This window comes from Arvicanthis niloticus, chromosome 14 (assembly GCF_011762505.2).
Source record: "Arvicanthis niloticus isolate mArvNil1 chromosome 14, mArvNil1.pat.X, whole genome shotgun sequence".
Classification (NCBI taxonomy): domain Eukaryota; kingdom Metazoa; phylum Chordata; class Mammalia; order Rodentia; family Muridae; genus Arvicanthis; species Arvicanthis niloticus.
The window spans coordinates 28,256,096-28,501,792 of NC_047671.1; the positions used below are offsets into that span (position 1 = coordinate 28,256,096).

The 245,697-nt window shown below is 44.9% G+C and overlaps 6 protein-coding genes and 1 long non-coding RNA gene across 21 annotated transcripts; 3 read left to right on the forward strand and 4 right to left on the reverse strand.

Moving 5' to 3' along the window:
- The first annotated feature begins 9,544 nt into the window (after window positions 1-9,544).
- Synpo (synaptopodin) lies at window positions 9,545-75,049 on the forward strand. 5 transcript variants are annotated; one of them, XM_076912600.1, is made up of 6 exons: window positions 9,545-9,696; window positions 16,860-16,965; window positions 39,654-39,856; window positions 39,985-40,294; window positions 64,886-67,266; window positions 72,514-75,049. In XM_076912600.1, exons 4-6 carry the CDS (start codon window positions 40,243-40,245, stop codon window positions 73,174-73,176), a joined length of 3,096 nt encoding a protein of 1,031 aa, XP_076768715.1. In that variant the 5' UTR covers window positions 9,545-9,696; window positions 16,860-16,965; window positions 39,654-39,856; window positions 39,985-40,242; the 3' UTR covers window positions 73,177-75,049. The 5 variants fall into 5 exon arrangements, with proteins under 5 accessions (XP_076768715.1, XP_076768713.1, XP_034373863.1 ...); XM_076912598.1 differs by having other exon boundaries at window positions 39,654-40,294; XM_034517972.2 differs by lacking the exons at window positions 9,545-9,696; window positions 16,860-16,965 and adding an exon at window positions 21,920-22,025 and having other exon boundaries at window positions 39,654-40,294.
- Window positions 75,050-76,676: 1,627 nt separating this feature from the next.
- On the forward strand, window positions 76,677-94,475 carry Myoz3 (myozenin 3). 2 transcript variants are annotated; one of them, XM_034518452.2, is made up of 8 exons: window positions 76,677-76,809; window positions 76,932-77,005; window positions 78,781-78,842; window positions 86,275-86,429; window positions 87,485-87,538; window positions 87,640-87,775; window positions 88,076-88,238; window positions 91,063-94,475. In XM_034518452.2, the coding sequence occupies exons 3-8, from the start codon at window positions 78,782-78,784 to the stop codon at window positions 91,229-91,231; spliced, it is 738 nt and encodes a 245-aa protein (XP_034374343.1). In that variant the 5' UTR covers window positions 76,677-76,809; window positions 76,932-77,005; window position 78,781; the 3' UTR covers window positions 91,232-94,475. The 2 variants fall into 2 exon arrangements, with proteins under 2 accessions (XP_034374343.1, XP_076768717.1); XM_076912602.1 differs by lacking the exons at window positions 76,677-76,809; window positions 76,932-77,005 and adding an exon at window positions 77,136-77,342 and having other exon boundaries at window positions 91,063-94,474.
- Window positions 94,476-95,121: 646 nt separating this feature from the next.
- Window positions 95,122-107,378, reverse strand: Rbm22 (RNA binding motif protein 22). The gene is made up of 11 exons (XM_034518497.2): window positions 107,220-107,378; window positions 106,794-106,847; window positions 104,126-104,155; window positions 103,221-103,353; window positions 102,071-102,171; window positions 101,308-101,480; window positions 100,447-100,647; window positions 98,317-98,481; window positions 97,002-97,090; window positions 96,734-96,865; window positions 95,122-96,027 (listed from the first exon to the last, which is right to left on the reverse strand). The coding sequence occupies exons 1-11, from the start codon at window positions 107,271-107,273 to the stop codon at window positions 95,897-95,899; spliced, it is 1,263 nt and encodes a 420-aa protein (XP_034374388.1). The 5' UTR covers window positions 107,274-107,378; the 3' UTR covers window positions 95,122-95,896.
- A 2,893-nt stretch (window positions 107,379-110,271) lies between these two features.
- Window positions 110,272-137,929, reverse strand: Dctn4 (dynactin subunit 4). 2 transcript variants are annotated; one of them, XM_034517969.2, is made up of 14 exons: window positions 137,734-137,929; window positions 134,840-134,910; window positions 131,495-131,673; window positions 128,264-128,307; window positions 125,808-125,915; window positions 124,563-124,583; window positions 124,115-124,188; window positions 123,613-123,725; window positions 123,192-123,301; window positions 118,783-118,856; window positions 117,011-117,065; window positions 116,011-116,118; window positions 113,946-114,043; window positions 110,272-112,718 (listed from the first exon to the last, which is right to left on the reverse strand). In XM_034517969.2, exons 1-14 carry the CDS (start codon window positions 137,866-137,868, stop codon window positions 112,505-112,507), a joined length of 1,404 nt encoding a protein of 467 aa, XP_034373860.1. In that variant the 5' UTR covers window positions 137,869-137,929; the 3' UTR covers window positions 110,272-112,504. The 2 variants fall into 2 exon arrangements, with proteins under 2 accessions (XP_034373860.1, XP_034373861.1); XM_034517970.2 differs by lacking the exon at window positions 124,563-124,583 and having other exon boundaries at window positions 137,734-137,879.
- Window positions 137,930-137,992: 63 nt separating this feature from the next.
- Window positions 137,993-193,191, forward strand: Smim3 (small integral membrane protein 3). Of its 9 annotated transcripts, XM_076912605.1 has the most exons (4): window positions 166,589-167,602; window positions 170,318-170,399; window positions 176,194-176,261; window positions 191,907-193,191. In XM_076912605.1, exons 3-4 carry the CDS (start codon window positions 176,218-176,220, stop codon window positions 192,094-192,096), a joined length of 234 nt encoding a protein of 77 aa, XP_076768720.1. In that variant the 5' UTR covers window positions 166,589-167,602; window positions 170,318-170,399; window positions 176,194-176,217; the 3' UTR covers window positions 192,097-193,191. The 9 variants fall into 9 exon arrangements, 7 of the variants coding, with proteins under 7 accessions (XP_076768719.1, XP_076768720.1, XP_076768721.1 ...); XR_013103682.1 differs by lacking the exons at window positions 166,589-167,602; window positions 170,318-170,399; window positions 176,194-176,261; window positions 191,907-193,191 and adding exons at window positions 137,993-138,136; window positions 141,867-142,091; window positions 164,886-165,761; XR_013103681.1 differs by lacking the exons at window positions 166,589-167,602; window positions 170,318-170,399; window positions 176,194-176,261; window positions 191,907-193,191 and adding exons at window positions 137,993-138,136; window positions 141,867-142,091; window positions 144,841-146,631.
- LOC143434296 (uncharacterized) lies at window positions 164,141-168,199 on the reverse strand. Its single transcript, XR_013103683.1, has 3 exons — window positions 167,750-168,199; window positions 164,856-164,936; window positions 164,141-164,273 (listed from the first exon to the last, which is right to left on the reverse strand). It is a non-coding gene; the product is annotated as an uncharacterized LOC143434296 (long non-coding RNA).
- A 22,256-nt stretch (window positions 193,192-215,447) lies between the features above and the next one.
- On the reverse strand, window positions 215,448-219,262 carry LOC117720219 (interferon-inducible GTPase 1-like). The gene has a single exon (XM_034518702.2). It carries the CDS (start codon window positions 219,256-219,258, stop codon window positions 218,017-218,019), a length of 1,242 nt encoding a protein of 413 aa, XP_034374593.1. The 5' UTR covers window positions 219,259-219,262; the 3' UTR covers window positions 215,448-218,016.
- Between the last annotated feature and the right edge of the window lie 26,435 nt (window positions 219,263-245,697).

Sequence of the window (245,697 nt, forward strand, 5' to 3'; positions counted from 1 at the left end):
CATTCCTTAGCCCAATCAAGTTGGTCCACAAAATTAACCATCACACTTGTGGATTTCGGACTTGCTTAGGGCAATGGTTGGGTTAGTCAACTCGTGGTTAACCTAGACCTACTGTGGAACAGGGGATCGTGACTGAGAAAATGCCTCCATAACATTGGCCTCAGGTAAGTTCATGAGGCATTTTCTTGATTAATGATTGATGTGGAAGGGCCTTACCCACTGTGGGCTGTGTCACCCCTGGGTAGGTAGTTGTGGATGGTGTCAGAAAGTAGGCCAAGCAAACCAGTAAGCAGCATCCCCACATGACTTCCAGACCTACCTTGACCTCCTTCGATGATGGACTGATGGACGGTGGTTTGGAAGTGTAAGTGAAATAATCCCATTCTTCCCTGAGATGCTTTTGGTCATGGGTCTTCACTGTATAATAAATAATAAATCCTTTCTTGTGCGTACAAATACAGAAACACACACAGGTACACTCACGCATGTGCGTAGATGCCCATACACACAGCCTGCTGGTTCTGTTTCTGGAGACGCCTACCTAACACAGAGGGGTAGGCCCTCAGGAAGGGCAGACAAGGACTGCTGGGTACAGCACAGGCAGGCTGGCATGCACAAGCAAACTGACTTCTTGAAGGAAACTCCAGCTTTACACAGAGATGCAGATAAGCCCCCTGTGGATTCGCATGCAGCACACCATTGGGAAACCCAAAGAGACCTATCTTATAAGGAACACAAGTCATGACAAGATTTCCCATAGCTCCAAAGAGGTTTAAGCAGCAACTTAATCCCTCTGGGATGCTACAACCAGACTCAGTACAAGCAGGTAGGCTTCGCTGAGTACCACATGTGCAAAAGAGGAACCACCCACATAACTCCATTCCATGTAAGCCTTCTACTAAACACTTTACCAAAGAACAAACCCGGTCCTCACAATAACCCTATTGTTTTTCCTCACTTCACAGAAGGACACAGTTACAGGGATACTTATGAGCCCATAGCCAGGAAGTGGAGGACTGTAAACTCCATCTGAACCAGGTTACGCAACTGTGGGCCAGCTGCTTGTAGAGTGTGGAGGAGGATTTTGAGTGGCAAGGTGGGTTCTGTCTAGATTTTCCCTCTTTACAAGATGAAGTATGGGACACTGAGGGATGTAACTCAGGGGTGGAGCACTTGATCAGCATTTACAAGGTCCTAGGTTCAATCCCTGGTAGGAGTAATAAAAAGATTAAGTGGACCTACTTGATCTTGGATCTCAGATTGAATTCCAGCTTTGACTTTTTTTTTTTTTTTTTTTTTTTTTTTTTTTTTTTTGGTTTTTCGAGACAGGGTTTTTCTGTGTAGTCTTGGCTGTCCTGGAACTCACTCTGTAGACCAGGCTGGCCTCGAACTCAGAAATCCGCCTGCCTCTGCCTCCCAAGTGCTGGGATTAAAGGTGTGCGCCACCACTGCCCGGTGCTTTGACTCTTTTTTTTAAAAAGATTTGGTTTTTTTTTTTTTTTTTCTGTTATTGTATGTGTGTATATGAATCTGTTATTGTATGTGTGTATATGAATCTGTTATTGTATGTATGTATATGAATCTGTTATTATATGTGTATATATGAATCTGTTATTGTATGTGTGTATATGAATCTGTTATTGTGTGTGTATGAATCTGTTATTGTATGTGTGTGTATGAATCTGTTATTGTATGTGTGTATATGAATCTGTTATTGTATATATGTATATGAATCTGTTATTGTATGTGTGTGTATGAATCTGTTATTGTATGTGTGTGTATGAATCTGTTATTGTGTGTATATGAATCTGTTATTGTGTGTGTGTATATGAATGAATCTGTTATTGTATGTGTGTGTATGAATCTGTTATTGTATGTGTGTATATGAATCTGTTATTGTATGTGTATATATGAATCTGTTATTGTATGTGTGTATATGAATCTGTTATTGTGTGTGTATGAATCTGTTCTTGTATGTGTGTGTATGAATCTGTTCTTGTATGTGTGTATATGAATCTGTTATTGTATATATGTATATGAATCTGTTATTGTATGTGTGTGTATGAATCTGTTATTGTATGTGTGTGTATGAATCTGTTATTGTGTGTATATGAATCTGTTATTGTGTGTGTATGAATCTGTTATTGTATGTGTGTATATGAATTTGTTATTGTGTGTATGAATCTGTTATTGTATGTGTGTGTATGAATCTGTTATTGTATGTGTGTATATGAATCTGTTATTGTGTGTGTATGAATCTGTTATTGTATGTGTGTGTATGAATCTGTTCTTGTATGTGTGTATATGAATCTGTTATTGTATATATGTATATGAATCTGTTATTGTATGTGTGTGTATGAATCTGTTATTGTATGTGTGTGTATGAATCTGTTATTGTGTGTATATGAATCTGTTATTGTGTGTGTATGAATCTGTTATTGTATGTGTGTATATGAATTTGTTATTGTGTGTATGAATCTGTTATTGTATGTGTGTGTATGAATCTGTTATTGTATGTGTGTATATGAATCTGTTATTGTGTGTGTATGAATCTGTTATTGTATGTGTGTGTATGAATCTGTTATTGTACGTGTGTGTATGAATCTGTTATTGTATGTGTGTATATGAATCTGTTATTGTATGTGTGTGTATGAATCTGTTATTGTGTGTGTGTGTATGAATCTGTTATTGTATGTGTGTATATGAATCTGTTATTGTATGTGTGTGTATGAATCTGTTATTGTATGTGTGTGTATGAATCTGTTATTGTATGTGTGTATATGAATCTGTTATTGTATGTGTATATATGAATCTGTTATTGTATGTGTGTATATGAATCTGTTATTGTGTGTGTATGAATCTGTTCTTGTATGTGTGTGTATGAATCTGTTCTTGTATGTGTGTATATGAATCTGTTATTGTATATATGTATATGAATCTGTTATTGTATGTGTGTGTATGAATCTGTTATTGTATGTGTGTGTATGAATCTGTTATTGTGTGTATATGAATCTGTTATTGTGTGTGTATGAATCTGTTATTGTATGTGTGTATATGAATTTGTTATTGTGTGTATGAATCTGTTATTGTATGTGTGTGTATGAATCTGTTATTGTATGTGTGTATATGAATCTGTTATTGTGTGTGTATGAATCTGTTATTGTATGTGTGTGTATGAATCTGTTATTGTACGTGTGTGTATGAATCTGTTATTGTATGTGTGTATATGAATCTGTTATTGTATGTGTGTGTATGAATCTGTTATTGTGTGTGTGTGTATGAATCTGTTATTGTATGTGTGTATATGAATCTGTTATTGTATGTGTGTGTATGAATCTGTTATTGTATGTGTGTGTATGAATCTGTTATTGTATGTGTGTATATGAATCTGTTTGTGTTTGGAAACACGGCAACCGAGCAGGCTGGGGACACTTAGATGAGATGGAGTCACAGACGGTTGTGAGCTTTCTAATGTGGGTGCTGGGAACGCCACTGAATTGAACCTGGATTTTTTTTTCTGCAAGAGCAGCAAGTACTTTTAACTGCTGAGCCATCTCGCTAGCCCAGCTTTGACTCTTGAATATCTGCTTCATCTTTGTGTTCTGTACATGGGAGTATCTGACAAATATCAATCATCATGGTTTTTTCTTTCTAGGTTCTCACTTTCTGTTTTATGAGTACCTTAAAACTAACTTACATTTTTCTTTAAAAATCACTTGTTTTTATTTTATCTGTATGAGTGTAGATAGGTAAGTATGTGTAGATATGCGCTGTAGGCCTGCCTGGTACTCCCAGTGTCAGAAGAGGGCATCTGGAGTTATGGATGACTATGAGCCACCGTATGGGTGCTGGGAGCAGAAGCAGATCCTTTCCAGGGGACCCCAGGGTAAGTATCTGACTAACAAGCTCTGAGGAGCTGCCTGTCTCCCATCTTGCCATGGCTGGGATTCCAAGCAAATACCCCACACCTGGTTTTTCCATGGGTTCTGGAGAATTCGATCTTCATGGTTATAAGGCCAGTACTTCTGGGTGGTGGTGGCAGGTGCCTTTCTTTTAAGTGAGGTTGGGGGGCGACGATCTCTATGCCTGGTCTACTGAGCGAGTTCCAGGACAGCTATGGCAACACAAAGAAATCCTGTCTCAAAAAAAACAAAAACAAAAACAAATCAAAGGTCAACCCTTCACTGCCTGGGCCATCTCCCTCATTGTTTGTTTTCTTTTCTTTCGTTTGTTTGTTTGTTTTGAGGGAATGTCTTATTATGGAGCTCTGGTTTGGAATTCCCTATGGAGATCAGCTTGTCTTCAGACTTGTGGGATTCCTCTTCCCTCTATCACCTAAATGTCTGGATTATAGACATGCATCATCATTTAATGTCACTTCCTTTCCTTGAGACCCACTTCGGAAAATGCACTCCTCTCTTCTATGACCTTTGCCCATCCTAGGTGGGCAGGGTCAGGGACAAAACATCTGAAGCCAAAGAAAATGAGTGCAAAGAAGTCAGTCAGGAAGAAAGGGACAAAGAGCAGGTTGTCCCCTCTTAACCCCCTTTCTCCTCATGACATTTTAGAGGTTCTGATCAGTGATGAAGCAACGAGGAAAAAAACCATTCAGATCAGAAAGGATCTGTCTTTGTACCAGAAATATATGATGAACATTTCCTTTGGAAGTGTTGAGGATTGACTGTGTACCCAAGATTGTGTAAATGCTAAGCAAGTGCTAGACCACAGAGCTACATGCCTAGTTCTGGCATGATCTTGTGTCTAGAAAGCCACTAAACAAATAGAATTATTACGTTCAACAAGAGTGGCGAGGCGACTCAGTTGGTAAGAACACATGCCTGGCAAACCCGATGACGTGAGTTGGATCTCTGGAACCTAGGTTAAAAAGCTGGATGCTGAGGTCTGAGTCCATAATCACAGCGCTCTTATGGTGAGATGGGAGACAGAGACAGGAAGATTGACCAGAAGTGCAGCTACATAATGCAATGCAGGAAGCAAAAGACCCTACCTCAAACACAAGGTGGAGAGAACCAACTCCCCCAAAAGTGTCCTCTGATCTCTGCACACCTACCATGGCATCCATGTACCCACACTCAGTCTCTCTCTCTCTCTCTCTCTCTCTCTCTCTCTCTCTCTCTCTCTCTCTCTCTCTCTCTCCTCTCTGTCAAGTAAACAGGTAAATCTTTAAAAGAATAAGTTTAACTTGAAAGGTGGTGGTGCACATCTTTAATCAACTCAGGAAGCAGAGGCAAGTGGATCTCTGAGTTCAAGTCTAGCCTGGTCTACAGAGCTAGTTCCAGGATAGCCAGGACTACACAGAGGAACCTTATCCAGAAAAAGAAAAGAAAAGAAAAGAAAAGAAAAGAAAAGAAAAGAAAAGAAAAGACAAAAATAAATTTAACAAGTTCATATGGTACAAGATAAACATAGAAAATATGACTTGCATTTTCTGTATGGTCACAAAGAGTCATCCAAGATTAGGAAAACAATTACACTCGCCATGGAATTAAAGAACAAAACACAGAGACATAATTTAACAGAAGAAGCACAAAACTTACAAAGCTATAAAGCTTTGGAACGAAATACCTAAATAAGTGGAAAATACCATCTGTTCACGGGCTGGAAGACACATTACCGCGGATAAAATGACAGTACTTCCCAAACCAGGGACCTAGTGTTTCTGAGCTGAGTTTCTCATCTTTTAACAAACAGGCAGTGAGAGGATGTTTGACTCAGGAACATGGACATGCAATATGCCTGTGTAAACTATTTAACAGGCTGGCCCCTGGGGCGAGCCTGGGCTGGGACAGGGAAGCATGATCAGGACATGCAAGTAAGCATTAGGGTCTCATGCTCTCCCAGGTCCCCCATGGGAAGAAGGCAGGCCCAATGGAACTTGAGTTTGCAGATTGGGTTTGGCAGAGCTCCGTGGGCTGATAATAAATGAACAGGAAAGGAGAGTCCATTACATAGGAATGCCTAGGGAGGGGGTGGGAAAGGAGTCGGCTTCCCTTCCAGCACCAGCCGGCTCTGCAGCCTTGATTGATGTGCCTTACACCACGGCAGCCTCCAGGCCTGGTGGAAGGAAGCCCCTTGCTCACCCCTCCTGGAGCAAGGCCAGCAGCCAGATGTTCCCAGCCTTCGGGAGAACTAAGGTGGGGGGAAGGGAGGCCAACAGTGTGCCAAAGGGCAGCTGCCCAGATGCTGGGCTTCTCTGTCTTTTCTGCAATTGGGCTCAGGGAGCTTTGGTTCTTTCTGTGTCTGGTTTGGGTCAGCTGCTATGTCATCCTGGGGATGGTATTTGTTACTCACCCTGTCCTGGTCAAGGTATACAGTTGCCCAGGAAAGAGCTCTCAGCACCAGAGAGAAACATCTGACTGCCCCAAATCATTGAGTTGTTCTGGTCAGAGCCGCAGGGCTTAGGATCAAGGGCTGACACAGCTGAGGACCCTGGATTTGTTAGTTGGAGTATGAATCTGCAGGCAGATTCCAGTATGTTCAGAGAAGGTTCTATCAGGAGGTACCAAGGGAGACAGACCCAGGGTATATAGTTGCGTGAACCCAGCGCAAGTGTGGAGATCCATCTCTGGGCTTTCCTATGAGTTTAATATTAAATGAATACTAACTGTAAGAAAACATATGTGTATACACACACGCACACACACACACACACACACACACAGAAAGAGAGAGGGGGGGAGAGAGAGAGAGAGAGAGAGAGAGAGAGAGAGAGAGAGAGAGAGAGAAAGAGAGAAACACTAAGTAGCACCCTGACTTATCACTTACTCCTGAGGATAAAGCACAGCAGTAAGACATTTCCCTAGTATTTTTTGAAGCCTCAGTTCCCAGTAAACCCAACCTAAAGCAAATTTCAGGGCTGGGAATGTGGCTTAATAGGTACAGTGACTATCTAGAATTTTCAGAGTCCCCAACACCACATAAACCAGATGCGGTGGCTCCAATCTGTAACCACAGCGTCTGGGAAACACGAAAATCAACGTCATCCTTAGCTACCTAGTAAGTTCAAGGTCAAGATGCACTGTGTAAAATAATGAACTGTTAATACGCCAGTACAAATTCTTATATTCAGGTTCATGCTATCATATTTAGGTGTGTGTGGGAAAAAAACCCCAACAAAACAAAACTGGGTTCATCGTTGCTGCCCATCCTTGTGAACTTCCTGTCCACTCCACAGTATACTTTGAACTTCTGCTGGTGTAAGGAGATGCCAGACTGCACCGCTCTGTTCAGGGGTTTTCTGTGTGTGCACATGTGCATCTGTGCCTTCAAAACCATATAGACAGGCAGCATGGCTTTGAGCATGCGTCTTTGAACATACCTGCATGGCTTCTTTTTAGTAAATTCCATAAAGCAAAACTGGCAAAACAGCTGAGCTTACTTTACACGTGCAGCCTTCCATCCTCGGCTCTGGGGCTTCATGGTTCAATACCTACCATGTCCTAGTTCCAGCTTTAGAGACGTGTGGCTGGTGGCTGAGGTGGCAAAAACCTACCTGGGGCTGGGGGAGAGGGGAGGCCCAGAAACACATGCCTCCCACTGTTCTTCAGGAGCCCATAGGGTGGGTAAGTGCCAGGGACTAAAGACACCATGCATGAGTCATTTTGGTTTATACTTTCCCTATTGGGACCAGGGGAGCTGATGCCACTGTTCTTTTTGGTTCACGCAGTCTGAATGATGGGGTTTTCTCGACAATCTAGCCTGGCCTGCAGGGATTCTATAAGCATTCAGGACTATGGTGGGCACAAGGCAAAAATGTTCCTATCACAGACACACAGGCTTGTGCAGGGATGGTCAGCTTTCTGCCATAGACCCAGGAAAACTCCGCCAAGGTGAGATCAACCCAGCTTAGCCCAGGAATGGGTGACTGGGGAAGACCTGGATGCCCCTGGATGTGTGACAAAGCAACCTGAGCTCTGCCACTTAGAGGTGGGACTTGAACTAGGGGATGATGGTTCAAGCTTCCTTGGGACTCAAGAACCCTAAGAACTGTGAAGAACCAGGACCCTCGTGATGACATTTGCTTGTACACACTCTCCTTTATTAGCACACAAATCAGCCATTGTCAGCAACTTCTCTGCCCTACACACACACACACACACACACACACACACACACACTTCCATTGCCCCATTGCACACGTCACTACACTCACACACACACAATAAGAATGACACTTTGAGTAGCACATTCCGTGATTTATTGTGCATTTGCTAAGTGCCACCCCCGCCAGTCCTTTCCTAGGCTTTGTTTGTCCCTCTCATTGTTAGCTCTAGCGCACAAAGCGGGTGACCTCACTTGACTAAGGTCACAGAGGTGTGGAACAAGGGAGCCCCACCCTATATACACACTACCTCCTGTCCACTCAGAGACACCCCACCCCCTCCGTCTCTTTACTTGCCTCCTTCCTGTCCAGTCCAGGCTGAGTGCTTGCCACCCCCACACCACTCCAACCCCCCAACCTTACCCCCAGGCCTCACCCAGCCCTTGGTACACAGCTGAACAGACCTGGCTTGTCCATATCCAGGCAGCTGGAGACACAGTAAATCCAGGCTATAAACCACCTTCTTAGTTTCTTGTGTAGACACAGAGTTTACAGAGTTTCCTTTTTTCCCCTTTCCCGGTTCTGAACTTAAGTAGGAGACAGAGGCCACCGCCTCCAGCTACTGAGCCCTTTTTCTTTTTCTCTCTCCCCTGTCCTCTTTTGCCCTCTCAAGCCAACCTCAAGGACCTATCTTCTGTGTGCCTGGCACTAGGCTTGGCACTGTGCTATGGATGGGAACCCATGACCCCAGGAACCCAGTATCTCACCCAATTGTGAGAGGCACAGAAGAGGTTTGCTCAAGGTCACACAGGGACTGAGTGACAGAGCCAGACAAAACAGGAAAAATTCTCTCTGCCCAGGTTAGTGCCCTATCTGGGAGATTAGCCGGAGAACCCGTGATCCAACGTGCCATATGCTACCCTCTAGATTCAAGGCTGAGCCATTGAAGGCTGAGTTCAAAGCAGCCCTGACTAACCACAGCTCCAAAAAGCCTCAGACACATTCTATGCATTTTCTTGTTCATCGCCCCCCAAACTCAACAAGCTGGTATTACACAGTTATTCTCTTCTGCTGTTTGGTAGCTACAGAAGGTTTACAGCCAGCCGCTGAGACTCGAGTCTGTTCTCCCAAACCCAAACTCTCCGGCTACTCTGGACTGCCTTGTTTGAGGAGGGCTTTGGCGAGTAGCTGGGAATGAGGAGGACTTAAAGGGTATGGGAAGAGAGGGGAACATTCTAGATTGTGGGCATTGTTTGAGCAGATATAGAGACATAGAAAAATGCCTTGGGAAATCTGGAACTGATTGGGTCAGGGCAACCCAGATGAGCTCTTGGCACCCCCAAATCCCAGCCTTCTCAAAAGAGGTCCCAGCAAGTCAGTCTAGTTCCACGTCCCCAGGTCTGGAAGCTCATTAGACTCTGCCAGTGGTGACCTCAGAGGCTCTGTGCTGAGCAAAGGTCTCTTTGGCATCATAAACCAGCCCACATGGAAGGAGGAGCCGTGATAGCTCCTGTGGCTGTGCCAGCCTCAGAGAGGGACACTGCCAGGGGTTAATGTACCAGACTGAAGGTCCTCGACACAGGTCAGCATCAAGGGCTTTGGCATGTGTGACGGGGCTCTCCAGGCCTGCAGAGGTGAGTTTAGGCAAGATTGCCCTTAGCCTCAGTGAGCTGAGGGGATTGTGGGCTGGAAAATGGGATGGGAGGAAGGAAGGGAATCCCACCGTTACCAGTTGTCTTTGTAGGGTGGAGCCTGGGAGTTCAGTACTGTGATGTGCTCATTTAAATCCCCAAAGCACAGAGGCCAACTCTGGGAAGATGATTCAGGCAGAAGCTCCCTGAACTTCTTCCTTGAAGAGTCCAATCTATGAGTGCCTCCTCTGGCAAGTCTTCTTCTATACCCGTTCTCCTTCCACACAAACATAGGCCACCTCAACATCCCTTTCAGTTGGGTTTCTTTTTGCTTTGGTTGGTTGGTTTTTTTTTTTGTTGTTGTTTTGTTTTTTTGGGTTTTTTTTTTTTTTTTTTTGTTTTTGTTTTTGTTTTTGTCAAGAGTTCCCTGTGTAGTCCTAGCTGTCCTGGAACTCATTCTGTAGACCAGGCTGGCCTCAAACTCAGAGATCTACCTGCCTCTGCCTCCTGAGTGCTGGGATTAAAGGTGTGCAACACCATCACCTAGCTTCATAGATGGGCTTCTTACACCGCAATTTCTGACTCTATCCTGAGCTGTGGTGTGCTTGGATTGATTTTGTGTCCCTTGCTGTTCTGAGAAGGCAGATGTGTCTGTTGTGTTCTCTGGGAGTAGCCTCAGGCCTTGAAGTAAAATAAGAACCCAAGAAACGCTTGATGAACAAAGGGCTGGGTTGGCACTTATATGGACGTGGATGGACAGATGGATGGATGGATAGATGGATAGATGGACGGATGGATGGATGGATGGATGGATGGATGGGTAGATGGGTAGATGGGTGGATGAATGGATGAGTGAGCAGGTAGCTAACTGTGTAGGTGGACAGTGGGTGGTTAGGTAAAAAGACAGACACACAATGGATGTTGGGAAGATAGGTGGGGAAATGTGAAGGTAACAGAAAATTATATGAGAGAAACTCAAGGGCATTAGATTAGCAGTCTGCTACTAAGCATGAAAACTCTAAAGTGCGAGGGTGAGGTATTTCTTTATTGTATTGCTTAAATAAAGCACAGATCAGAAAGGACATTATATCATTATCAGAAGGGACAATTCTAGACCTTACCTCCCATGTGCCCTGAGAAGTAAAGTAGATATCCCCATGGTCACACAGCAAATTAAGTGACCACAATGCTTGCCTCCTCAGCCCCTCAAAAAGGCCTCCAAGAACAGGGTCAAGGTTCTACTTTCAGCCGGTCTCTTCTGAGCTTCTGAGTGACCTGGGACAAGCTATTAGAATTTCACTTTTCCTTTGAAAGAAAAGGTTGGGACTCTACCAGGGCCCAGAATCTAGCATTTTCTTTGCTTCCTTGACAGACCTACCTTGCAGGGTTTGGCTGACCTGTTTCAGTTGCCTTTCCCCACCCCTTACACAGAGACCTGTGAGGCTAACAAGGTGGATCCAAGCCCTGGTTTGGAGTGAGGAGTGAGGTCTACTCTGTCTCTGGAGCCAACCTGGCCACCTCCCATATGGTCACCTTAGGAGCCCCCTACATGCTGTGCTGGATTTCTGGCTCCATACAGTGTACTTAGAGCATGCTCACTACCCTGGACTCCTGAAGACCATTAGCCCCTGATAGATACTAGGAGGATGCCCTCCTAGCCAGGGTGGGGGAAGGGCTCCCATGTAGGTAAGGAACGGGTCTCATTGGTTGCTGTAGAAACAAGTAGGTCTTAAGATGTTTATAACCCCAAATTCAGAAAGCTATGGAGTCTGAATGGAAGGAGGAGATTTTTATGCTGACCATGTTGGGGGCTGGGGTATCACGTGACAGCTGTGCTAGACTGGGGTGCAGGCAGAGAGAAAAGGAGAGGTAGGGTGGTGCCTACAAAGTCGTAAAGCCAGGCTGACCTCTGGACTTTATCCTCTATAAAGGAGAGAATGATGTTTCTATAAAAAAGCTTTCATGTGCTTCTGACATTAACAAATTCATATTGCATAACCACTGTAAAGGGGAAATAAACCCGAAGAGTCCAAGTGAGTGTACGAAGGTAAGTCTAGGGGTGGCGATCTGCAGCTACTTATAAGAAATAATCACGAAAGCGCATGCTAGACACAGAGGTGTGTGTAATATGCGAGTGCTTGTAAAATGGAGGGGCAGAGCTCAGCGGTAGAGTACTTGCCTAGCATGGGCAAAGTGCAAGCGTATTGATATTATTTCTAGTCTTTTCCTTCCCTCCACAGATGGTCCTGCAACGGACATCTGCTGGTAAAACCATCTTTGAGCATATGGGCCGGTACAAACACCAGATAGCTTCTGAGAACTTCTGTGGCAGACTAGAAGGCACGCACATAGACTTCGGTAGATACCAACAGATTGTCATCTGCGTGGTCTAGTTAATTGCTGTTGATATCTTTGGCAAGGAGTATAAGTTATGAGCCATAGAGTCTCAGTGGGTCAAAGGATCTTCAAGTGAGTTTATTTTGAGTCCCCATGATCCCTTTCCAAGTCCTGAGCTATGACACTGGTGCTGCCTGGAGCAGCACGAGAGGAGTCCAGTGGATAGAGTTCCTCCACTGTTTAGAGAAGTCCCCGCCCCTGGGCTATGCAAGGACCCACATCATCCAGGGGGAGAGGACAGACTGCCAGCAGCTGCGAGGGGCTGAGTTCAGCCAAAGCCCACACGAAGGGCTGCCAGAAGTTCCTTCTTTTCATTTTTCCAAGTCCTGCGCTTTGGGCTGGGTCACAGTGTCATCCTCATGTTTCCTATTACTCTTCAAGGCTCCCTTCAAAGCACCAGCCGCACAGGCCCTTTGATGTCTGGGCCGAGCCTGCCTCCGCCTGGGGGAGACACATCTTGCTGAGGATCAAGAGGGGTATGCAGCTCGAGATGGTCCCCGGGCCTTTCCTCCCTCACCCCCCATGTCTTCTCCAGGATCCCCTCCAGCTGAAGCTATGGGTTCCTGGCTAAGCTGAAAGGCCCTCTGATGGATGGAGCCTGGAATGAGAAGCGGAATGTAGTAAGGGCAAAGGGCTGTGCCAGGCCCCAGTTTGAATGGGAAGAGCATGAAGCTGCCAATATCTATCGTGTGAGCCTGGCAGCTTTTGTTACCTTTGATCTCTCAATTTCCCTACCTCACTTCCTGGAACTCTGAACACTGATGCCCCGTAGCTGGGGGCAGTGGCTATCTGTGGGTGTCTAAGTCACCCTACCTAGGTTCCAAACCTTGAGCTTTGTCCCCTGTAAATAGCTAGGTGGTTTGGGGGAAAAACAACTAACACATTAGACCATTTAAAAAGAAAATGGTCATTCCCCACTTTGCCACTTAGACCGTGTCTGTCATGGTGAAATGTCATGGTGATGATGGGGCGTACTGCACGTGCCTGGTGTGTAAAGAGACTCAAAAAGGACGGCCTGTGACCACTGATGATGACAAAGGTGTGGTGAGGGCATTTCTGAGAAAAGGTTCTGCTAACTGACTGGCCCATCATGGTCTGAAGACTCACTGGGGCCTTGCATGCAAAAGGAGAATTAGCTCCTTCTTTGACCCTACTCCCAACCTGCTCTGATTCCTCTGCTCTCTGCTCAGAGCCCCAGACTTGGAGGGGTTCTGAGAGAATAAGGAGACAGTGCCAGGCAGGGGTGGGGGGCAGGCTCTGTCTGGGACGGAAGGGGCCTGGTTGGTGGGGGCAGCATCTGGAAGCCTGCAGCCCTGACTCTTGGAGGCAGCCAGAGTAGAAAGGGGGTGGGGTGGGGTGGTTTCCTGGCAAGGCTGAAAAGGTTTGGATTTGACTTGGAAACACAGTGAAAAGTGTCTGGCGGCTGCCTCCTCAGAAACAGTCTCTGAAGTCAAGCTGGCCAGGGAGGCTGTTTTGTATAAAGGGGCTCTAGGGACTTGGTGATGGAGAGTGGGCAGGAACTTCGACCCTGCAATCAGAGAGTGCTAGAGCCTCGCCCCTGCAATCATAGAGTGCAGGCTCTGGCACTTCCTGTAGGCCTCCCAGAACTATAGGCTGAGTGTTCACTGGAACCAGAGGACTAAGGCCCTTGCTGCCCAGAGGAGAAAAGAGAGAAGCACCTTTACTCAGACCAAGCTCAAGCCTGGGTCTGTTGGCCTCCAGCATCCAGCTTCGTCTTATCTTTGTTTAGCCTGTGGCATTACTTATATAACATTTCCCTTTAGATTGAGTCACTTGAAACACCTTGAATACACTTATTTCAAAAGAAACTTTGTATTGCTGCTATACATGGAAGACTCTATTCCAGTACATAGCGACTATAGAAGTAAAATACAATTAAAAACAGAACAATGTTCTTAAATGTTACTCAGTGCCTGAGATTCCTCTTCATTCTGATTTAAAACGGGGAGATCAGTACCTGTGAGGGCTGTGGAAAACCAAGAATCCTCTCCATTATGCCCGCCCGCGGGGTAAAATGTAAGTAGTTAGATTTGAATATTAGGACATGATTGATTTTTATTAGTCATGCAAAGAGAAACCTCCAGAGTGGCAAACTCTGTTGCTGGATACCAAACTCCATCACTGGTGAACAATAATTAATTATCCTTGTTGGTGTTGCTGGAGATCAAACTCTACCTGGGCCTCTTGCCTTCTAGGCAAGCATTCTACCACTGAATTATGCTCCAAACCCAACAACAAGGAATTTTGTTGTATAAGTACCTCCCAGATAATGTGTAATCATACTTACACTGAAAAAAAAAAAAAAAAAAAGTTGTCTCAGTTCAGACTTAATGGGGCAGCTGCATTCTTATTTGCTACATCTGGCAACATCGGTGAACGAAATAAAATTTAAAAATTTATTTTTTTTTAAAGATTTGTTTTATGTGTGTGCGTGTTCTGCTTGCACGTATGTATGTGTGTCATATGTGTGCCTGATGCCTTCAGAAGTCAGAAGAGGGTGTTGGATCGCCTGGAACTGGAGTGATAGGTGGCTCTGAGCCACCACCGTGTGGGAATCAAACCAGGGGTCCTCTGAAAGAGCAAGAAGTGCTTCCAAACCACTGAGCTATCTTTCCAGACCCAACAATAAACTTTTAAAAGGAAAAACTAACTTTCTCAGGGCTAAGGATATAGATGTTCCATGTGGTGTTTGTAGGTCATCAAAAATAATTTCGAGAGAGCCTGATCTGATTCAAGGTTGCATTAGACCATTGTATGCAGCTGTGGGGAATGAAAGGTAGGAAAGGACATTCCAGCCAGCTAGGGGAGTTTCTGAAAGGCATAAGGTGGAGGACAAGGCGATACTGAGGCTGGCCCAGGAGATCATGAAGCCTCGGGGAACACGGCTTGACCCAGCTTTCAAAGGACAGAGAGGGCGTGTCACATATTTGTCCTCACACGCAACCTTTCAAGACAGAAAAGACCTTTTGAGGCTGTGTGCGGACTTGACCATCTCCACTCACCCCTGTGCACACACCCCTTTGGGGTTGGGGTCTAGTCTCCAGTGATGGAGTTCACCATCTCTGGAGGCTTCTCTTGGCATGGGCATCTTCACTGTTCTTAGACTGCACAGAAATTACTGTAGACTTATGGAGCACTGTGCTCACTCTGCCCAAGGACCACTCTTTGTTTCCAGCCTCTGTGCTGGAGGCCTCCTGGAGTCTGAGGAGACTTGGTTCTTTGAGCTAACCTTACAGTTTGGTCTTGGGATGGGGTTCTGTCTGGAGCCGTACTGCAGTGCAGGATGAGATGGACAAGGGGGATGTGGGTGTGCTTCTAGGAGAAGAAGCCATGCCAGGGAGAGAGGTGCAGATGCTTAGTCTGTGGCAATTGCAGACAGAGCCATGGAGGCCTGGGTTCAGTGCTTCCTCTGTCTCTGGCTTCTCATTTTTCTGCACCTTACATACTTTCTTAATGTTCTCCTAGTGTCCTGACCGATCTCTGTGTGTGTCGGTTCTGACTGGTCAGAGCTGATTGGAGTTCAGGAGTAGGAAAGATTTCTAGGCATTGTGTGAGTTCAGAGAGAAAACAGGCAGGGTGGAACAGTGAATGATGACTGGGGTGCCAGGAGGGGAGAGGAGGGGTCTTCCAGCTTTGGTAGGACGGGGAGTTTGTTAGTCAAGTCAGACATGAGGCTGGACGTGGCCCTGCTGCTTCTGGCCTTGCCTTCTGCCAGCCTGTAGACCATGACCACCGTGCACTACCCAGACAGCTGGAAGACAGACACACTCTGTGGAGTCCTGTGCACAGGCTGAGGCTTGTGGCCTGCAGCAGACGGTTGGCTGGCAGGGCTGGAGGAGCAAGGACAGAAAGGTGTTTATCATGGCTCAGAGCTGGGCCTAGCTGCCACATAAAGGGGCTTTCTCCTCATCCCTGTGTCTCAGGGCTAAGGAGCCTGGGGAAGGGGAGAGAATATCTAAAAGAGAGTGGTATTGAACCTTTAAATTGTGTGGAATCCCTAAAGACTAACCAGCCCCACCCCCACCCGTGAATTGGCTTTTCTGACAGATGGCTTTTTACCCCCCAGCTCGCTCCCTGACCCGGCTTCTGCCGCTGACCTTTGCCAGGGGCCTCACCCTCCCCTCCAGCCTGAGTCTTCCTAACTATATGAGGAAGAATTAGACAGATGGCCAGTAAAGGCCCTTTTGGTGTCATATTTACAGACTCCAAGCTCACCATAAACAGTACCATTGTGCTCTTTCAATCTCAGGGTACTTTCTTATTTTTACCTTCTAATTGACACCACAAAATTACATGTATTTCTAAGGTGAAGGACAATATTTCAGTGGGTGGATATGATCAGGCAGGGTAATTAGCTTATCCAGGTCCCAAACACTTATCATTGTAAGGTGCATTCACAAGCCTCTCTTCCAGCTATGGAGGAGTTTGAAGTTCATTGTTATCAGCAACCCTATCCTCTACGCAGGTCCCTAGAGATTTTTCCAACTGATGCCCCAGCAACTTGGGGAGGGGAGCCAGACAAGCTCAGCCATCAGGTGATAGCATTAGCATTCAAAGAAAAAGGTACCGCCCGGTTCATACAGGCTTTGTCGCTGGCTTCGTTGCTGTCCGCTGCACCGGAAGTCTTCAAGGGACATCAGGGCATTCCTAGAGGCTGTAGAGGAAGGTGGGGGCCTAGAAGACAGAACATACTGAGAAGAGGGTAGGCTGAGCAGGCAGCATGTTTTGATTGCCTCCTCTCTGTGTAGATTTTGATGGAAGATGTATCCTGAGGAAAAAAATACTTGCGTCTAAAAGTGATGCTGGACCTTGGCTGCTGCTGGACTTCTCGTAGGAGCCAAGAAGAACTCTCTGGTGAGTGATGCCAGCTCAGGGTCCATTGCCTTCACCCGAGATGAAGCAAGTACTTTTCGAGTCTCATGGGAGAACCAGGGACTTGGATGTATTAGATGTTTGTAGACAAGTGTCTACAAATGTATGTTTGCATTGGGGTGGAGGCTGAAAAAAAAAAAAAAAAAAAAAAAAACCAGAATGACAAACTCCAAAAATGTCAGAATCACAAAGTGTTAAGGCTGCAAAGGTCTCTAGACACCATCTGCCTCATCCCCATCCCCACCCCCTTCCTGACTTTTAATGAAGAAAAACTGAGACCCAGGGAGGGAAAAGAATTTGGCCTGGGTCATTTAGCATCAAGGACAGTGGCAAAACGAGGTGAGTCTGCACTTCGCTGACAGTTTCTACACAGTCTGCTTGCTGGGGAGGCATGGTGGAGGGGGCAGGGGTGGGGGTGGGAACCTTGGGACAGGCAGACAGAGGTATGTGGGGCCCAGCTGCCTGCTGATAAGAGACCCCCAGAGCCATTCCAGAGGGATGTTTAATCAAGATGTATTTTTCCCTGCTGCAGACACTATTTTCTTTCTTATGTAGACTGTGCCGGCCTTCGAGATAAGGCGCCTGGACGTGTTCGCACTAAGCCAGCCAAAACATGAGGCAGGAGGCAAAAAATTCCCTTCTCACCCCCCCCCTTACCCACTCCCCCTTGTTTCCTTTCATTCTCTCCGAGTTCTCATGCCCCTCCCCCCACACCACCAAGCTGACTAGCCTCTTCCGGCCTTCCAGTAAGTCAGCCCAAAGGAGCCAGGAAGGTATGTGGCCCAACAGAAGTCAAAGGAGACACGTAGAGAGCCCCCTGAAGAAAGAGGCCTAGGCCACAGGCTCCAGTAACTATAGAAAGCAAGAGATGAAGGGAGGGCACGCCATTTACAACCTTGCCCCCCGCAGCCTTCCCCCTCATGCTCTCCCCTCTGTAAACGGAATGCAGAATATTCTCTGGTTTAATCTGGAGGTGATTAGTGATCCCCTAACCACAGCCTCCACTTCCTGACCCCCACTTCTGCCCTCCTAATCCAGGGCTCCTTGGGGACGTTTTTTTGAGGAGGAGGAGGTTACCCAGCCAGTTCCCATCAAAAAACGGTCTCAAACATAAGAGCTCCTGCCAGAGACATCTGGGGTCCTGGCCCAGCCAATGTCCCTATCACCTGGAATCAGTCCCTTGCCTCTCTAGGCTTCAGTTCCCTCTGCCCACCAAGGAGGTTAGACACAGAGAACCTGGCCTTGAAATCCCTCCTTCGGCTTTTGTGGAAGACAGTGTTCTATCTTGGGCTTCCTGGGCACTGGCAAGCTGGCTTCATGGCCCCACCTATCAGTACACCACCCTACTCTGTCAGGAAGTCACCCCACCCCTCCATACATCTGGATGGAATTTACCCCATTGCTGTGATGTGATCAGGAAAGCTCACGTGTCAGAGGGGGCCCTGGTGTGGGTTGTTCTGCAGGGGCGAGGACCCCTGCATCCTCTCACGGCTCAGGGTCTTTCTTGAGGTCTCTGGGGAGATAAGGCCTGGGAAAGCAGAGTCCTATTGAGCAAGAGACAGAGACACAGTAAAGCGCATTACTTCCTGTACTGGTTCAAATGCCCCATCCTGGAACCAGGTAAAGGTGTAAAAGCTGGAGAGAAGCAGACATTGATTCATGAAGGGTGTCCATGAACCCAGTGCAAATGGGACCCTCCTTGTCTCTGCTCACATTCTGAATCCTGCTAGGGGATCATGGTGGCTCAGCTGATGCTTGCAAAGCCGTGACAGTTAGGACTTAAGGACCTTGGGTGATGTCTCAGGAGCCCTGCTTTGGGAAATCAAGGCAACTCCTGCTGGTTTCCCGTGGCTTTTACAAGTTCTCTAGTGAAATCTGTGGGCTCTGGAGCTTGCTGTTGGCCAGTCACTGCTGGAGATCTTGTTCTGAGCCCATGGCTTGGCCTGCCTTTTTTTGTTTTTTGTTTTTTTTTTTTTCTTTCTCTACCTCTACCAACACACCCAAGGGGACCTGACCTAAGTGTTCTGGGCACAGTGCAGCATGCAAATCAGGTGCCCCATGAAGTTTGACATCACTATCGTGACCTCCTAGTGAGGGACCACCAGGTTGCCAAAGGATAGACGAACCAGCTTGGATAAGAAACAGCAGGCAATGCTCACCCATGCTCACCAGTAGCGGCATCACACCTGTGAAGATCACAGCCCTCAGGCAATAGACCACAGGCATGAGTTCCACATGGACTTCACTGACTGCATTCTGTCCATTGTCCCCGAGGACTTTCCCAAGATCAGTGGAGTAGAGAGCTAAATTCAGAGTAAAACCCTCGTGCTCAGTTCTGCTGCCTCAGAGAAAGAAAAATCCAAGGCCACACCTTCCTCCCTGAGGGGCTTGCAAGTCAGAGGAGCCAGAGGCAGCTGGCCCTCAAGTCAGCTGATGTCTTAGTGAAAGGCAGATGCAGAAGCTGGAGGCCGTGCTTGTATACCTGCCCTGAAAGGGACAAGCTGGGGCCGGTCGGCTCACAGCTTAGTCTCTTCCCAGCTTCAAAAAATTGTTAAGAAAGGGACAGTGCTCACAAAACACTTCCCACAGCGCCAGTAGTCGATGCTCTGCTCATGGCAGGATTATTATTATTATTGTATGAAATGACTATAATCAAGACGATTGCTCCTCACCTAGAAAATGTCCTAATGCAGAACACAGCCCAGAACTCACAAGAAGCCTCTTTCAAAATGTCTCTGAACGTCACCAACAGAGTTCTAGGCCTATGTCCAGAGCTCATGGACCCCTCTCACCAGAAAGCTGTCAACGGAAGTGGGAGGGGACAGTGGAATGGTTGGCTTCCTGGAGACTTAGGGTGGAAGATCTGAGTGGGGAGAAAGAGAAAACTGAGGTAGGATCTTAAATGCACTTCCCTCAATACACCCATTTATTTGGGGTGAAGGGAGCTGCTGTCTATGCACCGTTGGGGTGTTGGAGTGGAAAGGGTTCTTCAGCAGGCTGACTCTGAGATGGATGAAGGTTACATTGAGGACCACCCAAGGGCAAAGAGACTAGTTAGGGCTTGTTGGAACCCAGACAGAACTTAATGTCAGGATCCAGGCACAGCATGAAATTCCAGAGAAGGAAACCACCATGTAGGTTTAAGTCCCCTCACACCCTCTGTCATGTGATCTTTGTCACTCAGAGAGATGTTTCTGTCTACTTCATTCATGGGGCAGGGGGTGACATGTACTTAGAGGGTCTCTTGCAGATCACTGATGGCAGGATAAGGCTAAAATGTCAGATCTTCTGCTTTCAGGGCTGTGTCCTCCATCACAGACATTTTAGGGGTTCTGCCTAACCACAAGTAGGGTAGGCCCACAACAGACTTCCTTAAATCTTCATTTATGATGCTTAGTGGTACAGTGATGCTTCTGCAGTCTCAGGACCAGAACTGAGGACAAGCGATATTTGAGTGACATTTGGGTCACAGTAGCCAGGTCTGGAGTCAGGAGTCCCTGGCTGGAGGTCTAGGCTTGTACCGACCACCCATGTGACCCAGGGAAGGAACAGAACCCCCGAACCCTAGTGACTACCAACAGAGATGAGCAGTGCACTCTACAGCAAAGCATATCCTTGAAAGGTCTCTGAGCAGATAGAGGCTGAGACCTCTGTACCAAGTATGCACGACTGCTACAAAGGCTTAGAAATGGCTGACTCTTAGTGTCATGACCTATTCTAATTATGCAGATAAAGGGATGAGTAGACAGGCTGGCAAGAAGAGACTAAGCTCCAACAGGAATGGAGGTGACTGAGCACTGTGGCACCCCTGTGTGATGCCATGCAAGACTTTGCCTGAAGGGAACTGAAGGCCTACTCACACAGTCACACAACAAGCACAGGGTCCAGAGGTCTGGCCTGCCACCCACCTTCTCTAAGGTCGGACCCTCTCTGGACCCATTTCTCTTCCTGGAGGACAGAAAGAAAGCACCTGAGGAGTAGGAGCTGAGCTACCACAGAGGGAGACTTTCTTGCACCTGAAGCCTCCAGGCCTGTTGGGATCTGCCGGCCTGAAGGGGATTTCCTGGGGCGGGCCCTGTTCATAGTGCTGCTGACGGTGTCCTTGGATAGATGCCCAGAATGGGTGTGTGTGTGTGTGTGTGTGTGTGTGTGTGTGTGTGTGTGTGTATGCTCAGAGCAACGTTCCAGTGGGAAAAAGAGGCGGGCACACTCCCAGCCCGCACGCTGGCCCTGCCTCCTGGTCCTGGGGTCTCCTCACCTTTACCCTTGAGGTGAGGAATTAGGGCACCCCATCTCTTGAAGGAAGCAGAACTGCCCCTTGGTCCCGGATCCTGATGTGTTTGCTGTGTGACCTCAGGCAAGTCCCTGCCTATTTCTGGGCCTTGGCCCCGGTTTGTACAGTGAGAAAGGCAGAGATTTCTAAGTTCTTTTGGAACTTGGATACTTGAGATCTGGCTGGGGGCTGGGGGTCCTGAGAAAGGGGATAGTACAGGACCGGGTTCCAGGGACTCACCTCCCCTATGGAGCTGAAGATGTGGAGGCACAAGGGTAGGCGGTGCAGGGGAAAAGGAGCCCCAAGGCCTCAGGTGGCTCCAGAAGGGGGCCAGCCAGGCCCAAGGGCTTGGAAACATGTTTATTCTGAAGTGTCTGGTGTCATTGGGGCCATTTCTCTGGGGTTTGAAATGCTCCAGAAGCCAGCAGGCTGCATGTGTGTGTTTGTTGAGTAGAAAGAACATGGGCTGTATTTATTCATCCTTTCGCCCGAGCCCTTAAAAATATAGACGGCTAATGTCTTCAGTATGTATGAAATATCCCATATGCTCCGAAACAAAAGGGGCTCTGTTATTAAAGTTTCATTTCCACACGCCCCCTCCCCTCCCTCCCGCCCGCCCCCTGACACCCTGCCCTCCTCCCATCCCGTTCAGCCTGCTAGAGACAGCAGAGAGAGGAGGCAGGCGGGCAGGCGGTGGGCAGCAAGCTGCCGTGGACAGAGGCCGGGCACAGCCGACTTCCTCTCCACTGTGTGCAGAGTCCAGCTCCAGGTGAGGGGGTGCCAGTAGGAAAGGACTGCAGAGTTTTCCAGAGGATAAATGTCCCTGGGATGTCCAGTGGGGAGTGGGAGCTGAGGTGGCCCTTCTTGGGGGCTCTTATGGAGCTGAGGCCCTGGCAGGGTCCCACTGTCTGGGACGGAAATGCCCGCTCTGCTGCTGCTAACTGAAACCACATGTGCCTCCCAGGCAGCGGGACAAGGACACTGCCTAGCCTGAGGCTTGGGACTGGGGGAGAAAAGATGTAGGTTGGCCTGCGGTATGCCCCAGGGTAGGTTAAGGGCTATTCAGGAAGGCTTTGTGTGTGTGTGTGTGGTGTGTGTGTACACGTATGTGTGTGTGTGTCTGTTCATGCATGTATGAATGGAAGTGTACCCATCTCCTACTAGAAGTGTGTTGACTCACAGAGGGCTCACACGGCCTCTCTCCCAGCCCAGTGGGGGTCCTCACTATCAGAGGTTCCTTTCTGCCCACTGTCTACTGTGACTCTTGAAGCTGCTTTCAGCCTTCTCTTGCTTGTAGGACCTCTTCCCATTTTCCAGATGAGCCAGCAGAGGACAATGAGAGTAACTGCAGCTGCCTTTCCCTTATCTGTTGTCTGTTCTTCATGATAGTCCTTCACCTTTAGAAGCTTGGCCTTGTCACCACAGCCCTGGAGAGTAAGGAAACCAGGTATAAGCCTTGAGACGGATTTTTTTTACGGCCATCAGGAGGACTGGGGTTGGGCCTGTCCAGACTCAGGCAGAGGGCATAGGTTGACTAGGGTGAGGACTTAGGCTTGGGCAAAGACAGAGAGCCTCCCTGCTCCATTCTTTGGCCGGTGGGATCTTTTCTGAGGGCCAGGTAACCTGAGTCCAAGGCCATTTGTTCTTGAAGAATGTGCCTTGTAGAGGAACTAGCTTCCTATTCAGGTGGAGGCTCTGCCAGGCTCCCCGGCACAGGGTCCCACCCATCACCTGGTCTCCATCTTTTTGCCTTCCAAAGCCCAGCATACATATCATTGACAGCCCATGTCACAGCGCCCTGTGGACTGCCACATTTCCTCTTAACAAGGAGTGTGTGTTAGTCTTACTTGCGCTGGGAAAAAAAAATGTACAAACAGCGTCTCAAAGCCATGAGGAAATTCACTCTTCTAAAAATGAATGAAAACTGAGACTCGGTAGAAACCCCATTAGGGCCTGTGCTTTTGGGCAGCGGCTCTTTTTATGCTTCTAGCATTGAAACTGCTCTCAAGAGTGTTGGTTCTCGAGCAGAGTATGTAGCTCAGTTAGTAAACTGCTTGTCAACATGTATACAGCCCTGGATTTGATCCTTATTACTGCATAAGCCAAGAGTGGGGTGTATGCCTGTAATCCCAGTAGCCAGGAGTTGGAGGTCATCCTCTGATATGTATTATTTGAGCCCAGTATGAGATACATGAGACCCTGCCTTATACACACAAAAACCGTAGTTCTAGCTATTGAGAAGCAGATGTGATCAGCCGTGGAGACTCTTTTGGTCCCACAAGCAAACAGCTCTGCAGTTCCATGAGTTCAGAGCAGAAAGACTAGTTGGTATCCTGTGAGTGTGTGTGTGTGTGTGTGTGTGTGTGTGTTGGGTGCTGCTTGGGAGGGTAAGGGCCAGCAGGGGCAGAGGGGAAAAGACCATCTTGTTCTCAACGTGGGTTTGATATTCAAGGTCAAAGGCCTTGGGAAAAAGAATGTCCCCTGTGTGGCATTTCAAGTACTTCCTCTGGCCTCAGTCTTCCTTTCAATGGCTGATAGGGTGGGGTGGAGCTGTCCAAGGTTACCTTGGCTCCCGCCTTTCCTGCCATTCAGTCCTATCTCTCAGTCTCTTGGTTGTGATTTCTATGCTGAGCCAGGACTGACCCCAGGTACGTGGTGCTGGGGAGACTTTAGGGTTTGTAGGGGAAGACATAGCATTATCCTAGTCTGAGCTGGTGTAAGATGGCATCTTTACTGACATGCCCCTCCCCCATGAGTTCACTGTGGCTGCTGTCGTAGCTTGGTCATAGCTCAGATGTAGAGTTTCACTGGGCGTGTTCGGTTCCCACCATTAGCTCTTGGGAAAGCCCTATTCCGTTCTGTTATAGAAGAGCAACTTCTGGGGCCATTCTTTCTCATCTCATCCCATACTGAGCAGGGGATGCTGACCTTTGGCACACAGTGGCGGAGAACATCCTTGGGTAGGGAGGAGTTTATGACCCCCTTCTTGAGGAGGCATCAGGTAGAGGAAGGAGCTGAAGACTGGGTTCATTATAAACCTACCACTGATATGTGTGTGACCGTGAACAAGCACACTTTTTGTCCTCTAACCCATTGTGTTTGACTGAATGGAATACCCTGTGATGAACACTTGAATGCTCTTGCTTCTCTAGGAGTGTGCTTCCCCTGCAGAGTGTGGCTGGCTCCTGTAAGCACATGTAGAGCCATGTGCATTCTGCAGGCCCAGGTTTCTTCGGGGCTGGTGGTAGCTGTTTCAGACTCCGAGGAAGCATCTGGCCAGGGTCAAGGGCACAGTTCCTGCCTATGGAACTAACTAACAGGCCTTCAGTGACCCTGTGAGGCTTGCTGAATAGTCAATTTCACACTACTCCACTGCCAAGGCCAAATAGACCTGCCCTGGACGGCTCCTGGGAGCCATGGGGATAAGCCTGACTGAGGCTCCAGTCAGTGGGCAGGACACGAGCAGCAAGACTACAAGACTAGCTTTTCCCCTAGGAAATGTCCCCATTCAGAGAACAGACTTGCTTCTGTTATGGTGGTCAGTGACAGAGGCATAGGATTAGCGTTCCTGCTGAGCTTCTCGCTGCAGCCCTGCCTGGGCTCACCATCTCCTTCAGTTTCCATGAGTCCTTTCTTCCAGGTTTGTTAGAAGCAGAGTGGAAATGGACAAGGAATTGCTGCACCCAAGCTACTAGTGACAATTTAAACCTCACATGAGGGGAAACTGAGGACTGCGTTGGATTAGAAAACAAAAGCAAAAACAAACAAACAAACAAACAAACAGGATAAAGCCAGGTAGCCAGCCTGCAGCAGCTGTGAGATTCTGGACTCTACTTTCTTGATCTGTAAAATGGGTCACCAGAAAGTAACACACTAGCCAGCACAGACTGCCATATACACTCCACAGTAAGCACTAAGGACATTATAGTTCATAGCTCTGCTGATCCTGTGACAGAGAACATAATAAGACACTGAGTGTTGGGACCTGAGGTGTCAGACCAGCACTGATTCTTTCCCAGGCTGGGATCCAGTCCTAGCCTGTGGCTCTGTAACTTCAAACAGATCATTGAACTCTGCTGGGTCTCATCTTCTTGTATGAAACAAATGTAGAATCAGGGTCCACCTCGTGGTGGCTATAGGACCCCATCAGTTCTGTGAGCTCCTGGAATATAGTAAGTATTCAGGTGATGGAGGCCAAGAGGCCTTGCCCATCAGGTGAATCCCCTCCTATAGCTGTCTCCTACTCTGTCAGATTATAGCCCACACAATTAGTTGGCTCAATGGCCAGAAGCTTCAGATATCTTGCCCCAGGGTTCATCTTAGCTCTTGGGACAGCTCACTCCAGATTCACAGGATGGGTGTGGTCAGTGATGGGGGAGGGACAGTGGGGTGTGGTCACGCCTGAAGAATGCTGAGTGGGACACACTTGGGAAACTGAGGCTTTGAGAGGGAACCGGGTTAAGGTGGACAGGGATGGGAGAAGTAAAGGAAGGAAGAACCAGGCGAGCCTATCCCAGGCTCTACCCTTTGAGCTTCACTGGAAGCAGGAAGGGATTAAAAGAACCAGAAAGCAGAGGAAGACATAGTCCGGAGAAAGTCTGGAGCACTAAGCTGGAGTTGTTTGGTCTGGCTGAACAGCCTCCTGGGCTACCCTCACCTCATGAGCAAATGAGCACACACAGAAAACTATACATTAATGGTCATGTACACCTCACACACGGAGACAAGCACACAGAAGCATATGGACATGCAAACAGATATACACATACATAACAACAACACACACACACACAGATCCAGAGGAGCAGTTACATAGAGAGATACATACATACAAAGTCACACAGATACACAAATTCATACAGATGTGCACACATATGCACAAAACACATGCACACACACATACAAATACCCCGCATGCATGTGTGTGCACATGTGTGCATGCACAGAGAGAGGGGGAGGGAGGGGGAGGGAGGGGGAGGGAAGGGGAGGGAGGGAGGGAGGGGGAGAGAGGGGGAGAGAGGGGGAGAGAGGGGGAGAGGGGGAAAGAGGGAGAGGGAGAGGGAGAGAGGGGGAGAGAGGGGGAAGGAGGGGGAGAGAGGGGGATAGAGAGAGAGGGAGAGAGAGGGAGAGGGAGAGGGAGAGAGGGAGAGAGAGAAAGAGAGAACCTTCAGGGAATGTCCAAGCTGGACGGCTTGTGCTGGGATCAGCCTGTGTCTCCTGGGATCAACCTGCCTCTCCTCTGCCCTCATTGCAATGCTAATAACTCTTGTCATGTATGGAGGCAGGCTCTGTTCTAAACACTTGTCTTACATTACCTTGTTCAGCCCTCACTGCGCCTTGTGAGATAGGCACTGTCATTAGCCTTGATTTGCGTTTGGAGAAGTCAGGTCTCAGAGAGAGTAAGCTGCTTGCTGGAGGTAGCAGTTTGTTTTAGTAGCGATTCCAGAGCAGACCACCAGAGTGCAGAGCTTTGGCTGTCAGCTCTCCAACTTGTCTGAGCCGCTAAGGCTCAGGCATTGGGGCACAGCCCTGCACCTCCATCAAGTCCAGGCCGTAGGGCAGCAGCAAGAGGAGTTGGTTCTTTTTCAGGCTCAGGCGGGGAGTGCCATGCTCATGTCACAGAGTGGAAGAAACAGGCTGGGGCTCTAAGTGTGTCTTAAAAAAGCTCAGGCTTTGATGATGAGCAGAAGCAGAGACAGTCGGGGGGATCACCGTGTTTCTGATCCTTGAGCATCTCATTTCCCCCTTTTCCTTGGCTCATCCCACCCTGCGGCTATACCTCTTTCTCCCACCCACCCAGCCACTGCCCCAGCCACACGTCCCAAGCTTCCTTCATAACAGCTTCGGGCAGCTATCTGTGCTTCCCTTCTATTATTTTATGTCAGCCCGCATGGATGATGGGGGAGGAGACCATTAGCTTTTTAAAACAGGTTTTGGCTTTACCCTGATTGTAAGAGTGCATACAAGCGTGTGTGGGTGCAAATGAAATATCTATAGTTTGTTTATTAGGCTCAGAGTGGCCACTGTGTAGGTATGGAATGTAGGCCATGTGGTATAAACAAACAGGTTATAGTGAGGTCTTTGTGGACAGGGAGCTTAAGATCTAGCAGCCGTTGAAAGAAAAACATCACCACACTGGTCTAATGTTCCTCTTTATTGATGTAGGTAGGGTGCCTAGGATGGCGAGGCATGGGCTTGCCATGTTCCCAAGGGTCTGGGTTTCCACTTTTGAGCAATGATAGAGTGGGCTCAGAGCAAGGAGAGCAGACGGGATGGGAAAGGATCTGTGCGGTCTTGCAGGTCTGGATGAGGGGTAGCTGCATAAGAAAGCCGAGCATCCTCAGAGGACCGAGATCAGTGGTAGCAGCGGAGGCTTGAGGCACCAGATGAGGGCTTTTAGTTCTATAGGAAAAGTGTTCTAGAGATTAAGAATGTGTTGGCTTTGGAGGACTCATGTTCTACACCTCAGACATACAACTGAGGCTGGGTGCCCAGTGGAAAGGGATTCAGAAATCAGAGGGAAAGGCTAGAGAAATGGCTCAGTGGTTAAGAGCACTGGTTCCTCTCCCAGAGGACCTGGGTTCAATTCCCAGCACCCATATGGCTCACAACCATGTGGCTCTCAACCATCTGTAATTTCAGTGCCGGTGATCTGATATTGTCCTCTTCTGGTTTCTATGGATACCAGCCATGGACTCTGGTTCACAGACATATGTGTAGGCAAAACATCCATACACATAAAAAGAAGTGAGTGCGATATAAAAATATATAGGGATTCCATAAATCAGAGAGAGCTTAGCTCTCTCAGGGCCATCCCTCAGGGCCAACACTTGACTCCCAAATTAGTGTTCCACAACACCACTATTTCTGTACCAAGTGCTAAGAATGATGCTCCCAGGGGAGACTTGGACATGTCCTACCTACTCTGGGCACCACGTTCTGTACAGTCCCATCTTCAGCCCTACCTCACTCTTTCTGAGACACGGTTGGGGGAACCATTGGAGAACATCTATGGAGAACATCTATCTGGAATCAACCTTCTCATTTAGTGGAGGGATAAACTGAGGCAAACAATGACAGCTTATCAAGATATAGCCTATAACTATACCACCCTGAATGCACCTCATCTTGTGATGAAATCACTGGACTCATAGGAAGTGGTAGATCATGGTTTTAGCTCAAATAGGCTTCCATCCCTGCGATCCTATATGTCCCCAACCTGTCCCCAACCTGTTAGGCCAATGATGGACTTAAAATGTCCCTATTAGAAAAGGCTTCCTGGAGGAGCTTACATGGTCTTTACCCTTAACACAACCCATGGCACATCTTGCTTGGGATATATTCATGTACACTTACTTAGATGTCACCCATTACAGCAGGTCAAGAGGGTTGTTCCTGAAGTTACCTAGCATGGTCCTCCATTTCCCAGTTCATTGCCTCTCCCTCTGCCCTCCTAATCTCGCTCCCAAACCCAGGAGAGTCTCTGCCTGACTCTCAGTCCTTATAGCAAGCTTGCTATAGAGTGTGTCTGCAGGAGCACTGTGTGTCAGAGCTGGGCATGGTGGTACGTGCCTGTGATCTCAGTACACTGGACACAGGCAGGAGGATCATTACAAGGCAGCCTTGTCTACATAGACAGTTTCAGAACAGCCAGGGATACATGAAAAGATTGTCAAGAGGGAGAGGGGGAGAGAAAGAGGGAGAGGGAGAGGGAGGGAGGGAGGGAGGGAGGGAGAGAGAGAGAGAGAGACAGAGACAGAGACAGAGACAGAGACAGAGACAGAGACAGAGACAGAGACAGAGACAGAGACACAGAGAGAATTAGGTGGTGGCTTATACCTGTAATCAGTACTTAAGAGGTTGGGGCAGTTAGATTTCTGTTAAGCCATCCTGGGCTATATAGTGATTTGAAGGCTAGCCTTGGCTATGTATTGAACCCTTGTCTTAAAGAAAAAGAAAAAAAAAGAAAGAAAAATAGAACAGTTTACCCTTCCCCAACCCCAAAGAAACAAACTCCGCAGAATGATAAATAGCTGGAGAGCTGACAGGGCTCCAGTGTGAGGACTGGTAGGTAACCAGAGCCCTTCCTGAGCGAGGCCCTGTACCTGGCATGGTACAGAGTGCTCCTCTGGTGTCACCTCATTTCAACCTCACGACAGTGCCCAGGAGGCACTGTCCTTGGCCCTATTTTACAGGTGGTCAAATTGAGGCTCAGAGGCTCAGCTACACCTCAGATCTCTCAAGTTCAGGCAGCATGGCTTCTCAGACCCAGGCTAGGGCTGAGCAGAGAAGCTCATGTGTGATTTTAAAATGTCTGCAGCCACACTGAAAAGCAAGCAAACAAACACAAATCACTGGCAAGAGAAAGACACCAGTGAAATAATTATAACAATGTAGTTACTGCCAAACCAGCTGCGGTTATTCTAAGACGGTCTCAGTTTTGGTTTTGTTTGTTTGTTTACGTTTGTTTTGGCATCTTCTTGGGAATGGTTTGTATTCTCTGCTTAGAGCACTTGTCTCTCTGATTGCCACATTCCAGCTACTCAGCAGCGGATGTGGCTAGTGATAGCCTATTTGGTTAGTACAGTCCTGTAGTCTATTGCCTTGCAAGGGCTTACGGTGTCATCTCCGGGTCCCAGGAAGACTCCAACAATATTAGATTCTAGCATGATCATTTTTATCATTAGCTGTTGTTTTCCTGAGAAAAGGCAGGGGTTAGGCCACAAGCCTATGGCATAAGCTGATGTCTCTATTTCCAATCTTCTGAGCCTGAAGCTTAATGTCTCCCAGGAGGAACCACTTCTGTGACCCTCTGGCCTTTAGGTTAGGAAGAGGCAGCTTGGAGAGGAGGAGAGGCTTCTGAGAACCCTCTATCTCCCTGGCTGGCCAGCTGGGTACCACATGAAGTGAGGCCTCCTGAGGGTTGATAAGCCTGTGGCCCATCTGCTCAGGACATTGTAGGTGGCTGGGTTGCCGAAGAGAAGGCAAAGGAAATTCTGCCTCCCAAGTTCCTGTGCGCTTTCAGCTCTGAGGGTTGTGAGCTAACAAATAAAAGTCATTATCTTCACACTCACTTTTCACAGAACCCCATGAATTATTAAGTGAAACGGGGATAGGGGTCTGCAAGTCTCCCTTTCCACCATTGTCAGAGGACAGCTACTGAGTGCCTGCAAAGAGCAGGATTCCAGAGCTCTCTGCACTCAGGAGTCCCTAGGAAAGAGAAAACTTTGCAGATGGCCGAGTCCCGCTCATAGACACATATGTCATCTGTCAGGGCCTCGGCCAGGGATTTGGAATATGTGAAACATTCTTGTGTGGCTCTAATGCATGGGCAAACTTGGAAACCAGGTGGCCACCTCTTGGAGGCATGTGCTCAGGGCTTGTGCCCGGGCAGCTCTCACAGTGGTCACGGCACAGGTGTGGTTTTAGGGAGGGCAGAGGCTCACCATAATTGAGGGAACATGGTGTAGTGTAATTTGCTGGCTGTGGCTTTTGCCAGTTCTGGGGTGGTCAGTGCCGAGCAGTGGGTTCTACAGGGGAAAGACCTTGGTTTGTAACATCTTCTCATTTCCAAGTTGTAACCACTCCTACCACAGTCTCTACCATAGCCTTTCAAGCCATCAATTATCCTCTGTACGGGGATAGAGGTTGCAAGAGATGTCGGTGGGTAAGGGTGCTCGCTGCATAAGAGTGATCTGAGTCTGGATCCCAGCATCCACGTAAAAAGCTGGATGTGGTTGTGCCAGTTAACACCAATACTGTGGGCACAGAGACAGGAGGATCACTGGGGTTTTTTGGTCATCAGCCTAGTGCCAGGTGCAAAGAGAGACCCTGTCTCAAAGGAATAAAAATAGAAAGTACAGACTAGGACACCTGATGTCACCTGATGTCCTTCTCTGGCCTCTACTAGTGCACTCACCCCACATGACACACACACACACACAGAGAGAGAGAGAGAGAGAGAAAGAGAGAGAGAGAGACAGACAGACAGACAGACAGACAGACAGAAAGACAGAGAGGGACAGAGAGACAGAGATACACAGAGACATAGAGATAGAGACAGAGACACACAGAGAGAGACAGAAACAGATAGAGACAGAGACACAGAGAGGGACAGACACATGGAGAGAGACAGACACACAGAAACACACAGAGAGAGGTGTACTTTGGGTGTGAAGTATGTATGTCTTGACTTCCCTCATGCTAACAAACACTCTGAGTGAAGAGTGGGCCTTTGAGTGAGAAGGAGAAGGAGAGGAGTGCGCTGAAATGTTGGCTTCTTTTGCTAACTAGACTCACATACTACACTGCTTTTGCTCAATCTGGACTTGTCCTGTTGAGTTTCCACAGTGACACAAGGATAGCCAGGAAGAACAGTCACATGGCCTTGGGGAAGTTCCTCCCCTTCTTGGTCCCCATCTCCTCTTGTGGCCAGGAGGGGACTTGTGGTTTCCCAAGCTGGTCTAATCCGGCCAGCAATAGCCCTGTATTTATAGCCATGACTTCAGTCTCTCCAGTTTCGTCAGAGCTGTTTCCTTGGCCCGTGTACTTGTCAACCCAGCATGGCAGAAATAGGTGTAACGTGCAGGGGACTTAGCTGATTTGGTGCCACTTGGATTTGCAAGTCCATTTAGGACAGGTTTGGCACGTAGGGTCCTGAGTGCCAGGTGCCACAGGCAATCCAGAGCTGGAAATGAGCTTTGAGGCTCAAACGTAGGGGTCACTAAGGATCAGAGTGGAGGGCTATGGCTAAGGCAGACTGATAACCCTTTGTGCTGTATGACATACCCCTCCCCTCTTGGAGTCCTCAGAGAAACCTAGTGACTACTTCGTGTCCTAGGTACCTGTCAGGTCCCTTGGACCATGGGCATAGACTCCTCTTTGCTGGGCCTCTGCTTTCTTCTACTAACTGGGAAGAAAGAGTAGACGGTACTGGGAGGAGAAGCAGGTACTGGGAGGAGAAGCAGGTTCTGGGAGGAGTAGCAGGTACTGGGGGAAGCACCAGGCACTGGGAGGAATACCAGGTGCTGGGAGGAGAAGCAAGTAGTAGCCTTAAAATGTCAGGTATGAGCAAGATCCATGTGGACACAGTGGCCAGCCCTGCACAGAGTCAGTGCTCAGCAGATGGCAGCTCTGGGTCTTGTTACACTTTCAGGCATCCTCTCACAAAACAATAATTACAGTGGCAATGGCTGCACCTTAGTGAGCTCTTTCACAGGTTGCCTTATTTAAGCCTTCCAAGGACCATCCAAAATCACCACCATTATTCCCAGACTCATTACAAAGTATCTGTTTTTTCCAGAAGGGGGAGGCAGCAGCCTATCAATTTCATAACCTTGAAACACAGTGTTCTCAAATGAAATAATACCAGTATGTGAAATCAAAGGTTTAGGTACCGGTTGCAAAAAATACTCTGCCCTAAACGGTAGACGTAGTCATGGTGGGGTGTGTGTGTGAGCAGGTTCTAAAATGGTGAGTAACTGAGTCATGAGAACATTAGCAAGAGAACTGTCCCTCCCAGGACTTCTGCTGCATAGCGTTGATTTGTATGCTTTTTAAAATAATTGCATATGAAAATCTAACACCATTGTGAACTTGAGATACATATGCCACCCAAAGCCCAGAATAGCATCTGTGGAGGTTTCTCTCCGCTTGCTCTGTCTCCACACAACACTCCCTGGCTCCCTTTCCTGCTTAGTTATGCTTCCATCTCATTTTGCACCATCTGATTCGCTTGCATATTTATTTATTTATTTATTTATTTATTTATTTATTTATTATTTTCTGTCCACACCAACCAATGTGTGAGCTCCACGTGGGCAGGGTTCCTTTCCCTTTTGTTCACTGTATGCCACCAGCGCTTAAAATAGCAGGCATTGGTAAATGCGTGTTGAGTGAAAGAACAGAGAAATGAATGACTGAGCCTTGCTCTGTCAAGATGGCACGGCGGGGGAGGGGAGTGTATGTCAGGGGGGAATCGGAGAGACCGCTTGACTCATCTAAGGTCATATGCAACCTTGAGGTGTGGCTAGCACTCACCTCCCTGAAGACCCCTGGTCCCTCACTGCCCTCTTGTGCTAGAGATTTCCTGATGCTTCTGGGCTCTCCTGGGCTCACATCATGCTCACCCAACCTAGGTTTTTTTTCTCCCCCAGAGGCAGGTGGGAATGGAGGAAAGAAAAAGGGAATCAAGGAAGAAGGAGGGGCCATAGCAAGTTGGGCCTCTTGACACTGCTGATGGGATAGAGATGGGAGAGGCCAGAATCTTTGTCTTTTCTTCAGGGCTTGGGGTGGGGGGAGCAGAGGGCTGGGAAGTGGGTAGTCAGTCATATTCCACCCCACAAAGACACTAGGTCAGGGGAAGTTCAGTGAAGAACATCCATGCAATATCCTCCCACTGATTCTGTTCCACCAACCACCCTACCGAAGACCTTTCTCAGATGGAGAAACTGAGGCCCAGAGAAAGGAAGTGACTTCTCCAAGAATGCAGAACAAGGCAATGACAAATACCACAGTCCTAGTCTGGAGGTTGCAAGAGCATCATGGGAGTCCTGATTTGCTGTCCCTGCCTTGGTACCCATCCTTGTCACAGGAGAAAGGCAGATAGAGCATCCTTTCAGCTCAGACCCTTGAGGACAGCACAGACTTTCAGCTCTGAATAGGTCAGACACTTTTTTATCCACTGTGAAGCTGAGGGTACTACCAGATAGGAACAGGCTGAGCAGATTCTGAATAACCCCTTTCCCAGGCAACCCCATTTTTACCTTTAGCTACATGTACCCTTAATCCCTTGGTTACACACATTCTTGCGTTAAGGGACTGCAGTGGGCCAGGTGATATAGCAGGCATTGGAGGAAATCTCCCATGCTGTCATCTTCTTCATTCATCCATCAGCTTATTTCAATAACTATTTCCACTGCTGAGGGAGTGCAGCCCTGTGGATGAGCCCTAATGTCTAGACTGAGAGCTTTGGGGATTGGAACCTGACTTAGCCACTTGCTGGTTGTGTGAACTTGGCAGGTCACAGAAGCTTGACTTCCTTATCTATGGAATGGGGTTTATAATAGCACCCCCCACCTCTTGAGGAGTAAGATGTTTGGCTCTTGAGGAGGGTCAAGTGAGTAGGTGTTTGGAATAGCACCTGACATAGACACAGCTCAACCATCATCTTTTATCACCCATACTGTTTGTATGTACCTGGCACCATGCCATGAGCAGAGGTAGCTGCTCCAAAATATTCTTGTTCTAGGAAATCCTGAATGCCAGCCTTAATCTAGCCTCTGACCTTTGGCTCCAGCCCTACTGCCCTAAGCCTGTTCTGTAGAACTGTTCCAGCATCAGTCCTATGGGGATGGTCTCAATAGATTTCCAGATCTATCCCCAGTCGTTCTGCCTTCTTGCTTTCATGGGGCCTTGGTGGATCACTTCCCATAGGAAGCCAAGAACCAGGGAACAAGCCTAATACAGTATAGAGACAGAAATAGATTGTAGGTGGAGAACGGGTTCAGGTAAGGAGAAGGACCTTTGAGGAATGACGGTCTTCTCTTCCTGGGTTACTAATTCCCTCCCAGACGACTTTGGTCCTCTCCCTGGAGAATCAGACCCTGTGATCCAGGTATGCCTGTGATCTCAGCACTTGGGGTTGGGAGAGGCAGGAGGATGTGAGTTGGCAGTTAGCCTGGGCTACACAGTGAGAATATGCCAAAAAGAAAATAGACAGGGAGTGGCTCCAGAGAGATGGCTCAGTGAATAAGAGCACTTGCTGCTTTTGCAGAGGACCCAGGTTCAGTTCTCAGCACCCACATGGCTGACAACCACCTATAACTTCAGTTACAGGAGATCCAATACCTTCTTCTGGCTTCAGTGGACACCAGGCATGGGTGTGGTACATAGACATACATGCAGAACACTTATACTGATAAAATAAAATTTTGTTGTTGTTGTTGTTTTCAAGACAGGATTTCTCTGTATCCCTAGCCATTCTATCCTGCCTCCTGTTAGGATTAAGAAGGCATGTACCACCACCACTCAGCAAAAGTAAAAATGTTTTAAATATTTAATTTTTTTTAAAAAAAATAAGGGCCAAAGACGTGGCTCAGTTGGTAGAGTGCTTGCCTGCTATGTACATGCCTTTGATGTAACTCCTAGCATCACATAAACTGGGTGTGGTGCTATACATGTAGGAGGTAGAGACAGGAGAATCAGAAGATCAAGGTCATCCTTGGCTACTTGACCAGCTTGAGGCCTGTGTGAGCTAGAGACTGATGAAAGAAAGAGAAGAAAGAGAAATGGGGGCTTATAAATAGGAGACAGAAAAGAAAGAAAAAAGACAAAAGGAGAAGCTCAGATCCTGAGATGTCTATGGGTGAGTGACAAGGACTCTATGCCTGGACACTGTCGTGTGCCTCAGATGTGCTCTGTTGGGTACCTCTGGCAGCCCTCACTTCTTCACTTCCTTGATAACCACACAGTAGGTGCTTCAGCTCTTCCAGTGTGTAAATGGCAGTCACTGGCCCTGAATGTCTGGCTTGCAAGCATCTACAGAGCCTGGAGAGCAGCTAGTGGCTGAATGAAGGCTTGCACCCTGTCTACTCTCCTGGGAAGCTCAGGCCAGGCAGCTCAAATACAGCAACAGCAGCAGCTGTGTGTGTGTGTGTGTGTGTGTGTGTGTGTGTGTGTGTGTGTGTGTGTGTGTGTATGTGTATCTGTGTGTATGTCTGTGTGTTACAGATGGAGAGACAGAAAGACAGAGAGGACCAGAGAGAATTTGAACCAGGATCTGACTCAAAGCCAGCATCCTTCCTCTGCTATGCAGAGACCAGCAGAAAGGACATGAGAGGCCCCCAGGTCACAGATTCTGGACTGTTTTCAGAAGCTAGCAGTAGAAAAAGCCAGGGATGTCTGGTCAGGTACTGGGACTGCACGGCATCTGATATGCCACTGGGCTTTGAGGCTGAAGCATGCAGGTGCCTGGGTTCAGTTAGAGCCTCCCATCTGACTAGAGCTCCAAGCTCCCGCTGGGAAAAAAAGTGTGGTCTGTGGGCCTTAATAGCTTTGGCTACCAGAGCTTAGAGCTTGTAGCCATGAGAATGGATTTCAAGCTTGGGAGGGCCCTTTCCATCATGGCTGAGAAGGACTGGCCTTCTCCTGTTCATACAGATGGGCTCAGCCTCTCCAGGGGCTGTGAAGTCCTCACATCCTTGGTTTGTAGCTGCTACATGCTAGCTATAACTCTAGACTTGGTATTAAGCTTCCTTGTCTTCAACCCTAGACTACACTTCCCTGTCAGCCCCCTGGAGAGGTAGCAGTAAAAGGCCCAGATCAATACCTACTAGACACTTAGGTGGCAGTGCCTGCTATTGTGATTATGAATCCTTGTGGCTCTGGGGCACCCAAGAGCTATAGCCCTGCTGGGACCCCTGTTCTATCCCAGCCTTGGTTGGAAACCATCCCTCCTTGGGAGAGAGCTTTGAATTGGAGGGTTCCTGCCAGCCCCTCCCTCCTGGCTTGGCAGCTTGAAGACAAAGCTAGCCAAAAATATTTGTGTGGGTGGCGGAAAGTTAACTTTTCCGCCTCTCTCTTCTTTCCTGGAAACCGTGGCCACTGTCAAATACAGCAAAACAGAAGCAGAGATGGAGCGGGCGAGGCCCCCACAGGGAGTCAGAGAGCTCTGCCCCCGCCCTTCACCCACTCCTGCTGCCTCCTGCCATCTGGTTCTGTGACAGGGTAGGGGTGGGTGGCTCTGAGTACTGAAAAATCACGGGTCTGTGATGCCAGAGTTCTATGGCCCTTCTAGCACTGGCTGAGTGAGTTGCATTCTGACCTTGGAGAAAATTGACTCCAGAGAGCGGGAGAACCCCAGCCAGGCTCATGCAGAAGCTACTAGCCCCTTTATGAGAGTCTAAAGCCTTTGAGATTCCAGTGGCAGGAATCTGACAGCTGCTGGTAAGCAAGCAAGGTCCTGGAGAGGAGTGGAGACCTAAAGCCATCATTATCAGCCTCCTGATGAAAGTGTGTCCCAACTGAAACACTTCACTTAGTGGTATCTCGTTTTCCTTTCCCCTGGGATGACTTATGAAAGCATCTGTGCGACACTTGTGGTGTTCGCCTGAGTGAACACCCAGGATGGAGTGGGTACCGGTTCCTGAGAGCTCCCTTCTTTCCAGACCCTGCTGCGTGGATTAATATGTGCTTGGTTTCCTCTCTGATCAGGGAGCGTGTTTGCCTTTCCCCTGCTTGGCTCTGATCTGCCAGAGGTCTTGGTAATGCGCTTATCTCCCAGTCTGCCTACCAGTCTCTCCTGGCACGGCCCCAGCTAGAAGCCAGCACCTCTATTCAGACTGCTATAGTTGGGATGTCTGGCTCCTGCCTGGGATAGAGGCCTGAGGGCCACAGTGGTCAGGCTTGGTTTCATTCTCATCCAGCTGGTAGGTTTCAATAAATTCTCACCAGCCTGGGGCAGTCAGGACGTGAGTGTGTGCACACGGGAGCCCTCTCTCTGCCTCCTAATAGAGAGTTCACATAGTTAAGCAGTGGCAGAATGAAGTCTTTCAACAGAATCCGTTCACTCTGTGCCTCCACGCGTAACTGGCAGGGTGCCCTGCCTTAAGGGCTACCTGCTCAACTGAAAAGGTCTTGTTCGTGTCATACTCTGAATCTCCTCAAAGGATTCCCAAACTTTTGACCCCAGTGTGGGACTCTCCCATTCTCTGGGACCCCATAGGGATCTGCCCACTGCACATTCCCCCCCCCCCATCCCCTGGAAATCTAAAGATCAGACACCCCCTTGTTTCACTAAACACTTGCACCTTCCTGTTTGTTCCCAACCTCCATGAACACAGTCATGTGTCCTCAGAGCCAGGAACCTGTGTGGCACCCTGTGTGCCTCCCCCTTCTCCACCCACCTCTCCATCTGCCCAGCTTGGCAGCTCTTCTGCCCAAGTACCCTCCATTCATCCCCTCCTCCTCAGCCCTTAGAGAAAACTTCCACCCTCCCCTGATTATCATCCTTTGTCACATTTACAAATAATTATAGTATTATTACTATTTCTTCAACATTCATAGCTCTCCTTAACACAGCAGGTCCCAACCTGTTGAATGACCCTTTCACAGGGGCCCTAAGACCATCAGAAAACACATAACAGTAGTAAAATTACAATTTGATGGTTGGAGGGAGGGTCACCACAATGTGAGGACCTCTATTAAAGGGGCACAGTATTAGGAAGGTTAAGATCCACTGCCCTAGCAGATATTGAAACTTCACGATATAGAGCACCACACCTTCATCTACCCTATATGTCCGAGGAGCACTTACGATGTCTGAAATAGAATAGGGGCCTGATACACTTTTGTAGGATATAAAATAAGTGACATAAAATAAGTGACAGCTTCAGCAAGTGTGCTCAACGCTCTGTGTGCATTTTCTCATAGAACCCTTTACACAATTAAACTGGAGCCTATCTTCCATTTGAAGTGCCTGAGACCAGAAGGCTTTCAGATTTTTAGACGTTTTTAGATTTTTTTTTTTTGAGGGGGGAAAATTTGCATATGCATAATGAGATAGCTTAGTGGATAAGAAGAGGAATCTAAAATTAAATTGAATTTCCATTTCGTTCATATCTTATACCTAAGCCTGAAGGCCATTTTACATGATTTATTTTGTAAACTGTGCTTTCATGTTTACTGTGACTTTGTCCCTAAGTCCAGGCATAAGATTTGGACTGGTGGCAACAGGATGCTGTCCAAAGAGTTTTGGGGTTTGGGGTTTTCCAATCTGGGTTGCTCAAGCTAGCTTACAATGTGCATCTTACAAATGGGGGTGGAGGGAAGACTCAGATACCAACACACACGCTGCTGCAGGGCTGGATTCTGGCTCAAAGTCTAGCACGTGTAACGAGACCATTGTGTTGGTTCTTATAACCTGCTGTGTACCCTCGTCTTGTACCCTCCAACCCTGCTGTCCCTGTGAGTCCTGTGGTGTGTGTACCTTTGGTGGGATGTGAAAGAATTCTTTCTGGGTGGTGCACAGATGAGTATTTTAAAATAACAAGATATTTATTTAATGTGTGCAAGGAAGGGGATAACTTGGCACTATACGCTTGTGGTTTTCCTGCAATTATTGCTCAAGATAAGTCTAAAGTAACAGAAGTTATGTTATTTAAAGTGGATTGAAGGGAAACATTAAGTAAATAAGTGTCAGGTAGCCTAACGATAGGGTATGAATAGCATATTACAAGCCTGAAACTCCGGAAGCACTTCCCTGTGGAAGAGTGGGAACCATACCCCGAGTCCTAGCCAGCTCTTGAGGCTGGTTACTCAAGGGTGGACAGGTCTCAGTGATTCCATTCAGAACACTCAGTGAGCTCTCTGGTTTGTTGTATCTTCTCTTCCTAAACAGATAGTCCGCTCTGAAGGGGCCATCATAGCAGAATTCAGGAGGATAAGGAAAAAGGTATTGGACTGCGTCACTACCCAGCCCAGAAAGGACTTGCCTTACCCCTCAGCTGGATCTCACTCCAGCCCTGTGCATCAGCAGAAGAAGGTGAATCTGCGGAGAACCCAAGAAGGCCTTGAGAGGACCCGGGAGCAATATTCACACAGGTCACTCAACCTGAGCCAGGCGGCAGCTGCTTTGTACTGCCAAGGAGAGGGCCATAATGCTGGGCACTCACTTCCCACCCCCGCCCCTTGGACCCAGTGAGGGAAGGGCCGCCCCTTGCACCTTCCAGATCCCTGACGGGAGCTACAGGTGCCTGGCTCTGGAAGCTGAGGAGAGCAGTAGTGAAGATGGCCTGCAGGGAGAGGTGAGGCTGGTGGACCTGGAAGAAGAGGGGACCAGCCAAAGCAGAGCCAACCATGGGACACCACCGCCATCAAGAGCCCCAGCCATAATCCAGCCATCCGGCTGCTGCAGGGAGGCACGAGGTGGTTTCCAGCACAGCGACAGGCCAAGCCATGACTGGGATGTGGTACAGGCCCGGAAAGTGATGACGGCCAGTGCCAGCAGCAGCCCTGTGCCCAGGGTGGCCCAGAAACCAGGTAAGCTTATACGTCATAGAAAACCCCACTGGTTCTTAATCAGGGACTCTTGGAGCTTGTTTTCCTAGGATGTTTAAGGATCATCACAAGTCATCCAGATCTCCAACTGTAGAGAGATGGGAACCTGCATCGGATGTGTAGTTCCAGCTGTTTGTCAATGAGAAGGCAATAGAAGAAAGCCCAAATCTCACTTGGTTGACAAAAAGACCCCTCCCCCCCGCCCCCTCCCCTGCCCTTTGACCATTACCGGTAACAAGTTTTGAAGTCCCAAGCATCTGATGGGGCCAGGCCCCCCTCATTAAGCCTACAGAGCTCAGCAGTAGCTCTAGACAAACAGACACCCTGACAGAGAGGTCATTGGCTCCCAGGTGCTGAAAGGGCAGACAGTGAAGCCTTTCATGTAAGCTAACCTCAGTGGGGAAACTGAGCCTCAAGCATATTGAGCATGCTCTGGTCTCTCAGCATATTGATGGCTGAGCTAGGCTTAGGGTCCTCACTCAAGCTTGGGTTTTCCATCTGTCAGAGATGGATAACAAAGGAACGGGCCATGTCACCTGGATTGCAGCAAGATCCAATGACAGCTTGTGAAGAGAGGAGGCCTGGGGCCCATGAGTGCTGGAGTCTGCAGAGCAGGCAGGATGATGAGACAAGGGAATCCACTCTGAATCCTGGCTGGCCAGTGGCAATGGAAATACTGTAGGGGGTTCAAACTGGGGCTGGGATGGCCATGAGCTGAGCCACGCTCTGCACAGGCAGGAGAGCTGCTGCCAGCAGGTCCCCAGGGTGCAGAGTGGGGGGGGGGGGGCAGTGCAGTCCTGGGAGGGCTTGTGCGTCAAGAGACTAAAGGAACACTTTATTTCTCTGCAGGCGTTGCTGATGCCAGAGCTGGCATCTCGCCAACCTTCTCACCCACTCTGCTTTCTGTAATAATTCTCTCCAGGCTCTGATCATCCTCTTTGGACATAGTCCTCACCCAGGCATGGGTTATACAGAGAGAAAGAGTCAGGCAAGGGCAGTGACGGGCTTTCAGGGGCTCTAAACAGAGAGGAGGATTCCAGAGTCAGCCTGAACATGTGTCCTCGGGAACCTGAGTCCCATTGTGACTTGCTCCCTCTCCTTACCAGGGAAACAGCTGGGTCAGGAGGCATGGATGATGGGTCTCAGCTCAGTGTTCACTAGTCAAGCCCTAGCAAGTCCCTTGTCTTTGGTGAGCTCATTTTTTTTTTTTTCAATCTGTGAAAATAGAATAAAAACAGGAGCTGTTGAGAGGGTGCCACGATCTTAGCTGTGGCTATGTTTTGGAAAATCTACAGTGCTCTGGGTAGCTGTGTAAAATGAAATGGAAACAGTCATTATTTGCTGAACGCTACAATTGCTGTCGGCTGAGCTGTGTGCAGAGTCTGCTGTGCTAACAGCTTCAGTGTATGTCTTTGTGCAGTCTCACAGAAGAGCCCATTACACTAAGCTTAGGAATGTAAGTGACTTGTCCAGGATGTGACTAGCATGTTCAGCCATGGTTGTGTGACTATGGAGCTTGTGTTACTCGTTATGATTCTATTCTGAAAGTGTGCTTTCAAAATAGCTTGGGATGATGGCGACTGTGGGTAGGGTGGGGAGGAGAAATGATCGCCTTTGACTGCCTTGTTGGCATCTCACATCCAATGGGTCATTTGATGTGATCTCGCTCTCTGTCTTATGGCGAGACAACTGAGACTAGGAGATTCAAGTCACCTGTCCAAGGTACACAGTCATTGTCAGTGTGCCCTTTATTTAAACTGCTCAATTCAGCTGACTCTTTGCTGTTCATCCCGTTGGTCTGAACATTCTAGAGACAGAGGGGCAGGAGGGGGCCTCAGGAGAAGGGACAGGTAAGACACTTCTCAGAGGAAGCTGGCTCTTGCTCAGAAGTGGAGATCTGGGTGGTCTTGGATCTAAGTCTCAATGGCCTTTCTGCTCCCTGGGGATGGGGAGTGGCAGGTCCTTTCCCTCTGCCCGGAGAGTGGGAGGGAATGAAGCCTGGGGAGCTGCCAGGTTATTAGCAGCTTAGGGTTTCCTCTCCAAGCTTCCTCTCATTACTGAGAGGATCATAAGCATCTTCAGACAATCACACCCATCCTTCCGCTATTAAACCTGGCTTTCTGGAGTGCTGCCTGGCAGACTCATGTCCAAGCCGTTCATCTGCCTTGGGCACCGTGCGGATCTTTATTTTGGGATTAGTGGGTGCTAGTAGCAGCTGAGGCAGTGGGCAGTGGGCAGAGCAGTGTCTTTGTCAGGCAGGAAGGGGCTGCAGCCTCACGTTCAGATTCCGCGCCATCAGTAGCTCAGAGAAGTCTGATATAGGAAGGTGATCAGGCCTCTGCCAAACACTAGATCATCCACAGGTCACCAAGAAAGAACTCTACACTGTAGCCCTCTTCTCTACAGTCTCAGCGGATGGTACCTGGCAGAGTGTTGAGCTTGCTGTGCCAGTGGAGAAAGAAGCAGAGAAATGGAAAACGATTTGTGCAAAGTCACACTGTACATTGGAATCCAGGCTTCTGCGTCTCTTTTCAGCTGCTAGGCTTTGTGTTGAATGTTTTGTACAGATTACTTCATTGTATCCTCAGAATACAAAGTGCAGACAGGATCCTGCCACCTCCTCTTCCTCCTCCTCTCATTCTCTTCCTCCTCCTCTCCTCTGCTTTTTTCCCCCCATTTTGAGACAGTTTTGCTATGTAACCTTGCTAAGTAACCAAAATTTGCTAAGGAACCTTGATCTGCTGCCTCTCCAGTGCTGGGATTACAGGCATGCCTTCCATACTGGCTTTCTCATTTCTGTTTTCCAGACAAGGAAACTAGGCATCCAGAATTTAAGACTTGTGACTTGAAGTCTCACAGCCTGTAGATAGAGGAACTGAGATTTGAACCCTGAGAGGTCTTGGGCCTATGCTTTTAAATAACTCTTTTTGCTGCTTCGTCTCCATGGAAACAAGGAAGCAGGCTGTGATCTTCCACCCACCTGGGGCTGAAAAGTGGTTGTTCAGGCTCTGAGAGTAGGTGGGGGATCCGGCCAAGCCACATTTCTCTTCGTCATAACAGGGAGACCTGTGATCCACTGCTGACCCAGCTTCTCCTGTATCAGTGGCCATTTGATGAGGAGGAGTATCTAGAGGATTCGGGGGCTCTTGCCACTCTTGTAGTAGACACTGCCTTGAACCTTGGATGGGCACGAGGATTGGAGTATGGGTGTGGCTTGTAAGATAAGTCTGGCTGCATCCATCTTCATTAGCAGAGGAAACTGAACCATATTCATTTCATTAAGCAGAGGTCAGAGAGAGTCTGGTCAAGGTCAAGGCCCCTGTCCCTTAGGCTTCTAGGGAAGAGCAGATGGCCCAGGAGGCTGGGTAGGGAGCCCCACACTCTGGTGACTTTAACAAGAACATGATAGTGAAGAGTACCACTCACAGGTTCACACATACCTCCTTGTGCTGTTCGGTCAAACATACATACCACATACATCCATGATCCCACATGTCCACACCATGATGTAGACATGCCTCATTCTCAGACAAGCGCTATCTATGCACCTTTAAGTTTACACATATGTGAATGCCCTCAAACCCTGGCATATATATGTGCAATGGGCACACTCTGGCATACACCCTCCCAGACAACCCCTCATCCGTCATACCACAGTACACGTGGACAGGTGTCTTGGGCTCGTTTGTATCACTCCTAGCCCACCTTAGGGCATGGAGCAGACACTAGTAAGTGTTCTCACCCAAGTTCGCAGGATGTCTCCTGTAGACATGGGTTAAACCACGTCCTTTTCTCCTTTTCCTTTGCTAAACACTCATGGTCTCTCCTCTGGGCGCATCCACTCCTGTACAGCCACTGTCATACTCCCACATGTAGACTGAACCACTTTCTCCCCCCTTCTTTTTCTCATCTCTTTCTCTTTAACAGCCACCCACGCAGTAATCCTAGCTGCTCTCTCTCTTCCTCTCACCCACACACTCTGTTTCCTGGATTTCCACAGGCTGGGCAGCAGCCACCTCCCCAGTTCATGCATTGGGAGAAAAGCAATCTCTTGCCTGGTGCCATCTCCAGGATAGCTTCTTGTCCCTCACTCAGCACAACAGAAGAAGGACCACGGGTCAGGGGGATGCCCTGATGCCCATGAAGCCAGGCAGAGGGAATGGAAGGGACCAGAGAGGATTTGTCTCCTCAGTCAGCTGACTGCTTGCACTCAGAGCCAGGGGCAGCCTTAAACAGGAACATCTTTGGGTCTGTGCTTTAAGAGAGCTGGTATATCTCTAAGTTCCTTTATCGGAAACCTAAACACAGTTCTTGAAGACAGGTGATACTGGAATCACCCTGTCTGAAGGAGTGATCAACGAGTGTGGTCTTCCTTCAGACTTGACGGGGGATACCGAGGTGCTTGTCAACTAGTCTTGTTTCCAAGTCCACCAACCGCTCCCCACAGAATCTGCACTGGAATGTGCGAATATAGACTTTTAACAGCAGTGCGAGCCGTGTTCCCACTAAAACATTGTGACAATTGCCATGGCCTCTGCTGAGCTCAGCCTGAATACTGTTTTGCAAAAGTTGGGGAATCAAAGCCAGGTACAGACCACACAGCATCTCTGCCCTTGTTGCTGATAGCTAATTAAGTCAAGGGGAAAGACAACAGGCTGGCGACAGCCCTCCTCAAGCCTCTTTGCTTAAGCCTTACCAAAGAAGACAGTTACTCTATAGTTACTCGGCTGAGACAAGTGGAGTGGGGTGTCACGGTTATCACTTGAAGGGACAGATTTTAAAGGAGGGTAGTAGGGGCAGGGAAAGAGAAAGGGGCAAAGAGATGGCGGGGCATGGAAAAACTGAGTGTGAAAGAATTTAAGGGCAGAACTACAGACCTAGAGATACACAGTAAGATGAGAAAACAGAGGAACAGGGGCAGCCACAAGTGAGATGCCGAGGAGAGATCAGGAATCCGCCCGGAGGTGAGGTCTCGGCCACGGGGGTTGGGGGGCAAGGGAAAAAAGGGGGGTCGCACCCCGGGGGCTGGGCGGGGCGCTAGAGGGGCGGCGCTAGGGCCCAGGGGAGCGCTCGGCAGGAGAGCGGTGCCCGCCCAGCGCCCGCGGCTCCCGCTTGGGTCCCCTTCAGCTTCTAGCGGCTGGGACCTCGCTTAGGGCTCTGAGTGGGCGCCGCCGCTGGGCGGGGTGCAGGGATCTCGGGGCGGGGCTCACGCATGGACGTAGCCAGGTGAGCCAAGGCGGCGGCGCCCGGGAGCTCGGGGACGGCGCACGGCTGCTGGAGGTGAGTGGGGGGGCTCGGGGCTGGCGGGGCGCCCAGTGAGCCTCGCCCTTGCCACCTGCGCAGCTGCTCGCACCGCCCCAGAGGAGGTGGCGCATCTGGGCTCCAGTCCCTCTATTCAGGGTGACCTTTGCCAAGTTGTTTCTGCACGGAGCCTCAGTTTCCCCATCTGTACAGAACAGGCTGGGGAGATCTCAGGGCTCTCCAACAGCTCGGAAACGGGAGGACGCACTGTTCCAGGGTGCTATCTTCTCGGGCTGTGTGGGCTCCAGCCTTCGTGTCTTTTCTCCGCCAGCTTATCGTTGTTGGGGGTGATGCAGCGCCCAGGCTCACCCATGGGCATCAGCCCTAGCTCTAAGCCCCCGCCCGCTCCGGGAAATCTGGCTGCAAGACCCAGAAGCCTGAGCGTGAACGGACGTGGGCGCCTGTGGAGGCAGCAGGACAGACTGTGCCGGCCAGTACCTCAGTTTCCCCAGGCAGAGGGAGCTGTCGTAGTGCTGGTGCAGGTTAGCCACACTGCCCACAGCTGAGACCTCCAGAGCCCGATCCCATCTGAGGAAATCAAGACCTTTATAAAGTCCCCCAAGGGACTCCGGAGTTTTCCTCGCCTGATTCTCACGGCACTGGTATTCTATTCCCCCTTTCGTTTCCCACTATCAGAAAGGGCCAGCTCCTTTCTGACACCACAGCGTGGAATGAAGGGAGGGGAAAGGTACCGCCTAGGGCCTTGGAAAGACCTCCGGGGAATCTAGGGAAAAGGTCTCCACGTCCTCGCTCAACTCCAAGTTCTGGGCTTAGCTCTGGATGGAGATAGGGACTCCTGTGCTCCACATCTGAGGTTTCCAGTCAACAGCTAAGTGAGAAGCTGCAGGTGGCCCTAGAGCAAGTAGGTTCCTGACACCCCCCTCCCTTCTCCAGATTCCAGAGAGGGTAGGTAGGTGGCCCCGAGGGGGGCAGCTGCCCTACAGACCCAAGTACCACGGTGGTCCGAGGGACAAGTCGAGATGTCCCACCCTGTTTTGCTTTGGAAAGTAGGAGATGAAATTCGATGCTTGTCATGAGGGAGGGTACAGTGAGCTGCCTTGCCTGCAGCCAGCCTGCCCTGTCAGTGACCTAGACCTGGCCTCTATCCACGTTGGGGGGCTGAGGCATAAACTGAAGATGAAACTCTCTCAGCGGGAGGCTGAAATCCCTGTCAGGAGCTGACCTGCCTTTGGCTAGTTCCAGCGTCTTTCATCTTTCAAGTTTGGTGCTGGAAGAACTAACGGCCAATATTTGCCGCTGGGCCACCAAGGCTGTCAGGCCCTGATTTTTAGCCTGCCCTCACTTTGTAAGCCGCACCCCACCTCCTGCACCCCTTTAAACTAAGTTAGGACCCAGTCAGTGTCTGCACAATGAAAATAAGGGTTTTAACTCTTTCCTTCCCTGGCCAGCTCTTGTGTATATGCTCTGGAAGGTAAGATAGAAAAAAAAAATATTTTTTGGTTGTGCCTGGTTTCTGGCTAGCCAGCTTTGCCCTGCCTCTTCATCACAGTGAAACAAGCTTTCAGGATCTTCTTAACGGGCAGCTTAGCTCACCTCCATCTTCTGAGTTGGGGAGACTGAGGCCAGGAAGGAAGAGTTTGCCAGGGCACTTCTGCAGGCAGAAGGCAGTGGGGGCCCTCTTTCCCTTGGGGGTGGGAGGAATGACATTTTAATAAAGGGGAGGGTCACAACACCCTAGAACATCTAGAAGGCAGGAAGACACACACAGTGGCCTTTTCTCTGTCTTCGGGGTTGATTCCCTGAGGCCTTGCTAGGTAGGATGTTCACACAGCACAGGCTCTCTACTAAGGTTGCCTTCCTACAAGGCTGAACATACCTCCAGCCCCCGGGGCCTGGCCTGGGAGGCACCTTTTCCTTTAGGGCAGCTCCTAGGCTTCCAGACATGAGCTCATCGGAGCAGTTGATGCCAGGAAGGGAGGGACTGAGGGGAAGCAGTCAGGGCTGCCCAGATTGGGATACCATGGGCTCTGAGAAGTAGAGTGGGCACTGTTGTCAAAGACTTGCAGGCTCTGCCCCCGTTGTGATGAGGAAGCAAGATCAGAACAGGCCAGGGGAGATCGGTGGGGAGAGGATGGAGCCAGGCTGAATGCCCCAGCTCTGTAGTGCCAGGCTGATCGCTGCTACCTGCTGGCTTGCCAAGTGACCTTGGGTAAATCCCTTGCCTGCCTGAGACCTCAGTAGCCCTGGGTAGCAATGAAGGGGGAAGGGTACATAGGAACTAGGTAATAGTAGAAAACAGGGCAGGCAGATTCTGTCCGTAGGGAGCTTATTGTACACACACACACACACACACACACACACACACACACACACACACACGTATATATACAGTGTTCATACATGTACACACATATATAGGGTTGAACTTTTTTTTTTGAGACATGGTCTTACTCTGTAGCTCTTGCTGGTCTGCCCCTTGCTGTGATGCTCAGACTGGCACTGAGCTTGTGACCCCTGTTTCAGCTGAGTGTGCTGAGATTACAATACATATATGCTGCCTTACCTCGCTAAAAGCTGGCTGCTTTGTCTGAACTTTAAAATGACATTTATTTACTTGTGTGTGTGGCTGGCACATCATGTTTGCGTGTGACACATAGATGCATGTGTACGGAGGTCAGTAGCAGTTGGTTCTCTCCTTGTGTGGGTCCCAGGGATTTTACTCAGGTTGTGTCCTTTATCTGATGTACCTTAACACTGTAGAATCTTTGGTTTTAGTTGAAAGAATGAGGCAATGAAAGAGGAAGGAGTGAATCATAAGATAGTTTCAGAGGGGGCGTAGCATGGAGAAAAGCCCCATGTTGAGATCTAGAGCAGGCAGGGAGCCCCTTTGTGGCTAGGAAATGCTTATCAAGGTCCACTGTGGCAATGGAGTCTGGGTTTGGAAGGTGGTCAGGGCTTCTTGGAGGAAGCATATCCAGAGTGGTACCCATAGGCTTTGAGGGCACTGGGCTGGGTGTGAGAGGGTGCTGCAGGGGATGGTGGGTGGCCCACACTCAGAGCTGAGTGTAGGTGGTGTGTGTTGGTTATAGGTTGTACTCACCTATCCGCCCTGCCCCAGGCTTTAAAATGCAGGCCCTAGGAGTTAGGCCTGAGATCTGGCCAGAGGGAGGGCCGATCTGCCTCTGGAGAGGCTCTGTGAGTTAGGACAGTGTGTATATATAGGGCCCTTTGTGAGCTGTTTCTGGACACTAGACACTGGGGCTCCGTTGCTACTCAGTGTGACGGGAGGAGGAGTCTGCATGACAACAGCCCCCAGGCCCTGTAATTCCAGAGGCTTACCCAGAGCCCTTTTTCTGGAACGAAAACCCTTCCCCAACTGGCTGCTGCTGACATTCTGTCACTGTAGTTCTTTTCCATTCAGTAAGGCAGCCTAGGGTAGGTCTGTGCTGACCCTGCCCTGCCCTGCCCTGCCCTCTCCACCTCCCTGAATGCCACAGACTATCTGTGTGTCACCTGCTTCCCGCATGGCTGGCACATGAATGCTGCGGTCAGACTTGGGGGTTTCATTCCTGGCTGCCTGAGAGTTCATAAGCACATTATGTAACCCCTCTGGACTCTTGTTTCCTCGTCTATTAAAACAGAGACAATGCTCGGCCTTGTACTGTTATGAAAATGGAGTGAGTTCATGATGAATGCCTAAAAAATGAGCTACTACTTATTAATAGTGCTCCCATGTTTTGATCTCCGTTAAAATAGCAAGCCCTTGAGCAGACGGCCTCTTGCCTAAGGCTCCTCATATCTCCGTGTAGATTTCTCCTTCGTGTTTGGCCAGGGTGTTTTGGAGATGGCATGATGAGCCAGCACAATGGATAGGATCTGGACTAGGCTTTAGGGGGGAGCTCCTAGGCAAGTGGTCAGAAACAGTTAGATGAGACCAGGATTGGAACAGTGGAGTGACTTGATTTTTTTTTTCTTGCTGTTGTTTTTCTTGTTACTATGTTCCCAGAGCGCTATGAAACCAGCCTCACAGTTTTATGAGTGGGAAACCGAGGCACAGAGTGGCTAGTTCAGTGAGCTCCAATATCATGTAGCTACAAACCCAGCCCAGTCTGACCCCCTACAGACCTCAGGTTTTACTTCTGTATAACAAAGTCAGGAAAGGCCAAGACATCTCTAAATCATGCAGTAGAATTGGGGGATGGGGAGGCACTGATTAAAAACATAGACTGTCATGTGCATGAGGGCCAGACATGCCACCACCCAGCTTCTGGCCATTTGGCTTCCAGTGACCCAGATGCTGGGTTCTTCTCTAGCCTCCTGCTGAGAGCTCCATCCACCTCCCCACCTCCCGGGCTCTGGACCTGAGTCCACATGTGCTCAACCACAGCGGCGGTCTTGAGCTCTCTGTCCTGCACTTCTCCCAGCATCCAGGCAGATGGTGCTCTCATTGAGCGTGGGTGGGCCTGAAGCTCAGTTGTTGGCTTCTAGCTGTGCCAAGGAAGTCTAGTGTCACCGTGCACTGGTTGTGTGGCTTCCAGTGAGAACCTGTCCTTCTCTGGGCAATGGGAGAGGAAGGGGATTAGTGGAAAAATCTTTCTTTGAAGCTTTAGAAATCTTACTCAGCTTTCTGCTCCCACAAGAAAAAACCTGGCAAAACAGTGCTGGGGACCCCACACCAAGAGGTGATGTGGCCTGCAACAGCCACTGAGCCTCAGAGAGCAGCAGAGATCCGGCCCAATCATCTTGAAAGTTCTGGTCTTTAACAGCTTCTCTAGTTGAGTGAGATTGTATGGTGCCAGGGAGGGAAAAGCTTTGCAGTGAGGGTGTGAACAGTTCACTCCTCCATTCTCTTTTCCCAGTCAAATGTTTGCTCAACCCCAACTGTACACCAGGCACGGGAGGTCATAGCCAATGTCTCGGCCCTGTTAGGGCGGAACAGACCGATATTAAGACAAACAGCGGTGGAATCTGATGAGTTTGGAGGATATCTTGAGGATGCTGTGGTGAGAATGTCACTCCCAGTGGGGGAGAGAAGCTTGCTATCTTCAAGTATACCAAGTGTGGTCAGAAAGGCACAGTTGACGGGGCGAGGGCAGAAAGGGCTCAAGGCAGGGAGAGTGGGCGGGGGGGGGGTGTTAAAGACCCTGAGGTGAGAAAAGGCATGGCACCTCCAATGAGCCTTAAAGGAAGGCCAGTGAGGCTGGAGTGTTAGGAGGATGAGGCATCCCAAGGAGAAGTGCATCATGGGGGCAGTAGAGATAGTCATCTGGGGGGGTCTGGAGCCCCAAAAGGATTTGAGGGGGATGCTGGTCTCTCTGGTGCTATGCCAAAGGCTGCTTGCATCTTTTCTAGGATGGGTGATATCAGTGGGCCCCACACCCAGCTACTTCACGGATGCTCAGAGAGCATCTGGAGCCACCTCTCTCTGCCTGGACCACTGTGTTTGTATCTGAATGGATTCGAGCAGGGTATGGTGGTCCAGCAGCCACAGGTCAGAGAATGTCCTTGGCCAGGCATTTCAGAGTCTCCTGAAGCCAAAAACCTGGAATGTTGGTTCAGATGCTTGTGCTGAGCCAAACTCTGCCGAAGAAGACCTTTTCTTTGGATTGTTTCTCAACTTCTACCCTAGAGAATAGGTTTTCTGGTCCCAAAGTAGGGCGTGTGGATGATGCAGCAGCATCACCTGGAAGCTGGTTAGAAGCGTCCTGCATAGTTCCCCTGTGCTCCAGAGGAGAGAACTGTTCTAAGGCAGCCATTTTTAAACTTGGAAAGAGTTAACATTTACAGAATCTTCCTCCCTCTCCAAGGTTTTACATATAATCTTTCTAGACCTCTTTTTTACTCCTTAAGAACTTGGTCACTGGCCTCTAAGCACCCTTAATTCTCTGGAGTCCTTTTCTTGAGAGTGTGGAAATGTGGACTAGCAGGGAGAGCAGTTGGCAGGCCATAGCCCTGTGACATTGTCCCTGCTTGTTCCCACTTGGTGTCCTGCCCTCTTCCCTTTGGGATCCCTGAAAGGGTAGCTGGTACTATTCTTAGCAGGTCAGGATGGGGAGGAGAGAACATACTGGTACATTATTTATGTCTCTTTGTCAACAGGATTACATTCAAGGCTCCCAGGACATGGTCCTTCCAGCATGGCCTTCGTCACGGTTGTGACAAGCACATCTATTATGTAGCCCTGGGGTGAGAAAGTGCTTGGTACCATGTAGGAAGGAAAACAGTTTCCCAAGACCTCAAACCTGGCAAACGGTGTTGGGGAAGCCACACCCAGAAGCAACATGGTCTGCAAAGGCCCCTGAGTCTGAGGAAGCAGTTGAGCGCCCTGGCCTCGGCCATCTTGAAAATCCCACTCCCAAATATTTACTCTAGTTGAGTGAGATTGCATGGTGCTACAGAGGGGAAGGCTTTGCCATCTGGCCTGTCACTCCCATTTAGGCCTGTCAACCTCACACTGGTGAATGGACTGTGAGATGCAGTAATAATGAACCCCGGTATGGCTCAGTGGGTAGAGTGTTGGCCTAGCATGCTGAAGCCCTGGGTTCAATCCTCCATGTCACATAGCCTGGATGTGGTGGTACATATCTACAATCCCAACACTCAGGAAGTGGATGCAGGAGGATGCAGGAGAATGTAGCAGGATGTTGGAAGATGTTCAAAGCCCTTCTTAACCACACAGAGAATTTAGGCTAGCCTGAGATTTAAAAAAAAAAAAAAAACAAAAAACATATATGTGGTGATATGTATGCAACATGTATGTGCACTGACAAAGACAGGGCTCTTTGTTTCAACAACTTAGTGTGGTAACTAGAGCCCATGTACACCACCGTTATTGGTACATGAGCCAATGTACCAATATGGTGGGTACGTTGTGTGTATGTGACAAATCCTTGCAACCACCCAACAGGGTAGGAATTTGGAGACTGTTACAGAGGCTCAGCAGATTCGAGGCTTGCCAAAGGTTCATGATCAGGTTGGTTAGGAAAGAAAAAAAAAAAAAAAAAAGAAAAGAAAAGATTGTTTTCGATCAAATGCTAGCAAGTAGTGCCAGGGGTGTGAGGACCCTGTCCACGGCCCAGGGAGAGAGCCGCTACTGTGCTGGAAGATTAACTGGGTGAGGTTGTCCGGTTGCTAGGGAACCTTGAGTTGTTGAAGAAGTCACGTGTGTCAAGAGTTTTCATGAACTTGGAATAAAGGCCAGTTACCCTGTGGCTAAAGTCAAATTATAAGGGATGAGTGGGTCAGGCCAGAGGTGGCATAGCTTGGGAGGCTCTGCAGAGGCTTTGGCTGGAAGCCAAGAACTGCGTGCTGTGAAATCTTGAGAAAAGGAATGGCTTCTCTCTGCCCCCTCCCCCTTCTTAATTTTATTTTATTTTATTTTAATTTTTTGAGACAGGGTCTTGCTATGTATCCCTGGCTGACTTCAAACTTATGGTAATCCTCCTACCCACCTCTCCTTTCTGAACGCTTTGGGTACAAGCCGGTACCATCACACCTGGCCACTGCCTCCGTTTTCTAGTCTGTAGGATGATGTAACAATCCCTGCTCTGCCTGTATTTCTGATGAATGAGAAGTACTAGGGAGACTGAGTGTCGCAAGTCCTTACAGGTGGTCTATGCTCACTTTATGTCGTTGTATGTATATCTAGATGCTTTTTGACTAAGTTTTCTACTTAGCATACATAATAGCTAGGTTTTGTTACGACGTTATCATGCACAGCACATGTCACAGGTACATACAAGTCAGTGAACCTTGCTCCTACCCATCCCACGTGATCACTTTTCTTTCACATAGTACATGCTATTGATTGTGATTTTGGTTAATATTAAGAAGTCATATGCCAGACCACACAGTCTAGGCATTTGTCTGTGTGTTTGTTAGCTATAAACATAGCTTATGGGTTTATGGGCTCCTAAGGCCCACTGAGTCTCTAACCTGGCTGTGTGCTAGCATCTCAGGTGGACCCATGGGTCTAGACTGGAGCCTGGGAATTTGCATGTGGGCCACCTGCAAGTTCTCATCTGGGCAGGATAAAGAAAGGAACTTGCTGAGGCCTTTCATGGCACCGGGTGCCAGGCTGGGGCTGTTTTTTTCCTCCTACTCCTTAGCTGCCTTGATCCCTGCTCAGGAAAAACACTAGGGTAGCTGTGACCACTGATGAAGCCGATGGTGGCCACTGACCCCCTTGGTGCTGTGCGGGTACTTTATGGGGTTTAGCTGTTGTAGAGGTGGAAAGGGGGACATTGTCGGGAACAGTGTCCTCTCCTGGGACACCTGGGACAGGTGGTAAGTCTTAATGCATCCCTGAAGAGAGAGGCGCTGACTGACAGTAGAGCGTCATGGATTTCAAAGCATGTCATTATGTCACTGGCTATTCTCCAGCAGGAGTGAGCGCCCTCCATGCAAGAACTGCTTGGCAACTCTGTTACCTAGAGAGTGGGTGGGCTGGAGGGACATCTACCCTCCCACAAAGTATGTACTTATTTCACATGTGCCCATGCAAGCCTACTGCATGAGCACGGGGTTCTTCCATGGATATGCCTGCAGGTGCTCACGTGTCTGTCCTGCCCACTCTGTTTACTGTGTGCACGACTGGGTGGGCTCTGTTGCGTGTCATGCAGATTGGAAGCAGGCAGAGCCTCTGCGTGGGGGGCCTGTGTGCAAGGGAGGGTGTGCTGCCATCCACTGGAGTATGGCCAGCATTAAGGAAAAGAAGATCCCAGAGACAAAAAGTCTCTGGTAGGAAGGCTGGTAGGAAGGACAATTCTTGTTTTCGTATGATATAGCCTGCCTCAGGACCTGAGCACAAGCTGTCCCTCTACCAAGCCACTGTCTCCACCCTAGATGCTCTCCCCCTCCCCCTTCCACCTGGCCTCACTTAGCAGTGCTTTCTCTATGAAGATGACGTTGATTGGTTGATTGTCATGGCTACCTTTGCAAGTCCACGCCACAGGCTCAGAATTACGTGTGTATTCATTATTCCCCCCTTACTAAAATTCACACATTTTTATACTACTTTTCTTTATGGATGTGGACAGTGTATAATTTGTGCAATAAATATTGGCTTTATTCAGGAGTCTGTACTACGTATGCTTAGTTTCTTTAAGTTGTCTGATTATCCTTTCCCTAAGACGTGACACACCCAAGGCCAAAGGCTCGGGGCGTGTTTTCCAGGACACGTTTGAAACTTACATAGCTATGAAGATGTTAAGAACCGGAGTCCCACCCAAAACGCTTGGCATCCACTAGAGGTGAGAGGCACCATTCTCTGGCAAGCATTGGTTCCCGTGCGATCCCCAGTTTGAGGAGCTGGGTAAACTAGGTACAGGAATTAGCTCAAGGCCACCCAAATGCAACAGGACAGACACCGGAATCAAGCATCCTGACCTGTGTTCTTTCGTAGTTTGAGGAAATGAGAAGGAAGGACTGGCTGATTTGGCATCTCTGGTAGGATTCCTGTTAGGTCCAGGGTGCAGTTAGGACTAGAAATTGATAAGTGGCATTGACGTATGTGTGGTTAGGCCAGCATCTTCTAGCTCCCTGGAGTCTGATGCCTCCCTGGATGCATGTCCAGCCAGAACCTATCTATGTAGCCTGCCTAGGATTTTTCACTAGGATTTTGGACCTGGGGCGTGTGCCCTTGGTGGGGCTGGCAGGTGGACTGTTCTTTTCTGCTATGGCACTTTGACTAGAGGTTGCTTCTGGGGTCCCCTGGGGAGTGTAAATGAGGTGGGACTACACTTGGTTGTAGACTGAGCAGAGGCTAGCCGGTGAAGAGAGGCAGAGGGGGTGAGAAAACAAGAGCCCCAGCCTTGGAAGGCTCTCCAGAGCTAGCAAAGGCTGGAGTTAACTCCTGCAGGAGTGATCAATGCTACCTCTGCATCTCTCTCCTCTCTGTCTCTCTCTGTCTCTCTCTGTCTCTCTCTGTCTCTCTCTCTCTCTCTCTCTCTCTCTCTCTCTCTCTCTCTCTCTCTCTCTCTCTCTGTAGACCCATTTGTCTATCACCACTCTCAGCAACTTACCCTTGTTTTATCAGGGAGGAAGTTGAGACCCACTCAGTCACTCAGAGACACAGAGATTTACTGAGGGTGGGTGATCGCCGACCTGTTGCACAGTAGGTGGAAGGGTGGGCTACCTAGAGGAGGCGTCAGCTGACAGGATGGGAGTGTGCAGGCAGGTGCTGGAAATCCACAGTTGACTCTCTAGCCTGATGCCGTAGGGAATCCTCGGATCCTTCAGCGCCTCCGTTTCTTTATCTTTAAAATGAAGATAAGGATACTTGCAGCTCAGGAGGCTAAAGCACAGTATTAGAAGGATGATCATGCATAACGGAGTGTGCATAACCTGGTATATGGATGTGGTGTGTGGGCGGCTACTTGAGAAACCAGGGCGCCTAGCTCCTGACAGGTTTGCTGTAGTGACCACTCTGGCTGTCATACCATGGAGACTGCCAGCACCTGTGTCACCTATGAGCAAGCTGGAGCCCAGTTTGGTCTTCTATCCCCTGTGAGAGGCAGCCTCACGCCCCATCCCAGCAAAGGCACTGGGCAGAGCTGGGTTCTCATGCCGTCTACCCCAGCGAGTAGCCGAGTGCCAGCATGCTTGTGCCGTCGTTATCGTTCCTCCTGTGTTTTTTCTCCCGGGTTATTTATTTTTCTGAGAGGAAGGAATGTGGAGAATTTACCACAGGGCTGGCCTTCATTTTTTTTTTTTTTTTTTCTCGGCTGCACAGCAGCCTCTTCTATATGAAGGAAGCAGCAGACACAGATGGCAGAGTGGAGGAGGCAGAGGGTCCCGGCTGACTGTGGGACTGAGAGGTGCGGGTTATATAAGCACCCAGAGTCTCAAGGCAGATCCCGTGGTGCATGTAGCCCAGGGCAGAGCCTCGAAGCTCCTGGGCTCCTGGGAAATGCTACCCGGCTCACTGCATGCAAACTGGACTCCAGGCAAGCCTGCTGTCATTTTTTTTTTTCCATCAACGGTTTCTTCTCTTCTTCTTGCTTTGGGCCATGGGGGTAGGTCAGGGCCAGACTATCTTTGAGTCTTCTAGTCTCTGGAAATTGTCCCTGGTGCTTGGAGCATCCCTTGTCTCCTCTTACAAAAACCTAAGACAAATGCTGTCCTCTGCAGGAAGCCTTTAGACTGCTTTATTCTGATCTCTCTCCAGGCTCTGTGCTTTCTTGGTATCTTGTGGAATATTTTTCTTCTCAGGTTTGACACACCAACTTGAGGTTTCATCTCCTGTTCCACCCACGGGTTTGCTTTTCTTTCCTCAATGTCCCCACACTCCATAGGAACAACTCTCCAGGGTAGACTCCAGAAAGAATCTGGAATTTGGCTCTAGGGCTGAGTGAGGGAACAAATGAGAATGTGTTGGGTGTGGGGGTGCTAGTCCTTCAGTCCACAGGGACTGAGCCCTGCTGATAGCTCTGCCCCAGGTTAAGACACTTAGCAAAGGTAGAGGAAGGCCTTGGCACAGCGCTCAGGAGAAAGGCCACCTCTTTGTGTAGGGCCCAGAGTGTGGCAGGCCCTGGATATGAACACAAATGAGGGAAAGTTCTCCTTCCCTGTCCTGGCTCGCCACCTTATGTCTCTGGATCTTTGTGTCTCCTGGGTTATGTGTATGGTCCGTCTTGTGCTCCTGAGTCTTCCAAGGGACCTGTAGCCTGCAGGCCAGCCTTACCTCTCTTATAGGTTCTTCTCCTCCTAGGCCTGAACTTGCCTGTCTCTGGTTACCATTTTAGATTTTTTTTCTTTTTTCTTTCTTTCCTTTTTTTTTTTTTTTTTTTTTTTTTGGAAATAGAGTCTCCCTGTGTCACCAATCTGGCCTGGAACTGGACATTGACCAGGCTGGTCTGGGACTCATAGGGGTCTCCCTTGCTCTGCCTCCATAGGGGTTTGTAAATTTATTTATTTTTATTTTATGTGAGTGGGTGTTTTGCCTGCATGTATGTTTGTGCCCCAAGCGTATACAGTGCCCATAAAGACCAGAAGAGGGCGCTGGGTCTTCAGGAGTTGGAGTTACAGGTGGTTGTTAGCTACCACGTGGGTGCTGGGAGCCAAGTCAGGTTCTTCTGCAAAAGCAGCAGGCCCTGTAAACCTCTGAGACACTTTCCTGTCCATTCTTTTTCTTAATAATTGATTAATTTTTTGATACCAGGTCTCACTCTGTAGCCTTGGCTGACCTGAAACTCATAGAGACCCACCTGTCTCTGTCTCTGTCTCTGTCTCTGTCTCTGTCTCTGTCTCTGTCTCTGCCTCCTGAGTGCTGGATGTTTGTTATTGTTGTTGTTTTGTTTTACTTTGTTTTATTTTATTTTGTTTTGTTTTAGATAGAGTCTCATGTAGCCCAGCAGGCCTCAAACCTGCTGGCTAGCCAGTCAAACATGACCCTGGACTTTTCCTCCTGCCTCTACCCCTCTAATGCTGTGATGACAGGCATGTGCCACCATGCCCAGATTCACCAGGGCTGGGGATGTATACAAGGCCTTTGTGAAGGCCAGACAAGTGCTCTGCATGGATCTGTATCGCCAGCCCTCTTCTATCATTTCTAAATTTTGAAATCTACCCAGTATTCATTAGAGATCTAGCCAAGGCAATTTAGAACAGGCAAGAGGGATGCTATGACAGCTAGGTCTTGGCTAGGACCTAGCAGGAAGGCCTTGGCCAGCCAGAAGTTTGCAGGGTGCCTTTTACCTGCAGAGTCTGCTGCCAGTTGAGCCTAGGGCCACTCTTCCCTCTTCTGTCTGTGCCTGGACTTTTTTGACAGGAGGGGAAAACAAGGAGTTCCGGTAGAGCCCTCATCTTTCTGCTTCCTGTGAGTTCTCTTCCTGCTATAAGGCCTCTGGGCCTGACTGAGCAGAGGATGCTACTGAGCCGGGGCTTCCTGGATGAAATGGCGGGATTTAGAGGTGTGCTCGAATATTCTCAGCAGGTGGAGCTCCTCAGGGAAGGATCCCAGGCTGGAGATCAGCCTCACTGCTTCACATGTACTCGGTTCTCTCTCTCGGCAACTGTGAAAGCCAGGATGTGTTAGCTAGACTTCTGTGCCTTTCTCCTCAGTTCTAAGCTGGCCGTCAGAAGCAGTCCTTCTACGATTGCTGAGAGGATTTGAAGAGAAAGCCTTGAGCCTTTGTTTTCAGCATCTGGAACTCAGCGGTCAGACTGTGGCAGCTGTCATTGTCACTGAGGGTGTGGGCAGAGAGGAGTATAGGAGTGAAGCATATATGGCCCTGCCCTCGGGCCAGGCTATGTGGGGGACTGAAGACCCAGACCCTGGACGTCATGAAACAAACATTGGGAGGGTCACCCTGAGTGTGATCCGCACACTCGGTTTCCAATTGGCCATGTGACTTTTCCAAGACACAGTACCTCTGCAAGACTTGTCTTCTCTGAGGTAGAAGTGAGGTCACTGGTAGCCTCGGGGCTGCTGTGAGGGTGAGGCACGGTCCTGTCAGAGTCCCTAGCAGACAGTAAGCCCTCCCTGAAGTGCAACAGCTCTACAAGTCGTGAAGCCCTGGGCGGTGCAGTTCAGACACTGACAGGCAGGGAGGTCTTTGGGGAGGGGCTGGTCACATTCAAATTAGGCAAGAGGCTGGGGGCACAGAACGCATACGATGGGAAGGAGAAGGTTCCAAATGTAGAGGTTTGTGCATCCCTGTTTCCTGACAGGAACTCATTCACAGGCAGGAGTGGGAACCGGGAACTGTTGTTCTCAGCAATTGCTAAGGACACACAGAGAAGGCGAGTACTGCTCAGGCAGGTTTAGCTGTCAGGACCCTTGAATGCCTGGATGAAGAAGGAGGCCCCTTCTGGTCCTCCAGAATGGTTTGGGGCTCTGAGCAGGAGAAAAGCATAGGGCTGGGAGGGAGGACTGGTGAATATGGTGAATCTGGCTGCGTGGGGTGGGTTGATTGGCGGGGGAGAGACTGGGGGTGGAGAGGCCATTTAAGAGGCGGTTGCAGAACCGTTTTCCTGATAAAGAACCGGGGCTGAGTCATCTGTGGAGGAGAGAAGTCATATCTAGCTCCTCCGAGTACTGTCAAGGTGGGATTTTCCTCTCTTCATCGGCCAGGAGCTTGGCTGCCTGTCCCAGAGGCTTTGAGAACAGAGGCCAGTCGGCAGAGCATCCTGGGGAAGCTGGGCTGCAGGAAGGACCCAGTCAGAGTGAGTAAGCTGAGCACTCAGAGGGGGCCTTTGGGGTTTGGGGTGTGACTCAGGGCATGTGGCATCCCCTGTCTGGCCTATTTTCTCTCCCAGTACTAGGAAAGAGGCAAATGGGGACTTCTGTCAGCCCGTTAGCGAGGCTGGAGCTGCCTGGCTCTAAGGATCCCCACTCCTATCCCTGCATGCCCCTTCCCACCGAAGTGTGGGTCATTCTACAGGGTGATGTGTTGGTCTTTGTCCACATGCTTCTGGCAGAGATGCACCCCTCAGGGCCTGTGTCACTTCCCTCTCTGCAGGGAGGATGTGAGCCTGGGCTGGCAAAGTGGCTGGGTTATTACTCAGACCTCCTCATCTTCCTGCCCTGGCCAAGCCAGAGGTTGTGTAGTGGCTGGGACATTGGGTCCTTCCTGACCTCACTGGGGGGCCAATTTACCCAGCCTGTTTACCCAGCCTGTTGCCAAGGCTCCCCGGCTGCTACAATGGGCTGCCTCCTGTCAACCTCGGTTCCCACCTCTGGTTCCCATCCTTCCCACTAGCCTTGCCGGGACACTCCCATTGACGGCAGTAGTGTGGAGAAACATTTCCTTGAATTCTCACTGTCTTGACCTCTGTGGCCTCTCATCCCTTGCCTCAGATCCCCTCCTTTTCTTCAGACAGGCCTAGTGAAGGGCAGAATGGGGTCCTGTCTACAGAATGCAATAAGGACTGGGACTTGGAGAGAAGAAGGCCTATTCCCCCCTACAGCAGGACGGGGAGTTTACTGCTGCTAGCCTAATGATCTTCTTATACCACCAGCATTCCATACCCTATCATCCATTTCTGCCTTAGTGAGAAAAGGTCGTCAACTCTCCTCCGGAAAGAAAGAAGCAATAGGCAGTAGTCGAGGGGGCACTGATGGGATGAGGAGGACGCAGGATTCTGTAGACATCTTCCAGGAACCTCGAAGCTTCCTGCAAGCCCCTCCCACTGAAGCTCTGAGCTAGAAAGCCCAGTAACGGTTAAGGCATCTCACTTCCCAGTCGGACTTTCTGAGTCTGGAATCCCAGCTCTGCCACTTAAAGTTGTTTGACACTAGGTGGGCATCTCTGAGCCTGGCTGTCATCTACAAAGTGGGAGAAGCAACGACACGATTATCATTTGGGATTGCCTTGTGGATGAAAAAAACAAACAAACAAACAACAAAAAAAAAAAACCCAAAAAACAGAACTGATGAGTATGCAGTGCTGTACGTGGGCCACGCGAAACCTGTACCATGGCATCTCCACTGAGGCGACCATGGCATCCCCTTCGAGGCGATGCTCTGTCTTTGAGCCTCTCCTCCACTCTAGATCTGCCCTGTCTTACCTGACCCCAGCTAGCTCTTCTCTTTGTCTACCCCCCAACCTTCTTCAAATGCCTGTACTCAGGGCTACTGTCTATATTGGCCTTCAGTGATCTAGGCTAGGAAAAATGGTATCATGGCTGGTACCACAGCCAGGCAGTGAGGACTGCTGGTCCCTGTGGCCCTGGCTTACCTCTGATCCCTCTAAAACCAAGAAGCCCAATCGTAGACATGTTTGCTATTGCTGGGGGTGACATTGTCCTAGGAGACTTCAGTTGGAACATCCTCTGCTGCCTGTAACAAGGGACTCCAGGGGACCTTTGGTTGCTCAAGTCCTGCTCTACCCTCAACCCCCTGTTTGTGCCCTGTGGCTCCGAGCCTCCTGTTGAATGTCTTTTATGTGCACTGCAGCTGCCTGGGGTGCAGGGCTGCACTCCCCTCTGGCCCTTTCTCCAATTCTTCTTGGAGCTCAGGGGCAGCTCTGAGCTCACAGGAGGGGAGCGTCATCTAGGGTAAGTCAGACTGTGACTGGAAGTCAGCAGTCTGAGTCCTGGGCCACCTCCTCTTTGTGACTCTTTGTTTTCCTGAGCCTCTCAAGCTGGCTTCTCCCCAAGAGCCTTTCACACTAGCATGGGAAGCCAAGGGGTTGGGGAGTAGTGTGTGTATGTGAGGCATGGGGGTTGGGAGACACAGGACTGGTCCTGAAGCAGGGAAGTAAGGAGGAAGCAGCAGTGTGCAGGGACATGGAGTGGCCTGAACATTCAAACACCAGATCCCTTTCTATCTGCTTTACATCGTGGGATCCTGCCAGCCAGGATCCTGGCTCTCTGCAATGCCAAGGTAGCTCTGTGCTGTTGGATAGCTCACCTTACTGTTCTGGCCTTTGGTTTTTCTCATCAACACAAAGTGCACAAGAGCAGACTGTGCCCCGTAGGGTCACAGTGAGAGTAAGGCGCATGTAGCTCCTGATCAATCTTAGTTGCAACTGCTACAAGTGTGTCAGAAGCAAGGTCGGTGGGCTCTGTGTCCGGCTCATACAGAATGGGTTTGGCCCTGTGAATCTCTGCAGGACTGTCAGGCTGTCAAGCTACTGGTGTAGCTGGGGGTGAGGGTAGAGCGGAAAGGAGCAGAAACACACTAAGTCCTGAGCCCATGCCGACTGGGTGTGTAAATAAGTTTTGCACATGTAGGGGTGTGGCTTTAGGGGTGCAAGGATTGTGTGGAGAACTGCTGTGATAGCCACCTCCAAGCTGCTGAGGCTGGTGCTTCCCCAGGACCCCAGAGTCCCCTGGTGTGTGTCTTTCAGGATTCTGGTCTTAGGCTATGAATGAAATGTGTTTTGCAGGATAAAGGTTGAGTAATGTCTACCCCCATGAGCAGAGTCAGGTCACAGTGGCCTGCTGTTTCTGGGGTAGTGTGAGCTGTCGTCTTTGCCCTTTGCCCTGGACTTGATGATGACAGACCCCTTGTACTTATGATCTCATGGTGACCCCCAAACCTTTCTCAGTTAAGGAGCCCATGACTCTGGGAGAGGATAAGAGCTTGCCAAGATCCTAGGGCTAGCCCAGACAAAGAACCTGGCTTTAGGCCAGGAGACCTGTTTCGAAGCAGAACAGAGGAGGGAGATGCTGCATGGTCCAAACATTTCCTAAAGACTTTCCTGTGTGCCTGGAAATCTCATCTTCAGCTGTCCCAGGGGAGTAGTCTGGCTAAAATGTTTTACAGAGCGGGTAACTGGGGCAGAAGAGGAATACCACCAGGTATTGGGGTACAGGTGGGGTAGGCCATGTGCTGTCATTGTGCATGAGGGGGAAGCTACTACCCATGTAGCAGACAGGAGGATGGAGCCAGATAGCCACGAGGCATGGATTGTACCTTGCCTCCATGGACCTCTCTGCTGACTCCAGCATAGGGGCCAGTCGACTTTGCCCTGGGATACTCTCTGGATCTCAGTTTCCCTATCTATAAAATGGGATAATGGTGAACTACCAATCTCCTCTATCAAGGCACTTTCATCTCTCAGAGTCCACGAACTCTGAGCCAGGCTGGCAAGATGCCTAGAAAGACTGTCCCTGGAGACCCATCAGCCTGTCAGGGCCAGGGCTAATTAGGGTGACTTAGGAGGGAGGGCAGGGTCAGATTCCTCAAGAGCTAATTAGCTTCTCACCGTGGGGGAGGGGTTTTCTCCGCCACTGGGTAAGCCGTGACCCTGGTCATAGGCCGATCCCTCCAGCTGCCTGTGACTCATCTGTTCAGGCGTCTATTTGTTTATTCATTGTTCAACGGCATTGAGCACCGAGTGCGTGCCAGCTGGGCACTGTGGGCAGAAAGAAATGATTACCTCACTTAATAGGGAGGCCGACCGGTGACCTCTGTCCCTGCCATGTCCCACCACTTCTTTCCCCAGAAGGACCTTGAGCACAGCTATGGAATGACTCAGCTTTTGCCACCCGGAGCCGTGTGGCCTTGGGTCTGTCAGGAATCTCTGAACTTCTTCACTCAGGTTTTCTCTTCTGCACTCCCAGCACCTAATGGCTGCCTCTTGGTGCATCGGGGAGAACAAGATGAATGAACACGGGGGGCATTGACATTAGCCCAGGGTGTCACTTGGTTTATGTTAGCATGTACAAATTTTTAAATAATTATCTTAATAAAAATGAGAGGAAAAAAATTGGGGATGCCTGTAGAAGAAACTGGTAGCCTGGTCTCTTGATTGTGTTATAATCAGGGGTGGGGACACTGTTTACTTTTTTATGTTTTTATTTTTAGAAATAAAACGTGTTCACCTTTTTGTTTCAGACAGGGTCTCTTCTATTGTAGTCCTGGTTGTCCTGGAGCTTGCTATGTAGACCCGAGCTGGCCTAGAACTCACAAATATCCTCCTGCCTCCGCTTTCCCAAGTGCTGGGATTAAAGATGTGTACACCATGCCATGCATATTACCATGTTTTCAGAAAAAGAAGTCTTAGGGGCAGGTGAGACGGCTCAACAGGTGAAGGCACCTGCTGGGCAAGCATGATGGCTGAGTTTGATACCCAGAACCTGTGTGAGGGTAGAAGGAGACCTGGCAAAATTATCCTCTGACCTCCACATGTGTAACATGGTACGCGCTTCCCCATACCAATAATGCTAAGTTTGAAATACCTTAAAACTTCGTAGCACCTTTCTATAAAATATTAAGCAAATGACCAAACTCTCAGTTTGAAAGTATAAAGGGCCGTCAGAAATACATAAATAAAGTGTCCTGGGCTTTGCACACTTGGGAATCTTTAGGCCGAACACTGTTCTCGAGATAGGGTCAGAAAGGTAAACACGTCAAGCGAGGCCTTTGGAATTGTGCTCGAGATGAGCTGGACGATCAGTCAGGAGATAAGCAAACACGTTGACTTCAGACAGTGGCGAATGCTGTGCAGGAAGAGCAGAGATAGGACAGGAGACAGGAAAGTCCGCCTCAGGGAAGGCGTGCTGTCAGGGAAAAGGATATTCCCAGCAAATATGGAGCCTTACTTAACCTTCCTTCCTCTTCCCCTTCTTTAGTGTGGAAGAGAGACAGAGTTGATGTTAAGCACTGTCCGGGTGAGAGCGGCCAGTGGCCAGAGGCACCATGGGAGATGTAGTTAGAGACATGACTCATACTGTATTACAGTCTTCCAGGGCGATGCAAAGGGATAGCACAGGCTATCCTGGACAGCAAGTCAGCTTCACCCTGGAACCTTCATGACCTTTGATTCTAGGAAACCTAGTAAATATCAGATTTCAAAGAGATGTAGGAGGGCATAGTGAGTGACCGTCTATTTGCTAACCAGTCCTGTGTCCTCTCTGCAGCATTGGGCCGGAGCACTAGCTTCACTGAAAAGGACCTGAAGGAGGCCAAGGCGAGGAGTCAGCAGATCGCAGCCCAGCTGACCACCCCTCCCAGCTCCAACTCCCGAGGGGTCCAGCTCTTCAACAGGCGCAGGCAGAGGGTGAATGAGTTCACCTTAGAGAGCAGAGGCCAGAGGTCACCAAAGCTCAGCCAAGAGGCCCTCCAAACAGGGTGTCCTTCGAGCCCCATAGGCCATGCCTCAGGGCTTAGTGTGAATCCCACATCTCCATCAAAGCCAGGCTCTCCAAAGCATCCCAGCCCCCAAAGCCCCAGCAGAGGGGTCCCTGGCCACATCATGGAGGGATACTCAGAGGAAGCCAGTCTGCTGCAGCACCTGGAGAAGGTTGCCAGTGAGGAGGAGGAAGTTCCATTGGTAGTTTATTTAAAAGAAAATGCAGCTCTGCTGACAGCTAACGGGCTACACCTGTCCCAAAGCCGAGAGACCCAGCAGTCCTCACCAAACCCTCCCGACAATGAAGTACCCAGTCCAGCTGCAGATATCAACCAGAACCCCTCCTCACCCAATGCCATGCCCACCACACCAGCCTCTAACAGCCACCATAACCAGCAGACCGCTGATGTCAATCAAAACCCCCCAGCCACCATCACCCCCGTCCAACAGAATTCATCTGAGGCACAGTGTTCCCGGAATGGCACACTTGATTCCAAACCCAGCACTCCGTGTGCTGATGATGGGCAGCCCCCGGTGCCGGCAGAGGAGGTGAGATCCAGCATTCTCCTGATTGACAAGGTGTCAGCTCCATCATCTGCCACCAGCACCTTCTCTAGAGAAGCCACTCCCCTCTCTAGCTCAGGGCCACCAGCCGCAGATCTCATGTCCAGTTCCTTGCTCATTGACATGCAGCCTAGCACCCTAGTGGCATCAGCAGAACAAGAGGTGTCCGGACATGCAGCTGTCACCACACCCACTAAGCTGTATAGTGAAGTACATCTCACGCTAGCCAAGCCTGCATCTGTGGTCAACAGGACCGCCAGGCCTTTTGGGATCCAGTCGCCAGGGACTACCAGCCAGATAGAGCAAAGCCCCATGATGGGAAGACGACATTTTGGAGAGAAGACCTGGGCTCCCCCGGCTAGCAGTATGGTGGATAGGAGTCCCCAGCCACAGAGGCACATAATGGCCCGCAGTCCCATGGTGGAAAGGAGGCTGGTTGGGCAGCGAAGCCCAGTCGTAGAGAGACGCCCCTTGGGAAACTTTACCCCACCCCCCACCTATGCAGAGACTTTGTCAACAGCCCCCGTGGCTTCCCGGGTTAGGTCTCCCCCATCTTACTCCACTCTGTATCCCAGCTCTGACCCTAAGCCTCCCCATTTGAAGGGCCAGGTAGTCCCTGCCAACAAGACAGGAATTTTGGAAGAATCTATGGCACGCCGAGGCAGCCGGAAATCGATGTTCACTTTCGTGGAGAAGCCCAAGGTGACCCCGAATCCAGACTTGCTGGACCTAGTGCAAACAGCTGATGAGAAGCGGAGGCAGAGAGACCACGGGGAGGTGGGCATGGAGGAAGAGCCCTTTGCACTGGGAGCTGAGGCCTCCAACTTCCAGCAGGAGCCAATAGCTCGGGACAGAGCCAGCCCTGCGGCCAATGAGGACGCTGTCCCCGAATGGGCCTCCTGCCTCAAGTCACCCCGAATCCAGGCCAAGCCGAAGCCCAAACCCAACCAGAACCTCTCTGAGGCCTCAGGGAAGGGGGCCGAGCTCTATGCCCGCCGCCAGTCACGGATGGAGAAATACGTCATAGAGTCTTCAGGCCATGCTGAATTGGCCCGCTGCCCTTCACCTACTATGTCCCTGCCTTCATCCTGGAAGTACACCACTAATGCCCCTGGAGGCTTCCGAGTGGCATCCTTAAGCCCAGCGCGGACTCCGCCTGCCTCTCTCTACCACGGCTATCTGCCAGAGAATGGAGTCCTGCGCCCTGAGCCTACCAAGCAGCAGCCATACCAAATGAGGCCTTCACTCTATGCTCTGTCGCCCGTCAAGGAGCCTGCCAAGGCCTCATCACGCGCCACCTCATCACGCACTCCTTCACGCACTATCTCACCTCGTGCAGCCTCCCCGGCCAAGCCCAGCTCCCTGGACCTGGTGCCCAACCTGCCCAGAGCAGGCCTCCCACCGTCTCCTGCTCTGCCTCGGCCTTCCCGCTCTTCCCCAGGCCTCTACACTGCCCCAGTCCAGGACAGCCTCCAGCCCACTGCCGTGAGCCCCACCTACAGCAGTGATATCTCCCCCGTTTCTCCCTCCAGGGCGTGGTCTCCTCGAGCCAAGCAGGCCCCCAGGCCTTCCTTCTCCACCCGGAATGCTGGGATCGAGGCCCAGGTGTGGAAGCCTTCCTTCTGCTTCAAATAACACATCCCAGTGCCTGTCTTGACCCCTTCTCGGAGGGCCAGAGAGAAGATGTGGCAGGATATAGCTCAGGGCTTAGAGAGGAAGATGGACATTCATGGTTCAAGGTCTGGCGTTGACACTAGATAGCTATGTGACTGTGGGTGGACCATCTCCCCTCTTCGAGCTGTAGACAAAGGGCCTTAGATGCCATGTCAGGGTGATGAGGGGATTCATGGAGAAAGAAAACCCTCAGAGGGTCTCGATGAGCAGAGAGTCTTTCCCTGGCCTTGCAAGCTTCAGGGATGGGAGTCTGATGGCAGTATCTTACTTGGAGAAGGCCCAGAGGTGTCCTCACGGGACTTCTGGAACAGACAGCCTTCTGACACCTGAGAATCTGCAAGCTCTGGGTGTGCCTTACCCATAGGGCTCAGGCTCCTGGCCTCTGGCTTCCTGCTTCTGGATTCTCACCTTCACAGGGTGTTTCTTCCCCCTCTGCCTTCTGGACATTTCTTCTCTCCTGCCTCAGAGAGCTTTGCTTGGCTCCACCTCTTCTCCTGAATCCTCTGCTGCCTGTGGACTTAGCATCCCACTCCTGTCTGATGCTTGGCCTCCTGTTCTCTGAGACTGTGCTGCCTCCGTGCCCTCTCCAGGACCTGATTCTCCACAGGGAGGGAGACTCCTGGGCCCAGACCTCTGTCCTGCTTCCAACTGCCTTGCCCTCACTGTTCTGACTGAGGGACATCCCCGGGGATCCCTGAGAAGAGTGTCCTCTAGAAAGCTATGCAGATATGGATGGGCTGTTAGGCAAGTGACCCTTTAGTGACATGGTGACCTCAGGCAAGATCTCCCTGACTGAAAGAAGCCACCACAATGCAAAGGCTTAAGGTCCAGGAGAGACAACAGAGGAGTGTCCTAGACTCACCCACACCTTCCATTTGCTGGGGGAGCTTTAGCCAATCCACTTCTCCTTTCCAGGCCTTAGTTTTCCCATGTACACGGGGTCTTCTAGTTGAGAGAATCACTGGAGATTGAGAGAACAGGCTGGCATAGTGGGATAAAGGACTCAGAAGCAAAGGAGACTGTCATAGAAAGAAAGTGGATGGGGCTGCTGCTGAGGGACAGAGGAGTTAGCTTTTCATGAGAGCGGCCTGGGGGAGGTAGGCTTGAAAGGAGCTGCTTGCAATGGGCTACAGTCAGAAGCCTGGGCTGGGCCAGCTTAAGCTTAGGATCAGCTGGCGGCTGTGGGAACATACGGCACAGTAGCTCAGAAGAGGGACAGAAAAGCCTTGGACTTAGATCTGGATTCTAACAGACTGAATGTGCACCTTGGGCCTCAGTCTCAGTTTCCCCATTTATACAGAGGGTGTGGAGTCAGGTGGCCTGAGATCTCCCATTCTGCTTCCCTTTGATGTGGTGCAGCCACTCCCCCACTCCCTCCCAAATAGCCTCTGGGGGGGGGGGGGCGAAAATACAGATACAAGAAGACAGACACATTTAGATGGAATCTTCCCAAGATTTGAGGCTAGGACCACCCACTTCCTCTTTCCCAGCCCTATTTCTGGGATCCCAGAGGGGCAGGGGTGGTGGAGGCAGTGCAGGTGCTAGGCTGAGTGCGTAGTTTGAGCTTTAGGCTTGTTTCCATGGGAACAGGGGTGCCTTGTCAGTGAGCTCATCCACACAGAAGAGGGGGATGCATGGGGAAACTGAGTGAGCCTGATTCCTTCAGGCCAGGTCTTCCCAGGACAGAGTCAACCTCTGGTAGACCCTGTTCTTTTGCCCCTGGGGCAGGGGGTTGGCAATGGAGGGGCTCATCCTCCATCCTGTAGCTCCTGCCACGCAGGGCTGAACTCTTTGGTCCTGCCTCCTGTTTTCAATACACTCTGTCTCAAATCTGTCTTGCTTCTTTCTTCTGCGCTGTTGGCTGCCGCGAGCTGGGGCTCCCTCTCACCTCCCTGACGGGGACCTGGAAGCGAGGTGGAACTGCTCGGCTGCTGTGTGTGGATGGAAGTGGGGTTGTGTCCCTGTGTGCTACTGCACCTACTGTGTGTCTGGATCTGTTAGGTGTCAGCCATATGCTGCCTAGGAGAGAAGGGCACTTTCTTCTCTTTACTTCTTTCCTGCGTATGAGTCTGGCCCAGATCGTATTGAGGATAGAGAAAACACACTGCCCTATGACCTAAATTGGTTTGGGGTTCCATCCATCTGGCCATCCATCTGTCCTGTCTGTCTGTCTGTCTGTCTGTCTGTTTATTAGATAGGGCCTGTAACTGAGTCTGGACTTGAACTCATGATGATCTTCCTGCCTCAGCCTTCTGAATTCTAGGACTATAATCATGAGCTCCCATGCCTGGTTCCGTGTTTTGCTGTTTTGGTTTATTTATTTTTATTTATTTTTTTTAATTTTTTTTTTTTTTTTGAGACAAGATCTGGCTGGCTCAGAACTTGATAGAGATAGACAAGGCTAGTCTTGAACTCACAGAGATCCACTAGCCTGTCTCCCAAGGACTGGTATGAAAGATGTGCATCAATCTGCCTGGCTCTGATTTGCCTGCCATGCCTGATCTCCCTCTGGATTCCCCCTCCCTCTTTTAATAAGTGGGATAGAAATGTCTTCCACTTATTCTCCTGTTCCTTCTGGTCCCCCCCCCCCTCCATTTTATCTAAATTGGACTGTTTGACACATTCATCACTAACCCTGCCTGGCTCCCTTGGTGGAGAAGAAAAAGCTGGTTCCTGGAGATTTTGCACAGCCTCTGCCTGTCGCTGGCCCTGGTTTCCCGTTCTGTTCAATGACAGGGTTGCCGGAAGTGCCCTGGGAGTTCCGCGGCCTCTGACACTGCCATATTGTCAGCTCAGCCTTTGTCTCTACCTCATGGCACATAGACCCTGCTTTGAGCCTGGGGTGACTGGCTGCTACTTTCTGAATTTTCACCCATTGTGTTTTCAAGGAGTTTAGTAGACACAGTGCATGTAGCTCTTTAGCTGGAGGCGAACGGGTCTTCTCTCTTCTTCCTTTCTGTATTGTGCATCCTCTGCGCCCCCCGCACACAGTGAGTCCTGAGACATTGGCCATTAGCATGAGGGCAGGCCTGGCTCGCCTCCACCTTTCAGCCCATGCCTGAACCATGTCACTTCACAGTCCTGCCTGACTCTGATCACCCCTCCCACTTGTTGGATCCAGCAATCCCCTGTGACCACGAAAGACAGAAAAGAGATTTTTAGACAGTTCTCACTGCTCCTCCAGCCTCATTAAGTAGGGCCAGGCATGGTGGCCCATGCCTTTGATCTCAGGAGGCAGAGGCAGACTGATCTCTGTGAGTCAAGCCCAGCTTGGTCTACATAGCAAGCTCTAGGACAGCTACGACTACATAGAGAGACCCTGTCTAAGACAACAACAAAACATTTCTTGACTGGCTTGGGTCATGAGCTCAAGGCGGTACTCATTATATAATGGGACATACCCAAGCCTTTGCAATCGGCCTTTTGGATCTGGGATTCTGGTCTCAGCCTCTAGCCCTTCCTGTCTAATCCGGGAGCTTTCCTTGAAGCTCCAGTGCTTCCCTCAGGTGACCTGGCTGCACTCTAGGGTGTGTCATGCACAGAGAACAAATTCCAGGGACTCTGGCTTGTATAGACACATACAGCCCTGACCCTGGGAATATAGGTAGGCTGAGGCCTTGTGCTGACTCTTAGCTTGCTTCCCCATGAGCTTGGGTATCCTTGAAAAGGTTATCCAGCACTATATCCCAGCAGAAATGGCCTCTTCTCATTGATCCAATGGTCCGTTTTAAGTGAAAGGACACTGAGGTTGGAGTCATCTGGCAGCTGCTTTGGTGTGCTTGGAGAATATATATCTTCTGTCTCTGTTGTTTCTTTTGATTGGGAGGGACTAAGTTCCCCGCTGGTTGAAAGGATAACTGACAGATGAGTGTCTGGGTCAAAGAATGGATTTTTGTGGGCGATTACAGACTTTGATTGCGGGGAAGTCACTGACTGGACCCCATAGCTTAGAACTGAGGAGAATGGTTGATTGCTAGTAAACACAGACTCAACCAAGTGACTACTTCTGGGATATGGGTGAACAGCTGGACAGTTTAAGGTGTGTGGGTATGTGTGTGTGCGTGTGTGTGTGCGTGTGTGTTTATTAGCCTGTATTCCCAAGCCCTCCACTTTCAATCCCCTTAACACTGTTTAAGCATGGTGTGGTGTTTGAAACACACACACACCCCACAGACACTGGTGGGTGGGGAAAAATACACTGGGTTGTTAATTACACCTCTTGGCTTTTCTTCTTTTCTTTCTTTTCCTTCCTTCCTTCCTTCCTTCCTTCCTTCCTTCCTTCCTTCCTTCTTTCCTTCTCTCCTCCCTCCCTCTCCCCTCCCTCCCCCCTCCCTCCTTCTCGACACAGTTTGAGAGATGAAACACAGGGCTTGAGAGATGGCTGCAGTGGCTAAGAGCACTGGCTGCTCTTCAGAGGTCCAGAGTTCAATTCTCAGCAACCACATGCGGCTCACAAATGTCTATAGTAGGATCTGATGCCCTCTTCTGGCACGCAGGTGTACATGCAGATAGAGCACGCATACATAAAATAAATAATTGGGGGGGGGGGGGGAGACAGGGTTTTTCTGTGTAGCCCTGACTGTTCTAGAACACACTCTGTAGACCAGGCTGGCTTCGAACTCACAGAGAAGCCCCTGCCTCTGCCTCCAAGTGCCTGGCACGAAACCCTTTCTCAAAATATGTTTTTATATATAAAAATAATATAAACGTTAAGTTAGATAGATATCTACGTTTTAAAGTAGTCAATACAACTGTATGGTGCAAAACTCTAAGCAGACAGAAAGTAGTAACTTAAAAGGACTTGTTTTCACGCCCCTGTGGCCGTGTGCGGTGTGCCTGCAGGCCCCATTCCTTAACTTTTTTCTATCTTTCCCATCTCTCCTTATGGTATTTTGTTTAACAGTTCCCTCCAAGAAACGTATTAATAATGCACGCTATGTTCCTTCACATGAGTTTTTGTCTCCAAAGCAAGCAGGGGCTGACCCCAGATAGCAAAGGCTTTAAAAGCTTCTGCACTGAGTTGAGCCACCTGCGGTTTTTTTTTACTTCAGGCACTACCTAACTTTGTTGGGTTCCTTTCCTATTTCCGAATGATGGACAACCATACTCTATTCTTCCCCAAACCCTGACCTGACCTGACACTAAACCTTTCCCCCGTCCTCTCTGCTCTTTCCCCAGGATCGCCCGGAGAGCCTGCCCACGTCTCCGCCCTGGACGCCGGGCGCATCCCGGCCCCCTAGCAGCCTGGACGGCTGGGTGAGCCCGGGGCCGTGGGAGCCGGGCCGCGGGAGCAGCATGAGCAGCCCTCCGCCGCTGCCTCCGCCTCCACCAATGTCCCCCTCGTGGAGCGAGCGCTCCGTCTCCCCGTTGCGATCGGAGACCGATGCACGGCCCCCGAGCCGGCAGCTGCAGGCGCTTCTGGCGCGCAACATCATCAACGCGGCCCGGCGCAAGAGCGCCTCCCCGCGGCCGGCGCCCGCCGAGTCCCTGCGGCCCTTTTCTCCGCCGCAGGGGCCGCCGCCTCCGCCGGCGCGCATGCGCTCTCCGCAGCCAGCCCGCCCGGCTGGCAACGTCCGCGGAGCTACTTTCACCCCCATCCCGCGGAGCCCGTTGCCCGTCGGGCCTTCGTCCTGCGCTAGTCCCCGGAGTCCTCAGGCCGCGCCGTCCAGGCCTTTTCCTTACCGCCGCTCACCCACAGACTCCGACGTGTCTCTCGACTCTGAGGACTCTGGGCTTAAGTCGCCTGGCATCCTCGGCTACAACATCTGTCCTCGGGGCTGGAATGGCAGCCTGAGACTCAAGCGTGGTAGTCTCCCCACGGAGGCCTCCTGCACCACCTAAAGTTCCATCCCCGCCCCGGGAGGGTCGAGCCAGAAGAGGCACTAAGCTTGGGGAACCCCAGCACCAAGATCCGAAGGGTCTGACCTCATTGGACAGCTTTAGAGAAAAAAGGGGTCAGGGAAGGAGAGCTCTGGGCTTGGGGGCCTGTCAGTCAAACTTGGGTTGTAGCCCATGGCTTTGCGATTTATTTGTATGGCTCAGAGGAAGAGCCTCTTGTCTTTGATCCTTAGCTTTGGCCAGTGCAGTCTCCAGACATCGTCCCTTTCCTTCCACACACGCGTGCCTTGCGGGAGGCAGCTAAGCACACAGGCATTGCCCTTCAGCATGCCAGGCTCCCATGCTCCTTCCTCCAACACTGTTCTCCACAGCCTGGCAATTGAAGTGTGTGTTGAAAAGAACCTAGGCCGTGACCCATGCCCAGGCCCTGGCTTGACCATCAGCTCCTGGCACCAGGTCCCAGACGGGAGCAGCTGTTTTCCATCTCTTCTCAGACTAGCTCTATTTTTATCTGGTGACCTTTAATGAGATCTCCCAGGCAAGCCCAAGGTGCCCTGCTGGGCCCCTCTAGGGAGAAGGGGCTGGAAGATTCTCCCCAGGCTCTGCCATGCTGCTTTCTCTACCCCACCCAGCTCAGGGTGTCTAGAATATCCCTATGGCCAGGGAAGAGGAGAGTGCAAAGTTCCCTGAGACTATGGATCTCAGGAGTCCCAGACCCCTGCTTTTCTGGGCTCATTGATGGCTAGTTTTAGGCTTCTTAAAACTGGGGAAAGACGAGATGGCAGTCTAATATGGTTACCCTAGTCTAGGGTGTATTACCTATTTGGAAAGGGGGCCTTTTTGCAGAATATGCAAGCCCATGGCCGGGATGCATAGAGGAGACTCCGGTATTGGATGGAGCTGACTCCTGACCTCTGAGGTTCTTGAAATTCACTCCATAGTATTAGAAAGCAAGGGAGAGTGAAGGGAGAGGTTCACAGGGCTTGAATTCCGAGACAAATAAAACTGGGTGGGAAGTCAAGGGGCTGTGCCGGTCTGGGCCTCCATAGTGTTTATACTATGCCCATAAGAATGGACATTGTTATATTCATTTTCTACACATCTCACTCTGGCCTGGCTCATGCCTGTACCCGGTGACCTTGAGGCTTTTGTCCCCTTAACCTCAGTGACTCTGATTCCAGTCCCCAAGAGTTACTCGAGGAAGAATAGCTGAGTTTTGTGGTTTGCATAGTCGACGGATAGTCCCTTGATCAAGGTTAAGAACATCAGCTTCAGAATTCAGAGCCTGGGGGTGGGAGTGCTGGAGTTAGATGAGGTACAAATATATGTAGGTGGGAGAAAAATGCCAGGATGTTGTTAAAGGTAAGGGATGATGCAATTTGGGGGTAATTAGTAGATTTACCCATATATCAGGGTGATCTAGAGCCCCTGAGTAAGATTAGGGGAAGCTAGGGTCAGGATAGAATAAAGTCAGGGTTGGGATGAAATGCATTGGAATAGAGGGGTGGTCTTAGTAGGTCCCTATTGCCCGTGGGTTGGGAACCAGGTCCTGGGAAAATGAGAGAGTACTCAGCTCCCACCTGGTGCAGCATTCCTTGTAGCTAAGGAGTCCCAGGCTAGGGATGTCTTCCAGAGAAGAGGCCCTATTAGATGTCTAGCTGATGCTGTGCCATACATAGATCAGCTTCTACCTGCATTTCCTCAGAGAACCAGCAGGAGGCAGCTTTGAGAAACTACAGCTCTGTTTCTGCAGTTGTCATAGTGACTGCCTTCTCACTTAACCGGTCTTCTCTAAAACCCACGACAGCTCGCCTGTATCCTGCCTCGTGCCTCTTGTAGAATTCAAAGCAATAAATGCATTCTGCATTCTTCTGCCTCCTGTTTGTCTTTGCCTTTCAGGAAACCTTTTTCTTCTTCCCAAGCATGCGTTAGTTCACAGAATATCTGAGACACTTGGTCTTGGAGCTTGGAAATAAACAGTCATAAGTACAGATGGAAAAACGTCTTGGGATTGAAGCCTAGGTTCTGTCATTGATTAGGTGGGTCCGAGTAAGCCATTCCTTCCCCATGTCTCAGCATCTCCATCTAAGTGATGGGAGGGTTGATCTAAGTAGTATCTTGGAGTAATACTGCTACAGGGCGCTGTTGTGGGAGTAGGCAGGGCCAAGCTGGGTCAGAGTCCAGTGCCCTGGTACTACTTTCTCACTGAAGTCAGGATTCCAGGATGGGAGGAAGAGTCTCCAGCAGATGTTTCATGTGAGTTTAGACAATTATAGTGAGACCAGTATCATCAGGGTTCTATCTTCTTCACAGGCCAGCCTTGGCCCAGAGAGAGGGATTTTGTTCCTACTTCTAGGTGAGGATATTCTTTAGCTCTACCCTCTAGGTCAGCGGTTCTCAACCTGTGGGTCTCAGCTCCTTTGAGGGTTGATTGGTCTTTCACAGGGGTCACCCAAGACCATCAGAAAACATATATTTACAACACAATTCATAGCAATAGCAAAATTACAGTTATGGAATGGAAACAAAAATCATTTTATGGTTGGGAGAGGTCACCACAACCCAGGGAACTGTTTTAAAGGGTTGCAGCATTAGGAAGACTGAGAGCCACTGCTCTAGATTCTGGCCCAGCAGAGACTGGCCTGAGCAACTGAAGGAACAGAAAGCTGAGTTGTGAGCAGATCCCAGAATGCTGTCTCAAATGGTGTCACAAAGGCCGACGGACCATCGGCACTGATGGAGTTAGGTGCTTGCCACCCTGGATCCAGGGAGCTCTTGCAGTACCCACCCCTTCCTGGGATTGACTGTGTTCCTCTAATAAATCATAACTTCTGTTGGAACCTGTCCTGAGTACAGTCAATATCTGACGGCCTGCTGGTGGCTTTACCACCTCTTGCTCAGTGCTCAGTACCTCAAACTAATCCATCACTGATGGAATGAGCTTACCATCTGACCCTGCCTGTTCCACCCCCTTAGCTTCCATTTCCAGACCCTCTCTAAGATGTGGGCATTATCCAAGTGCCCCCCAATATCCCCTGCTCCTCTCCACCCCTTCTGTCTCTGCCCTTAGCCAGCCACCCCATCTCGCTCTTGGCGACCACACAGTCTCTCAGCCTCTAGTCTGGCTCCCTTCAACCATAGTGTATAGCAGATCTGTCTCTGGAGAATGTCAATCTGATCACCACAGTCCACCAGCTTAACCTCTTCATCAGCCCTTTATTACACAATTTCCTTTTGGAAAATTGGCCCCTGCCCACCTGTCTCAGCTCCCAGCACCACCCTCAGTCCCAAGCTCTAGCCTGACTTGTCAACCCCCAACAGACTTTGTGAGAGATCTGTCCTCTGCCTGCCAGGTCCCTGGCCCCTCTGCTTGGTGAGCTCCCGTGAATCCTGCATGGTCCAAGATCCAGTGCCAACGCCTCCTCCTCTGGGAAGCCTTTCCAGGCTCTAGGCTGAGCTGGTACTATGTTCCTGGCTCCCTGAGTTCTCTCAGAGCAGTGGTCAAGACACAGTGCAAAGACTGTTTTACTAGTTGGAGTCTGAGCTAGCGGAGCTCTTGAAGATAGAGTCTTGGCATATTTGGCTTTAGTCCCTGGACAGAGGCTCAGAGAATATGAGAAGAAAGCAGGGAGGGAGGTAAGGGAGAAGGGAGGAAAAGTCAAAAAAAAGATATTGGGGAACATTCATTTATTCATTCATCATTTATTTCTCCATCCATGCTTCATTCAGCCAGCAAACATCTGTTGAATTTCTATTAGGCATTACGCTTGGACGCTAGGGATACAACAGTTACCAAGCTTCAGCGAACACAGCCAATCCTCAGAATTCCCAGGTGACTGAAGAGTTCTAACATGGATGTGTGTAGCCAGGGGGTGTGAGCCCTTCTGTTTGCAAGGGCCTGCTGCCGGGGCACCTGTCTTCCCCAGAGCCCAGTGCTTTAAGCATCTGGCCCCAGCTCCTGTTGCAGCCCGAAATAAGGCTGTGACCCACGGACAAGACAAGAATGATTCTTGTCAGCTGAAGCCAGCACTGGCTGTAGGGCACACCCTGCTCGCTGACCGCTGACCTGGGAGACTGCAATAGACACAGGCTCTAGAACTCCAGCTCCCCGACTGAAGTGTTAATCTTGGGGGTCTGACATTTCTTCCCACCTACTGTGGCCCCATCAGGTACAGGCATCATCCTCTCATCTTTGGGAGCTTTTGGGACAGAGGGGAGAGGGTAGAGAAGATAAGGTAATTTTCAGGGCCTTGCAAGGGATCCAGGGAGTCTGGGCCTTAGAGAGGCCTAGGGACCGAATTAGGAGGAAGGGAGTTATAAGCTCCAGGGTCCTGGACATCAGGTGGGAAGGCTGGGGTTAAAGGTAAGGGAAAGGTAGGCGATGTCTCATCTCAGCCTGCAGAAAAACAACTCCATGAACATTAGAGACCTTTTTCAGATCCTGTGAATGTTTATTTTGGTACAGATCGGACTATGGCATTCTAACCCAGAGAAGTCACAGTTGGTTCTTGTCAATTATCTTGTGACCCTAAACCTCAAGGGTGTGCAGGCATGCTTAGATTTGCATTCAGTTTTAGAGGTCTACAGATGCCCCAAAGCCCATCCCTACAGTTTAGTCCAACCAATGCTGTCAAATTACAAAGGGGGAAACTGAGGCACAGAGCTGGCAAATTGCCTGTCCATACTTTCAGAGAAAGTCAGTGGAGCCTATTCAGTCAGTGTTCAAAAGGGTCCTATTGGGTATGGGGACCCAGGTGGAAGATGGAAAGACCTGAAAGCCATGGAGGGAGGGTGATGGACAGGCAGGAATGAGGGACTGAGGTTGGAGTTCCATCTTCTGACCCACGTTAGGGAAACTGCATTGGGGACTCACACATGTTCTCTGGGGATTGCATTTGTCAATCTGCTTTATGATTCCTGGAAAGCATTAAGACGTGAAAGGAAGGGATGGAGGAAAGGTAAGAGAAGAGATGGCGGGCAGGGACAGAGGAGGGCTGCAGGCTTGTGGTGGTACTTGGGAACTGAGGTAAGACAGGTGAGCAGGGGCCATATTTCCAAAAGGAGAAAGTTGCAAAGGGTACAGGGTACTGCAGAGATGGGGCTGGTAGAGTCAGGCGGTTATACTGGCATTTACCTGCAATAGCTCTGTTGCCATGGAAGTAGATCAAAGGTAGAGAGATGGGGGACCAGGATGTGATGCTTTTGCCCATCCTATTGACTAGCCTCAGTGTCGGGTATCAGTGTGGAGACCCTGGCCTGACTCATGATCCCCAACCTCTACCAGCCTCCAATTAGAGCTCTTGGTGAGCCCGTGACAATTGTGCCCAAGGTCCCACCTACCCTATCCCAAAGCCCCAGGCACTGGGACAGACCCTAGTAGGAAGAAGCCCTTAAAGAGAGTGACTTCCCAGTAGACTGGCTTCTGACTTGCGTGACCTCCTTTGCCCACAATCTCCTCCCTCACATAGAGACCTTCAATGCCCTCCAAGACTAGCTTTCACCTGTGACTATGGTCAGTTCAGGGCTGGGTCTGGGAGGCAAGGACTTGGAGGAGGTCTTGGGAGAAAAAGGTCTCCTGAGCCATCTGTGGGAGTTTCTCCTCCACAGGATGATCCCCAAGGAGCAGAAGGAGCCAGCGATGGCTGTCCCGGGGGACCTTGCTGAACCAGGTAAGGTGGATCCAGCTCTTTGCCTTCCCCAAACTCTTCTTGGTCTCAGATTATGGCCATTCAGGCCTGCTGGCCCCAGGGCTGTCAAGCAAGTGGGGTTTTCACAGAAGCCCCTAGACATGTCTGGAGTGTGTCACTGGTCACACTCCTGATACTTTCTGAGGCTTTTGTGGGAACTTACCCTGTCTTTAGTACAGGTGAGCATCCCAGACTGGGCCTTGGTTCCAAGACCACGTTGTACTCAGCCCTCTAAGGCCAAACTGAGATCCAAGGATTGGTCTCAGATTCAGCTCAACTGTGGGTCACACTTAAGCCTCAGAGCAGGGCAGGTAGCCCACGCCCATTTCTGGAAATAGGATTGTGTGTGTGGTGGGACACAGAGGGACTGGAGGGAAGGTGGCTCAGCTGGACTCAAACCATCTTCCTAAAATGTGTCTTAATTTTATGAAAAAAAAAATCACCTAAAATCCATGTTCAGCAACTTTACGAAGTACCTTCGAGAACTCTCATTGTAATCATGGAGTTTATTAGAGCATTTCAAATATTCTAAAGATTAATCCAACCAAAGTGGGAGCTTCAAGTTTTCAGGTGGTCTTAGTGGTTCTGTGTGGCTGGTTAAAATCCAGATTGATAGCATCCGCTCCTGGGACTATGGTTTGGTGTGGTAGTTGGGGTGAGACCCACACCTTTTGGTTAAACGCCCAGGTGACTGGCCCGGATGGCAACAGAGACACTCTGATAAACATTTGCTCCAGAGCGTCTCTGCAGCTCAGTCAGGGCTAGAGACTGAAGCACTCAAGGATTATACTGTATGGCTTCAAATTTATTTCTAGAAATTATTATTTTTTGAGACAGGGTCCTATATATCTCAGGTTGACCTCAAACTTGTTATAGGCACCTTAAAAAGTGCAGTGTGTGTTGGTGGGGGGAGATGCAGGAACAGGTGGATGAGTGGGTATATGGATGTGTGTGTGCACAGAATCCAGGGGAAGACATTGGGTTTCCTGTTCTATCATGTCCAGCTTATTCCTTTGACACAGGGTATCTTAGGGTTTTACTGCTGTGAACAGACATCATGGCCAAGGCAATTCTTATAAAGACAACACTTAATTGGAGCTAGCTTACAGGTTCAGAGGTTCATTCTATTATCAAGGCAGGAACACGGCAGCATCCAGGCAGACATGGCACTGGAAGGGCTGAGAGTTCTACATCTTGTTTCAAAGGCAAAACAAAGAAGACTGACTCTCAGGCTAGGAGGAGGGTCTCAAAGCCCACTCCAACAGTGACACACTTCCTTCAACAAGGCCACTCCTACTCCAGAAAGGGCACACCTCCTAATAGTGCCACTCCCTGAGCCAAACATTTTCAAACCCCCAAACCACCAAATGTACTAATGTCATTTTATAATTAAAAGTAGCCACTGAAAAGCAATTGCTAGGCAGTGGTGGCACACCGTTTAATCCCAGGATTCAGGAGACAGAGGCAGGCAGATCTCTTAGTTTGAGGCCACTTTGATCTACAGAATGAGTTCCAGGATAGTAGGACTACACAGAGAAACTCTGTTTTGAAAAAAAAAAAAAAAAAAAAAAAAAAAAAAAAAAAAAAAAAAAAAAAGGGCAGTAACAATCAAAGCACTTACCATTATTGCTGGGCTCTGTGGGTTAGACACTGTTAGAAACTTTTTATGCATTAAGCCAGCTGAGCCATAACAGCTTAAATTACATATTATCATCCCAGTTCTGCAAACCAGAAAGAGGGCTCAGATGGGCCAGGTGGTCATGATTGCTATGTAGCACAGCTGGGGTTTGACTGTTGGTCTCTCTGTCTCTAGATCCACTACTTCCATTGTGGTTTTGTAAATAATTTACGCAGTTACAATATTCAGACAAATGCCCAGAGAGATGGCTCAGTGGTTAAGAGCACTGGCTGCTCTTCCAGAACAACCAGGATTCTGTTCCCAGAATCCACATGGGGGTTCACAATGGTTTGTAACTTCAGTTCTAGGGGATCTGGCACTCTCTTCTGGGTTCTGTGGGTATTGTATGCACGTGGTGCACAGACATACATTCAGGGAAAGCATCCATACGTGAAATAATTGTTCTTGAAAAATTCAAAGAAAATACATGGGAATGGCTTTGAAAGTTCTTCCCAATGAAACAATTTGAATATGTTAACCACTGTCAGCATACTGGTGTAAATTTTTCTCCTCTACATTTTTATATTAATGCAGGTACATGGACCATGTTCTCCTGACCAAACTAAGTCGACAGGGTCTCAAGGGAAGGAGTGAGGACTGAAAAGAAAAAAGACAATTAGACAACACTATAACATGACTCCAGCCAGTGCTGAGGCTGGAGCGGGCTTATTATTTTTTTCCAGTCTGCTTTTATATCATTGTAGGTACACACAAAAAATATGGTCAGTCCTAAGGTATAAACAGAGTAGTCAAGGAACAAACAAGGCATAAACAGAGTAGTTTAGGAACAAACATAAAAGTCCCATGGTTACTGTATTCAGGGTCTTAACAATACCCATCAAGATATAAAGAACACATTCCTCAGCTGCAGTCACCTTGAGTCCACTCCCTTGTCCTAGCCCAATGTCAAATTCTTGCCAATATCCTAGAAGGCTGCACCAGGAGCTCTCTACATTCTCCTGCTGGCTTTCTTTTTCACCCAGCAGCATACCACAGGTTTCTTTACATCCTAGGATGATTTATCTTGCTGCATCCCATTCGACTGCTTCCTTAGCACATCGTTGTTTGGAACACATCAGATTTACCCAACCAATTAACTCATAGTGGGGGGGGGGGTGGAGAAGAAGAGGAAGAAGAGAGAGAAGAGAGCGAGGTCAGGGGGTTCTGCCTATTTTATATGGGTGGTGATGGTAAGGGTGAAGAGGTAGCCAGGTGGATTCTGGGAATGTATGGCAGTTGCTTTGGCAACGATGTGGGAGTCACCTAGATGTGATGTCACTGGGTTTGGAGCCTGACACCAACAGTGGTCCCAAAGCTTGCCTCGGGCGGAACCCTTGAAAGGAGAGTCTGAGTGTGCAAAGGGCTGATTGAAGCTTAGCTGTAGTTCAAATTCAGTCTGACTCCTTCCTTATTGACAGTGATAATAGGAGCAGGAAGGATGATTCAGGTCACTTGTAAAAATTCATTGAGTATGGCCTTAGATGCCTGTAACCTCTGAACTGGGAGGCAGAGACAGAAGGTTCCATGGGCTTTCTGGACAGCCAGCCTAGCCTAAGCAGTGAGCCTCCAGATCAGTGAAAGAGCCTATCTCAAGACAGGAAGGCAGAGGTTGGTAGAGGTAAATACTGGCTTCTTCACTCATACACTCACATGTATGTACCACACATACATACACAAAATAAGTAAAACAACTTTTCTAAAGAGAAAAACGACGATAAACACCTTAAACGGTTTCTAGCCACTAAGTGCCACTAAGTGCTAATATTTGAATAACTCCATGAGGTCTTCAATTCCTGTCAAGCCTAACTGTCCTTTCAGTATGTAAATAAGATGTTAGGCGACATACTCTTCTGAAAGCTGAAAGCGTCCACTTTAACCTAGAATAGATCCCTTTGTGTCCCTAGCACATAGAAAGTGTTCCCAGGATACCTGGAGCTTTTGTCGGTGCTGATGCTCCTGTGTGTTCTTTTACAGCAAGGTTGCCAGTAGCCCAGGCTATCCTTCAACTTGCTATGTAGCCAAGGATAACTTTAACTCCCGATCCTCCTGCTCCTTAGGTGCTGGAACTACAGGTGTGTGCCTCACACTCCTTGTTTTCAAATATTTGTTGACAGGATGACGGACAAATTCTCCTTCCGTTCTTAGTATCTGTTAGGAATTCCTGTGAACGGAGTGGTTGGTGGCACATGTCCACCTGTCTCTGCAGTCTGTACACTCTCCCATGCGGTGAGTTTGGTGACCTCTCCCCACAACCCCCTCGCAAGTTTCTGCTACCACCTCTCACATCTTCGTCCTGGGTGCTAGCCTTCCTTGTCACAAGGAGAAAGGTGAAGTGGCTAACACAGAACACCTGTGAGGCAGTGCGCACACCTGTGCCATCCAATTCTGCAGCTGGGCTGAGGACACCTGCTCTTTTCGTTGCAGGCTCAAGAACAGCCCTTCATCATCTTTCCTCTCTCTCTTGCATCAGCAGCTATTGTCCATGCCCTTCATGAAAAGCCCCTCCTTCCTGATTCCACAGCTACCTATGGCCACTACCCTTCAGAGAGGTGGACATTTAGTGCTAACAGTTTTACTTTCCAAATTTCCAAACTCAAATGGAAGTAGGATACAAGCCCCACAGTTCTCCTTTATTATTAGTTCCAAAATTAATGCAGAAGAGGGTGATCCTTTCCCTAAAGAGTGTGTCGCCGCCCCCTCCCCAGATTCTACAACCAGAGGAAGAAAAATAACATATTCTGTGTGTCACAGAATATTAGCACATTGAACAGTAACAGCAGTAATAATTTAGTGGCATCTAAGAACTTGTCCATATTCAGATTTAATTTAATTTAATAGGTTAATTTAATTTTAGAACTACATTTAGTAGTGTTTAAAGTTTTTAAGCTGGGCAGTGGTAGCATATGCCTTTAATCCCAGCACTTAGGAGGCAGAGGTCAGGCTGATCTCTGAGTTCAAAGCCAGCCTGTTCTGCAAAGCCAGTTTCAGGACACCCAAGGCTACCCAGAAAAACCCTGTCTCAAAAAAAAAGCACAAATTTTTAAAGACTTACTTAGTTGTATTTTGTGTGTGTGTGTGTGTGGGGGGGGTGTTTTTGCCTACATGTATGTGCACCACATTCATGCAGTTCTGGCAGTGGCCAGAAGAGGGTGGTGAACGCACACCAAACACCACTCTGGAGCTGAAGTTTCAGACAGGTGTGAGCTGCCTTGATGGTTTGAGGAATTGAACCCGGGGTCCAATTCCTCAGCAGGGTCAGCCAGTGTTCTTAAATGCTCGTCCATCTCTCCACCTGTTTGTAGTTTTAATCAGGATCCAACTGAGGTGCTTGGTTCTTGTTTTGTTACTATATTTCTTAAATATTATTTAATCTAAAACAGCCCCTTCTCTTCTTCCTTCCTGCCTTCCTGTCTTTCCTTTTCTTTCTTTCTCCTTTTGTTTGAAGAAACTAGGCAGCTGCACAGCCGCACAGCCGCACTCACAGAACGTTCTGCATCCTATTTCTGGCTCATCACGCCCTTACTCCACTGTCTGTTTTCTCTTGAGTCCTCCTCTCTCTCCATCTACATGTTCACAGGCAAATGCTCCATGACCCAACTTGAAAACTCTAATGGTCAGTTTCCAGGTCTCATCTGGTTTGACACATCAGCAGAATTGACTCCTTGGGCCATATCTTGTCTCTGACATCTTTCGGGTACCCCTTCTCTCTATTTCTGCCTTGCTGGCTCCCCTAGGTTTCCAGGGTATTTTTCTCCTCCACATAAACTGGGTGAAGTCATTGGTTCTCTGTATCTGTTTTGCTTCCTTCCTGACTGCATCCAGCTTACTAGCCTAAAATGGCATTTATTCACCTGTTGACACAGGAGGCTAATTATATATATATTTCTGTGCTAGAAGAGATAGGCCTTAGGGTCTTCCACTGAACAACGCCATCCTGTATCGGATGTTGAAGACTGGCAACGTTAGCTAAGATGCCCACGTAGAAACCTCTTTCACCACTATCCTTAGCGTGACATCACTTTGTCTTCCAGGGGACTTCCTTTGTTGGTTAAATATATACTTATGCCTTTTGCTCTTTTTTTTTTTTTTTTTTTCGAGACGGGGTTTCTCTGTGTAGTCCTGGCTGTCCTGGAACTCACTCTGTAGACCAGGCTGGCCTCGAACTCAGAAATCTGCCTGCCTCTGCTTCCCAAGTGCTGGGATTAAAGGTGTGCGCCACCACTGCCTGGCGACCATGAACTTTTTAAAAGAGATTTTTTTTTCTTTTTGGATTTTTAAAGAGAGATTGGATATTTTAAAGAGATTGAAATTTTGATGTGTTTGCATCTGTAAAACCGGTGGACTTTTAAAGTTGTTTTTAATGTGAGATCTTGGGAATGAATAAGAAAGGAAGAAGTTTCGGCTTAACCATAATGTGTTTGTGTGTCAAATTGACAAGGGGTCAGTTGTACTGCCTGGCTTTGTGTGTCAATTTGATACAAATTAAGTAATCAGAGAGGAGGGACCCTCAGCTAAGAAATACTTCCATGAGATCCAGCTGTAAGGCATTTTCTCAGTTATTGATCAAGGGGGGGAAGGCCCAGCCCATTGTGAGTGGGGCCATCTCTGGACTGGTGGTCCTGTGTTCTATAAAAAAGCAGGCTGAGGAAGCCATGGGGAGCAAGCCAGTAAGCAGCACCCCTCCATGGCCTCTGCATCAGCTCCTGCTTCCAGGTTGCAGCCCTGCTTGAGTTCCTGTCTTGACTTCCTCCAATGATGGACTAGGATCTAGAAGTGTAAAACAAATCCTTGCCTCTCCAACTTGCTCTTTGGTTATGGTGTTTTGTTGAGACAATAAAACCCTAAGACAGTAACTTAGGTAAAGGAAACATTTCTTAGTTTCCTTTCTAATGTTGTGATAAAGACGCCCTGTCCAAAAGTAACTTGTGGCAGAAAGATTTATTTGGCTCATATGTCTCGGTCACAGGCCATCATGGAGGGGAATCTGGGCAGGGATATAGAGACTCATGGAGGGGCGCTGCTTACTGGCTTGCTTTCAACAGCTTGCTCAGACTGCTTCCTTATACCACCCAGGACTGCCTGCCCAGGGTTGGGACCACTCACAGTGGGCTGGGCCCTCCCCTCCCATATTATGGAAGCTGAGGAGCAGTGCTAGCAGGGGATTCTGCCTGGAGCAAGATTGAGGCTCAGGAGTGTCCACACCCTGAAAATCTCATCCTGGGCCTGTATGTCTCAGAGCATGCCTTACAGCCCCACCTCTGCCAACATTGGGGTAGTCAAGTAGCCTGCTGGTTACTTGGCTAACAGGTTAGACTTTCTCTCTCTCCTTATAAAGTCATGTCTAGCAAGCACCTGGAATCCCTCTTCATGGAAAGGAGGCCTTCCCAGTACCTTAGCCCCAGCCAAAGATGCACACTCACCCCCAAAACCTCTACTCACTCTCCAAATGTTTAGATAGTCTTTGTTCCCCCAATTAAATGTGCTACTCAATGAAGCCTGCCTCCTGAGAAGTCTGTCTTGCCAAGCTTACCCATCACTGAGGTCTCCCTAACCTTCCCACCAGTCGAGGGAAGGAGAGTGGAGTGGGACCAGTAATACACCAGCCAAGAAAATGTCCCACAGACTTGCTTACAGGCTAATCTGATATAGAAATGTTCTCAGTTGAGGCTGTCCCAGAGTCGTGGTGGGGCTTCCTTGAGGTGAGATAGTAAGAGCCCTCTCTGACCTCTCCCACAGTCCCTTTGCTGGACCTGGGGAAGAAGCTGAGTGTGCCTCAGGACCTAATGATAGAGGAGCTGTCTCTACGAAACAACCGTGGATCCCTCCTCTTTCAGAAGAGGCAGCGCCGGGTGCAGAAGTTTACCTTTGAGCTTTCAGAAAGTTTGCAGGGCGTGAGTAAGCCATTATGTGCTCTTGGGGAAACCAAGTCAAGAGGGAGCCAGAGAGGACCTCTGTGGATGGTGGGTGGTAGGTGGTTGTGGGGGGGAGTGGGGTATCCCTTTTGTGCACCCATTAGACAATGCACTGGGCTGTTGACTTCGTGTTAGATGCACTTCAGACTTCAGCTTGGTCTTAGGGAGGAAATACAGGAGAGGCCATAGAACAACGGTTCTCGACCTTCCTAAAGCCATGACCCTTTAATATAGCTCATCAAGTTGTGGTGGTCCCCAACCATAAAATCATTTTTGTTGCTACTGCATAACTTGGATTTTGCTATTGTTATGAATCATAGTGTAAATACTTTTAGAGACAAGTTTGCAAAAGAGGCTCTGGCCCACAGGTTGAGAATTGCTGCCATAGAATCATTGGCCAATAGACAAAGTTAAGAATAGGGGGGGTTAGTGTAGCTCAGTTGGCTGAGTGCTCTCCTAGCATGCAAGAAACCCGGGGTTCCATCCTCAGCAATACACAACACCATCGTGGTGCTACACACTTGTAACCCTAGTGTCTGGGAAGGTAGAAGCCTGGGAATCAGAGTTTCAAGGTTGTCCTGGGCTACAGAACAAGTTCAAAACCAGCCTGGTCTACATAAGTAATCCTGCCTCAAAACATAGTGTTTTGCAGGTGGCGGTATTTTTGGAAAATACTGATAAAGTTAAGAAATGGCTACCTTCGCCAGGAGACTGAGATAGTGCTTCCCAAGGGTCCCACATGTATCATACATGTTGTCATCCTACCACCGCCACGCCCTCTCCTCCCCACCCCCAGAAGGGAACTGAGACTCAAGAAGTGTCTTATTCTGTCTAGAGGTTACAGTAGCAATGAGTGCTATTGCTATTTCGCCGTCACAGGCACTGGCTCCTTGCAGTGAACCATCACCTCATTCTTCCTACATCCCCAAGCTCCCTGCTCTTTCATTCCCCTTCCCATCCCTTAGGTGGTGATGATCAAATCCCGACCACCTCTTGCTCCGCTGAGTGTCCCAACCCGTTTATTTCCCCCACAGATCCTGGCAGGTAGTGCCCGAGGGAAAGTGGCTGGCAGATCTGCACAGGCTCAGGTGAGGAGGAGGGCCCTTTCCCCAGGGACAGCTGTGGGAAGGGACCTGACTGCTAGGGAGCAGCTGGCGACTGCCCTCTGAGAGCCTGCTCCTGTGCTCAGGTTCCCAATGGCCTGCAGGAGCAGAACCATCACTCCGAGACGCATATGTTCCAGGGGTCACCTGGGGACCCCGGGATCGCCCATCTGGGAGCGGCTGGGACGGGGTCCGTCCGTAGTCCAAACGCCCTGGCACCAGGTGAGCGGCTGCCCTGCATTCTGGGGCACCGATGGCTCTGAGTCTCAGCAAGCAACCCAAATTGGTTACAAAGTGCAGGCTAGACCCCCATTGCTGGAGACCTCCCTGAGTCCTAGGATCCAGAGGCTGTCCTTTCTCATGCACCCCAACCCCATCTCCAATCTCTTGATTCGTCATCACCTTCCCCCCCGACCCCCCCCCCCCCCGCTCTTGCCATTCTTTCTTGGTGTGTTTTAGTGGGAGAGATGGTGGGATATAGAGCCCAGACCTCGCTTGTCACCACTGCCATTCCACTCCCAGGCTACGCGGAGCCGCTGAAGGACATCCCACCTGAAAAGTTCAACCACACCGCCATCCCCAAAGGCTACCGTTGCCCTTGGCAGGAGTTCATCAGCTACCAAGACTACTCGAGTGGCAGCAGAAGTCAGACCCCCCTCCTCCGCGACTATCGAAACTTCAACAAGTAAAGCCAGGCTGAGTGGGACAGCCAGGGTGGGGGAGGCCTGAGTACTTTCTGCTTGTTAGCTCTAGCTCCAGAACTTTGTGGATGTTCACTGAGATCTTGCTAGAAGAGTGCCTCGCACCTGTTAGGTGCTCAGTACATATGTGCCCGTGCATGTGCGAGTAAAAGATGAATATGCCACACCTCCATCTGTTACTGTGTTACTGTGTGGACCAGATTGCTGTCATTTTACAAAGGTGGAGAGCGGGCTCAGGGATATGAACACTTTGCTGAGTCACGTAACCAGGAGGAAGGGGCATCACAGGGCTTCAAGTCCGGGAAATCTGGATTGTCTTGCTCTCCATCCAACTCTGAGATTAAAAACTGTTTTTCTCTGAGGATACCTCCACATCTCACCAGTTCTAGGTTCACCCTGCTTTATCTTTCACCAGTAGTATGGAAAAGGGCCGGAAGTTGGCTTCGAGGCTGTGGAAAGCAGGAAATGGCTGACTTGCGAGTTGCTGAAGGAGGGGACTATACTGGCTTAACGTATGGCCTTAAGGCAGGCTTAAATGCAGATGCCAGACCTAGCTGTGTGGTCTTGAACAAGCAGCTTAACCTCTCTGCACCTCTCTTGTTCCACCTGTGAGAGGAAGCATGCATCCCCACAAGCACAAGGCTGCTGTGGAGATGACATGAGAGGTCCGAGGTAACGTGTCTGTCAGAAAAGAAGCTACTGAGGACCGCTACTGAGATTGCTGTTTAGGTAGAAATGTTGGGGAAAGCAGATGATGGGTCAATTGGGAGGAAATGTGGGGAACACTGTTCTGGAAGCCTGAAAGCAGAGCAGGAGTCCCAGATGAAGGTGGATCTGGAGAAGAGGCACCAGCAGAGGTGTTTCCACTGCAGTTGGCTTCCTGGTCCTCAGGGCTGTTTCTGAATACGTTCCTTTGGTTTGGGTTGCAGTGAGTGAGAACAAGAAGGTTCCAGAGAGGAAGGTGCTGGCCCGTTGTCTTGGTACCTGCTGAGACCACACATGAAGATTGTGAGGCAGACACTTCCATCCTAAGAAAAAGGATGGAAGGATGGGGTCCCTGAGAATACACAGCTAGTGAGGGACATGACTGCCTTTAACAGCTGTCAGGACAAGAGGCGTTGACAGGAAGGACTGGGCAGAAGAGTCTCTGTAAGAGCCTTAAGTGTTCTACCATGCCCAATTGCTGGCCCTCCTAAGTCCTCACCCACTGCCTGACGATGTACTCAGCTCCATAGTGGGCTCTGTCTTGGCAGCTGGCTTTCTACTTGGCTGGCTTGCAGGCATTTTCCACTTGTGTGTCTCAGAATGGTAGCTGAGGTACACGCCTCAGTGCTAAGGAGGCCTCTTCTGAGACGGAAGGAGCACCTGAGGCAACAGAGAAGAAAGAGTTCTCTGGTGGACAAGCAGGGCCCAGCCAAGATGCTGGACTCCCAGTTATAGCCGTGAGGTCCGCTGGGCTCAAACACTGGCCAGCCTGTTCCTGCAGGGTTTAGCTGGGGTAGGCCCCAAGTAGTAACTGCCCTGACAGGATCCCAGACCCTGGTTAAGGTTTGCAGTTCCACACTTTCCCACTAGTCCTGCAGGGGAACTACAGGAATACTGCTTTCAGTATTTCTTATATTTTTGGTGTGTGAGCCTAGCCTTTAACGGCTGAGCCATCTGTCCAGCCCAACTTTCAGTATTTCTTAAAAGAGTTGTAGATGCAACTGAGGGATTCAGCACTTGCCTAGCATGCATGAGGCCTCATGTTCAATGCCCAGCACTTCTCTCTCCTAGCAGAAGACTTAAAGGTCACATACAGTATTAGCCAACTAGGAATGAAAAAAAAGAAAAAAGGAACATGGCTGTCCCTAGGTATGGTGGGGGAGATTTGGAGATATATGGAAGACTGTAGCCAGAAGCAGGGACATCTGGGAGTCCAGCATAGACATGACCTTGAAGTAAAGACAGGATCTGTTTGTGGGCCACTCTCCAATCCCTGTTTGCTTTGCAGTGGTTAACAAGATTGTCAGAATGCCCTGATCTCAGAAAGTTTGTTCTGGCAGCTGCTTACAAGAAAGTGTGTGTACAAATGCTGTTTCATTTTGTAGCCTTTTCTTCCTCAACTTTGTACTTTTGAAACCCACCACACTCAAACATATGATTCTATTTCCCTTGAGTCACAGTATGGCTCTGGTTGGCCCACCCCTACATCAGAGGGTGTGGACTGTTTCCCTGCTTGTTGATGCCCTGCTCTCTGCTTCTTCACGAGAGCATGCAGGAGCCTCCTCCAGCCATATGCTTAGAGACAGAGTTGCTGGGTGACAGTTTACACATTTTCAGGTTAAAAAAGAGTCTGCTAATCTGTCCTCTGAGGTAAAAGCACCAACATGCCCACGATGAGTGGGACTTCATCTCTGCCACCTCATTTAGCACCCTCTCCTCTGGTGGTCGGGGGGCGGGAGGCGACTGAAGAGTGTTCTGGACTCTGTCACTTGCATTTTGATGATTCTCTGGAAGGCCTCCTCTGTCCTCCAGGTTGTAGGTATTTTGTTGTAAGGGGAAGTGAGATAGAAAAGAGAAATCCACCTTCCCATGTTCTCTTCTGGTACTGACTGAAGGGGAGCCTGGCACTTTTGCCTATGGCACCTCTAACTAGAAATCTTTTTACTTCAACAAGGAACAAGGCAGAAAACTAAGGACACCACTTAATGATAGTATAGAACTTTGCTGCCTAGAAGGGGAAACTGAGGCCCCAAGAGATCACGTATATGCACGTGTCTGTTAACCCTTCTTCACACAGCCCCCCTTTTCTTGTTTTTCTTCTAGGACCCCAGTGCCATTTGGAGGACCTCATGTCGGGGAGGCCATTTTCCACACAAGCACTCCCTTTGTCCCGGAGCCCTTCAGTGGCTTGGAACTTCTTCGGCTCAGACCCAATTTCAACAGGGTTGCTCAGGGCTGGGTCCGGAAGCTCCCGGAGTCTGAGGAGCTGTAGTCTCAGCCTGAAGCGAAGCTTCAATTCCCCGGGCTTGAGCGAAGCTCAAGAAACATCATGCTTGCCTTGACTTTGCTTGCTTGCTTTTCTTTCTTCTTTCTTTCCTCCTATGCTCCCCCCATCCCCCACCAAGTATTTCTTTCCTCCCTTTACTGAGACAGGATCTCACTCTGTAGCCTAGATTGGTCTGGAACTTGTAGCCCAGGCTGGCATTGCTTCAGCTTCCCAAGGTGCTAGGATTACAAAGTGAGCCTATGAGGCCGGCTGCAGCTGGTGAAGAGCTTTCACACACTGAACATTATTAGATATAGCAGTTCAGTGGTCAATGTTCATTAACCCTCAAAGCAGATGTGTATCAGAGATTGGATCTAATGTGGATTTGGAACGTGTCCCAGACTCAGTCTCAGGTTGGCCTGTGAGAGGAGGAGCTAGTATCACGTACTCAGGTGACCTGTGTAAGCTGCCTATGATGTGAGTCTGTAGGAAGTTACAGCCATGCCTGCCTCTGCCTGGCTCCAGCAGCTGTCACTTACCTGAGGACACAATGCCCAGCAGTAGTCTGCCTACGTGTACATTGTTCTGATTGGTATGTTAGGAAGGAGTAACTTGGGGATGCAGATGGTTGTAGGATGCTTTGCCTAACATGCCTAATACGCACAAAGCCCTGGCTTTGATCTCTAGCACACTAACCAGGCATGGGGGGTATGCCTACAATCCCAGCACTTGGGAGATAGCGGCAGGAGGACTGGAAGTTTAAGGTCATCCTTGACTAGATAGTGAATTCAAGGCCAGCCTGGGCTACACAAAACTACCTTAAAAGAAAAAAACAAGTTCTAACTTAAGCTGGCCATGATCTGTAGCAGAGGATAACCTTGAACTGATAGTTCTGCCTCCCTCTCCCAACTGCTGATTGACAGACGTGCACCCCATGACTTCCCACTTACTAAGACCCAGTTGGCTTTCATCTACACATCCTCTGGGCGTTTCTGAAATATGCTCCATGCTGGATAGTGCCAGGCCCAGGTCTCAAGGACATGATAGGGAAGAGATTTGTCAGGCAGTTGTATACTGAGAGCTGAGAACAAAGTGAACTGCAAGAGAAGAACCCTCAGTGAATTGGTGGGATTTCAGAAACTTCCCAGAGGACTTGAACCAGACCTTAGAGAAGGGACGAGAGCCCACCAAGAAAAGAGGGGGTGATATAAGGTCATTTTTGGTATGTGTTGAGCTGGGAGTTGAAGTGTGGTGTTTTGGAGAGAGAGGTGAGGCTCTACTGGGTAAAGGGGCAAGCTGTGTGGTGCCTAGGAGCAACGCTAGACATCAGGAAGTCTACAGGGGCAAGGCCTGGAATAGGAGGGAAGAAAAAGGGGGTGGGGAGTTGTCAGCCTGTGATGTCCTTTATAGAACAGGTACAAAGTGGAACATGTAGACACTATCCCATCCTCCAGTCTGAAGAGATCCTAGCCCAAGTGACAGGGCTGTGACTGCTGATAATGAAGTGTGACATTGTCTTGGTGGCTCCCTCCATACCCTGTTCCACAGATGTGACTATCCAATTTCTAGAAGAAAAGGAGCAGAACTGAAGAAGGGTCCATCAGGGACTCCCATCAAAATTGAACCATCGCTCTGGCTGATGCTCGCTCACTCTGGAATTGTGGAACAGTGTCACGCTCTGTGATTTAGGGTTTAATGGGGGTGGGGTGGGCATCCTGCTAGCTGGGGTTTGGTTTATCTGAGTGGTATGAACTTGGGAAAGCCTCTTCACACTGAGCCTCTGCTTCTCCACCTGTAAGACAAGGACAAGTATAGGTCTTCTGCAGGGCTTGAGAGCACAGTGTGGGACAGTCACAGGGGGACGCCATGTTAAGTTTCTTGCCCCATCCGTTCTGTTGGAAGAGATCGCAGTAGAAGCCATTTATAAAGCAGGCTGTGAGAATGCAGGATTCAGGTCAGTGTGAGGCTGATGATGGAAGGGTTCCTTTTGACAGGAACCCTTGGCCAGGCTGGGCGGTGCAGTGGGTACATTTTTCTTTTACTCTGTGGAGTTTTACTGCCCTTCCTGGTTCCAGGGAATCAGTAGCCTGAATCTTGGCATTCCTTGAAGTTGGTGTTTTCTCTTGGATTTGGGGCTGTCAAAGCCAAGTTTCCATAATCTAAAGACCAACACCATCTGGCTAGTAGGAGGACTTGGATGGCTTGTGCAGCTCTCGGGAAGGAAACCTACCTGATAGGCACAGAAAAGATTCTGGAAGGCAGAGTCCTGAACCCCAAAGTAGGTCCTCATTCCGTCTCCTGATGTGTTTTTGCTATCTAATAGCGACCAGCATCTGTCTGGCATGGCCCATAGCACGCACCTTCTCCCCTGTACCTCCTCCATTCCTGCAGGCAAACCACTGGCCTGTAATGGAACCGCCCTACATGAGCTGTTATTCAACAAGGAAAAGTTTGGATCCTGAGAAAGCGAATAAACATTTTAAGTATTTTGAGGACTTCATCAAACCTAACTCTGTATCCTTTTCTTTGTATAAACTGTCAAGACTAGCCAAGAAAACACTGGGAAGCCTAGTAGTAGAGCAGGCAACAACGATCATCAACTAGTCCCATGTAACCATAAGGAGACCTCTCAGAAGCACAGTGGTAACAGGGCAAGTCGAACAACCTGTATGGTACTTGCACAGTAATGCAAAGACAAAACAGTGGTGACTCTGGAGGGAAGGGTTTGCCAATGTGAATGACTAGAACATGAATGTCTCTGGGGTGAATGGAAGTTCTCTATTTCTAGACCTAGCTGACTGCTAGACAGATGTCCACTTTAAAATATTTCAAGTCTGTTATACATCTGTGTTTTATGTGCTTTTCTGCACATTCTATTAAAATGATCCCTTCTTTAAAAGGGTTAACTTTCAGGCCCTAGAACCAATAGAGCTAACAGACAAATTCATTACATTACACACAAAGAACTAATAAACCTCCTGAGGTGTATCCCAGTGGTGACGAGGATGGAAAGCATGAGAAGTCATAAGAACACTTCAAAGCTATTACTAGCAGCACATTCGAGCAGCAATGCACAGCTTGGCCACACGAGGGAAGCACACAAAGCCAGGGCAGACACTTGTGGGTGTGCCTTTGAGGGCTTTGCAGAGAGGCTTGGGATGCAGGTCAGTGCACTAAGTGAAGGCAGCTGTACTGTGGGGAACACTGTTATATTGGCTGGGGACTTGGGTGACAGAGGCAAGTGTCTAATTGTTTTCCAAGTTACATGTGAGCTCTGAAGTACAGATTTTAGATAAAAATGGCATCAAACCCATTTTAGATTTCCCTGTTTCATTTACAGTGGTTTGTGTAAGAATGACACTTCAAGTTACCATCTAACCAAAGCCACAGACCAGGCTCTATAATTGTTGTTTCTTCTTTTCTTCCTCTCCTTTCTCCTCTTTCTTCTCCCCCTCCACCTCCCCCAAGACAGGGTCTTACTATGTAGCTCTAGCTGGTCTCAATTCAGAGATTCACCTGCCTCTGCCTCCCAAGCACTGGGATTAAAGGTGCATTACTGACTGTGTGCATTACCACAGTCAGCTTCCTGTCGGTTCTTATTTCAACCACACTACCAACTTCTTAGTACTAAAAAGGATGGGTATTTTTACCATCATGGAAAAATTTAGGATACCAGTATTCAAGGGCTTATAAAAAAGACTAACCTGAGCTATATATGATGATTTTATCTCAAAGTGCATAGCTACCTCTAGCCACAAAAAAAAAAAAAAAAAAAAAAAAAAAAAAAAAAAAAAAAAAATCCAGTCTTAAAAAATTGAAAAAATTCCCATTTATATAACATGCTTTTACTTATTTCACATTTAATACCAAAGGGTAAAAAGAACCAGAAATCCAGGAACATTTGGAAAATTGACCCGTTTTAATTAAAAACAAAAAATACAATACAACATCAAATTTCCCTTACCATCTACAGTTCAGTTAAATCCAAACATTCTAAGACTGAACAGGCTCCTGCCCAGAGGCAGCGAGTGAGCTGCTGAAGACACAGATAATGCTGACGATCCAGTTCCAGCTGCAGGCAGGCAGGTAGTCTTCTAGTCAAATGGACTCTAAGGCTCTTCCTTTTAGTTTGTCAAAGTGTTTCACAGGAAGTTCCTTAAAACCATTTCATCTCAGGTACCCTCTCTGAGGGCATGACTTCAAATTAGTTAAATCACTTTTATGCCACTACAATGATTAGTACTAAATTTTTTTAGATGATATAAAAGAAAATACCAAATAGACATAAAAATGGTCAAGATATTTTTTTAAACCGCAGGTCAATTTTTGCCTCCCGCCCAAAAAAGATACAAAATGAACACACTGATGGTGACTCCATTGGTTATTCCAGTTCACCCATGTGCGTGTTCCCCACAGGGTGGGAAGGGATCAGACATAAGGCTCTTAGTACTGCTACAGTGGTAAGCAGCTATGTTCATGACAGCTTGTTTTAGGCCCGCCGATCCTCTGAATACATGTGGGGAAGCATAGCTGTGTTCTCTGCCCACATCTGAACACATTCAGCTACCATGGAAACTACAAAGCAAGGGAAATTATACTTATCCCAGGATTCATTTTCTAGGATTTTAGAGTGCCATTTCTTCCTCAGAGCCCCTGAGTGGCGGTGTTGTGCTAGGGGCTGCTGTGTTTTCCAGCGTGAGCTCCCATTCTCTGAGGGTCCTGAGAAGGGTAGTGGATTGGTCCTGGAGCTCTCATGAAAGGAGGCGGCGGTCCCATTGGGTGGAACATATGTGGTCCAAAACCTGATGTGGAAGAGAACAAATTAAGCTTGCAGTTCCCTTGACAACCTTCCAAAGCTTTCACAACCACCCACACATACATCAAGGCTGATAAAGTGTGAAGTAAATGTCAGTGTACAAGACTCGCTGAGGACTGTCTGCCTTCATTCCTTGTTTTTTTCGCTCAGTCCAAAAACTTCACACTCATGCACCCGTTAGTATGTCACCCAACTGTCTGCTACATATCAAACATAGCAAATCCTACCAGACAGAAATCAATCAGGATGGGGGAGACTAAAAGAAACCAGGTCGATGCCAAGACCCTTTTCTCTATGCTTGATTCCAGAATGGAAAGACTTTCCTCAAAGACACAGGCTCACTATCAAAGAACACTAGCCACCCACTATTTCCTACACTGTTCACTCTCATGAACATTCACACAGGGTGCTATTGCTTGACTGTTTATTGGTGGCCACTGACATGATAAAATATATAAGCCAAAGAGCAATTCAAGCTCATAACCAACTCCATTTCATTCATGCACGTGACAGTCTAGTTGTAGGAAGGTTACCTAATGAAAGTACTGGTTTACTGATTCCCATCCTTGCTTTGGACAGGTAACAGCTCATCAATTAGGATGAACTAACAAAGAATAGACTGGTGGCAGACAGCCTGAGGTGCAGGACTTTCACAAGGGCTTCTCGGGGCCAGGAAGGAAGAAGGCAGTTACCTGGGGGTGGCGGTGGGGCAATCCCAGGGGGTGGGGGCAGGGCAATGTTCACCACTGCTGGAGGACCACTTGGGGGCAGGTTGAAGTAGTTGGCAGATGCCTCCTCTTCTGCTGCAGGAGGTGGAGGCAGAGCTGGAGAGGAAGGGAAGACAATCAGTACCATGTTTCTACCATAAACATGTTGGGCTTGCCACACAGGCTATAGAGTCAAGCCTGGTATCTGCTAACAGAGAAACCCCGGCTGAATGAGTTTCTGACATCAACTGACCTCCAGGCAGTCCTGGTACAGGTTCTAGCTTGATCCCAGAGTCTGTGGTTCCATCCTTCTCTTTTTCTTTTCCTCTGGCTGCTTGTGATCTGGAGACATATATACACAGGCTGTCAGCACTGTGTCCAATCCCCAGTAAAATGAAGTTCCTTCCATCCCTCCTTCCCTTTTTAGCAAATATTCTTTTCCCACAGATGTCAAAGTATAAAGTAGCTGAGAGTGAAGATTTTTGAAGGTAGAAATTGGCCGGACTTGGCAATGTATGCCTTTAATCCCAGCACTCAGGAGGCAGAGGCAGATCTCTGTGAGTTCCAAGACAATACTCAAAACGATCTCAAAACAAAAGAAGAAAACAACCCAAACACCACTGTCACTGCCAGAGAAGACAACACTCATGTGTGCAGCAAGTGCTCAGCATACAGAAAGCACTCTCGGAAGGGACATGTCATCAGCCTGCTCCTCTCTGTTTTCAGGATGGAGACAGAGTCAGTCCCCTTTGAAATTTAGAGCTGTTTTGTCGGGAGGTGGTGGTGCAAGCCTTTAGTCCCAGTACTCCAGCAGGTAAAGGCAGGGGGATCTCTGGGAGTTCAAGACCAGGCTGGTCTCCAGAATGAGTTGCAGGACAGCCAAGACTACACAGAGAAACTCTGTTTCCAAAAACTAGACAAAACAAAACAACAACAAAAACAAAATACGCGCCCCCCCCCCCCCCAAAAAAAAATTATGGCATTTTCTCTCTTATGCAGTCAACTTCAAACTTAAATTTAAAACAGATATTCTTCTGTTTCTCCCCCTTCCCTTGCTCCCTAGTACTCAGTCTCTAAGATGAGCATTAGGTCTAATTCAACTGTAAACTCCCAACATCTACCTTTGGCAACCTTGCATTATGCTTAACTTATAAACTTATAGTGGCTGGTGAAAATGAAGACCTCCAAAGGAGCTGGTTGTTAGAGCAAGACCTTGAATGCACTTCTAAAGAAAGAAGCTTCCAAATATTAAGAAATGCTAAAGAAGGGGCTGCAGGATAGTTCACAGGTTAAGAGCACTGGGTGCTCTTTCATGGGACACTGGTTCAATTCCCAGCAACCACATGGTAGCTCACAACCATCTGTTAACTCCTGTCCCAGGGGATCCAACTCTCTTTTCTGGCACCAGGCACACAAATGGTGCACCACAGACATGTAAGCAAAACACCCATACAGTCATTTAAAAAATACTAGAGAAGGACCTAAAGACTTGTAAAGGCCCTGTCAAGCCTACACAAACAAAGCTTTCAATCCCGGATGAAAATAGTTTAGAAGAATCTTGCTCATACCTTCCCCATTTGACATTGAGTCTTCGGCCATTCACAATGAGCTTGTTAAAGGACTTCTCAGCGGCTACCTCAGCAGCCTGCCTGGTGGCAAACTGGATGAAGGCACACTGCTGCCTCTGCACAACAGTGATCGTGCGGATCTCTCCGAACTGGTAGAAATGATTTCTGAAGAAACCCAAGCCAAGGAAAGCAGGTTAGTGACCCAGATGCTGCTTAGAAAACGGAAACGGTCTACGAATTGTTCTGTCACTAGTAGACAGGTGAGCCCCACAGATCTATGTGTGCTTGTCTCTAGTTCTCCTCACACCTGCCCTACTGTAGGTGCTACTTGTTGGAGATAAGAGAAAAGAAAAATCAGGCAAGAGTTCTCATGTCTCTTGAGATTTTTCTTGGGGAGGTGGGGTAGGGTCTTTAATTGGTTACTTCAGAGCCATAATTTCTTACCCCTAGTATAAGGCACTGGCAAACTACAGCTGTAATGATCCATGAGCCAAGACTATTTTCACTTGAGATTGCTATGTTATACAGGTTAGTTTTAAATTCATGGGCTCAAGTGATCTTACATTAGCTGGGCTACAAGCAAATACTATCACGCCCACCCAAGAACACTTCAAAAAATGTTTAAGGGTTGAAAACTGAGGGGCTCAATGGCAGAGCATGTTGGCCTAATATGTGTGTCCTGGGTTCAAGTCCTAACACTGGAAAAATAAATACAAAATATTGAGTGAAATTTTAAAAAGCTTAAAACTGAAAGAAGAAAGAAAATGGGAGATGAAGAAAAAGGCCAGATGTGGTGGCCCACGCACACGTCCTGTACCAGAGAGAAAGATCTCGAGCGTTAGGACAGTCTAAGCTACATGACAAGACCCTGTCTCAAAAAAAAACAAAAACAAAAACAAACCAATAAGTTTATTTTGATGTATTTCTAAATACATCAAAATCAAACAAAACAAATCAGACCTGGTGGCTCATGCCTATCACTCTAGTACCAGGATGTGGGGACAGGAGGCAGGAGTTAAGGTCCTCAGAGTTTGCCATGCTAGCCTGAGCTGTAGGAAACTACATGTCACAAAACAAAAACAAAAATGGGAGTAATATCTCAGAAGAGATCACATATGCTCAACTAGACTCGAAGTATTTTCTCTACCCTTTTAAAAAAAAGCTAGCTGGCCCATGGAGATTGCTAGCTCAAAGAGAAAGGCTACCAAGTACAGAAGTTACTTCACTTCACATCCCTGGAAGAGATCTCTCACCTAGTCAAGCATGAAATACAAATTAAATTAAATTAGAAAATTTAATTAATTAATGAATTTAAAAATTTAAATTTTAACAAATTAAAAGCCAGAAATACAAATTAAATTGGGATCTCTGCTAAAAAGCAACAATTTAAACCAAAGAGTTTTAGAATCACAGGGCTCCCTGCACTCCACAATAATAGGGTGTTTATGTATGTCATCCTGTGCCTGCCTTCCATAATAATCAGGTGTCTAGGTATGTCATTCTTTGCCTGGTGGTGATGGCACAATGCTCTTAATCCCAGCACTTGGCAGAAAAGAGGCAGGAGAATCTCTGTGAGTTTGAGGCCAGCCTGGTTTACAGAGTAAATTTCAGAACAGCCCAGTTAGGGCTACAGAGAGAAACCCTGTCTAGAACCACACCATGCCACAACACTCCCCCCCCCCCCCCAAAAAAAAAAAACAAACCAAGAGAGAGTCAGCTGATAGGTTGAGAGCACAGGCTGCTTTTGCAAAGGATCTGAGTTTGATTTCCATGCTGAGTGGTTCACAGTCACCTGCCAGCTCTAGAATTCTTTGGGTTCTTGAAGCCACTCGCACAGCATATACACAGATCACAAACATAAACAGTAATTAAAAAAAAAAATCTTAAAAAAAATCCAAATGGGTGTCTAGGTACCTATATTATTTTTTTGATGGAAAGATGAAAAAGCACTCTTGAAAAATACAACTACTCTGGCACCATAAAAAAGAATTTTATAAAACTTTGAATCAGCATTCATATCAATGACAGACTGGATAAAGAAATAGAAATGTCAAGTTGGTCATGCTTTTGCAAACTACTTATTCAAAGGCAGTTAAAAGCAAAAAGAGTTCTGAAAGGATGCCCACAAACCTGAGATCTGCTTCAGTAATGGTGTCTCCCAGACCACCCACGTACAGTGTGGTGATCGTCTTGTCCTCTGGTGGGTCAAGCCGAGGCATGGTCGAAGCCCGTTTTAGAAGCTTGTCAGCCACGGGGTCATTAATCCCATAGTACCGGTCTTTTATGTTCTGATCAGCAAGAGGGTCATCTGGATCTGTAGGCTTCTCATGTCTCAGATTCACAAGTGGAAAATGCACCAAGGTGAAACAAAAGGAAAATATCACTCTATAGTAGCTACATGGTGAGAATCCTTCAAGTGCTTTTCAATTAGAAAGTGTCTATGCAAAAACACTGCTACTAAACAAGAGCAAATACCAACGGAGTGCTCTATCATGTAAAGCCTCCTGACGTTCTACATAATCAACTTAAACTGCTGGAATAGAATCTGACTAAAGCTATGAGCTTCACCTCAGAAAAAGAGCATATATTTAGGGGGGTGGTGTTACAGTTAACAAATCATTAGCTAAACCCTTAACTCTGATGCTTGGCAGTCTTGGCTGGAACAAAAGTAGCCTTCAGGAGATTGGTTTTGTTTTGACTTCAGCTATATTTTGCTATTCCCACCATTTAAATGGACACCAAATTACCATAGAAACTTAGAACTTATTAACTTAGAAACAGTCAGCATGTACATCATATGACATTGCAATTTACTTCCTCAAGGCTTAGTTGTAAGTAAAAAGTATAAGATAGCCAGGCTCTTATAATGTAAGTTTTATGACAGGAGATACTCTACGTGCAAACAGACCATTAGAGCTTTTGTGTTACAGTTCGAGTTTAAGCTAGAGTCTCCCACTACTTAGGAGTCTGAAAGGGAGGCTCAGCGCTTACCTGTATGGGCACTCCTCTCCTCGCTTACATTCTCCTTTCACCCAGAAGGAACAAATGTGGGGCCGATTCCTTTTGTAGTATGGTGTGGTCCGGGCCAATTTGAGTAGCATGTCACTGGTGGATGTAGCTTTTCCTAGCATTCCAACTGGTCGTGTTCCATCAGAGTTAGAAATCTGCATGAAGAAGACAACGTTACATGCTGTCAATTCATTAGGATTTTTATCAAATACAAAACTACATCACAAGGCCTGGATTCAATTCCCAGCAGCATATATACACAATCTATTTCCCCAGATAAACAATGGCATCAAGACAGTAGTCAGAGGACCAGGAAGGTATGAGATTGTTTTCTAGAAATGACAGGGAAGCTGCAACAATAAAGCTGTCAAAACAAAAACACGAACAATAGGTATACTAATTCAAAAAGGGGAACTCTTTTGGGTCCCATCTTTAGACAAAGAAGTACAGGCAAGTAATGACTGTTGAGAATTAGTCTCTCCTGGAGATCAGTACTCTAATTGCTTATCCAGTACATAGTGGTCAGCTTTGAAATCATGTACAGATAAGCCACATTAAAAGAATCCAGCAGGTGGCAAGCAAGTAACTGTTGCTTGCTTGTGCTCGCGCACACACACACACAGAATCAAAGAAAAAGAGGTTATTTTTTTCAAGGGAGAATGAGAGAGGATGAAGGGAGAAGACACAGGAGGGGCTGGAGAGATGAAGTGATATAATTAGATTTTAATGAAAATAAAAAACATACTTCTCTTTCCATATTTTGGGTGTAATATTCTTTATTGACATCTGATTTAGGCATGTCATCTTTAAATGACAATCCTGCATCACGAACCTGGATGGGTAGGCCTGGTACAAAAAAATTTGAGATAGATTTGATAACATATTCACATTTAATATGTACATAAACTATAACATCATCCTTCCCTTCTCCATCCTAGTTGGTGGGGCTTTAAGAGATGCCCAGTGACTAAGAACACATGCTGCTCTGCAGAGGATCAGAGTGCAGTTCCCCACAAACATGCAGAGGAGCTCACTGTCACTCCAGCTCCGGAGGAGCCGACACCCTTCTCTAGACTCTGCCCTATAGTCACATGTGTACCCCACCCCCATATATACACACACATAATGAAAGACAAAAATAAATCTTTAAAATCAGATAATCAACCTACTTGGTTACAGTTGACAATGTTTTAAATCACACTGTGTAGCACCATCGGGCTAACAACTGCTATAGGGAGTACCCTAAGAACTGTCCAAATTCCTGTGCTGACATGGAATTTGGTGAAGTGGCTGTTTTAGAAAACTGTTTCAAAGAATACTTTAGGGCCAAAGTAAGTTAATAGAGTATCTAGCTTTTAACAGAATATATTTAAAATACATACAACACAATGGTTTATTGTTAACTTGGTTTTGAAGTCCCTACGGATGGCCAGTTATGTTTAGTGACCTGATTCCCGGCCCGAATGCTCCTGACAAACACATGGATATAAAACACTATGTAGCCACAGCATGCTTTCCCCCCCCCCCCCCCGCCCCTTATTGGTATGTAACTTTTTCTGAAAGGAAAGCCTCATTTACATAAAAAATAAAAACAATTCCAGAAGCAAGTGTTCTGAAATAGAACTAATACCTGGTCCTAACAGCCCACAGCATAATTAGGCCAGGAACTTGTGAAACGTTTTCAGGCAAAACACACACACACACTATCATAGGAGCAATGTCTTGTATTCCCACTGGCACAGAGACAGGCATGTAGGCCCGTTCTGAGTCCTTCCCACTGCTCCTGAAGTTCCTACCATTGCTCAGGAGGTCTCTAGAGGCCACAGTCTGCATTCTAGTGTGGGCTGGCCTGTTGGGCACCTGCACACTCAGATCTAGTGAACATGCAAACATACCATACTCTAGGTCTAACAGGCAGGTCTGACAAACATTCTTCAATTTACTGCAGGTTTGGCACACTTCAGTCTTCTTGAAGCGCATGCGGACCCCAGGACACCAGCGAAACACTGTGAATGGCCTGGCACAGATCTGAACAGACATCAAGAAGCATAGAATCTTAATTGTTCTGACCTGGACTCAGTTCAGATTGAGTAAGTATGGAGTGTTGGCCTTGGCAATCAGCTAATTCACATGCCAGCCGACCCAGTCCCATTTACTTTCTTTTTCTAGAAGTTAAAAAGCTAACACAGCATAAAAATAAACATCCCAAAAGTCAAAGCCTTCCCACCTAGAGGTAAAGAACATTAAAAATCTGACTCTTTGTCTTTTTGGTGGGGAACAAGGAAAGTGAAGCAGGAAATGTCTCTTTCAGAATATTGTGGCAGCTGCAATTGTCTTCCTCAGCTAAAATGCCCGGCCTACAAACTTGTGGTTTTTCCGTGTATTTAGACACCCGTTTATGAATTTACACTAGAATGGTCGTTTTCTTATCTGCCATGCTAGTTGTCAGTTACTGACTATATCAACAGTATATGAAAGTTGTGAGCATGGACTTTGAATGGAGGACCTTAAAACTCAGTAAGCACAAAGCCAGTTTGGTAGAATAAAGGGAAAAGGGATACAGAAAATGAAAGTTGGTACTGGAGAGATGGCTCACAGGTTAAGAGTACTGTCTGTCCAGAGGTCCTGAGTTCAATTCCCAGCAACCACATGGTGGCTCATAATATAATGAGATCTAGTGCCCTTTTCTGGCCTGCAGGCATACATACAGGCAGAACACTATATACATAATAAATAAATAGATCTTAAAAAAATTTTTTTTAAAAGAAAATGAAAGTTACTTCTTAATAGACATACTTACTTTACATTCTTTTCCATATTTTTCTTTGGTCTGAAATAGAAAAGAGCTGGAATCATGGCAGAGAAAGCACACGGACAGACAGACAAATGAAACCAACCCAGGTATCTGTTTTTTCCCCTCACCTCCAAGTATAAAATATGGTATGTGTCTGGAGATCTCTCAAATTATAAAGAAAATGAAACCAAACGTAAATCATCTTTTTGTTGGGGCTATGGTAAGGAATGCTGTGATGGTCAGATTCAATTGTCAACTTGACATAACCTAAGATCACCTAAGAAGAGTCTCCATGATGGACTGCCTAAACCACATCACCTGTGTGCATGAGTATGCGTGTATGAGTGAGTGAGTGAGTGTGTGTGTGTGTGTTGTTTATCTTGGTTTCTGTAATTGACGTGGGAAAATCCAGCCTGATCATGGGCCGGTGCACCATCCCAGAGTTTGGATCCTGGACCCTGTAAGTAGAGAAGGGCTCAGCACTGGCAAGCACACATGCATTCACTCTCTGCTCTTGACTCAGATGTGATGTAGCCTTCAAGTTCCTGTTGTCCTGCCTGCCCCATAATGATGGACTGTATCCATGAACTGTAAGCCAAATAAAACTCCATTCTCCTAAGTTGTTTTTATCAGGGTGTTTTACCACAGCAAGGGAAATAAAATTAAGACAGATATATTCCACCAAGGTCATATTCTCTTAAGAGTAGATAGATCTAATACCAAGTGTCTTCCCAGAGCTATAACTCTTAGATCTACTTCTGACTTTCAAGAACTAAAATTCCTAATGGAAATCCATATATTTTCTCTTTTATATGTGGAACCTAGATTTCAAACTGTGCTTGTGTATGTGTGTGGATCATGAACCAAGAAAAGGGACCAAGTGGGAAGAGTTTGTATGTAGGAATAATAAAACAGGTGTTGTTAGAAAAAAGGGTAAACTGGGGGAAATAAGAAAACGAGGCACAAAGGGGCAGGGAGAAAGGGGGAGGGCAGTGGAAGAGGGAGGAATTGAAAACAAAGTACGTACATACGAAAAATGCCAAGATGAAATCCATCACTTTGTACGCTAGCCTAAAAAAATTAATAAGAATGAAAAAATCTGTTCTGGGAGGTGGCTACTTCAAGGGCTACTTTGTTTTCCAGGTGAAAGCTTTCACAACTTCCTGTTGGCTGATCTTTGAGGAAACTGTTTAAACATCAATCTAATCACCTGGCTGGTTGGCTATGTGTTTGGTGGGACTGGCCACCAATCTAATGATTGGTCCAGGAAAACCAAGACTGGAGACGGCAGCACCTGAAGCTGGAATGGCTTTCGAAAGCATCTACTCTTGAAATGTGGTTGGCAGCTTCTCTTTATGATAGTTGTCTAGGTCACTGGTTTGGAGGAGGTAGACAGTGGGGAAGAATGGTATCTATGTATTTTAGGAAAAAGACAAGGTCTCACTGCACAACCCTGGCTAGCCTAGAACTTGATTTGCAGACCAGAATGGTCTTGAATTCAGAGATCTACTTGCCTAAAGGCTGGGATTAAAGGCAGCCATCACCACTCACGGCTGGTTTAGGAATATTTGTTTTTACACCCAATGATGTCTTTAAGTAAAAAATGGCTGGGCGGTAGTGGCTCACGCCTTTAATCTCAGCGCTTGGGAGGCGGAGGCAGAGGCAGGCGGATTTTGCATGCATTTAATCCCAGCACTTGGGAGGCAGAGGCAGGTGGATCTCTTGTGAGCTCAAGGCCAGCCTGGTCTATATTGTGAGTTCTAGGATTCTGTAGAAGGATCCTATCACAAAAAAAAAAAAAAAAAAAAAAAAAAAAAAAAAAAAAAAAAAAAAGTGTAGCCTGGCAGTGGTGGAGCACGCCTTTGATCCCAGCATTTGAGAGGCAGAAACAGCCAGATTTCTGAGTTCAAGGCCGGCCTGGTATACAAAGTGAGTTCCAGGACAGCTAAGGCTACATAGAAACCCTGTCTCGAAAAACCAAAAAAAAAAAAAAACAAAAAAAAAAACCAAAAAAGTGGACATGCCATCTACATCTTCCATAATATATGTTAACTAATGGGATAAATTTTTGAAATTTTTTTAGTGTGAAAACCAAAATTCCTAAGGTCTCCAGCCACCAAACCGGGTAGGATGATAGTTACAGTCAAGTCTTTCTACAGTCTGTGCAGACGGTAACTGCTCTGGATTCCCCTGTGCTGATGCACAGCAGGTATCCAACATTCTGTTCCCATAATAGAGCCAGCATCTCAGAGGCCAATTACAACATACAATTCTATAATCATTGTTACCTGTCACTGTTTTACCCTTTTTGGAGAGGAGACAGAGTGCACCTTAAACTAGAGAGACTACCACAAGGTGCAGTGGCTGAGAGATACATAACTAGTAGCCAGGAAGTAGTGCTACATAAAGATACACTCTCCTGTCAAAAGACCTACTTTTTAGGTTAGATGCTCAACAAGTATTAGCTGTTTCGTTACAGCTCCTACGTTCCAGGGTTACTGATCAGTGTCTAGGAGAGGAAATAGGTAGGGTAGTACTTTGCAAGTTGTCCTGCGCTTTGGGGTAGAAAACGAGCATCAATTCTTCTAGCGGCTAAGAGAAACTCTTTACAGTCACCTTGCATGGACCACAGTATAAGGAACAGTTAACTCCCGCTGCACAGAAAAGCACTTACCATTCGTATATAAGGGTTTTCTCCAAGACACGTCTGACACAGAATGGGGAAGTCCTGGACAAAATGGAAAATCTTGTTGAAGATCAACTCCGGAAGACCCTGTTCCCTCAGTCACTCTCCTGGGGCGGGGAAGGATGCAAGGCTGGCAGGAGCCCCAGCTCCCGCTCTGGCCGCGGCTCGGGAAGGGGCGCTGTCTGCACTTCCGGCAAGAGGAAAAAGGAAAGCATCTGGGAAGTGTGGAGTCGCCGGGTGGACACCGCTGGTCCCGGGACCCTGATCCGCCGCACGAGGGCTCGCTCTCCTCCCGGCTGCCCTACCGAGCTAGGCCGCAGCTCGGCTCCGGCCGAACCCACCGCACCCTGGGGCAAGGCTTCCCCATCCCGCCCGGCCTCGCCATTCCCGCGTCCTCCTCCGGCGTGCACTCACCGCGTCCTCCCAGTTCTGCCTGTTGTAGGTGTTGGAACCTAGAGAAGTCGCCATATCGGGAGTCCCGGGGCAGCTCCAGCTTCCGACTCGAGAGACCGACCGCCACAATCCCGGCAGGCTCAGGGGTAGCGCCGGGCTACGTATAATCTGCGCGCCCAGGGCGGCGCGGGGCGTGGCCTCGCGTCGGGGCGTGGCCTCGAGTTAGAGCTGGTGGTTCAAGGCGCTTCTGCGGAGCTCCCTTGTACGTCCAGGCTTCTAAAAAATAAGGAACTGGTGGAATCGAAACGCGGTTAGTCGCAGATGTCTGCGTTTCTAATACTTTGTGCTAGAAGCGGATTCATTACCAGGAAACTACATTTTAGTAGACATCCTTTATCTTCTGTTTCCACCATACCATTATGTTAAGGATGTTGGTTACTTTTTTTTTTTTTTTTTTTGATTGGAGTTTTCGGTGCAGCTTGGCTGTCTTGAAACTCTTAGATCAGGCTGACCTCGAACTGTTCACCACCACCATTTGGCTTTTATTAATATTTAAAAAATTTTAATTCTGTGTCCCCGTGTGGATATGCACATGAGTGTATGTGCCCACAGAGGCCAGAGGCATTAGATTTCTCTGTAGCCAGGTGATTGTGAGCAGTGCAGTGTGGATTCTGAGTCTTAGGTCTTTTGCAGCAGCAGCAGTACACGTTCTTAATTGCTGAGCGATCTCTCCAGACCCTCCACTGTGTTTTTGAGTACCGGTGACACTCTACATACCTACCTATATCATTAGGCAGAAGCGTCTGCATTTAAATCATTTTAATTACGAGAAACCTTTCTATAACTTCAACAAATGAGAAAATTATTATCATATGCTTATATATAGCCTTAAAAACAAGTATAGGCCAGCTGTAGTGGTATATGTTTTAGTACCCCTTCAATAGCATGAGGCATGATTGTCAGGCATTGGCCCAGTGAGAGTTTGTCAGCACCCAGCATCAGGAAGGCTGTGGGGCAGCCTCTGGCAATTGGGTTTAATTTCTTTGACAGGGAGGCCACTGGTTGGTGATAGGGCCTGAGAGCCTGAGTCAATACCCCAATTAAATGTTTGCCTTGGTCATGGTATCTGTTCACAGCAGTAAACCCTGCTGGGCATAGTGAGACCTTTAATTCCAGCATGCTGAAAAGGCAGATGAGACTGATTTCTGTGAGTTTGAGGACAACCAGTCTATGAAGTGTGAAGATCTCAAAAGAGCAAAATCAAACAATTGTGCTAGTTAGTTTTATGTCAACTTGATACTGTAAAACCCAAATGAAAAGGACCTCACCGATCCGTGGAGAACTGCAGACGCACCCCAAATCACTCACGAGAAACACAACTTGATGCAAATCGCAAGAGGTTTACTGGCTAGCCAGGGCTGTCTTTCCTTCAAGCCCGCGCAGGGGCAGCGGAATTCAGCAAAAGAACAAAAGAAGTTTACAGCTTTTAAGGGGGCATCTACAAACCAGGTGGGGGTGGAGTTAGGGAAGGGGGAAGGCTGAGAGTGGAGTTAGGGAAGGGGGAAGGAGGGGGAACAGGTCACTAGGTCATCGATACATTTGATCTCAAATTCCTAAGATGGATGGTGTGTCACTTTATAATTGGCTATTTCAAACTAATTTCACACTATATATCATGAGCTCCAGTTCAAGGGGGGTCAGGCTTATCTCAAACTTTTAGCATCCTGGCACCAACTGTCTCAGGGCTGTTAGTTCAAAGCCTGGCCAAGCTAATCTCGGGCCCATAGCATCCTGACACCATGAATCTTAAGGTTTGTTTAGTTAGGGCCATCTGTTCAAATGGTCAGCTAATTTTCTGGGACTGAGGCAACACAGTGTTTGACTTACAGGTTTTTATGTCTTTGCTTTTAAGAGTAGGGTTTAGGGGATCAACTTATGATTTTTCTATCTTTCAATACAAGCTAGCTATCAGAGAGGAAAAAGCCTTGAGAAAATCCCTCCATAACATTGGGCTACAGGCTTACCTGTATGGCATTTTTTTTGGTTGTTTTTTTTTTTTGTTTTTGTTTTTTTGAGACAGGGTTTCTCTGTGTAGCCCTGGCTGGGGCATTTTCTTAGTAACTGATGTGGGAAGGTGTGGGGAGCCTACAGAAGGCAGCTATCGTCCTTGCAGCCATCTTGAGCCATATACCCTGACAAGAGACTTGTTTTCAACAGCCTACAACAGCTGAGCACATTCTGATTAACATCTTGTTTTATATACCCAGGATTTTCCCTTGGGTGTGTGTGACTTGAGAAGTCAGACTTATAGACTTATAAAAGGTGAGGGGCAGACAGGACTGGGAAACTTGGACTAGGAACAAGAAACTTGGAAAGAGAGATGAAGAGAGACTTGAGAATAAACAGGACTGAATCACACTCTGTCTGGTCTCCATTCTTTGCGTCCGCCCTCTCACTCTTGCTGAACCCTGGACTGGAGCAGCAGTACAAGCCGGGACAATTTAGCTCCCAAAGCTTGGGGTAGTGTGGGTTCCAACATTTGGCAGAGCGGTCCCGAGGGCCCAGCCCCTTGTGGATGGGGACACTGCTTGGTTGGTGGTTGTGGGTTCTAGAGATAAAAGCTGATATACATCTAACACAGTGCATCTGAAAAATGTATGTAAACTCAAGCAATATCCCCATGTTTCAGTGAATTACACTTAGACTTTTTTTTTTTTTTTTTTTTTTTTTAAGATAGGATCCTTCTACAGAATCCTAGAACTCACAATATAGACCAGGCTGGCCTTGAACTCACAAGAGATCCACCTGCCTCTGCCTTCCAAGTGCTGGCATTAAATGTGTACACCACCACAAAGCAGAGCTTGGTGAATCACTTTTTTATCAAGTTAACTTATGTAAAGAAGTGAAGGGAGGAGCAGGAGACAGAGCTCAGCAATTGAGAGCATTTGCAGAGGACAGTTCAGTTCTCTTACCTCACATAAAAATTATAAAGGAGAAATGTACTCTCACCTATTATCTGACCCTTAGATGTATAGCTCTAACTAGTATTTGTGAAATCAAATAGAAGACACACTTGAGTTTTGTCTGCTTTATTTCACTACATTAAGCAATAAGGCAAAACAGTAACCTGTTATTCATAAGTCAAGGAGTGCCTCTCACCCTGCAAAGGGACCAAGAAGGATGCTCATTACAAAGATGCAAGGGTATTTAGTGCAGTATGCCTATAACATGTATTTGGAACAAAAGAAAAATTTGAGTGTGAATCAACTCACAAACCCAAAGTAACTTAGCCTCAAGAGTCCAAAATTTTAGTTTCAAGTGCTAAGGACGCCTGACTCTTGTGTCTTGGTGCACACTGACTAGTAATAAGAACCCTGCACCCGATCTAATACAAAAAGGGTGACAGTCAAAATTTCTAATTCACCACCACCAAGTGTCAAACCTTTTCTAAGAACACAAACAAGACCAGCTTGCACTAAACTTACCTTGAAACAGCCAACACCTGGTATTTATAAGTTAACTTGACTTCTTGAAAAAAACAAAAACTAAACAAACCCACAAGTGTTTGTCCCCCAGGAGAGAAAAGCCCCCATTACTTCAATGTTTTCCTTATTGTATCAGTGTCACTGCATAAAGGCAAACAGACAGACAACTGTGCCAGTCCCCACAATATGTGGACAACTGAGGCTATCTGCACTTTGATGCCACCACCACCCCCACCCCTAGAAGAAGCTGAATAGTGGTTTCATGGTAGGCATAAACTTGAGGCTTTGTGGAGTCACAGAAAACATCTTTCTATAGTTTGAAACTTGAAATTACCCAACTTTCAGCTCCAGCTTCTAAGAGGCAAACAGTTATTGTTCTCATAGTATCAGAGATCAGTATTTTCTTCTTACACTCTAGTACATATATTACTCTGTGGGAATATTGTTTCAAAAAATTGGCTTGATCTTAAGATCTTTAAAGAACAAAGTGTCTTTCAATAGCTTCCTAAGTGGTTTCTCTTAAGTGGAACTAACAAAGACTATTTTCTATCTGTAGTCCAGATATATATTCCTTAATACAAATACCCCCAGAGACTTAAAATGAAAACCAAAGCAGGGTTTGTAAACAGCAACTTTTTCTTCCAAGGTCTGTTGGCCACACACTGGGAGTACTTTAAGGAAAAGTACAGCTGGTCTACTCTGTCAACTCTGATTTTAGAAAACATCACAGAAATTAAGGTTTGCGACTCACTGTTAGTATTTGAGAAAAGCAGCAAGTTTAGAGTTAGGCTACTTGCTGAACTTCTATGGCTTACAATCAAAATGGTCTCACTTCAGACAGCACACACAGTCTTATATCCAGGAAGGGAAAGGTTCTTTTTCTTTGTGTCCAGCTTTGAATTTAAGGGATTCAATTTGTCCTTCAACTCAGTGGAAAGAACACTAGTTTGGATCATGCTGAAAGTCTAGTTTAAAATGTTTTCTGCATCCCAGAAGTGATGTAGCAGAGTGTACATACACACTGTCCTGGCTCTTTGTAAAAACCCCAACGTTAGAGCAATTCCTTGATTTATAGAACAGGGCAGCAAGCTGGACATGGTGGCAAGTATCTTTAATCCTAGCAGGTTGAGTTCCAGGCCACCGAGAGCTAGATGGATTGAGCCTATCTGAAGAACAAACAAACAAACAAACAAACAAACAAACAGAAAACAGAATAGAGAAGGGCAGATAGTGAGATACATAAAGGTTTTCTCCCAGTGACAGGTATACTGTGTTCCTTTGGAAGAAACAAAGTGCCTTAGGAAAGTGACAGGTTGCCCTGTCATCACAAAGTTAAAGACACACTGACAGTCCTACTGCTCTGTCAAATGGAGATCAGCGGCAAAGAGAAAGCCAAGGCTATGAAAGGTTATTACAGGATTCTCCTTAGTGGAATGCAGAAAGCCGCTGGAACACGGAGACCAATGCTGCGCACTGAGACAAGGTCTGCTCTGGATTACCATCCTACGGTTTTCTGTCAAACTGTGACAGGTACACAGCACATTTCTTAGGAGAAATCTAACGCCTCTCTGAGGAGCAGCCACTCCTTTACTGGGATGGAGCTATGCTGTTACTCAACGTGCAGAGCTCAAAGAGACACAGGCTTACTGGTGTCAACATCAGTTACCCTGTGCTCCCAACCCCAGCCTGCCTCTACTCCACAGGATTCAGTAGTGATGGGTACATCTTTATAAACATGACTGATGAAGCAGCAGCTTCCACACTGTTAGAGTTGTGTTGATAACAGCTGTGGGTGGGATCTGCCCACCAGGTAACTTTGTTTTAAGGAAGAAGAGGGCCAAAGCTCAGTTCCACGTGCTGAGTGAGCCAGATGACCTCTGTGCCCTGGTCACTCTCTTCCATTGGGCGGATGGGGGCAGCCAGGTTTTTAAAATCATGTTTCATCTTGAAGCACACGGTCACTTCCCCTTCCTCACGCTGTGGGGTGACTTTGATGAAGATGCCTACTTTGTTGGCTTTTCTGAAAGCTACAATGCTATGGAAAGAGAAGCACAGTATTAGGCAGGCAATCAAATCAACAGTCCCCTGTCATTTGAGGACACACTGGGAATCTCTTCTGTGACCGCCATCCTGCTGACAAAGAGGGAGGAGCTTCCTCAGGACAAGGACAAGCTGCGCTATCTACACTTGCTGTTCTGCTCTTTGTTTTCTTTTTTTTCTTTTTTCTTTTTTTTAAAGACAGGGTTTCTGTGAAACAACCCTGACTGTCCTGGAATTTGCTGCACAGACTAGGCTGGCTTCAAACTCACAAAGATCCACCTGTGTTTTGTTTTCTTTTAAAAAATTTTATTTATTTAATTTGTATGGGTAGTTTTGCCTGCATGTAAGTCTGTGTATCACCATGCCTAGTGTTTTCAGAGGCCAGAAGAGGGCATTCGATTCCCTGAACTGGAGTTACACACAGATGGTTGTAGACTATATCTGGTGCTGGCAACTGAACCTGGGTCCTCTGGGAGAACAGAAAAAATTAACTGTTGAGCTATCACCTCAGCCTTTTACAATTAATGATTTCATAAATAGAAAGGGAGGCCTGGAGAGATGGCTCAGGGGTTAAGAGCACTGACTGCTCTTCCAGAGGTTCTGAGTTCAATTCCCAGCAACTACATGGTGGCTCACAATCATCTGTTATGGGATCCGATGCCATCTTCTGGTGTGTCTGAAGGCAGCTATAGTGTACTCATCATATAAAATAAAATAAAATAAAATAAAATAAAATAAATAAATAAAATATTAAAAAAAATAAAAAAATAAAAAAAATTAATAGAAAAGGAAGAAATTTTTTCTTTAAAACCTAGGCAAGAAAACCCACGAGTGAGCATTTTTAAGGTATGACTCTGACATCTCACACAAGCCATGTCATTATTGTTCAGTCCCAAGCATGTGGTGTGAAGGCCATGGAGCTGGTAGGCAGTGGGGCCTAGCTGGAGGAGGCAGTCCACATAAAGCACACTCTAAAGGTTACCTGCCCATTTCTAGTCTAGCTGTTTTCAGCTTTCTCTGCACTGTGTGATGCTTGTAGCCTGGTGCACTGTCAAAGACAGGCAAAGCCTCTCCTACCTTCATGGCTCACCTGCCACAATCAACAAAACTCCCTCTGAAATTGGAGCTAAATAAACTGTCCTTTCTTAAGCTGTTCTGTCAGGTATCTGGTCAGGCTCCTGGATCAGCTGACTGTGGTCTAGGACACAGAAAGATCACTTACTCAGGGTCATCCTGGAAGTCCTGGGGCTCTGCCAGCTCATCATACTCTGCTGCTGCATCCTTGCCAGCTAAGATGAGCTCCTTGGGAGGCACCACCACCTAAGAGCAAACGAGAGGCCTGCTGTAGAAGTGCTGGACTGCAGCAGCGCCATCTACAGAGGTGAGCATCTGGACACGTTTACACTCTTTACAGGGTCTTAAAACACTGCTGAGGAGCTTGGGCATGAGGACACATAGAGGAAACGGCAAGTCAATGAGGACTCCCTTCACCGGGGAGCACTGACTACAGAGCACTGCGAGCGGTCCTGTAGGGGCTGAGTCGGGTGGGAAGCCCTACCTGTGTGGCACTATCCTAAGGACTGAGGTCCTGGATTGGGTAAAAAAGGACAACGTAAGCCGACCACCATCATTCACCTCTGTTACAAGACTCAAAGACACACTGTGTCCAACTGACTTGAGCCCTGGCATGGGCTCCCTGCAGTGGTGGACTGTACCATCTGAAGCTTCCTTAGGTTGTCCTGTCAGGACTTTGTTGTCGCCTGTGTGGGTTACTTTGCTGCAGCAACAAGAGAAGTAACTAGTGTCGCTTACTGAGGGAATTCAGCCAGGTCAAGGGCACAGGGCTGCGATGCATACTTTTCCTTTTTTCTTATTTTAATGTTACTTCTGAACATACGTCCTTTGCTTAATTCCTGGTATATTTGAATCAATTTATTCCTTTCTTCCCTCTATAGACACAAGGCCTTTCTGACACTGAACACTGGGTATATTTCTATTTATGGTCATGGAGCACAGTTTAAATCCTTATGTTGCAACTGTTCCATACCATGTTATCTCAGTCCAACAGAGACCACCAGCCATATTCCTAAGAATAGCTGCAGGGCAGCGGTGGTGCTGGGGGAGGTGAGGGTGGGTGACAAGACAGGATGGGACAGCAGCACATTAAGGCCCTGATCAAGGCTGCATCCACATTCCAGACCTTTATGTTTTTAGCCCAACTAGACCTACTTATCAAAGTTATTTAAATAGATTATGTGTAATCTTTTTCTAGATATGATGCTAGTGAGTGAAATTAACAGGCAGAAGAAAAAAAGGTGGGCTCCAGTAGGAAATTCTCTAGTGCTTGGGTTGCCAGCACTCCTTCTACAAGTGTTTGCTATGACTATCACACTGAGTTACGTCAATACTACATACAGCTCTCTTAAGATTGCCATCAACTTGACTAGTGGCATGGCTCAGTGATCAAAGTGCTCGCCATCACACCCAACATCTGAAATAGTTCCTCTGGGAACTCTAACCTCCATGTGCACACAGTGTGCATATTTACAGATAAATACATATATGTAAATTAAAAATTACACCAAACTCTAAGTGGCAAAATAAAAAAAGCTGCATTTCATTCATGAATTCATTCAAAATCATTTAATATTTAGCCACTGCTATTTGTACCTTATATAAGTAGAGTGGTAAATAGTGGGAATGTGGAAGAGACATCTGCTCCTAACTAGGAGATGACATCCCATGAGTTGTCAGGATGAGTGCTGAACTGAGTGGACAGGTGTGTACATTAGGGAGATAGGGCAGGAAGGGATGCTCAGGTAAAAGCGAGCAGCACAGGCAGCTCCCCGACAGAAGCATCCACACCCACTGGTGCAGCCATCACTATGTCAGCATCTGGAAAATGCCAAATGAGGATCTGGAGGAAGGTCATACCAAAGAACAGAAAGCAGTTTATTAAGGACTTCATCCTGAAGTCAGAGAGTTGCACACGATCAGCAGGCAGAGCAACTAATGGAAGAAGAATGGCCTGGTGGCAACAACATGGCAGGTGAGGTGATGTGTACTAAAGAGAGGAAGGTCAAACAGGTCTCTGTTTGAGACCCAGTGACAACAATGAGGTCCGACAGGCAATGGCTGGGTGTTTGAGGACAAGATAAAATTAGGATACAGAATCAAGACACTGCAGATCACACATAGAAATGAAAGACACCACGGATTCTTTTAGGCCATGTCCAGTGAAGCCACTGCAGGTGATGTCAGGCTCTGTGGGAGACAAATGCCCTTACCTTAGCAGTGCTGTTGATATTATCAGGGTCCCCCTCTTCACACTCCAATAAAGTCACATGGGTGAGGTTCTCCACTGGATTTGTAAGAGTCAAGAGGACCTGGCTCTCCTGTAGAACAAGAGCATCTTTCAAGTGTCATATCCCGACTAAGCACGGCTTTCTTAGGTGGACCTTAATGGTTCACAAAACACCCAAAATGTTTCACAAAAATCACCCCATTTTTCCAGAGCAACGGCACTTCGCTCTTCTACCTCAGATTACTCTAAGAGTTAGCTGATCTTTTGAGGTGGTCATCTTAATAAAGAAGCTGGGCAGATTCTAGTTACTAGACATGGACACTCTGAGAAAGGTTTGTTATCTAAATGATTGTGTTAAGTTTGCAGTGCCTATCCCACTCTGATTATTGCTGAGGGAATGAAGAAAACAAACAAGAGACCCTAAATAAAACATTATAGCTTAAGCTAGTCAGATGTCTTACTAAGGGGAGGAGGAAATGATACATTAAGACTATAAAACCTTTTTAAGATTTCCAAAATATGATCATAGAGCCCATTTGTTACTATGGATATTGGTAAAATAAGGGATGCTATCTTTTCATGAGCAGCATGAAGGCAAAGAGACAGAGAGGCTGCTGCAGAGCCGTCAGTCACTCATTGGTGCAGAGAAGAGGACCCTGTGGAAGAAGGGCTATGGTACAGAAGAACCTAGCAGACTCCTGGCACTGATGCATGCATATCTGAATCAAAGGAAAGCTCCCACTGGCAACAAGAGAAAGCTGCCTATCATCATCTTTTTCCCAGTTTTCTAACTTTACAGACTGTGCAACCTGCTTCTTACACATCCAACATGCTGTCGGCTGTCTCAATTCCGTGATCACTTCAAACTGCCCTTGCCCTGCACCCTGCTTATAGCATCCCATTCCACACACATGGCCACCCACATACAAACATGCATGGGCACTGACATACCAAGTCTGGGTGTCAATAATTATGGTACTAACCTTCATGTAGCGAAGGTTGGGAATTGACATGATTCTCACTTCTGGAATATAATTGCTACAGATAAATACAAACATGTATTATTGTTCACTGGAGTCTCTTAAAGTAATTATTTACCTTAAAAAACCCACATACATTAATGCTACAAAAAATATTAACTAGATCAAGAGAAAAATGAAGAACTATCACGATGGTAAGAGGAGATACAGAAAATCAAACTAACAATTAGTCCTGTCTGAAATTAGGTTTGTGCATTACACGTTTGGGGGACTCTCACTTAATTCACTTAACAAGGTAGCTGGTTACAAGATCCCATCTCAATAGCTGGGTTCTATATGGCTGTAAACAAATACACTCCTGCCAGACACAGTGCCTCTTGCATGCCAGGCAATATTCTAATTATCGTACAAGTGTTCACCATAGCATCCACTCGAATTCTGTGAGACAGGCATGACTATCATTACAAAAAAGATGCTGCGTGTGGGCACGTGTAGTGTCAAGGTCCAAATCCAGGCATTCTACAGTATTCTTACTCTTGATTTCAAAATCTCAGGCTGTTTGAATGTTTATCTGGACTCACAATTGCCCAGGTTCAAATGCCTGCTCCGTATTTATAGACCATGATGATGCTTTGTAAAAAATGGTGATTTGAATGAGATTACCTCCTATAGGCTCATGTATTTGAATGCTTGGTTTGAAGTTGGTGGAACTGCTTAGGAAGGTTTAGGAGTTATTTATGGCTTTGTTGGAGGTAGTGTGTCATGTGGGAAGGGGCAGGAGTTTAGGCTTGAAAAGCTTGTTCTCTCTCCCTGTCCCTCTCTCAGGTGTGCATTATTATATCCAGTCAGGGTCTTACCATGTAACTCTGCTTGGCCTGACACGTGTTATGTATGTAGATTAGGTGACCTCAAACTCAGTGATCCACATGGCTCTGCTTTCTGTGTGCTAAGATTAATAGCATACATCACCATGCCTATTTACATTAAAACAAACAAACGAAAAACTAAAACCACTATTATTATGTGTATTTGTGTGTGCATGTATGAGATCAGAGAAGAACTTAGGGAGTAGGTTCTCTTTCCACCTTTAGATCGGTTCCAGGGACTAGACTCAGGTGTCAGGTTGTTCTGGAGGTACTTTACCCACTGAGCCATCTAGATGGCTGGCTCTGAATGTGCCTCTTTAAGTTTTTCCTTTAATACACAGCCACTGACAATCTTCAGTGAGTTAACACTAATTTAATCACCTTTATTCCATTCAGTGAGATGTTATCAGAACCAAAAAGTAAAATAAATGTTTCAGAGTATGCTTATGAGTTTGCTATGCTTTAAATTTAATTAAAAAAAAGTCTTAACTTAGATATTTTAAGTTTATAATAATGACCAGTCACTTTCCATATTACCAGAGAGCTTTAAATTTAATTAAAAAAAAAAGTCTTAACTTAGATATTTTAAGTTTATAATAATGACCAGTCACTTTCCATATTACCAGAGAACACATCACAACACTGTCACTGATAAAAACATATTCCTGCTTCTGTCTTCTCGGAAGCTAGGATTCCAGGACGTGCTAGAATTTCAGGTCACACAGCCTTGATTCTATGCTCACAGATATACCTGAGACTTCATGCTATTCAAGTAACTGCAAAACCACAATAGGAATGAAAAGACTATCTCTGTGTGATTTTACTTTTCCTCTTTAGATTTGTTTTTATAAAGATAATCCCCATTCAAAAACACCCATACAACCTCAATCAACACCCTAAAATACTTACACAGCAACCAACTGGATTTTGAATTTGATAGATGTTGGATTAAATTCTGGCTTGCTCAAGTTGTGTTCACATTTCTAAGAAGAAAAGTACATGTCAGAGGGAAACAAGAGTACATCTGAAGAGCCACAGAACCATTACAAGCAGACAGAAGGTAGGTACTACAATGTTATGTTCTGTCCTGTCCAAAGTCTATAAATTCTAGAACAGAATTTTTGCTACTGATAACCAAAAATTATAGAACACATTTGAACCATCACTAATATCACAGTGTTTAGTGATTAGAAACTATGACAATTGAAACACCAACTTAGACAAGCACCACACTGGCCTCATTACATCACCGTTCACAGCTGTTAATGTTCTCACTGAACAGATGCTTAGAATGGGACCCAAGGAAAAGTAACGTGTATTACTTTGGAGATCTGTATGAATGGAAGCAAGGAATTAAAACTGATGACTTACATAACTGAAGACTTACATCGTCAAAACTATTTGTAAGTAGTACAAAGCACTGTCTAGTATGGGGAGTACATTACAGTGTTTGTTTCTTTCTGTAGAGCCAATTTAGACAGACATATCTCTTGTTCTGTTTTCACAATACAAAAGGGAAATCTATACACTCTCTTGCCCTTTCTTACATTAATCGTGGAATTCCATTCCAGGACACACAGCGACTTCATCTTCAATGTTTCACTGTAATGATGTTTGTAACTTTAACCAGTCAATTGAGACAGACCTGAGTATTTCCACAGCCATGAGTACTGGATGCCAGTCACTGTCCAATGTAGGATGTGTCAGTAAGACAACTTCCTAACGGACCAATGGGAAGGCCATTTACTACTCTGACAGATACTCCCAAGCTACTAATCTCCGCTATCTGAGGACTAAGAAACGACATCCCAAAGAAGTTCTTAATATACATTTTTGTGATTACCGTGGAAGTTCAAGATCTTTCATGCTTACTAACTACAGAATTTTCCATGCCACCCTCCCTGGTTATTTTGATATTGCATTACCTTATGTGTTTGGTTTTGGACAGAGTGGTGGAATTGCAGGCATACACTCTGCTTTCTATTGTACCTTCCCTTGCTGAGCTCCTCTGCTAATCATACACCTCATGGGTAATTCTTCTTAGTCTCCTGTCCTTTTTATTTACTTACAGATCTTCTGTGGGATGGGAGCATAAGTGTTGGGGGCCGACTTTTAGCAGAAAGTGGCTATCAGCTTTGCAGCCATCTTGAGCCATATACCCTGACATGAGACTTGGATTACAATAGCCTACAACAGCTGAGCACACTCCGATAATCTTGATTTAGATACCTTGGGTGTGTGAGATTAAAGGTGTGTGAGATTAAAGGTGTGTGACTTAAGAGTATGACTTAGAAGTGTAGAGATCAGATTTAGAGACAAGACCTAAGGGCATGATTATAGGTGTGACCAAAAGGCATGGCTTAGAAGTGAGACATATAAATGTGAGAGACAGACAGATGAGAGAATCAGACATTTTAGAGAGAATGAGACACTTTAGGAGAGTACAACTTGGAGTAGGAATTAGGCATTAGGTAGCAGGCACTTGGAAGAGAACTTAGAAGAAGTAACTTGGAACTTGGAGGCACTAGGGACTAGGAACTTAGGACTTGGGACTTGGAGAGAAGAAGAGAGACTGAAGAATAAACGGGATTGAATCACACTCTGTCTGGTCTCCCTCCATTCTTCGAGTCCGTCCTCACTCTCTCTCTTGCTGAACCCTGACCTGTGGACCGGAGCGGCAGCTTGGGCCGGGACACAGTGGCCGCCAAACTCGGGGCAGCCCGGGCCTCAACATTTTGCTCAGGCCGCAACATTTTTGGTGCCCGAACAGGGACTCAAGCTTGGGCCTCAACACATAAGTTTTACTACTGACTGTGGGAAAAGACCCAATGTTATTTTTGTTTGTGAAATAATCTCTTACTCAGAAATCATATATGAATAATTCTAAGTTTTCTCCTTCCATTTGCCTTTTAAGTTTTCAATTTTCCCATAAAATTTACTTAGCCAAAAACTGTTTTTGAGCTGGGCGGTGGTAGAGCACGCCTTTAATCCTAGCACTTGGGAGGCAGAGGCAGGTGGATTTCTGAGTTCGAGGCCAGCCTGGTCTACAGAGTGAGTACAGAGTGAGACAGCCAGGGCTACACAGAGAAACCTTGTCTCAAAACAAACAAACAAACAAACAAACAAACAAACAAACAAAAAACAAAAAAACCCAAACAAAACAAAACAAACAAACAAAAAAAAGAAAACCAAGCTGTTTTTGGGATAAGGTCTCCTGTACCTGAGCTGACCTTGAATGTGCTATGTAGCCGAGGAGACCCTGAGTGTGACTGTTCTGCTGTTTCCTGAGTACTAGAATTACAGGCATGTAGTCCACACCCAATTTTATGGAGTACTGGGGATTGAACTCATGCATATTAGGCAAGTGTAGCACCATCTGAGCCATGTGCCTAACCAGCCTAGCAAATTTTAATAGTCTATTCTTTTCCCAATGTTCCATAATGCCATAATTAACAAACATCAACTTTTTTTAAATTTAATTTTTTTGTTTGGTTTTTTGAGACATAGTTTCCCAATATAGCTCTGGCTGTCCCAAACAGCCTGTCCTACTAGCTCTGTAGACCAAGCTGGCCTAGACTCAGAAATATGCATATCTCAGCCTCCCGAGTGCTGGGATTAAAGGCATACACCATCACAGTTGAGACTTTGTTTTGAAAAACAAGCAAGCAAGCAAGCAAGCAAGCAAGCAAGCAAGCAAGCAAGCAAGCAAGCAAATACTGTCTATACAACCTCCACTGCCCCTTCCTCTTTCCTGCTAAGAACTGAACCTAGGACCTTGTGCATGCTAGGTAAGTGCTCTAACACTAAGCTCGATTCCCAGATCTTGGCATTTTGAGACAGGGCATTGCTATATATAGCTCAGGCTGGCTTTGAAGTGAACATCCTCCTGCCTCAGATTCCTAAGAGCTGTGATAACAGGCATGTACTACCATGTCCAGCTCTTCAGCACTTTTACTCTCTCTGAATTCTTGTATTTGTGTTGTTTCTAAGTGAGTTGTAGCATTTGTTCAATTTATTTACTTAGACAATCTATGTCTTTTACTTGTATAATTAATTAATCAGTGTGAATGTGGTCACTTCTCTCCTTCTACCATGTGGGTTCCAGGGATAAAGCACCATCATGCTTGATGGCATGTGCCTTCACACCATGAACGACATCTGAGCCTAATAAGAAACTTCTGCCAGGGCTGGCAAGATGGCTCAATGGTGTAAGTTCTTCCAGAGGACCACAGTATAATTCCCAGTACCCACATGGCAGCTCCCAACTGTCTGCATCCTGGCTCCAAGTGAGCTGACACCTTCACACAGACAGACAGACAGACATATATGCAGACAAAAACACCAATGCACACAGAACAAAAACAAATAAAAATCACTAAGATGAGAAATAAAAAAATTAAGATTAAAAAATTAACATCTGCTATATGGTCATTCTACATTCTTAGTTATTTTTTGTGATAAATACTGGCCATTATGCCATTCATCCATATGTTTTAGCATTCATCTCCAAAAACATAAAAATAAATATTATCCCTAAGAAAAGACTTAATTCTTTAATAACATAAAAAATCCTGCTAATTTAAACTTCTCAGATTGTAGACATTTTTCCTTGTTTGCCCTTTCCTTCCCTTGCTCTTTTTGTAAGGATCTAGGTTATGCTCTGTCTGGATCAGGAGCTGCATAAAGTATACACAGCATGCTGGCAGGTACACACTTAGATCTCTTCAATCCGGAGATGCATCACTTAGTAACATTAGACACTAGTCAGATGCGGTTATTTAAATGAAGTATGAGTAAGTATCTTGAAGAACTTGGCAGCTGTGAGTGACCAGTGGGTACCACCACTCTGCATCCGTCATGCAAGGTAGAGTGCATTACCACAGAGTGACCACAGCACCACAGTATGGAATCTAAAAGACCTTTCCTCCTCTCATTTTGTTTTTACAATTTACTCACAAAACTCTATTGTTTGTTCTGTAAATTCCTAGAGATTAAATTGTGGATTGCCTTTTTTTTCTTTTTTCTTTTTTTGCTTCTTCTTAAATAGTTTGTAATGTTCTGTTTGGATTAGCCTAAAATGCCTTTCATTCTTTTGTGGGCTTACATTTTGAGGGTGCACTCCACCTTCAGATACTCTAGTCTCCATATCTGTAAAGTAGGAACAATAGCAGTGGCCTCTAGAGACATCAGGATTGAAATCTATGTCCATTTTACCTGCTGTGTTCTCTGAGCTTTCTGTATTTACCACAATGGATAGATACAATCATGTCTATCTGCTTCTCTTCTGTACACAGACAATTCTACAGAGGAGAATTTACCCGACAACGCAGGGACCGTTTGATCAGAAGGTGCTTATGTCGAGGATATAGCTGTGAAGCAGAGACTGGCTGCAGGTCAGGCTGTAAGAGGCGCTGTTGAAGGGTGGTCACTAACAAGAAAGCAGAGACCAGGCTTAGTTTACAGTCATTTTCAAAATCAGACTTGTATGTAGGTAAAGAAGTATGCTCATGCTCCTGAAGCAATATACCAATATGCCAAGGTTTTAAAAATGAGTCCATGTGTTTACTTTCAACAGGTTTCTTTTTACTATTAGAAATCCCAAGTCCTGAGGCACGCAGGGAACCCCAGCACAAGTCCTGAGGCACGCAGGGAACCCCAGCACAAGTCCTGAGGCACGCAGGGAACCCCAGCACAAGCAGCTGGAGAACAGGGCAGAAAGAGAAGGATATAGGAAATTACCCTCGGTTAAGTTCACTGGTCGGGTGTAATAGTCTTCAGGCAGAGGTTCCACTTCAGCGACGGCTTGAGCTGGCTCAATCTTTACCTCTTTCTGGTCTTCTCCTTCTCTAAGGCTAAAAAATTAGAGGTAGTAACTTCCCAAGAGTACTCTGGATTATTCCCAAAGTCCTTATCAAGTATTAGGTACTCCTCTTAAATAGGATATCCTTTTATTTTATTTTTTGAGATAGGGTTTCTCTGTGTAGCCCTGGCTGTCCTGGAACTCACTCTGTAGACCAGGCTGGCACTGAACTCAAGAGATCTGTTTGCTTCTGCCTCTTGAGTGCTGGGGTTAAAGGTGTGAACCACCAATGCTCAGCATATAGAATATCTTAAAGTTTGGGTCTTTTCTAATTCTATCTTTTTACATTTGGTAGCTTACAAAAACAAAATAAAACAACATAATCTTTTAAACATTCCTTTTGTTATCTGCTGTTCTCAGTTGTTTGACGTCCAAACTTACGAAAGTCCGGCAAGTGTACTAATGGATGCACCAGCTCGTGGTCGCTGAAGCCTGGTCCCAAGACTGTACTTGTCCTAAACAAAGTTCAGAAACTCGCATTAGAAAGGCCAGTTTACACATCCTGCCTGTTACTGAAAGCAAGAACTAGGAGAGCATAGCATGGGAAGCTTGAGGGGAAAGCAACAACTAAAATAAAACCAAAACTAATAAAGCCAAACAGCTATTCAAAATCTACTTTTTGTAACCCATATTTACTATTCTATCCCTAGAATAAGCAACAGAGACTAAAACTACAGTAAAACAGTCAAGGTGGACCATACCTGAGCTTTGAATACTAGTCTAAGTACATCCAAGCTATGGTTCAGGCAAGAACTAGGTGATGTGTGGGACACATAATGACCATCTGCTAACTTCTTCAGGGTTAGCGAGAATTGTAAAGAGAACTTACCACTACATGAATAGTGTGTTGCTGTAGAGCCCCCACATAGCAGCAGGTTGCAACAGAGATAAAAAAAAAAAAATGAAGCATAAGATAAAAGCAAATGCACAAAGCCAGCACGTATATGGGAAGATTGGAAGGAGAGAGAGCATTTAGTTCCAAGTCCTGTCCTAGTATGTGGGTGTGGAGATGCTGATCAAGTCACCGGACTATCTGGGAACATTCATTTCCTTCTTTTGTAAGTGTAGGCGCTTTGCAAATATTTATGTTCACTTAAACTCAAATCCAAGTATTTCACATTATGGCTTTAGTAGCTTAGCTAAATTAACTTAACTGTCCAGTAGATGCAATATGGCAAGTTATTTCCCCTTTCTGAATCTCATTTCAAGTGTACAATGGGGGAATACTATCAGCCTCACAGGACTGTTAAGATTAAATAAGATGATATATATTATGCATTTAGCACAGTGCTTAACATGTCATTGACATTCAATACATGTTACTGATTCAATGTCAACATGTTAGGGCTCAAGCAAGTACGAAGAAAACAAACGTTCTGTGAGAATAAATGAGACTTGGGGAACAACAAGAAAAATTCAGAATCCCAACCATTGCTTCTGTCTAGTAGTTATAAACTAGCAGAAACAGGCATCTACACATAATTTCTACCAACAATTCCACTTGCACATAGCACCGTGTATGTAACCACACAAACACACTGTGCAGAGCCTGGGGTACGGCCTGTCAAGGAGTGCTTCCCCCAGCAGTGACAGTGCCACCACAGCAAATACTACGCATGTGTCAGCGCTTTCCATCTCCAAAAAAGTAGGATGGGTAGGTGCCAAAATAAAAACAAACAAACAAAAGACTAGAACTGTGAAACACCAGTGCCAAAGGCACATTACACGGGAGGGCAAAATAAAATCGACTACTCAGCCACCTTCTTTACAATCTTTTTGTAATAAGCAAAAAGCAGCAAACTGTATAGCCTAAAAAAATTAAGCAGTAATTTTTGGGAGGAATAAAATGAAGTGGAGCAACAGAGGAAGAAAGATAGACGCTCTTAGGAAAACACAAGGAATTTAAATAAAATTAATGACCCATGAAAGCACAGCTGCGGGCTTACACATCTGTACTGGAGGAATCGTTTTTGATACTAAGTACTTCTGTCGAGGGCACAGGCCATTGTGAACTGGCCACTGTTCTGATGCCTTATAGGCCTTACAAAAATGTCTTTCTCTGCCAAACTCTCACCGAAAAAGCCAAAGGCATATAATTTCTTCGACGTGCCAGTTTCTTGCGATCTCGTTCAACCTTTTCCTTCTGAGCAAGCTGCTGGTAATATTCAATCAACTTGTTCATCTACAAGAAATCAAAGACTGTATTTGTTTCTTGAAAGGACTAACAAAATCAACTGCACTGACTAGAAATAAATAAAATGAATAAAGAAACAGGAAAAACTACAAAGTGGGCAAGTTTGTTCCTTTTCTGTAAAGAGAATTTTTTCTCATTAGTGTTTTGAATTGAACTCTTCACAGGATGCTGTCAGGGCACTGTGCTCCACACCTCACCACTCATCTCTCCTGGATGTGACATTCTGTTAACCTCCCTCTATCACTTTTCAAACAGTGTCTCACCATGTAGCCTCGACTGGCCCCAAACGCAGAGGTCCACCTGCCTCTGTCCATCTGCTACTTTTTGATTAATTTTCTTCATCATAAAGTAGTGTTAATTATAATCATTCAAACATTCAACATAAAGAATAATGCGTAATTCTGCTGCATCCTTTGTGCTGAAAATAGGCTTTCTTTTTTCCAGGTACCAGCTATTACCAGTTATGTCCTGACATGCTTTGGGAACACAGTAGATGATTCATTTTAAAATGCCCATGTAGATACTTTTTATTCCACGTATAATGGACTTCCTATACATCTGTCTATCCATTATTAACACATCTACCTGTTCTTTTCAAAGGCTGGGCCTCACTGCATAGAACAAATGTTCTAAAAGGCATTTTAATCATTTCTTACAACAGGACATAAGTTGTCTTCAAATCAGCATCTTTTTTACAAAGAGATTTATTTTAGGTATATGGATGTTTTGACTACATGTCTGTCTGTGTACCACATATGTGTAGTGCCTGTAGTGGCCAGAAGAGGGTGGTGGATCCTATAATGTCCTGGTTGGGATATTTTTTGCCAGCTTGGTTATCCTGGAAGAGAAAAGTCAACTGAGAAATTGTCTCCATCAGACTGACTGTAGGCATCACTATAGGGCATTCTGTTGACTAATGACTGATGTGGGAAGGCCTAGCCAACTGTGGGCAGTGCCACCCCTGAGCAGGTGTCCTTGGGTATATAGAAAGCAAAGTGAACAAGCCAAAGAACAAGCCAGTGAGCAGCATTCCTGCATGGTCTGCTTTAGTTCCTGCACTGACTTCTCTCAGCTATAGAGTGTGACCTGAGTTTTAAGATGAAATCAACTCTTTCCTCAAGTTGCTTTTGGTTATGGCCTTAATCACAGCAACTAGTTTAGACACCAAACTAAGACACCCTGGAACTGAAGCTGCTATGTAGGTGTAGGTACTGGGAATTGAACCCAGGTCCTTTGGAGAGCAGCCAGTGCTATCAATGACAAAGCTATTTCTCTAGCCCATGCAGTTGTTTAAAAAGCATTAGTGTAATCCTGTCATCTTCTTGATTTTAAACATTTAAAGGCTTCTCAAACTTCTTGGCCTACAAGGTAACCCTCAAATACCCTTCTGCATCTGCTGATATTCCCTTCTACTTCAGACACGCTCCATCCTCATTCCCTCTACCCACAGGCTATTGCTCTGGTGGAATCCTTTCCTGTCTGTCTAGCATCTCCAGACAGCAGTGCTGTGCTCACATGTTGACTTCAATCTGTTGACAAGGCACAGTTCTCCCTCACATTACTTGCAATAGGTACTTTTCTACTTTACCTGGAACTGTTTTTTCCCTGTCCCATCAGACAAGCTAAAGATATATTCCCCCCTCCACATGTACAAGTACTTGTTCATACATGCATGCTTTCTCTGTAGGTAAGCATCCAGGGAGTATACACAACAAAGAATTCAAGAAACCTTTATCAACCTATACTACCCACTAATATATGTGAAAAAACCATTTCTCCACCCTCTTACCCTGGATACTTTCAGTATTTGTTTAGTTTTCAGTTTGATATTACAGTGTGCATGGTGACAGGAGCTCCTCAGTTTCTTCCCACTGTTCTTAAGAAGAGGTTTGAAAGGCCAAGTGCAAGTACATACTGCACAAATGCTCCATCCTGCTTCTATAGACAGCCACACCAGTCTAAGGGCATTTTTAAAATCAGCAGTGTCTTTAGGGCTGAAAGGTATAATGCTCATATTTCCAGAATATTTGATAACAAGCAAAACTTTTAGTCACTGTTGGTTGTATGAACAATAAAAGCTACCTCATTTTTTTTTTTTTTTTGAAATATAACTAGAACACAGAACCAAAACTACAAGTGTTTTCCACGAATCTATATAACAGAGAACAATTGCCACTGACTTAGTGCCTCTCTGTGAATAACTGAACCCCGGGCACTAATACAGGCAGTTCTCAGAATGGGCCACACCCACTGCCTTTCCTGCTTCATCCTCTCTAAGGGTGTACTTACCCACTGTGTGTGTGTGAGGATTTTCAACCTCTAACAAGTGTACTTACCCGTTGTGTGTGAGGATTTTCTGGTTCTTGCCAACCACCACTAGCTAGAAAATAAACATTAAACAGGAATTTTACCTTTTTATTTTCATAAAATGTTGCCATAAAGTAAAAACATAAAAGCACAGAACTTCCAAAAAGAACACCAGAAATCTTTTGGCCTGGCAAGCTAGGAAGAGCTCCTCCCCAGCCCTTTCTTTCCAGTACTAGGGACTGGACCGAGGGCTTTACCCACCACTGATCGAGCCCTTTAAGAACTGTCACGTTTATGCAGCAAGAGCTTTTACCCACTGAGCCACCTCATCAATCTCATTTCTAAATGTTTAAGATACAATCCTGTTAAATTGCCAGAGCTGGCCTTGCTCTGTGTCCCAGGCAAGCATAGATTTTGTAATCCTCCTGCCTCAGCTTCCTAAGTAGCTAGGATTACAGGCCTGGGCCACAAGCCCAGCATAACCTTATTTCTTTAAGTATGAGCATCATCAACAACCCAGCAATGGACGCAGTCTGCTCCAGGCACCTGAGACGCAGCATGTTTTCTCTGTTCTCATAATGCATTCTGAAGTAGAGGACTCTAACTGCTCCCATTTTACAGAGGAGAAACCCAGAGTTCAGAGATATTCACAGGTTTAAAGTTACGTGCATAGTAAGTGGCAAAGCCAGGAATCCAACTGAGGAAGCAGGCAGAATCTAGTAATCCTGTCCAAGTTCTAAATACGCAGTGCAGTAGCAATAGGATAGGCACATACAGAACAAAATCCTCCAAACTCAAAACCCTTGAGCATTAAAAAATGTACAGCACTTACTTGAGAAATAGACAATAGGCTGACACCTAAAACCAGCATTTCTACAAGCATACAAGTAGACTTTGGCAAAACTGGATTAGGCTAAAAATCTCTTTGATAGGAAACAAAGTACAAAGTATAAACACACACGCACACACACAGGACACTAAGTGGGCAAGAGGAACCAGATATGGAAGTGTAGTATGTGTCTATAATTCCAGTACTTAAGAGGTGGAGGCAAAATCTTTTTTTTTTTTTTTTAAGTTTCTTAAAAAAAAAAAAAAAAGACAAAAGATCTGTAGGCATTTTGCTTAAGATGCTCTATGTGTGACAGATAATAAAATAAAAACTAGTCAGGTGTGGTGACTCATGCCTGTAATTCTGAAACACTGGAGGCTGAACACAAAAATCACTATTACTTTTAAAAAATGTCTTTTTTAAATAAAAAAGTAAAATAAGGTAAAACAATACAATTTAATACATCAGTATTAAATAAAAAAATTAAACAGCTCAAGAAAACATAAAATAATCAGAGATCCACGCATCTGCACACTCAGGAATCCCATAAAAACATGGAACTAGAATCCATAATATAATACACACAGGGCCTGGTGCAGATCCAAGAATCACTATTTCTTTAAGACCAGTTTGGTACAGAGTGAAACTGTAACAAAAACAAAACAAAATACAAACTAAGAGAGCAATAGCTCAGTAGGTGAGAACATGGTTGCTCTTGCAGAGGGCCTTGGCTCAATTCCCAGCTCCCATGAAGAAGCTTACAACTGTCTAGCACTCCAGTTCCAGAATAGCCTCTTTTGGCCTCCATGGGCACTGCATCCATGTGACATGTGTCGGCCAACTACCCATATGGATAACATATAAATAGCTGGAGCTAGAGAGATGGCTCAGCAGTTAAGAGCACTGGCTACTCTTCCAGAGCACCTAGGATTATTGATTTTCAGCACCAACTCCAATTTTAGAAGATATAAAACATGTCACTGCCTGGGGCAGTGGTGGCGCATGCCTTTGATCCCAGCATTTGGGAGGCAGAGACAAGCGGATTTCTGAGTTCGAGGCCAGCCTGGTCTACAGAGTGAGTTCCAGGACAGCCAGGGCTACACAGAGAAACCCTGTCTCGAAAAACCAGAAAGTGTCACTAAGCCTAAAGACCTGAGTTAGAGTCCCAGAACCCATATGGTGGGGAGTACCAACTTTTGAGAGTTGTTCTCTGGTCTCCAAACAGGCATACACCCACACACACACACACACACACACACACACACAAAGTAAAAATAAATTAATTTATTAGGGAGATTAGGTAATATATGAGAATTAACCTGTCTGGCTAACATGATATAAATCAGATTTAAAAAATATTTGTGGAATAAAGCTTTTACTTGCATTTTAATAATCTGTGGTTAAGATGAACACTTTTTTTGTTTTTTTCCCTATTACTTTATATTTATTCATTCACTTTACATCTTGATCCCAGCCCCTGCTTCTGCCCCCTCTTACTTAGCTCTTCCCTAACCACCCTTATTCTTCTCTGATGAAGGGGAGGCCTCCCCAAGATGAGCACCTTTTAAGATGATTATTTTTATGTTCAGTTATGAGATCACTGCTCAACTCCTTTGCTGTGTTCCTTCTAACTCTCTTAAAAATTGATAAAGGTTCTTTAGTTTTGTTAGTCATCTTTAGTCTGTTATTTCTGAGTTCTGGTTTTCTAAGTTTATCACTTTTAATTTTTTCCATGATGTTTAAATTTCAGATTTAAAAGAAAGACATTTTTGAGGCAGAGTTTCACATAGCCCAGGATGGCTTTGAGCTCCAAGAAGGCAAGAATGACCTTGAATTTTTGATACCTCTCCCTCTACCTCCGAAGTTCTGGGATTATAGGTATAAGCTACTATACCTGGGATAAGCAGTGCTGGGAAATGAAGCCAGTGCTTCATAAATGCTAGACAAGCATTCTACCAACTGGGCTACATCTCTAATCCAAGAAGTATTTTTAAAAAAAATAAATGGTATTAAGTTTGATTCTAGAAAAGTATTAGATTCATAAAAGCTACTTTACCAATTCTAAGAAAATTAAATAGTATTATTGTATCTGAGATGAAAAACTATACTGTGGGGTTGGAGAGATGGCTTAGCAGTGCACCGGCTACTCTTCCAGGACCCAAGTTTAATTCCCAGCTCACAGCTGTCTGTAACTCCAAAGGATCTGACACCCTCATATAGACAAACATGTAGGCAAACATCAATTCACTAAGAATAAATCATTTAAAAAGTTAAAAAAAAAAAAAAGAAAAAGAAAACCAAAACAACAGCAACATCACTGAACTTCGATACATAAATGTGAGGATATGAGTACACAGAAGACTTAATGACACTGCCCAACAGATTACAGAGCTGAATTACAGCACTGATGGCAGTACAAAATCTCACTCACCTACAGATTTGTCTGCCATGCCCACATCTCTAGACGTCCATCGACAAAATCCACAGGCCAAGTAATAGGCTTTCTTCATGGTGGTTTTGGCTGGGTCATCTGGAAGCTGTGTGGAGATGCTGGTTGCTCGGGTGGAAAGGGTGTGCATACATCCCGGACAGTCAAAGCAGTTGGCACATCTGTGACAGGACAAACACAACCATTCATTGAGCCAGTACTTATCAAGCACCTACTATGTGCTAGACATGGTTTTAGTTCAGAATCTCTTAAACTTTTATCTACTTTCAAGCACTTTCACTGGAGAAATTTTTACATATTCTTGTGAAACAGGTATACAAATAAAATGTTTATTGCTAATAGATCAAGAAAAATTTTAAACCAATTTATTGTTTATACATATAATTTTACCATTTATTAAATGTGGCGAGCTTTTGAGGCCTGCCTTCTAGGTATTTGGCAAGACACGGGAGTAACAAAGTGGCTCAAGATCGTGATCATCCTAGTAAGTCCCTCAATACCAAGGGACTTGGTTTATTGTCTTGTTTGTTCCTTGACTGTTTTTGTTTATTGCCTTGTTTATTCCTTAACCTAGAACTGACTTTATTCTTTACATGTACTTAAAATCATATAAAAGCAGACTGGAAAAAAATAAACCTGCTTTAGCCCTCAGCACTGGCTGGAGTCATATTATATGTTATCTAATTGTCTTTTTCTTTTCAATCCTCACTCCCTCCCTTGAGATCCTGTTGACTGAGCTGGCAGGTCAATTAAAGATGAAAGCAAATTTGTATACTAATAAGCATGCTTGTTTATTTTTACATAATAAATTAAATCTCTGCTAAATAGCTGATAATGCAGGATAGAGAATGTTCAATGCTTTTCAGAGTTGGTATTTTTTTGGTGTATATATTACGTTTTCAATTTTAGCCTTCAAAGTAGCAAGTTTCCTTATACTTGGTTTTTGTTTACTTTTCCCCAACCCTACTTAATAATTAAAATAACAACAACAACAACAACAACAACAACAATGCTTAAATCAGCAACTCAAGTTATGAAATAAACCACTCATATAATACAAGCAAAAAATCTACAACTTGATATACGCTGAGGAGTGATGGTAGGAAAATGTTGTCTTTGCAATGATTAAGCTAATGTGTGTATTCTAGCAAAGAACTTTGTATGTTTTGAAACAACTGCAGCTGTAAGTACACTAGCCTCCCTGTGAGAGGTGTGTCTGTCAGGCAGCACTCAGTATGGCACCAGGAATGCCAAGTCCACAGGCTGTGCTGAGAGCCAAGGCCATAAGAGGCCGTGCAGTGCACTGTGCACACGCCCTGCCACAAAGACCTCATTTATTCTGTGTTTGATTCTGTTTCAGAAACCTTTCACTAATGTCAACTTTTAAAAGTCCCCACATCTAGTCACATGAACCTATATGTGGTCACAATCCACAGTTTAGGAATTAGTGCCCAACTCCATCTCCTTTATAGAGAAAAATCAGTTTCTAGATGGAATTCACTATTCCAGTTTCTTTTTATGCCTACAGAAATCACAGAGATTTTGAAGAAAAAGACAAATGTCACAGTTTATGCTGCTAGAGAGAAGAAAGCATTATATGACAGAAAATGGAGAGCCAACAACATAAACAACTATGAAACTGGATTTGGAAAATTACTATTTGACTGCTGTGCCAGAGCTGAAACAGATACCACCATGGACGGGGAGTGGCTTAAAGTGGTACACTTGCAGGGCTTTCTGCTTCTTCTGAGATGCACTCAGATAACATTTCTCCTTAGGAGCCCTGGACCCTGGTGCTTTTGCTGTTGTTTGTTTGAAAAAAAAAGTCTATATAGTTCAGACTGGTCTTGAACTTGAGATTCTTCTGCCACTGGCTCTAAGTGATAGGAGTACAGTTGTGAGCAGCCACACCCAATTTGCCCTAGTGCTTTCAGGATTTCCACAACCTGAGAGGATCAAGATTTCACCTGCAGCATTATATAATGCCTATTATCTATTACAATATTATCTGTACAATATCGTACAGTGTCTATTGTCTTCAAATAAAGGAAGTAATATCACCAGAGTCACATGAAAATTAAGTGATAAATTAATATATAGAAAGCATATAATGCAGTTGATTTTCAGGAGTAACTTCTTAGATCAGGAAAGACAAATAATAGTGGCTCATATCCACAAATGTACAGGAATATGGCTGCTAACCAGAATTCTCACAGCAGACTAACTAAACCTGGCATTAGCAGTAGCAATGGACACACCTAATAGCCAGGTCATGGTTCCTAATGTCCTCCACTGAAAAGAACCACGGTCCTTTGAGAAATGACAAATTCTAGTTAGAGGCAGAAGAATATATAAGCTAAACTTAAAATACCTGAAAGTACTGTTTATCACAGTACTGGTAAGAAAAATGCTCAAATTCATGGAACAAGACACTGCTCTCTTTCCCAGTGATAGAGGCAAGGCTAGAGGGGTTCAGGAGAAAAGTACAAGAGCTCCTGGAAGTTCTGGGATAGAACACTCAAGGGAGAAAACCAACAAAATAAAGCACTATCACCCCCGATGTATAAAATAAATGAGTAATGACTAAATAGAGAAAAGAGGAAGACTATAGAAGAAAGTCTTAAACAATTAATGCAGATACACTTTTCGAAGGGTGCCCAACTCCCACTCTCTCCGACTCTCCTGTCTACTTAGAAAAACATCACATAAACACTGAAAGGCATTCTGTGAATACTGCCCCAGCATCCCTCAATACTTTTAAAGGCATCAAGACCAGAGAAAGTCTAAGAATCAGGTCCAATCACAAGAAGCCTATGATGATGTGACTAATACAATACTGTTTCTTAACAAAAGGAGAGAGGACTGCACTAATTTCAAAATAGTTCTTAATCTAGAAGTCTTCTAATATAGACATTAAAAAATAAGATCAAAGTTAGCTTAGGCAATAATGATGCTCACAAATGAAAATAAGGATCCTGTGTGTTTCCTTACCCAAGTTAAAAAACTGTGATGTAACCCTAGCACTTAGGCTGGGAGAAATCAGAATTTGAGGTCAGTCTGGTCCATGGAATAAGACCCTGTTTTGGCCCCAGTATCCTCAAAACCACTCAGTGTAGGGGAATGCCGGGGCTGGAAAGCGGGAGTGGGTAGATGGGTGGGGGAGCACCCTCATAGAGGCAGGGAGAGGGGGGATAGGATAGGGGGTTTCTGGAGGGGAGACCTGGAAAGGGGATAACATTTGAAATGAAAATAAAGAAAATATCCAATAAAAAGAAATCCTCAAAACCAACAACAAATGGAAAACAGAAAAATCTGTCCTGTTCTTACCTATTCTTTTTTAATTTGGCTTCAGCTGATGGCATGTTTTCTAAGCAGCTGGGACAATAATGTGAGTCCACCTATGAGGAAATAAGAAATGAACAAAACTCATTATTAAAATATGCTATACCTCACCAAAAGGTCAGACCTCACTGATTTGGGGGTGGGGGGGGGGGAAGGGAAGACAAAGACACCTGTACTGTTTACAACTTGGCAGTTACCTGTCTGCTTTCCTTTTAATCCCATTTTATCCTTTCTGGTATTTTCTGTTCCCTATCATCAAGGTTTATGTGTCAGCTGTGTCAAGACTTTGACGATATGATATTTCAAAGCTTCCAAATGAATCGATTAAAACTGCGAATGGAAGGCTGTGATGAACAGTCTCCCATCGAGTTTGGCTTAAGTTGTATATGGAAAGATGGTTTGTGACTAAGGGCACTTGCTGCTCTTGCAGAGGACTGGGGTTGGATCCTCAGCACCCACATGGTGGCTCGTTGTGTGCCCTCTTCTGACTTCCATGGGCAGCGGGCATGCACACAGGGCACAGATACCCATACAAGCAATATATTCATACACTACATCTTAAAAAAAAGGTAGCCCTTAAAGACATTAAGTTTTCTCATTAGTTATATATTTGCTAAGAATTATTAAAGTTTCCATAGATGTAGCCAGTCAATTAGAGGTCTGACTCTTAATTGGTGTATGTGTGGCATCCGTGCACAGACACATATGCGGCAGCAGTCAGAGAAAAATCTCAGGTGCCCGTAACTACAAGGAACACCCCCTGCCTCCCTTTTGATAAGACAGGTCTCTCACTGGCCTGGAACTTACCAAGCAGATTAGGCTGGATGGCCTGCAACAGGACTGATTACAGGCCACTGTGCCTAGCTTGTAAGTATGGGTGTTCTAGGATCCTGGGGATTGAACTCATGTCTCTGTATCTGTAAGCAGTTTACAGATTGTGCTACCACCTCAACCCCCAAATGAGAGATTCTTATTTGCTTGTTTTACATTTATTTTGTGCATACGTGATGGGGGAGGTGGCCTGCAGGTGTCACAGCTCATGTGTGGATGCTGAGGATAACCCAAAAGGCTTGGTTCTTGGCTTCCACCATCGATGTCCTTGGACCTGACTCAGATCGGCAGGCTTGGCAGCAAAAGCCTGTGCCTGCTGAGCCAGCTCTTTAGACCCCAAATTAGAGACTTAAAAACAAAAAAAACCAAACAATTGTAAACACAAGCATTGTATTTACTGTATTTAACTCAAAACAGTTTTACATATTAGCTCCACTCTTTAAAAAAAAAGTATTTTAAGTAATATTAGATTTTATTTGATAATTACAGAATTCTTGCTATCACACAAAGTGCTAATGCAAAAATCCAAAAAATAAAAAAATCATATATGACACAAATATGTGTCATATATAAATAAGACTGGATTTCTTACATTCTTTGGTTTAACTATTCTTGATATTTTGGAAAGTATCCCCAATAAAATGAGTATCATGTATAAAATAGTTAACACTACAGGACATGTTTTCACATGCATTTCCTCTCCCCCACACCCCCCAAGGGATTTTAAGCCTCCAATTCTGGTCTTCCTTCATCTCTAAATGACTCTGTAATCTACAACAAACATTCTGTGTTTGTTTCCTAACCTGTACTTTTGGGAGTGGGGCATGAGCCCAGAGAGTCAAGACAGCATATCTCACTGTAGCCCAGACAGTCCTATAAATTACTATGCAGCTCATGCCCGCCTTCAACATAAAATACTTCTCTTGCCTTAGCCTCCCAAAGGTTAGGATCATAGGCCTGAGTCACCCCAAGACAGCTTTTTTCCCTTCATGCAACAACATACACTGTCAACAGCTGGACGTGGTACAACAGTGTGTACATTTCTAATTTCAGCATTTGGGAGGTGAAGGCAAGAGAATCAGGAGTTTAAAGGCCAGCACTGGCTATATACAGTAAGCTTGAGGCTAGCCTGAGCTACATGAGACCTTGCCTCAACAACCCCCACCCTATCCAAAATCTTCCAAACCCAAGCCACCATCTTCATTAGCTGGAAAAATTATGTAAAGCCCCTGTCATAAAGTTGAATATTGAATAAACAAAGCTACAACTAGTATGAGCTTTCAACAGACTGAGATTCCCAATAGTAGGGTTTATGCTTCACTCATTTTTAATCGCAGCAGCATGGTGATAGACAACTTCTATAAAAAGCTGCAGAAGGTTTGGGGCTTTATTGGGTGCCTTTTTTTTTTTTTTTTTTTAATCTTTAAGCTGAATAATTCTATTCCAAAGACCGTCTAGGTCTGTGACTAGAACTCTGTGCTTCTTTTACCACAGACTGCTCTATGCATTTGCCACTCAAGTCACCTATCAGTCTTATTGCTTCGCTCCTTGCTTGGCCTGGCTCAGGAAACTGGGCAAGCTGTTTGGACAGGGTCCCGGTTCTGATAAAAGGAGGGTCAGAACTTCCCAAAAGGGAGGGCCACGACCGAGAATGACTGCCCGCTCCTTCCTCTAATGGTAAGAAGACAGTTTCTTCTGCCTTTCAGTGACTTGAGCTAGACATTTAGGGCCTATCCCTCAGCCCTCCACTCGCAAGTCCCACAGGAGACCGCAGGGTCCAGGGCAAATCATCCAGCTAGCTACAGACAGCTCTAGAACAAGAGGATCTGCTCAGCCCCACCCGGGGCCGCCCCCTTTTCCAAATGACTATTCACAAGCAAATGAAATCGCAGACCCAGCTGAATGAGGGGGCACCTGACCAGTCAACAACTTAGGCACACGATTTCCCCGCCTCTCCCGGCGGAACTTCCCGCCAGCCGCAGTGACTGGGATGAGCACCCCCTCACCCCCCGCCCCGGTTCGCCGTCCCCGCGGGACGGTCCAGTTACCTCGTGCGACACACATTCCAGCGATCGAAGCTCACTGCAGTAGCGGCAGAAGTAGAGCTGTGAGAGTGGGGCCCGAACCTTTTTTTCTCCTTGGACGAGATAGAGAACCCTCTCCGACTGCAGCAGGGACGCCATCTTGCTGAGGGAGGAGCCAACGCCCGCCGCACCCGTCACGTGACACAGCCCGGCGCTTCCCTCCCCGCGTCTCCTACGTCTTTTACGTAGTCGTTGACGTAAGCTAAGCCGACCCAGCGGGACTTTGCGATTTAAGTGCGCGTGCGCTCCCCAGGTTTGGACCCACCCTCCTCGTTTCCGGTAGCCTTGGCTGCTATGGTTCTCCTCGGTGACTGTGCCGTAGTCCAAGTCCAGACAAGCTCAGTGCTCTTCTTTGTATCATACAGAAGTAAGGCTGCTGTTTGTTGTTTTGTACAACGGCCTCTTCCTACCCCCACCTTCTAGGCCAATAGTCCATCCTGACTGGAAAGTTACAGCAACATATTTTTCTGAAAACCTTGCCACAGACCCCTTGAAACATAGGTTCTCTTTTTTGAAATAATAGTAAGCTCTAGCATTTGGTACTATTCATTTTTAAGTATGAAGAGTTAGCGATAAATCTATATACTGTGAACATTTTTTTATCAATGGTGGAAGACAGGAGGTAGTACACCAAGTTGTCAAGGGCCATCTGTATTCTGTGTGCACATCAAGGCTGAGACGTGAAGCGACAGAATACCTCCCAGAGCCAGAAGTAGGTTGTCTGCCACCATATGTTTGTATAGTGTATTAAGTGTATGACTTTAGAGCCCGCGATGGGAGCAGCAATGTTCTATTGAGAGTGGAAGTAGAGGAAATGCAAAACATAACACTGCTGTAATTCTCATGAAACTTCAAAGGTAGATACTAGCATTATTTCTGTTTTACAGAGCAGGAAACCCGGGCTTAGGGAAGCACAGCGATTTGTTTTCTGTTTTGTCTTGTGTTTATTCCAGAGCTTGCAGACTTTCTCCCATGGGATGCTTTCAGCACATTTCCTAAGAAGGTTATAGCTTACTTTATAGAACCCCTTTCAGTTATACAGCATTTTATGTATATTATAAATGGTGCCACATTAATAGTTTAAATCTAAAATTTATTAAATTACACTTGCTCTTTTTCTAAGGTTGGGGGGATTTTATTCCGAAAACAAAAATACAGAGCAGATCTGATGCTTAGCAGGGCAACCTGAGCTAGAATGTTCAAAGGCTCTTCACTCTTCTTGTTAGCCAGGAAAACAGCCTGGCACTAGATTAGTTTCATAGATGCGTTTTGCTCTTAGGAGAAAGTATATTATTATCTAAATAATTTGCAGTTGTTTTTTTACATGTTAATGAATTCATTGGTCTCATGTAGTATCATGGCTTATCACTTTTGTTTTGTTTTTAGTACTCGACTTTAAATCCTCTTTCCTGGATAGAGACAAATTCTGCCTTCTCAAGGCTCAGAGGCTAGGACCAGAGCCAGTGTTTTCTAAGTGTGGTTCTGCATCACTGGAGGAATTGCCTGGGGGACTGAAAATGGGGCTTAGGTAGATTCTGAAGGCATACATTGCAATTTCTAGGCAGGAATTTAACTTTACAGCAGGTTCCCTTGTGAATTTTACACTTACTACATTTGAGAAGAACTGGGTTTTTATAATCACTTGGGGTTTTGTGTTTGGTTTTTTGTTTGTTTGTTTGTTCTTTTGGTTTATCTGCCTTTGAGAGTCTTCTCTCTGCTGTCATCTGGTAGTACTGCTAGACAGAATGTCTAGCATTATGAGGTCATTGTGCTATGGATTAAGGAAAGTCCCTCATGGCAGAGAATCAACACACCTTGATAATTTCTTGGTAGGTTCCTGTTAAATCTTCCAAGGGGTCTGGACCCTGTTCTTGTTAACTCCAGTACTAGAGAGCTATAGCTTCCAGAGTTTGAAAATTGGAATTAGCTTCAGAGATCTGTGTTCCAGTGACAGCACTAGTGTCAGTCCCAGGCTGCCACTAACCTTATTTTTAACTACATAACTGATATGTGAATACATTTTGGGAATACTTCTGGGAACCCATTTGGTCAGCCACAAAGTATGAGTTAACATTCTGTGGAGGAACTGACGTAGGTAAGATCCTGTGAACGCACCCTCCTCTGCCCTTCAGGATTTTTTGTCCCTTAGAGAGTCCCAGCAGGATGAGGTCCTCTGTGCACACAGTGATGAGCAGCCTGGTAATGTGGTCTCATAGTGCTTTTCACTCTTTACCAAGGCCAGTAGGATCACAGTTTAGTATTAGATTCACCTTGGGCTTTGTTTTTTTTAGGGTGAGCATAGGCTTAGCACAGGGACCCAGAAGTAGAGAGGAAAGGCTAAACCACAGTCAAAAAATCCTGATAGTGTGTGCATTCTCACCCAGACTGTAGGAGATGTCAACTTCCCTATTGTTTTGCCAACATAAAATTTCTAATCTAGGTCAATGGTTTTGGCACTCCCTGGCTATGCACTTTTGAAAAAAAAAATCCATTTATAACTCCAAGTTTTGTTTGAGAACACATAGATTGGAAAGAATACTACTTGTCTTGGTGGTGGAAAAAAAGTTGCCATGAGTGTAAAAGCACTTTGTGAACTGTGAAGTGCTAGGCACATAAAGAACATTTCCACCCCACCCCACCCCCTCTCAGAAAAGTTTCAGAACAAGTTCACAGTAACAACAGAAAGAACTTGGAGGTAGGCTTTGGCCCAGTCAGCTCCCAAGGAACTTCGGAAGACTCCAAGAACTGTGCCAACCACAGCTGGCCATTTGCCAGGGCTGCCTTGCCCACTTTGGGCTTGCTGTTTGAAAACTACACGAATCACAGACTTTCCTAGAGTCTGCAGTCTCCTCAGAACATCACAGCACATACACAGAAGGGAAAGTAAAAAGTCATGTCTCAACAGCTCTCCATGCCTGGCCCTTCTGGGAGCCCCTCCCAGGAAATGTGGCGATGTTGCCTAAACTCTGTTTCCTAAATGTAAACATGGCAAAGGGCCGCAGGCTCACCGCAGCCACCCTAGCAAACCTCCTTCGGATCCTGAAAGGAGAACATTTTCTCTCACAGCCTATGTACCTCACATGCTTGCAGCCTCTGAGTGCTGCAGATTTTTACCAGCACCTACCTGCCTTAGCCAAAACCCTGGGCACTTCCTTGGGGGCACCTTTTTTGATTTTACTTTCTAAACAGTTCTAACTTTCATCTCTCTTTGTTCTCTCAACAACTGCCTTAGTTCAGAGTGGTGTTGTTTTCCTCCCGGGCTGGGTGCTCTTCTTCAGAAGCCGCCCAATCTGCCGTCTGCATTGAGCTAGATTGGGCCGGCTAGAGACAGCTGGCTCTCTGTGAGTGTGGTCAGGATTTCCAGTGCCAGGCCTGCCAGAACAGATAGTAAAACCTTGCCTCAAAACAAAGACAAGATAAACACTGAGATAGACTGGTTTTTCTAAAAACCACATTTCAATCCTGTTTATTTATGTTCTATTGTTTGTCTTCCTTCCTTGGCCTCTCTGTGACTTATTAGACAGCCTCTCACCCCACCCTCGGACTCTTAGGGGGATGGATAAGCATGTCAGCATCAGAGACCTATCTGCCTCTTTGGCCTCATATCCGAAAACCTCACTCTGCTTTCAAGTCCTAGGTAACTCTAACTCTGACCCAGGAGTATTCTTGGTCCTTTTTATCCCTTTGGGGCTCTGTAAATGCAGTTTCCTCAGCCAGGAACTTTTCATCTGTTTGTTAGTTCCAGGGTATTTTCCTCTATGAAAACTTCCCAAACACTAAAATAGCAGGGTTGACCATGCTTTCTCCTTTTCCTACAACCATGACCTTGCATGTGGCATATTTTGAAAACAAACCCGTCTTCTTTCTAAAGCATGAGCCCTGTGGATGCCTGACAAAGGGCTTGATCCAGAGTAGGTATACAGTATGTTGTGTTTGATGACTTTTGCATCTGAGCACATTACATGCACATGCTACTAAATGCACTAACATTGTCTGACAGGTATACACAAAACACCACAAAGCAGAAGGCAGCTCAGCTTTTTCCCCCCAATGTTCTCCTGTTTGCCTGTAGTGACTGGATGTTTCCATTTTGACAGGCTGAGTTTCCATAGCAATTGCCAGCAGTGGAGTTTCCTGAGTTTAGGTGGCATGAGCCCTAAGCACCAGTGAAGCTCAGGTCCAGGTCAAGGAGCAGAGGGAGGAACAGACCCAGAAGACAACCTGGCTTGGTGTCTGAAGCCCTGCAGGACCAGCTTCTTCAGTGATATGCTCATGCTGCACAGACCAAAACCATGGTTGCATTGGCCCTGGAGTTGGAGTTGGTAGGTGCCCACTCTAGTGTGCTGCTGTAGTCGGCTGGAAGTGACAAAGAATGAACAGGAACCAACAAGATTCTAATTCTCATCCCTGTATTTTTCAGATTAAAAAAAAAAGGCTTAGAGCAAAAGGACATTTCCATGGGTTAGTTTGTTTTTTAGATAGTCTCTCCTCGTAGTCTAGGCTGGCCTCAAACTTATGATCTTTTTGCCTCTGGAGTGCTGGTTTAGAGATGTGTGCCATATTTGCTTCCCATAGGTTTCCTTGCTACAGTTTCTGTTTTATGATTCCATAAACAGAACTTTCCAATTCACAGCAATTAAGCTAATTGATGTCTACAACAGAAGGAAAACCTGGTTTCTCTCTCTCTCTCTCTCTCTCTCTCTCTCTCTCTCTCTCTCTCTCTCTCTCTCTCACACACACACACACACACACACACACACAAGATTTATTTATTTAATGTATATGAGAACATGGTTGCTGTCTTCAGACACAGCAGAAGAGGGCATTGGATCCCATTACAGATGGTTGTGAGCCACCATGTGGTTGCTGGGAGTTGCTTGGGACCTCTGGAAGAGCAGTCAGAGCTCTTAACCGCTGAGCCATCTCTCCAGCCTCCCTACTTTCTTTTTTAACACTTAAAAAGAAAAAAAGTAAATTAAGCCAATACAAGAGGAAGCCAGTGATCACAGAGAGCCTGTTCATTTTGCCGCGGGAGTTTGTTAGGTGACCTCTGAGCACGAGTTGCACATTTCTAGAGGCTCTCACTTCGTCTTCAGCAGGAGAGTCTCAAGCACACCTCCAGCCTTATTGAGGGTTTTCTCTTCATGCTTCTCTTCTTGATAGACTAACAGGACCCCAGTACCAATTCTGTGGGACCTGGGGATGCTTCCTCTGTGTTCTGTCAAGGTAGCTGGGATGTGGGCTCAGCATCCTCTTTCAGTAGAGGATACACAGCATGGCCTCAGGCCAACTGTGGTCATTGCTATCTAACATTGCTTAAAGTTAGGGTAGGATCCTGGCTTCTCAAATGACAGCTCTCAGATGACAGTCCCACGGATCTACAGTCTCTATTCTACCACCTCTCTAGCTCACTATGACTCTGACCCAGAAAATTTCCCTAATTCTTTTTAAGCAATTCTGTTTTTCTATAGAAGGTAGAGCAAAAAATGGAAGGAAGGAACTTCAAAAATTTTACATAGCATGACAAGATAAGTTTACTGAAAAGATTAGATTTGAGCAAAGATGGGAGAACGTAGGAAAGTAGGAGTTGAGAGAAGTGAGTAACAGGGAAAGGGTGAGTCAAGTCTCGGAGGCCCAGAGGAGCAATAACCAGGAGGTCAGAGAACCATTACAGGGTAAATGGGGGAGAGCCCTGGGGAATGAGGCACAGAAGGATTGATGACGGCATTTGTGGGATCTTGGAAAGCATTTAAGATACTGGATTTTGCTCTATGGGACTTGGAGACCAGTCCATGTGTCTTTGTTTGCTTTCTGTGGCTGTGATACACAACAAAAAGCAATTTGGGGAGAAAAGGGTTGATTTGACTAGTTTGTTACAGTCCGTCATCGGAGGAGGCCAAGATAGGAACTCAAGCAGGGCAGGAGCCTGGAGCCAGGAACTGCAGCAGAGAGTGTGCAGTGCTGCTTATGAGCTTGCTCGCCATGGCCTGCTCAGACTGCCATCTGAGGCACCCAGGATCACTGTCCAGGGATGGCTCCATTCACAGTGAGCTGAACCTCCTCGCATCAATCATTAATCAAGACAAGGCCCCACTGGGCTGCCTATAGGCCAGCTTGCTAGAGGAATTCTCCCAGTTAAGCTCCTTTTAGATGACTCTAGCTTGTGTCAAGCTGACAAATTCTAACCAGAGCAGTGTGGTTTCAAAAGGAGCAGAGACGATCTACATTTTACAAGTGCCACTTTGTATGTGAAATTTTTAGAATGAAGACACAGAAAAGGAGAGAAGTAGAGATTAACCAACAGATCGCTGCAGTGATGTAGGGAGGAGGTTAAAAGGATACGTGTTGGCACAAGACACACCAAGACCAAGTTCTCAGAATGAAGGACATGTATTTGTTCCAGAGGGACAAAGGACAAGGAATTATAGACAAAGACAGGAGATGGAGGATGAGGGAGAAAGGGGGCGAGGGAGATGGGGGGGCAGTTTATAAAGTAAACAGTTAGGATGAGTTGGTTAATCTTGATTGGACATGTTAACTAGGACAGCCAAAAGAGGGCCTTTGGTTTCCAGACTTTAATACTTTGATAGCTGCACCTTGGTAGTCAGCCTCAGGAGGAGGAAGTGGCCAAATAAGGGAACACACCTTGGTGGCTAGCTTTAAGAATGTAATCTAATGGTTTTTAGCAAGGCAGAGGGAATGAGGGGAAGGGCAAGACCTGGCAGAGCCATTGTTGCCATGTTCTGCCTGTTAGAACCCCTCCAGAGTTGACAGCACCAGGGATAGTGAGTCTGGTGTATTTTGAAGGTTGAACCTGTGGGGTTTCTTGGGTTAGTTTTGGGCAGTATTTGTATTACATGAAGGGTGTAGCTTGAATCATGCAGCAAGGCTCTGGTTAGGCCAGGGGATAATTTGTTTAATGACTTGCCTGAATTCATTCACTGGGAGTTTATCTCCTCAGAAACCACCGTTAATATTGTCTCTCTGTCAGAGGTCCAAATAAAAAGACCAGGAAAGGAAGAGAGTTTTCAATGTGTAAGAGAATGTGTTGAAACTGACTTTCTTGTTCAGTCTTAGGTTTACTTTGTTCCGACTCACAAAGCGTGATGGTTACCAGACAGGAAAGCATATTTGACAAGATGCCCCAGGAAAGAGCCAGTCACTTGCTAGACACATTAACCAGCTCTTGAGAGCTCCAACTTGAGCTGAGAATTTGCTGCTGTTTTGTGAGAACCCAGTCTATTTGTGATGGTGCCAAAGGCTCTTCCAAATAAGCTTTGCTCCTTGCTGGGAGAGCAAGATGAGTTCAAGAAAGTGCACTGGGAAGAACATAGCGCGCTGTTAGTGCTACCAGTGTGCTCCAGGTTTCTCACATGCCTGCAGAGAAGGATGTCCACAGGGAGGAAGTGCTTTGTCTCAGCTCCAGCTTACTTCTTGGACATTACGTTGACTGTTTTGGTTACTCTGGATGATTGGCATTTCCCAAATGTATCTATTCCAATCTTATCTGTTCATTTTGGTGTTTCTTACTGTTCATTTCTAGAAAGGTGGGGTTTTTGTTTGTTTGTTTTGTTTTGTTTTGTTTTTGACTTTAAACTACATGTCTGAGGAATTTTCTGCCCTCACAGGGAAGTTCAGCCTGATATTTGGTTACTGTTGAGCCAGTCTGTGAAACCAGTCTCTAAGCTTTCTCTGGTGGTCAATACTCTGTGATATTCAGATCCTGGTTACCTGGAGCATGTAGCAGAAATGATGCAATGACGGTTCTAAGAGTGATTATAAAAGAGTTAACTTGCAGGATAGAATTGTGTTTCTGGTTCTAACTCATAGATTTCCCATAGTTGTTGGTGGGTAAGTGTATAAAAATGTACTTGATGGTGAGAGTACCAAGTCTAGGTAAAGGTCCACAGCTTCTGTTTCCAAAGGCTACTCTAACTGGGAGTGTTCATTGAGTTCTGTAGTTTTGGGATCAGGTTAATTTTGGTGTGTGATATATATTTTTTAAATAATAAAGTTTGGAAAAAAAATAAAATTACCTTTATGGCCTAGCCTGTAATCCCAGTACTTGTGAGTCTGAGTCAGGAGAATTGCCTTGAGTTTCAGGCTAGCTTGGTCTATAGAAAATAAAAACAAACAAACAAATAAACAAGCATCCAGCAGCAACAACAACAAAACCCAAAACATAAATATAACCTCCATCCCTGTCAGATGAATCATCTGACTAGCTAGCTGTGTGATGAGGCCTGTTGTGGAAAGAAGCTGATGCCTTTGGCTGATAGCTAGCAAGCAAGCTAAAAATGGAGTCGCCAGCTCTACTCCAATATTAAGAGTTAATCCAAATGGACCAGTCAGTCACCTGGACAGGTAAATGCTCCATTTGGGAAGCTGTTTATTCTAAAGAGTTAAGAACAGCAACAAGCCTACCTGGAATATATGTGGGCACAATGGGAGATGCTAAGCTAGACCCATCCAGGCAAGACCTTCCTTTAGGATGTTTTCTGACCCACCTGTAGCCAATACAACTCCCCCCTTCCCACTATTGCTGCAGCTTGCTTCTGTCACCTCCTGCTTTTCCTACTGTTCTTTGCCTCATGTCTTTCTGAACTACCCTTTCTGAGGCCATTGTTTTTGTGATGTTCATGAAATAATTCAGACAAGGCATAGAGAACATGGTGTAGAAGAGAGGTGGGGTTTATTGCGGGGTGAATTGAAACACTTTCAAAACCACGTTTTTGGCCAGTGACCAAGGGGACCACTGTATAGCATACTCTCAAGTTGTAAGAGTGGACATTGGCCGAAGGACCATTGTGCCCATGTACATTTTAGGTAGGCTTTTGCTCTTTCTTTCTTTCTTTCTTTCTTTCTTTCTTTCTTTCTTTCTTTCTTTTTTTCTTTCTTTAGTGAGATTCTTTTTATTTTTATTTCTTTTTATTTTTTTTATTGGATATTATATTACATTTCAGATTTTATCCCCTTACCCCATTCCCCCCACCACCCAGGAACCTCCTATCCCATCCCCCCTCCTCATGCTTCTATGAGGATGTGCCCCCACCTACCCCCCTCCCACCTCCCCACCCTCAAATTCCCCCCACTCAGTGTTCAACCTTCATTGGAATGAGGATCTCATCTCCCACCTATGCCCAACAAGGCCATCCTCCCCTACATGTACAGCTGGAGTCATGGGTCCCTCCCTATGTGCTCCCAGGCTGGTGGTTTAGACCCTGGGGAGCTCTGGTTGGTTGGTATTGTTGCTCTCCTCATGGGGTCACAAACTCTTTCAGCTCCTTCAGTCTTCTCTCTAACTCTTCCATTGGGAACCCCTGATCAATGGTTAGCTGTGAGCATCTGCCTCTGAATGTGTCAGCCTTTGGCAGGCCTCTAAGGAGACAGCTATATGAGGCTCTTGTCAGCATGCACTTCCTGCCATCCACATCAGTGTCTACCTTTGGTGACTGCACTAAATCAGGAGCTTTTGCTATTTCTTAAGTCTCTAGAATAGGCAGCTTTCCTACTGGGACATTTCACTGTCCAGGTCATTGACAGGACTGTTTGGATTAATTCTTAAGAAAAGGATAATGTGTGTCTTCATTGTTTTTTCCAGAAAGCCTCCCTGTAAATAGGAATTTTATGATCTTTTGGGCTGTTCAAAATGCTGTGTCTCCACCCAGGGCCCCAAATACAACTCAGACCCCATTCTTTTGGCTAACACTTAAGTCTTGCAACTTCAGTTCTTGCTTTTACAGGCTGCTGTTCTGAAGGTGGAGGGGAGAATCCTTCCTTAATGACCATCAAGCCTCTACCATTCGACTAGCTACCTAACAGCTAAAGTTGGTAACTTGAGAAAAACTTGTGGGAATTGTTTTCAAAAATGTGTGTGTGTGTGTGTGTGTGTGTATGTGTGTGTGTGTGTGTGTGTGTGTACGCAGTGTCTGGCTGTTTGTGTATCTAAAGGAACATCATAGTCCTCCATGGCTAGTAAAAGTGTGGTGCTTTCTGAAGTCTGAGACCAGAAGTGGTAGTTGTACAGTCAGCCATTACCACCAGGAACCTTGGGGATGATGGGGAGGCCAAGAAAGAGTGAAACCTCTCAACCCTGCTGGAGCTTCTCTGTGACCTGAGCCTGACAGAAAGAAGCCAGACATCAAGGAGATATATGTCTGAAGTAGAATAGGAGAAAAAAGTCTCGAGACAAGAGTTAGGGTAGTTGAAGAGTTTGAGGTGAGCCAGGAGAAAGTGGTCCTGGAAGGTGGGTGATCTGATTATCAGTCTGTGGCCTATGTTCACAGACACACTCTGGAAAACAATAGAACATGCTTCTCAGAAATTATTCTTCCAATTATAATTGGTAGGAAGTTGAGGATATTTATACCTCTGAAGACTTGTTCTTGGAGAAATTGTTAATTACTAGGTGCTTTGACTGACAGACTGCATTTCTATGGCTCTGGGAAAACCCACAGACACCAGGATTTTGGCAACTGGAAGTCTGTGAGGCATTGAAGGGGGCACTGATAGGCTTCTCTGAGGCCCATTGGTGTAGAATACACAGAGTTACTTCTATCTTCCAAGCAAGAAAGGAATAGAGATAGAGCTTAGGTGCATATTTTAAGGAAACAAGTGAAATTGCTAACTGTACTTTAACATCAGGCTTCACAGCAGTTGCTGGTCTTCATTCCCATGTTGACTTCCTCTGCCTTCTCCCAGAGCCAGGATTTGGTCTGTCGAAGCTGCATTGTACTTGTTTACTGTACATTCTGTGTTTCTTTGCTGTTTGTTAGCCAGGCAGGAAAGAGCCCATTTCACAGAGCATAAAGCAGAGGCACAGAGAGGACTTCTGGCTCAGTAGAAGCCAGTTGGGCACAGGACATTTACGACCAGCTCTGAAAGGCAGGCCTGTAATCCCAGCTACTTGGGAAGGTAAAGCAGGAAATCTCCAAGTTCAAGGGCTGCCTGGGCCACTTGGTGAGACTGTGTCTAAAATGAAAATGTCAGGAGACTCACTCAGTTAGAGTGCTTGTTTAGCATGTGGAAGACTCTGGGTTCAACTCCCATTACTGCAGACAAACAAACCAGCAAACTAGTGCTGTCCATTATAATCTGCGTAATCCTGGGCAAATTAAATCAAGAAACAAAAGAATTATTTTATTATATTTGTTCAATCTCTCAGCTGGTGGGATTATGGGCATGAGCCACCATGCTTATCTAAGAAGTGCCCTTAAAGTCAGGAGGGTGGCTTTTAATCTTAGCAGAGGCAAGTGAATCTGTGAGTTCAAGAATTGATTCAGCATGCATTCAAAGAATTATACTAATGAGACTGTGTGTGGCCATCTCTCCACTTCTAATCTAGAAAATGGAATCTTCCCATTTTCCTTTCAGCATCTTGTTTCCTCTCAAATCCTACTGCCCAGATAGCTCTCTCATTTCACCTTCCTCCCTGCCTGCCTAATTGTTAATTGGATTATATATTTTAGCTACAATAAAACATTTTAGTTAAAGTACAAATCTCTTCACACAGCTTTCAGGCAAGAAGCTGTGTCTTTTGGGAGTTAACAAGCCAGTGTTGCTTCTTTGTAGAAGAGGGCATTTTACCCGAGGATCTGTGGAGCAAAGGAAGTCCCAGGAGAGACTCTAGGGAGTTCTCAGGCCTGCTATCAGACTGTTGGGAGAATGAACCTGTTCAAGGGCCTGTAAGGGGCAAGCTGATGTCTGAACCAGGACAGAGCCAACAGTGGGTGTGGTGCCTTGAATGACAAGGTTCCCATAGGCTCAGGTGTTTGAAAGCTTGCTCCCCTGTTGGTAGCACTGTTTGGAAGTACATCTGCACTGGAGGTATGTCACTGGGAAGGGCCTTTGAGAGAAGACTTGCTGTTTCTAGTTTGAGCTCTCTGGTTCTTGCTTGTAGCTCACTATGTGAGCCCCCTGCTTCCTGCTTCCTTCCTTCCACCATCATGGACTGTAACCCTCTCAAACTGTAGGCCCAAATAAGTTGCCTTGGTCATTTTATCACAGCAGTAGAAAAGTAACTAATACAGTAGGTTAATGGTGGATCACCTCTTACAGATGTGCCTTAAGGTAAAGCCAGGGTCGAATCAATGGCTCAGTAATTAAGAGCACAGGCTCATCTTCCAGAGGACCTGCGTCTGATCCCCAGGACCTAAGTGGCAGCTCACAGCCATCTATAACTCCAGGCCCAGGGAATCTAATGCCCTCTTCTGTTCCTGCATGCAGGTGGTACACAGACATACTGGAGGGTACACAGGTACCCTTCAATAATATTTTTTTAAAAAAGATAAACTCATAATAATCTTAAAATCTCTGAGCCCCATTTTAAAAGAATTGTGGAGTTATAAATTCCTCCAAAAAATATCTAATTTAACTTCACATTCTAGTAATTAATGAAGCCCAAAGACTTAGAAAAGGGAAGAGATTTAGTCAATGCCCCAGCAAGCTAGGGACAAAGGAGCCGTGGGATAGTACTGTTTAGTATCATATATCATGCATGTGTTCTCCCAACACTTCACTGTCACGATGGAATCCCTCTGCAATATCAACAGCCTGCATAACTTCTATGGTAGGAAACCCATGCTAGCCCAGGAAAGTCCACTCTACATTTTCAGGGGCAGTCCTATATTTTTTCTTCCAGTGACCTGCCCTCTTCCATGGACTCAGGTTTTAGTTGTCTCTTTCTGCTCAGATCACAGCACACAGGGTTGCTCAGAGTCCAAAAGCTGACATTATTCCCACTGCCATCTTTAGACTCAATATCCCATTTTCTTGCAATTCTCTAAGTTCTGTCGTATTTCTTCTTGTAGAGGCACTTTGTGTTCTAGACATAGCATTGCCTAGTTAAGGGTTGTTTTTTTTTTTTTGTTGTTGTTGTTATTGTTGTTGATTTTGTTAGGCCATAGTTCTTAATGTATTTGGTTAAACATGTCTAGATTTTTTTCTGTGAAAGTTATTTCTGAGATGAAATTCGGATTTAAATAGACAGGTTCTAAGATTTTGTATTACCCTCCTAAATCTGGCTGCACTTCAGCCAGTTTCAGGGCTTAAGAAAACAGGGTTAGGGGACTCCACCAACAGGTTGCCTTTGGATTCCAATGTAACATGAGCTCTTCCTGTGTTTCTGTTCTACTGGCCTATTCTGCCAGACTCCACATTCATGGTAACCAGTTCTTCAATTCCTTAAAATCAACCTCCCACTCCCCCACCCCACACGCTCTTTTTTCTTTCCTAAACACACATCTGTCCAGTTGGTTCTGTTTCCCCAACGAATTCTGATTTCACACAATAGGTTTTAAAGCATCTAACTTTCCCTTAGACACAAACTCAGAGTTAGAAAGAGGAATCTTAGGTGATTTTTCATTAATTTATGGACTAGAACACTTATTCTACTCCTTTATGCCGATGATTGAGAAGAAAATGTGTGTGTGTGTGTGTGTGTGTGTGTGTGCATGTGTTTGAGAAAGGGTCTTTATAGCCAGCCTGGCCTGAAATTTTCTGTGAAGCCAAGGCTGGCCTTGAACTTGTGATCCTCCTGCCTTAGTTTCACTAGTGCTGAGATTATAGATGTGCATCACTATGCTTGGATAAAAGGAGTATTTTGGATTAAACTTTAATTTTCCATTTAGTTTTGGACAAGGAGGGTTTCAGTTTAATAGTTTAACAACAATTTAGGAAGAGGAGAATTGTACATAGTCTTCAGAGCAGTTATTCATATATACTATGTCCTTTAGTAAGTAATATCTGCCACCAACACACTCTCTGACCTTTCTGGTCTCACTGAATCTTCTTTTGTCCTATCACAACCCCCTGAGATAGGCTGTCACACTCCCATTTTACAGAAGGGAAGACTGGGGCACACAGACATCAATTATGTGTTTGTGGCTGTGAAGTAAATGCAAAAGCAGCATTCAAAAACAATTTTCAAAACTTCTGAACGATACTCTTGTTTTGCTTTTACTTAAAGACTTTTGGCATTTTGGAAGCTGGCCTGAGTTCAAAGCAGTAGAAGCGTAGCCTTTGGTTATCCTTGCTGTCTGACAGAAGTCATCTGTAACATTACTGGAAAGAACAGACAAAAATCCACGAGTACTGTACTCAGCTGTCTCCAAGTTAGCAGCCAACTTTATAGGGTTATAAATCTCCCAACTCTTACTTGTAAATAGTAAATCAAGAAAAACCTGTTTCCCTGGAGTCAGATGGTCTTTACACCATGCTTTACTATGACGTAGATGGGACAGCTGGTTACCCTCTGGTTTATTTCTGAATATTTTTATCAGTACACGTTTATAATGACCAAAAGTTATTTGTGAGCCAGGCCTGGTTGTACTTACGGTAAAAGTGGTAGGAGGATCAGACAGTCTTGGTCTCATAAGACGCTGTCTCAAATCTTTAAAAAGTATGATCACAAGCCAGGTGGTGGTGGCAGGTGCCTTTAATCCTAGCTCTCAGGAGCCAGAGGCAGGCAGATCTCTAAGTTTGTGGCCAGCCTGGTCTACAAAGTGAGTTCCATGACAGCTAGGGCTACATAGAGAGACCCTATCTGGAAACAAAACAAAAGAAAACAAAACAAATAAATAGTTTTATCATAGAAGGCCAGTGAGATGGCTCAGGAGGTAAAGGCACCTGCTGCCAAGTCTGACGACCAAAGTTCAATCCCCAGGATGTGCAGTGTAGAAGGAGAGAACTGGTTGAAAGTTGTACTCTGACCTTCCTTATGCCTTTGCATGCTTGCTTGCTCCAAATACAAACCGCATGCACACAGAATGAATTTTTAAAGTACAATAAAATTTACTATAGAAATGACGAACTCTTTCCCAGTATTTTTCAGGTTAAATGGCCAAACTTAGAACTGAGTAAAAGAAGAAAGGAAGCCTGGTGGGAACCAGTGTCTCTCTCTGTTTCCTGGCTGTGGATGCAGTGCAACTAGCTAGCTGCCTTGTGTCCCACTGTCACAGCTGAGGCTGCTCTTTGTGCCATGTGTCCCTGGGTGGATGATACCTTCAAGCAACGGGCCCAGTGAGCCCTTAGATTGTCTGGTATTTGGTTGCAGCAATAAGAAAAGTAACTTAATCTTTAAGTATTCTCTTCTTTGGAAAAGTTGATATTAATTTTTTATGAACCAGAGTTGAAGTTTATTGAAGAACATTTTAATATAATATTAAGCAGAGGGATTAATAGGATGACAGAGAGCTGGAGGAAGGAATAAAGCATATCCAAGAGTCACCTCACATTTTAATTTTTAAAATGCTTAGTAGATTGGCCCGTGAAGTCATCTGGGCCTAGGCTTTTAAAAATTTACTTATTTTTACATTTATGTGTGTTTGTGTGCCTGAGTACATGTATTTGCACCCATGTGTGTGCAGGAGTCGCAGGAGGCCAAAGGAGGGATCAGGTAGTTGTGGGTCACCATGTGGGTGCTGGGAAATGAACCTCGGTCCTTGCAAAAGCAGTAAGTACTCTTTAATCACTATGATGGCTATTCTTGATCGTCAACTTGACTGTGTCTGGAATTAACTAAACCCTAAGAGGCTGGGTACATCTGTGAGGGACTTTTCTTGATTGAACACCCACCTTAAATCTGGATCTGCTGTGGCAGGAAGATATGCCTTAAATCTGGGCCACATCTTTTAGTCAGCCTATATAAAGGACACAGAAGAAGGAAGTCCTTGCTCTTTGGCTGCTTGCCATCACTCTTGATAGCAGGTTCATTATTTCACTGGCATTAGAACATACTTGTTCAGGATCCTGGAATATGCTGAAGACTGAAGACCAGCTGAGACACTCAGCCTTACAGACTGAACATCTACTGTTGGTAGACAGCTATTGTTGGACTAGCTGGACCACAGTAAGCCATTATAATCAACCCCATGTAGTTACATATTATTCACATATTCTATGCTACACACACACACACACACACACACACACACACACACACACTCATTCTATCAGTTCTGTTCCTCTATAGAACCCTGGTTCAGGGATTTTTATGGATGGTATTTTTGGCTTTAAATTATCAATTTAGTCTTTTTCTTTGGGTTTTATTCTTTTTTTGTTTGTTTCTTCTTTAGTCAATGTCTTTGTCATTGTTGTATTTCTGTGAAGAGACACTATGACCATGTTATCTCTCTCTGTGGCTCTCTGTCTCTCTGTCTTTCTCTTTCTCTCTTTGGTTTTTTTAAGACAGAGTCTCTCTGTGTAGCATTGGCTGTTCTGGAACTCACTCTGTAGAGAGACATTCTCCTGCCTCTGCTTCCCAAACGCTGGGATTAAAGGCATGCTTCAGTCCCACCCAACCATGTCAACTCTTTTTTTTTACTCTTTTTTTTCACTTCTTACGCTGAGTTTTTTTTTTTATTGGATATTTTATTTACATTTCAGATGCCATCCCCTTTCCCCATTCCTCCTCCCTAGAAAACCCCTATCCCATGCTCCCTTTTCCTTTTTGCTTTTATACAATTTTTTTAAAAAAAAAACGTTAATCAAAGGTTTTATAAGTTTGGTAATGCTCAATCAGAAGTGTAACCCAATACTCAACCTAGATATATCAACTATCTTTGACTGGTGGAGACACGTGAACATCTGCCTCCATGCTCCACCCTCTCTTTCTCTCTCTCATCACCTAGCTTCTCCTCTCCTTACTCCTTCTCTTCCTCTCGGCATTCCTTCCCCCTTAGCTCCTCCTACATATCACCCTTCCTGTTAAAATAAAACTTTTCTCTCAAAATACATTTAGAGCATAATTATGCCTATTTGTACCAGTGAGGTACAAGATAGTCCTAATATCCAGTCCATCATTGTTGGGAGCCGACTTTAGTAGAAAGCGGCTAGATCAACTTTGCAGCCATCTGGAACCATATACCCTGATGAAAGACTTGGTTGTCAATCAAAAGCCTATAACAGCTGAAGCACACTCTGATAAATATATTGTTTATCCCACAGAGCTTGTTTTGCTGTTTAGTGACTTCAGCTGTATGGTGCACGTGGTAAAGTGTTTTCACCTGTGTTCTCCTGCTTGTGTATATAAATACCTCAGAATTCCCTTCAATAGAGAGAGACTCAATAAAGGAGACTTGAGAAAATAGAAGAGAGACTTGATCACACCCTGTCTTGTCTCCATTCTTCGAGTCTCCTGCCCTTGCAGCCCCACTCTCTCTCTTGACCAGAGCACTTAGCCCCAAAGCATTGAGGCAAAGTGTTGAGGCAGAGCACAAGCCTCAACATTTGTGGCGCCCAACGTGGGGCTCCAGTAAGCGGGATGCAGTGGAAGACACCCTGCTCTGGAGAACCAGTCGACTGACAGAGCCTCAACGTTTGAACTCCAGTAAGTGGGATACAGTGGAAGACACCCTGCGCTGGAGAACCAGTCGACTGACGGAGCTGGCTGAATTTGGAAGTGAAACAAAGGTGATTGCATAGTAACAAAAATGGGGCAAGAAATAAGTAAGCAGAAACAGATAAAAAAGGTTTTAAAGATGCAAGGAGTAAATTACAGGCTGCTCTGAGTCAAGAGAGCCAAACAGATAGATAAAGGTTATAGTAACAAAAATGGGGCAAGAAATAAGTAAACAGAAACAGATGAAAAAGGATTTAAAGATGCAAGGAGTAAATTACAGTCTGCTCTGAGTCAAGAGAGCCAAACAGATAAATAAAGGTTATAGTAATGAAAATGGGGCAAGAAATAAGTGAGTAAAAACAGATGAAAAAGGCTTTAAAGACGCGAGGAATAAATAGAAGGCTGCTCTAGACAGAGAGCTAAGCAGAATGATAACGTTAATTGATTTAACTTTCAAAATGGGTGTGATTCTGAGTTATATAGTTATATTTTTCTGGATTAAAACTCATTGTAAAGGTTTTTCTGGTTACTGGCTTAAGGAAAGGCTAATTTGGAAAAAAAAGGGTTTTCTATGAGTTTTCTGATGAGGTCATTAAGGTAGTAGTTATGTCTTCCAGAATTATATGGATCAGACATGACAGAGGTAGGCCTCCAGAACACTAGATTTCAGAGAATCAAAATAATTATCTTGATACTAAAACTTGTTTTGAGATTTGTATATTACAGAATACACAGCCTTGGTGACTGAATCTTCTTATCACCTGCATGTTCACTGATGCCCTGGACTTCCAGCTGGATGCAGTTAAGACAGACGTCAGAGACTTATCAATTTACCTTTCCCCTCATCCCTTTTCTAATATCTCAACGCCCATGTTCAGCTTGAAGAAGCTAATGAAGAGTCGGCGCCCCAAGTCCAGGGAATTGGGGACTGAGGTGGTTAATATTAGGCTGTCTTTATCTGTATAATTGTTACTAAGCTGATGCAAAATTCAAGGATTTCATTGGTATAAATTTGTGGGTACAAGGCTTAGACCTTTCACTTCTCCAACAGGGGAAGTTGTGTGTTGCCTTAAAGAGTGTTGCTTTTATATCAACAGTTTAGATATTAAGTCTCTTGTCTCTCGGGTTCATGCTGTTCAACAAACTGATGGCTTTGGTACGGCAACAGATAACAAATGAAACCCATACAGGTCCAATGTTACAGGCTGGAAGTAGGGGACTCTGAAACCTCTGTCATCAAGATTGACAAGGATTAACCCCTAACTTACGTGCTAAGCCGGATAGCCAATGACGGGTAAGAGAGCATATCGAGACCCTTGCCCTTAAGTGAGGCTGGGGTCCTTTGTTCCAACCTAGGACAGGCACGGTTTCCGTAAGTTTTCCCAGCCTTCCCTTTTGAAAAAAATTTAAAAAGGGGGACATCATTTTGTTGACTAACCAGAACCTCTGTCATCTCTCCTAACTAAAACACTTAGTTTTGAACCTGGCTTTTTTTTCTTGGCTTTAGAGTGAATGTCAGCTGAAAACCATCCACTCAGATCTTTTCTCTCAAAGTAAATAGCCAGGATTGGCTATGAGACTATAGGTATTCAACCCTGTCAGAAATCCAGAATGACTGAGTTAACTGAAATTATGGGAAGCACTAAGCATAGCTTCTAAAACTTAGCCAATTTATAGAGACCGCTGAACACCTGGACAGTCCCTATACTACAGAACGTTGGAGCACCAAATCTTCAGCCTTCTGGCCCAGAATCATCTGACAGACAATAGTGATGCAGAATTATTAAGGACTGATTACTCTGTCTAGGCAGATATAATCAGTCGACTATTCTGCAAGTGTGTCCTATTCTGGACAATAATTTGTCTGTAGATGGAAAGAGGCAATTCTTGCCTAGTGGCTGTCTCCCCACAGCTGGAGTAACTCCAAAGATGCTCAATTTCTTCTTAGAATCCAAGACAGGAAGCTGTCAGGAGCAGACAGGTCTCTAATCAAAATGAACATTAATATAGAAATGTTTGTAATGTCAATTCTGTGGACTTCTGACGTTTTGAAAACCAACTATCCATGTAAGGTAATCTGGACTGTTGTCTGTTAACTCCTCTCAGCTATTTCTAAATAAAATATAGAAAACACCCTAACAATAAACTCAAAACCATGAATTATCTATAGTCCCTTAACTCATAGGTTAACTGTTCCAAATCAGTTAAAAAAGTTAAAAAAGGGCTGGGTCTAGTCCTTGTATTCCTAAATGTGTTATACAGGCACAATGCCCATGAGAGTATCAATATTCATCTCACTTTTATATCAATAAGAAGCTTGTACCAATGAAAACCTTAAACTTGAAATCAAAGTAAATTTTGTACCATTTAAGAAATTATAACTTCATCTTGATAATAATTATACAGATTTCTACCAATAGGTTATGGCTATGCAATAAATCCTAGCTAATCCTCCCTGTTCCAACAAAACCACTACTTTCCCCTAGAAAGACAGCCCAATATTAACCACTTTAGTCCCCAAGCCCAGGGAATAGGGGTGCTGACTCTTCATTGAGTTCTTCAAGCTGATTACGGGCGTTGATATATTAGAAGAGGGTGGGGGGGAAAGTAAGTTGATAAGCCTCTGACCCTGTGTCTTCACTGCATCCAGATGGAATTCCAGGACATCAGAGGTTTGAGCAGGTCTGCTCAGTTTGCTTGATGAGTAGATACACCAAGGCTGTGTATTCTGCAATATACAATTCTCAAAACAAGTTTTAGTATCAAGATATTTTTTTTTAGAGGGCTGACATTTTATTAAAGATGTTGGTTTTAACAACTTTTCTTTTTTTCCCCTTTTTAAAATTGGTTATAATATTTACATTTCAAATTTTATCCCCTTATCCCATTACCCCCACCACCCAGGAACCCCTTATCCCATCCCCCCTCCTTGTGCTTCTGTGAGGGTGTGATTTTCCTGTTTCTATGATGCTGTTTCCATTAATATAAACTACCTCCTAAATTTCTAAATCCTTCCATTTTTGTTATTAAATCTCCTTTTTTCTTTTTCTTTTTTTCGTCTTTTTAAAAAATTGGGTATTAACATTTCAGATTTTATCCCCTTACCCCACTTCCTCCCACCACCCAGAAACTTCCTATCCCATCCCCCTTCCTCATGCTTCTATGAGGCTGTGCCCCCACCTACCCCCTGTCCCCACTACCCTCTCCCCACCAACACATCCCCCCCCACTCTGCGTTCATTTTTCATGGGACCAAGAATCTTCTCTCCCACCTATGTCCGACAAAGCCATCCTCTCCTACATATACCGCTGGAGTCATGGGTCCCTCCCTATGTGCTCCCAGGCTGGTGGTTTAGACCCTGGGGGACTCTGGTTGTTTGGTATTGTTGCTTTCCTTCTGGGGTCACAAACCCTTTCTGCTCCTTCAGTCTTCTCTCTAATTTCTCCATTGGGAAACCCTTGATCATATCAGTGGTTAGCTGTGAGCATCGTCCTCTGAGTGTGTTAGTCTTTGGCAGACCTCTAAGGAGACAGCTATGTCATGTTCTTGACAGCATGCACTTCCAGCCTTCCACATCAGTGTCTAGCTTAGGTGACTGTACATGGGATCCATGTCAACTCTTAAAAGGGAAAGCATTTAATTGGGGCTTGCTTATAGTATCAGAGGTTTAGTCCATTATCATCACAGAGGGGAGGGAGCAGGGCAGCACACAGGCAGATAAAGTGCTGGAGAACGCAGAGAGCTCTACATCTGGATCTGTAGGCAGCAGGAAGAGAAAGAGACACTGGTCTAGCTTGGGTTTTTAAAATTTCAAAGTCCACCCCTAGTGACACACCTCCTCCAACAAGGCCACACCTCCGAATCTTTCTCCAGTAGTTCTGATCCCTGATGACTGAATTAAAAAGTATGAGCATACAGCTAGGGCATTCTTTTTCAAACCACCATGGTAGGTTTGGGTAATTCTCTTTTTTCTAGGAATTTTCTATGAATGTCCATTTATCTAAGTTGGAAGAAAGGAGTTAATTATAGTAGTTTTCCCTATAAATCTTTTCATTTCTGAAAGGTCCATAAGAAGTTTCCATCTTCCACTCCTGACTCTTGTTTCATAAGCATGTTTAGCAACTTGAGTCTTTTTTCTTGTTTGATGCCAGCAAAGGCTAGTTGATTTTCTTTTAAAGGAGTGTCTTCTGGACTCTGGAGACAGCTCAGTTGGTAGCCTGCTCTTTAAGTGTGTGTGATGTTCTGTGTTCAGTCCTTAGCATTGCATGTAATAAATGTATCTGAGTGGCCAGAGAGATGGCTCAGCCATTTAGAGCACTTGTTGCTTTTGCAGATGACCTGGGATTCAGTTACCATCATCTAGATGGTGGTTCACAACCACTGGTAACACCAATTCCAGGGAATCTGACCTTTTCTCCTAACTTTCAGGGGCCTCATGCATACATACATACAGGCAGAACTTTTATTTATAAAAATAAATAAGTGAGCTAATTTTTTAAAAAAGAAATGGGACAAAAGAAAAGAAAGGAAGAAAGAAAGAAAGTCAGGAAGGAAGAAATGAAACTAAGTAAAAAAAAAAAAAATTACAAAATCCAGCAAGAGAAAAAGTTTTATTTGCTTCTGCAAATTTGCTTCTGCAGCCATGCCAAATCAAGCAGGTAAGCACACCCAGCAGGGGTTCTGCTGTGTTTTGATTTATAGCACAGAGGGGCCCTGGTGCTCTGAGTGGTCAGAGCTTGGCATCACATTCTTACACAGTTGGCTGATTTAAAGGGATGCACTTGATAAATGGAATGCACATTTTAGCAGAAAGTGAAACTCTGAACACATCTTTTGAGTTTAAAAAGTGCTAACCCTAGAAGAATTTGAATTTCAGCCAAGTAGCTTCTTCAAAAACATATTTAAAATGGAGCTTTGTCTTACTTAACACTTTAACAGAAAAGTTAAAAGGTTAAAGGCGGTGCTGCACCTTTGTAGTACCAGGGCACCGCATTATGCTGGGCTGTTATTTGTTGATTTTCCCTCATGGGTTCTGAGGATCAAGCTCACATCATCAGTGAAAATGTGCCTGTCAATCACTTGAGGCACATTTTCACACCCGGTTTATGAAGTGTTGGAGATGGAAGCCAGGACTCTGCATGCTAGGCAAGCACTCTACCAACAGAGCTGCATTCCCAGTTCTCGAAACTTCTTTGACGTCTATCCTAATTCCAGGAAATTGAAGGGAAGAAATTGATCTGCATTAAGTCTTCTAGTCTGTCTCTAAAAATGAGTGGATTCATGTTTTCTCTGGGTTCTCACCATTTGCTAGAACTGCTGTGCTCTTCAGCAAATGGACGTCTCAGCGGTCTGTTAGTGCCTGCTGGGACCTTATACAAGAGTAAGAATAGACACTGGACTTACTTCCCTGGAGGGCTTTGTGTTTGTAGCCTTGCTTCCTCCCTAGACGTACAGTTCTTACTCCTTAGTGAATAATTGATAATGCCCAATGAGTGACATTTATTCAGGTATAAATGTCTGAGGAGGCTTTGATTATAAAATAAATTTGCCCACTGACAAAACTTATATCCTGATTAAAAAGAACAGAATCTTATTATTTTATTTTATTTTTTATCTATTCAGACACCAATATATTTAGGGACTCAGTAAACCCATTTATTCCTCAATTCTGAGGGGTCATTTAGTCATCAAGGTCATTAAGAATATCTATTTTCAGGTGGTACCCTCCAATCTGCTCTGTGTGCCACTCTCTTACACACAGCAGGAGCTGCCCTGCTGCCTCTGTGCTTGATGTGTTTGGGACAAGGTTGAGGAGGCTGCCAAGAAGCTGTAGTTCAGGCTCTGGAATATTGTAGTTCTGGCTGTCTGTGGAAGGTTTGGCCATACAGGGAGAGATTTCCACCAAAGAAACTTTGGTGTGTAGGTTAGGTACTGGGCAGAAACCTAGACATAGCTTGGAAGAGGGGATTTTAATTGAGAAAATGCCTCCATCAGATTGGCCCGTAGGCAAGTCTGGGAGAGGGGCAGTATTGTCTTGGTTAATGATTGACGTGGGAGAGCCAAGCTCACTGTGCCCTTGGACAGGTGGTCCTGGGCTGTATAAATAAGCAGACTGAGGAAGCCATGGAGACAGAGAAAGCTACTACACAGCATCTCTCCATGGCCTCTCCTTCAGTTCTGCCTCCAGCTCCCTGCCCTGCTTGAGTTCCTGCCTTGGCTTTCCTGAATGATGGACTCTGACTGGGACTTGTAAGCCAAATAAACCCTTTCCTCCCCAAGTTGCTTTTGGTCATGGTGTTTACCATAACAACAGAAAAGTAATTAAGCCACTGGGTGAGTCTGTTCAGAAGCCCTTTACATAACTGCTGGTATCCAGAGTAGTGAAGGAAAGAGAGAGACTTCATTGTCTTCTTTTTCTTTGTAAGAAACAAGGCCAGGGAAGTCATCATAGACAATTCAGTTTGTTGATTGCTAATTTGTTGACTCATATGACCAAATCATAGAAAGTACTTCCCCAAAGTGGATCCCAGTAAATGGATCAAGACTGCCATCTTCAACTTGCAGATGCAGCTGGGCAGGATGAATACCCGGTTTTCCTCAGACACACTTCATAGATATCAACTGATACATTCTTGTGGATTGTTACATCAATCAAAGGTTTTGAAGTGATTAATGTTTCCTATGGCAAATTGTTGGATGTGGTGAGAAAGTACAATACATTAAACAAAGAAAAGACTTGCGTATGGAAAGGGTGATTAGTTATAAAGAAGGGAAAGCTGTGGCAGAATCTGGGAATGCTCTTTTGGAATCCTCGGCTAAGAAAAAAAGCAGCTGTTGATGCCTTTAAAGAGAGGATTACAGGAGCGCCAGTGTGCCTCAGCCAGTGTGCCTCAGCCAGTGTGCCTCAGCCAGTGTGCCTCAGCCAGTGTGATGCTTCTGTAGAGCGATGATAGTGGAGGCAGGAAGGATGGACAGGCTCCATGAGGAAGGCCTTCATGCTCCATGACGTACAGATTCTGCCTCCACACCCAAGGACTTGGGACTAAATTCTACCCGGAGAGCAAACTATGATCATCTTTGAAAGTAACTGTGCCTCCTTTCCCTCTGCTAACCTGAACAATGGCGTTTGTGTCAGAGCTCCTCCCCTTTCCGATTATGTTAATGTCTGGCTCTAAGTGAGTTCACTCACATTTACAAATTGTATTTCATTTAAAAATTACTTTTTATTTATCATTATTCTTGTGTGTGTGTGTGTTGGTGTACATGTGACTTGACATTGTTCAGAGGTCAGAGGACAACTTTTGGGAGTTGATTCTTTGCTTCACTGTGGAATCTTATAACTGAGCTCAGATCATTTTAGAGAACCTTTACCTGCTAAGTCACCTCACCAGCCCCATTTTCAAATTTTAAAAGAATCACATTTTAAATTTGTATATTTAATATCATGACCAAGAATGTTACAGCATAAATTTTTTGGTGTAGTTCGATGTTTAAAATAATTTGATGTCCAAATGCTGCATATTTTATATACTTTTAGCTACACTCCAATGCACCAGTGTTTATTTACTGTGTTGAATATATAATTGTACACAAAATAGCTACAAACCTTAAAAATGTCTCATTTCAACTTGAATACGCATAGTGCAAATAATCAAAATGAATGGAAAGAATAGTGCTTCATGCACATGGGAAAACATTCCGAAACAAATCCGGCAGTATTCCTGAACAGGTAACCGTCATTTGCTTTCCCTCCTTGGTTTACTAGGCTCATGTGATTTACTCTTGTTTCATATGTCAGCAGTATGCTTCTGTGATCGTTTGCTTCTGACTAGAAAATGCCTTCGCAATCCTGATATAGTCCTATGTTTTAGGCCATGGATGTCTGCTCTTAGCTATAATACTGAGAAACTTGACTCTTAATTCTGTTCCAGGTAAGAATGCCTCCAAGACACTTGAGTTGCTTTCCCCTCTTGAAGATGCTATAAGCTATAAGCTATTATAGCATCCATCTTCAGGACAGTAGAGATAGAAAGTGAAAGCCATCTGGTTTGACTAAACTAAAAATTCTGTTAGTTTATGTCAGGAGGCAACTATACTAGGTTAGAAGAGAATTAACATTCTCTACTGTGTTGACAGTTTTTCCTCAAGGACAAGAATGTACAATGATACATCTACTTCAAAGAGTGACACAGGGCTCCAGGGATATGTAGCTTACTACTAAAAATACTTGCCTAGCATGTGTGAGGTCCTGGGCTCAGTTTCTGCTACACACACACACACACACACACACACACACACACACACACACACGTGTTACATAAAGGGAGAGCAAATTTACTTCTTTTATTGGATGACTTGTCCTGTTTTGTGTGATTAATATATAATGCCATTCTGATATTATTAAGCTAATAAATATGGAGCATATCAAACATAGCTGATTAATTCCAGTATCTCTGTTGCTTATTTTTCATATGGTAGAGACTAAAACCAAGCCCTTAGTAATTTATCTGTCCAGGAAGAAAGCTCCAAAGTAGCTGACATATAAAAAAAATTACCAATTATATCTTTTTAAATTCTGGAACTGATCTTGGGCATTGAGGATTATTTTTATTTTTTGTGCTATGTGGATAAAATCCTGGGCAACTTGCTAGGCAAGTACTCTGCTGCCGTATAACTGATCTTGGCAAGACAACATAGAATCGTTTTCAGAAGAGAGCAGTCACCACCATGAGACAGAAACATAGATGCTTGGGAACAATGGTTGGTTGTAGATATGGTAACTATTAACAAGACTAATGACCCTCTATTATTAGATAAATGTAACTGAGGAGTAATTGTAAGGACTTCAGTTATTTCTGAAATGAGGGACCTGAGCTGGTTTTTGTTGTTGGTATTTGTTTGGTTTAAATAATCAAAGGTGTGACAAAGTCAACAGAAAGACCTCCAACTCACTCCTGTTTAATCGGATTACACAGAATTTAAAGAATAGTCTTTACCGTCTCTTATAATAATAAAATATCACAAGACCAGTTTCTCTTTTTTTTTATTCCTTTCTTAATTTTTTATTTTTCGGGGACAGAGTCTCACTTTGTAGTCCAGGCTGCCCGGAACTGACTGGTAGCCCAGGCTGGCACCCAACTCCTGGCATTCTTCCTGCCTCAGCCTCCTGAGTGCAAAGGTCACAGGGCATGAGTAATCATGCTAAGTTTTGTCATTTTAGTACAGAGAAAAAATTCCTTCTCTTACATTAATATAGCAATTAAGAATAAAGGATACATTTTCTTCCTCCTTCCCTTCTCCCCTCCCTCCCTTCCTCCCTCTTTCTTTTCCTTTCTTATTTTTGAGACAGGATTTTTCTATGTAGCCCTCTTTGTCCAGGAACTCACTATGTATACCAGGCTGGCCTTAAACTCACAGAGATCGCTTATCTCTGCTGGTAGTAAACATGTGCACCAGTAGGACCAACTACAAAGGTTTTTAAGGCTAGTTAGTAGAAGTACTAACATATTTCATTGTTTTACTTCAGATTCAGCATCTGTAGGGGCTGTAACCAACATGAACAGAATTTTCTTTTTTTCTGAAGCTTCTATAAGCCTCCCACTCAGTTTTTATCTTTTAGTTATCATTCACATTCTGGCATATTCAGTTTCATTGATAACTCCAACTATTTTTATCATATTTATAAATGTAATATTCATGTATCAGTTCTTAGTATGGCTCAATAATCTCTATAAAGCACAACTCTTACCCAGTGTTTCCACCTCCTGTTTCTTCACAGAGGTAGCTCTGGACAAGCAATGAGTGTGAAGTGTAGAACCATCAAGCCAGCCTGCAAAAGTTAAAAGCAAGCATAATAAAACTTCCTATGGTGACCTGTCCCTTCTACAACAGATAAGATGATAAGATAGAAGAGGCACATTGATACAACCCAAAGATGTTTCCATTCTCAAGCATACAGAAACAATAAACAAGGTGTGTGTGTGAGTGTGTGTGTGTGTATGCCTGTATGCCTGTGTGCAATGTTTTTGTCTTCTTGCTTCATAAGACATAAATGAGTGGCCATGGCACACGGCTTGGGCTGGTAGAAGACATAAATGAGTGGCCTGCCAGGCATGCGACCTACCTACAGTGGTAGTCACTATGATGTGCAAATATGTGGTGGAGAGATGGGAGAGAAAGAGAAGCAGAATGATTTGCACACTATGAAGAAAAGTGGAACTGGAGACTCAAGGGCGGGGAGGAAGGAATAGCCTGATGTGGGTAGCCTGCCCTACCACTTGACACAGAGTTGAAGTCCTGGCCCCATGCTACCACTAAGGACCATGTCTTGGTCTGTGTCTAACATGGCTCATATTATCACCAAAGGGTATGTGTGTGTTCCTGGTCTGGGCAGGCAGCTGGAACTATGGTTGATGTTCAAGGGCTGCACAGAGCTGGCCCCACCTCTTGCCAGCTGCAGCACTCAAGAGTGGACCCTGTACCTCACCTGGGCAGCAGAGTAGCGCTGTCTCTGGTGGTGGGGTACTGGTGAGTCAGCCTGAAAGTCTGAGCTCAGGAGACCTGGCCCTTGCTAGCTGTAGCCTTGGATGAGCTAGCTGAGACAGTGCTGGCCAGCTTATGTCCCAACCTCTACCCCATCTATGAACTGCTGGAGCACATGAAGGGGCTGGTCCTACAGGTCCAGAGCTGCAGGATCTTCATAATGCACACAGGCTATCTGAGAGGAGTGCCAGAGGATCTAGTATAGATAGAGTAACAGGAGCCAGAGGCCTGAATGAAATTTTTTTTTTTTTTTTTTTTTTTGAGCTGAGGACCAAACCCAGGGCCTTGCGCTTGCTAGGTGAGCGCTCTACCACTGAGCTAAATCCCCAACTCCCTGAATGAATCTTTATTCATAACTGTATCAGGATGAGTAGTTCCCATTTTACTGCTTTATAATTGAAGAAAGCAAGACGTTTATGACTCTTTAGCTAATGAGCAGAGTACTGCTAAATGGAAAAGACACCAGATTGCTGGCTCCAGCCCTAGGTCTTGCATCGTCTCAAGAGCGAAACCTTCAGTCATGGCAGGACACATTCAGTCACTAGTTGCCCACTTGAAGGACACCCCCCACCCCGAAACACACAGTGGCATCCTGTTCCAGTAATAAAGGAACGTTCTATATCATGATTCCCTCTAACACTTAGAAATGGATTGCACTCGTTCTGAGGACCACACACCTCCTCTGTTGATCAAGAATGACTCTCAGAATTTTCCTCCAGTCACTTTCCACATCAATCCTTTGTTCTCATGGCCCTGGGTCTAAGGCTTCTGGTAATGGCTTGTCATTTCTGCTGACCTCATCTCTGAGTCAGAGGAAACCGGGTGTGTGGGGAGATAAAAGTCAAGGCTGATACTAGATCAAACGTCAGCCAGGGCAAGCCAGCGTGGTTCTAATATGCACTAGAAAAAAGAAGAAACTCCAGTTTTCAAGGCACAGGTAGCCTGGGACCCCGCCCTCCCTAAGAGTGAGATGGATGGAAAGGCTGTAGAATTAGAAGATGAATAGAAATCTGATGCAGTTTGCACCTTTAATCCAAGGTAGAGGCGGTCGGCTCTCTGTAGGGCAGCTTGGTCTACATAATGAGTTCCTGGACAGCCAGGGCTCTCTAGAGAGACCCTGTTTCCAAAATAAATACGAGGAATGGATAAAAAGTCCTCCTTCAGTCCCTGTATCATAGAGGACTATACAGTCAGGCAGGAGCCTACAGAATTATCACTGTCGTTTGGGGAAGTGGTTCATTAACAGAGGGAGTGGCAAGTCTCTCACCAGAATTCTAATGGGGTGTTGATCACCTTGGACTTTTCATGTTATCACAAAATAAACAATGCGTGGAGGTGTGTTATGGCAGGCCACCAACTAGCTTCACACTGAGGCTTTTTACTCTGTCTTCACAAGAGGGTTAGTGCTACTATCCCAGCTGAACAGAACAGAGAGGCAAACAAAGGGTTTTACACTCAGGAGTCTGTACTGCCTGGATCCAAACTACTGTTGGAAAGAAAAGGATCTTGGGACCTACTGTAGGCTAGCCCCTCTGTTTACCACACAGAGGGCGGAAGTCCCCCGGAGAAACGAAGAGACTTGTTTAAGGCTACAGGTTGAGTGTAATGCTAGGTGCCGGACAGTTCTGAGTTCCCTTTCTTTACAGCAGTCCTGGGGAGGTTGGGAGGAGCGGAGCAGGCTTTGCGCTGAGGCTGGGGGCTCAGTCTTTCCGGGGCGGTCCCCAGCGGCGGTGCATTCCAGAGTCGTCCGTGCGTGGCGCGCGGGGTGCTGAGCACGCATCTCAGCCGCTCCTGCGCGCTCCCGGGCTTGGAGCCCGGGCACGTTCTCGGCGCTAGCGAGGCTGAGGTTCCTGAGCTGGGGTCGCTTGAGGATCCCTTGAGATCCTAGGGACCCAGAAAAACACCGGTTGCTGTTTGTGATCCTGACTGAGGAGGATCGGGATCGGATCTGGGGTGAGTGAGATCGAAGGGTGTCTTTTGTGGGGCTCCAGCTGAACTGAGCACGCCGGGATTCTCGACCTGCCCTCCCGTTGCCCTCACCCGGGTGCCCTCTCCTGCCTTGCTATTTTTGAGTTTCTTTTCCTCACCTGGGTCTCTTACCTCCGCTCTCAGCTTTAAGTTCTGCCCACAGTCTTGGGCCTCTTAGCAGGCTGTGGCTTGGGTGGGTGAGCCCCGGCCCACTTTCCCTAGGGTTTGCCCGGCTCCTGCCTTCTGTTCTTCCCCAGACTCTTAACGCTCTTGCTCCCGGCCGCTCAACTCCCGAGCCGGGTGCGTCTGGGCACAGCGCAGGGTTTGGGCAGGTCATCAGAGTCTGGAATATCTGGAGTCGGTAGTTTGTCCTTAGGACCGCTGGGTTCTAGCCTAGGTAACTAGTAACTAGAGGCATCTAGTTAACTTCATCATGGTCTCTGTGAACGGTTTAGTCACTGTGGAATGGGGAGAACATCCTTTTCAGTCTGGAAGCAAATGAAAAGTATCTTGGAGAGGAACCTTTCTTCTCTAGGCTTCCTTCTCCGTGTTATCTGGTCTGTTAGAAGTTAGTGTTACTGGTTCCCGTGCACCACTCAGCCCCTCTCCAATTCCTTGAGTGTAGGGAAAGTCTATCTGTTCTCATCTCTGAGGCACGCCCAGGACCTGGCACAGGGCCTGTTACACAGTAGGCACTCGGGACAGTTCACTGAGTAAACGATGGAAAGTGTGAACCATCCACATCTGTGCATATGTTGGGGAACGTCTGGATGGGCTTTTATGCAGCCCTGTTTGCTGTTTTTCGTGACTAGCAACATCCTGTGGCTGCCTCTCTGGGCTGTGGGCAGACCGTGAAAATACTTAAACTGTTCAAAGTCCGGGGCTGCTGTGTAGAACTGCTGTCATTCACCTCAGAAAGATCTGAGCTCTCTGTTGTGATCTGCTGAGTGTCTCGGTGGGTAAACAGTGTGAGGGAACAGAATGCCTCCCCTAGGGTGGGATGGAAAGAGCAGTTTCTGGGGGACCAGGAGATCTCAGAGTTGTGACTGGCTCATTTCCCTCCTTCGAATTCAGTCGTTCTCATCTGTAAAATGAGGAACTAGGGTGGGATGGATGCCTGTTGGTTTGTGGTAACCACAGCCATGTGTTCTTTAGGTTGTGTAAGACACTGCTGTCTGCATGCAGCAAGAAAGCCCAGCGGAGTTTTAGGCTATTGCAGACTTCTGTGGTAGAACTGAAAAAGCCAGTGTTTCTCTGTTCCAAACCTTCCCGGGGTTGTGACTCACACTGTAGGGCAGCATGTCACGCTATATGGAGTCTCTGAAGCTGACACCTCAGGATCTCAGAACTGGGTCTGTTGCACAAAAAAATCTGGGGGTTTCCCCTCCGTCCCTAGAAGGGAGAGAACGCCATGTAACGCTGTGCAAGGGGTCAGAGACACAAACCGAAGTACAAACTGTCTGGGTGAGAGGCTGGACCTCTGTGGGTGACTAAGGGGCTTTCCCAGCTGTGCTATGATCTCACCTTAAAATCTGTTTCTTCTGAATGGATTAAAACATACAAATGAAGTGGATGTCTCCAAGGAAACAGGGTCTTTGTTTTGCTTGGTCTTACACTGGTCTTACTTCAAGTTCAATATAAATATAGATACCAGTAAACTCCCCACCCCTATGCTTTATAGGAGGGTGGTGGTCTGAATAAGAATGGCTCCCATAGGCTCATATAATTGAATGCTTAGTCACCAGGGAGTGGAACTGTTTGCAAAGGCTTAGAAGGATTAGGGGGCATGGCCTTATTGGAGTAGGTGTGGCCTTGTTGGAGGAAGTGTGTCGCTTGGGGTGGGCTTTAAGATTTGTAAAGGACATGCCTAGTGTGTCTATCTCTGCCTGCTGCCTACAGATCAGGATGTAAAGCTCCCAGCTAACCCTTTAGCAGTATGCCTGCTTCTTGCCATGCTGACTGTGGACTAACCCTCTGAAACAGTAAGCCAGCCCCCAATTAAAGGCTCTTTTGGATAAGAGTTGCCTAGGTCATGCTGCACCCTGTGGTACCCCAGCCCCCTAGCCTGGCCACACAGTCTGAATGACAGAATAACAGTCCTACTTGACGTTGATTGGTTTAGGCTTCCCGTGATCCAGGCATAAGCTGTGATCTCGGCTTTTACACATATTCTTTTTCATTTAGTCTCTACCGTGATCCCATTAGGGAAGGACCATCATTCCTTCCATTTAACAGTCGAGCAAACTGAGCTCTGGATAAAATAAGTCATCCACAGTCTCACAGGAAATGGCCCCGTGTAGTGTGATACTGATACCAGACAGTCTGGCCTCAGCATCTGGCCTACAAATTTCTCCAAATCCTGTAGAAACAGGGATCAACTATTGCATTAGCTGCGGGATGGCGTGGGAGAAGTTAAGTGAGAATTCATTGGCACGTATTCTTGTGGATCACTAGGGACTCTCAGCCCCTTAAAGTTCTTTCTGGAGGTAGAAGGTGAACTTCAAGAAAGACCAGGATATTCAAGGCTAAGTGCAGAGCCGCCTAAAGGGTAAACAGATCAGAGTTAGAACCGCCTGCATTTTAGATAAAGGCAAGCCTGACTTAAACTGTATATTTACAGTTTTGGTTATAGATAGATATAACGTCATTATCCATTGATTTGGATTCTGATTGGTTGACTGGATATGACCCACTATACAGGATCAAGGAAAGGGAGCAGCAGAGGGAGGAGGAGGAGAGAGAGAAAAAACTGTACTTCCTGAATTAGTTTGAGTCAACAACGGTAAGTGTCCGGCATGTGTTGCTATTTCTGCCCCCTGCACCAGGCAGACACGGCTAATCAGCCTGTTGTACTTCACCTTCTTGGGGGTCCCAAATCCTTAACTTCCTTCTTGGTCTCCTAGACGTCATTTAATGGCTCTAGCTCCTTGTATTGATCATCCTGAGATTAGATTAATTTGCTTCATATGATTATTTCCTGTGGCATCCATATTCTATTCTTTATTTCACTCTTTTCTGCATTTTTATTAATGATCTTCAACCGTAGAGCATCCTGGAACAGGGGATGGGGCGGAGCTGTGTATAGAGCATCCCAGGGATGGGGTGGAGCTGTGTGTAGAGCATGGGGGCGGGGAAGGGATGGGGCGGAGCTATGCGGGTGGCCGAACCGCAGCAGCGTGCACTGCCAATTTCCGAGAGCAGGCCAGACCCTCAGAATTTATCTTGTCTTTTGTTTCTAGTTTTTGACTGATAGCAGAACTGAAGTACAATCAGAAAGAGGAATTTGCTTAGGATCTAATCGTGCACCATTAATCATTTGCCATATTTAGGGCTGGGGAGAGAGCTCCCAGGGAAGCATTTCTCATGCAAGAATGAGGGTTTGAGTTTGATTCCCAGAGTCCATGCGGAAAAGGGCGGCAGGGTGGCACGCGCTTACAATTTCAGCACTGGGGAGGTGGAGACGGGTGGATCCTTGAGGTTTGCTGGCATGTGTACACATTCTCCTGCACGGTTACAAACCTGTGTACATGCATACAACATTAAAAATAAAATAGAACACAGGGCTGGCCAGATGGCTCAGCTGGTAAAGGCACTTGCCTTGCATGCCTGATGACCTGAGTTTGATTCTAGGAACCCATGGTGGAAGGAGAGGCCTGAGTCCCCCTAAGCTGCTTATTATCCATACATGTGTGATATACTGTGGCGTGCACAGTCCCTCCCTCCTCTAACAATGAATAAAAATGTAAAGAATAAGTAAAAGACAACAAAAACGACGACGACGACGACGACGACGACAACAACAACAACAAAACCCGACCAAACAAATCAAAAACCCAAATCCTTCAAATCCAGTTCATGAGACTTAAATCTGGCAGCTTCGGACACTTTAATTCAGTTCCATAGGCCAGCATCTGCTTGGGTGCCATGAGAGTAAAGTCAGACGCCATCGGGTGGTTGTTCTGGAGGCTCTAGGGTAGAAACATTTCCTTCCTTGAGTCACTGACAGAATTTACTTCCTTTGGTTGTGGGTCCGAGGTCACCATTTTCTTTTGAGCTGCTAACAGAGGGCCAGTTTCTGCTTCTGACAGGCACTGCAGCCTTTGGCTGTCAGCAGCCTTTCTCTTCGTTCAGACCAGCAGTGAATCAACAAGTCCCTTCTCACCCAGTGGTTCTCAACCTGTAGGTTGTGACCCTTTGGGGAGTTGATCGACCCTTTCGCTGGGGCCAGATATCCTGCATACCAGATGTTTACATTAAAAATCTGAACAGAAAATTACAGTTATGAAGTAGCAATAAAAATAATTTATGGTTGGGGGGGGTCTCCACAACAGGAGGAACCGTATTAAAGGGTCGCAGTATTAGGAAAATTGAGGACCACCCCTTTCCTAACCTTCCTTCCACTTGACTTTTAAAGGGTTCCTGTGATACATTGGGCCCACCTGGATATTCTAGGATACTCTCCCATATCAACGCCCTGCAGATGAACCACATCTGCAAACTCTCTTGCCTTTGTTCTCACGGCCCCACCCTGTGAGTCATGATTCCTTTTCAAGGGACCAAGACATTGAAATCTTTTGGGGGCCATTCATCTGCATGCCGTACATGTGGAACATTCTTTGGGAAAGTGGCTGGTTTAGTATTACACAGTGAGGCAGAGGCTTAGCACCCCCCACTCTGTGCTCTGCCTCTGTCACAGAGGCCTTGCATCCATGGAGATTCTCCTTCGTCAGCCTGCACACAGCAGTACTCAGGTCACTGGCAAGTAATGATGGATGGTCCCGCCTTAAAGAGGATGCTGTGGATTTAGCCCATGTTTTCTTTCCTGCTGGCTTGCTCTTGGTTTCTGAAGCTGTGATTGGCCGGTCAAATGCAGTCTACACTCAGTCTCAAAGGGCTCTGGCTGCTTTTCTGAAATAAATATCCTGTGTTTTTCCATTTTCTGGCCACAGAGGAGCAGAAACCCAAGCCTTGAGCAGGTCTGTAGTCTATTAGGAATTTTGGAGAAGTAAGGTCAGTTTGGGTGAGACAGGGACAGAGTGCCCCTTCAGGATCTTGGAATATTAGAGAAAGGTTTCTGATTTGATTCATGTCACACTTTTGATATTCTGTGTGCCTCATTCCTTCCTTCCTTTGGCTCATTTATTTGGAACGAATTTCCCTGGTGAAATGATTATGCCAGGCTGGCAAATGTTTGAGGCTAACTATTACACAATGGAAAGGGAGCTGCTAGTTCCAAGACTTACTAGGTGGCTGGGATGTCCTCATGCTGGACACGGTATGGGAAACTTCCCTTCTTTCACCAGCCTCCCTGTCCTTTTCCGGGAGCAGAGAAAGGCTCACACTGCGGGCACCATCCATCTGTGTCACCCTACTTTGTAAATTTGTGCACATCAGTCCAAGCCTGTTGACAGGAGGACATCCTACGGGACTTGATTCTAAAAGGCTGGCCAGTCCCCTGTTAGGTACAGGGTGGACTGGGAGAGAAAGGAGCCCCCACAATCCTTGGATGTTCAGCCCAGAAAATGATGGAATCAGAGGCTGAAGTTTATTTTGGAGATACGGTCCAACTTAGACGGCTAGTGAGACTTTTGCAGGAGTCAGGTTTCTTTTTGGATCTCTTCTGCTAATTGAGTTCCATGGTTTGGGCCCAAATGTGACACACCTAGTTTCCCACTCGATTCTCTCCTCAGTCTTACGTTATTGATCCCATGATGTACTGGGCACTGTGGTAGATGTTGATGATGTGGCAATAGACAAAACACAGAGCGTCCATTCTCACGGGCTTCCGTTTGAGGAGATCAAAGGGATAAGGCTTTAGCCTGTTAGGTATAAAAGCCAACAAAAGGGAGCCAACCAGTGCTGAACAAGCTGAGGTTAGATTGTGAAGCAGGCATTCAGGGTCTGGGAATGTGGAACAGTTGGTAGAGGGCTTGTCTACCATACAGAAGCCCTGGGTTCAATCTCCAGTACCACATAAACTAGGAATAGTGTGTCACATGTCTATAATCCTAGCACGCAGGAGGTGGAGGCTGAAGGATGACCTTGAAAAAGGCCAGTGAGTTTGAGACCAGGCTACTGGAGACCCTGTCCCACATATGCAAAATAGACCTGCTGAGATGGTCCAGCTCTTAAAGAAGCTTGTCCGGCAAGACTTGCAATCTGAGTTCAATCCCTGGAACCCATGTAAGGTGGAAGGAGAGAACAGACTCCACAAATTTGTTTCATCGATCTCTATGTGATTACGTGGGACATGTGTCCCATTATTGTGTGTTTGTATGTGTGCACCCACACAAACCAACCAACCAACCTCTCCAGAAATTGTGTGAAGAAAATACAATTATGAGAGAGAAGAAATAAAAACTAATATAAACGATGAGATAGAAGAATGGCTGGTGAGCGCCACTGGTATTTTAATAAGTACGAGTCTAGAAAAACTTGGGGACATTTCAGTAGATTGAACCAGGATTTAGCATTCTAAGAAGAGAGCAAGAAAGGCAGGCAAGGAGGATAAGTGGTGGGTCCCAGGCATTTGGTGTCCTAGGCTGAAGGTTGTGGTGATAACCTTTCTTCATAGTTGGCTTGCCTTCTCTATTTTAGACACTGCATCCTTCCTTGACACCCTCAACAGCTCTTTCTGAGAATAGAGCCTCAGAGAGCCGTTCTGTAAGAGGCATGGTACTGGTGAATCCTTGTAGTGTTCCCTGGTTCACTTTCTGTTTTGTTGGTTTCTTTTCTTCTGGAACAGCGTCTGTACACAGCCCTGGCTGTCCTGGAACTCACGATATAGACCAGATTAGTCCAAGTCTCACAGATCCACCTGCCTCTGCCTCCCAAGTGCTGGGATTAGAGGCGTGCACCACTGTGCCTGGCCACGGTTCATTTTCTGAAAGATATTTGGAGTCACATCTTCAGCCACTTGCAGGACCAGTGACTCAGACCTGTCCCCTCACTGCGGTGTCTGGTGGATAAGAAACAGCTGCCCCAAGTTCTGGCCGGGGAGCTGGGTGAGGACCACACCTGCAGGATGCCACCTGCCTCTATCTGCCCTTTTCTTGCTGTGGGATAATTAAGCTTGCCTGCGAGCAGGAAGTAATCTCTTTTATTGCCTCCTTCCTCAGCAAGGTCCTTGGTGGTAAAACCAGTTGGATAAACGCTGGCAACCTCCCAAAAGCTAACTCTTCCCTTCAGTTCAGACGTGAAGGGTCAGCTGCTTCAGTAGAAGGTCAAAGCTTGCGACAGACCATGGAAAGTTATCAAACTTATCACTGTGGTTGCCTCCTCTGGACTCAAATCAGGTTTAGACTGCCATTGCCCCTAGCTAGTGTTAGGGCTTCTGACCTCTTTGGAAAGAGTCTCCTGTCCCACCCCGCTTTCTGTTTTCTTTTGGTTAGGTCAATTCTGTGAAGCCCTAAAGCGCTTGCATTTGTCAGCTTTCTGTTACCACCACACCCAAGACAATCAACTTATAAAAAGAAAAGAATTGTTTTTGGCTTGTAGTTCTGGAGTTCAACAACATCAAGTCTCCAAGACATGTGGCATGTGGCATGTGGCATGTGGCATGTGGCATGTGGCATGTGGCATGTGGCATGTGGCATGTGACAGTGTGGTGGGGCCCCGAGCTGCTCGATTCTTGGAAGGTGGGAGACAGTTTGTTAGCATTCCTTCTAGGCTCCACCCCACAGTTACCTGACAACAGCCAGTTATACCTGGCTTACTATAAAAGAGGCTGTTCGCCCTCTCCTTGTTCTTACTCTCTAACACGCTTACTCTCTGCCCCTTCTCTCCCTGACCCTTTCTCCCCTTTCCCCCTCCCCCATCATGTGTCAGCCTCTCCTCTCCTCCTACCCCCTCCTCACTTCTCAACTCCCCTCCCTATGCGCTAAATCAACTCTATTTCATACTATATCTGTCGTATGGCTGGTACCTCAGGGGGAAGGGATGCCTCAGCATGGGCCTGCAGAGGCATCCCCTTCCATCTCACCAATCCGCCCTCTACCAAACATATCCTGGCTCTTTCTTTCTTTTTTATAAAACACAACACATTTTAATAAAGGGAGTAGAGAATGGGTCTGGGGACTCTGTCCCCTCAGGGACACTCTTTCAAGGATCAGAAGACCTCTCACTGAGTCCCACCTCTTAATGTTTCCACCACATCTCCATAGCACCTGGGCATTTTAGGTTCCACAACAGTAGTGGTTTATGCTTGCTCGATCATTTAGTTTCCACAATACCACAATGAAGGCATTAGTGTTGTGTCATCCTCCTTCTGCAAGTGGAACAGCTGCCGAGAGAGCAAAAGCTATCTTATTTATCCATGTGTCTAATCCTACGCCTCGGTCTCCAGTATTAGTCATGGTGCCATCAGTAGTTATCCAATTAGGTTGACTGGCTAACTGTATCCGTTTCATACTTGGACCAGAGAAATAGGTCAGTTTATTGACTGTGATGGTTGATGTTAAAAAAAAAAAATCATTAGTTTGCACCGTCATCTGTCTTAGTTGGCTTTATAGTGATATAACAAAAATATTCCAGGCTGCTTTGGTTGAAAAAGAAGTTTATTTGCTTTACTGTTCTAGGGGTTTGAGAACGTGACACAACTCATGGTAAAGAAGAAAGGGCGATGTGTGAACCAACATGCTAGCAAGTATGTGGCATGTGACCTTGGTATGTAATAACCTGTTTTCATGGTAACGAACCCACTCTGTGAGACTGGTCTAATCACTCCAAGGCGGTGTCCCCTGACCTATAACCTGCCACCAGACAGCACCTCCTCTCAGTGATGTTCCACTGTTCCACCTCAGAGGCAGACTAGGTCCAAGCAGCGGCACCATCTTGTCATCCCTGTTCATGAAGTAGAAGTTCTTTGCAGGTCTGGGATGCTAACAGAGTTTAGCTGAGGAGGGGAGGGTGTTTGCTTAGGCTAATGGTTCTTCACGGGCAGGAATTTCCAATCATGATAAGAATTAATATTTGCAGAGCGTTTACTCTGTGAGAAGAGTGCTATGTGCTGTGTGCGATTATCTCAGATAAATTCTCTTAATCCCGAGGCAGATTACTTTCCCCCCATATTTGGTTTTGTTTTCAGCTGAGTAAACAGGAGATGAGGAAGTTCAATTAGCTTACTTAAGGTTGCTCAGCCAGAAAGTGCTGGGCCCACATTTCAGCACAAGCTGCCTGGCCGCAGAGTCTGGGTTTTCAGCACCCCTCTGCAGTCTCAGAGTGGAGCAAAGGGTCCTACATTCCCTTTGGCTTTTAAAGTACTCCCTGCTCTTGGAAGGGTTCCCATAGCTTCATCTAAACAGAAGATCTTCCGGCTTTGTTGAGTTCCAAGTGTTTATTCAGTGTCTACTGAGGAGAGGGGATGTTCTGTGTCAGAGAAGCTATGCTAGGCCAGAGCTGAAACCCAGGCAAGTTGTCTGCTGTTCTCCTCCTAGTGCCCTGTCTGTACTCACAGGCTCTGTCCCTCTCTCCCCGTGCCCTTGGAAGAATCTCTTGCTCTAAGCACAGTTCTCTTGTCTCTCTTCTCTTCTCTGATGCTCTTGTTCTCAGTGAAGAATAAGTAACTTTAGTAGATTTGATTTGGGCCCGAAGCCAAAGGGCTGAGCCCAGTAAGGAACTGCAAACACCAGGGATTCTCTTGTGGGTTTTTTGGTTTTTTTTTTTTTTTTTTTTTTGGTGTATGCATATTTGATCCTTGTAAGCCACCTTCCTTCGTGTCTGTGACATTGCTGGGACTCTGTGCCTTAGGCAGCTTGCCTCAGCCAACTTCCAGGGGCTTTTACACAGCTGAAAAGTGAGGTTAAGAAACCTGACGGATATGTCTGCATCACAGTGCCTGCATCTACAGGGAACACGAGGAGGGGATATTGTAAGAGGCAGAATTCTAGGAAGTCTGCTATGTGTGAAACAGGTTGTCTTAGTCATTGTGTTCTATTGCTGTGAAGAGACACCATGACCAAGGCAACTTATAAAAGGAAGCATTTAATTGGGGCCTTGCTTACAGAGTAAGCAGGTTCAGAGAGTAAGTTCATGGTCATTGTGGAGAGTGGGATGGCAGACAGGCAGGGTGGGTGCTGGAGCAGTAGCTGAGATCTTATCTGCAAGATGGAGGCAGCCAGAATGAGACTGGGCCTGGCACAGGCTTTTGAAACTTCAGAGCCCACCTCCAGTGACAAACCTTCTACAAAAAGGTCACACCTCCTAATCCTTCCTCAGCAGGCCACACAGGGAAGTAGATATTCAAATATATTAGGGGATAGCCTCATTCCAGCCACTACAGTCTTCATGGTTACACAATTACACGGAGGTGGTGGTAGCAATGCATGCCTTTAATACCAGCACTTGGGAGGCAGACACAGTTGCATCTTCTTGAGTTCGAGGCCAGCCTGGTCTAAGAGCTAGTTGGAGGACAGCTGGAGCTACATAAAGAAGGGCTACATTAAAAAAAAAAAGCTGCACAATCAAGAACAGATCAATGCTAATATTAATGGACATGTTATGTGGAAGGCAGAAAAGTTTGAGGGGTCCCACCTCTAGGGAAAGAGCTACAGGCAACTCTTTACTATTGGGAGTAGGAGAATTTGCCTCTCCTAGGGATGAGTCCGTTATTGCTTGTCCAAGGCAGAGTGGTCAGCCTTGGAACCAACAACAAAAACAGACTCAATAGGTTGCATTTAGGTATATTTGTGTGTGTGTATTATACACATATATGTATGTAACAATAATACTTAAAGATATAGCAATGATAATGAAAGAAAAAGGCTGTCAACTTGAAAGTGAGGGACATAGGAGGGACTCAAGGGCGTGTAGCTAGCTGGAAGGGGCTGTGTGGAAGAAAACAAAGGGGGAAGTAAGGTAATCCTATTTTAGTTAAACATGTTTAAAAAAAACAAAAACAAAACAAAAACAGAGAACTGTGCAGGTCATGGTGCCGTACAGCCTTCGTCTGAGCACTCGGGAGGCAGACAGGCCAGCCTGGGAAAACAAAGTAGTCTGGCTGTCTTTCCTTGTTTATCTCGTCTCAGCAGCCTCTGCTCTTGAGGTTCCCCAGCTCCCATCTTAAAAAAGATGGCAGAGGGCCAGGTAACACACACCTATAATCCCAGTACTCTGGAGGCAGAGGCAGGCAGATCTCTGCGAGTTTGAGGTCAGCCTGGTCTACAGAGTGAGTTCCAGGACAACCAGGGCTACACAGAACAACCCTGTCTTGAAAAAAACAAAACAAAACAAAACAGGACAAGAGAGGGAGAAGGAAAGCGGAAGGGAGAGAGCAATCACGAGCATACAGAAGTTCAAAACACACCACTGGAAACTGGGAGACCAGAGTTGTCTCAATTCCCAATAACTTGTGTGTGACTGGGGCAAGTCATTTCCTTTATTTTTAAATTATCTACTTTTATTTTTAATGGTTTATTTTTATTTTATGTGCATTAGTGCTTTGCTTGCTTGCTTGTGTGTGTGTGTGTGTGTGTGTGTGTGTGTGTGTCTTGGATCCCCTGGAGCTGGAGTTACAGGCAGTTGTGAGCTGCCATGTAGGTGCTGGGAATTGAACTGTTTCCCTGAAAGAGTAGCCAGTGCTCTGAAAACTGAGCCATCTTTCCAGCACCCTTCCCCCCACCCTCTTTTTTGGTACAGTTTCTCTGTGTAGTCTTAGCTATCCTGGAACTCACTGTGCAGACGCCACTGGCCTTGAACTCAGAGTTCTGTATACATCTGTCTATTGAGTGCTGGAATGAAGGCCTGGGCGATCACACCTAGTTTTGTTTGTTTGTTATGTTTTGTTTTTTTGTTGTTGCTTTTGTTTTTGAGACTGTGTGTTGCTATTGTAGCCCTGGCTATTCTGGAACTGGAACTTGCTATACAGACTCGGCTGGCTTGGACTTTTGGTAATCTTTCTCCTTCCGGAGTGCTGGGATTACACCAGGTTTGTCATTTCTTTGGCCATCATTCGCCCTGTGCGAAATGGATGGTAGGTTACATGTTTTACACTGTGTGCTTTCTAAAGTCTGCACACATATCTTGAACCCATTCATTTCACCTCTAGAGAGCAATCAGGCGGATGTGGTATTACCATATTGGTTTTCTATTGGTTTATAACATTATTACAAGCTTGGTGTTGAAAAGTAACAAGATTATTATCTCAGTTTCAATAGGTTAGGACTCCAAGTTGTCTTAGGTGGCCTTGCACTAGAGAAATTCATGGTGCCTTACTGCAGAGTAATCCTGAATCTGGTAACAGTCTTTCTACTCTTTCTGTGCTCTTTCCTGAGCTTAGGCGTAGGGGACACTCTGTAGGTAAGTGGAGGCTGGGGACACTGTGGTCACCTAGTCTCTTCCTTTTAGCCAGCTGTGGATCTCTGTCATACTCTCCTTTTGCAGAAAGCAGCTTCTTTGATGAGGGTGTGAGTCAGACTTATCTGTGTGTATAAGGATTAGTATTTAGATTACAGGCAGACCTTACATTGGTTTAGGAAAATGGCAGAGTTGTTGGTCAGGGGAATCCAGTAGACTCTGAAAACAATACAGGCTACTGCTATTGCCCTTGATTGTCTCGCTGAACTTGAAGATAAGACCCTGTTACTGAAGTCCACATGCTTTGGACACAGGACTTGGAGGAATTGATCTGTACTGACCTGGAAGTTCTTTTTCCCGAGGACTAGCTCTCATAGGACCTAAAGGTGCTATGCAAGCTGTCAAGAGAGAAAAGCAGTTAATAATCCTACCTAGCTATCAATTCCATGTACCATAACAATGACTGGCATGGCACAATATCCCCAAGGGGAGGGGGGAGGTGTGTGCTGGAGAGAAGGCTTGGCAGTCAAGCATTCTTGATGCTCTTCCAGGGGACCTGAATTTTGCTCCCAGAACCTCCAAGATGTGATATTCTCTTTTGGTCACTGTGGGCACCTGGCATGCTCATACATACATAGAAAATTAAATGAATCTTTAAAAGAAGATACTCCCAGAGATGCAGTAGTGGCACCTTTATCTTGGGGGTAACCAACAGGTTCTAACTGGACTTTAGAACCACTCTATAGGAAGCAATTCATGCCTTGCACTGTAAACTTAGCCAGCTGTCCATGGCTGGCGAGGTCATTGACCCTAGAGGAGAGCCTCCATTTTCCTAAACCTTCTTTTTAAAGGGCTTTCTAATGACTGTATTAGGCTCACCAGGATATCTTATTAACCCTGAGTCCTCAAGAACCTTAGTTAAATGAGAATGAATAACCTTCTAGGTTTACCTATTTATTGTCTTCATTAACTTTATTTGCATCTGGGACAAGAGCCAAAGGGCTGAAATAGCAAGGACAGAATTGCACACATCAGTGATGCTGATGGGACCTTAGGTCACATTGCTGCGTAATTGGGATACAATTAGCAGATAGAATTCATGGAGATCAACTTAGAATTCTCTATGGGACGATTACCTTGTAGCAACATCTTATTTATAGTTGTATATATTGTGTTTTCTTGTATTCTAATGTAATTATTCAGTTATTGTCCCTCTCCTTCTTCCTGCCTTTTCCCCTTGCTTCTTCCCTCTTCCTTCCAGTCTCCTCCCCTTTCTTTGTGTGCTAGGGATGGAACCTAGGCTGCATGCATGCCAAGCAGACACTATGCAGCTGAACAGTACCTTATTTTCCTGTTTGAACTAATATATTATAGAAAGTCGTTAACTTAAGACATCTGTATCCATAGTTATTTAAGAATTCCTTTGTTTTGTCATTGATTGAGAGAGTTGTGTTGTAACTTCCCATTCTATGAATTTATCCTTAAGGAATTTGCCATCCTGATTTTTGCCTGGAAGTCTGCTCTTTGATTTTCTAACACTGTTTGGGAAAGAGAAAAACAAAGTTCTTTCTGCCCTCCCCCTCAAATACTTTTATTATTTTTTTAATGGCTATCCGAAGATGACATTTATCTTTGATTAAAGCCATATCTAACACCATTTTTCTTGTTTTCTTTTCGAGACAGTGTCAGAAAATCAAAGTGCATTACTTTGGTTTCTTTTGCTGTTCGTTATTGCTGTTGAATATTTTATTTATGTATCTTTGTCTGGAAATATCCTGCTTCACCGTAATTCTTAGGAGTTATTTTTTTTTTCACCTATTTAAAGACTCATTCTGTTTTTAAGTATTGTTCTTTCTGTGACAAAGTCACAGTCAGTTGTTTCTCATTTGAAGAAAACTCTTTTTAAAAATTTCATCAGCTTCTTTATAATGCACCTCATTTTACTTATCTTCCTGGGATCTCTAGGGCTTTACTGTATGAACTGATACACTGAATTGGAGAATAGAGAACTCTCTAATCTGTAGTTGGCTAAGTTTACAGTATCAGGCATAAATTCCATTCTATTGAGTGGTTTTTAAGTCCAATTAGACACTGTTGGTTACCCCAAAGATAAAGGTGCCACTATTACATCACTGGGGGTATCCCATAGTAAAATCTAACTTTAGTTTGAGGGGATCTAATGTCCTCTTCTGGGCTCCACAGACGCCAGGCACAATCGTGGTACATAGATAGACCATCAAAAGTATATTTTTAAATGCTGTCTCTGAGATAATACATTTGGCTACTGTGATTCTTTTACCTCAAGAAGTATGGATGAGTGAGGTTTCCCTTCAGACTTCTCAAACACACAATTGTAAAACTTGTACTCATGTAACAAATTGTATTTGTTAAAAAAAAATACTGTGGCAAGTTTATATAGTGTTTGTATTGGCTTAGTGAATGCAAACATTGAGTTCTATCCAGGCTTGGCCCATACATTAACAAAAGTTTCCCAAAATTCTACACGGGATATATTCGTTTACTGCGGTGGAAACCAGAGAGGTTAACCAGGCAGGGATCTTAGAACTCAGAAGTATGAAGGAGGACTTTGCTAAGGCACCTAAAAGTTTTACTGTTAGCCTTTCTCCAGTCCTTCCCCAGAAAGACCTATAGCCTTTTACAAGGTAACTGTACACTGGGGAAAAAGAAATAATCTGGGGTCTATTGAATCTTGGTTCAGAATTAACAGTGATTCCAGGAGACCCCAGGAAGCATTGTGTGGCCTTCCAGTTAAAGTAGGGGCTTATGGAAGTCAGATGATTAATGGAGTTTTGGCTGATGTCTGACTCACAGTAGGTCCAGTGGGTCCCTAGACTCATCCTACGGTTGTTTTCCTTGTTCCAGAGTGTGCAAGTAGGATAAATATACTTAGAAGTTAGCAGAGTCCCCACATTGGTCCCCACTCCTGTCCTCTGCACTATACTAAAGCTACTTCCAGAATCCATACAGCCCAGCGAACAAGCCAGTGCAAGCCGGTCTAGGTCAGTCCCAGCTCTCTCTTCCCAGTGCAGGGTAGATTCTTACTGTTTTTGACCAAACGCCTTCTCTAAGAGATGTACAGCCTAAAACCATCAAGAGTTCCAGTTCTGATGAGTAAACAACCTTTTCTAAATACAACTAGAGAGGCAGGGAGGAATCAGCTCAGATGAACAAAAGAAGGAGTTACCCGGAGCTTGGCATTAGGGTCTGCATTTTCCCTCATGGAAAGTGGAGAGAGAGAAGTGCTTCAGGCAGAGTGGGAGGGGAAGGGAGCAGGGAGCCAGAGCAGAGCCAAGACTGCCTAGACAGACAGGGGCCAGGGCCTCCGGACTGGAACCTGAGCCCTTGGGGCCGAGAGCGAGCTGGAAGTCCGGCAAGCCTCCCAGAGACCGTGGCCTCTGTGAATTAGCATAGTCCCTAGAATCAAATTCCTGCTAATCAGGATTTCAAGCATCTCCAGGAAACTGGCCCAAACAAATGCATCTTCTTGGGGGCTAGAGCATCACACATGGTAAGCTTAAATATCCAGCATAAAACCAAAATGGCCAGAAAGGCAAAAGAGACAGTACAGCAAGAACAAAGCTAGCACCACAACAGAAAACAGGCAGCTGTTTCAGGCATGGCAGCATGCCTGTCAGCCAGCACTTGGGAGACAAAGGCGGGTATTCAAGAACGGTTTTGCCTGCCTGCACTCCAGGCGGGCCTGGGCTCTACGAAACGCACTAACAATACTCTCTACTATGTGTTTTAAAATTCAAGATTGTAAGTGTGCCAGAGAACATGAAAGAGAAAGAGCACACTAGATTTTCTTATAGAACCAAATCAAAATACTGGAACCACATTGTTAGGAGTGAAAATCCAATATATGGGCTTAGCAGCAAACTGGACACAGGTGCAGAGGTGACTGAAAGAGTGAACGTGCGCCCAAACCAGTTCAGGCTAGATCAGCCCTTCTGTGTTCTTACTTAGGTGTACTGGGAATATGTTTAGATGCAAATTGTCCCAATTGGATGGTTGTTAAAGAAAAGAGAATCACACTCCGCCGTCCATTGTGTGTGTAGCTTGATGCAGGTAGGAATCCGAGGTTGAAAACGGGTTGCCAGGTACATCATTGAAGGTGTGTGTGCACAGTGAGTGTAGGTAGGGGTCTCGGGCTACCAGGTACGTTATCAGAAGAGGGGTGGTGTTCAGAGTCCCAATCAGCACTGAATCCCATGCTTACCTTCTGGGTTTCTGAAACATCGTATCCTAGACTGACTTTGAATTTCTAATCCTCCATCCAGCCTCTGTCTCCAGAGTGCTGGCATGGCAGGTGTGTGCCGCTATGCCTGGCCGGTTCATGCCATTTCTTGAGTGCCCAGCTCTGGAATGCATGTTGAAGTTTATTGTTCACTAGTGAGGTAAATCAAGTTTGCTAGTTCAAAAATGACAGCAGTTGAGACTGACTGCTGTTTACTGCATGTAGTCATAGAAACTTCATATTTATTTATCAGTTGTAGGATTACACTTGTGACGTCAATGGTTTGGGCTGAATCCCAACGAGAGCCATTCATCACAAATTGCATGCTGTTTGTCTGCGAAGTGGGTGATAAGGAGATTGATCTATTGCTATTCATTAGATGTGCCAAGATACACATTTTTATGTAGTCATAAGGAACCAGTGCACCCAGATGTTAAAGTGAGGTCAGACAGAAGCCAGCCACAGAGGCTGAGGGCCTGCTTTTCTTCAAGTTTTTCTAGCATGCAATTAAAGACACTGAACATGATCTGTTTAGCTCTTTTCCAGGGGACAAACATTTTCTTTCATCTTATTTAGAGTCTGTTACCTGGGGAGAAACAGGCTGCTGAAGGACCCCACACTCAAGGACAGAGAAGACTGAAATGTACCCAGAGGCTCAGGAAGAACATGGCAGGGGTTTTATTAGAAGGGGAAAAACTTTAATTTTTTTTGTTTTTGTTTTTTTGAGACAGGGTTTCTCTGTGTAGTCCTGGCTGTCCTGGAACTCACTCTGTAGACCAGGCTGGCCTTGAACTCAGAAATTCACCTGCCTCTGCCTCCCAAGTGCTGGGATTAAAGGCATGTGCCACCACTGCCTGGCAAAACTTTAATTTTAGATCATGTCAGTTTTGTGTTTTGTTTTAGTGTTACTCTTAATTTATACTGTGCCTATGAGGGGAATGGAAACCTTCGGTGTTCAGAGTCTCCTGTTGATTCAACCCTGCAGTGGAGGAGGGACAGGAACTCAAGTTGCCCATCCTTTTTTCTGTCTTTTACTGAAGTGTTTTCTCTGATCTGTTTCCACACTCCAGTTTTCCTTTTGTTCTGTTACTTTGTTTTTGTTTTGAGATAGTGTTTCATGTAATCCAGGCCGGCTTTTAGTCTTTTAGTTTGTTGTTGTGTAGGATGACCTGGAACTTCTGACCCTCCCATCTCCACCTCCTTAGTGTTTGGTTACAGGCAGTCTCCTCTGTGCCCAGTTTATGCAGTGCTGGGATCAAATAGTGCTTTGTTCATTCAAGATAAGCACTTCAGCTAAGCCTTGTCCCCAGCCCACACTTTGAGATTTAAAAACAGTCTCATTTGTGCTAGGGAGACGGTTCATTGGTTAAAGCACTTGCCACAAAAGCCTGAGGGTCTGGGTTCATATCCCTAGCACCCAGGTTAAAAAAAGTTGTTTGTGGCATTTCGTGCCTTTAATCCCAGAGCCAGGAGGTGGATACAGGAGGAGCTGGGAGGTTGCTGGCCAGACAGTCTAGTTAAAATTGTGAGCTCCAGTTTTAGTGAGAGAACTTGTTTTAAGAAAAAAATAATGCAGAGAGAGAGAGAGAGACAGAGGAGGGCATAGGACATGGCCTCTTGTCTCTAAATGCACACGTGGTGGCTCATGCACACTGCCCCCACATACACATGTATGTGTGTCCATGTACTTGCATATACACAAAACCCGGAATTTTCACTTACGCCAGAGTAGTACTGGTATGGTCTCGGATCCAGGATATCTATATCTATATCTATATCTATATCTATATCTATATCTATATCTATATCTATATCTAAATCTATATCTATATCTATATCTATCTTTTTTTTTCTTATTTTTGTACTTGCTTAGTTTTGGCAGGGGTATGGTTAAAGTGTGTGTTTGACTGAGTGTACAGTACCAGGCATGGATTTTCTTCCATGGAGTGGGCTTTAATGCTTACTTCAGAAGGGGTAGGAGGGAAAGTGCTGAAGACCTCCTATGTCTTACCCTCTGTGAAACAGGACTGGCTCCAGCTTTCATATTCCACGATTTCCTGTTGTGGATGAGCCCCAAAGCCTGCTTTACTGTAAGTGACAGGGTTTGCTTATGAAGAGTTAGCCAGGGAAGTTGTATTCCTGGCATTTGACGTTCCGGAGACTGTTTGATGTTAACGGGCTTACTGGAAGACTTCAGTGGGGTTCCTCTGGCTTAAGGCAGGCTGGCTGTTGATGCAATCAGGAGACCACAGAATGATTTCTTCCGCCCCCATGTGTCTTGAACAGTGTATGTCTCCTGTGACTCAGGCTTCTGAGACTCCATCTCTATGGCTGAGTCAAGCAGCCTATGCGTCTCCCTGCTCTGCAGGCCCCATTCTGACAGTCCTGGTGCTGGGCCCCTTGCCAGAGGCTGCCCCATCATCAAATCTGAGCAGTCTCTGACCTCAGAGCACCCAGGCACCAGTTCTCAAATCCTAGCTCTAGAAAAGGTCTGAGATCCTGGAGCCTGTTGAGTCCAGGGCCTCCCCATCCTGGCTGTGTATTCAGATCAGCTGGGTGACAGGGCCAGCTGTCCCCAGCCATTTTTGACTCTCTCAGTAAGTCAGGGTTAAGGCCCAGAAAACAGTGTTTTTGTTGTTGTATCCCACGGTCATTCTTACTGTCCGTAGTGTATAACATTTGGCAACTCCTGATCTAGTCTCATAGCTTGATTTTTATTTAATAATCATACATGTAGTTATCCTTTTCCAACCAGAAAGAACTTCCCCTCCAATTCTATTTTCCCTCTGTTCAGTCAAGATAAAGAGATTACAATACATGCTTATGTTCAGAAAATTCAAATGGCCTAATAGCACATAAAAACAAAAGCAAAAGCATCTTGTATTGCTGGTGAACTCTACCAAAAGGTGACCACTGTTAACCTTTTCTTTGGATGGATTACTCTAAAAATATTCTCCATGGCCATGTTCTTACTTCCTAACTACTCAGTGTACAAAATCTGAACAGACAAAACACTTAACACAATAAAATAAAAATGCAAATCTTAAAAGTATTTTGGGGTTTGTCAATGTCGGATTATTTCCTCCCTCCCCTTCCTTATCTCTCCATCCCCCTCCCCCTTCTCCCTCTCCCTCTTTCTCCCACCCCCCTCAGATAATGTCTCTGTGTAACTTAGGCCGGCCTCGAATTTGGGTTCCTTTCGTGTCGGTCTCGCTTCCAAGGGCTCCACTTCAAAACACCACAGCTGAATTAACTTTCTGCCTTCTGGATTTCTTGAAATGGAGATTAGATTAACACAGGGATCCTCGGAGGACACACCCAACCTAAATCTAAACCATAACGCATTCCTCATTCAATCTTGTTATTAATGGGCCCTCTAGTTGTAGCCATTGCTACGGCAGATAATGCAGAAGCTTGCCTGTACATCTATGTTGGGTACTGTACCAGTCCTGGGCATGCTGGGTAATACCTTAGAGTGCTAACAAGGGCCACTGAGTTAAAGGCATTAGGAATGAAAAGCTAGTGGTTAGGGAAGGGAAATTCAGGTGGGATGGTCTTCCCACTGTGCCTCACCCCTGCCCCTTTCTTGCCTAAACACTGACATTTCACCCCCAGCATTCCTCTGTCCGCTTTCACGTCACACGTGTTCTGTCAGCCTTGCCCTTAAAGCCTTGGTTTACCCCTTCCACAGGCTCCTTTCTTGTTCTCTACATATACTTACCTCCACATACGTGCAAATGTGTAAAAATTGGAAGCTAGGATCTTCATATTGAGAGAGTGTATGCTGAGAGAATACAGTGTCTTTCTGAGCCTTGGTTAACCCACTTAGTGTAATATCTCCTGGTTTCACATTTATTCCAGCACATGCCATAATTTTGTTTGTTTTGAAAACATTGAATGCAATTCCAATGTGTATATGTACTGTATAATTATTAACCTTTTATCAGATGATGGAGATTTAGGCTGGTTCCAGTTCCTTGTTATGAGTGTGGCACAGCAGCAAACATGGATGATGTGCAAGAATCTCTGTGGTTGGTTACAGAATCCTTTGTACATATGCCCTGGAGTGGTAGAGCTGGGTCATATGGTAGGTTTGTCTTTTTAAAAGATATTCTCTCCCTGTGTATCCCTGGCTGGCCTGGGATTCATTATGTAGATCAAGCTGGTCTCTATTTATTTATTTGCATTGTAATTCTTTAATTTGCCTCTTATCTGTCTGTCTGTCTATCTGTCTGTCTATCTATCTATCTATCTATCTATCCATCCATCTATCATAGAAGCCTTCAGGCTGATTTCCATGGTGGCCACACAAGTTTAGACTTTTACTATCAGTGAGTAAGGGACTCTCCCATACATACTCATCCTCCCAACATCCATATTCATTCTCTCTCTCTCTCTCTCTCTCTCTCTCTCCCTCTCCTCCTCTCCTCCTCTCCTCTCCTCTCTCTCTCTGTCTCTCTCTCCCTCTCCTCCTCTCCTCCTCTCCTCCTCTCCTCTCTCTCTCTCCTCCCTCTCCTCTCCTCCTCCCCTCCTCTCCTCCCCCCCTCCTCCTCCTCTCTCTCTCTCTGTCTCTCTCTGTCTCTCTCTGTCTCTCTCTGTCTCTCTCTGTCTCTCTGTCTCTCTGTCTCTCTCTCTCTCTCTCTCTCTCTCTCTCTCTCTCTCTCCATAATAGCTGTTCTAACTGGGATGAGAAGGCATCCCAAAGTAGAGATAGTTTGTCCTTCCCTGATGTGTATGAATATTTACCACTTAAAAATATTTATTGGCCATCGTATTTTCCCTTTAAGAACTCTGTCCAGTCCCACAGGCCATTTTTGACTTATCATGTGTTTTCTTCCTGTTTACTTTTTTCTTGAGTTCCTTATGTATTCTAGATATTAACCCTTTGTCAAATTGATGACTGGCATGGGTCTTCTCCCATTCTGTAGGCTGTCTCTCTCCTCAGTTCCCCACTGCAGGCGTCCCATGAGGTCTCATTTGTCAATTGTTGCCTTCCCGTCCTTATCATCAACATGGTTTGACAGAAATAGTATGCTTGGAATCTCTCAGACATTTAACTTGCTACATTGTATTTGGAAATAGTATTTTATGCAGCCATTTCTGATGATTGCCTTGATATCATTAGTACTGGACAAAAATTAATATAGACTAGAAGAAGAAGATGACGTTGTCTAGATATATCCAAACGTTGAAAAAGTCTCACAGGGGCTAGAGAGATGGCTCAGCAGTTGATAGCACATAGTGATCTTCCAGATGACCAGAGTTCGATTCCCTGAACCAACACCTCTGGCATCTGAGGACACCTGCACTCATAGGCACATACATACCTATACCCATGCACAGTGCTCAACTGGTACACGCATAATAACCTGTTAAGACAGAAATACTTATTAAATTGTTTGAGCTTAACTACTTAGTACATGGAAATGCAAGATACTTCTTTGGCCTGTGGTGCTTTGAAAAAAAAAAAAAAAAAAAAAAAGTAAAGAAATCCTACCAAGACACTAAGAACATTGTGAACCAAGTCTGAGAACAACTGGTTTGTATCCTTATCTGTCTGAATTCAATTAGTTTTTGGCAGGATCTTGCTAATGTAGCCCAGGCTATCCTGATCTTTTTTGCCTTATCTTCTCAAGCTCTGGTATTATACCGATGTTAAACTTTTTTTTTTTTTTTTTTAAGCTGAAAAGGATACCAAATGGACATTGGTTTAAGCAGAATCTAGAAATTATTGGCTTATATGTTTGTCATGTCTAGGGTTGCAGATGGCATCACACTTGGCAGGGTTCAGGTGCTCACTATCAAGTGATATCAGGTGATAACCACCAAGGCTCTACCTGTGTTTAACTCTAAGACAGATGCTCTACCTGTGAACAAGGCTGCCATGCCCTTTCCAGATATACAGCCTTTCAACGTAGCCATCCTGGCCCTTTCCCAAGAGCTTGGACATAAAAATACTGGAGAAGAATTTGGTAGACCAGTCTGGGTCACTTGCATATCCCCAAATGTGGCCATGGAGATTTGCTATGCCAACCCCTAAGTCAAATCTCTGTCCCTGTGTTTAGGTGGATGTCCCAACAACTCACAGGAGTAAGTTAAGTAGGCAGACTTTCTTTGGAAAAGAGGGAGTTGTTTTATCAGGAGAGCTGGGGAGCTGCCTCATTTGTTTGCCACAAACAAAAGGACCTGAGTCCAATCCCCAGTACCTGTGTAAAAGCTGGGTGTAGTGGTTCCTGCTTGTAATCCTAGGGCCAGGGAGCCAGAGGCAGGCAAGTCCCTGGAGCTTGCTAGCTGGCTTGCCAAGCTGAGTCTGCAAGCCCTAGGTTCCAATGAGAGACCCTGACCCAGAAACTGCACTGTGTACTGGTAGTTGGAGCTGGTTGGGGCTGGTCAGAATGATTACAGATGTGCAGTTGGCCATCTGTACTACAGTACTGGGTGTGCCAACTTTCTTGCTTGTGTTTCTCTATTACCACGTGTCTGTCAACAGTTTTCAGAAACAGAAATGGAAGTGCTGCTTTTCCTGCCCCGGGGATCCAGAGCATAGCACACCACTATGTTCTGTTGAGATGGAGGTTGTGAGGGGACCATCACAGTATACAAATCCTGGTGTCACCTGGGTGTTTCCAAACACTTTGTCTTCCTTAACCCTGTGGAACAAGAAGATGCCTTGAAAAGGGCCAGTATAGGGGCTTTCTTTTATACTTCTTGTCCAATAAAAAAATATGGCCATGTATTTAAAAAAAACACCCTAAGAGAGGATGCACCTAATCCTGCAGAGACTTGATGAGTCAGAGTTGGGGGATATGTGTGTGTGTGTGTGTGTGTGTGTGTGTGTGTGTCTAACCCTCTCAGAAGAGAAGAGGAAGGAGGGGGGAGGAGAGGGGACTATGTGGGGGGGGGGACTAGGAAGGGGGCAGTGATCAGGATGTAAAATGAATAAGTAAATGAATTAATGGAAAAAAAAAAAAACCCATCCCGAATCAAGATGGCTAACACCAGAGGAATGACACTCAGGGTTGTCCTATGTCCTTCGCACATAGAACATACGTGTTCATGTGCATTTGTACACATATGCTCCCTGCCCCGCCCCCACCCAAATAAGCGAAAACCAAAACCAGTGAATTATTGTTTTATAGATGAGGGAAACAGACTAGTAATTTAAACAGTAAGAATGAGTGTTCCATCCATCTGGGCTTACTTCCTAGGCCAAATTAGTGACATGTACATGACTTTGATTTCTGTTGTAAAATGGGAATAACTGGAGGTAAAGGCTAAGAAACAAAAAATGAACAGTTATTGGGATCCCTCCTCATTGGGTTGGTGGTTGATGTGAGGGCAGAATGAGTTAATGGACATACAGTGTCCTGCGTAAGGGACGGGAGAGGTGGCTCTGTGGTTAGGAGCACTTGCCGCTCTTGCAGGGGACACTGCACACAGGTCAGGCGGCTCATAACCAGTTATGACTCCAGCTGCAGGGGACCTGACAGCCCCTTTTGGTCTTCGCAGACACTCATATGAGCACACACACGCACACACACACACACACACACACACACACACACACACACACGTAATACAAATAAATATTTAAAAAGTGTTCTGCACATGCTTGGTAATAGAACGCCTCAGCAAATGATGCCATTATCATTACCACTAAGGAGCCCAGCAAGTCTGATTCCCAGGAGAGAGGTGGGAAGAGGGCACACAAAATTGACTTCTGTTTCCTGTCCATTCCAGGGCCAACATGGATGCTCTCAGCCAATCCCCTGTGGATGTCCCGCTTCCCAAGCACATCCTGGACATTTGGGCCATAGTCCTTATCATCCTGGCTACCATTGTCATCATGACCTCCTTGTTCCTGTGCCCGGCCACTGCAGTCATCATCTATCGAATGCGGACTCATCCAGTTCTCAACGGGGCTGTCTGAGACCCTTGAAGGCGGGATGGCGTGTGACAAGGGCAGGGGTCTCGTCCCTAGACAGTGGGGAGACCCGGGAGCTGGATTTGTGCTTTAGTTTTGATTCTGCGGTGTAGATGTGACCAAGGGACCTAACTCAAGCTCCTTAGCTTTCAGCTCTGGGTCATGACCCCTGCCTTCCTACCTCACAGGCTGCGAGAACCACGTGACAGTGTGTGTGTGTGTGTGGGGGGGGGTGGAGAGCTGTTTGTGAGCCGTGAAGCTACACAGACATTGTGCGATGAGAAACTTTGAAGAGCCAAAGACCCTTGAAGCCGCTGCTGGTAAAGGAGGTGAGGTAGACTGGGAAAGAGAAACTTTGGCCAGTGCACCTTAGCCGAACCAAGCAAAGTGGTGCACCCCATCCTCAGCAAATCAGAATGTTTTTTAAAGTGACACGCCTGTTATGGGAGTGGAGAGATGAGCATAAGTTTCAGAAAACTTATGCCGATCCCTGCTCCTGAAGGAGGGATTTGCCATTATGTACCAGTGCCCAAAAGTTGGCGAGATGGCCTGCTTTCTGCGTTGAGCCGCACATCTGTTAGCGCTGACTCTTAGCCATGTTGGAAATGCAGAGCGGCTGAGTTTTCTGCCCAGCATTTCAGCTACTTTGTGTGCCCCACAGTAGAGGATTTCCCTCTGTCCGAGCTTTGTTGCACTTAGCTTCAAGCTTTTGTTATTAATATTTTGCGGCACTGGAGATGGAACTTTGTTCTCCTCCATGCTGGGAGAGGATTCCACCACTGAGCTGCGGCCCCAGCCCTTCTAACCTCCACAGCTGTGTGAAGTACTTATTATTTTAAGAGCTTTCCCAGGACTTTTGAACCCGACTTAAAAACAACGAAGGTTATTTTAGATGTTATGATTTATATTTATAGAGAGATATTTCTAGACTATTAAAGTTCGCCCTTTGATACCGGAGTCAGGGACATCTTGGGATTTTTTTTTTTTTTTTTTTGTTATGTAAGAAGATAGCATGGATATTAGGATAATATTATGTCAAATGATGCTTACTCTGATCTTCGTTGATGTATGTATCATTTCCAATAAATGTCATACTGAGCATGTCTGAAGCTTTTCTTTGAAGAACACCTACTGAACTTTGAACTTAGATAAAAGGATTCAACTCAATTGTGTGTGTGTGTGCGCTTGCGTTTTCCAATTCTGGTATACTCCATTCAGGGCTTTGTTCATTCCAGGCAACCGCTATACCACAGAGCTCTGTGCCTTCCCTCAGACTGCAGTTGGCAGTCTTCTTTGGTTCTTTAGAAGGGTTTTTATGGTTGGGGTTAGGGTTTGGAAGATATGAAACAGGACTTACATGCTGCTGACGGGATCAGCCTACACAGTGATGTGCCAAGTCTAGAGCCCCGAGGGCACTCAGTAGGAGTGTGAGCGGCAGAGAAGGAGGAGATGGAAGCGAGGAGATTGAGAGGCTTACACCGTATGAGGGGAGCGTACAGACACACGGGCTAAAGACTGAGCAGGCTATTAGGAAACCAAAGCAGAGAAAACAAAAGACCTTCCTAGGGATAGCACTGTAGGAAAGAGGCAAAAGCTAAAGGAGGGGTTTTGGGGAGACTGCCATAAAGAATGCATCTTGGTCCATTTGGGCTCGCTATTGGGTACTGTTATACCACTGTCACCAAAGTACCTGACCCAAGGAGGAGAGGTTTCTTTTGGCTCAGAGTTTCAGTTCTGAAAGCACAGGAGAGTTGGTTCCAGACTTTGTAGAGGAACCACGAGGGATAGCTGCTCTCATGGGTTCGATGAGGAAGGTACAGAGCCAACACGCTGAGACTCTGTGTACTCTTTCTGTTCATAAAATCTCCTCTCCTTCCCTGATTCAGAGGCACTGATCTGTTCTCTGCCGGTGTACACTTGCCTTCTGTGGAATGCTAGGTAAATGAAACCATGAAGTGTGTCAGTGTGCCTTTGAGGCTGGGTTCCTTGAGAGCATAGGCTTTCGGATGTACTCTTATTCTGGGTGTGCACATGTTTCTGTTCCTTTATGGCTTGTGCCACGCCCTGCTCATCTATAACTGGATGAGCATTTGAATGGTTTTTAAATTCTTCTTCTTCATAAGTAACCCTGACTGTTACATGTCCAGAAGTTTTTTTTTTTTAAATTTATTTATTCATTTTATGCATATGAGTACACCACCATTGCTCTCTTTAGACACACCAGAAGAGGGCACCAGACTCTATTACAGATGGTTGTGAGCCACCATGTGGTGGCTGGGAATTGAACTCAGGACTTCTGGAAGAGCAGCTGTTGCTCTTAATGGGTGAGCCATCTCTCCAGCCTGTTCACAGGTTTTTAAATCATGTGTAGTGTTATATGTGTGTGTGTTGCACACATGTGAGTGTGCTTTCCCTTGTTTGAACATTCAGAGGGCAGAAAAAGACTTGGTGTAATTGTCCTCTGTCATTGGCCGAGACAGCATCTCTCACTGATCTGCTTTCCATTTTAGACAGGCTGGCTGGCCATCCATCTGTCATGTTCCTCCAACCCCCAACACGGGGTTATAGGCACACACTTGAGATTTGAATTCAGGCACTCATGCTTGCACAGGATGCTCTTACCCATGGAGTATGGAGTTTTATATGAATACAACATTTTGTTTTTATTTAACTTTTTAAAACATATTTATTTGTATATGTATGCATGCATGTATGTATGTGTGTATGTATGTGTATGGACATTATACACATAGGCAGAGGTGAGAGGGCAACCTGCTGGAATGAGGTCTCTCCTTACCATGTCGCTCCCAGAGATACAACTCAGATCGTCAAGTTTGCCAGCAAGTGCCTTTGCTGTCTGAACCACCTTACTAGCCCCAAGGAATTCTGCTTAATGTGTGCCTGAGATTGACCAGTTAATTCCCGAGGGGAGCATTCCCATTGCATGAGGCAAGGTTACACTTGCTAAGTGTCTTAAATCACATTTGGAATCCTTCCCCATTCCAGTAGGTGTGAACTTTTAATTTGAATTCCCCCAATGTTGACTGTTTTGTCAAGTGTCCACCTGACAGTGGTGTTTCCTGTTGGTAATACGTCTATTGACGTTTTAGCCTCCTTTATAAAAATCAAGTTGCTTGCTTTCTTACCGTTGAGTTTTAAGAAATCTTTGTATGTCGTTCATAAGATCTGACTCTTCATTTGCAAATGTTTTCTCCAAGTCAGGAGCATGTCTTTTTCATTTTATCAACTTTTCTTTTTAAAGCAAATTTCGTAAGGTCTATTAAGTCTCTCTTTCTCTGCGAGATGTTCTGCTTGCCCTTGTTATTTCTTCCTGTGAATGGCAGTTTTGAAAGGTGTTCTGGAAGTTTTGGTTATGATACATCACCTGTGGAGAACATTAACTTCTTTTTGACCTGGTGAGTTAGCTGTGGTTCCTTTCTGCCTGATGCCAGCAACACTACAATTTCCTAAGCCGCGGCTGTACTAGTTGAAGGGGTGGTGGTGTTTCAAACTTGCTCCATCTAGTGGACAGCATATACCAGTGCGGCTAGCGGCCTTCTCCACACGTTTCATATGCGTACATCCTGTTTATGGAAAAAGCTGACTCGTCTTAACTTGTGGCTGAGCCCCGGTGTCCCTAGACAACTTTCTGTAACTACTTCCTTCAGCTCCCTTTTCACAGACGACTCCCAAACACTTTCTTTTGCACAGTTTCGCCTTTCCTAAGGATTAAGCATCTCAACTTAGTTACCAGGCGTTGGAGACACAGGGCACCAAGAGGGAAAACCCGGGATACCGGATACTTCCGATCTCAACATCACACTTCTCCAGTCACAGACAAACGCTGCTTGCTCCTAAGGCTTCCGTGCCATGGGCTGGGGGCGGAGAAAGAATAAAAGCTACTTGCTCTGTCTAATCTGGAGGCACTTCCTGTCCTGGTTTTTGGAGCAAAATAAAGGGTTTCTGTTAGAACATTGCCAGCAAACCACAGGCATTCGGGCCATCTTTGATTGAGTTCAGAGTGATAACAGAGGAGAAAAGAAAAAGAAACATGCACAATACCTAGACTGATAACAAACCGGAGGAAAAACAAAGGAAACTTATTAAACAGTGGTGTTCCGCTGTCTGATTCACTGTTATTCTCCTTTTTAAACTTTAGAAATTTATTCTTTGGTAATTTAACACAGGAATACAATATATTTAAATACTACTTACCTTCTCCAACTCCTGCTTCCTCCTATCCCTAATTTATGTCTTCTCTTTTGCTTTAAAGTTTTCTTTTTATTAATATTAAAATTGTGTATGTGCGCGCGCTCATGACTGTACCCCTGTGTGTTTGTGTGGGTATTTGGTGCAGGTGCTTGGGAAAGGCAGAGACTTTGGAAACCCCTGGAACTTTAGGTAAGTTGGGAGCTGCCCAGTTTAGGTGATGGAACCTGAGCTCAGGGCCTCTGGAAGAGAAGTGTGTGCTGTTAACTGTTACTCTAGCTCTCCAGACCTTTAAAAGAAGATTTAATTTTATTATTCTACAGTTGTCTTTGTTTCTGTGTGGGTTTGGGCATGCGAGTACAGGTCTTTTCTTTTTCTTTTCCTCCCTCCCTCCCTCCTTCCTTCCTTTTTTTCCTATCTTCTTCCTCCCTTCTTCCTTTCTTTCTATTATAATTCAGTTACATTTCTCCTTCCTTCTCCCTTCCCTCCCTCCCTTCTTTTCTTCCTTTCTTCTTTCCTTCCTTCCTTCCCTCTTCCCTTCCCTCTCTCCCTTCTTCCTTCCTTCCTTCCTTTCTATTATAATTTAATTATTATTGCACGGACACACACACACACACACACACACACACACACACACTCCTAAACAACACCTGTCCAGTCTGTTTAATGTTCCTTGCATGTATGTTTTCAGGGCTGACTTTTTGGCACTGGACAAACAGGAGTTCTCAGCTTTCCTCATTTTGCCTATAATTCTTTGGGTTGAGTCCTCACAGGCTTTTCATTGTCCAGTTTGGCATGTCCATTAGTAGCAAGGTTCTCCAACAATCAATTATTCAAATATATGAGCCTTTGGGGGCATTGACCTTCAAACCACCACAGTCACAGTGTTTATCACATCAACAGCAAACTAGGACACGTACCCACCCTACTTTCAAAGTCCATCTTTTTTTTTCTTTTTAAAGATTTATTTATTTGTTTTATGCATGAGTACACCACCATTGCTCTCGTCAGACTCACCAGAAGAGGGCACCAGACCCCATGGTTGTGAGCCTCCATGTGGTTGCTCAGAATTGAACTCAGGTGCTCTTAACTACAGAGTCGTCTCTCCAGACCCCAGTGTCAGGTTTCATTTTTTTTTTTTTTTTAAAACTAGTTTTTAAAAAAAGATTTATTTATCAAAGTCCATCATTACCCACACTATCGTTGCAAAGGTCACTTAACATTTAGTCCTATTTTGATCTGTCCCTCTTCCTCCTCCTAATCTTTTGAACTACAGTCCCAATAAACTCCACACTCTTCTGAGTTTATTGTCCAACAGCCATTGAAGTCTAACCAACCTGTTATGAATCTGTCACGATTGGCTGGACGACAAATATATAGCTATAGTTTCAGACAGCGGTGGCTGTTCTCTCAGTTAGTATCCTACTCAGGGAATGTAGAGCTTATTCAAGGCAGCCAGAGCTCTTGGTCTGAGGAATTAGTTTTCTAAAGTACACAGTGAACAATACCACATCTATGTCCCACCTGGACCATGCAGATCCTTCAACAGAAAGAACATAGATGATAAAAATGAAGCCAAGAAAGGAAGTGACTCCATACATATAACTCTCATGTAGTGAGAAAAGAAACAAAACCCCCCCACACCTTCAAAATATTATTATTTCTACAGCAGTGTCATTTAGTGAGAATGCGTTGGATGAAGTTCCAGGTTGAGAATTAAAAAAAAAACCAACCAACCAAACAAACAAAAAACCAAACCAAACCAAACCAAACCAAAAAAGCAATTATAAATGTGTTCAATGATAAAAAATATTAATGGTGTTAGTTTTCCACTCAAAAGACTAGTATTTGGATCAAAAAATCAGATTGTTGCCTCTAAGAATCACCTTACTACAAAAGAGAGAGCTGGTGTTAGGGTCTGGGATGGGAAAAGATGTCTAAAGCAATGGATTTAGAACCAAGCAGGTGTTGCTCTTCTAATATCTGAGAAAATAGAATTCACATGAAAGCTAGTGAGAAAAGATAAAGATGGCTACTTCATACTGATGAATGGATAATCAATCAAAAAGACATCAGTATTCTACTCGTAGGTGTCATTAACCCAGCGGTACGGTTACATACTGGTTAGGTTTTGTCGGTAAATAAATAAGATCAATATTTCAAAAAAAAATTAAATTTAAAATTTCCTTATGGGACTCAAATTAATTCTGATGTACTATTTACCATTTAGAAAAGATGTGAATATTGGTTTGTTATGTAAGATTATTTTAAACATTGAAAAAACCCATTTCATTAATATTATCTGTCAGAATTCTGATACTATATGATCCACATTTTATCATTATTGTTAGGACAGATGTGCCAATTAAATAGTATGAGTATCGAATTCCTGAATAGTCAGATAATTGGCTTCCTGAAATCTATAAGCCATCACCAGGTGAGCTGTGTAGTTTAGTGGCAGAATGCTTGGCTAGCATGTGTGAGGCCTGAGTTGAAACCCTAGCCTCAAAAATAAGTAAATAAACATTCTATTGAAGAATTAACTCACTTCTTTAATAAGTTTACATGTTTGTGTTCTTATATTATAGAATTAAAATAATCTGAATATTAAAAAATTATTTGACGAATCCACCTCATCCCATTCACAATGGCTAAGAATACAAAACAAATGACAAATTCTGGCGAGGATGTGAGGAAAGAGTAACACTTAATTGTTCCATGCCCCTTCCGAGACCCCTCGCCCGCAAGAGAGACACGGAAGGCAGTGTTCGGGTAGTTACTACAACGAGGCTTTATTCTTGTATCAGCTGAAGCAGAAGACATCAAGCCCGGAAAAGGCACTGTTATATGCACCCTAGAGTGGCATGTTCACTTCTGATTGGCTGTTCACTCATCACCCCATATTACGCCCCGGGATGGGCAGTGGCTTGGCTCGCTTTCGCCTCTTGCACCTGCGCAGTTTAGTTGTTTACTTGTGGGAGCACTGGATGCCCGTGCCATCTTGTAATGGCGAATGTTATCACCGCTCGCCTCGGCTCCTAACACTTAACCATACCGGTCTGTGGAACCACTATAGAAATCAGTCTGAAGTACCTGCAAAAAGTAAAAAAATGGAACTACCATACAATCCGGGCACATCACCACTGTATAGCCAAAAGATTCCATTCTCTTTGCCAGAGACACTTACACATCCATATCCATCACTGCTGTGTTGACATCTCCATTGGGAGATGGAATCAGGCTGCGTGTCCATCAACTGACGAATGAATAATGAAAATGTGGTTCACTTACAGAATGGGAATTTATTCAGCTGTAAAGACAATGAGATTATGAAATTGTCAGGGAGATATCGTACTGAGTGTGGGAACCCAGACTGAGAGAGACAGACACTGCATACTCTCCCTCACATGTAGGGTATAGCTGTGAAGTTTTAGATTTATGTGTTTAATTTGGAGTACCTGCAGACCCCAGAAGCTAAAATGTGTCCATGAGAGAGGCAAAGGAGAGGAGCTTTGAAGGGAAGAATGCATATGATATGAAAGTAGATTGGGGGGTGGTGGGAGTGGGGAGGATCTTGAAAATTAAAGGTTTATGCAGGGATGGGAGTTGAGGAGAAGAGGGGAAGAAAGGGGAGTCATGAGTTAACCAAAATTGAAAATATGTGAAAAAACCTGTATGGAAAGCCATTACTTGTAAGACAATTACCTAAGAAGTAGGAGTTTGAACATAGACACCTTGCATGTGTTGATAATGAAACCATAAGGTTACAACACAAGCTACTGCCATTGCTTTTCATTGCTCACCAGAATTAGTAAGATCTCATTTGAAGACACAACTCGCTTTGGTTGCAGGACAAAGAGCAATCAAGCTTGAACTGACCTGAAAGCTTACTTCCTGGTGACCAGTTTTCATATTGCTGGAAGGTGCTATGTAGGCCACTGGGAAAGAAATGGCATCAATGGCATTCCTACAGCCAACTCTGCATAGTATAATATTGACACTCCAGGCAAGATGTACCCATTGGTACAATAATGGTACCAAGGTTACAGGGACAATCAACTCTTGTTGGGGTGGCTTTGAGGCCTACTCCTCAGGAAGAAATTCACCCTGGTACTGTATACCTGGTCAAATGTCCATGGCCCAGGGAAACACAGGCCATAAGGGGAACCTACTATTGTTTGACTAAATGACAAACTGCCTCCTAAATGTGTATTTTTATACCCATAGACTAACGCTGCCCTTAGCCTTGCCTGGAGAAGTTTCCCACTGAGGTGGTCAGCAATCGGTGCTGAGACTCATAACTGGTTAAAGTGCTGTGAACCAATCAGTGTTGATTTAGAGCTCACCTATAAATGAGATATCTGTAGCAATGCCTTTCCTCAGTGCTCAGGGACCATTCCAGAAGAGAAGCAGAATGAATGAAAGAGCTGGGGTTTGGGGAGTAATGCTGTCAAATTTGTCTTGGAACATGACATGGCTACTGCATGCACGACCTCACCACAGATATGACGACCTGCACAAGATCACATCAGCAAGGTCAGTGACTATTCTAGCAGACAGCACTAGCCACTAATAGACTCAGCAGGTTATTAACATTAAAGAAAGGAGGACATGTTGGTGGTTCTTGGGGAAGAGGAGAGAGGAGTTGTGGGTGCACCTGATCTAGATGTACTGTTTATATGAATGAAATGTCGAAGAATAAATATCCCCTCTGTTATATATTTAGTTCAGGGCTGCTGAGCTGGCTCAATGAATGAATACACTTGCTGCCAAGACTGATGACTTGACTTCATCAGATTCATGGTGGAAATAAGGAACTGATTACCACAAATTGTTGATGAACACCATGGCAATATACACCCCCCTCCCCCCCATCACAACCAACCAACCAAATAAGTGTAATAGAAACTTTGGTAAAGTAATTATGGTAAATGCTTAAATAATAAATGAATGTTGTTAGCATTCTGTCTAAACTCCACCCCCACAGTCACCTGGCCATAGCCAGGTAGGCCTGGCCCACTATAAAAGGGGCTGCTTGCCCCCTCCTCTCTCTCTTGCTTTCTCTTGTTCTTCTCTTGTTCTCTTGCACTCTTGCCTCTTGCTTCTCCCTGTTCCCTCACCCCTTCCCTTCCCCCTCTGTCCACATGGTCATGGCCAGCCTCTACTTCTCTACTCTTTTCTCTCTCTCTGCCTCTGTCTCTACTACCCTCCTGGCTCCCCTCCCCATGCCCTGTATAAACTCTATTCTATACTATACCGGTGTGTGGCTGGTTCCTCAGGGGGAACAGATGTCTCTGAACCTTCCACACACCCACAGAACATACTCTCTTTATCTCTTTACCTTTTTATGAACACATCAAATGTGATAAGGAAAATAAAAAATGGGAGAAACAAGGTCAAATATATGAAGGGACAGAGGAGAGAGCAGAGATGCTATACAGGGGAAAGGGAGAAGAGCAGGAGCCTAGGAAAAAAACTAAAAATTTCCTAACCATGGGAAAATTTACAACCAAATCATATAAATATAAGGAGAACAAAATAAAAACACAGGACTTTAAAAAAAAAACAAATATTTTATTCTATATGCATGAGTGTTTTGCCTGTATGTCTGTTTGTATGTGTACCATTTTTTCTTTTTTTTATTGGATATCATATTTACATTTCAGATTTTATCCCCTTACCCCATTGCCCCCCCCAGGAACCCCCTATGGCATCCCCCCTCCTCCTGCTTCTATGAGGATGTGCCCCACCTACCCCCCAACTCCCACCTCTCCACCCTCGAATTCCCCCACACTCAGTGTCCAGCTTTCATGGGACCAAGGATCTTCTCTCCCACCTATGCCAGACAAGGCCATCCTCCCCTACATATACAGCTGGAGTCATGGGTCCCTCCCTATGTGCTCCCAGGCTGGTGGTTTAGACCCTGGGGAGTTCTGGTTGGTTGGTATTGTTGCTCTCCTCATGGGGCCACAAACCCTTTCAGCTCCTTCAGTCTTCTCTCTAACTCCTCCATTGGGAACCCCTTGATCAGTTCAATGGTTATCTGTGAGCATCCACCTCTGAATATGTTAGACTCTGGCAGACCTCTAAGGAGACAGCTATATCAGGCTCCTATCCGAATGTACTTCCTGACATCCACATCAACGTCTACCTTTGGTGACTGCACATGGGATGGATACTCAGGTGGAATGGTCTCCAGAAGGCCCCTCCTTCAGTTTCTGCCTCACACTTTGTCCCCTGTGTACCATTTTTATGCAGTGCTTGCAGAGGCCACAAGAGAGTATCGGATCCTCCTGGAACTGGGGTTAGAGATGGTTGTGAACAGACATGTGGGTTCTGGGAACAAACCCCAGGCCTCTGGAAGAGCAGCTTCTAACATGATTATTTAAGATTTAAGCAGGGATGAAAGTTGGGGATAGCAGTTAAAATGGGGGGAGGTATCAGAAACTAAATATATGTGAAAAAACTATTGAACCTATTACTTGTAAAACCTCTATGGAAACCTGCTACTTGAAAGACAATTAAAAACTTAACTAAAAAGCAAAAGTTTGGACATAGACACTGTGCATCTGTGGACAATGAAGTCATAAGGCTCCTACATAGGCTGTTGCCATTGCTTGGGGTGGTTCACCAGAAGTAGGTTGTAAGACTCCCATATGTGAGTCATTCCACTAGCCTCTGTTGGCATAATGTTATTGTGCACTGTGTAAAGATTACCCTTGTATTATTCAATGTTGACTTCTCTGCCCCCATATCTGACTACAATCTGGACACAACTTTGTAATGTTTGTTCTAAGAATCTCCTGTCTCAATGTTATATAAACATCACTCCCATTTATTCTCTGATTTGTCAATAAGCAATGATCAGTTAATGACTGAGAGGGGAGACAACAGGGTTGGACTTACACTTCCAGCAAGGAGAGGGGTAGAGAGAGGAAAAAGAAAGAATCACCACATGGAAAGGGTCCAGGAGATACTATGAGAACAGAGCTGGAACAGAGAGAGCTAGATCTATATTAAAATGCAAGTATCTGGGGGAATTTTGGCTGAGAGGTAGCCAGAATAGTTATGAGAACTAAACTAGATTAACAACTGCTCAGATATTGTATCATAAAACTTATCAAATAAATCTTATACTCTCTATCTCGTTTATTTGGGAGCTAGCCAGAATAAACTATCACTTATAAAATTACAATAACAAGCATTCAAATCCTTTTTACCATATAAGGTTTTAAAAGGATGTTTTCATGTAAATATATAATTTACTGTGCATAAAATATTTTCTTTGTATATGTGTGTGTCTGTGCACTCACTTATATGTGCATGTGTGGAAGCCCTCAGTTAAAGTCAGATGTTATTCTTTATTGGTTTCTACCTTATTGTTTTGAGACAGGGTCTCTCAAGAAATCTTGAGCTTTTGTTTCAGGTAGTCTGAATAACCAGCAAGTCACCCAGCACTGGAATTATCAAAGCATGCCTTCATGCTTGGATTTATGTGGGTGCTGTGGACTTGAACAGGTTTTTATGTTTGCACACCACACAATTAATCCACTGACCCATCTCTCTAGACTTATAACATCCTTTTTAAAAGAAAAAAAATAAAGAGACAAGCTAAAGGTAAAATACTCTTAAAGTATAGCGGAATGGAAAGAGGGTGGGGAACACAAGAGGAAAAAAAAAGATCGCACAATAATAAAAACAACAACAAAAACCAAAATTAGACAAACACTTGAGGGGGTGTGGCTGGAGAGGTGGCTCAGGGTTTATGAGAATATATTGCTCTTTCAGAGGAGCAGGGTTTGCTTCCCAGCACCCACATCAGGTAACTTACATGACTGTAAATCCAGCTACAGGGTTTCTGATGCCTCTGGACTATGCAACCCAACACATGATACATACCACTTAAATACACATGCACATTATTAAAAAATAAAATAAAATAAAATCTTAAAAAAAATAAATGAGGACACTTAAAATTAAAACCCGAATTCAAATACAATCAAGTAAATGTACCATCAACGGTGTAAGCATGAATAAGGATAGAAACAGAGTACATAGGAAGAACACATTTACTGTCTTCTTCAATTGCTCCTCCACCTTAATTTGGAGCTTAATTTGGGTGTTAAGTATTGGTCGCTCCCTGAATCTGCAGCTCTCCGATTCAGCTAGAGGAACTCCAGTAAGCTCGAGGGATCTTCCACTCTCCAGAGCTGGGTTTCAGGCATCTGTCAGAGCACCTGGAGTTTTATGTGGGTGCTTCGGATCCCTACTGAGGTCCTCATGCACAGCAGGCACTTAACTGATGGAGCCTCCTAGCTCTTGTACTGCAGTTCTATCTGATGGAATAAGCTGGGTGTTAAGTATTGGCTCTCGTGCCCAGTTTTCTCTGTGATATCTGTCCTTTGTGATTTTCCTAATATTCATGGGGATCCCATCCTATGGTGATAAAGGCCCCTAATGCCTCCTATGGGCCAATCCACCAGAGGTTGATATTGCTGGTATAAATTTTGGGGCTGTTTTTATTGGGTTCTTATACCTCTACCACCTTTCTAACACATATTCCACCCCCATCCCTTCCAACTCCCCAACACTAGGTAGGAGAAAGTTAGAGGGGAAAGTGGGCATAGATCCCTATAGGCTACTTCTGGCTGATTAGTGGTGTTGAGTTCCCTGGGGCTAGGACAATGTTCATTGTCAGAATATCCAGAAGTCCAGCAAACCAGCAATCCAGCAAACCAGCAAACCAGCAATCCAGCAATCCAGCAAACCAGCAATCCAGCAATCCAGCAATCCAGCAATCCAGCAATCCAGCAATCCAGCAATCCAGCAATCCAGCAATCCAGCAATCCAGCAATCCAGCAATCCAGCAATCCAGCAATCCAGCAATCCAGCAATAGCAAACATAGCAGCAGGAACCAGGCGGATCAGCAGCAGTGGGAGCAGCAACAAGAGGAGCAGCAGCTTCCAGAGGCCCTCTTGGGGGCTCTTTCATTCATACCCTCTCCACAGCCCTCAGAATTAAACTATCTGCAGCTGGCAAAGTTCATGCCCCCGCTAGTGCATGAGGCAGATCATAATCACCTGCAGTGAAGTAGGCTTTTATATCACACCTGGTATTAAACCAAAGCCATACTCGAATAACATAAATGGGTTTTTAAAGAAACCAAAATTCTCACTACCTGGTGCCTTGGGTTATGTACTCTCTGTCTCATGGAGGATGGGTAGCTCTATTACTCTGTGTACTCCCAGTGTCCTCAGGCTCATTCCATCTGACCCCATGCCCACAGGCCCATGAGTTAGGTGATGAGAGTCTCTATTATAGTTTGTTTAGAAGCCCAAACTTGAGTGATTCAGTGGTCGAGTGTTCCTCAATTATGGTGGTGTCTGTCCTGGACTTTCATTAAGGTTTCCAGCTGCCTGATGAACCATGCAATTTCCCTTCCTCTGCATTAAATGGTTGGGTCTCAGGGCTCTTTTCTATAATTTTTTTAAAATTTAATTTAATTTTATATTTTATTTACATTTAAGATGCCATTCCCTTTCCACATTTCCCCTCCCTAGAAAACCCCTGTCCCATGCCCCCCCTTTCCCTTTTGCTTTTGTACGATTTTTTAAACATGTTAATCAAAGGATTTATAAGTTTGATAATGCTCAATCAGAAGTGTAACCCAATACCCAACCTAGATATAAAAACTATCTTTGACTGGTGGAGACATGTGAACATCTGCGTCCATGCCCCCTCTCTCTTTCTCTCTCTCATCATCTAGCTTCTCCTCTTCTTCATCTTCTCTCCTTGCTCCATCTCTACCTCTCAGTACTCCTTCCCACTTAGCTCCTCCTACATATCACTCTTCCTGTTAAAGTAAAACTTTTCTCTCAAAATACAATTAGAGCATACTTATTCCTAATTGTACCAGTGAGGTACAAGATAGTCCTAATACCCAGTCCATCATTTTGTTGACTAACCAGAACCTCTGTCATCTCTTTTAACTAAAACACTTACTTTTGATCTTGGCTTTTTTTTGGCTTTAGAATGAATGTCAGCTGAAAACCATCTACTCAGATCTTTTCTCTCAAAGTAAATAGCCAGGATTGGCTATAAGACTATAGGTCTTCAACCCCATCAGAAATCCAGAATGACTGAGTTATCTGTAATTATGAGAAGCACTAAACATAACTTCTAAAACAGCCAATTTATAGAGACTGCTGAACACCTGAAAAGCCCCTATACTACCGAACGTTGGAGCATCAAATCTTCAGCCTTCTGGCCCAGAATCATCTGACAGACCTTAGTGATGCAGGATTATTAAGGGCTGATTACTCTGTCTAGGCAGATATAATCAGTCAACTATTCTGCATGTGTGTCCTTTTCTGGACAGTAATTTCTCTGTAGATGGAGAGAGGCAATTCTTGCCTAGTGGCTGTCACCACACAACTGGCATAACTCCAAGGATGCTCAATTTCTTCTTAGAATCCAAGACAGGAAGCTGTCAGGAACAGACAGGTCTCTAATCAAAATGAACATTAATATATAAATATTTGTAGCGTCAGTTCTATGGACTTCTGATGTTTTGAAAACCAACTATCCATGTAAGGTAACCTGGACTGTTGTCTGTTAACGCCTCTCAGCTATTTCTAAATAAAATATGGAAAACACCCTAACAATAAACTCAAAACCATGAATTTGCTATAGTCCCTTAACTCATAGGCTAACCATCCCAAATCAGTTAAAAAAGTTAAAAAAGGGCTGGGTCTAGTCCTTGTATTCCTAAATGTGTTATACAGGCACAATGCCCATGGGAGTATCAATATTCATCTCATTTTTATATTAATAAGAGGCTTGTACCAATGAAAACCTTAAATTTGAAATCAAAGTAAATTTTGTACCATTTAAGAAATTATACAGATTTCTAGCAATAGGTTATGGCTATGCAATAAGTCCTAGCTAATCCCCCCTGTTCCAACAAAACCACTACTTTTCCCTAGAAAGACAGACCATTATTAACCACATTAGTCCCCCAGCTCAGTGAATAGGGGCGCTGACTCTTCTTTAACTTTAACTTCTTCAAGCTGATTAAGGGCGTTGAGATTTTAGAAGAGGGGTGGGGGGAAGTTAGTTGATAAGCCTCTGATGCTGTGTCTTCACTGAATCCAGATGGAATTCCAGGACAATGGAGGTTTGGGCAGGTCTGCTCAGTATGCTTGATGAGTAGATACACCAAGGCTGTGTATTCTGCAATATACAATTCTTAGAACAAGTTTTAGTATCAAGAAAAAAAAAATCCCCCCTAGGGGGCTGACATTTTTTTTTTAAAGATGTTGGTTCTGACAACTTTTTTTTCGCTTGTTAAAATTGGTTGTAGTATTTACGTTTCAGATTTTATCCCCCTTACCCTACTTCCTCCCATCACCCAGAAACCTCCTATCCCATCCCCCTCCTCATGCTTCTATGAGGCAGTGACCGCACCTAACCCCCCTCACTATTCCCTCCCCGACCTCACATTCCCCCCCCCCACTCTGTGTTCATTTTCTTTATGGGACCAAGAAACTCCTCTCCCACCTATGTCCGACAAGGCCATCCTCCCCTACATATACCTCTGGAGTCTTGGGTCCCTCCCTATGTGTTCCCAGGCTGGTGGTTTAGACCCTGAGGGGCTCTGGTTGTTTGGTATTGTTGCTTTCCACCTGGGGTCACTAACCCTTTCTGCTCCTTCAGTCCTCTCACTAAGTTCTCCATTGGGAAACCCCTGATCATATCAGTGGTTAACTGTGAGCATCATCCTCTGAGTGTGTTAGTCTTTGGCAGACCTCTAAGGAGACAGCTATATCATGTTCCTCACATTATGCACTTCCAGCCATCCACAACAGTGTTTAGCTTAGGTGGCTGTACATGGGATGAATACCCAGGTGGAATGGTCTCCTGATGGCCCCTCCTTCAGTTTCTGTTCCATGTTTTGTTTCCCTATTTGTTCCCTTGAGCATTTTTGTTTCTCCTTCTAAGTAGAACTGAGGCATCCCCTCTTGGTCTTTCTTCTTCATGAGCTTCATGTGGTCTGCGGGTTGAGTCTTCGCTAATCCAAGCTTTTAGGCTAACATCCGTGGAGATATGTTTGTGTAGCTACCTTCTTTTACGGTTTTTGGAAGATTACTTTCTTGCTTTTTCTAGGTTGTAGTTTCCCTCCTTGTGTTGGATTTTTCCACCAATTATTCTTTGAAGTGCTGGATTTGTGTTGAGATACTCTGTAAATTTGGATTTGTCATGGAATATTTTGGTTTCTCCATCAATAATGATTGACAGTTTTGCTGGGTATAGTAGTCTGGGCTGGCATTTGTGTTCTCTTAGGGTCTGTATGATATCAGTCCAGGATCTTCTGGCTTTTATGGTCTCTGGTGAGAAGTCTGGTGTAATTCTTATAGGTCTGCCTTTATATGTTGCTTTGCCTTTTTCCCTTACTGCTTTTAGTATTTTTTCTTTGTTTTGTACATTTGATGTTTTGACTATTATATGGTGAGAAGTATTTCTTTTCTGGTCTAAACTATTTGGAGTTCTGTAGGCTTCTTGTATATTTATGGACATCTCTTTCTTTATGTTAGGGAAGTTTTCCTCTATAATTTTGTTGAGGATATTTACTGGTCCTTTTAGTTGGGAGTCTTTCCCCTCATCTATACCTATTATCCTTAGGTTTGGCCTTCTCATTGTGTCTTGGATTTCTTGTATATTTTGGGTTAGTAGCTTTTTGTATTTTGCATTTTCTTTGACAGTTGTGTCAATGTTTTCCATGGTATCTTCTGCACATGAAATTCTCTCTTCCATCTCTTGTATTCTGTTGGTGATATTTGTGTCTATGACTCCTGATCTTTTTTTTAGGTTTTCTATCTCCAGGGTATTGTCCCTTTGTGATTTCCTTATTGTTTCTACTTCCATTTTTAGATCCTGCATGGTTTTGTTTAATTCCTTCTCCCATTTGGTTGCATTTTCTTGCAATTCCTTAAGGGATTTTTGTGTTTCCTCTTTAAGGGTTTCTATCTGTCTACCAGTGCTCTCCTTAAGTTCTTTGAGAGTATAATTTATGTCTTTCTTAAAGCCCTCTATCATCATCATGAGAAGTGATTTTAATTCTGAATCCTGCTCTTCTGGTGTGATGGGGTGTTCAGGGCTTGCTCTGTTGGGTCTCAGGGCTCTTTTCTATCATTTTGACCCTGTCTTCTTCCTCCTTGTTCTCCTGTTCTTCCAGTGGGTTTCAAGGTTTAGGATTCTAGGAAGAGCTCTTTAGCACAGATCTGATCTGTACTATCTGTTCCCTGCATTCTGACAGCAGTGTGAACTAGGAAGACAACACCTCTATTTCATTATGTATCTGCTTGCACCGTGAGGTCAGAGGTTGGTGAAGGTCAGAATCTATATGTCCAAGGCTAATGTGGAGACTCTTTGTCTGTGGGCCTCTGTATTAGTCACAGAGGCAAGTTCTCATAACTGAACCCAGAGCTTGGCAGTAAAGCTGCTACAGTTAGTTTAGCCAGCTTGAACTGAGGAACCCTGGTCTCTGCTTCAGACTGCTGGAGTTACCCATGACCCCTCAGCATACACATGGGATCTGTTACAGGGATCTGAACTCCAGTGCTCATGCCTGCACAGTAAGCACTTTATCCACTGAGCTATCTCCAGTCCCCTCTTCTTGACAATGAGATAATGCTCCAACTGAGTTAAACAACAGCTAGGCATTCTGTGTGTGCGTGTGTGTGTTGTATGTATGTATGTGTGTTCATGTGTGTACGTTGTATATATGTTTGTGTATGTATATGTGTTCATGTGTGTGTGTTCATGTGTGTCTGCTTATATTCCTACTTGCATGTGTAGAGTCTGGGGTTTGACATGGGCTGTCTTCCTTGATCATCCACCAATTTGTTTCTTGAGTGTTGGGGGCCAACTTTTAACAGAAAGTGGCTATCAGCTTTGCAGCCATCTTGAGCCATATACCCTGACATGAGACTTGGATTACAATAGCCTACAACAGCTGAGCACACTCTGATAATCTTGGTTTAGTTACCTTGGGTGTGTGAGATTAAAGGTGTGTGAGATTAAAGGTGTGTGAGATTAAAGGTGTGTAACTTAAGAGTATGACTTAGAAGTGTAGAGATCAGATTTAGAGACAAGACCTAAGGGCATGATTAAAGGTGTGACCAAAAGGCATGGCTTAGAAGTGAGACATATAAAGGCTAGAGGCAGACAGAAGAGGGATTAGAGAATCAGAGAGATCAGAGAATCAGACAGAGGAGAGAGAGAATCAGACAGGAATTAGGCATTAGGTAGCAGGCACTTGGAAGAGAACTTGGAAGAAGTAACTTGGAACTGGAAGCATTAGGGACTAGGAACTAGGGACTAGGAACTTAGGACTTGGGACTTGGACAAAGAAGAGAGACTGAAGAATAAATGGAATTGAAACACACTCTGTCTGGTCTCCATTCTTCGAGTCCGTCCTCATTCTCTCTCTTGCTGAACCCCGACCCTCAGACTGGAGCGGCAGCTTGGGCCGGGATACAGTGGCTGCTCCAAACGTGGGACAGCCCGGGCCTCAACATTTTGCTTGGGCTGAAACATTTTTTGGTGCCCAACGTAGGGCAGCGAGAACGAGAGATCCAGTGAGGGATGTTACCGGAAGAAGGATCTGTTGATTGTTGCAGGAATCTTCTGTGTCGAGAAAGGTAAGGAAAATGGGACAAGAAATTAGTCAACCTGAATCCAACTCTCTGTTTTGGTTTGCTTTGAGAAAGGTAATGAAAATGGGGCAAGAAATTAGTCAGCCTGAATTCAACTCTCTGTTTTGGTTTTGTTGTTTGCTGCTCACATGTGTTAATTTTCTGCTTTTGTTTTTGAATGCTGTCTTTTTTGTTCAAAATAAAAGGAAGCGTAAGTTAGAATCCAAAATACAACCAAAGGTCGATGACAATTTGTCAGAGCCAGATTGTACTGACCAAGAGGAACAGGAAGTCAAATTTTATGATGTTGAAATGCCCTATGTGTCTCCAACTCCAAGTGCTCCCCCAATGGAGACAATGGTTGTAGATACCAAAAAGGAGTTACAGGACAAAATTTCTACCCTTAAACAACTGATAGAGTTAGAAAAAGAGTATCAGGACTTAAGTAATCAGTTACAGAAATTAAGGACAGGGAAGAGGTCTCAAGAGACTAACTGCGAAAATCCCCCGGATTTTCATGTTCCTCAACCAGGAGTCCAAAGACAGTCTCTATCACCTAGCTTAAGATTAGCCACAGATCATCCAGAGAAGAGAAATGCTGAGGCTTTTCCTGTATCAGAGACCAGAGATGATCAAGGGGTTGCTTGGAAACATCACACAGGATTTAATTTTCAAATTATTAAGGAATTAAAAAAATGCAGTATCTCAATATGGTGCCACTGATCCCTTCCTTTACTCTTGCAATTTTAGAGTCTGTTACAGAGGAGTGGCTGAGTCCTAGTGATTGGAATACGTTAGTGAGAGCAGTTCTTAGTGGTGGAGACTATCTTATTTGGAAATCAGAGTATCATGAGAATTGTAAAGAGACAGCTAGGAGAAAGATTCAGGCAGGCAATGGTTGGTCCTTTGATGCCTTAGTAAGAGAAGGGCAATTTGCTTCTAGTGATAACCAGATGCAATATGACCCAGGTTTATATGCTCAAATTCAAAATGCAGCCATGAAGGCTTGGCGTAAACTTCCAGTAAAGGGAGACCCTGATGCATCTTTAACAACAGTCAGGCAAGGGCCTGATGAACAATTTTCTGACTTTGTTCATTGATTAATGACAACAGCAGGGAGGATTTTTGGTAATGCACAGGCAGGTGTAGATTATGTGAAACAACTTGCATATGAAAATACTAATCCTGCATGCCAAGTGGCCATTAGACCTTATAGGAAAAAGACAGACCTTACGGGGTATATCAGACTCTGTTCTGACATAGGTCCCTCTTACCAACAGCTATGGCAGCTGCCATGCAGGGAAAATCAGTAAGAGATTTTTTGGCAAGTAGAGACAGAAAGGCATGTTTTAAATGTGGCAAGCCTGGACACTTTGCAAGAGATTGCAAGGTAGAAAATGAGTTAAGCCAGAGACAGCCCAGAAAACAACCTGGGCTCTGTCCACTTTGCAAACGTGGAAGGCACTGGGCTAGTGAATGTAGATCCAAAAGAGACATACAAGGAAACATCCTTTCCCATAATCAGGGAAACGGGAACAGGGGCCAGCTCCAGGCCCCAAAACTACGAAAGCCAAAACAGGCTTATGGAGCAGTCAGTTCTATGCCAACAAACAACTATCCCTTTCAGAACTTAGTCAAGCAACACCAGGAAGTGCAGAACTAGACCTCACTTCTGCCACCCACACAGTATTAACCCCAGAAATGGGACCTCAGGCCTCACCCACTGAAGTGGCTTTATCAGATTTGAAATCTAACTTGGATAAGGCCATAAAGGCTCATGAGTTACATCACCTTAATTCTAAAACTTTAAAAGATATGTTTAAAATTACCAGAGAACAAGCTAGACAAATTGTTAAACAATGTCAATCATGTGTTAAACTTTTACCAGTTCCTCATTTGGGTGTAAATCCAAAGGGACTGATACCAAACAGTATCTGGCAAATGGATGTTACTCATTATAATGAATTTGGCAAGCAAAAATATATACATGTATGTGTAGATACGTACAGTGGTTTCATTTATGCAACATCACAAACTGGAGAAGCAAGCAAGCATGTGATCACTCATATGCTTGCTACAATCACTGTATTGGGTGTGTCTAAACAGATAAAAACTGACAATGGCCCAGGTTATACAAGCTCCAGTTTCCACCAATTTTGTGAAAAATTGGGAATACTACATAAAACGGGTATTCCATATAATCCACAGGGTCAAGGTATGGTAGAAAGGGCACACCAAACCATTAAATGTCAATTTGAAAAAATTAAAAAGGGGGAATGGTACCCTACCAAGGGATCCCCCAGAAATATCCTTCATCATGCACTCTTTATTTTAAATTTTTAAAATTTGGATTCTGAAGGAAAATCTGCTGCAGATAGATTCTGGCATCCTGATACCAAAAAGAATTTTGCAACAGTCCTCTGGAAAGACCCATTAACTGGAACCTGGAATGGGCCAGATCCAGTGCTTATCTGGGGAAGAGGTTCTGTTTGCATATATTCCCAAACTGCAGATGCTGCACGTTGGCTGCCAGAGAGACTGATTAAACAAATAGACAACAATAACAAATCCAGGGAGGAGAAACCCCCTGAGAAGCGTATTTTTTCTTTGCAGGAAATATGAAGGAAACATGAAGATGCTTCACAATTGCCTTCAAACTGAAACAGATCAACGAGTAAACCTGACCTGAGAAGTTATCAGTGCTGGAGACATCACCACCTGAATCTCCAGGGTGGCTCTATTGGACTCTTGATTCCCTGACTTATGATTTAGTGAGGAACTAGATTGTTTTAGATTTAGTGGGAATTTATATTGTTTAGACCCAGGAGAAAACCCACTACCACAGTTATTATAGTTGTTTTTTGGGTTTGAGATTGATTAGAGCAGGAACAGGGATTTCCTTACTTGTTTTCTTTAGATCAAAGCTATGATCAGTTTTGTATTTCTATAGATTTAGATTCTGATATAAGACATTTATAAACAGAATAGAAGAGGCTTACACTTCTTACTCCTCTGATAGAGGGAGTTATATGTTGCCCTTAAAAAAGAGTGTTGCTGTCATACTAACTATTCAGGCATTGTTAAGTCTCTTGTCTTTTGGGTCCATGCGGTTCAACAAACTGATGTTTTTTGTACGAGATGCTATTCAAATGAAACCCATACAGGTCCACTATTACAGGCTGGAAGTAGGGGACTCTGAAACCTCTGTCATCAAGACTGACGAGGATTAACCCCTAACTTATGAGCTAAACCGGATAGTCAAAGACGGGTAAGAGAGCATACCGAGACCCTTGCCCCTAAAAGAAGGGAGGCCTCACCATCCTAAGACAACCAATTGGAGCTCAACCAATGGCTGTTGAGTATCCAAGGACAGGAAAGGGAGGCTGGGGTCCTTTGCTCCAACCTAGGACAGGCACGGTTTCCATAAGTTTTCCCAGCCTTCCCTTTTGAAAAAAAAAAAAAATTAAAAAGGGGGACCACATTTTTTCCCACGTTGGGTGCCAAAAAAAATGTCATGGCCCGAGCAAAATGTTGAGGCCCAGGCTGCCCCGCGTTTGGGGCGGCCACTCTATCCTGGCCAAAGTTGCCGCTCCGGTCAGAGGGTCGGGGTTCAGCAAGAGAGAGAGTGAGGACAGACTCGAAGAATGGAGACCAGACAGAGTGTGTTTCAATCCCATTTATTCTTCAGTCTCTCTTCTTAGTTCTTAGTCCGAGTCCCAAGTCTAGCTATACTCTAAAGAGTCTCCCTAAAGAGTATATCTAAAGAGTCTCCTAAAAGTGTCTGATTCTCTCCTCTCTCTTCTGTCTGCCTCTCGCCTTTATATGTCTCACTTCTAAGCCATGCCTTTTGGTCACACCTTTAATCATGCCCTTAGGTCTTGTCTCTAAATCTGATCTCTACACTTCTAAATCACACTCTTAAGTTACACACCTTTAATCTCACACACCCAAGGTAACTAAACCAAGATTATCAGAGTGTGTTCAGCTGTTGTAGGCTACTGTAATCCAAGTCTCATGTTAGGGTACATGGCTCAAGATGGCTGCAAAGCTGATAGCCACTTTCTGCTAAAAGTCAGCCCCCAACACTTGAGAGAGTTTTTCAATGACTTTTGAGTTCATCTGTTGTCCAGAGTAGGTAGCCTGTGATTTCTTGGAATCCTCCCTTGTCTACCTCCCCGTCCTGGCATTACAGGTACACATCATTCCACTCAGCTTTCTTTGTGGGTGCCGTGGGTCTGAACTGAAGTTGTCATGCTAGTGAGCAGCAGACAGTTGGCCACTGAGCCCTTTCCCCAGCTCCTCAACTCCTCTCTTCTTAATTATAGCCATTAATCCCTTGCACCATCAGGGAGCCCACAAAAACAAAACAAAACAAAACAAAACAAAACAAAACAAAATATGACAGAGTTTAATAGAATTCTTTTTATTTCCTTCCATCTCTCTTGGTGCTTCTGAGTTGCATTCTTTCCTAAAAGATATCACGATGCTTTCTCATTTTAAAATTTTTATTTCCTTATGTTTTACATTTTTTTCCATTACATGTGTCTGTCTCTGTGTGCATGTATTAGAGTGTACACTTTCCATAGTTAGTGTTTAGAAGATAGAGGACAATTTGTGGGAGTTTATTTTCAGCTTCTTCCATGTGAGCTCAGGGGATTGAACTCAGGTCCTCCGGGTTAGCAGGCAACACCCTTAACCATGGAGCCATCCTCTCCCCAGTCCCACAATACCCTTTCTTATTAAACTTTTAGTATATTTTAAGTTCTTTATATGATCATCGATACTACAATATTACCTATAATCACAAATTTAATATAGAGAATGGTGTTATTGCCAAAAATAGACAGCTAGCTGGATTGTAGAATTGGTTTCCAGTTGCACACAGTGACTGCATCCCTAGATCACAATATACAGGAACTGAGACCCAACCTAGAATGAAATGTTTTCTTCAACCATTAACTTGTCCCAAGTCTATTTTTCTCTCTAGTACAATTATGTACTTGTAAGCCATGAAAGCTCACTGTGCTCCTTTTCTCACCTATGCAGCCTTTGTTTACTATTCTACAGGGAAAGGGCATATTCTATTCTTGTTCCTTACTTTTTCATATATTTCAGGCAAAACAACTCAAATCATCTCCTTACACTCTCTATCAAGTACTCTAACTTCCTTAAACTAGTTAAATCAAACCACGAATTCTATAAAATCATTAGTTAATCTTCATAATATTATCTCCTAAATGTTCATCTTCATGCTGATCTGCAAGAAAATTGCCCAATAGAGTGGGCTACCACCCAGGAAGGAATACACCAGGCTATAGACTCTGAGGTCCTCCCCTTGTGCAATCACAGCATGCTAGAGATATAGGAGGAGTATAGCAATGACAAACATGAGAAGGCACATCAGTAGCAAGCAGCAATCCTGAAATCAAGTCCCTGGGGCTGGGCCTCTCCAGTTTACACCCATAGTAGCTGAAGAAAACAGTGGGCCATCTCTAGGAAGCTCATTTGTCCACAGCAGTTCTTCCTTCATGGTGTCTGCCACTTGGCTCTCCTGGAACTTGTTCTGTGGACTGACTCAGAGATGTGCATGCCCCTGTCACCTGAGTGCTGGGAATAAAAGCTGGACCTAAGCTTTTCTTTAATTCCTTTTTATAAAAGGGAAGCTTATCTGGGTGAGATCTTGCCCTGAGGTTACCACTCCCTTAATTATATTTAATATTTTAATCTGTTCATCTCCTTGAAGAAAGGATTTAGCTCCTTTCTACTTCCTGGTGCCCCTTTAGTCCTTGATCCATACAATTTTTTTTTCCTTTCTCAGTTTGCACTGTTTTATCAAAATGGTCTTTAAAAATGAACCACAGGACAGTGTCTATGTTGGGTTGTTTTCAAGTTTCCTTTGCCAACGCAATTAATCTAAATCTTTTGACTTTAGCCTTAGGCCGAGTCTTTGGACAAGGGCAAAAAGCAACCACATTCTTCACCAAAATAACACAAGGATGATGTCTAGGCAATGTACTAAAATGCTTCTCTGAAAGCTCTTAATCTAGGACTCAAATATTAAGCCACCCCCAGCAACAATGTCTTCTGTGTCCTTACTAGTATGGCCCATTAAATATCTCTTAGAGCCTTCTACTGCTTTCCCAACACAAAGTCCCAAAGTCCAAATTCCTCCAAATGAAAGGATTGTTAGACCTATCACAGCAATACCCAGGTCCCTGGTGACAATTTTTGTCTTTGGGTTTCTATTGCTGTGAAGAGACATCATGACCAAGGCTACTCTTATAAAGGAAAGTATTTAATTGGGGCTGGCTCCCAGTTCAGAGGATTATTCCATTTTCATCATGGTGGGAAACATGTCAGTGTGCAGGCAGATATGGGTCTGGAGGAGCCGAGAGGTCTACATCTTGATTCACAGGCAGCAGAAAGAGACTGTGTACAAAACTGGGTATACATTGTACATCCATGAGACCTGAAATACCCCTACTTCTCCCAGTGAGCAACACCTATTCTGACAAGGCCACACCTCCTAGTATTGTCTCTTCTTATGGATCAAACATTCAAACAAGTGAGTCTATGGGGCCATACATATTCAAACCAGCAAACATGCCAAATGTTTTATGTACTGAGCATAGAGACCATAGCTTCCTACACTTTGTTAGGATGTTTTGATTAGGAGAAAATGGCTACAAAACACATATTGTATCTTTTATGTGTATGCATTTGCATGTTTGCTGGTGTATTTTTGTGTGTGCATGTGGGTGTGCAAGTGTGTATGTATTCAAGTATGTATGTGTAGGTAAAAGAGAAAAGGATATGGGGGAAATTAAAGAATTGAAGAAGGACTGGAGATTGTCAAATTCTGACATATTTAGTCACATGGTCTTTATCCTCAGTTTTTCCCATGGTGGTAGTGGATTGGCTGTAAAGAAAAGATATCAGAGAGGGATTTCCCTAGTGACTTCCTGGTATTGACCACTTGATGTTGTCAGGGTCAGAAGCTGTGGATAAGTTGAGTTTGAATTATTTTTTTGAATTTGTCCATTGAAGAAGAACTTTGGCATCTTCAGTCACTATGTTGACGAAATGTTGTCGTAAATAAAACGTTTTCCAGATGTAAAGTTTTATTGCAGTGAGCCAACCATAAGCTGATTTAAATTTCTCTAAACTTTTCAAAAGCTCTTCTAGTAATACTTCCTGTCTCTTAGTGTTCAACAAATTTGGAGACTTAATGTATTCTTTTAGATGTCCTACAGGAACTTGGAAATCCTTAGCCATAAACTCCAGAGATTCATCATCTATCCCAAAGAGTTGTCGATAGTGGTTTAAACTCTTCTTTAGCTTCTCCACATCATTATCCCTGGGGATGCCTGCTTCAGGATGGGTTGCCAAAAACATAGTCTTGAAGGCCTCTAGGTAGGCAAACTGCTGGATAGCCTTGTTCTTTCTGTCAATGGCTGCCTCTGTAATGTCAGGCAGAGAAAGCATAAAATTGTGGCGCTTTAGAACAGGCAGATCCTTAATCAGGGTATCCATCAGGACTGGAAAATCATAGTCAGATAAATCATAGTTAGAGATCAAGAAAATCTGCGGTACAGCCATTTTACTGTCACTAAAGGTATTCACAGAGTAGCTTCGGATCTGACTCAGGGTCTTTTCTCTCTCAAAAATATGTGGTTTGAATCTCTTTTCATTTTCTAAATCAACGTCCACCTTGGTTCTCACAAGGTAGTAATTCTTTTTCATAATTCCGATTGCTTGGGCAAGGTCTAGTTCAAGTTTTGTAAAACGTGTGGCAGAAACAATAATGAAAAAATTATATTCTTCAAATTTCACTTCCTCCAGGTAAGCTTTTGGTGGGAATTTCTGAGTTCCAACACCAGGCAGGTCCCAAAAGGTCAAAGTTTTAATTTTGGGATGTTTGTAAGGTGTTCTCTTCATAGTTGTCTCTATTACCCCAACTTCAGCTGCACCTTTGTCTTCAGGTCCAATCCCTATCAGGGCATTGATGAAGCTGGACTTCCCTCCTCCAGACTCTCCTGTCACAGCAATATTTATTGGGGCATTATCAATAATTTTTAATACATCACTGATTATAGATCTTGCCCCATTAAGGTCCCCCTTTCTAATGCATAAGTCTATTGAATGGATGGTTTCCTCAGAAATGATTTTGATTTCTGGCTTATACTTCCTAAAATATTCAGTGAAGTTGAAATCCAAATTTCTATAGTCTTCCTCCTTAGGTGTAGAGGAGTGCTGACCCATGATTGTGAGAAAAAAAGGCACTGAAAGAAGGAAGAGAGAGAATAAATTGTAAGATATAGAATATGCTTTTTTGCTTCTCACTGTGTTCTGTATGTCTCAGTTATGTTCTGATATTGACTAGTACCCATATATATTGTGCTGGTTATTCTTTGTCAACTAGATACAATCTAAACTCTTCTTGGTAGTGGAAACCTTGGTTGAGAAATTGCCTCTATCAGACTGAACTTGGGGCATGCCAATGGGACATTTTCTTTCTTTATTTTTATATTCATTAATCTTTTTTTTTTTTACAGTCCCATCTTTATCTCTTCCCTGGTCTGTCCTCTGACTGTTCCATATCCCATACCTCTCCCACCCCCATCTCCAAGAGGATGTCCCCACTCCCACCCCACCCCACCAGACCTCAACACATATACAGCAGAGGACTGCTGGGTCTTGACTCAGTGAGAGAAGATGCATCTAACCCCTAAGGGACTTGAGGCCCCAGGTAGTGGGACATTTTCTTGATTGAGGATTGATGTGGGAGGTCCTAGCCCAGTGTGGGTGTTACCATCCCTGGGCAGGTGGTTCTGTCTAACGCGCCCCCCTGTGAGCCTTGCATTCGTGGAGAAATCACGAGACGCAGAGATCAGGTAGTTACTGCAAAAATGAGGCTTTTTAATCTTTCTCACACACGTGGGAAACGCGGAGAGGCGCGGAAGGGGAGAGCTGAGGAAGGGGTCCCGCTTAAGTACAATCTAGAGTGACGTATTCACTTCTGATTGGCTGTTCGCTCACCACCCAATATGCCTTGGGATTGGCAGTGACTTGGCATGCCTATCTGCCTAGCAACTGCGCAGATACACGCGGCCAGGGCCATCTTGGAAATGCAAATGTGTAGCCACTGAAACAGCGGCTTACTACAGTTCTGGGTTGTGAATTAAAGCAAATGATCCAACTATGGGGAGCAAACCAATAAGCAGCATTCACTTATTGTTCCTGCTTGAGCTTCTGCCCTGATTTTTCTCTGTGATGGACTCTGATCACAATGTATAGGCCCCACAAAACACTTTTCTCCCCCAAATACTTTTTGTCATAGTGTTTTTTCACAGCAATATAAAGCAAACTAGAACAGGTACCAGGTATCTACTATCTCTCAATTAATCCCTTAAGTATGGAAGAATTAAAGCTTAAGTAAAGTAACAGGAAATAATATAAAAATCTTCATGTGTCCCAGAGCCAGCATCAGCAACTATAAAAACACAAGCAACCGTGCTGCATCTAACCTGACTGGAGTATTCTGTACGAAATCAAATGTCTTCTCTATCTGTGCACAAGTCCCTCAGTGTGTGCCTTCAAATGTGTGGGAGCTTAATCAACATACTTCTAGTTTCTCAAACTCAAAACCAAGTAAAAATGAATAATAATCAACATTAGTGTTTTATCAATGCCAAATCTGCAATGATCACATAAATATTTGTCTGTTATATTTTTGTTTTCAAAAGATGTCAGTAAATCCAGGTAATAAATTTGGTTGGAATAATTTTTAATTTGCCTAGAATTTACTTTCCTTCTGTTTTATTCATGGATTGGAACTCATCTTGAGGAATGTCAACTTGTAATAATATAAAACTTCTTTACCCTTAAAGTCCTTGTTAAAATCCATTAGTCAGTCCAATATTTCAGTGTCCTCAAGTCATCATTTAGATCCACTGTTCTCTTTTAAACTGTGTATTTTATGAAAATAATCCAACTGTGCACTGCGGATACATAGGTCAATTGTTGGAATGCTTTCTCAGTATGAGTTAGGTCCTAGGCTCATTGCCCAAGACCTCACCAAATGCATGTGGTTGTGGATTTCTATAACTCTGGTACTCATGAGGTTGAGCTAAGTTGATGAGTACTTTAAGGTCATCCTTAGTACACAATGAATTAGGGGATAGCCTGGGCTACTTAAGATCATGTCACAAAAAATAAATATCAAGTCCCTCAAATTGGCTCAGCAGGTAAATACACTTGCTGCCAGGCTGAAAGACCTGAGTTTGACAGTTGGGTAATTAGTTCAGAGTTCATATTTCTGCTCTTTATTTTTCACAAACCTGCCTACAAGACCTCCCATGGCAGCACAATGGACCTCACCATCCCTTAAGGAAACAGAAATCCCCCACTCCAACCCCTGGCCTCTTGTTACCTTGGGGCCTCCTCTTTCTGTCTTACCCATATCAAGTCAGTATGTAGACTTAAATTGTATTCCAAATCCACTCACAAGTGATCATTCCTCCTACATTGTCTTCTGCTAGACCTCCTCAGTCCCAGATTCGATTATAGGTACCAAGATTACTGTATTTCCTGTGACTGTTCTTGCCACAACATTGATTATCAAATAACCAGAGTTACCTAATGACACTGAAGTCCTGCCATGTGAAAGCAATTCCAAGAGGCAACACTAGGATCCCTATTTCACTGAGGAAAACTTTATTAGGTGTACATTATAACGCTACATACAACACAACCTTCGAGTTTAATTATTACACCTCTGGAGCTGCTGGTGTCAGAATTCCAGCCACCCTGGCATCATGGTCTGTCCTCTCCATCTCAGGACTTTCTATATAGTGACCGCTTCCTCCTTGATGTTCTCTCCCAGTAGCCATCTGGTTATTTATTTTACTACCTTTCTGTATGCTCTGTTTCAGTTAGGCAGGGTTTAGGAAAGAACATGAGCTGTTCTCAACCCTTCAGTTTCCTCCTCCCAGTCTTTCTATTCTTGCTCCTGGTTTTGTGATGCAGACTCCAAAGTAATAGGCATCTGTAAGGTCTTCCCAAAAAAGATGAACACAGCAGACAAGAAGGCTGTATCACAGCCAGCATTACAAAAGGAAGCCTGCTTAAATGACAGCTGTCATCTCACCCTGACACAGCTCATGCTCCTCACAGATGCAGAGAAGACCCTTAGCACTCATGCTTAGTGATAAAGAAAACCACAATGACCATGATTCTTCGTCCACAAATTCTCACAGCTTGATCCATCAGAAGCAGCATGCAGAGAGACCTTTTCATGCCAGGTCAGTCTCCACGGGATGTTAGGAATTAAATATTTGATGCTGAGCTGGAAGCAATTTGAGCCCGAGATATAATAAATCTCATACACACTGCATAGATATTCTATTACCTGGCATCCATTGCAATCATTTTAAGGATAGGAATAAGAAGTAAGTAAATCAATTGGATAAATTTTACTAAATCCAACATCCAGATTATTTCTTCAAGGTCCCTCATCTTGAATGATGTGAGTAAAGACCATTCACAAGCCAGTCCTGCCCACCTCCCACCATTGCACCCTAGCTTCCAAGATGAGGATTTCCAGTATCTGGGCATCTTTCTAAATGTCTTGTTACTTATTAGCTCTTTAGAGAAAAGAGATGGTGAAGGTTAGAAGTTAGATCTGAATACTCCTGCCCACTTACCGGAAACTCCTGTGTCTCCTGGATTCACACACTATAGTTCAGCTGCAGGTAGCACTCAATTCTGCTCCAGTCTCCTTATGAGAAGCCCAGTTGTGCTTCCTCTGAGGAAAGGCGCAGGTGCAAGGTGGTTGGACGGGACTTCTATAGGCTTCTGATTTATTTTCCTCCTCTCTAGGTGTGTGCTGGCTAATCATAGAAGAACGTGAATAAGATGAATAAGATTCCAAGAAGCTGAAAGTGAAATATCAAACTACAGTGGTCTTTCATCCTATTAACATTTTTTTTCTTGACAGAAAAACCTAGACAATTTTAAAATGATAAAGTATGTTGAATGTTGGACTTGGAAACTGAGGTGGAACACAGAGAAGGAGCCTACTAACTAGGCTACAAGACACCCTTGAAAGATCATTTTCCTGATGCATTTCCTCCACAAATGCAGCCTGAACTGAAGTTCCACAACACATTGTCTGGGCTCCTGTACAGAGATGCCAATCAAAGTTAGTCTTAACCAAGATACAACACATCTCTCCCCTCTGACTACAACCTTATTTCCTTGCAAGGAAATTCATGTACCTCTCAATTCCTGACTTTCCCTGTCCTGCTGGGATTTGGTCTGGCTTGGGTTAGACAGGTGTCACATGTGCTGTCTCAATCACTGTTCATATGTGGAGCTGTCCTGCAGTGTCCAGAAGACACTGTTTCTTTCCTTGTAGCGATGTGCCAACTCTGGTTCTTACAGGCTTTTATCCCTGTTCTACAACCACACCTGTGCCTTTGAGGTAGAAGCATTTATGTTACATCAAGGGCTAGACATTCCTCAGTGTCTTATTCTCTGCATCATGGCCATTGTGGGTATCTGTGTTGCTTATCATCTTCTGAAAATAATAGCATCCATGGTAAAAATTGAGTGCTGCCTTAATCTATGGTTATAATGATAAATCATTAGGAGGTGGCTTAATATTGTATCCATTTAACAGTAAAATCATTCTCACTTAAGGTAAGTGATCTGTCTAGCGTTTAGTTCTTGGCCAGATATGAATGCTAGCTAGCAGAGATGAAGCTTCTGGATCCGTATCAGCTTGATTTTTGCCATGTTTTAAAACTCAAGTATGTGTCTGTGTTATCTTCAGTAATTGGAAGTTGCAAGTTTTGGAAGCTAATGAAGAGCAGGGACAATGGCTTATAATGGTCAGGGACCACTCTGTATAGCAACTCTTAAAAAACTGAACTAGTTCTAGGGAGCAGGCTTCTGTTTGCTCTGTGGTATCTCACAGGGCATTGTTGCCTAAGTGGAGGGCATCTTTATCTTAACTCTGTTCATAGATGTGTATAGATTTATTTTAGTAAGCGTCTACAGTAATAGATTTTCATATGACGTTTACAAATACTCTAGTGCTATCTATCCCTCCCACTGTCTCTCTTCACCCTATTGCCCACATCTCTTCCAAGTCTTAACCCTTCCTGTTCCATAATTCTCCTTCACCCCTTTCCACCGGTTAATCATCTCTCCTCTCTTTTGAAAATTCAACTTGGGTTGGACAGATGGCTCAGCTGTTAAAGGCTAGGCTCACAACCAAAATTATAAGACAATTCTCCATGGCACCATAGTAATTTCAAAACCTCCATGGGTATTCCAAATGGAGCACAGATATTTGAAGAGTGAAAGCTCACATCCACCAATGAGAGGGATTAAGTAATATTTGTCGTTCCTGGCCTGTGCTACCTCACTCAGAATGATATTTCTATCTCTATTCCTTTCCTCATGAATTGCCTAGTTTCCTTTTGCCTTACTGAATATTCCACTATGTAAAGTTGCACATTTTCAGTATCCAGTCATCAGCTGATGGACAGCTAGACTGTTTCTATCTCCTGGCTATTGTGAATAGAACATGGAGGACAGATGAACAAGTTGCTCTGTAGTAGGACATAGAGTGGTTTGTGACTATTTCCAGAGTGGTAAAGCTGGATTAGGTAGTAAACATGTGTTTCCTTCTTGTGGGATTTCCACAGGAATCACTTTAGAGGCTGCACTGGTTAGCACTCCCACCAGCAGGGACTGAGTGTTCTCCTTTCCCTACATCCACAAAAGTTTTTTGTTTTTTTTTTTTTTTTTTTTGTTCTGTGGTTTTATTTTTTTTGTTGTTGTTTTTTATTTTTTTCATTTGTTTTTAGCCACTCTGACCGAAGTGAGATAAAAGTTCACAGTAGTTTTGATTTCCATTTTCCTGGTGGATAAGTATGTTGAACATTTAAAAAACGTTTCTTAGCCATTTGTATATCATCTTTTGAGAGCCCTGTGTTTAGGTCTGTGTTCCAATTTAATGTTGGGTTATGTGTCTTTGTATGTGTGTGGGTATAAATACTTTAGTTCAGGTCTTTCTTTTTTTGGGGGGGGGATTATAATTTTATTACTGCATTTCTCTCCTTTCTTTCTTCCCTTTATATTCTCCCATATACCCCTCCCCACTCTTCTTCACATCATGGCTATCCAGAGACTGCCCCATCTGGGAATTCATATCATATGCAGACACCAAAACCAGACACTATTGTTAATGTCAAGAAGTGCTTGCCATAGTCACCAGTGTCCACATACAAACTGGGTTCACCTGAAAGGAGGGCTGGAAATGAAAAAGAGATAGAGGGGAGAAAGAAGCATGAAGCCAAGACAAAGTTCTCAGGTCAAGGCTCAAAGTTTAATTTTCAGAACTTTGTATATATAGGGGATGCCCAGGGAACCATCCTTTGTTTCAGCTGGATTTTGTCACAAGGCAAGTTCAATGGGCAGTCAATTCTTCTAAGTTCCTAAGGAAGTTGTATGTGCAGCTAGGGTCGATGACTCCACCTGGGTTGTTAGGGTCCTGTGGCAAACAAGGTCTTTCCTGTTCAAGGCTGGGGGAGGGCACAGCTTGCTGATAGGAGCCTGATATAGCTGTCTCCTGAGAGGCTCTGCCAGAGCCTGATCAATACAGATATGGATGCTTGCAGCCAGCTACCAGACTGATCACGAGGACTCCAATCTAGGAGTTAGGGGAAGGACCAAAGGAGCTGAAACAGTTTTAACCCCATTGGAAGAAAAACAATATCAACCAACCAGACCTCCCAGAGCTCCAAGGGAGTAAACCACCAACCAAAGAGTACACATGGAGGGACCCATGGCTCCAGTTGCATATGTAGCAGAGGATGGCCTTATTTGGCATCAATGGAAGGAGAGCCCTTGGTACTGTGAAGGCTCAGTGCCCCAGTGTTGGGGAATCCTAGGGCGGTAGGTGGGAGTGGGTGGGTGGTTGGTTGGTGGAGCACCCTTATAGAAGCAGGGGGAGGGGAGATGGATTAGGGGGTTTGCGGAGGGGAAACTAGGAAGGAGGATAACATTTGAAATGTAACTAAATAAAATAACCAATAAAAAAAGATAACCTTTGAGAGAGTTTTGCTAAACTCAGTACTTTTCATCGTTTTTCTGGTTGTTTAGATATCCCTTGCCCCATGCCCTGTTGTTTGCTAGTTCACTGTGCTGCACAGGATGCATTCCTTCTGAGTTCTCCCTGTTTATTATCCTCTCCTGGGATTGTTTCTTTCTGGTGCTGTCAGGACTGACACTGTTCTTTCTTCCTCTGTGCATAGTATTCACTTAAGGATGTTCTAGTGATTGGTGGTCATAATTGTCTAAATTTGTGCTTGTCTTAAAATGCTTTTAGTTCTCTTTCTTTTAAAAGATAGCTTTGTGGATATAGCAAATTAACTGGAAATTATTTACATTTAGGGCTTGAAATTTACCATGATATAGTGTTTTATTAGTTAGGGTTGCTGATTAGAGATTTACTGTCATTTTGATGTGTTTTCTTTTACAAGTTGACAATTTTCCTTATAGCTTTTAATAGAATTATTTATTTATTCATGTTTACATTTTTTGGTGTATGGCTTAGTTACAAGAATTTCTTTTTGGGGGCAAGGGCAAGCAATGTAGATTAAGACTACTATCACAATTTTGAGCGAAACTTGAAGCAAACTTGATTTTTATTGTGGTGCACCAGAGAGTAGGCCAATAACTTCCTCCTAAGTCCAGATTCTATTACTTAGGTTCTGTGATGGTTTGGATATGTTTGGCCTATGGTAAGTGGGCCTATTAGAAAATGTGGCCTTGTTGGAGAAAGTGCATCACTGTTGAAGTGGGCTTTGAAGAGTGGAAGAGACCCTCCAGCTGGCAGCCTGCAGAAGAGCCAGTCTCTGCCTGGTTGCCTTCTGATCAAGATGTTGAACTCTCAGCTCCTCCAGCACCACATCTGCTTGCCTAGGTGCTGCCATGCTTCCTGCCATGATGATAATGGACTCAAGCTATGAAAGTGTAAGCCACCTCATTTAAATGTTGTCCTTTATGAGAGTTGCCTTGGTCATGGTTTCTCTTCACAGCAATGGATACCCTAACTAAGACAGATTCCTTAGGAGGAGTAAGTCAGGAGTATTTGCAAAGCACTTTACCAAAAACAATGGAGCAGTAAGGAAGTACAGAAAAGTCTTTAAAAAAAATCAAACCAAGGCAAAACAAAACCAACAGACATTACCAGTGGCTGGCATGTCACTAGGGAGGGTGTTTCCACCTAACTTGGGTGTTCCTCAAAAGAAGTTAAGGTCATGGATTGGGGTAGGTCAAGGAAACAGTGATAGAAACTTATCATTAACAATACTGCATAATGGCTCCTGCATTCCAAATGCAGTCAGGCCATTCTTCATCCCTCCTTGAGTTATAGGTCCCTGTCAACCCTTGATAAGGGACTGTCTTTAGTAATGCCAGCAATGATTCTAGCAATTGATCTAGCAAAGAGTAACAATAATTCTAGCATTGTTTATCTACAGGATGATCAAGTTTGTAACACATTAGAGCATACAGGGCCTGATTATGATAACCAGTAGAAATAATATTAGAGGGTCAATGAAGGGCAAGGATCATCTTAGTCATATTGACCAGCCAAAATTTGTTTGAGGGGTTTTCATCTGTTTCTTCACATAGATCATCAGTTTGTTTGTCAATAGTATGAGAACAATCAGAGAAGTTAAACAGTATATTCCAGTAAATTGTGGACAACTGGGATTATGTTTAAGTAACAGGTAGTCTATAGTGAAGTAGCTCTATTTTGCAGAACAATTGTTCTCATTTCTCTCATTTTTTTGATTAATTATGGTGAATATTTTAGCCTAGGTTGAAAAAACCAACAATACAATCGCTAGCCAATGGACAATCATGGTGCAGATTCCAACAGGCAGGAAACCCTGTAACTTCAACGGAAGTAGGCAACAGGAGAATCACCATGTGAGTTCTTTCCACTTAGGTTCAAGCCTGTTGGTTTTGAAGTAGTGGAACAATACAGCATCTCTGGGCTGGAATGGGTGTTCAGGAAGGTGGTAACAACCGATTGAAAAGCCTGGACCAGAGGCAAATAATCTCATCCAAGGTTCATTGTATTCCTTTTAAGGACTTAGAGATTGGAGTGAGGCAATCTGATAATAGTCCAGCATGTACCTCAGAGATCATGGGAGGTGGTCACACATAGACTATTTGATATGGGTGAACCTTTTTTTTTTTTTTTTTTTTTTTTAGTAGGGGGAACTGTGGACCATAAGAACAGCATAAGGGAAGACATCAATTCAGTAACTACCAGAGACAGAAAGTTATTTTTAACAGTATGGCTTGATATCTCCTGCCTTCAAAATGGAGTCAGACTGGTTTCTCACCTCCTCATAAGGTCCCAATGACAAACTAAAGTTTGAGTCCTCCAATGTTCACTCTGAGAGAAACAATGAGTTTATTAGGCTGATTCATAGAGCATGGGTGAGGGGCTACAGTCAGAGGCTTGGCGACCCTAAAGCAGCTGCACTGGACAGTCTGCACCCAGCATGGGTAATGACTTCCTCATAGTTGCAAGATAGGGGCTTCTTTTCCATTTTTAATAGATTTTTTAAATTGAGAATGAGAGAAATGGGATTGGCATGGGGGTGTGGTGGTATGAGCCATTAAGAGGGCCACCTGCATGGCTTCAACTTTAGTTCCTGCCTCCAGGTTCCCACCTTGGCTTTCCTTGATGGACTGTGACCCAGGATATGTAATTCAAATAAATCCCTTCCTCTCAAAGTTGCTGTTGGTCAGTGTTTTATTACATCAGTAGAAAGGACACTAACACAGAATATAGCTATGAACACCTTCAGCAAAGTAGCAGGATGCAATCTCAACACAAAAATCAGTAGCTATTCCATATGTCAGCAACAAACTTCTTAAGAAATAAATAAGGGGGGAGTCCCATCCAAATATCTAAAATATGAACACCTGAGCTTAAACATATTTGAGGAGGCCAAAGAGTTTTACAATAAAAACTTGAAACTTTGAAGAAAGCAATGGAAGAAAATATTAGAAGCTGCAAAGACCTTCCATGATCATGCAGTGGGAGAATTAGGATTGTGAAAATTACTGTATTAGGAAAACTCATCTTTGGAAATGAGGTAAATTCCAGTTATCTTTTTTTTTTTTTTTTTTTACAGGATTGAAAAACCACTCTTAAAATTCCCTCAGACCTGTAAGAAACCACAGCTACCCTGAATAAAGAAGCCATTGTGGATATATCATCATGCCAGTGAACACTGTAGACAGAAACCACAGTGATACAATGCAAAGTGGAACTGCCCAAGCCATCCAGCCACCAACCCACCCACTGAAATTCAGGCCAAGGAACTGGATAGATGACCCAGAAATAAACCCAATCATGGAATATCTGACAGAAGCATCAAAAAAACATACACAAGGATAAAAGATTGTATCTTCTGCAAATGATGCTGGGAAAGATTGGTATTTTCATACGGAAGTGTGTAAACCTTTGTCTCTGCACTTTGTTGGGAACACACCATTAATTGTTTAGGGTAGTAGAACTAATTTGCATTCCTGTATTCCCACCAATCAATAATATTGAGGTGTTTCTTCTTTCTCACGGCATCTTCTCCATTTGTGTGACTTTATCCTCTCCAACATTTGTGTGATGATTGATAGCTATTTTTCCTGGGGGTCAGATGGACTGTCAATGCCATTTGTGTTTTAAGAGTTATTTGTAATTAATGTATTAATTTACTTGAGAGTGATAGCATATGTGTGCCCTGGGGTGCATGTGTGTGCAGAGGCCAGAAGAAGTCACTGGCTCTCCTCTACCTCCACTCTGTGTCTATTCCTCTCAAACAGGGTTTCCCTGAATCTGGGGCTCAGTCCTCTCCTAGACTGGAAGCAAACAAGTCTGAGAAATCCTCTTATTTCTGGATTCACTCAGTGCTAGTGTTTAGGTATTTGCTGGTTCTCCCAGCTTGTTACATGCCTCCTGGGATGTGAACATTGGTCATCACAATTACGGGGAGCAAGCTCTTGTAACCACTGAGCCATCTCTCTAGCTCCTAAGTGTAGTTTTTAATTCGCCTTTTCCTGGTCTAAAATTTTGAACACTATTGTCATGCATTCGTTGGATATTTTTGTTGCTTTTAAGGACTGTTTCAAGGTCTGTTTTGTTTATTAGTTCCATAGGATGGGATTTGATATATTTGTGTTTAAAATAATCTGTCTTCTATTCATTCCGGGTACTCATCCCTCATTGGATGAATGCAATCCAATTGGTTAATGATAAACACATGTACATAGAAGCCACATTAAATGGATCCAGTAGCTTGTATATATACACATACTTGTGTTTATATATACAACAACAGTAATTAGAGAAGTTATGAATTGGTGAGGACACAGGATGAGTTTGAAAGGGAAAAAAGAGGGGGAGAAATGTTATAAATATGTAAGTCATGTATGAAATTCCAAATAAATTTAAATTTTAAAGGAAGGTTCTTTGATGAGGAGTGAGAGCTTTATCCATGGTTATAAAGAGAGAATATAATGTCATAAGAAATTGCAGCATTAGTTTCTCTTCGGGTGTCTATGTTCTCTTCATTTATGAATAGTTGTCTAGGTTTACAGTGCCAGGCATGAATTCCTGTCTATGCAATGGGTCTTAAGTTCAGTTAGATGTCTCTGATGACCCCTGATATAAAGCGCCACCATTGCACCGTTGAGGACATCTTGCTGGGCTGGTCATTGCTGTGTCTGATAGGCTGTATGGTTGTGTGGGGATGGCTTTCTGAAAACTGCTGTTTGAAGCTTGCCTTTAGAAATCAAACTTTCACCCAACCTGTAACCAAGTTAATAATGTGCCTTGAGATCATTTAGAACTATATACTCTTCCCTCTTATGTGTCCAGTATACAACTGGCTCAGAATTAGCTGTCCTTTAAGAAAAACAGTGTAACCAATCATACTATGATTTGTATACTCTGATGGGTGTCAAAACATTCCTGGCTCTCCATTCTGATTCCTGCAGCAGCTCACACTGTGTGAGCTGTGTGTGTGTGTGTTTGAATATGATTGGAACATAAGGAGTGGTACTGTTAGGAGATGTAACTTTTTGGAGGAAGTGTGCCACCGTGGGGGTGGGCTTTGGAGGTCTCTTCCTATGCTCAGGCTCCACCCATTGTAGAAGAGACCCCTTTCCTAGTTTCCTGGAAGTCAGTCTTTTCCTGGTTTCCCAGAAAGTTAGTTCTACTTAGGCTGAGCTGTCCCTGGGGCACCTTCCAGGTTTCATGACCCTGTACCAGGTGATCCCCTGCTTAAGACAAGCTTCAGGGGTGGTTCACGCTGACCTTTTAGGCACAAATTCTTGATTCCCCCTCATTCACTTCTTTTCTAGTTTTGCAGCTGGCACCACAGGTTTTCTCTCTCCCACGGGAAGGCTATTTAATTAGCCTAGATCTCTTCTGTTTTTTTTTCCCCCTTCTTTTCTCTACAAACCTGGCTAGTTCAAGACTTTTCATGGCAGCACAGTGGGCCTCACCATTATTAGTTAAGGGAACAGCAAACACCTTCTGTCACCCTGGGGCCTCCTATTTCTGTCTCACCCATATAAAATCAGTAAGCAAACCTAAGCTCTATTTCTAAAGTGATTCACAATTGTTCACTCTGTCTACGTTATCTTCAAGACTTCCTCTGTCCCAGCTTTGAAATGACTGTATTTTCTGTGGTTTGTTTGTAACAACATGGGTGATCAAACTGCATTCACACTGAAGTCATGTCATGTCAAGTCAATTCTGAGAGACTCCATAAGGATCCCCATTTTATCCAGAGAAAGTTCACTGTGTGTACAGTGTACATGCTACATAACCTTTGAATTTTATTATTATACTGCTGGCGTCACTGGGGTCTGAATTTGAGTCACCCCATTATCTTGGACTGTCTTCTCATCTCAGGACTTGTACTTACTTACAGGTCTGCAAATGGTCCCTAAAGACACGTCCATACTGTAGACAGAATGCATCTTCATAGAATGAGCAGAGATAATAACCAGATTAAATAAATGAATACCATAGCCAGATTAGATAAATGAGCACCATAGCCAGATTAGATAAACAACCACTGTAGCCAGATGTACTGTTGAAAGGGACAGTCACCTAAAGAACTCAGACAGAACATCCCTGAAGGCACACAGCTGTTCTCATCTCTTCAGTTTTTCCCTCTCATTAAGTTCTAGCTCCTGGTTTTGTGATGCAGACTTTAGTGTAATAGCTGTTTGCCAAGTTCTTCCCAAAGAAGATGAACACAGGAGACCAGAAGGTGGCGACCAAGCCAGCATTACAAAAGAAAGCCTGCCTAAATGACAGCTGCCATCCCACCCTGACACAGCACATGTTCCTTACAGATTCAGAGAAGGCCCTTAGCACTCATGCTTTGTAATAAAGAAAACCACAGTGAACATGATTTCCAGAGTCACAGATACCCACAGCCAGCTCCAGCAGAAGCACCATGCAGAAGCACCTCTTCTCCATAGGCCAGGGTCTTCAGGAATGTTAGGAATGAAATAGTTGACCCTGAACTAGGAAGCAAGATGAGTCTGAGATACAACAAACTCATACACACTGCAGAGATTTTTTGCTCCATGAAACATTCATTACAGCATTTTTTTAGGGAGAGGACTAAGAAGCAAGCAAACCAATTGGATACGTTTTACCAAAAACAACATCCAGATCTACCTTAGGTCTATCTCAGCTTGAATGATGTGAGCAAAGACCACCCATAAGCCAGTCCCGTCCAACTCCCACCAAAGGTCCTCTATCTTTCAGTCTGAGGATCCCCACTGTCTGGAAATGTTCCTAAATGTGTTGTTATCTATTTGTTATTTTGAGAAAACAGATGGCAAGACTTAGAAGTTAGCTGAACACACCTGCCCATTTACCAGAAACTCCTGTGTCCAGTGGATTCACACACTGTAGTTCCACTGCAGGAAGCAACTTTCTGTGTGTGTTTCTAGTCTCTTCATGTGAAACCCTCTCCTGCTTCCTCTGTGGCTCAGGTCAGTTCCAGAGGACTTATACACCTTTCTGGCTTCTGCCCCTCCCCTCTCAGTGTGTGTTAGCCAATCATGGAGAAGCACAGATAGAGTTGCTTTCAGAATCTCCTGCATTTCCAAGAAGAGGAAAGTGAAAGTGAAACTTACAGCGGGGTTGCATTAGGTCATTCCTTCAGTTGTTGGCAGAAAAAGCTACTCAGTCCTAACGTGTGTGTGTGTGTGTGTGTGTGTTGTATATTGCAGATGCCAATTTTAGTATCAGCCAAGATGCAACCTATATTTCCTTACAATCGGAGATTCATGTTCCTTAATTCTTGTCATTGTCAACTCCTCTATCAACGCAGGGATTTGTCCGGCTCGGGGGTTGACACATGCTGCTACAATCACTGGAGTTCACTTGTCCAGCTGTCTTGCTGTGTCCAGAAGACACAGCTTCATCCACTGACTCTGGCTCTTACAGCTTTTTTACTAACTCTTCCACAACCATTCCTCTGCCTTTGGAAGTAGAATTATATGTATATGTGTATATATATGATGTTAATATATATGTATATATTATATTTATTGCTGGATATTCTTCAGTGTCTTAATCTCTGTATTTTGGCCAGTTGTGGGTCTATGTATTGGTTATTGTTTAATACAAATATGAGCATGCATAAGAAAGGTTGAGAGATGCCATAATCTATGGGTATAATGATAAATCATTAGGAGCTGGCTTACTATTATGTCCATTGAACAGGATAATAATAGCCATTCTCACCTAGGGTCTATGACTATTCTAGCCTTAAGATTTTTCTCAGATGTGGAGAAACTATAAAATCTAATCAGGAAGCTATTGGGTACATGGATGCCATTCTTGCAACTGTTACACTGGTGGGTATATTTTTTTTCTGGCAAGTTATTATTGTAGATCACAGAATTCACAGGTGGGTATGATTAATGGTTATTTTTATTCTTTGGTAGTGTAGATAGAACTTTCCAGCACTCTGAAAGTTAGCCAGTAGGGCTGAAGCCCTCAGTCTCAGGGTCTGCTTGATTTTTCCATATCCTATAACTTAAAGTATGTGTTGTTTTCACTTCTTGGGTTTTACCCACAAATTCTGGGAGATAAATAAGAGCACTGACAGTAACTTGTAATGGTCAGGGACCCCACTGTTCAACAATTTCAAAGTAGAGCCCAACTCCATATTAATATGTATGTGTGTATGTATGTATGCATGTATGTATGTATGTATGTATGTTTGTATGTGTGTTTCTATATGTGTGCAAGTGTGTGTATATATTTTTGAAAGCCTCTGCGGTGGTAGATTTTCATTTTGAAAACACTTTAGTGTTATTTATCCCCTCAAAAAAAACCCCTCTTCTTATTCTACTGTATCCTCCTTCTTCTACCAAATTTAAATCTTCCTTTTCTATAATTATCTTTTAACCCTTTCTAGTGGATTCACTCTCTTCCACCATGAGCAAGCACCCATTAAATGTTCTCTTTTATGATTTGCCTTGGCAGTGGTGTTTCTCCACAATAATAGAAAAAAACCTATAACGCTGATTTCATGTTTTAGTAGTAAAAACATTGTGTTTCTATCACACACACACACACACACACACACACACACAAACACATATTGATCAATGGACTAAGATCAGGGACCCAGGTGGTATAAAACCATATATTTACAATAACTTGATTATTGACACAGTTGTCAAAGGTATATACTAGAGAAAATAGAGCATTTTTCAAAAACAGTGCTTGGAAAACTTGGATATGTGACATGTAGAAGAATGGACCTTAATTGTTATTTCTCTTCCTGTCCAAAAATAAATTCTACATTAATCAAAGACTTCAAGGTTACACTTAAATTCCTGAAAATTCCTTGGGACCGTATAGGAAGTACATTTCAGAATGTTTAGCTTAAGAAAGAACTTTCTGAAGAGAACCCATTTCACACAGAAAATCCAGCCATCAATCAACAAGTGGACTTATGAAGGTAAATTGCTTCAATACTGTGAAAGAAACTGTTAATTTATTGTAGGCAGCTTTCAGAATGGGACAAAATCACCAGCAGCAAATCAGGTAGAGGATTGATACATAGAATATGCAAAGAGATGGAAAAAGTAGTCACTAAGAAAACAAGCAATTCAATTAAAAATGAATTATGGAACTGACCAGCGAGATCTCAAAAGGAGAAACACCAAAGGGAAAAAAATATTGAAGAGTGTTCAAGATCCTAGCCATTAAGACATTAAGATACTTTTAATTAAAATTACTTTGATCTTTCATCGAAGACCAGTCAGAATGTCTAAGATTAAGAAAACAAGCAAGACTCTGGCCAGGAAGGCTAAGTGCAGATCTTCCTCTTTCCCCATCTCCTCTAAATCCAATAGTCTCATGACCAGTTGGACCATACAGATCTTTCTCCAGTATCTCCAGTGGACCATACAGATCTTTCCCTCCTAAGTCTCCTCCCCAACCTTTATCCTAAGTCCCAATGTCAGCAGACACTCATTGCTTTATCTCAACCCCCAGCACCATCAGGGAATCCCTAGGAACTCTCAGACTCCTCCAGCCAAGGCAGCAGGTAGGCTAACTGTAGATTATCATGTGTCCTTCATTTCCCCAAATCAATCCCTGAGTGTTATCCACAGATCCATAGCAGACTACTTGCTTTGACCCTCTCCTCCTTCCTCATTCCTGGGGTCTAACAAGATCCTGGTGTAAGGGGGCAGTATCAGGAACTGGAAGGCATGTGAGAGAGGTGCAGATGGTCAGGAAATTGAACAAAAATATGTAGGGTGGGGGAGGAGGAACTGGGGATAGCCACTGCAGGGATCCAGACAGCAGGGAAATGTGAGATTCTCAGGACCTAAAGGGCTGACTTTTGCCTAAATAGGCAGAAAAGGGGGAGATAGAATGCTTAGAGGCCACCTCCAGTAGATAGGCATGGGTCCTGGTTAAGGGATGAGGCCTCCCACCCATCTCAAATGTTTTAACCCAGAAATGTTCCTGTCCAAAAAAAGAACAGGGACAAAAAAAAATGGAACAGAGAGTGAAGGAAGGGCCAACCAAGGACTGCTCCACCTTGGCATCCATCATGTCTTCAGATACCAAACCCAACACTGTTGCTGTGGTCAAGAGGTGTTTCCTGACCTGAACCTCTTGTGGTGGTTCCTTGGGAGGTCTGGCCAGCAACTGACCAATGCAGATGTGGACGTTTGGAGCCAACCCTCAGACTGAGCTCAGGAAACCAGGAGGCGGAGCTAGCAGAAGGAGTAGAGGAACAGAGGGGGATTGCAACCTTATTGGAAGAACAACATAAGCTGGCCTGACCACCCAGAACTCCCAGAGACTAGACCACCAACCAAAGAATATACCTGGAGGGATCAGTGGCTCCAAATACATATGTAGCAGAGAATGGTGTTGCCTGACAGCAGTGGGAGTGGAGGCCCTTGGTCCCAGGGAGGTTTGGTGTCCCAGCATAAGGGGATCCTGGAGTGGTGAGGTGGGAGAGGATGGATATGTAGGCGAGGGTGGATGTGGGATTGGAATTTGGTATAGGGGCAACCAGACAGTGGGATATCATTTGAGATGTAAATGAATGGAATGATTAATAAAAAAAAAAAAAAAAAGAAGATTCTGGTAGAATACTCTGCTTTCCTCCCTTTGGACCCCCTTAGTGCCCCCCTAGCACTTCTCCATTGCTAAGTATCAGTTCCCAAAATCTAGAAACACATTTTACTTGGAACCCCTAGTGGCCACACCTACCAGGACATCAAGAGGATTTCCCACAAGTTAACACACAGCCACCATACTCTCCTAAGAGCTAGAAAGTGCAACAGAAACCAAAATCAAAGCACATTGTCAGGATACCAGCAGTCCAGTTTAATAGCAAACACCAAACACGAATCAGATGCAGTGGTATAATCCAGATGAAACCAAAAGGCTCTGCCAAATTGGTAGGAGTCAGCAGAATCAGCCAGAATCAGTTGGAATACCAGGACAAGATCTTTGGCACGTTTCTTTCTATGAAGACAATGATGACCAATGGAGACCAGCAAAGACTAGCATAGAGCAATGAGGAAGTGAAGCATTTCACAGTATAGCGATGTAAGAGCATCTTCTCATTTTTTGTCAGGTTCCATTTATATTTGTCCCATACTTCACATATCCTCTGAAATATGTGTTCTCAACAAAACATCACTTGTCTTATCACAAGACAGAATCTAGGTAAAGATCATGTGACACAACTGAGTTAGTAAAGAAGCCAGAAATTTTGTCTCTGAACACAGCAACCCTACCATAACACTCTCCATGTATTGCAACATAACCAAAAGCACAAGAATAAGTCTTTAAAATAGTCTTTATGGATAGCATAGAGTTCCTTAAAGAAGAAATGAATAAATTCCTAAAAAAACCACTATAAAACACAGACAGTAGAAGGAAATGAATAAAAAATTCAAGACCTGAAAGTAGAAATAAACTAATAAGGAAAACCTAAATGAAGGAAATCTTGAAATAAAAAAGTATCTAAGGACTTGAAAAAGAATGTCAGAGGCAAATATGAATAGAAGAGATAGAAGAAAGAATTTTAGGCATTAAAGTTACATTGAAAAAATGAATAGCATGGTCAAAGAAAATATTGATCTAAAAGAAAAAAGAAAGAAAAAAGACACTGGTACAAAAAAAATTCAAGAAATCTGGAACACTATGAAAATACTAAATCTAAGAATGATAAGAATAGAGAAAAAAGAAGAAACCCAAGTCAAAGGCACAGAAAATATTTTCAACAAAATTATGGAAGAGTATTTTCTTAACTCAAAAGGAAATTCTTTTGAAGGTACAACAAGCATACACAATACTGAATATAATGGACCAGAATAGAAATTATCTACAATACATAATAATCAAAATATTAAATGTACAGAACAAGGAAAGAATATTAAAAGCTTCAAGGGAAAAAAGAACAAGTAACATGAATGCAGACCTATTACAATAATATCCAACTTCTCAGTGGAGACTCTACAATCCAGAAAAACCTGGACAGATGTTGTATAGACTCTAAGAGACCACCAACGTCCACCCAGACTACTATACCTAGCTAAACTTTCATTCACAATAGATGTAGAGAATAACTAATAAAACCAAATTAAAAAAATATAGTTTCAAAACCAGCCCTGAGGAAGGTGCTAGAAGGAAAACTCTAACTTAAAAAGATTAAACATACCCAGGAAAACACAAGGAATAAGTAATTTCTGACAAATAAATCAAAAGATGGTAAATATACACACATCACACATCACCACCACCACTATGACCATTACCACCACCACCACCGCCACCGCCGCCACCACCACCACCATAATGCTTCTGACAGAATACAATAGAATGGATTTTAAGGGAGCTTTTAAAGACAAAGAACACAGAAAAACTACATCCTTGTTGGCAGTTGCAGGGGGAATGCAATGCAAGCAGGCAAGCTAGCAGCCTAACAGAGGCCATATCATACAGTTATCTGGAGCATTTTGACACTGAGTTTCTGGAATAGGAATGGGTGTTTCCCACAGAACTTTTCATAGCAGGGGTAAGAAAAGGGGTGGGAGGTCAGTTTAGGATAAATCCAAGATGGTTTTGGCTGAGAAATGATAGGGAAACCCTTGCCCAGTCAAAAGGATCAAATAGGCTCATCCCAGAGAGGCAAAGATAATTTGACATTCATAAGCAACAAACTGAAAGACAAAACATCATCATCACATTTGATATAGTAAAGTATTTTGACAACATACAGCACCCCTTCATGAAAAAAGTCCTGGAGAGATTAAGGTCATATCTCAAGAAAGTAAAGGCAGTTTACAGTAAGCCCATAGGCAACATTAACTCAAATGAGAGAAACTCAAAGCATTTCCTCTAAAGTAAGGAATAACACAGGGTTGTTCACTTTCTTCAAACCTATTGAATATTGTACTTGAAATCTTGTCTTTAGCAAGAAGACAGCTGGAAGAAATCAAGAGGATACAGGTTGGAAAGGAAGAAATTAAATGTCTTTATTTGCAAACAATATATTTGTATATATAAGTGACCCTAAAAATTACACTAGGGAACTAGTAAAATAAATACTTTCATCAAAGGAGCTGTATACAAAATTAAATCACAAAAATCAGTAGCCCTCCTATATAACAATGTCAAATGGATTGATAAAGAAATCAGAGAAACCATACCTTTCACAATAGGCTCAACTGATATGAAAGAACTTAGGGTAACTCTAACCAAGCAAGTAAAGACTTATATGATAAAAAGTTTTAAGACATTGATGAGTGAAAATGAAAAAGACTTCAGAAGATGAAAAATCTCTCATGTGTATGGATTAATATAATGAAGCAGGCCACCGTACAAAAGCAATCCAATGTATGAATTCAGTGTAATCCTTCTCAAACTCCAAACATTGTTTCATGGAACTTTAAAGAACTATTTACAGCCATATGAAAACACAACAAGCAAGGAAACAAACACAAAACAGACAAACAAAAACATGGTAGCTATAACAAATCATAAATTAAAAACAAAAAACCTTCTGGAAATATCAACATTCCCTATTTCAGTTCTACTACAAATATATAGTACACAAACAACCCCCAAACAAACAAACAAACAAACAAACAAAAGTACCCAGCAAGATATTGGCACAAAGACAGACATATTGATCGTTGGAATAGAATTGGAATTCAACAATTGATAAATGGCACATCATAAAACTGAAAACTTTTGTAAGGCCAAGGACACTGTCAACTGAACAAAGCTACAGCTTGCAGAATGGGACAAGATGGTCACTAACTACACATCTGATATAGGGCTAACGTCCAAAATATCTAAGGAACTCAAATAATCAAGCTAAACCAAATCAAACCAAAAACCAAAACCAAAAAACCTGGACACCAAGAAAGCAAATAACTTAATTAGAATATGGTGTACAGGTCTAAATAGGGAATTATTAATAGAGCATACTTAAATGGCTGAGGAACACTTAAAGAAAATGTTCAAAAATTTTAATTATAATTAAAATGCAGATCAAATGAAATAAAAAAAAATGTTGTCAGTGGTGGTGGGTTACATAGGACAATGGACAGAAGAAAAAGAACCACTCCAGGATGAATTTAGCCTTCTCAGAAGTAGGGGCATCAGCCTCTGAAAACTAAACCCCAGTAGCCTTCATGAAGCTCTTTTTCTTATTACACAAAAGACACCTTTAGTCAAATTTCCCATACCAAACTTCTTATCTGACCTAGGGGCTGTCTAGAAAGATCCAACACTCAAGCAATTTTCAGGGAAGGGAAACTTCCAGGTTTGCCAGGTCTGTCAAAGGCTCTGAGAAACCTTCAAAGGAATAGCCCCATACAATCTCAGATAACAATCACTGTCAAAAGGCTACTTCAAGGCTCAGGTGCCAGGACTCTAGATTCATACCAGATACAAAGGTTCTGCTAAAATTCTGCTACAAACTACATTATCTTACTTTTATCTTGGACTGGTTAGAATGACTTAGATCAATAAGACAAATGACATGTCATCTAGTGAGGATATGGAGTAAGGGGAACCCTCATCCTTTGCTGGTGAGAGTGCAAACTTGTATAGTTATTATGTAAATTAATGTGGCCATTCCACAGGAAGATGGGAATTGATCTACAGCAAGATCCAGTTATACTACTCTTGGGCATGTAAAGGGCACTTTATCCTTCCACAGAGATAGTTGATCAACCATGTTCATTGTGGCTTCATTCATAATATCACAAATGTCCCTCAACAGATGAATGAATAATGTTTAAGTATAGTCTATTTGAACAAAGGCATATTACTCAATTAAATGAATAAAATAATGACATTCATAGGCAAACAAATGGAAGTAGAAAATATTTTAAGTGAGGTAGCCCAGCCCCAGAAAGACACATATGGTATGTATTTACATATATGTGAATATTAGCTCTTAAGTTAATAGTAACAAAGCTACAATTCTAAGATCCACAGAGGCTAGGTATAGGGACTAGCAAGGAGAATAGACAGACTTTCCTAGGGAAAGAAAATAGAATACATAGTTATGGATAGATGGAGAGAAACATCTGTGTGTGTGTGTGTGTGTGGGTTAGAACAGAAGGTTCTACTCACATTGGGCAAGTCAAGAAAAAAAAAGGGTCAAAAGATGAAATATTGTTAGAGGAAGTAAAAAATAAGAGTCATTTGAGAGGTAGTATGGAAACCCAATACATTAGAAATTTCCTAAAATATGTACACACATGAAGGCAACATTAATGCAATTGCAGATAATGGGGAAGACAGAGCCTGTAATGAACATCTCTTGTCACCAAATGAGGCTTCTGATATTGTCAATGGGTGACATCTGATTAAGTTGTTGGCCAAAGTGGTCCAGTGGGAACTCTCAAACTACTCATGCTGTTGCCAAGACTGTAGGTTCCTTTCCATAATATGATTGCAAAGACCCATTGCTGCGGATGGAGAAATCGTGCTGATGTCTTCATAGAACCTTTACCTTATGTGCTAGTATTTGTTATAGGGAAATACTCTTCATGTTACCAAAAGAGAAATGTAAACACAGTGAAAAACCTTTAGCTTTGCAATGGTGTTCTGTGCAAATATGCTAGGGCAATGAGGGTGCAAAGCTTGTGGGAGTAACCAGTCAATATGTGATTTGACTTAAGACCCATTTCATGAGCTGGAACCCATATTTGATTCTTCTTGTGTGACTAAGAATCAGAGACTATAAAGCCTAGATATCCCAGGGACATAGGGTAAACCCAAATACTAATATTCTAAAAAAAAAAAAGTGGCAATAAAATGTCCTAATGACATTCTCCTAAACACATCAGTCAGTGCCTTGCTCAGCCATCATCAGAGAAGTTTTTTCCTGAAGCAGATGAGAACAAATACAGAGACCCGCAGCCAGAATTATGCAGAAAGTGAAATGTTCTAAATGTTGTGTCTCCATTAAATCCCTCCCCTCAGGACTCTCGGCATCACTCAAAAGAGTGGAAAAAAGAGTATAAGAGCCAGAAGGGATGGAGAACACCAAGGAAATAGGCCCTCCAAATTAACATGATAGATACATTATATGAACTCGCAGAAACAGGCAGCATGCATAGGGCATGCACAGATTAACACTAGGCCCTTTATGTACATCTTATGGCTTCCAGCTTGGTGTTTTCATGGGATTCCTGAGTATGGGAATGAGTGGAACTCTGCTTTTTTGTGCCTTCCCTTGTTTTTTTCTTTTTCTGTTTTTGTTTTTCCAATTTCAATGTGGTAGTGTTTGTTGTAGTATATTATATATTAATTATATATATTGTATATTGCATATTACACATTACATATTATTATACTGTGTTATATGTTATATGATGTATGATGTTATATGATATATGTTATATGATATATGATGTATTATATATTATATTGTTATCGATTGAAAGTCTGTTTTCTAGTGAGAGATAGAAAGGGATTGTATCTGTATGGCTCATGAGTGAGAAGGAATTTTGAGGAGTAGATGGAGGCGAAACTGTAATTAGAATATAAAATATGAGAAAAATAAAATCTATTTTCAAAAAAGGGGAAAAAGAGAAAGAGAAAACATACAATAACTAACTCTAGCCAGGATGTGGGTTAATGGAAATTCTTATTTATGGTTGGGGGAAGTGAAAACCAGTACAGCCATTCTGGAAATCAGTGTGGATGTTTCTCAAACCAAAAATATGAAACAATTATAAATCGATCCACTCTATATCAATCTTAGGCATATATCCAGAGGACTCTATATCTTATTGTAGAGATACTTGCTTGTTCATGTCTGTTTCTACTCTACTCCCCATAGCCAGAAAACAGAAGCAGTTTAACCGTCCATCAACTGGTGAGTGGGCAATGAAAACACTACACGTACACATGATAGAATTCTATTCATATGTGAAGGAGAAGAAAAATCATGAAAACTTCAGGTAAATGGACAGATCTGGTAAACACAATGATTGGTGTGTCCCAGATCAAGAAAGACAAACACCACATGTTCTTTTTCAATGAATGAGATTGAATCTGTACATTTGAGTCATTCACTTGGAATAACCAGAGAAACGAGGAAACTAGAAAGGGGTCACTGTAGAAGGGGAAGGAAGATCTTAAGGAAGATTGTGGTTGATTTTAATGACAACTGGCTGCAGATTAGAATCATTTGGTAGGCAGCCTAACCTGAAGAAGTGTTCTGATTGCCTGAGGATGCGGGATGACCCACCCAGATGCAAAGGGTGAGGCAGGGATGATCATTTCTTCCAACAAGTGATACATTTCTTCCAACAAGGCCACACTTATTCCAACTAGCCACACCACCTAATAATGCCACTCCCTATAGGCCAAGCATTCTGTCACATGATCCTAAGGGGGCCATAGCTATCAAACCACCACATCCCACTCCCTGGCCCCCACAATGCAAAATACATTTCCTTCAACTTCAAAAGTTTCCGTAGTCTATCATGGTATCCACAATGTTTAAAAGTCTAAAGTCCAGTGCAATTTCTGAACAGTTAAAAGTTTAGAATTCAAAGTGTCTTCTCTGATTCCTGCAATCTCCGAAAGGGTGGACAGAGCTCTCCTTTTCTATTACATCTTCACCAGTTTTCTGTGTTTAAAGGTTTCCTTCACTGCCTGAGCTTGGCTGTCAAAAACAAGCTTTGCCACCACGGTGCAATCTACTATAAAATCAATATTAAAAAAACTGATCACACATATTCCCATTCTAAAATGGAGGAAAGGCAGGATAGTAAGGAAACACTGGACTAAAGCAAGACCGAATCCCAGCAGGGGAATCATCAACCTCTGCTTCTCTTTGGATCCCCGACTTCTTTCAGCTTTGTTGACTGCTCTGTATCTCTTTCTCCTGGACTGGTTCTAGTCCCTGTTAGCAGCTTTCCTCATTCCACAGTCCTGGCATCTCTAACATCCTGGAGTCTTTAAGGCAATCCAGGCTTCACTGTCACAGTTTTACACAAGGGCCTCTCTGGGCCTCCATGCAGGGATATTCCTGTCATACCACTTGCCTCAGTGCCTTTCCTAAGTTAAGGAGGGAGATTCTATTCATGCAATGGCCTCTCTGGGCCTCCATTTGGCTTCACATACACACATAAATATGCACATACATACACGCACATACACAGACATGCACACATTTGGTGGATGGAACAAAGCTCCAACTAAATTGACATATAAATGCATACATGCATTTTACAGATGGATGGAGCAAAGTTCAAATGAATAGGCTCCAACAAACTTCACACATATATGTATAGACACATACATGTTGGTGGATGGAGCAAACACCAATGAGTTGACTTCAATAACTTTATTGTTTTTAGATATTTTATACAATCTAAGACACATTTCTTTAAGTAAGGAAGATTACCATGTACCCATAAATAACATTTTTTTAAAAAATCAATCACCACTGAATCATATTCTTCAAAAACAGATAAATCATCACACAAGGCAAACTTACAACAGGATTATTGATTATGAATTCTACTTTTGAAACTCATGCATAACTAAACATTTGCAATCTATCTTTCTCTCCAGAAGTTCAATATAACCCCAAAGCAATACTTTTTTTGACATTAATGAACAAAATTAAGCAAGTCCATAGCCGCATGTTTTCCCTATGCTTAGCTGACAACAGTTTGTATTTACCAAGAAACAGATCATCTTCTTTCATTCATCCTATTTTAGAAGTCTCATTCAACTAAACTAGCTAACCATCTGTTCTTTGTTCTTATTCTCGTGATAGACTTATTTATTCTTTATTTATAACCCAGCATTTTCATGATGCACATTGAAACCTGTGCCTGGGGCCACATCCCTAGATCACAAGATCCAGGAACTCAGACCCAACCTAGAATGAAATGTTTTCTTCAACCATTAACTTGTCCCAAGCCTATTTTTCTCTCTAGTACAATTATGTACTTGTAAGCCATGAAAGCTCACTGTGCTCCTTTTCTCACCTATGCAGCCTTTGTTTACTATTCTACAGGGAAAGGGCATATTCTATTCTTGTTTCTTACTTTTTCATATATTTCAGGTAAAACAACTCAAATCATCTCCTTACACTCTCTATTAAGTACTTTAAACTTCCTTAAACAGTTAAATCAAACCATGAATTCTGTAAAATCATTAGATAGTCTATATAATATTATCTCATAAATGTTCATCTTTATGTTGATCTGCAGAAAAATGCCCAATATAGTGGGCTACCACCCAGGAAGGAATACACCAGGGTATATGCCCCAAGGTCCTCTCCTTGAGGAATCACAATCACAGCATGCTAGAGATAAAGGAGGAGTATAGCAATGACAAACATGAGAAGGCACATCAGTAGGAAGCATCCTGAAATCAAGCTTCTGGGGCTGGGCCTCTTCAGTTTACACCTATAGTAGCTGAACAAAACAGTGGGCTGTCTCCAGGAAGCTCACTTGTCCACAGCAGTTCTTTCTTTATGGAGTCCACTTGGCTCTCCTGGAACTTGCTCTGTAGACTGACTGACCTTAAACTCAGAG

Excerpts from the sequence above, each read along its gene's own strand:
- LOC117720219 (XM_034518702.2), bottom strand. The coding sequence starts at position 219,258 with ATGGGTCAGCACTCCTCTACACCTAAGGAGGAAGACTATAGAAATTTG.
- Dctn4 (XM_034517969.2), bottom strand. The coding sequence starts at position 137,868 with ATGGCGTCCCTGCTGCAGTCGGAGAGGGTTCTCTATCTCGTCCAAGGA. Across the intron at positions 124,584-125,807 it reads ATATGCCTTTGGCTTTTTCG|CAACACACTATTCATGTAGT; the intron begins GTGAGAGTTTGG and ends GGGGCTCTACAG. Across the intron at positions 117,066-118,782 it reads AAAATCCAGTTGGTTGCTGT|CAATTATATTCCAGAAGTGA; the intron begins GTAAGTATTTTA and ends ATTTATCTGTAG.
- Smim3 (XM_076912604.1), top strand. The coding sequence starts at position 142,036 with ATGCTCATGCTGCACAGACCAAAACCATGGTTGCATTGGCCCTGGAGT. Across the intron at positions 142,092-191,906 it reads TGGCCCTGGAGTTGGAGTTG|GGCCAACATGGATGCTCTCA; the intron begins GTAGGTGCCCAC and ends TGTCCATTCCAG.
- Rbm22 (XM_034518497.2), bottom strand. The coding sequence starts at position 107,273 with ATGGCGACTTCTCTAGGTTCCAACACCTACAACAGGCAGAACTGGGAG. Across the intron at positions 103,354-104,125 it reads AATATGGAAAAGAATGTAAA|ATCTGTGCCAGGCCATTCAC; the intron begins GTAAGTATGTCT and ends ATGTCTGTTCAG. Across the intron at positions 102,172-103,220 it reads CCTGTTAGACCTAGAGTATG|GCCTACCCATCCAGGTTCGT; the intron begins GTATGTTTGCAT and ends TTTTTGTACCAG.
- Myoz3 (XM_034518452.2), top strand. The coding sequence starts at position 78,782 with ATGATCCCCAAGGAGCAGAAGGAGCCAGCGATGGCTGTCCCGGGGGAC. Across the intron at positions 87,539-87,639 it reads GCAGATCTGCACAGGCTCAG|GTTCCCAATGGCCTGCAGGA; the intron begins GTGAGGAGGAGG and ends TCCTGTGCTCAG. Across the intron at positions 87,776-88,075 it reads TCCAAACGCCCTGGCACCAG|GCTACGCGGAGCCGCTGAAG; the intron begins GTGAGCGGCTGC and ends TTCCACTCCCAG.
- Synpo (XM_076912598.1), top strand. The coding sequence starts at position 39,913 with ATGCTGGGCACTCACTTCCCACCCCCGCCCCTTGGACCCAGTGAGGGA. Across the intron at positions 40,295-64,885 it reads CAGGGTGGCCCAGAAACCAG|CATTGGGCCGGAGCACTAGC; the intron begins GTAAGCTTATAC and ends TCCTCTCTGCAG. Across the intron at positions 67,267-72,513 it reads ATGCTGGGATCGAGGCCCAG|GATCGCCCGGAGAGCCTGCC; the intron begins GTGTGGAAGCCT and ends CTCTTTCCCCAG.